This window comes from Xenopus laevis, chromosome 1L (genome assembly GCF_017654675.1).
Source record: "Xenopus laevis strain J_2021 chromosome 1L, Xenopus_laevis_v10.1, whole genome shotgun sequence".
Classification (NCBI taxonomy): Eukaryota; Metazoa; Chordata; class Amphibia; order Anura; family Pipidae; genus Xenopus; species Xenopus laevis.
Window position 1 is genome coordinate 117,846,476 of NC_054371.1, and position 253,475 is coordinate 118,099,950.

Here is a 253,475-nt window from a genome sequence, read left to right on the forward strand (position 1 = left end):
CCCCATTGTGTTGCTAGAAGATAAATCTTCTCCCAAGGTTCAGGTTTCTCCAGACTGCATCAAGTTTTGCTCCAAGATTTCCTTCCAGGGCCTGCTGCAAAGAAGCATCCCCACAGTGACATGCTGCCGCTATGCTTCATGGTAGTGATTGTGTGTTTATGATGATGTGTAGACTTTTGCTACCACTAATCACACCAACAAAAAGCACACAAAATGGCATTAACCACCGTGCTGCATTTCACATTCTAAAAGTGTATACAGGAATATAATACAAGAAATCCAAGTAGTATCCATTTTCACGTAAGACCCCAATATAAATTGGCAAGATGTGCTCATGTGAAACAACATATCACATTATGAGTGATTCAATGATAGTAGTATTCATTTTTTATTATGGTGCGCTGTCATTTTTGCCTGAAACCACACAGGGCTCATTTGTCACAACACAAACATGGGTACAATACCCTGTCACTTTCTGGCAGAATGATGGCAAGTACAGGGGACTACCTGTGTTCAAATTCAGCTGGTGATCCCATCTGTGATACCATACAATTTGTGATGGAGATATAAACACTTTCTGAAAGTTGTAAAGAGACTTCTGGCCAGGCTGCCAATGAAATAACAGATGCTTCGACAAGGCTAAACATGAAGGCTGAGCCATTAATATCTTCACAGAATCTTGAAGGGAACAAAGCAGCTGCAATAATTATATCCCTATTTCTTAATATTTCAGTCAGGTTAAACCATCAGGAAAATACTAAAAAAATATGATATACTTGCCCTTTAATTAATTAGTTCCTTTTCACAAAATAAAATAAATAAGCAAACTAGTAAATGCTTGTTAATAATAAATAAATAATGCTATAAAGAGTTGACACAAAGATCTAAAATGTGTATGGAGAAGTACCTTTTGAGGGGGGGGGGATGGAATGATAGATAAGAAAACAAGTGATCATCTTTCCTAAGTCGTTGTCCCTGGAGGCGCTAGACTGGCTTGTTTGGAATAATGAATTCCATTCTCTTCAGAGATGAGAGCTTAGAATGACACAGATGTCTCCTTACGTTCATACGATTAGAAAGGAAAGCCACATGAGAGAAGGGAAGGGGAAGAAAGAAGACATATCCATGGCACCAGAGGATCACATGCCTTCCTGGAGCTGAAGCTTTAGAGGGAATTCTTGGTCAAACTTTCACATGCAATATTTAAGGTTTTTTTTTTACTACTGGGTTAAATAAAACTGATTTTCATGGGAAAAAAAACTAAATTGGCAATTACATTTCTCATAAGGACTATACACTGATGTAAAAGTATGCTTTGAATTAAGATCTTAATCATGACGCACTAAACTCAGCACATGAAAGGCCTCGTAGCTTTATATGGTCATGAAGCTTGGTGACATATAATATTTCACATTAGGGGGTGTGCTTTTTAAGAAGAAAAAATATATATACTACATCTAGTATATATATATGTATATATGTATATGTATACATATGTATATATGTATATTTGTATAGATATAGATATATGTATAGATATAGATATAGATATATATATATATATATATATATACACATACTAGATGTAGTTAATCTATTAACCTTTTAAAATTGAAATATGCCTTGAGCCCTTGTAGTATGTAGTTCTGTCTCAATATCACCACTTTTGTGTATCCCCCATATAAATGAAATCCGCTCTTCATTTTTGGAGCCAGCTGCGCCTTCCATGTGAAAATTTAGTGGTGAAGAGAAATCAGCATTCTCACATGGTGAATAGTCACTGCACAAAAACTATATCCAATTAACATCCAGTTGTGGAGAAGCAAAGGGTGATTGTTGCACCCAGTCTCCAAATTCAGGGACTTTCTGTAATTTTCTAAATACTGCCTAGTGCTGCACAAAATTCTACACACGCAGTATGGCTTCCTTAAAACTGAGTATGAAGAATGGCTGGGACAGCAGGTGACCATTAGTTTATTACAGTTAATGTCCAACTGTGACTCTAAGGGGCAGATTTATCAAAATGTGAATTTCGATTTTATTAAAAATAAACTCACCCAATTTCTAGTCATTCCTATGGAATTTTTTGAAGCATATTTATCAAATAAATATTGCAGTGTCAATTTAAATCATGTTTGGCATGTTTGGTCTCCATCACTTCACACTCCCCTGTGGCATGTATCTAAGATGTGCATACAGTATCATTAGCAAGTGCTGAATACTAGCATATTGTATACATTTTAAACAAGATAAGAATGGCCCATTTTGCCCTTACTTTTCCTTTCTAAAAATAAAAGACCCTGGTTCATTAAAGCCACAGCTTTCTTCATGCTTGGAAGAACACTGTGATTATTCTTTGGCGTTCTCAAAGTGCTCTATAGGTCTGTGAGTGTCTCCTGATAATTGTTTTGGTATTCATTAATACCATTTATCCGGCTATGTGCACAAATTACTATGATCTCTTTTCTAATCTGGATGCAAATGAGGACAACATGTTTTATTACTTTGGAATCTCGCTATTCTGCTTGTAACAGCTAGTAATAAAAATGAATGTATTCAATAAATTTACAGAGCCGATATAAAATATTGCGGAGCAATGTAATCTCCAGGATAATCTAATAATTCTACTTAGAAAAGATACGTTTTTATTTTAAATGTTTTTTGCGCTACATTTTTTTTTAGTGGGATTTATAAAGCAGTCATTCTTTGTAAGGTGCCATGGCGGAAGTGGATTAAAGAGACACCAACCTAAAATCACAAGAACAGAAGGGATAAGCCTTGAAACATCTTGAGCTTTGTTCATTGTGCCCCCCAAATGCACCTATAAATTCAGTATCAGTTTAAATCGTATAACAATCACAATTAAATATGGAAATGTTCCAGTATTGTTAATTAGTATTTGTATGCATGTAAGGAGGCAAATGTGAGTGGTTAAGTTAATGAATAATTAGTTTGGCCACTAGGTGGCAGTGAGTCCTAGGTAAAACTGTGAAGTACAAAGTTAGTGAAAGGTGAATAAAGCAAACAGGAATAGGAAATAGGGTGGCCATTTTGGCAGTGATAGAGCGAGATCAGCAGTCTTAGTCAGGGAAAGGTGAAGAAACAGGATTGTGCTGCAACTGAGCTGTTTAAAAGAAAAATAAATCACACAATAAAGTTGGAGCTGGTTATAAGAAAGTTTTCAATACTTTGTGCTTCAGGTTACATGCAGATACCTGTTTCATTTACATCACTGCAATCTGTTGTAGTTAATCTAAACCATACTAGGTTCACCACAGGGTGCTTAGGTAGATTTCAGCTGTAGACACGTTTTTCAGACATTTGAACCTGCCAGATATTCTGCAGATAGCACTAACACATAGTTGGGATGTATACAAGGTCATAAACCAACCTTTCCCTGGGCTCATGCACAGGTGGCCAACCAAAAGTTGTTATTAAATGACCAATTATGTGACTAACTTCAGCTACAGAAAGCATAAATAATGTGCAAGTGAAATGTACAAACCTATACATACAGTAGAAAGATACTCTGTAACATTGGGCAACACAAAAAGCTGCAACCTGGTGATATAACATCCTCCTTGGATTTTGCAGCCGGTTACCTGTGGTTTTCTATAGAGTCTGCATTACCACTTCCCTATCTGAGCAGACACCTAGCCCTCAATGTGAAGAACCATCTGCACTGCTTCATATGAAAGTTCAGTTCCTCTGATCTTTTCTAAAAGATTCCCTACTATCTGTCTCTAATGTACTTGTAACGAGTAATCATGTCCCCTAGCAAGCTCTTTTTCATGACAGACTTTCCAGATTCTTTTCCTGAGCGACACTGCCTAGAGATACACAGTTTTTATCCATAAAAATTTCCAAATCCTTCTCAATTAAGTATGTCTCCAACACACTGGCACTTAGTGTACAACTATAACTTATAAATTGATAGGCTCAATTAAAGGTTGAATTTTAGTGGAATTAGAGCTTTTTTGCAAAAACGACTAAACTCTCTAAAATCACGAATGCCATAAAAGTTATTAAATGATCCTAATATAAAAACTATGAATGGAAAAATCCAACCCTTGCTTAACTTCAACTTTGTGACTGATGCTTGAACATTATCCTGAAGAATTTGTTGATATTGGGTTGAATTCATCCGGCCCTTGACTTTAACAAGGGCCCCAGTCCCTGAACTAGCCACACAGCCCCACAGTATGATGGAACTTCCACCAAATTTGACATTAAATAGCAGGTGTTTTTCTTGGAATGCAGTGTTCTTCCGCCACTTTTTGTTGTGACCAAATAACTCAATTTTTGTCTCATCAGTCCAAAGCACTTTGTTCCAAAATGACTATGTTCTTTGTGCAAATTGCGCTGAATTGTAGAACGATGTACCATCTGCAACAAGATGTTCTTGCAGGTCTTTGGAGGTAACCATTCTCACACTCCTCTGCATATGCTGCTCCTGTATTTTTCTTGGCCTGCCAGACCTGGGTTTTACAGCAACTGTGTCTGTGGCCTTCCATTTCCTGATTACATTCCTTACAGTTGAAACTGACAGTTTAAACCTCTGAGATAGCTTTTTGTAACCTTCCCCTAAACCATGATAATGAACAAGCTTTGTTTTCAGATCTTATGAGAGATGATTTGAGGATCCCATGCTGTCACTCTTCAAAAGGGGAGTCAACCAGAAGCACAACTTGTAATTGGCCACCTTAAATAGCTTTTCTCATGATTGGACACACCTGTCTATGAAGTTCAAGGCTTAACAAACTAATCCTACCAATTTGGTGTTGCCAATAATCCGTATTGAGCAGTTATATGCATTCAAATTAGCAAAATTGCAAGTGTGCCCAAATTTTTGCACAGCCAGTTTTTCACATTTGACTTAATTTCATACAACTGAATACGGCTTCACTAAAAATCTTTGTTCAGAATACACCCCAGTACTCAATGTTCCTGGGAAATGAAAGACATACCACTGATTTTTTTTGTTGAAAATTGAGTAAATTATTATGTAGGCTGAGAGAGGTTCCCAAACTTTTTCATATGCCTGTATATCTAAAACCTTTAAAAATTTGAGTTTTTTGATAATTAGTAGCAAAAAAAAATCTGAAAACCTCTAAAAAAAAGTTCAATAGGATCACTCCTATTGACTTCTATGGTACCTTGACTGCTTTGACTTGTATTAGAGTTTTTCATGATTTTTACACTTAAACAATCTGCAATTTCCAAAGTTTTAGAGATGTTTTTTGAAGACTCAATTTTTTTGGAGAAGAAATATGATTCCTGAATATTAGTAAATAGGACCCACGGTGTTGTAAAACCAGCAATTGTGTGTATCTGATAGTATAATGCGAACACCTCCCAAACCCCGTTCACGTATATGCCTCCTGGCAAATTAAATTGCAAAGCTTTAGATCTTAGTTTTTTAACATGTCACATAAAACAAACCTGTTTTATATGTCAAAATATGTTCTTTTGATGTTTTTATCACATAGTAATGTGCAGGTTGTGAGTTGTTCATGTTACTCACTCTTTCTGGGATCATAAAGTAGACCCCTCCTTTATGCTGTGGGGCCATTAATGTTTTAGTCCTTCTTTGTCTCCAGTGCTTTGTTTCCAGTGTTTTTATATTGGGAAATCTCTAGATTTACTTAGGCATGCAGCATTGATTAGATTTTAGAATTTTAGTGATGGGCGAATTTGTCCCATTTTGCCATGAAATTTGCAGATTTCCCGTGAAATTTGCAAATTTCCTGTGAAATTCGCAAATTTCCTGTGAAATTCGCAAATTTCCTGTGAAATTCGCAAATTTCCTGTGAAATTCGCAAAGTGGGTGAAAAATTTACGAAACGCAAATTAAAGTCAATGGGCATCTGTTAATCGTCGTCGGCATCTAAATTGTCGCCGGTGACGAAACGTGGAATTTGCCGCATATTTGCACCTGGCGAATAAATTTGTCCATCACTAATTAATTTAGATAATCAAATTGCAGTTTGTGCATAATGTTACAATACAGTATATCACTATAAGCAAAGTAATCCATTTGATCTGTCTGTGGTGCTGGGATATTGCAGAGGTTAAACAATGCAATGTACAGTGATGTGGTTACATGGAAATGCATGTGGTGAAACAAAAATTATGGTACAGGTTATACTGGCTTCTGCAATGATTAAGATTTAATATCTGAAGTGCATATTTCAAAGAAAACCCTTTTATCCATTCTTCTTTCTGTTCCTAACAGCATGTACAGTATTTATATGTGTGGGGTAAGTAAACATTGCAACATCATTTTAGGGCTATTTTGATCTGGAATTATTTATTCATAAAGGGACAATAATCCTAACCATAAAGCTGTCTCTAGTTCTCTACAAGGCAACTTCATTACACATTGAAAACAATTCAATAATGAGAATTCTACTGATCAAAAACTGTAATCAATAGTGAATTCTCTTTCATCTATAATTAAATCACTATGTATGGCATCTTGATATTATCTTACATGCAGAGATTATTGTGTCCTTTTGGCTTCAGTACTTTGCACTGTAACCAAACATTGAGGAAAGAATTACTTGTTCAGTGCTAGAAAACTTTAATGCTTCTAACTCCAATTTGCAGGAGCAAAAAAACATGGAACCAGAAGTATACAGATCAGGTGGGATGATTGCAGGATTATTTTGCATTTTAATGTAGTGCCCTGGAAAATGGGGGAAAGTTTTATTGAGCAATGTTGCAAGTAATATTTCTATAATGGGGCAGTATACCACTTGTTTAACACGAGTACAATGAATAAGGCTTGTGATGAACATACTTTTTGCCCATTATTTTAATCAGGAAAAATCTATGATTTTTATTAATTTTTCTAGCTATTAATGGCAAAGTAAAGCTACTCCATTTTTTGGTCCATGCAAGGTAGACAATTACATTAAAATAATTTGTTCAAAGTCCCTCAGTGTCGGACTGGGACACCAGGGGCCCACCCAAAAACCTTAGACCACCAAAAAACCTTAGACCAGGGGCCCACCATAAAACATTAGACCAGGGGCCCACTCTCAGTACTAATATTCTTCATCTCCTCAATCAACCTCTATTCTCCTAGTCTGTTTTTTTTTATACTATAATCAATTATTCCACCTATTTAGCCACTTTGTTCTCATAGAAATGGGGAATGGCCATAATATAGGCCAAAAGTTTAGCAGCAGGAGGGCCCACTGACACCTGGGCCCACCGGGAGTTTTCCTGGTATCCCGGTAGGCCAGTCTGACACTGAAGTATCTGGATAATGACATTACTGGTGCACATATCCCCCCAATAAAAGACTTCTGCCAACAAACTAGTCACAAAAAAAGGGGGAATGGAAGGGTGTATGCTGGTAATTTAATTATCTTCCAAGCAAGGACCAAACATGGAGTAGATTCAGTATTCTTGAAATGTTAGCAGGCAAAAAGTATGTTGGGCACACCCTATTCATTGTACTCATGTTGAACATGAGGTTATACTGCTCCTTTAACTGGTTACAGACGTCGTTTTTTGTGTTTCGGTGAAACCAGATAAGAAGCCTTATTTGTTAACCAATAGCAGTATCTCAATCTGATAAACAAAAAGTGATTTCATAAAATAAAAACACAGAGAGTTCAGTCGGATATACCCCCTTTGCGAGCAGCAGGAACAGATACTTGAGCTTGCTGTATATAGTAGATGAACAATTGTACAGGGCATCATTTGTTTACTTTTCAAATTAAATGTATAATTATACAGTCAGAAAGGGGAAATGTTGGGGCAAATTAACAATGACAATGCAGTTTAGACAGAAATAAGAAATAAATATAGACAAAAAAACTTCTTAAATTACATAAAACAGTCCTAAACGTAACTCTGCTACATGTCCCATTGTCAACTTAAAGCAAGCGTTATCAGTAATCAAATAGTGCAACATCATATTTGTATCATCAGTTTAGTTTGTAACAGAAAATTATTAAGATCCTCTATGGAGTGTTATTTACACATCAATGTCCATTAAGTCTTTGCTGTCCATGATCTTTGTAACCAAAACAAAGGAGACCATCACATCCTCGCAGAAGTAAGAATCACTGGTACTCTCATGATCATGAAAAAAACCATAATTGTCACCTCCAATACCATGAGGAATGCTTTTGGAACATCAACAAAGGCAGCTGTAGAAAGAAATTAGAGGAAAAAAGGTAAATATTTCCATTAATATGATGTATATAATTGTTATAATTGTATAATTATATAATATATACTTTTTGAGATTTCATGCATGAAGCATGTCTCCTCTAAAGACATCACCTAAAAACTCCAACAGAGATCGCTTCAACTATTGTACTGGTATTTATTGTTGCAATGTCCCACATCGTACATCATAATACTTACACTGCCCAGTTTGAAAATAATCCATCATGTTCAACATGTTGCTCAGAAAATTCCTACCCAAGTACTATTTGATCCAGAGGAAGGGGGAAACAACTCTATGGCATCCAACCCTATCCTAAAACTGTAACAAATTCTGATTCTTGGAGATAATTCCACAACATCACTGCTCTTACTGAAAATGTAGTTTTGCAACTTAAGATAAACAATGTTGAATCCCCTAAAGGAAGGAGAGTCTAATTATCAAAATTTTAATATGTGCAATGTTTGTGTTTTTTTCTACTTGAAATAAACAGTGTTTGCTTATTAATTAAAAAAATCCAAATATAAAAAAAAATATTAAATAAAATCATGAAAAATAACTTGAAAAACTCACTATTTATCATTTTCAATGGGTCAAAAAATTAGAAAAACACTCATTGAAAAAGCCTTAGACAGCTCCCATTGACTGTTAGATTTCCATTTTACTTTCATATGTTGTGCTTAATAAATATTGTACATTTGAGTTTGTGAAAGTATAACTGGAATTCAGGTGTTTAAAGAGAAGGAAAGCTATGGAGGCATTTTATTGCCAATAGATTAGCTGCAATAGTGCAAGCTAGAATGTTATATTTATTCTGTAGAATGTTTTACCATACCTGAGTAAAAAGCTGTACAAGCTCTCTGTTTGTTTAGGATAGAAGCTGCAGTATTAGCTTGGTGTTACATCACTTCCTGCATGAGTCTCTCCCTGCTCACTTATAGCTCTAGGCTCAGATTACAGCAGAGAAGGGGGAGAGGAGCAAACTGAGCATACTCACGCCCAGGGCAAGGAGGTTTAAGCTGAAGGCAGGAAGTCTGATACAGAAGACCATGTCCCCATGTCTGATACAGAAGCCCATGCGGACTCAGAGCAGCATTACTTGAGGGTTTACTTGTGCATTTATATAAACTTTTCTAATAAAGCTTACTTAGTTTTAACCTTTCCTTCTTGATCTATAGAGTGTAATGAAGCATGATGGCATATGTTTATGGGAAATGCAAAATGTTATTATCTGAGGCCCGTTATAAATGTCTCCCCAGTCGATTAGATAAAGATGATTTACTGTGATAACAACCCCTTTCATTCTATATTGAAGAACCAGACAGTCTTTATGTTTTACCTAATTTAAATAAATAAGGGATAATATATGTATTTATATATTTTATTTTTTATATGTATTGTGTCAATGTGGAAGTGTAATAATGTATTATCAAGTGCCTGGAAATGTCCATAAACATAGGCCATAGGCTATTCTGCTCAAGGGATTGTCACTTGTCTGCATTTTTTGTGTTTATTCATACATGCCATTTTTTGATAATGTCACCTGATCTCAAAAAGTCATCTCCTGTGGCAAAATAATCAAGATAAATGGAGGGAAATCTCCTTCCAATAATTTTTGAAGAGAGCATCTCTCAGTCCTGTCAATGCTATAGTTTTACTCAAGAAGCAAAGTCATACTATGTATGTATAGTTTTCTAACTCTAGGGGGCCAATTTACTTAAGGTCAAATATCGAGGGACTTCGAAGTCGAAGGATTTAGCGCTATTCGTTCGATCGAACGATTAAATCCTTCGAATCGAAGGATTCAAAGGATTTTAATCCATTGATCGAACGATTTTTCTTTGACCAAAAAAAGATAGCCAAGCCAATGGGAACCTTCCCCATAGGCTAACATTGACTTCGGTAGCTTTTAGGTGGTGAACTAGGGGGTGGAAGTTTTTTCTTAAAGAGACAGTACTTTGACTATCGAATGGTCGAATAGTCGAACGATTTTTAGTTCGAATTGTTCGTTTCGAAGTCGAAGGTCGAAGTAGCCCATTCGATGGTCGAAGTAGCCAAAAAAACATTCGAAATTCGAAGTATTCCTTCACTCGAGCTAAGTAAATGTGCCCCTAGATCTGCCCAGTATTAATGTCTACACATAAAGATACTTTTGTTCACTTCTAGTTAAAAGGGAAAATGTTACAAGAAGAATAATGTTACACTCCTAGTAATGAGCATTTCCTTTGAAAAATACAACTATATAAAAAAGTGTTATAAAAGGGGTTGTTTAATCAGTGTCTTTTTTTTTATCACTCTGCTGCAAGAGATTAGCTAAATACATTCTTTAAATTTCACAAGCTAACTTGTGTTCTCACTAATGCATTGTGATAAAAGACTGGGAAACAGTGACAGAGGACACAATATCGTATTGTTTGTCAGGGTGACATTTTGCAATAGTTATTACAGGTCATTATAAAATGATTGTGTTTATAATGTCAATATCCATTTTCTAGTGGCATTATTGAAGGCAATATTGATAAAGGCAGTCATGTCATGTAAATATTTTTTATATACCAGTGAGCATGTTGAACATTTTAAGTCCTACAAAAATCATAACTTTCAAATTACTGAGGCTGTGATTTGTCAGGCTCTCGCCCACTACGGCACCTGTTGTGTGTTCATGAAGATAAGCAAGCGAGCGTTCATTCTGTTTGGCATAGTCAGAAAAGAGCAAATAGTGTGATATTACACTAATGTCGACTAATGTCGATTTCTAATGCAACCACTGATAAAAAAATAACCTTGAATGCTTGACTTACCACTGTACAGAATGAATGAGAAAGTAGTAAATGGCTATACTGATGATATTTTCTGCAGATAAGTCAGAAAAAATACTCCTTGCTAAAACCTGGCTAGGATAGTATTTGTACTGGATATCTTTTAGATATAAATTCAACAAATGTAACTGTTTTATATTTTGTATTATTCACAACAGTTAATTACCATTAATCAAGGCATCTCTGTTTTCAACTTTTTAAACTCCAGGGCCTGGGACCAAAGGACTGGATAAGCCCAATCTGGTCCACCACTCATGTGGCCAACTAAGGCAAAGATATGGATATGAACCTTGTGTAAATCACCAGCTCAATCAGCCTGTGTGCCTATTTCTGTTATACATACTATTACTGGGTAATACTTACAGTTTTACAGTGTCCATATATAAATGATCCTTTTTCACCTCCTCTTACAGCACCTGGAAATAGTAATAAAATGATGTATTCATCCTGAATACATGAATGTAGGCATGCATGTGCTTGTGTGCAAATGTTTGTAACAGCATGTATGTGTATACAGTACATGTGTGCATTCAAAGGCAAGTGCAACACATATGATATAATTTTCCATACAAATAGAAATTGGGTTTATCATTCATAGATTAAATTGATTCATTGATGGGTTGCAGAAATTTGCAGTAGAACAATAGGAGGAGGAGCCCAGATTGGACAACACTGATGTGTATATATAGGCATCGTATCAGTTATCTGGAAACCCGTTTTTCAGAAAGCTCCAAGTTACGAGAAGGCCATCTCCTATAGACTCCATTTTATTGAAATAGGTCACATTTTCAAAAATAATTTTCTTTTCTCTGTAATATTAAAACAGTACATGCACCTTGTACTTAATTCCAACTAAACATAATTAATCCTATTGGGGTTATTTAATATCTAAATTATTTTTTTATTAAAAGGTTTTTATTTATGCATTTATAAACGTAAAAACAACATTAGACAATACAACATTGGTTCAACAACTTATTGCATTCTTATTTCCAATATATCTCCGATACATCTGAGTTAATTAGATATTAGCAGTCTACACCTGATGTTGTCTAGCAGTTGGATCTTGGGAAGGTGGGTTGGTTTCCCTTCTTAATCTCAGGGGAGCGGCAAGATGGTATTAGTTTATAGCTTCCACCCACGCACCCCAAACCATATCATATTTATGCGGGCACCCTCTTGCCATATAAGTAATTTGTATCAGTGGGAGATGCGCTCTGATTAGATTGAGCCAACTGATGAGTGTTGGGGAGGAGATTTAAATGATTTTTAGTAGACTTAAAGTATGGTGATTCTAATTACAGAAAGATCCCTTATCCGGAAAACCTCAGGTCCAGAGTATTCTTGATAGCAGGCCCCATACCATACAAGTATCCATACACCTAAATTGTGTTTCAACATGTGGTAGTCTGCTGGAAAAATCTTGGTTTGGCAGATGACAGAAGAACACTGCCCATCTGAATGCCAAAAGTTGATTGTGATAGTGGAGGAGGAATAAAGATCTGGGGCATAGTTTGGGCTTGGGTCCCTGGGCCCAGTGAAAGCAAACCTTAACAGTGCAATGTGCAGTGACATGCTATGTGCTTTCTGCTTTGCTGCAATAGTTTTGGGAAAACCTTTTCTTATTTCAAAACGATGTACAAACTACAAAACTCCATAAAGAATTGATTTGCTGAGATGGTGGTGGAAAAACTTGGCGGCTGGCATACACAAAGACCTCACCTAAACACTACTAAACACTTGTGGATGAACTGAAATAACTGTGGACCAGGCCTGATCACCAAAATCAGTTTGAAATCTTACGGCTAAATAGAAGCAAATTTAATCGTTAAGTTGAAATGATTCCCAGAAGATGCTAGAGCAGCAAAAGAAGGGCCAACATCATATTTATACCATGGGTTTTGCAAAGAGATGTTGGACACAACTTATATCTAAACACATATTGCAAAATGGTGTACAAAGCTGCAGGCTAAGTGAGGGTCACTTAACGCTGAGGTGCTGTAGCATAACTAACATATAGCAGAACCTGGGGTAGAGGAAGGCTTGGACAGTTGTGGATTTGCTAGATGCTTACCCCTTGCTGCTGCAAGTAAGTAAGTGAGTGAGCAAGTGTGCATGGGGGGGCTCAGACTGGGATTTTGAGATGCTCCCATTTGTAAAACCCATCTACATTACTCTACTTGTGATAATTCACTCATCCAAGAAGATAAGTAAGGGGATCTGTAGGCAAGGAGTGGGTCGTTAGTATAGTTAGTAAGTCAGCTATACCGTCTCAAAAAAGCTGTATTTTGGGGGCAAGACCAGAAAGTGTCCTGTATATATTGATAATGAGCTGGAGATGACCTCTTGTTTTGTCTGTATGAATTTTGTGGTCACAGCCTCATTGCATCCCTTCCAAATGGTTTGAAAATTCACAACTTTTCCTTTTTTGCTAAAATTAGTAATTTAACAGTAGAATTTTCAATGAATGAAATAAAAGATATTATTCAAGAGCCATATTGTAGAGTCTAGTGTCTGTGTACTCATATCTCAGGTAGGCTACTAACCAGGGGAGTAACTACAGAGAAAGCAGACCCTGCAGCTGCGGGGGGGGGGCAGGAGATTTTTTTTAAAACATTCAAATTGAGTTTTGAAATTTATCAAGTGTACACATTGTAAGGCATTGTGGGATTAAATACCTTTTTGTGGAACAGAAACCTCCCCCCCACCACTTGAACTCTTAGGGGCACATTTACTATGGGTTGAATTTCGAAGTTAAAAAACATTGAAATTCGACCATCGAATTTGATACTTCGATAGGCGAAGTATATTTTCGATCGAAAACGGGCGTTTTTGAACTAAGTAAAAATCGTTCTACTGAACGATTTAATCCTTTGAAACGTACGATTCAAAGGATCGTACAAAAAAAAAACTTTGACTTCTAAAAACTTAGCCAAAGACTCAGAAGGGTTCTAGGAGGTCCCCCATAGGCTAAACAGCAATTCGGCAGGCTTAAGGTGGCGAAGTGTCAAAGTTTTTTAAAGAGACAGTACTTTGATTTTCAAATGGTCGAATTTGTGAAGTTTTTTCAATTCCAATCGAATTTTGGCCTATTCAGTGGTCGAAAGTACCCAAAAATTACTTTGAAATTCGAAGTTTTTGAATTCGAAAATTCACTTCGACCCTTAGTAAATGGGCCCCTAAATGTGACAGTGTACAAATACAAAGACCGTTTTCATACAGAGGGTCACATTTACTAAGGGTTGAAGTGAATTCGAAGTGAATTTTCGAATTCAAAAACTTTGAATTTCAAAGTAATTTTTGGGTACTTCGACCATCGAATAGGCCAAATTCGACTTCGATTCTAAGTGAAAAGGCTTTGACTATTCAACCATTTGATAATCGAAGTACTGTCTCTTTAAAAAACTTCGACACTTCACCACCTTAAACCTGCCGAATTGCTATGTTAGCCTATGGGGACCTCCTAGAACCTATAGCCAGTATTTGTCTAAGTTTTGAGAAGTCGAAGGATTTTTTTGTAAAATCGTATGATTGTACGATTAAATCGTTTGAATTGATCGTACGATCTTAAAAATCCTTCGAATTCGACTTTGAATGTCAAACTAGCCTATTCGATGGCCGAATTTCGAGGTTTTTTTCACTTCGAAATTCGACCCTTGATAAATCTGCCCCATAATGTCCATTAAGTCCAATATTGTCCATTAATAAGTCCATCCTGATTTCAAATGTCCAATCCAAGGAGACTGCACCTTGGAAAAGAGCTTAAGGTACTGCCATAAAACGTTATCCTACCCAGGGGTGCACAGAGCATGTAGGCCAAATATAATATTTTTATAAAGCGAGCAAGTTTAACCATAACTCCTGTAACACACTATAGTAGTAAGATTAACATTATCTCACACGGCAGGAGTTTATTATTACCATGTATTTTTAGAGAGCCAACATATTGTTTTTCAAAATCTAGCTGGCTGTTAGTACCTTTTAGGTTTGCTGCAATTCTTAATAAATCAGATGACAGTGAGTGTAGGACTGGCCAGACCAGGGATAACTTTGATGTAGTTGGCCAGCTTAAATATATTGCAATATATGGACAAACAATCCCCTTTTTGTTTTTTAAAGAAGAGGGCTTTTTTTTGTATCACTGATTATAACTGATGACATTGATAAACACCATTTATATGGATATTTTAGAAGTGGTTATATTAAAAAAAGTTAACAATTGTTCTATAATTGTTTACATGAAAATGGAATTTAGCATTTCCAATATTTAAATAAAATTTAAAAAAATAAAGCAACACTCATACATGTTTATATGGATAAGAATGAACTGAGTAGAACAAAGTATAGTCAAATTCTAACATGACATTCTCAGCACCATATATAGCAAAGCATGCAGAATTGTATAGTTCTTAAAGTATTTCATGCACTGCACTGAGAATAATCATGATTAGTGAAGTGTGTACAGAGTCTTGAAAATAACTTGTTACCCTTTGCTTAGATACCTTTAGCAGTTATTTGCATTTCAGCAGTGGCCTTGCAGGCTCCAGCCAACACTTTGCTTTTCAGCTGGCTCCAGTGTGCAAAAGAAATAATTAGCTAGGATGCTGCATTTGTATATGCTACTCTGTAGATAGATTCTTTTTTTTAATTAGACCTGTCCATGATTGAAATGCAATTGCCAAGAGAATCTTTATTCTTTAAACATGAAAAATGTAAAGCAAAAGGTAAAGACTGGCACAATCAGGGTTTGTATATTATGAAAAAAAGGAGAGTTTATTCAACGTTTCGGTCTTAAACCAGGACCTTAAAGGTTTGTTTGCTATTCCTGACAAAAGGTCCTGCTTTATGACCGAAACGTCAAATAAACTCTCCTTTTTTGCATAATATACAAACCCTGAGTGTGTCAGTCTTTACCTTTTGCTTTGCATTTTTCACTTAGCACCCAGGTTGCAGACTCTGTATGTTGAGTGCACCTACAGTATACAACTGTATATATATATATATATATATATATATATATATATATATATATATATATATATATATATATATATATATATATATATATATATATATATATATATATATTGGAGGCACTGTGATGTGAAAAATAAAAACACTTTGGACATTTGAAAAAACAGTGTGCTGGTCCTTTGCAAAATGTATTTATAAATATAAATATAAGAGTCATACATCCTCCTTGCTTCCCCTCAGATATACTATGGTACAATATTATTTGGTATCGTATTTGGGAAATTCACTGTTTCATGCAAACATAGGATACTTGTGCTTTCATCCTGGGTTTTAGAAGCTCAGCAGTATATGAAGGGGTCCAAGTTTACAAACCACTATTGCTCTAGCTGGAGCTAAGTGAGGACCACATATAACTGTTTTTTTCTTTGTCTAGTGAAAAAGATTGTAATACTCAAAGGAAAGCATAGGCACAACATAGCGCAGAGTTGTGATTTAACCCCCCCCCAAAAAAAGAGATTAACTGCTAGATAAATTCATGAAAACAATCCTTACACATAGCTGTTACTGTTTAAACAGACTCTGCATGTTCACTTGGTGTTGTATTAGGATCTTGATTGTATTTTAAGGAGTTAACAGAAGTAATTAGATTTGTTCTTTAGCAAAAATGGTAAAAACCTCTCCTATGTTTGTGCTGTTATTTCCCTCTTCACAAGACAAAAGCAAGTGGGTATCATACTGGCTGAAAAGGCCAAAAGAGAAAGCTGAGTACAGCCTGGAACATTGAGGAAGCATAAAATGATAACAAGGGGAAATCTGAGCCCATGTTGGTACAAGCCCTACATACTGTATTGCCTTAAAATACTGTATATAGATGTAATATACATACCATGCTGCTGAGTAAGAAAGAAATACAATGAAACACACAAATGCAACGGATCCTGGTAAGACTATATTCATATGATTCCTTAGAGGTGTATAACCTGAAATAAAGGAGACAATTTAAAGATAAATACATACAAAAAGTGTCAAACCATTATAAAAGGCAACGCTCTGTAAAGCCGAATGATAGTCAGACCTCTAGTATGAGGGGCCTAACTGATAGCAGAGAACCACAATTGGCAGAAAGCTACTGCACAAGACTCAGATTTAGCATTTGGCACCAAATGGTTTACAAAAGATTGTTTTATGTATCTGAAGAGTCATCGGAGAATTAGATATGCTCAGCAAAATCAACAACCATTATCCACTTAATTTTACTGCAAAGACGCTGTGGGATGCAACTGTAATTGTATCTCCTCGGTCAGCATGATCACTTTATTGCCTGAATAATACATAATAGTTTGATTGAGTTTGAACCCCGCAGGCATTTCTGGCTACAACAAAGAACCATCATTGCTTGTTTATATGTTCAAATATTAACAAGCTTGGAAAGTAAGTAGAACTATGATTCCATTAAGAATCTGGGAATAAAGGAAAGGGAATATCCAGTATGAATTCTATTCACTGTTCACTACTGTGTTTACAGACTTCATATAGTCACCACCATCATCGTCCATGTTTATAGAGAATGAAAAGATCTAGTTTCTTGTTTTCCCTTAATCTTTTAAAAATGAACTAATTACCGTAATTCATTGCTACAAGTTTTGGAAGAGTTGACGTAATTGCTTCTGTATTTAGTAAATTAAAGTCTGTAATTTATTAAATACAGTCAGCACACAGTCCTCCGTTTTCGAGGTGCACGTTACAGTAGTGGCCACAATCCACTAAGTACAACAAATTCCACAATGGACAGCACCGTTTTCAAGAATAAAAAGCCTTTATTGCTTCATGGCTACGACCAAAGATGCAGTAACGTTTTGTGCCACATCCTGGATCTTTGTCAAAGAGCCAGGATGTGGCTGGAAACGTTACTGTATCTTTGGTCGTAGCCATGAAGCAATAAAGGCTTTTTATTCTTGAAAACTGTGCTGTCCATTGTGGAATTTGTTGTACTTAGTGGATTGTGGCCACTACTGCAGAGTGTACCTAGAAGCTTGAGGAGTGTGTGCTGACTCAAACATTTCCTTCTAAGTCTCTCTGTGAAATGCAGCAAACTCTTTTTTCACATGGCCCTTTTGCATACAGTAAGTTCATTTTTTTTTACTTAAAGGGATACTGTCATGGGAAAAAAAATCTTTTTCAAAATGAATCGGTTAATAGTGCTGCTCTAGCAGAATTCTGCACTGAAATCCATTTCTCAAAAGAGCAAACTGATTTTTTTATATTCCATTTTGAAATCTGACATGGGGCTAGACATTTTGTCAATTTCCCAGCTGCCCCTGGTCATGTGACTTGTGCCTGCACTTCAGGAGAGAAATGCTTTCTGGCAGGCTGCTGTTTTTCCTTCTCAATGTAACTGAATGTGTCTCAGTGGGACATGGGTTTTTACTATTAAGTGCTGTTCTTAGATCTACCAGGCAGCTGTTATCTTGTGTTAGGGAGCTGTTATCTGGTTACCTTCCCATTGTTCTGTTGTTTGGCTCCTGGGGAAGGAAAGGGAGGGGGTGATATCACTCCAACTTGCAGTACAGCAGTAAAGAGTGATTGAAGTTTATCAGAGCACAAGTTACATGACTTGGGGCAGCTGGGAAATTGACAATATGTCTAGCCCCATGTCAAATTTAAAAATTGAATATAAAAAAATCTGTTTGCTCTTTTGTGAAATGGATTTCAGTGCAGAATTCTGCTGGAGCAGCACTATTAACTGATTCATTTTGAAAAAAAATGTTTTTTCCCATGACAGTCTCCCTTTGATAGAGTTTTCACGTGATAAATTAAGAGAAACATTTTTATGTATTGAATTGCATCTCAAATTGAATTTCATCCATGAATTTTCACATGATAAACCTTTTTTCTCTGAATAAGATCTGGCCCAAAGTGAGCTAAATATAAATAACAGACAAGTGAAAACTCTAAGTCAATGGGGAAAAAACTGGAACTGAACTGATTTTTTTTTTCTCCTCATATTGAACCTTGTCCATGAGGAGATACCTTTTTCTCACTGAAATGAATGTGGCCCATTGCCTGCTCACTGGGCCTTATGGTGCTCACCTTTAATTTCTGCTACAAATATACACGCTGGTACCTGCATGTAGAAGAGAAAAGAAAGGCACATGAGTACAAGGTTTTTCACACAATAACAAGCAAAAAAAAGCTTAAATTGTCAAATTATTAACACAGAATTGTTAACAAAATGGTTGATATTTGCCTGTTTGCTTAATCCATTTATTTTCATATTAAACCCACCCAATATAATGGAATATTTTTTCTTTTTTTAATATAATGTAAACCTATTATATCTTTTTTTATATTATATACTGTAAATCTATTTTATCTTTTTTTATATAATATACTGTAAACCTATTTTATCTTTTTTTTACATAATATAATAGTAATGTATTTTTTGAGTGGTTACCTATAAAGCAGTGCTTTTTCCCATAATTCCAGAATAATCCAGGATGGTAGTAGTAGTAGTGCTAGGGTTCAACAGCATCAATAAGATCAGATTGTGCACTTTTCAGCAGAAGAGGCAGGGCAGATACAATGGTGCTTAGTGCAACTAAACAATACTGCATGAAGTGTATTTGGGAGCAAGTATAATAAGAGCAGCATTCATGTGTATTTAAGCACAGCCTCACATGTGGAGCTGCTACAGATTACAGTTCCCATAGAGGCATATTAAGACATGTCTCTAATAAAACCTGAGGTTACTTCCTATTCTTATGACACATGCAAATGATAATTGCCTAAAACCCTACCTAGGATTGTTCTCCCTCTTTGTGTTGAAACTCAAATGTACGTGCAGCCAACCACAATGAACAATTTCTAGCCCCCCTGCTTTAGTTCAGCAAATCCCAGGACATTGCTACAGAATCCTATTTTTGTCCCCATCTACCCAGCCCAAACCCACCCATTTATATACAAACACATTTTGCAACCTGCTTAGCAGGACTGTCCTGGCAAAGATTATTTTTCTCTCTTTTTTCATCTTTTTTTTCTAAAATAGGTAGGAGCTTAGCTAATGTCATACGAGTCAGTTTCTCCTGAAACTGGTTGTGACGCTTCCCATAGAAACTGCCCGACACAGAATGTACAGGCTTTTTGATCCATAAAATGCACATTAGTCAAATATAGTACATTTCTTCCACCTGTCAGGCAATTTCAGTGGGAAGCAGTACGGGCAGTTTCAGGGTTTCTCTGCTCTTGAGCCTTAAAACTTTATTCAATTTTTATTTCAAGTGCTCCACTTGTTTTAGAGTAAAAGGAGGTATTTACATTTAGTTGAAAATAGGTGAGTGTTCTGTTAGGCTAATTAACCAATAGTGTGAACCACATACAAACATTTTTTACAGGTTTATTCAGTACTTTACAAGGCATAAATACAAACCGGTGTACAGTTAATATAAATTAAACAATTAAAATAATACATTTAAATACATTTAAATATATATACAAGCACTATACATTCCAAAACACAGTGGGAAGAGGAGGAAGAGCATACAGAAACAAAAAAGGGTGGGGAAGTGCATAAGACATGGGGGTGTTGTAGCAGAGGGAAACTAATGAAAATGTTAACGTGAATACTAGTGTTAAGTGTCAGAGGGGCTCAGTTGTAAAGACTGGGAAAATTTGCATTTGGGCAGTAACCCATAGCAGCCAATCAGTTAATGGCATTTTTTTCCAACTGCTGGTCAAACAATAAAACCAAAACTTTTATTGGTTGCCATGAGTTACTGCCCAGGTGTAAATGAGCCCCAGTGTGTTATCGGCATAAATGTGGGAGGAGAAGCCAAAGGGACGTGATGAGGTCACTCGGAGACAGTAAGTAGAGCAGAGTCAGAACTAGGGGTAGGCAGAAGAGGCATGTGTCTAGGGGGCAATGGTGGTGGTGGAGTGCTGGACATTTACTTCTTCTGGTTACCTCCAACCCTTCTGTAGTTCTGAATGTAAGTGTGAGACATAAAAAAAGTACAGGTATAGGATCTGTTATCCGGACACTCGTTATCCAGATAGCTACGAATTATGGGAAGACCATCTCCTATTAATCAAATAATTAAAATTTTTAAAATATATATCCTTTCTATGTAATAATAAAATAGTACCTTGTATGTGTATATATATATATATATATATATATATATATATATATATATATATATAATCCTTTTTGGAAGCAAAGCAATCCTATTGGGTTTATACATGTTTAAATGATTTTCTAGTAGACTCAATGTATGGAGATTCACATTACAGAAAGATTCCTTATCTGGAAAACCCCAGGTCCCGAGCATTCTGAATAACAGGTCCCATACCTGTACCAGGATAAAGCAAAGCCAGATATACCAAGCATTCTGGGGCTACTATCACCTAAGCCAACTCCATGATTACAACTTTAGTGTCTATTGTGCTCTCTGCACTAAACCCACCTTTAGCCAAAAGTCCCCGCTGGCCCCCTCCCTGCCTCCCCCTGCACAGTGTTACCCCTGATTTGTGTCCCCTCTAGAAATGCTGACCTGCACATGCAGAGTGAGCGCAGCGGAGCTCACAGGCACCATCTTCAGCGATTCGGTAATCTTTCTAAAGTGAGCGATGTATTGGCGCATGTGCAGTTGGAGTAATCTTCCAGGTTCGTTACAACTGCTCATGCACCGGAAGTAATGTAAATTGCGGAAGGGAAGGATGAAGACCCTCATGGCAGCAGGAGCGACCCTGTTTGCGGATTATTGTGGGATAGGGTTCAAAAACACAAGTAACCAAACCTGCCTATTTATGCTGAGATGGAACTCAATTGGCAAGAATTACAATTAATTTTTTAGTTTCACAAGACTTTATCGGTACCTGTTTCAGTGCTGTCTCTATGTCACTCTCTACCCTATACTCATGTTGTTCCTTCCAGAGGATATTGGGGTTTACAGTCTATCTTATATGGAGAGCTGTGAAAAGTGCTCTTGATTTTAAGATACTCGTATGGTGGATCTAGAAGGACAGAAACAACATATCTAGTTCTTATATTGATTGGCAGACATTTAACTTACTTCAAAAACATCATATGGACAAGTGTGATCACTGTTACATGACCAAGCTACTGTACATTTTGGCACCAATCTCAGATGAGTTAGTATCATAAGGAAATCACATGCAAGGGACATTTTAATCAATGACATTCACTTGATCAATTCATGGGGTTACACTGTTATATATTTTGGTTAAAATACAAGGAGGAGTCTAGTTTTTTTTTACAAACATTTTCGATCTCTCCTGTTAATCTTTCAGTCTGATTTTCCAACAGACTGTTTTTAGCAAGCAGAGAGTTGCTAAAATCCCAGAGCTGTTGATCAAAAAGATAAGTAATTTAAAAAAAACCCACAGAAATGAAGACCAATTGCAAATTGTCTGGGAATATCTTTACCCCTTGCATAATATTAGCAGTTAGAAGAGAATTCCCATGTATCCATTATATGTGACCAATAAAACTGGCATTGGTTAAAAGATGATACCCCTAAAGTGTATTGATTATAAGACAAGAAGGAAACCTTCAGCAAACATCACGTCTTCTATATGCTAGTGCTAGCCTAGAAGGACTAGCTAATGAGAATCTACACCAATGAGCTTCAATTCAAGCTGCACTGTTGCACAGATACAGTACAGGGCATTTTCCATCTGTGATTCAAAGCCTTTTAGGTTTAGCACAGGATGCAACTCTTTCACTGGGATGCACATTTATCAGAATCAGATGCCAGTAAAGATAAAGTTGTTATTCAATTAATTAAAACACACTCCATTTTTCTTATATTTTTAACAAATTACACACAGCTGCAATAATTCAGAATTGTAGATGCTTGGGTTGAAGTCTAATACATGTTTATAATAAATAATAATAATAACATCCACACTTGCACGTGCAAGGGGGCTGCACCCAAATATTTACCTGCCCAGAAAAGAATCACATCTGTGCCCTTGTTTCTTCTGCAAATGTAAAAGCCACATTCCCTAGGGGACTTTGTCTCGCCACTAATCATTAATATTTAATGAGCCTAAAATGTTTACTGAAAGCAACTTTAACCATTGAGCAAGATGTGCTCAGAAGAGGCAATATTAATGATAAAACACCATTAAGTAGAAGATTAAAAAGTAAGTGATAATAACAGCTGTTTGCAAAGTATAAAGTTAGTATGTTTGCATTTTAGCATAAGAAATGCCCAGTCAATTTTAAGCAAAGAATTCTAATTTTGAAAAATGATTTATTTTTTCTCAGTAATAATAAAAAAAAATGTGTGTTGTACTGGATGGTATGCATGAATCCATACTGGTGGCAAAACAATCCTAATGGGTTAATTTCATGTTTAAATTATTTTTATTAAACCATTGTTCAGTGTAAAAATAAAAACTGGGTAAAACAGTTATGTCCCATGTGACCCCCCCTTAAAGGGTTTGTTCACCTTTGAGTTAACTCTTAGGGGCAAATTCACTAACCAGCTATATTTGCCAGTGTTGAATTCGCGCACATCGCAACACATCGCCAGGCATAAATTTGCCTGGACAACGCTAATTCACGAAGATCCGAAGTTGCGCACAGCATATGGCGTGCAGTTAAAGTACAATGGCTGTATATGCTGCAGCAAATACATTACACTACACAAGGCCAGGGAACCTTAATAAAATTATATAAAGTTGTTATAATGCCCTACACATGTGCTCACAGTATAGTTTAGGTGCCATATGTTAGCAAATGTAGGGGGGACGGAGGGTACTCCAAAAAAAAATTTACAATCTTTTTCAGTCTATCACCCTTTAAATAGTAAAAAACACCAGCGTTTTTTGAGACTTAGAAAAATTTTCAACTTTTTTTTGAGGAACTTCTATCTAGTCTATTGCACTTTGCCTGGTCTGAGGTGGTGAAGGCAAGTCTGGCAATAGAGGTAATGGTCAGTAAAATCAAAAAGTTAGTGAATTTGCGTAGTAACGCTCTTTAGCTAGACCAAAAATTCGTCTGGCGTTAGAGTGCGAAGTTGCGCCAGAGTCTATCTCCTTGGCGAAATTACGCCAGCGAATTTACGCCAGCTACCGTTAGTAAAGCGGCAAAGTGCCGAAATGACGTCACACTGGTGAATTTTCGCCAGCGTTAGCCACTTCGCCCTTTAGTAAATTTCCCCCTTAGTATGATGTAGAGAGTGATATTCTAAGACAATTTGCAATTGGTTTTCATGTTTTATTATTTGTAGTTTTTGAGTTACCGTATATACTCGAGTATAAACCGAGTTTTTCAGCATCCAAAATGTGCTGAAACGTCTACCTCGGCTTCAGCGGGCAGTAGCTGAGATAGTCACTTTTAATCATTCCTATACCAACAGTTCACTTGGGGAGAGACTGCAATATCACACAGCGCCATCTGTTGGTTATATGAAAGAATAACAGTGCGCCCTCTGTTGGTTTTATGAAAGAATAACAGTGACTGCAATATCACACAGCGCCATCTGTTGGTTATATGAAAGAATAACAGTGACTGCAATATCACACAGTGCCCTCTGTTGGTTATATGAAAGATTAACAGTGACTGCAATATTACACAGCACCCTCTGTTGGTTATATGAAAGAATAACAGTGACTGCAATATCACACAGCACCCTCTGTTGGTTATATGAAGGATTAACAGTGACTGCAATATCACACAGCGCCCTCTGTTGGTTATACGAAAGATTAACAGTGATGGCAATACCACACAGCACCCTCTGCACATGGTAGTGGGACAGTGGGACAATGCACACAGTAATCCGTTTGGCAATTCTCTGTCACCATCAACTTTGCAAAGAAGTCCGGTTGATCACTGGGGGGGTCGCTTTGGAGGAATGTGCGCTGCTGGGAGACAGGGCTGTAGTTGTGTCTAGGCTTATACCAGAGTCAATTAGTTTTCCCAGTTTTCGTAGGTAAAATTAGGTACTTCGGCTTATACTCGGGTCGGCTTATACTCGAGTATATACGGTATTTAGCTTTTTTTCTTTGTATTTATTAGGTTTTCTTTCACAGCATTTGACAGTATGTACTGTGCAGTTGTATGTTCATACAATGAATAAAGATTGCTTTACAGTACATTATCTGCTTGTTTTTCTTTGTGCTGTATTGTTTTATGAATTTAAACAACATGGTCTTTTGTAGCTCAGTGGGGGGGATGGGGGTAGGTAGGGTATTGGGGGGAGAGGGGTTTTAGTGGTTCAGCATAAATCTAGAAATGTCATTAAAGTGTTTGTAACATTCCTTCCCTAAATAACCTTATGTTCTATACTTTTTCAAATTCACAAAGTGTGTTCTTCAGTAATGCTGTAAGTGTTTATATGTCCCTCTACTATTTATCCTACACATTTTTCCTGGTTGCTAGGATAATTAAACCCTAGCAATAAAATAGGTATTACGGTAATTCCACGCCTGACAGTTGTACAACAAAAATAATTATTAATAATAAAATAAACCACCAAAAATTAAAGACCAAGTGCAAATTGTCCTAGCATACCACTATCTATATTGTACTAAATGTAGACTTCAACTTTAAAATATACCTAGCATTGAAAGATATACTTATATTTTTACATTTCTATGACCTATATTGACTATATGCAGAAATCCACCGCCACAGTTACTCTAGTCTGCCTATAGTTCAGTGAGTAGTGCTGTCAGTGAGTTCTTCTGTTTTGTCCAGCCTCTGCACTTGAAGACTAGCCATATTATGTGAACGGACAAAGCGAGTAGGAAAGTTTCAGACGTTCATCCTGCTTTCATAGCTCAGCACTAGGACCCAGATAAACAATGCTGAACTAGTCATTGAACATTTTTTGTACATTCCATTAGTAAAGAAGCTGACAAACAGGTGAAAGACAGCAAGGGTTACAAACACTGTCAGACAAGTTGCATTCCATACAAGACTGTGCAGGTTTTTATATATATATATATATATATATATATATATATATATATATATATATATATATATATATATATATATATATATATATATATATATATATATATATATATATATATATATATATATATACCTGAACTTGTTGAATAATGAGTCTTTCTCTGCCCTCCATACTGCCTACACTGTACCTTGGAATTTAATTGGTCTTACTATTTTAATTGGAATTTTGCAAATGGTAAACAAGTTGTCACGTGCCAGCAGGTCAGGACTGAGATTCAAAATAGGCCCTGTCATATGAAGTACCAGAAGCCCAAAAAAACCTATATCAAGTCCCTGTGACATGACCGTCTACCCCTCCTACACTACATGTGGTATGTGCCAGCTTGCATGATGTTTTCCTGTGCACATTCCCTCTGCTGAAGGTCTAGGGCAAGTGCACCCTGACCCACCACATTTATTGGTAAGCATTTACCTTGAAATCTCACAACATTGGTTATCTTGCCTTTGTATACTTGAGGGTCTGTGCCTAGGGAGGCAGCTTTAGGGGGCAGCCCTTGGATGCCTATATAGCAAATAAATCTTTTCTATGCCAGATACTTTCCCACTAAATCTGGGGGAAGGAGGTGTTATTTGGTGCCGAAGTTTGAGGCGCATTGCGTTGTGAAGAGATCCAGCATCTTGCAACAGCCCCTCTGGTATTCACCAGAATCTCATTGGCAGAGATCCTATGACACCTTGCAATAACAATTAAAATGTAAATTCTGCACGGTATGCATACATGAATGTTAAGAAACTGTAAGAAACTATCAACATTTAAGTTGGCCTGTTTGTCAAATGAAGGAATACACATCATTATTAAAATAAAATAAAATAACGGCAACCCCTGAAGAACATTGGTAGGAAAGACAACCTTTAAACCTTTAAAATCAATGGCGAAATATTGGAAAAAAATGTTACGATTGGTTTAAATCACATTCAACTTACCTTATTCTCCTTACTGATGATTCTCAGGATGACACAGTAGTCTTTCTCTTGCATTAAAGGGCCATTGTAGAATTCTCCATAGTACAGCCTGTCCCCTAGTGAGAACTCGAGATCCTCAGGAATATCACTTGAAGAAAACTCTGCTGTGATGTATACACGGGTCTTGGAAACATTGTGAAAGTATGTCACTGCTTCCAGAGATTCACAAGTGAAGGAACACAGGGGGTCTAAATGTTTCACAAACACCTGGTAGGAACTGGAAATAAAGAGAAACAAGCAAAAGTCAAACTGTTATTGTTTTTGAATGAACAAGCATGCTCTATATTCATCTATGTGTCAATCAAAAAGGCCAAACAATTCCTATCCTGTATATTTTATATCTACTGCAGTACATTTCTACCTATCCTGTTATTTCTCAGTACTGTAAATGACACTTACCTAAAAACAAGGTAAGGTATACAAAGTATAGGTTATGCCACTTCAAAATCTAAGTTACAGGGCTGGCACCTTCTACTCCTTACTTCCTTCTGTTAAAAGCAGAGCACCCTGCATTGTGCCAGACTGTGGGTCTAAAGTGAAGGTGCATGTGCCCATCTCTGTATTGAGGTCCGGAACTATCTGTGCCCCCAGCTTGCACATGGAGTACCTTTCTGGCACAGCCCGCCAGAAAATGAGATATTTCACCAAGGTCCCAGGACTCGCATATATGATTTCATGTCCACTCCTTGCTTTTCTACAGCAGATTTGTCCAATATGAAAATTCAATAGAGTTATAAAAGGCTCAAGAGGCAAATAAAGAAAATAAAGAAAAGAAAAAAATATCTTACCTGTAGGGTGAATGTTGATCAGCTTTCTGTATGCTAACTTTTGGCAACTGACCAATCCTTAAGACTAACTGCACATGCGGAAGTAGAGGGTCTACAAAAGAAAAAAAAAAAAGAAACAAAACAATATTTTATATTTATTTTATATAATGCCTTACTTTGAGCTGTTTGCTGTAAGAGACTCCAGTTAACAAAAAAGAAATATAAACAGGAAGTAGAAACAGAAAAAAAATCAATGTGCTTTCTACTAGTGGCCAGATATCACTGGTCTTGCAACCAGAATTTTAAACTTCATGACAGAGAGTGAAGAATAAACATTTACATCTACAAAAAAAGAGCAACTTGAACATTTCAGATCATCTCAAGGTATCATTTTCTGCATCATAGAAATAGTTAATTCTAAGATGAATCTCACATTTTTACATAAATGTGTGAAGCATTGGCGCAGTGATCATATAACTGATTGATATACAGGTATAGGATCTATTATCCTGAAAGCTTAGAACCTGAGATTTTCCAGGTGAAGGATCTTTCCATAATTTGGATCACTGTTCTTTAAGTCTGCTAATTTCATTTAAACATTAAAAAAACCAATAGGATCATTTTGCCACCAATATGGATTCATGAAGCTTAGTTGGGATCAAGTACAAGCTACTGTTTATTATTACAGAGAAAAAGGAAATCATTCTTCAAAAAAAGAATTATTTGTTTATAATAGAGACTAAGGGTGATGACTTGGAGCTTTCTGGATAACAGATCCCATATCCATAATTGTGAATGCAATGATTTACCTTCCCACCACTTCATACAGAAAAGGCTTTGCATCAAATAAGGAATCAGCTCACATGCCACAAACCTTACAAAGATCATGCTATGCCCTTACTATTGATTTTCAACAAAGTGACCTTTAAACAAGGCATTGATTTCTATTAAACTTCTGAGCAGTTTTTCTGGGTCAGATTAACATTGTAGAGGTAGATTATTCTGATAAACATTGTGTGGGAACAATAGTCCTCAATGAGAGGGATTTTCTACATGGTATCACAGTATGTTGTTCTTCCATTATCAGGATTTCAAAGTCCCAATGAAAGAACAAGGGCATTATGACATTTCAAGGTGTAGTTGTTGCAAGTAAATGGATATTAGCAATGCAGAGAAAAAAAAGTTGTCCTTATATAGAGCTACTACTCGCTGTGCAAATGGGATAAGTACCCTGCACATAAAAATTACCCAAATAACACCAAGCCACACAGAATTAGGTGGTGAGCGGCTGCAGCTTTATTTCTACAAAAGGCGGAAGCCTTTATAAACTCAGCCAGGAGCCTGCATCAATTATTTGTAATTACACTGTTTAAACAACCTGCCTCCAACTACAACAATACTTCTTTTTTTTTTACTTAAATGATGGGAAGGTGGGAGTGTCTCAAGACTAACTCAAAGTCAGCATTACCTCTTTGCTTCACTGCCTATTTATACCAAGCCACCTGACTCAAGCTGACCATTGGCCTGCTAACCTGCTCTATTAATACCACTTGGTTCCCCAGCTGTCTCCTAGCTTGTTATTAAACTCTTGATTTTACACAGCTTCCAGGGAAGAAGGGAAATCATTTGCCATTTTGGAAATAGAAAAAGGGACACAAAGATTTGGTGTGTGTTTGTGTGGCCACACCACCTAATTACCATGTTCATTTTACAAAATTTCTGAAAGTCTGAACACATTTCTGGGAGTTTTAGTGTCAGGTCATTGCAGTTTTGCTAATGAAGATGAATTGCCCTTTTAGCTGAAAGTTGCAGTTTCCCCAAGATACCTGCTTATCTTAAATTGTTTCTTTGCTTATCTTAAATGTTACAAATGTATCTAAGTACACCTGCCACGTATTCTGGGCTCCCTGCCAAAAGCCAATTAAGTTTTAGAAACTTTGTATCTTTTTCTGGCTGTTCAGGAGATACAAGAGAGAGTGTCCGGACATTTCACTAACAATCCGAGACTGTGGGTTGAGCTGTCAAAAAGAGGACAGTTAGGAGGTATGACTTACCTGACACCCCTCGCTCTGTAGTGTTTGCTGAAAGAACCTCAGGCCGGGGAGTTTTCTGCTGATAGAAGCACTGGCCCAGGAGGTTCCTCCAGTGAGCACCAAGGAGCGATCCGCTTCCTTCTTCTTCGCTCTTCAAATTTCCTGGGGCAGACATATGCACAGTAGAACAAAATAGCTGTCTTTATTGTTGAAGTTTGGTTTTTCGCTCTACTGCGCATGCACATCCACGAGCTGAAAGAGGAAGCAGAAAGAGGATCGCTCTGTGGTGCTCGCTGGCTGAACCCTGGGCCGGTGTCGTTTTCTGCTGGTAGGAGCACTGGGGTGTCAGGTAAGTAAATACAATCACTTGGGGGTGCCTAACATTTGGCACCCCCAATTGGCAAATTACTTTCCTTCTCCTTTAATGTTAGATAAAGTATTTCACTGACCTATATTTTTATATATAAGTTGACAGGACAAGGAAATGTAGGGAAACAGAGGGTTAATTCCCCTCTGTTCCTTAAAATGTGAAACCACATGTTGGGAAATCCACTGCCTGTGAGCTATAGGGTCTACCTAGAGTCATGGGAGGGGCTGGAGCTTTTGTACCAGTGCAGTATGTCTGGCAGCTACCTGAGGGTGTCACAAGGTGTTGCTGCTGCACTACCTTTGGATATATAGGAAAGCCATGTGCTCACATTGGCCATTCCTGCTTTTATTTTCACTGAGAGAGGATGGGCAGAAGCTGCTCCAAAAATGTAAGGGGAAAAAGCTGGAGGAGTCCCTGGATGGCTGGGGTGTGGCAGCCCCAGGCCTGGGAGCTAGACAGGAGGGTCTGAAGCTCCTAAACGCAAAACTGGACTATGGAGAGTGCTGGGGGCTATAGTTTAGCTGGAGGATAAAGCAAGTTGTGTGCTCAGCTAGGAAAGTCTGAAACTTCTGAGGATGTCATTGCTGTGGATGCCTGTTCCAGCTCTGTGTGAGTCTACCCATCTGTGTGAATCCCAAGGGTGAGTTGTGCCTGAGGTAGGCTATAAAAAGAGAGGATCCAGCGTGTCTCTTGTGTGTGGAGGCTATGATAGTGTGCCTGCTACTTGGGAGTAAATACCTTTGTCCAGCTGGAAAGGTATTTGGGCAGGTAGGGCTACCTGGGAAACTTAAGAGCTCTTTAGGGGAAAAGGGACTAAGACTCTTAGTCTTGGGGACTTTGCCTGGCAAGGAGGTGCCAGGATTGGACAGCATATATTCCCAGGGTAGTGGGTCATTGATATCATGCAAATGTATATTTTATTTTGCCTTTAATCATGCATTAAGTTATATTTGTTACACAGAAATTTGTTTGTTTGAATGTTTTCCTAATGGGGCCACCCACACGTGTATTCCCGGATCCCATCAGGTAGAGGCACTGCTAAGAGAGGAAATTCCCCAGTACCCTTTCACCTTGCAAAGGGGACTCAGGACCTGAAGATAGTAAGAATGTACAACCTTGGCACCAGTGGGGTCGCCAAGAGGGTGTTACAGAAATTAATTGTAAATGTTTGCTACAAGCAAAGCAAACAACTGCTGGTTGCTATAGGCAATTGCACTTGTGCACATCAGTACCTGTGTTTGCAAATCAGCCCAAGGAGGGGTATTTGTATATCAAATGCTGTTCAGATTCTGTGATTTAAAACACTGTTTACAAGCACAAAAACAAGGGCGAACTGCAATCAGAGCTGAAATGATCAAGCAGAATAGAACCCAGAGGGAGGGCAGCTGGCACAAATCTTACTCTTCTGTAATAAGGGAAGCCTGAGCAATGCTCTTTCAGGACCCTGGAACTTTCTGTCCCATTACCAGCTAGGAACCCATTCTCTTTAGACTTGGTATAAAGAAGGTATAGGCAAGGATGAGGCAGAGGTTGCAGCAATTATATTAGTTGCAGCAAGTTATAGAAGTAGAAAAACAATTGGAAAAAGAAAACAAACGACTGGCAGTGATTTCTAAAGAGGCTTTGGCAAAGAACTGATAGGCAAAATTTCCAGGTGTTGGCGTTCTCCTGCTGCTGTTTATTGCGACAAAACTTGACGAAATGCCCACTGTTGCCACAGTTAACAGTAGATCTTGGTTGCAAGACATAAAATATCATATGCATGCTGTTTCTTTGAGTCTTTAGCTAAATGTTCTAGGGTTGTCTTTAGCAGTGTAACGAATACAAGAATCAATCTTCCTGCAACCATCTATAGAATAAATGCACAGCTCCATCTAGTGGGCAGTGATGCCAACTGATTAAAAAAAAACATTCCACTACAGCATGCTAAATTGTAATCCTTCACAAGCAGAAACCTGTTTTCTACCACATTTTCTACATATTTAGAATAAATGTTAAATGTAAATATGCCATACATGTAAAGCTTCTGTATAAACTGTATTTTGTTCTTAATTCCTTATTTGAAAAGCAAAATGTAGAATAAGAGCAATGGAAGAGGATTGCAAATTATAAATCAGTTTAAAACTATATGACTTTACATTGCTCACCTGTCTCCCTGCTTCACAATTCTAATAGAACAACACCACACCTGTTCTGGCATGTTCTTATTAATTCCCCAAAACCAGAAATATAAAAAGACCTTTGGCTTGCTTATTCCAGATTAGGAGCTCCTTAAACTACTTTCACATTTTTTAATGTATTGTCTGTTATTTTTTAAGGTGATTCAAGGTGGGGTTTGAATGACACATCTCTGTAGGGCAGGGTGCAATCACAAAGGCAAGGGGTGTCTCTTCTCATAGCATCATATGTAAGAGCAAAGTTAGAGTTCACCATTTGATAAATACTCTTTTAAAAATCGAATAGAAAGTAAGTGAAGTGGTGAGCTGCAAATTTCACAAATCTGCTCAACAGTGTCTCCTGGCAATATGAACAAAAGTGTGATGTGCAATGCTCATAAATGTATGCAAAGTGCCATGTATTTTACTCTAACGCAGTGCTTTTTAACTAACATTCAAGCAAAACAGCAGGCACCTACTAAATGGAACATCCTGCAATGTACATGTTTCCAATGTGCTTATAAGCATCCGCATTCATAATTAATGTGCAAACTGTGTTTTGCTGTTGTTTTTGCCTCCTCAAGGCAAGAATTAACGCTAGGGCTCATAGTGTGTATAAACAAAGGAACCTAATTGTTATACTTCGCACTAGAACCTGAGACCAATAGTCAATTTGTCCTGCTATTTATTAGTAGTAGAGACCTAATTTTGACTGTCACTGCACTGTTAGATGCAGAAACAAAAAGAAGAGCCTATCTAGCAATCGTCTTTTATTCAGTTTGTAGGAAAACTTGTGAAACAGGATTTTGAAAGATTTCAGTTTTGAAATTGCAGGTTTTCATGATTCGTGAAGTTTATGCTGAAACACATTTTCTAAATACATGTAAAACAAGCCAAGTGAGTCTCTAGTTTAAGCAGTAGCAATTGTTGAGGAGATGGGAGGGAGCAGCGGCACGAGTATCGAGGTGGAAGAGAGAAGAGCATTGGTGAGCAGAGGCATGTAGCAGCAGTGGCAGGGAGATAGAGAAAGGAATTGCAGAGCAGAAGGCAGTATGTGGCCAGGAGTTTGCCTTGGGCATCCATTTGTGTTGTAACAAACAAGGGAATGTTGTGCTCACCACTATTTTTTAAAACCATTAGGCGGGGGTGCAATGAGGCTGTGACCACAAAATACATATAGACAATTACAAGAGTCCTCTGCACTCAACCCATTATCAATATATTTAAGACAGAGACATTTTGTGCATACTGCTACTGAAAAATGCCTTACCCTTTAAACAAAACAGGGATTGTTTGTCCATATATTGCAATATATTTAAGATGGCCAACTACATTTGCGTTGGCCATCTCTGATTCTTTGCTCTTGAGCAGACAACATTATAGGCCTAAACTTGACCAATTTCAAGTCTTGTTTAGGCCCAAAAGAATGTCTTTTTCCTTTGAACATGAGTGCAAGTACTGTGGTCTTTTTTTTCAATCCCAACCAATGCAGTATATTTATATTCCAGCCTCTCATTCAAACTATTGGACCCTAGCAACCAGACACCTGCTGAAATTTCAAACTGGAGAGCTACTGAACAAAAAGCTGGAAATCATTCAAAATCCAAAAAAGTTTCATTTTCAAAGTGCAAGGTTGATGATGGGTAAATGCCTCTGAAATCACTGTGTGATGTGTATGCATAGCATGCAACCTAGTTGCAGAAAAACCATTGCAGCCTACAGGGTTAGCAATCAATTATGTGAATACTTTATAAATTACTTCCAAAAATGCGTGTGGGGACACAGTTGCATCTATGTTTGCCTTAGGCATGCCCCAATCCTGCCTGCTTAGTCCAATAGGTGCTTTACCTGAAACACCTACTCTTAATATTTAGACTATTGAATTACCAAAATCAAAGTGCATTAAGTCTATTACGTAAACTAAATCAACAGTGAAAAAGCTGCACTTTAGACCTTAGTAATATCAGTATAGCTTTACACGTTACCTATAAGGGTTTATAAGGGCAGAGAGATACATGGAGAATGAAAAAATAAAAATAAGTTGTAATGCTGTGTGTTTAAAGTACAGTATGTACCCTTTAATCTGGCTCTTCCTGTTAATCTCAGCTATTCTCTGTGGTTGAGATGTACTGATGATAATGAATGATAATGAATGATATTAGTGTTTGGGTACAGTTCTAAGAACACAACAGGATGCTCTTCACAGATAGTGACATGAAACTTTGCTGTGTGATCAAAATCCTTCTGATACCATTTCATACCCTGGATATAAAACCTTAATGTATAAACCATTAAAGGAGAAGGAAAGGTTAACACTAAGTAAGCCTTATCAGAAAGGTCCACCTAAATATACCAGTAAACCCCCAAAGTAATGTTGCTCTGAGTCCCCTGTCAAAGGAAACAGCACATTTCTTTCCTTCTATTGTGTACTCATGGGCTTCTGTATCAGACTTCCTGCCTTCAGCTTAAACCTCATTGCCCTGGGCAAGAGCATGCTCAGTTTGCTCCTCTCCCCCCCCCTCCCGTCTCTACTGTAATCTGAGCCCAGAGCAGAGAGAGACTCAGGCAGGAAGTGATGTCACACCACATTAATACTGCAGCTCCTATCCTAAACAAACAGAGAGTTTCTAGAGCTTTTTACTCAGGTATGGTAAAACATTCTACAGAATAAATATAGCATTCTAGCTTGCACTATTGCAGCTAATCTATTGGCAATAAAATGCCTCTGTAGCTTTCCTTCTCCTTTAATATATATACATCTTTTGTGTAATGTTGCCCTCATGACACTTTTGTGTTTTAAGTGCACTTAAAAATATATATTTTTAAGATTTTATATTAGCCATATTTACACTTCTAAAATTATGAAATGTATCCTGAGCACCCATCTGCTGCTTGGCCAGGGTGATAACCAGGCAGACCAGCAAAAGCTAATTTCTGCTCAAAGGAAGTAGGGGTTATTTATTTACTAAAGATGTTGTGTGCACTTCCAGACACAATTGGCATGTTTTTATGCCTACAATGCAGCTTTTTTTCCCCAAAATTACAGCATCATTGCAGTCTCCAGAGTGAGCTGCATCTGATACAATTGCAATCAGTGCAGAAAAATTCAAGAGGTTGCGCTCCCGCTTTGATGCAGGGTTGGACTTGGTCTTGTGGGCACCTTTACCTCCACCCCAGCCCTATCTCAATAAGATAAAAATAAGTTGCGGAGGGGGGCAGGGGGGTTGCAGTTGGGATAGGGAGCGCAGAGGCGGAGGGAGGCTGCGGGTGGGGGATGGGTTGGATTTATAGTTACTTTTAGTGATGGGCGAATTTCTCCCATTTCGCTTTGGCGAAAAATTTGCGAAACGCTAATTTTGATGCCGGTGTCCAAATATTTTTGACACTGGCGACAATTCCGATGCTGGCGACAATTCTGACGCCCATTAAAGTCAATGGGTGCCTAGAATTGTCGCCGGCGTCGGAATTGTTACTAGTTACTTTTCCCTGATTTCATAGCAATTTTGCGAATTTATTCGCCAGCAGTGAAATGCGGACATTCGCTGCTAATTCGCGCCTGGCGAATAAATTCGCCCATCACTAGTTAATTTCTCAAAAGTGGAAATAGATTGTAAGCACTTCTAGGCAGGGTACTCTTTACCTTTTGTGTTGGGTATTGTCTGCTTTGTATGTAAATCTGTATGTTCAATGTATAACCCCATTTATTGTACAACTCTGTGGAATATGTTAGCACTTTATAAATACGTGCTTATAATATAGTGTATAATGTACAACCTAATGTAAAATATAAGCCACTGAGACATTCAATGACCCTATAAAAACACGATGCTGAAGGCCAAATACTTTTATACAGGTCATGGAGCTCCATGTTCCATATTTATTTTCATATGTACAAACTAGAAGGGTTATAGTTCCAGAACAGAGGACAGGTCACATATTTTGGAGAAGGGGGAGTGAAAGTAAGTCCTAAAGGGGCTGTTCACCTTTGAGCTAACTTTTAGTATGATATTGAGAGTGATATTCTGAGACAATTTACAACTGGTTTTCATATATTATTATTTGTGGTTTTTTAAATTATTAAGCATTTTATTCAGCAGCTCTCCAGATTGCTATTGCTATTTAAGCAATCTGGTTGTTAGGGTTCCAATTAACAACCATGCACTGATTTGAATAAGAGAAAATGAATAGAGGAGGACCTGAATAGAAAGATGAGTAATAAAAAGTAAAAATATCAGTACATCTGTAGTTTTACACAGCATTTGTTTTTAGATGGGGTCAGTGAGCCCTATTTGAAAGCTGGAAAGAGTCAAAAGAAAAAGCAAATAATTCAACTATAAAAAATAAATAATTCTTATTTCAGTCTCTTGTTCAAATCCATGCATGGTTACTAGGGTTATTTGGGCCCTAGCAACCAGACTGCTGAAATTGCAAATGACAGAGCAGCTGCATAAAAAGCTAAATAAGTAAAAAACCACAAATAAAAAAATTAAAACTAATTGAACATTGTCTCAGAATATCACTCTCTCCATCATAAGATTTAACTCAAAGGTGAACAACCGCTTTAATATCCCAGTCATTTTTTCCCACCCTAACAATGACTCCAAGGCTTTTTGTATTCCCATCAACTAGAACTTACCAAGCTCTTCAGTTATGTTGTATTCAGTTATATTGTATTCAGTTATGTTGTATTCAGTTATATTGTATTCAAGAGAAGATGGGGCTTCTGTCACATGTAATTGTTGTTGCTTGTCGGTTGCCGTCTTAAAGCACAGCTCAGATGTACCTTGGTCTGTACTGATGTTGAACAGCAAATGCTGGGGATTCTGATTGGGTTGGCCCTTTGCCTCTTGCATATAAATCTATTGGAAAAAGTATAAAGGAACCAAACAGAAGCCATGTTTAATTATATTAAAGCCTAGAGGTCTGTTGCACTGATATCTAAGGCTGCAAACATTATTTTAACTTGTCTTTGTCTTAATCAATATGTTTCCCTTCTTGTAAACACATTAACATCTGCAAGGGCGTATCCTAACTGTACATTACCATTGATTCATTTTCTTCGCATGAAAACATATTTACGCCTGAAAATAATGTTGGATCTTTTGCTAATTAGATTTATGTAATGTCTTAAAGAAACAGTTGCGGTAAAAAATTAAATATTGAAAGCAATTGAAAAAAGTATTTCTGATTAACAATCTGTAGACAACTGAACTGAAAAAAAGCGTTTGGAAGGTGAATAATCCCTTTAGCTTTATTTACTGCCAGTGCACGCGCAGTCACACTAAAATGGATTCACGGTTGTGTGCGTATTTATAAATTTGATGTAAAACTGTAACAACTTTTAATATGAATTTGCAAAACGGTTACATTTTAAACCGATTTTTAGAAACTTTAAAAAAAGTATGTTGTTCATTTAAATAAATGAATAAACACTACATTAAATACATACTTCTACACTATTAAAGGGGAAGCAAACTCAAAAAGCCCCTACAACCCTACCCTATATAGACCCCCTCCCTCCCCCCCAGCCTAAGTGTTACCCCAGGCAAATGCCCCTAATTCTTTACTTACCCCTCCGTGCAGATTCTGTCCAGCGAAATTCACAGCAGCCATCTTCTTCTCTTCGGTGATCTTCGGAATGAGACCGGCGGAGTGGCGCATGCGCAGTTGGAGCAATTTTCTGTTTTACAACAACTGCGCATGCGCTGCAATTCACGAAAATTGCTGAAGCCCCGGTCCCATTTAGAAGATTATTGAAGAGAAGAAGATGGCACCTGTGAACTCCGATGCCCGAATCTGCACCAAGGGGTAAGTAAAGAGTTAGGGGAATTTATTCGCTAAAATTTTTTTAGGCTAAACAGAGGTATGACTATTCTTAAAATATTGAAAAAGGATGTCCCTAGTAATGGCTAAAGCACTAAGCACGTGAGCTTTGTTTACCTAATAACAGAAATGAACAGAAATAATAATAAGAATAATAAGAAACATTTGTCAGTAATTTCTCAGACTACTGTGCGAAAGAAATATGTTTAGCAGGTCCAATACTTACTCTGTAAATCTCTTGCAACCCATTATTATCTATAATTCTCTTCCACCGCAAACAAGCTTCCCCTGAAGGTGCTTCTCCGTTGATATCTTCACTGGCTACAACAAACAAGGTTTGGCAAACATGAGCACATGTGTTTCGATTTGATTCCACATGAAATTAACTTCTTGCAACTGATAATAAGCTGTGAAAATAAAGAAGAAAGCTGCCCTCCTGTGTTTATTTTTGCATTAATAAAATCTGAAATTTTTCCAAACTAATGGGTTGTTGAAATTGCAATCTAGGCTGCAATATTCCCCTTAAATTATGGCAACATCTCTTTGGTTTAGTTTAAAGGTATCACTCCTGAAATATACTCTATATATAGTAAATATACTAAATATTTAAGCTTGATATGCCATGCAGACCCTGTTTAGACAGAGTAACACTGAATGTGAATTGGTGTGCTAAAGGTACATGTTTAGTGTAAAACACAGGGACTCTATATGGTAATTCAGCCCAAGAAGTAAGCTGCAAAATCAAGTTTAAATGTGTTATAAAATGGACACACATAGCCCCTATTCTAAAATCTTCTTTAGCAACTACAACCACGCACTCACCATGCCCTGAGGTATTAAGAGAAACAGATGAAGAGAGTCCCGTAGAGGATTCAGTAACATTAATAATATATTCTTCCTCTGATGGCAGTTTTAGACATAGCACTGGATTCCTACTGCTTGTACTGAACTTAAACATTATGTTCAGCAATATTTTGGGGGGATTCCCAACATTCCCTTTTATCAGGACCTAAAAACAGCAGACACAGTGTTAATGCTCACAAAAAAGTAATAAAAATAATAATGAAGGAATGTATGTGACTTATTCTCATAATATTATATTGATTGCTTAGGACAACATAGGGAACATTTCCAGCTTTACTATATAACCTTGACCATGCCCTTGCTCTGCCCCTACAGGTGGTATGAAAACAGGGGAAGAGGAAGCCAGGTCTTGAGAACAGTTCACAGTGTTTATTGTGTGAAAAACAAGAATGTGGCAGTGCATTATACGCTGTTAAATATAGAAGGAAAGTGCTTAAAATAGTTGAGTTTCAGGCTGATTTATTGAAAATTTCTGTAAAAATCCTACTAGCCCTGGCCATCTGCTCAACTTCCAGCTTCCTCCTTTCCCAGGCTGTGCAGGGGAGCTGGCATCACTCAAAACACTGTAGGATAGGAACCAATCAGCAGCTAGGCTGACCTGATAGGGAACTGAAGCCCGTATTTGCTTGTATGATTGCAGGGCTGTAATTAGCTATCCCCCTCCTACTGTGCTTCTGGCAGTAACAGTTAGGACACGCCCATCTGTCATTCGAAACACAGGACAGGGACAGGAACCATAGCAAATCTATTGGGAGCTCCAATAAAAGGGCCATTTTTGAAAATAATTTTCATTTTTAGCCCAAAGTAAAACCAGCACCATATATTACTCATTATTGCCTACAAGATTAGGGTTTTTTTTACTTACCCTTTATGTTTCCTTTAACCCTTTTAATCTGCTACTGCTGGTCACACACAAGCAGATAATGTTAGCCACTCTGGGCTATTTCTACCAAACATTACTGAAAGGAAGGCAAGGGGCATTCTGGCAGCAACTTCTTACCAGAGATCCTAGTGGCTGTTTTTTTCCCGTATAGAATTAATTCTACCAGATACACTATATCATGAAGGAATAATAGCACAGGCCCAGTCCTTACATTGTATTCCTCCAGATCTTCTTCAGTTTGTCTAGAACTCTTTGCCCACTGAAGACATGTTGTATTGAACAATGTAATTTTTCCAAATCTCTTCCTCACTATGGGCCATGTAAAAACATAATCAAAAACATAAATTTACCAGAATATATTTGTGTGTAATTGATTTGCAAATATCTTTATCTCTCTATGTATATACAGGTATATGTAAATAAATATATCTCAACATGATAATGTATGAAAGAGGCAAAGACGTTCTCCGCACGGCCTTCTTATCAGGAATGCTTCAAATCCTCCTTTGGGTATACAGCTATCCCAATATCAAGTAACAAATTTACAAATGAGGAGAGCACTTCTCAGTAGCAAAAAACACTGTGGTTGTGTTTATTTAGGGCTACTACACGACATGTTTCGGGTTATTACATACCCTTTCTCAGGTGTAACAAAAACAGAACAAACAAGGCTATAAAAGCCCTCCCATCAAGTGGATAATTAGCCAAAGGGGCATGCTACCAATTACATTGTTAAAATCAAACGCAAAATGATCCCTTAAAATGCATATATAAGAAAGTGTCCAGGTGTCCATATCTATCGACATAGATTGTGTTTTAAAATCTTCTACGTTCCAATCAGTGCTGTGGAATAATATATAAATACACTCTATTAAAAAGGATTAGAAACCATAAAAGGCCTTGATCATGCAGGCCTTGAATTTACATCAACATAGATGAATAAAGTGTATGGTAAGGTTTGTTTAATGCTGATATTAAGTGGTCAAATTAACAAATCAGATGTTTCTGTCCATAGCAGGTTAATCAAAGTGCGATATCAAGTTACAATTTGATCTGATACATTATGTGATTGTAATACATTGTTTCGACAGATAGGATACGAATAGTATCAGTTTTAGGATTTTATGGTTTCTAATCCTTTTTAATAGAGTGTATTTATATGTATTTATATATTATTCCACAGCACTGTTTGGAACATAGAAGATTTTAAAGCACAATCTATGTCGATAGATATGGACACCTGGACACGTTCTTATATATGCATTTTAAGGGATCATTTTAACAATGTAATTGGTAGCATGCCCCTTTGGCTAATTATCCACTTGATGGGAGGGCTTTTATAGCCTTGTTTGTTCTGTTTTTGTTACCTGAAACATGCAGGGGCCCATTTACTTAGCTCGAGTGAAGGATTAGAGGAAAAAAACTTTGAATTTCGAATGTTTTTTTTGGCTACTTCGACCATCGAATGGGCTACTTCGACCTTCAACTTCGAACTTCGAAACAAACGATTCAAACTAAAAATCGTTCGAATATTCGACCATTTGATAGTCAAAGTACTGTCTCTTTAAAAAAAACTTTGACCCCCTAGTTCGCCACCTAAAAGCTACCAAAGTCAATGGTCATATGTGCCTTTAAAAATCATTGTATGTGCTGCCATACTTCACAAGCTTATAACTAATTAGTAACATGAAAAATAATTCGCAAACTCTAATGGAACAGTGTCCCAGTGACCACATTATCATAAAAAGAACATATTTTTGCATGACTTTAATATGAAACTCAGTTGAAATTCAGTTAAACTCTGTATTATAATGTTTTATCCTGGTTGAGTTTTTTTTATTGTTACCTACTAGCTGTTTCCAACGTTATATTTATTGATATTTCCTGCATCTCCGCGAACACAGCTCTCATTATCACCATGTACTTCTTTCCAGGAAGAAGATCCAAACACCGAAAACTATTGTTTGTGATGAACTCAAATATGTTTTCCTGAACAAATCGTTTCTGGTGCCATCGTTTTCCATGAATGCTGAACTTTTAATTAATAAAAATAATAATAAGGGGGGGGAAGCATTTAATTTGTATGTGATTTATTTAAGCAAATTATAATAAATTAACGACAATGAAAACATCCTTCTTACCTTATATAAGATCTTCCAGTCTGTTATTTCAGAGCTTTTTCTCCACTTTAGACATGTTTCATTGAAAATAGTCACGTTCCCAATTATGGTTTCATTTACTGTAATGTACAGCAACATTTCTTAAATATAATTTTAGACAACTATTACAGCATTTAGTTACTTATTACAGCATTCGGTTCGATGGGGTAAAATTGTCCCCATTTTAGCCTACACATACCAAATGTGTTGCTGGAACACCATGGAAATTGGCAATGACAGAATTAAACACTACAGTGAGGGGCAGACTTATTAAGGGTCAAATAGTAAATTCGAAAAATTATGGTGTCAAAATTTTCAGGTCGGGACTATTCAATCGAATAAAAGACGTTCACATTTTCTCTTAAATAACCTCCCATTCGAGTTGTGAGTATATTCAAATTTATTAAAGTTAAAAACCTTCACATAAATTCGACCTTTGATAAATCTGCCCATTAAAGTAGTGTATAGGTTTTTGCAACAGCAAAAAAGTATATTTGTTTCTCAACTCTATATATATATATATATATATATATATATATATATATATATATATATATATATATATATATATATATATATATATATATATATATATATATGATACAGAACATGAAAGATCGCTCAAGCTCCCCACAAATATGAGTACGCGTTTCTGGATTGTCTCCCTTAATCATAGGTATATATTATCAGCAAACTGCTATAATAAAGCCTTTTCCAGAAGTGCCGTCCAACATTTCAAGTTTGTCATATCTATATATATGATAGAAGTGTCTTGTGTAATATGTACAAAGAAAATTTGACAAAATAAAAAAGGTGTGTAACTGTATCTTTCGATTGGTGCAGTTTCAAAGGAATTATCTAAATCGATCTGGTGATTCTACTTTTGTTTCCCCTGGATTTCACTTTCATTTTCTTTTTATTGCTAAAATAGTCTTTATTTTAGTATTTGAATATTGCCTTTACTGTGTTCCAAGCATCCACAGATGCTAAAAAGGAGGGGTATTAATAATGATACACAGGAACCTGCCTTTGCAAAATACTAAAGTCATAATAGACCCTGGAGGATGCTATCTGATGCTTAAAGGGACTTTAAGGGATAAACCATTGACAGTAATGAATATCTATTCCCTTAACAAACAGAATCTGAAATTTCTTTGCCCCAAACTGACCAGAGGGCCAGAACCTAATACCAAATATAATTATAGGAGGGGACTTTCATTTGGTTCTTTCAGAACCATTCATCCCAGTCCCTGAATATTCTAAAAAAATCCAAAACACAGAATGGGCTAAATCTACAGTACATATACTTAATATTTAGCATCCAGCTAGACATATGGGCAGATTTTGCAAAAATCGCAAAACATTTTTCTCTCACAAGATCCCACAAGTGAGAATTCCCAGTTCACTTGCTCGCAAATTTTATACTAGCATCTATCAGTTCTTACATCAATTTTCTCAAGAGTGAAGCGAACTTTTCACAATTTGTGCAAGGTTGCAGTAGATTTCTACAGTAACTCAACACAACAATTCTCCGGAATGTTTGATAATTCTTGTGGAGTAATAGAAAGCTTTAAATGTAAACCCTGTAAATGTACCCTCCCCCATTTTTTTAATGGATCCCATCTCCTAACTACAGCATTACTATCTACTTTTGGAGTCTTGGTTCAGGCAAATTATGCATAAATGAAACGGTAAAGACAAAATAAGAATAATAAGCACAAAATAAACACTTGCCATATATATAGCATATATAAACATTCAAATACATACCACAAGTTGCAGAAGGCTAAACGAAACAAAGGCATAGTATAGGAGTAAATAAATCTGCAGAAGTTTTTCCAGTTAAAAAATAATGCAATAATGGATAGGGTAAAACTTAAATGAATGGGCAAAATTGTTCCAAAAATGTATGGTTCCGGTCAGGTTAGAAAATGGTATAACATTTTTACAGTGAAGAATTGTTTACATATAATTTCATTTTCTTATTGGTATGTCGCCTTTTTGTAGTTTTTATTGGCCTCCATATATAAGCATGCCATTCATGGGCAAAATGATTGCAAGACTAAGTCGTAAATTAGATACTGTGACTTTCCTCATGCTGGAGAGACCACATTCTAAATTAATGCTCACTAACAAAATATAAGTCTAAGTGGGTGGAAATATTATTGTCAATAATAAATGTACCTTTACATGTGACATTTACATCTTCCCATTTTCCATTTAAAGTGCATCTTGACACACTTCTATTACTAGGGTTGTAGAAGCCTCGTAGACATTTGTATTCCACTTCACTTCCAATTTTTGTAGATCCACTCAAAATAATCTGTGCATTGGAAACGGAAGGTGGCTGGCCACAGTTTATTTCTTAAAGAAAATGACATTATATTAAGAAATGATAGGGCCAATGCAAACTGTTAATTTAAAAAAAAAAAAAAAGAAGGATTGTGTATGCAGGCAGATGTTCATGACTGGTCTCTGTCTACTGTGACTGAACTATAATAAACAATTGTATTACATGTTACTGTACTGACAATGTTTACTATGCAATGTGTAAATTTAGTTTTAAAGGAAAACTATACCCCCAAAATAAATACTTAAGCAACAGATAGTTTATATCATATTAAATGGCATATTAAAGAATCTCACCAAACTGGTATATATACTTAGGTAAATATTGTCCTTTTACATCTTTTGCCTTGAACCACCATTTCGTGATGGTCTGTGTGCTGTCTCAGTGATCACCTGACCAGAAATACTTCAACTCTAACTGTAACAGGAAGGAGTGTGGACGCAAAAGGCAGAACTCTGTCTGTTAATTGGCTCATGTGACCTAACATGTATGGTTTGTTGGTATGTCTGTGTGCACAGTGAATCGTACGATCCCAGGGGGCGACCCTTATTTTTTAAAATGCCAATTTTCTATTTATGACTACCCAATGGCACATACTACTAGAAAAGTATATTATTATGAAAATGGTTTATTTACATGAAGCAGTTTTACATATGAGCTGTTTTATGCAATATCTTTTTATAGAGACCTACATTGTTTGGGGGGTATCGTTTTCCTTTAATCCCTGTTCTCAATAAAAACCTGTCTTGAGCAAAAAAAAAAACTGTACCTTTACATATAAGGTCAGCTCCATTCCATTTTCCATTTTCATTACATACAGCAGTTCCAATACCAGTCTGCTTGACATAGCCAGACATGCACTCATATGTTACGGTGTTTCCCAAAGTAGTGTTTACTGCAAGTCTTAAGGAAGCATGCTGAATGGATGGTGGTTGGCCACAATCCACCACTATAAATGAATAAAAACAATTAGACTGAAAATGTTATGAAAGCATTTCAGCCATTAACCTCCAGAGACTGAGAAATCATTTGGTATTTCTGGTACTCCCTGTGTAAGAATACACTAAGCATTTCTAACTTTTATGATTGTTTAATTCCTGATTGTTAATTGTTCCTTTGACACTGACACAGGTTGGGATTATTAGACATAACTGAAGAGCTGGAGAAACTATATTTTGGAGCTTGGTTGCCTGAGTTTGCAAATAGATGTCTTACACAAACTTGACCCAGTAGTCAATTACAGGGCATCAGGCAAACTTTCCAAACGGTGTATTCTTTTGGAAATGTATTTAACATTATCTTTTTTAACTTTTTCTTTTTTAAGTAATTTGTTTAACCTCTAGTGATTAGGAAATATAAAAATTGGTGAGGTCAAGTTTTCCTTTAGCTGGGAGAGTAGTATGAGAGTGTGATCTACTAGCATTGATCTGGGATATACAGACCTTGGTCACGTAGTCAGCCTAATAAAATAGACTCTACGTACATTATACGAGTCTCACCTTGGCATGACAATGCAGCTGCCTCCCACCTTCCATTTTGTGTACATCTTGCAATGCCATTCCCACTGACGGGCTCATATCCTTTCATACATCTGTATGTCACATTGCTTCCAAAGGTGGTGTTGTTTGATGAGTTTACTAGCATATTGGGCATGATTGGTGGTATACCACAGTCTATAACTAGAAAGGGAATTGCATGCGTGAATCAAAAAGCATTTGTTATGTTAATTCCATGTTCTGACTGCTCCATACACAAAATGAGGCGTTTTGCACATTCATGTAATGCTACTGAGTCATGTAATATGGGCCATGGGACTATTTTTAAAAAAAAAAAAAAAAAAGAGGAAACGAATGAGGAAACAAATGCAGATGAATGAAAACAGCCACCAAGTGACAATGATGTCTCTAACAGAGGAAACAAAAATAGCTAAACTAAACACCCAGGAACATAATCCAGACAACTGGGCTTTTAAGGTCTGGCATACATTCATTTTTGAATGTATCCAACAGAAATATTAACAGGTAAATGTATAATTATTTTCCTTGCTCTGGCTTCTCTATCTTACTGAATCAGCTGCATTTTTAGTCTTGCCAATTTTTTTAGTACCCTTAATTATTGTCTTGCATAACCAAAGGTGTAGTATTATCTTCCCCTTACAATTATCCAAGGTGATGATTGACATCATTGGGGGCTTTGCCAGTACAAATGAGAACAGAAATCAAATGATTGATTCATAGAAATTAAAACGTGTTACTTTTCATGCTCTGCTGAAGACACCTACCAGTGCAAACAAGACTGGCTCCTTTCCATGTTCCATGAGAGGTGCAGATGGACATGGTGTGTCCTAAATTAGCAGTGAACCCTGTGTCACACCTGTATGTCACTTGACTTCCAAAGGTAGTATTGCCATTTAGATCCACTTGAGTATGCGGAAGACCAGGTGGTTGTCCACAATCGACAACTAAGAATAAAAGTTATATTAAAAGTCTTGGCAGAAATAGCTTGCACAAAATTATTCCCATGATGTGCAGTTACAAATATCTCTTTCCTGTTTGGATATTGGATAGAGGCTTATACCCCGTAATCTAGTGGTCTGATCACTGTGATCCACAGGAGTAGTCAAAACTGCCTTCTACCCAGCAACTGTGTCCCATTTACATGAATGGGAAACTTAACGTCTATGGAAGATACAGGCATTGTGAAAATCACTCTTGAACATGAAAGCAAGTATTTCTAAGAGTCCCCCTCTATGGCATAAGCCTTAATGGTACATTTATTTCAGAACTACAACATGAAGCACCATTTGTTCTATTATAATAATGGGTATTCCTACAACAAGTTCGACCACTCTAGATTATTGCACCATCATAAAGTAAAAGAGCTTGAACCATATTCTGTTTAAATAATATAAAACATTGAATTCTATATTTTGTCTTGTTACTAAAAAGAGTAGACTGCAGAATGTTGTTCTAGTCTGTGTCCAACCTCAGGACCCAAGTTGATGCACAACTGAAACTGCATTGCTTGTCTAAATTTGTCTTGTGTTCTACATCTGCTCTGTTCTATCCAGGAAATAAGTACCATTGGTACATAGATGGATTTTCCCAAAAATAATAATTTGTCTTTTTTTTCAAATTATAACAATTTACAAACTGTTATTTCATTTTGAGCATTTACCCACCTGAGCATAAATTCATGCGATCACTTGCTTGAAATGGTTCCGTGCCATTGTTCAGTGTATATCCCTCCATACAGTAACACTCATGGCTTCCTGGAACATTTTTACACTGTGCATTATGTCCACAAATGTCTTCTGCTTCACACTCATCAATATCTTTGCAGCGCAGATCCAGGAATGAGAAATATGAATGTTATATATGCAATAGTATATATAAAATTCTCTGTGTATTGCTAATGACAGCCATCACTACTGATCAATTTTATTGGAAACTATTTCTTTACAAGGTAGGACACCGATCTTCTTACCTACGCAAGCTTTGTCACTGTTGGCCTGGAAAGGTTCTGTTCCATTTTTCAGTTGATAACCCTCCATGCAATAACACTCGTAGCTCCCTGGGATATTTTTGCATTTTCCCTTATATCCACAAATGTTCGCTGATTGACATTCATCAATATCTGCTCATATAAAAGAATAATATGTATATAGTAGATGTATATAGTGCAACTGGAGACAGGAGAACCTAAAGCATTGCTAGATATTTTTTAATATATTATGCATCCTTTACAAAAAAAATAAAAAGAAAAGGTTTTTTTGCTACTTATGAACAGGAGATGGCAGCATATTTCAGATAACATTCATTTCTACACAACATAGCTCAAACAGGAAGATTAGACTGAATAATAACATGTAATTCTAAATTCAAATTTTAAAAATCAAACTAGCATCTTATGGAAAAAATAAATAAAAGCAAAGTCCAGAAATCAGGCAGCATATCATCTCGGATTTATTGAGATTTATTATACTGCTACTGATTTATTATGCTGCAAAAAGCCCAAATCCAAAAACCTGCCCTCTCAAACCTGTCGACTAGGTCATGTATTAGTAAATGGGAGATGTCCCTATCCCAATTTAAAGATATTGTGGTTTGCGCTGGCTTTAGCCCAATAAATCCTAAAAATTTGGGGTTTTCAGGAAAAAACTCAAAAAAAGTCGAGCCAAGTTCGTGAAAAATTGTACGATTTGGATTATTGCTCAGTTTTATCGAGTTTTTTCCCAATCCGACTAATTTGAGTTATTTTATAAATTGATAAATAAGGCAAAATCGTGCATGGGAGTTTGGTTGAGCTTTTTTTTATTTAAAATATGAGAGAAAAATCTAATTTTAGTAAATAACCTCCTTGATGAGTCACATTTTCATAAAAGTACAAGCACTTTTGACTGCTAAACTCTAGCTCTGAAATTTCCTTACCTCAGCACTTAACAATCCAAGTAAGTCACTAAAAATGCCAGGATCACCATCCTATGGCAACAGACAGCAGAGATATATGTACCCCAGCATTTCAGTCTTGCGTGTTCCAAATAAGGCACATTCTAGTGGCGTGCCACTGAATGCCGATGTGCCGGAAACACAGGCAGTGCCGCATACAGAAAGAGCCATTCTGGGAGGGCAAAGGATTGCACTTCAGAGGCTAGATGAAAATGTAATTGTTGCAAGTGGCTTTGCACTCGTTTTTGATAATTGAGACCTAATTTTTTATTTTGTATTCTATGATTAGTATGTGTCTCTGTCCGTGTGGGTACAGATTCCTATGGCCCTCAGATTCAGTTTCATGTGATGCCACATGGTTGTTCTCCAGTGCTCTCCAATCTGTATACCGGCGCTTATCCTAACAATTAATAATTAAATCATACCAATGTTAAGCCAGACCAATAGCCATACAATATCTAATAATAGAACCATCAGTCTGCTACTACAATTTTTTCTTTCAATGTACATACTGTATGTATCATTAAATATTACACTGATTCTCATGGCCCTTCCAATACCCCTTAAGGAAATCTAATTAAACAAAGATCTAATATCAATAAATGGACTTCCTCTATACAGAGTCAGAAACATCAGATTTCTTTAGTGTTCTGTATCAAAAATAGAAATATATTGAAATACATGTAAATGCGCCCATAAGTAAATTTCTAATGAGTTTCCAAGTGATCATGGAATACTCTGTGATGGATGCAATATTGCAGGAAATAAATTCAAATAGATGCTAATTTAAATGGAAATGTAAAATAAAGCCTGTGTGTATTGTGATGTAATTGCTTGGAACCTTCATTGATGATGAATTAAAGTGAAAATAACACATAATCATAGAGATAAATGCTTTCTCCTTAAGCACTCTGTCCAGGAGGCTTAAGCTTACTATGAGGAATTATATCGTAGTAATCTACTGACCGGTGCAGAAAGTACCATCATTGGGTATAAAGTGCCTGTGGTTGTTAGAAGGCCGATATCCATCCAGGCAGACGCAGAAGAAGCTTCCATGTGTATTGTGACATGCTGTGTGATTCCCACAGATCTTATAAGAGCCAATCTGGCATTCATCTTTATCTGCAAAATAAAACACAGCTATTATCATTAATTTACTGCTGTGCAATGTATTTGAATGTACCAGGCGTACAGTGCTCTTGGCAGGCAGTCTTCTTAGCTTTAATTTAAAGAACCAATATTTTAGATGTCCACATACCCTATCCTGGCTAACTCCAGCACAGATTGACATTTGTTCCTTTCCCTATGCCAGATCTGCTATTGATAATTACCTTTAGTCTTACAACTACCCACTGATTTATCATAAGGAGTCAATAAAAAAGCCCAAAATATAGCTTGATCAAAAGGCTTCTTTACAGATTAAAATGGGAACAAAGACCTCTCTACAGTGCTGTTCTATGTAATGTTTAGCAACGCATGGTTCTCAAGTATAATTTCCCTTGACAACTCGATTCATGGAATGGTATGTCGTCTTGACCCAAACCTTGCAGTGGTGGGTGCTGCTTAGCTGTCTTCCAACCCACCACCTGGTAACATCATATGCATGCCCAGACCAGTACTTAGAGATGTTCAGAGGGATATTACCACACAATCTGTTGTCTAGACCAAATAATGGGATGGGCCAGGCCATCATAATATAAAAAGCAGGAGGACAGGTTTCAGAAAGGGAACTTTTGCCTTGCACAGAGCTGCTGTACATGGTAAACAGTATCTATATTTAATGAAACACTCATAGTTAATAATTTCATTTTCCTTTAATAGAAAATGTGAAAATCTGGTTGACCAACTACTACAACACATGTAAGATGTAACAAGATAGATAATCTCTCTCTCTGTCTCTCTTTGTGTCTCTGTCTCTCTCTCTCTATACTGTGTGTGTATATATATATATATATATAATGTTCAAAGTGGACCAGCACACCAAATTTTCAATCAAAGAAAAGTTTATTCCAACATCAGGGCCTTTATTAAGGATAAAGCCTTAATGTGGGCCAAAACGTAGTGATGTTGGAATAATTTATATATATATATATATATATATATATATATATATATATATATAGATAGATAGATAGATATATAGATACCACACAATATATATATAGATAACACACAATGTCATGACCACAAAATATTCAGTCTATTTAAGGGGAAACAAATTAAAATTGGTATTTGTTGATAGACCATGATTTTGTGCTTTCATCTGCCATTTAATGCAGAATAATTAGCAATACTATTTTTCTCTTTCATTGTGCAATTCTGAAGAAAAATCCTTGTTGAATAGAAAAGTAACTAACTGTGAATTGTACTGAATGGATATTGTTCAGTTTTCTGTACAGAATTCCCGACAAACCAATTGTGTGTTAGTGGACTGAAGGCAAGGCTGCAGAAGACAGATGCTGGTTCTCCTCCATAGAAATATGATTAACTGCCAGATGAAACATTTAGCAAGTAATTTAATTATTGTCTGTTGCTGTTCCAACAACCAATTTTCAATTAATCCCTGGGGCAAATGTATCCTTTTGTGCTAAAAAACTGTTGTTTGTGGGTGCACTTCAAGGTTGTGAACACAGCACCGGCTGACCATTGCCTCTGCTGCATTGTAAAGGCAACAGATAGGCCATTATATAACATACTAAAAGAAAATTAATGCAAAAGTCATATTTTGGCAAAAATGTGGCAATAACATTTATTTTTTTTATAAATGTCTTCTCTTCTGTGGGCGAATTAAGGCTGCATATTGTTTCTAGCAGATAGTCAAACTCAAAAAGCAAGTTCAACCGAGTATGTATGTATGATCAACAACAACCTTAATGTATTAAAACCATTTGTAAAACAGACATTAAACAGTAGTATCATTCCACCTATCCTCCCAGAGCCTGGGACAGACCCTGACAGGCCCGGATTTGCGGCAAGGCCGCATAGGCCCGGGCCTAGGGCGGCAAAAAACAGGGGCGGCATGCCGCCCAGCCGCATTATGGGGACGTTCGCGTCCCCATTCAACTACACCAGCTGCGCCGGCGTTTTTTCGCCGGCGCGCTGGGAAGGCGGCGCTAGGATCGCGCGGCCGCCTGGTCGGACCGCGCGGCCTAGGGGCGGCCGGGGAAGAAATCCGGCCCTGGACCCTGAGCCTGGGCCTGAATCCTGGCTCCTTTCTCTCATCCAAGACCCTATCCTTTACCCATTACACTAAGGGGCACATTTTCTAAGAGTCGAATTTCGAAGTCGCAAAACTTCGAAATTTGACCATCGAATTGTAGAAATTCGATAGTCAAAGTTTTTTTTTTTAAAGAATTTAGCCTTTTTCGATCTAATTCAAATCTCTCGATCTAACGTAGAAATCGTTCAAATTGAACGATTCGAACGATTTAATTGAGCGATCGAACGATTTTCAAAACAAGAACTTCGACTTCTAAAACCAAATACTGGCTATAGGTTCTAGGAGGTCCCCATAGGCTAACATAGCAAATCAGCAGGTTTAAGGTGGCGAAGTCGAAGTTTTTTTAAAGAGACAGTACTTCGATTGTCGAATGGTCGAATATTCTAAGTTTTTTCAATTCGAATCGAATTTTGCCCTATTCGATGGTCGAAGTAACCAAACATTACTTCGGAATTCAACGTTTTTGAATTCGAAATTTCAATTCGAATTCACCTCGACCCTTAGTAAATGGGCCCCTATGAATCAAACCACTTGTCTTCCAAGACATAAGTCAGGGTTACATATTGCAAAAATTTATTTTCTAAATTCTCAGGCTGAGCACCTAAATGAATTTTACTTGATATGGAGGTTTTGTTACCAATAATTTGATAGGAAAGTACTGTTGAACTACAACATAATACATGGTACTGAAAGAACGAGGCCACTATATAAAAGGGTATGTGTGTGTGTGCTGCAACCATGTAGAAGACTTATAGTGGCCAGAAGTATAAATCTAAACTGCTTCCAGTTAAATTCATTGGCTGTCTGTTTATGACTCAGTAAAGAAGGTAGAGAATATGCACATCCATACATTCACTACTGTGTGCCATATGTAGCCCCGGGCACATCTAATCACACACCATGGAGTATATGCCTTGTGCTCTGATTTTGGGTGGGTAAAATGAGGGATTCTCTCCTGACAATTTTTATTCAAGATGAACTCTTTATACAGTATATAAAAAGCCCTTTAGATTTAATGTAGTGTTTATACCCCTGGCTTGTCCCAGAACCACAATGACTTCTCCATTTAAAGCATTAGGAAATGCTTAGGAAAGGATTAATTTAGCCTAAAAGGGACACTTCATCCTCTTAATCAGGTTATGTGGGTCTCGTACGCATTTTGAGTAGTACATAAACATATATTCCATGAGGGTATCTAGGACCCTGTGACCATGAAGGTTTAAAGAGCCTTAAAATCTAAGACCCACTATATCTCCGTTCCTTAATAATAACTGTGGGCAGGGGCGATCCGCCAATGAGGCGAGTTGAGGCGCTCGCCTCAGACGGCATCGCCAGCTAGGTTTCCAGGGGCGGCAAAAAGCCGCTCCTGGTGCCTTTAAGAGCCGAATTTCCGGTTTTTGAACCGGAAATTCGGCTTTACTAGGGTGAGAGAGCGCAATTGCGCTCTCTGCACTAGCGTTGCTGCCTCCCCCCGGAAATCGAATCGGGCTTGGGGGGCGGCATTACTGGAGCCGCCTCAGGCGGCAATGCATACAGAAACAGCGCTGACTGTGGGGCAAAATATAATAATTAATATTTTCATATAAAAGCTATAGATCAAATCGAACGTTTCTTTAGCAATATCTCTTTCACTCATGAGCAGTAGCAAGACAGACTATCCCTCCCTGAAGTTTAGCCAATACATGTCATGTCCCCTGAGGGGGACGGATGTTACGTGCAGCATGGAGGTGAGAGTGTGAGAGAGATGTGATGCTCCCCGTACCTGGCTCCAGTTTGAGACTATCCCTCCCTGCATTCGCTTGCTCTGCTAGCTGCTTGTTTCTACATAAAATCATACTACACATTATTTTCATTAATTATACTTTTCCAACAGTTCATTTCCTTTTTCATTTATCATCATTAAGGTATATATTAATATACAGGTAGGAGACATGTTATCCAGTTTTCCAGGGGTCTTTCTGTAACTTGGATTGCCATACCTTAAGTCTTCTTAAAAAATATTTAAAGGAAAACTATACCCCAAAAATGAATACTTAAGCAACAGATAGTTTATATCAAATTGAATGACATATTAAAGAATCTTACCAAACTGGAGTATATATTTACATAAATATTGCCCTTTTACATCTCTTGCCTTGAACCACCATTTCGTGACTCTATCTGTGCTGCCTCAGAGATCACCTGACCAGAAACACTACAACACTAACTGTAACAGGAAGAAGTGAGGAAGCAAAAGGCAGAACTCTGTCTGTTAATTGGCTCATGTGACCTTACATGTGGTTTGTATGTGTGCACAGTGAATCTTACGATCTCAGGGGGCGGCCCTTATTTTTTAAAATGGCAATTTTCTATTTATGTTTACCCAATGGCACATACTACTAAAAAAGTATATTATTATGATAATGGTTCATTTACATGAAGCAGGGTTTTACACATGAGCTGTTTTACTCAGTATCTTTTAATAGAGACCTACATTGTTTGGGGGGTATAGTTTTCCTTTAAGCAATAGTTAAACCCAATAGGATTATTTTTCTTCTGATAAGGATTAATTATATCTTAGTTGGGATGAAGTACAAGGTAATGTTTTATTATTATGTTGAAAAAGGAAATCATTTTTAAAATGTGAATTATTTGATTAAAATGAAGTCTATTGGAGTTTGTGTTCCTGTTATTTGGTAAGTAATATAATTAATATAATAAAATTGAAAACAATATTTTAAATAAATATTTTAGTGAAATAGTTAATGTGTCTCTCTTAAGGACATTTACTTACCCAAACAATGAGTCCTTCCATTTCCAATTAATCCATAGTTACAGATACAGGAAAACGTTTTGTTTTTCTCAAAGCAGGTGGCATTTGTATGGCATTTTTTACATACATATTGGGGTGACGTATCTATAGAATAGAAAAAAAAACCAAGAAAGGTCAATGTATTTCAAACCATGTTGCTGATGAGATCAACATAATGAAAATATGCTAATTTAAAGTGAAGCTAAGAAGCATTCATAAAGTCCTAAGGATTTATTTTGCCACATTATGCCCCAAAACCGCCTGTATAATCTAATAGTAAAAAATTTTGAAAAAACACAAGCTTTGCATTTACCACATTTTAGAGGATTTGCAAATTTTCAGCGAAGCGAAAAGGGTCAGATTCGCCCGTCACTATAAAGTCCCAATGGTGGTATAACGTCAAGTTTCTGAGCCCTACAGGCAAAATCAACACCAGTCCTCCTCATCGTCCAGTTATTGTAGAAGATGATACTTTTCTCACGTGTGTGCAAAAAACTATAGCAGTGATCTATACTGGGCCCTCTATAATCCTTCCTAGCAGCGTCTGGGTCTTTTGTATCTATTGTTATACTTTTGAGCGCCAACATACTCAGAAGATCTGTACAAAAGGGAATATTATATATGTAAAGATACAGATCTGAAGTGTGTACATACTAAAAAAAAGGCAGAAAGGTCTTTGTTCTAAAATACTCTTCCATTATGTCTTCCTGTACCATTGTATTCAGTCTTGAAATGGTTCTTGTCTAAGGAAGCGCTTCTGTGCTTTGAATAAATAACACCAATTAATAATGCTCTTGGTGTAAGAGACAGGGAATACATACAGGAAAAATCCAGCTATTTTCAGACATTTGCAACAATCTGTCTGCCTGCAGCCATACAGTCACATTACATTCCAACCATAAAAGGGCTTGCAACAATCAGGGTCACCGGATCATGATTATTATATAAGCTAAACCCCAGGGCAAGAGATTTTTAAAAAGAGAAAATTGGAATTGTCAACACCCCGTTTAATTGGAATTGTCAACACCCCGTTTAATGCCTTTCTCCAGCAATTCAAGGAACCGTTCTCCTTTAAAAATCTTTATAGTTTCATTGTGTAAAATAATCAAATCTGTATACATTTCAGACACTAGTAGATGTGTGTCCCCACAAGGGAAGAAAACAGCTGCTTCTATTTCAGTATTCCTTTCTTATCCAGATTTCTGCTTTAAACAACTTTGATGCAGCCGACATTGTTTTTATTAGTTGGCAGAGAAAGTGTTTTGCTTCTCACTATACCAGGGTGTAAATGGTAGCTATCAGGAATTCTGGCATTAAATAGAACCACTGAAAGTGTTTTATTGTGGCCAGAGACTAGGCCACATTTCTGGCCTTTCCTCGCCCTTTCTCAAGCTTGCTTGAGACTTGACAAAGTGTGACATAGGGCCAAAACTGTGCCTGGTCTTTGGCCACAATAAAAAAACATTTATTATATTCTGTATATAAGAACATGTGATCCATATAGTGCAATTTGTAAAGTCGAATTAGTTCTAAGTTCTTACAAAGAGCAACACGCTCACCCACATAATGCAACCACTGCAGTGACACATGGCCAGACATAATGGCTCAATATGCAAGTGTAATTTCCTTTTCAAGCTTAGACATCTGGCCAAGTAAACATGAAGCAGCTAAACATACAAGCATCATCTACCACTATGTATAAACTATTCCTTTTATGACTTTTATAGTAATAACATTGAAACAATTATCTCATCATATAGGGCATTGTTTAAAGACCCAATCATGTTTTATATTAAGAGCTCCCTTCAAGTTCCAAACACGTTTCCTTTTTAATTTTTACTTTAATGAGATTGCCAAGATACATTTCCTTTAGAAGATGAAGAAGTCAGATTGAGCCTTAGTAAATCCTTCTTAGTGGGAAAAGGAAAATAAGTTTTAAAATCTGGACTGAATAATAGTTCCGATATCTGTACTTCTATTACTCCTTCAGTCTCATTTTCTTCTTTTAAGGTCCCCTCCTTTGCATCTTCTCAAAGTTATTTACAGACCTACAGGATTAATATCGCTATTCTGCTAGCTCTCCCATTCCAAGTTCAGATTAAGGGTTCTACATTGAGCTGCAAATAAAAATGGACCTATTCAGTTGACCAAATATTAAACTCTCCCAGACAAAATTAGTATAATAAAAAAGTTTTCCTGGTTCATATTGTGAGCATTATATTTCTGCCCAGTCTACGGTTCTGAATCCTTAGCTTCCCAGTGTTCTGTGTAAGATATAGTGTAGGCCTTTTTGCAAAAAAACATAGATACCTGCCTCAATGATGAATATGGCGCCATTGTGACTGGATGACACTTTCAAGAATACTTAGAAAGTCCAATTGCTTTAGAGACATCTCCACTTGATAACTCTGTCCAAATTTACTTAACGACCCTATCTCCCTTCTACAATGGTCCATAAGAAGTTTGAATGTCCAGTTTCTGCTTTATACGCAGTGCACTTCTACCCAGTCTGTGGTTCCCAACCTTTAGTCCTATGTAAGACATGACCTTAGCCTCTTTTACATAGGGACACAGAGCTCTGTCTTCATCCAAACCACTCTAAATCATATCCAAACCACTATTATTCTGGCAAATAGAACAAAACATGCAACACCCACAAACCAAAAGTGTACAGAGTCACATTTTTGCTTCCATACCAAACGGGTGACTCCTGCAGTTTAGGGAATATTAAGGTAACAACAATTATCATACAATTTGTACCAGGTCTAGTTATATGATGTAATAACCACCATCAACCACAAGATTTTACTGATCACTTGTTTGAATGCAAGCATACAATTTGTTGCTCTGAGTTAGTAGAATTGTTACTTTAACTCTTTGGTTGAAATATTGTAAATAAGAAGAAAATAATTGTGTTTCACAATATAATACACTTCTTTAGACAGTTATTACACTGAGAATTATAACTGGTCTAGTGACTTCAAAGTCAGAAACAGAGTGCATCTTCCCGATGAAAGAAAATAGAATTTTAAGCAACTTTCCATAGTAAATTAATTTAAAAACATTTTACATTTTAAATTTTTGTATTCATGGCTACAATCCATTGCTATGTGTCTGCTTCGTAAGCTACAGCAGTGGTTTATGTAGGGAATAATGACCCCTATACTAAAATATAAGGATATTATAAGTCATTGAGGAAAGTTCCATGACCATGTAAAGACAAAAGGTCAAGGACAACAAGATGACTTTTAATATCCTCATATTTCACAACTGGGGGTGCATCTTTTTAATACTTAAATTGCAGTGAGTCATTTGACAGAAAGTACATCACTAACCACCAATTATAGCTGATGACCACTCATAACCATTTTAAGGATATTCATGTGGCTCTTGTGTACAATACAAATTATACAGTATGCCCCATACAGTAGGGACAATTTTATCTGGACTCAATTAATATTCATATATGTTTTTTGAATGCGTGGGAGACACCAGAGAAAACCCACACAAACATGGGAAGAACATAGGGAAACAGCTGGGAGATGTGTGAGTCTTGTACCAGAATGAGAAAAGGGAAATTCTTCGTTGCGTACAGTATTGTTGAAAAGGGCAGCAATGTCATCAGTGCAATCACATGCTTGAAGCGATAAGGGGAGGAAGTACAATATGGAGGAAGAAACTAACTGGGCTGTTCTAATGGCATTGTTTGCATGAACACAGTCATCAGATTAGAGTTCAAGAAACAGTGGAAAACAGAAAAAAAAGAAAAATGACTGCAGATGGCAGGTGGAGTTGCCATCACAATAACTCCTTTTACATACACATCTTTCCATTATTATTCCCTAGGGAAAAAGCAAGACAAGAAAACAGTCTTTAAAAAGAAGTCAGATCTAAGCTTGTGATTATTATTGACAATGTTCCACAGTGTTGTACAATAGAATTTTTTTTACATCAAATATACAAATTCTATACAAACACTGACCAATATAGGAGGAGGTAAAAGAGGTCCTACTCATTAGCGTTTACAATCTCAAAGGAAAAAGACTTTGAGGCACAAGGTGATTAGCCTCTTACAATATGTCATAAATGTATAAGGTTTGTGTTTCTGCATCTATTTCATTAATAACATTGTATGCTAAATGAGGACATAGTCATATGATCTTTAGGGCTGGCCCAAGACCAACACACAGAACTTTCACCTATGACTGCACTAATAACTAATAATGAGCGATCCATATGTTCCTAAATTAGCAGCACTGCTTGGCCCTCTTTTCTTATTTTCTTTTTTCTAAAATGGTACCGCCCACCCTCTAGGAATTTAAATTCCCTCACTGCTGTTTCATTCTGGGCACCTGTCCAGAGCAAAAAGGTCCCCACCAGGTGGGGGAGTGTTCATAGGTGCTGCTTAGACCCACTTAAAGCTATGGGCAAATGGGTCTGTAGGCTTGGATGCTCTCAGCCTGCATATTTTTGCAATTTAATATAAGCAGATCCCGCTCTGTGCCCGCTTTGAATTGTATCAGCCTGCATGTGCTCACACGCAGCGGAGCAGAAGGAGGTCAGCCCAAATATACAAAAGAAGGCATTTTAGGCTGACCTCCGCTCTGCTGTGTGAGTGCACACAAATGGAAAAGGCTCAGATAAATGGAGCAGGACACAGAGAGGATCTGCTTTTCTCAGTCTGCAAAAATACATAGGCTTAGAGTAGCAGAGCCTACAGCTCCATGTGCGATCACTTGTTCCGTAGTGAAGTGGTGGATTCTGGGACTTGAAGTCCCTGATTTACAGATATATAGTTTCATTTCAGGTATCTATGTACAGAAAAAAGTTCTCATAAGTGTTTATGCACTTTTTCTATATAAGCCAAATTGAATAAGCCCAATTGCTGTGTATGGACTCTGCCCCAATGCTTTCCTGACCAATATCTGAAAATCATCTACATACAGTATAAATCGGAAACCTTAGATTGTATGCTCCACTGCTGCAGAGACTGATATCACTGTTGTGCATAATAGCATTTTACATTTAATAGGTAGTTGTAATATAAATAAAACATAATAAAGCTCAATGGATTTACCCCTGTGGAATATCAGACAGTTTATAAACCCTGTGGCTGGAAGATAGAGGCTTTGTCTCAAAGACATTTATCAGTGAGGAGCAAATTGTTCTAAAGTACAGTATTGTTCTAGGAAATTTACAACACTGATTAGCTGGAGCCGGTGAACTAATGCAACCATGGCATTTTGGGTAGATTTCTCATTAACAGCTCACAATAGTAAATTCAGCAATGGACTGGAGGGGTGTGGACCACCATGGCTGCCACATCAGGGGCCTGTAACCCTCCCAAGGGGAAAGCAGGTAAGTAAGTGCAGGTCAAGCCTAGGGTAAATGGGTATAGGTTGGGTGCATGTCTGACGCCGTACATGCCTATACCAGATAACTTTGGGGCAGTGGCCTACAGGGAGATTTGTAGCCAACGATTATTTATGCACAATTGCAGGTGACAAATCTCCCAAAAATGCATCTCCATTGGAAATAACTTAAATCGCTGGTGGTAAAACCAACTTATTGCAAAGTCACCTAGATTTTCCTCCTGAGGCAACTTTGGGTGACTTTGGAAGAACAAAGTGCTGCATTGGTTTATCACCAGTGCTTTCCAATTATTTCCACTGGAGACACATTTTTGGGTATTTGTTGCCCACAGTCGTGCATAATTAATCACAGATGACAAATATCCTTATCGACCACTGCCTTTAAAGGAGAACTAAACCCCCCTATAGGCAAGTCCCCCCTGCTAAGTGTTACCCCAGAATTCTGTTCCCTGTAGGATTACTGACCGCACATGCAGAGTGAACGCAATGGAGCTCATGGGCGCCATCTTCGGCGCTTTGGTACTCTTTGTAAAGTTAGTGCCGTATTGGCGCATGCGCAGTTGGAGCAATATTCAGGATCACGACAACTACACATGCACCGGAAGTGACAGAAATTGCCGAAAGGAAGACCCGAAGATTACCGAAGCTCCAGCAGATGACGCTCGTGAGCTCCGCTGTGCTCACTCTGCTTGTGTGGTCAGTGATCCTACAGGGGACACTATTCTGGGGTAACACTTAGCAGGGGGGAGGCAGAGAGGGGGCCAGCGGAGGGGGACCAGTGGGGATTTTTGCCTAAAGGGGGTTTAGTTCTCCTTTAAAGGAGAAATCAACCTGTGGGGAAAAAAACCCTACCCCCTACCCCAGGCTAAATACCCGGGGAGATGCCCCATACTCCATACCTTCCCCTCAGGGCAGATTCTTCCAGCGAAGTCCCACATGTCCATCTTCCCGCTCCTCAGTAAGCTGACTGAGAGATCGACAATTTCCATGTAATTCCGTGCATGCGCAGTTGTCGCAAACCGGCAAACTTCTCCATCTGCACATGCGCAGAAATACCGTTCTCCCAGTCAGCTTACCGAGGAGCCAGAAGATGGATGCGTGGAACTTTGCTGGAAGAATCTGCGCCGAGGGGTAAGTATGGAGTATGGGGCATCTCCCGGGGGGGGGGGTAGTTAGCCTGGGGGGAAGAGGGAGGGAGGTCTACCTGGGGTGGGGGTATGGGGTTTTTTTTCCTCAAGGGTTGAATTCTCCCTTAAGGCTCATTCAGGGGAGATGCTCTGACGGGGCATGTTGAGAATCTCGCCTCAGCCGGCAGTGCCCACAGGTTAACCCCCGGACCCTCTCTGGCGCTGAAAAGGTGAGAACAGGGGAGAAGGGGGGAGGCAGCAGCATGAAAGCCTCCTCATCTGGCCAAGGGGTCAGGATCGCCCCTGGGTTCATTTAAAAACATAGTTGCTAAATTACAAAACTCCCTTTGCCAAAAGTAACAAATCAGCAATTCTTCAAATAAGAAAATGAAAGCAAATGTGATTGGTTGCTATAGGTAACTGCACTCGCCTGCATCTTTTTTTGTTTTAAATCACATTGTACATCACAGCCCAAGTAGATCCTCAAGAAATGGGGTGACATAAAACCATACAAAAGTTACATAGTTACATAGTTACATAGTTAAATTGGGATCCCCTAGATCCTTCTCATTTAAGGAAACTCCCAACACACTGCCATTTAGTGTATAACTTGCATTTATATTATTTTTGCCAAAGTGCATAACCTTGCATTTATCAACATTGAACCTCATTTTCCAGTTTGCTGCCCAGTTTTCCAGTTTAGACAAATCACTCTGCAAAGTGGCAGCATCCTGGCTGGAACCTATACAATTTAGTATCATCTGCAAAAATAGAAACAGTACTTTCAATGCCCACCTCCAGGTCATTAATTAACAAGTTGAAAAGCAAGGGACCTAGTACAGAGCCCTGCGGTACTCCACTAACAACACTGGTCCAATTAGAAAACATTCCATTTACCACCACTCTTTGTAGTCTATATTTTAGGAAGTTCTCTATCCAGGTACAAATACTATGTTCCAGGCCAACATTCCTTAATTTAACCAGTAACCTTTTGTGTGGCACTGTATCAAATGCTTTAGCAAAATCTAAGTAAATCACATCCACTGCCATCCCAGAATCGAGGTCTCTACTTACATTCTCATAAAAAGAAATTAAGTTAGTCTGGCAAGATCTATTACGCATAAAACCATGCTGGCACAAACTCATAGTATTATGATTTGCTATGAAGTCCAGTATCTTATCCTTTATTAATCCTTGAGTGAAACCCTTTTATTTATAGATGTACCCCTTTATAATATCTATACTGTGCTTTACCACTGTAGGATGGTAACACTTGTCATTAAGTCCATGCTCCTACAGCATTCCAGCCACATTCGTTTCGGCTCTGTTATATGAGTATCTATGTTAAAGGGTATGATGGTCATCCATACATAATAAGGTTTCACTATTGTGTGATTTTATGTTACCCTAATGCCACAAGTAGCATTTTTACATTGTGTTTTTAAAATTTCCTCAGTTGTGTGAATATACTAATGCATACACACAAGCATATTCTAGCTGATTTTGGTCAGGTGTTTTTTTTCTTCCCCAAACTCCATTGCAATCAGTAAATTATTGCTCCCATTTTGGTGCAGTTATGCCACTGAGATAATTTTTAAAAACACACAATAAAAACAATATGGCGGTTATTTATCAAAGTCCGATTTAATCTCAACATTTTCTGCTACAATCTCCGATCAAATCCGCTCGGGTTTTATTTGCTTATTTATTATTACATTTTCCCGAAAATTTGCTTTGCAGAAAAAAAAAAGGGTTCCCCTTTTTTTTGGATTTCTCACCCAAAAACTCAGATTACTTATGCTGCTTGCCAGAAAACTTCGGGATATTGCACAAAACCCAACGCACATCATAAAATAATTGTGACTGCTCCCATTGATTGTATGCAACTTCGACAAGTCTAAGATGCCGGATTTTCTGATTCAGAAAATTTGTACATTTTATACTATGTTTGGGCAAAAATGTATTCCATTAAATCCGGATTAGATAACAGGCTTTTTCACTAAACAATATTAATTTATATTTTACAGTATAACCCCATTTTACTTTTTTCAGGGGATCAGAAAAAATTTGTGTAAAATCCAGGAAAATTTAAAATTAGGAAAATGTAATCTGTATAATATAGACTTGCATAGGACCTCAAATAACACGAGGGAAAATGAAGGAGAACTTAAAGATGTGGTTCACCTTTGAGTTAACTTTTAATATGTTATATAATGTCCTATTCCTAGCAACTTTGCAATTTAGTTTTATTATTTATTTTTTTATAGTTTTCGAATTATTTGGCTTTTTCTTCTGCCTCTTTCCGAGTTTCAAATAGGGATAACTAACCCCTGGCAGCCAAAATCTATTGCTTTGTGAGGCTATAAGTCTATTGCTATTTCTGCTTTTATTACTTATGTTTATATGCAGGCTATCTACTATTTATATTCCCACCTCTTGTTCAAACCACTGCCTGGTAGTTAGGCTAAATAAGACCCTAGGAACCAGATAATGGCTAAAATACCAAATGGAGAAGTGCTGAACAAAAAGATAAATAATTGAAAAACCATGAAGAATGATGATCAATTAAATATTTTCTCAAATTATCAATGTCGGCATTTTGTTAAAAATTAATTTAAAGAAGAACCTTTTTAACATCATGGGATGTAAAATTGAGGTTTCACTGAATTTTGCCATATAACTTCACACACAATAAATTGGGTAAACTCTGTGATTGAATACAATTTGCCCACATGGTTTCTTTTTTCTTTTGTTTTTCTTAATTATTTTTTATTGCATCCTGACTTCCAAACTACTGCCTGATTGCTAAGTTAATTAAGTCTTAGCAACCACATAGTTGTTGCAAGTCTAAGCCTGAGAGGTGGAGGAAACAAAATACAATTTTTTACCACATTTAAATTTTACCAAATGATGAAACGTCAATATGTGAAAGAATACTGATGTCTACATCATATTATAAGTTCATTTCAAGTGAACCTACCTCTTTAAGCACTCTAATTCTGGTAAATAATATAATTGATGTCAATACATTATACAGTCTCTGTTATGCGTAAATATGCTCTCAGTGTGTTTATTATATACTGGATACAGTGACTGTAAACAATATCATACATAGCACACAGTGCATGCTTGTTCTTGGACATAGAACAAGTAGGGAACATAGGGATTTGGCACTACCTTACTATAATAATAAAAAAATCCCATAAAAAAAAGTATTGTGTATGAAGAAGTATAAGAACTCACCATCTTGCAGTTGGGCATGGCAGGGTAGTAGGAGCACCAAGCAGAACAGCAGCACTAGCAGAAGCACTATTCCCTCTGTCGTCATGGCACTAACTTTGCTCATTCACTGCTCTTCCCTGTCCACTTCTTAACTCCAATTCGCCTCCTTACCCTTTGCACTAGTAACATGAATCCAAAGCCAAAAGCCCTTTTTATCAGCTGCAGGATGTCGTCTTCCTGTGCCAGGTCTCACACACACAGTGCAATATAGAATTACAACTTGCTCGCAGCTGGACTGAGTCACCATTACAACACATTGGATACAGCTGCGTGCATTCCACTAGCATGTTTAGGCCAAGTGACTCTCTCCATCTGACAAGATAATTTTAGGATGGTAATGCGGCGGGAAGTTTGACTGCTGCTTGAGAATCTGGGATGTGAGATAACAATATTTGTGCCTGTTTGTGCTGAATTGACCTTCTCTCATATTGAGTGGAAAGTTTTTTTTTAGGGAATGCAGACAAAAAAAACTATTCTTATGTTAGTAGTAATGACACAAGACCTAAGCGCTTGCACTACTTGATTATGCACAATACATACAAGCATCATATTTGAGCACTCCATTCAATGGGTTGGTGAGCAACATGTTGCTCATTGGCCACTGGTTGGGGATCACTGCTGTAGCCAAACAAAAGATTAATACAAAGTCAAAATAACCTTAAATGTCCAAAATACTATTCTCTGCCTCTGAAAAAGTAGGGGGACCTCTTTGAGAGTAAAGAGGAAACTTACATTCAGAAAATGTAAGCACACCGTTCCCTAAACATTCAGTTTTTGCAGCTACGCTCATTTGTTCCAGGTTGTTACTCAGTGTAATATTCCCACAGTATCAGCTCCTCAAATAATGGGGCGATAAAAAAAAATCATACAAAAGTGAAACCATGTAATGTATTAATATAAACTTGCATACTTTATAGTATCTATACAATCCTATACCAGCACAGGTTGGGAACACTTAGTAGGTCCATGCTCCTCCAGCATTACAGACACATGTGTTTGTTTTTCATTAGTAGATGAGTAGATGATTATCCATGCATAACACGGTTTAATTATTGTGTGATTTTATGTTACCCTGGCTCTTGAGGTTTTGGTATTGTGGAAATCCTAAAAATGCAAATAATAAAAATTAAATGAAGAACTGGAACAGCAGGCTAAAATATTTATGAATTTCAGACTGTTTGGGCAAATATCTATATAATGCAAGTGGTTCCATTTAATTTCTTGCATCTGGGTGCTTCAATTTTTATCTAAATACCAACACAAGGCACCCATCGCTTTTTTTTTTTTTTTTTACATAAACATAGAAGGGTATTTCTGGCAATATAAAATTGTAAGGACCAGCATTCTAAAATGTGTATACTGTATATGACATGCTACATTAGAAAAGCTTTGCATTCGTTATTTGGCTTTATACACATATGCTCACACATTTGCATGAACATGTACATGAAGGCTAAAACCAGCTGCTTTATTTACTCTATATTGTTTGTGACATCCATGAACCCAGCAAAACATGATTTTATTTCTCACAGTTTTATTTAGTGACTTCATGTAATACTCCGTTGGATAGTTAATCTGCTGATTTCTGCCTTACTCATGCTTCCTCCTTCTTATGCAACTTGAACATTTAGTAGAACAAAAAAAAAAAATGCAACAGTCAAGCAGGTGGTAAGGTCTGATAAGGCCTGTGTTTGACACAGCCAATGAAGTAGAAGCTTTAATTTTGTCCATAGCTGCTCCTTGTAAGATAGACACAAGGTTTTATCATGCATTTATTTTAATACATTGCACAGTAGGGAAGAGTGAATGCAATCTATGTCAATACATTAATTTTAAAATATAGTATATGGTATCGCACACTCCTAGCAAACTGAACTATTTCCACACTCCAAGGATTGCAATTTTATTTTTTATATGAGGATATATCTTTAAAATTAAAAGACAAATATTTGGCAAGAAGGGATCCTATCTACTGTTAAAAGGCAGTTCTCAGCTGTACAGAAAATACCGTATTTTTATCCTGCAAAGAGCAAAGCTCTGCAGAAGTGCATACTACAATATGGCTGGGTGTTGTTTCTAGGTTTAGTTTGCTTTGATTTGGTTACTGTAGAGATTAATAAACTTTTTTGCCAGTACAGGTTTGCATCAAAATCCACAGTTACACCAATGGTGTAGAATTAAAAATGCAGATATAATTATTAGCTGTCCCTTGCCTTCCAAGAATTCAGAGCCCTTCCCAGATCTCTCCCCGGCTATATAAGTTTCTGTACGGGTGCAGGGTTGGCAACATGGAAGCATTTTTTTTCTTTTGTTTTTCAAACTTTTATTGAAAATATAAAGATACAATGTATACATATTATTTCATAAGTATTGTGTAAAATTATGATAATAAACTGTAGAATATTACAATTACTTAACTTGTAGCCCATGTCTTATCATTGGGTGGGATAAGGGAAGGGAGGGAGGGGAAGGGTATGGAGGGAGAAGAAATGGAAAATTATAGGTCAGAGCTCCTTCTTTCTTAGATACTAGACCTATGAGTTCACATAATTTCCCTCTAAAAATGTAACTAGGGTTACATAGATTGAGATCTGTAGCTTTTACTTTAAAAAAAAAGATTTTTAATAACAAAAATAACAACAGAAACAATGGCTAAAATGAAAGCAAAGCCTAAACCTAAGAATCAAAAAACTGAGAAGGTGCTTCCTTCAGCTCTTTGCCGGGTCACAGGGTTCTCTTCTGTAACCATTCTTTGAACATATATGCGGGTGAAGCATCTTGTCAATCAGGCCCATATCAATGGATGGCCTTTAAGGTTACGTACCAATTTATATTAGGGACGTATACATTTCCCTCACCTAGTTTTCCATTTTCCCCAATTGTTTGTCTATTCCTCCTTTTCCCTATCAATTAAATGAGAGCATGGCTCAGACTATAAAGTACCCATGGGTCCCATATCTTTTGGAACTGAGTTTGCTTATCATTTAAAATGATAGTTTCTCTTTAACTAGAATCCAGTTTGTTTTGTTTTTTAGTTGTTGAACAGATAAAAGTGGAGTTTTCCAAGATTCGGCAATGGTAAGTTTAGCAGCATCAAAAATTTGGGTGATAAGTTTTCTTGTATACCGATTTATATTCGGGGTCCTGATTCTGAAGATCTTGCACCTGTAATTTTCTCAGGTTTATTCCGTAACTAATAATACAATTTAGTGGACTCTAGTCCAAAATCTTTGTACTCTGGACATTGTCACCAGATATGGTAAGCCGTGCCATCATCCTCTACAGCCTCTAAAACATAGGGCATTATAGTGGTTATTTATTTTATGTAGCCTATCTGAAACTAAGTTCCACCACATCAGAACCTTATATCCTGCCTCAAGTAATGAAATGTTAATTACGCTTTGAGCAACCGAGTCCCAAAAACTGAAGCAGTCTTGCTCTTCAAGAGAGTGACCTCGGTCTCCTTCCCAGGCTTTGACATAAGGCAGAATTGGAGTGGAGTTGGCTTCCAATATTATTTGGTATAGCCTTGAAAGTATCCAGATATGAGGAAGAGGGGGTACCTGTGCATTTATACTTTTATTTTAAGAAGTGTTTTATCTGCATGCATCGAAATATTTCTCCAGGACGAGGGGAGTGAAGTTGTTGGAATCGGTCCCATTGGATTTGGAACTTAATCATAGGAGGTGGGAGTTTGATGTTTAGGGTGTATGTTTTTGCATAGGTAATCCTAAGGCCTGAAATATCTACAAAACTGTTATATAGGTGAATCAAATTTGGCAAAGTGGAAAGTGATTTAGTTATCATTAGTATGTTGTCCAAAAATAGGCAGAGTTAGATAGGAGATAGTGGGCACCCTTGTCTCTTGCCTCCTGACAGGGAAAATGGGACTGAGGAGTAGGGGGCTCACAGAGTATTTGTTTGTAGATGGGGTCAATTACCCTCCATTTGAAAGCTGAACAGAGCTAGAAAAAGGCAAATAATTCAAAAACTATAAAAAGAAAAAATGAAGGGCAACTGAAAAGTTGCTTAGAATTAGCCATTCTATAACATACTAAAAGTTAACTTAAAGGTGAACCACCCGTTTCAATGTAATGTCATTTTACCATCTCATTTACTCCAATGCATTCACATTTTACAAAAGAATGTACACAGTTTCACAAAATTGTGTCAAATTCAAAAACAAAAATGCCATTTAAGCAAACAAAATAATACTTATATTAATCTACCATATTTAACAAGCCTGGTTTATGAATTTAAATTCCTGATGGGTGATGTTTACATATATATGTTGCTTTTATTGCATTTATGAGGTGGCGATTATTGTAATTGATACTCTGGTTGGCTGCTAGGTGATGCTAACTATGTTATTATATGCATTTGCATACCTCCCAACATTTCAAAAATGGAAAGAGGAACAAAAAAATCTGCTGTGCGAAGAGTTGCAAAATATTTTTACTATGCATGGAAGGAATAAATGTCCGAGCTGATGCAGATCTAGAAGGCAGATAACATTGTTTACTAAAAGGTTAATTGAATGGGTGTTTTTAGACGATGAACTGTTTTTAGAACTTGGAATTCTCTAAACTCACAGAGAATTGTTTTTTCAAGATTTTCAGGCCAGAAAATTAGGATTTAGGTCCCATGATTCTAAAAATGATTCACTGGCTTTAATGCCTTATACTTCCATGCATTCCCTGTGCATTCAAAAGTTATGTTTTACATAACATAAATTACTTACTGTATCTCCTTTATTTACAATTCCACACAACATATTAGAATTCAATTTTCAACAATATATAAGATTTCAATACTTTTCCTAAAGCTGCATCCTTTCTTAATGAAATGTCCTGCAGTGCTCTGGTATCTGTAATATGGCTGCTGTACTGTGTAGGAGTCACTTTACAATAAAGATATACACTCAACCTACAGAACCTCCACTCTCCAATATTCGGAGTCCATTAGAGCATCTAAAGAATAAAAACAATAGTTTTGGGTAATGATGTATGTATTCTTACAATTTATCAGACCATCTAAACCCCATTCCCTTTGTTCTTATATGTTACCCCTAAATTGCATCCTTTTTTTAATTCTAAAAAGAAAAAAATAAGCTACTTTCCCACGCTAAAAGTGTCTTTGCTTCTGCTACTGTATTAGTCACTTCACAAGGGAATTGGTATCACAGAGAAAATATTTTTGCAGCGATATTCCGTCATCTTATCTATTATCAGGCAACCTTCTGCTGATACTGGTGTCACACTGGGCTTTCCAGGGCTTTCTGTAATCTTATCCTGTGTCAGGCTGTTCTCACAGTGTTTCACATTCACAGCTAGTGGATGTCATCCTGTGGTCTTGACATTTTTTTCAAATACAATAGTCAAATCTAGTCTTTAGGGATCATTTACTGTCGTAAGTCCAATTTGCAAAGCGGGAATATAGTGTTTGCATACACGCTGCCACTATTTATTTTTTAATTTTAACTTTATTTCATTTTCAATTTTACAAATAAAAATTTCTGTATTGAACACTTGTAGCAATATACGATACAAATGTCTAGATAACAAAAAAGGATACAAAGAAAAGATCAAAAAGCAGAGGCTATAAACAAAAAAGAGGGGGTTATACATAGATATAAAGGGTGTATTGATAATTCCCTGTCTAGCAGCTGACCCCTTAATGTGTCCATTGCTTTTACCCTTATAGTAATTATAGACTCATTCTCAGGAAGGGTAGGGTTTCTTCCAATTTTTGGGTAAGAGTACTCTGGCTGCAGTAAGTATGTGAGTAGGCAACATTTTGTAGTCTGTCCCTTTGATGGCTTTTGTCCTAATGCCCAGAAGTAAATGTAGGAAGCAAACTTGACTCTACAGTGTATTGGTGCTAAACATTGTATCTGTTTGCACATTGTAATTGTGTTCCCTATTTCCCTAAAATGCCTTTTTATAAATTAAGATTTTTCTTCTATACTAGAAATATACCAGGTAGTGGAATACTTGGCCTTCCATGAAGGCAGAATCCATTCTCATTTATTAAGCATTTATACTGTGTGTGATACAGTAAAATCACTATACTTTATCCTTGGATAAATACTGCAGTAGGTATGTAGCGCAGAGGGGAGTTAGGGTAGGACTACACTGGGGTTTTTGGCGCAATCCGGCGCACTGCACAAAAACACAGGCGTCAAGTTGGATGTGATGGTAATAAGGTAAGTGAATGCGTTGTTGGATGAAGTCGCATCGCTATTACTTACCTTATTACTGTCACATACGACTGGACCCCTGCGTTTTTGTGCAGCGAGTCGGATCGCGCCCAAAACGCCTGTGTAGTCCTACCCTTACCTTTACATCTGCAAATGTACTGATATGAGCACTGTCATAAATTGGAAAAAAATTGCGTTTGAGTTTCAAATGCAAACCAGCATAAAAAAACCCCCACAAATCATGAAAGTAAAAAACATCTTCAAATGGTTAAAGGCACCTCTGCCATTGACTTCTACATGACCTCAACAGGTTTTAGGTTTTTAGTATTTTTGGATTTGGGCTTTTAGCAGCTTCGTGGCATAATAAATCTAGAACAATTAGCGTTTTTTTAGTGAAACTACCCTCAAAAAACACAACTCGACCTTTAATAAATGATAATGTTTAAGCACTTAGGTACTGGAGCTCCCATGCAGCTACAACTCTTGCACTACCCAATGCTACACTCCTATTCTAAGGGCACAATATAAACATAATTAATTCAGTGCCCTACCCAAATTCTGAACAATCTGAACAATTCTGAACAAATTCTGAAATAATCCCCGGGCCAATGCCCTATAAAGAAGACCACGTCCCCAAAAAAAAGACCAAAAAGAGTTTCATTCATCTGTCAAAACTGATTTCTAAAGCTATAATTGCTAATATGCTTTTATTTTAAAATAATGTACTCACATAAAAAATTTAAAAATTTAATATATAAATATAACATAATAATATAAAATTAAAAAATATAACTTTTCACAGGAGCCAGAAAGCTTCATCCAGTGGTAACCTTTGATGAGGTAGTTGTCTATAACAAGGTACATATAAACAGGTATGTGACCTGTTATCCATTATAGATCTTTCTATAATTTGGATGTTCATACTTTAAGACAACTAGAAAATCATGTTACTATTAAATAAATTGGATACCTTGCTAAACAAGCAGCTCTTTATGCCAGCTTTAAATTTAAAGCATAAATAACCGACATAGAATCCTACTGACCTTTCTCTATGGAAATGTTTTTTTGGAGGGCAGTACCCTACTGTTTCATAAAAGTGGTGAACAAGAGTTACTTGAATTAAAGATTAAATTTAAAGATTAAAAATAACGTCATAAAGTCAAAGAAAATATAATTTATAAGATGAATTTTGAATGTCAGGGTACACATATAGGCTGCTTTCAATACCCATTACATTTAGGAAAAAAATTTGATTTTAACAAAATCGGTATATAATTAATATAGGAAATTAGCTTGAAATAAAATTTGCCTCCATGGAAAAAAATTGATATTAGGTTGTCCTCCTTTACAGGAATTTTGAGAAACCAAATGGCTAACCAAAAATAGGGGAAATGTGCATGATTGTTGTCCCCCCACTAGCTACCTGTGTGTTGTAAGCATCATTTTTCATGATTGTTTGGATTTCAGTGGTTGTGCTCTACACAGATTATATTTTGAATAAAGGAAATAGAAGGCAAACACATGCTTGCCTACTGCGGTGAGACTGTTTGCATGCTCCTTTAGCTGTCAAATGCACAAATGAAACCTATTTACCAGCAAAAGAAGCACCGACCCTGTTAAATTAATGGGCCTTTCCCACTGGGAAAACAGTTATTATTTCTGCTCTGATTCATTTACAAGCCCAATTATAATCCCCCTCTGAATGCTGTGCCCCTGTTCCACGCAAAAAAGACAATAGTGTCACAGCATGTGAAAGGTTACGGTAATTATTTCTTACTCTCCTGCTTTGATTTGAAGCTTGAGACAGAAAATTTAGAATTTGACCATCTGTGCCTGTTTATATTTGCACAGCCTGTAATGCACCATAGAAACTGTTCATTTATATAAGAACTAGGGTAATTATAGTTACCGGACAGAGGCTGCACAATGACGAAAGAAGAGTTGTTTAAATGGCAACCATTGTGCCCCAGTAATGTATTTTCTTTATTCACAGTGCTATTTCAGGCACAATTCTGACATTTTTATTGTGGCTTGTTTTTGCTTATAATGAAAGTTATTTTTATAATATACGTTCCCACACACACACACACACACAAAAAACACATGCACACTTTGGCTGTCTTTTCATGTTAAGCTGGCCACAGATGTAAAGATTTTTAAAATATCTTTCGTTATGGTTAGAACAAGATTATCTTGAAACAATCGTTTAAATGTACGATTTGTCCATCAACTAAAAAGAACATTTCAAGTGAAGCCAGGAAAACTGAGGGTAGCTGCCTGCTTGGCCCTGCAAACAATTGGACAATAGATAGATTTCACTGTGACCGATAATTTTCTGCTTGGCCCTGCAAACAATTGGACAATAGATAGATTTCACTGTGACCGATAATTTTCCTGGCCGATCAATTTTCTTTCAATTTATATTCATTAAATGCACGATCGTTCGATTTCCACTAACCTCACGATAATCTGACGGATTGGTTGGATTGCACTAAAATCAGTCCTTCAACAAATAAAGGCACAGATTAAAAAAATAAATAAAAGCACACATTACTAAATAAAGGTACACATTTACCATAACACTTTGCAGAAATGCTAATGCATTAATAGGCACCCCATTGTGCTCATTCACAAAGTACTTGCATCTGGGGTAAGGCTGTGCTCTTCATTTTGCAATGGATTAAAAAATTGGGCACAAGGTGCAGATGAGGCAGCAGCAGGCGCAACACAATTCTGCCCTTAAAGCAAACAAGAGGTAAACAGTGAAATAACTTAATTTGCTAAACTTCTTTAGCAATAATTTATAGAATAATAAATTGAATGTCTATAAAATAGAATGAAACCCTGAAAAGAGACATTAGAAGAAAGTTACAATATACAGTAGACTGCTGTGTTATCAGGCACAACTATAGAAAACAGTAGGGATGTAGCGAACGTCGGAAAAAAAGTTCGCGAACATATTCGCGAACTTGCGCAAAAATGCGAGCGGTTCGCGAACGGTTCGCGAACCCCATAGACTTCAATGGGAAGGCGAACTTTAACATCTAGAAAAGACATTTCTGGCCAGAAAAATGATTTTAAAGTTGTTTAAAGGGTGCAACGACCTGGACAGTGGCATGCCAGAGGGGGATCAAGGGCAAAAATGTATCTGAAAAATCTGCCTGTGTGTGCTTGGAAGAGATAGTGTAGGGGGAGAGCTGTTAGTGATTTCAGGGACAGATGATAGTAAGTTTGCTGGCTAGTAATCTGCTTGATACTGCTCTGTATTGGAGGGACAGAAGTCTGCAGGGATTTGAGGGACATTTTAGCTTAGGTAGCTTTGCTGGCTAGTAATCTACTGTTCTCTTTAAACAACTGCCATACGTTGACCTTGTAGGCATTGTTTGCCCAGTTTTTTGGACGCAGCCACTGAAGCACAGTTGCCAGAAAAAATATGCCATATAAATGCTGAAAATAGTCATTTTTCGCCATACGTTGACCTTGTAGACATTGTTTGCCCAGTTTTTTTGGACGCAGCCACTGAAGCACAGTTGCCAGAAAAAATATGCCATATAAATGCTGAAAATAGTAATTTTTCGCCATACGTTGACCTTGTAGACATTGTTTGCCCAGTTTTTTTGGTTGCAGCCACTGAAGCACAGTTGCCAGAAAAAATATGCCACATAAATGCTGAAAATAGTCATTTTTTGCCATATACGTTGAGTCAACGTATGGCAAAAAATGACTATTTTCAGCATTTATATGGCATATTTTTTCTGGCCTCTGTGCTTCAGTGGCTGTGGCCAAAAAAACTGGGCAAACAATGCCTACAAGGTCAACGTCGTTGACCTTGTAGGCATTGTTTGCCCAGTTTTTTAGGCCACAGCCACTGAAGCACAGAGGCCAGAAAAAATATGCCATATAAATGCTGAAAATAGTCATTTTTTTGGTCGCAGCCACTGAAGCACAGTTGCCAGAAAAATTATGCCATATAAATGCTGAAAATATAAATTTTTTTGGTTGCAGCCACTGAAGCACAGAGGCCAGAAAAATTATGCCATATAAATGCAGAAAATATGCATTTTTTTGGTCGCAGCCACTGAAGCACAGTTGACAGAAAAATTATGCCATATAAATGCTGAAAATATAAATTTTTTTGGTTGCAGCCACTGAAGCACAGAGGCCAGAAAAATTATGCCATATAAATGCAGAAAATATGCATTTTTTTGGTCGCAGCCACTGAAGCACAGTTGCCAGAAAAATTATGCCATATAAATGCTGAAAATAGTAATTTTTTTGGTTGCAGCCACTGAAGCACAGAGGCCAGAAAAATTATGCCATATAAATGCAGAAAATATGCATTTTTTTGGTCGCAGCCACTGAAGCACAGTTGACAGAAAAATTATGCCATATAAATGCTGAAAATATAAATTTTTTTGGTTGCAGCCACTGAAGCACAGAGGCCAGAAAAATTATGCCATATAAATTCAGAAAATATGCATTTTTTTGGTCGCAGCCACTGAAGCACAGTTGCCAGAAAAATTATGCCATATAAATGCTGAAAATAGTAATTTTTTTGGTTGCAGCCACTGAAGCACAGAGGCCAGAAAAATTATGCCATATAAATGCAGAAAATATGCATTTTTTTGGTCGCAGCCACTGAAGCACAGTTGACAGAAAAATTATGCCATATAAATGCTGAAAATATAAATTTTTTTGGTTGCAGCCACTGAAGCACAGAGGCCAGAAAAATTATGTCATATAAATGCAGAAAATAGGCATTTTTTTGGTCGCAGCCACTGAAGCACAGAGGCCAGAAAAAATTAAACCAGTAGGGTTTGCACCCTAGTTTGTAACGGTGGCGGAGGGAGGAGGAGGACGCTAAAGGACAGCTGTGTGTGGAGTCATGAGGCTTGAAGAGAAGGACAGCTGCATAGAAGTCAGAACAAGTCTTCCGGCGTGCAGTAACCCTCCGAGATCCACCCCTCATTCATTTTAATAAAGGTCAGGTAATCGACACTTTTGTGACCTAGGCGAGTTCTCTTCTCAGTTACAATCCCTCCTGCTGCACTGAAGGTCCTTTCTGAGAGCACACTTGAGGCTGGGCAAGACAAGAGGTTCATGGCAAATTGTGACAGCTCTGGCCACAGATCAAGCCTGCGCACCCAGTAGTCCAGGGGTTCATCGCTCCTCAGAGTGTCGATATCTGCAGTTAATGCCAGGTAGTCCGCTACCTGCCGGTCGAGGCGTTCTTTGAGGGTGGATCCAGAAGGGTTGTGGCGCTGCCTTGGACAGAAAAACATTTGCATGTCTGACGTTACAGACTGGCCAAAGGGCTTTGTCCTTGCAGGTGTGCTCGTGGCAGGATTACTGGCACCTCTGCCCCTGGAATGTTGATGAGTTCCTGAAGTGACATCACCCTTAAAAGCATTGTACAACATGTTTTGCAGGCTGGTTTGTAAATGCCGCATCTTTTCGGACTTGTGGTATGTTGGTAACATTTCTGACACTTTATGCTTGTACCGAGGGTCTAGTAGCGTTGCGACCCAGTACAGGTCCTTCTCCTTAAGCCTCTTGATACGGGGGTCCTTCAACAGGCATGACAGCATGAAAGACCCCATTCTCACAAGGTTGGATGCAGAGCTATCCATCTCCGCTTCCTCATTATCAAGGACTGCATCATCCACGGTCTCCTCCCCCCAGCCACGTACAAGACCAGGGGTCCCCAAAAGGTCACCACTAGCCCCCTGGGAAGCCTGCTCCTGTTGGTCCTCCTCCTCCTCCTCCACAAAGCCACCTTCCTCCTCTGACTCCACTTCTGGCACCTCTCCCTGCGTTGCAGCATGTGCCTGGGTTCGTTCTGGTGATTCCGACCAGAAATCGTGCGCTTCCAGCTCCTCGTCACGCTGGTCTACAGCCTCATCTGTCACTCGTCGCACGGCACGCTCCAGGAATAAAGCGAAGGGTATTAGGTCGCTGATGGTGCCTTCGGTGCGACTGACCATATTTGTCACCTCTTCAAAAGGTCGCATGAGCCTGCAGGCATCGCGCATAAGCACCCAGTAACGGGGGAAAAAAATCCCCAGCTGTGCAGATCCAGTCCTACCACCCAGTTCAAAAAGGTACTCGTTGACGGCCCTTTGTTGTTGCAGCAGACGTTCCAACATAAGGAGCGTTGAATTCCAGCGAGTCTGGCTGTCAGAAATCAAACGCCTGACTGGCATGTTGTAGCGCTGCTGAATGTCAGCAAGGCGTGCCATGGCTGTGTAGGAACGTCTGAAATGGGCCGACACCTTTCTGGACTGGGTGAGAACGTCCTGGAATCCTGGGTACTTGGAGACAAAACGTTGGACTATTAAATTTAACACATGTGCCATGCAGGGCACATGTGTTAAATTGCCTAGTCTCAACGCTGCCAACAGATTGCTTCCATTGTCACACACCACTTTTCCGATCTGCAGTTGGTGTGGGGTCAGCCACCGATCGGCCTGTGACTGCAGAGATGACAGGAGTACAGATCCGGTATGGTTTTTGCTTTCCAGGCACGTCATCCCCAAGACAGCGTGACAACGGCGTACCTGGCACGTCGAATAGCCTAGGGGGAGCTGGGGGTGCACAGGTGTGGAGGAGGAGAAGGAGGACCCAGCAGCAGAGTAAGAAGAAGAAGAAGACGAGGTAGAGAGCGATGGAGGAGTAGAGGTGGTGGCAGAACCGCGTGCAATCCGTGGCGGTGACACCAACTCCACTGTTGTTGTTGAGCTACCCATTCCCTGCTTCCCAGCCATTACCAAGTTCACCCAGTGGGCAGTGTAGGTGACATACCTGCCCTGACCATGCTTGGAGGACCATGCGTCAGTAGTCATATGGACCTTTGGCCCAACACTAAGTGACAGAGATGCGGTAACTTGGCTCTGCACATGTTGGTACAGGTGTGGTATTCCCTTTTTAGAAAAAAAATTGCGGCTGGGTACCTTCCACTGCGGTGTCCCAATTGCTACAAATTTGCGGAAGGCCTCAGAGTCCACCAGCTGGTATGGTAAAAGCTGGCGGGCTAAGAGTGCAGACAAGCCAGCTGTCAGACGCCGGGCAAGGGGGTGACAGTCAGACATTGGCTTCTTACGCTCAAACATGGCCTTCACAGAAACTTGGCTGGTGGCAGATGACTGGGAATGGGAACAGGTGGTCAAGGTGGAAGGCGGAGTGGAGGGTGGTTCAGACGGGTCAAGGAGAGCAGAGGTAGAGCAGTAAGATGCTGGACCAGAAGGAGTGTGGCTTTTAGTTTGCCTGTTGCCTTTGAGGTGTTGCTCCCAAAGTGCTTTGTGCTTGCCGCTCATGTGCCTTCGCATAGAAGTTGTACCTATGTGGCTGTTGGGCTTACCAAGGCTCAGTTTCTGACTGCACTCATTGCAAATTACAATGCTTTTGTCAGAGGCACACACATTAAAAAAATCCCACACTGCTGACTTTTTGGAAGTGTGCGATCTGGCGGTAACAGTAGAAGTTGGCGGAGTTGGCGGTATTGGCGGCAATGGCGGGTGCGTTGGCCGGCTGAACACAGGTGCCGATACATGTTGTTGCCCTACTGATCCCTGCGGGCTGTCCTCCCTGCTTCTTCTAAGTCTTATTCTCCTACTGCCTCTCTGACTCTCCGTCTCTCCATCTGAACTACCCTCCTCTTGCTCTCTTCTACTAGGCACCCACAAAACATCAATCTCCTCATCATCATTCTCCTCAGATGCATCAATTTCTTCTGACACATCACAGAAGGAAGCAGCAGCGGGGACCTCCTCCTCATCACTCATTATGTCCATCTCTATCGTGTTCTCTGCCAGAATTAAATCTGGTGTAAGGTCCTCATCTCCTTCATCTTCTTCTGGCAATAATGGTTGCGCATTACTCAGTTCAAGAAACTCATGGGAAAATAACTCCTCTGACCCCAGTGAAGAAGGGGCACCGGTGGTGGAGGAAGTGTTACGTGGGGTGGCCATAGCAGTGGAGGATGAGGAGGATGTTGTGGTAAAGTTAGAAACGGTAGAGGATGGGGTGTGCTGTGTAAGCCAGTCAACTACCTCTTCAGCATTTTGGGAGTTCAGGGTCATTGGCTTTTTAAAACTGGGCAATTTGCTAGGGCCACAGGATTGCATAGCAGCACGGCCCCTAGCACGGCCTCTGCGTGGCGGCCTGCCTTTGCCTGGCATTATTTTTAAAAAAACAACAACAACAACAAAAACTCAGTTGGTTTTTCTGGAAACGATAATACACACAGCTAGATGGCGGGTTGAAGAAAACACTGTGCAAATAATGCCTACAAAGTCAACGTATACACTACTACAGCGGTGGATACGGATTACGTAAAATATATGAATGCTGCTTGAAAAAAAGTAACTCAAGTGGTTTTTCTAGAGACGATAATATTATCAATATTTAGACAAAATGTGAACAAGGTCACACAGCTCGATGGCGGGTTGAAGAAAACAGTGTGCAAATAATGCCTACAAGGTCAACGTATACACTACTACAGCGGTGGATACGGATTACGTAAAATATATGAATGCTGCTTGAAAAAAAGTAACTCAAGTGGTTTTTCTAGAGACGATAATATTATCAATATTTAGACAAAATGTGAACAAGCTCACACAGCTCGATGGCGGGTTGAAGAAACCACTGTGCAAATAATGCCTACAAGGTCAACGTATACACTACTACAGCGGTGGATACGGATTACGTAAAATATATGAATGCTGCTTGAAAAAAAGTAACTCAAGTGGTTTTTTCTAGAGACGATAATATTATCAATATTTAGACAAAATGTGAACAAGCTCACACAGCTCGATGGCGGGTTGAAGAAAACAGTGTGCAAATAATGCCTACAAGGTCAACGTATACACTACTACAGCGGTGGATACGGATTACGTAAAATATATGAATGCTGCTTGAAAAAAAGTAACTCAAGTGGTTTTTCTAGAGACGATAATATTATCAATATTTAGACAAAATGTGAACAAGGTCACACAGCTCGATGGCGGGTTGAAGAAAACAGTGTGCAAATAATGCCTACAAGGTCAACGTATACACTACTACAGCGGTGGATACGGATTACGTAAAATATATTATGGCTGCTTGAAAAAAGTGACTCCGGTGTTTTTTCTGGAGACGGTAATATTATGGATATTTAGACAGAATGTGAACAAGGTCACACAGCTCGATGGCGGGTTGAAGAAAACAGTGTGCAAATAATGCCTACAAGGCCAACGTATACACTACTACAGCGGTGGATACGGATTACGTAAAATATATGAATGCTGCTTGAAAAAAGTGACTCCGGTGTTTTTTCTGGAGACGGTAATATTATGGATATTTAGACAGAATGTGAACAAGGTCACACAGCTCGATGGCGGGTTGAAGAAAACAGTGTGCAAATAATGCCTACAAGGCCAACGTATACACTACTACAGCGGTGGATACGGATTACGTAAAATATATGAATGCTGCTTGAAAAAAGTGACTCCGGTGTTTTTTCTGGAGACGGTAATATTATGGATATTTAGACAGAATGGGAACAAGGTCACACAGCTCGATGGCGGGTTGAAGAAAACAGTGTGCAAATAATGCCTACAAGGCCAACGTATACACTACTACAGCGGTGGATACGGATTACGTAAAATATATTATGGCTGCTTGAAAAAAGTGACTCCGGTGTTTTTTCTGGAGACGGTAATATTATGGATATTTAGACAGAATGTGAACAAGGTCACACAGCTCGATGGCGGGTTGAAGAAAACAGTGTGCAAATAATGCCTACAAGGCCAACGTATACACTACTACAGCGGTGGATACGGATTACGTAAAATATATGAATGCTGCTTGAAAAAAGTGACTCCGGTGTTTTTTCTGGAGACGGTAATATTATGGATATTTAGACAGAATGGGAACAAGGTCACACAGCTCGATGGCGGGTTGAAGAAAACAGTGTGCAAATAATGCCTACAAGGCCAACGTATACACTACTACAGCGGTGGATACGGATTACGTAAAATATATTATGGCTGCTTGAAAAAAGTGACTCCGGTGTTATTTCTGGAGACGGTAATATTATGGATATTTAGACAGAATGTGAACAAGGTCACACAGCTCGATGGCGGGTTGAAGAAAACAGTGTGCAAATAATGCCTACAAGGCCAACGTATACACTACTACAGCGGTGGATACGGATTACGTAAAATATATTATGGCTGCTTGAAAAAAGTGACTCCGGTGTTTTTTCTGGAGACGGTAATATTATGGATATTTAGACAGAATGTGAACAAGGTCACACAGCTCGATGGCGGGTTGAAGAAAACAGTGTGCAAATAATGCCTACAGGGCAAATAATGCCTAAAAGGTCAACTTATACACTACTACAGCGGTAGTAAAATAAAAAAAAGTAAAATAAAAAAAAATGAATATTAAAAAAAAAAAATTAAAGTTGGTGCTGCTGAACTACTAGGAGCAGCAGATTAGCACACCAGTCCCACTCCCCAACACTGCTAGACTAATAGCACTGGGCTCTTATAGTAGTAGTAGTAGTAGTAGTAGTAAAACAACAAAAAAATAAATAAAAGCAGTCCTTACAAGGACTACTGTTATTGCAGCAGTCAGCAGATGAGATCAGAAGCAGGACAGCTGCCCACTGCAGCTACATACAGAGCACTGCAGTAGAAGGTAGATTACTAGCCAGCAAAGCTACCTAAGCTTAAATGTCCCTCAAACCCCTGCAGACTTCTGTCCCTCCAATAACAGAGCAGTATCAAAACGATTACTAGCCAGCAAACTTTCAACTGTCCCTGAAATCACTAACAGGCAGCAGCTCTCTCCCTACACTATCTCTTCAGCACACACAGGCAGAGTGAAAAAACGCTGCAGGGCTTCGGTTTTTATAGGGAAGGGGAGTGGTCCAGGGGAGAGCTTCCTGATTGGCTGCCATGTACCTGCTGGTCTGGGGTGAGAGGGCAAAAAAAAGCGCCAACAATGGCGAACCCAAAATGGCGAACGTCGCGCGACGTTCGCGAACTTCCGGCGAGCGCGAACACCCGATGTTCGCGCGAACAAGTTCGCCGGCGAACAGTTCGCGACATCTCTAGAAAACAGTACATTTATATATTTTCTGCAATTGAAAAAGGGGCTTTTTATAAAGATTTTTAATAAAACCAAACTATACAGAATGGTGTATGTGTAGAGGACAAGTCATGATTAAACCAGTTGTTGTCCATATAAAAAGGGCATCAGTACTAATGATAAATCTTTTGAGCATTTATTTTGTATAGACTATTTCAAAAGATAGTTCTCATGGACATTAGAAAGTTACCTGGTGGTCCAGTGATCAAAATCTGGGTATATTTAAAGACTTCTTTAAGCATCTTTCATTCTGCTTTCAGGTGTAACTTGCTAGGTCTGCCTGACCAAATTTTCAAGTTGTTTGAACCAGTCGAGACATGATGATACCACACACCTCAACATAGAGAATAGAAAATTCGAAGGCGTCCAAAAAAAATGGACGCATCCATTTTTTGGACGCCGGCGAAACTTCGCTGGCGAATGTGCGCCGGCGTCCAAAAAAAGGACGCTGGCATCAAAAACAAGACGCCAGCGCTATTTCGCGAATTTTTCAGCAAAACGGCATAAATTCGCCAATCACTACTCTCGAACCTTAATAAATCCGCCCCCAAATATCTGTATGTTAAAATGTGTGTTAAGAAATTGTTGTGGGGTGTACTTTTCACAACTCTACCTGTTGGCAGCAATGTTACATGCATGAGGGAATAGAAGGAAGGGACAAAAACCAATGCATGTGTGACCACTGGGACTAGGCACCCTGACATGCACTTGTGTTGGGAATCTTTTACACACAATCTACTGTAATTTAAGGAAAATCATAGCAGAATAAAAATGTAGATGTAGAAAATAACACCTTAGTAATATCAGAAACTTTATTAAATGGAACTAACGATGAATGTTTCTAATGGTGGTAAATGAAGTACTACCATTATGGACCTAGCAAGATATGGGGGTGGTAAGGAAATTTACAGAACATAACTCCTACTCTTCTGTAACATGTTAAAATGCTTCCCCTAGATGGAGTTAAAAAACCAAAAGTGTATTTTGGGAGTAGCCCCTTGAAAAATTCCCACCTCAGGCCTGCAACTTTGCATGTGTCAAGGGTCACCTGCAGGCCCCCTACGCTTCCTCTGTAGTTATGCCACTGTACACTGTAGACCGTGCATCATCTTCAGATAGATAATACCGTTTTGTTGATGATCCTTTCACTTTGAAAAATTTACTTAACATTACAGTGAAACTAAACCGCCAAAATTTCAGGTCTCTGTAAAAATGTATCACATGAAATATGTAAAATATTGCTTTATATACCGTATATACTCGAGTATAAACCGAGTTTTTCTGCCCCCAAAATATGCTGAAAAACTCTACCTCGGCTTAAACTCGGTTCAAGCGCAAAAACGGTCGCCGGCGTCTACGAATAGTCGCCGGCTTCCAAGAATAGTCGCCGGCGTCCAAGAATAGTCTCCAAGAATATTCGCCGGCATCCAAGAATGGTCGCCGGCATCCAAAAACGAGACGCCGGCACCTCCAATGGGAGCAGAAACCCTCAATTTTTTGATTGAAACTTACCAGAAGCTGCTGCATTTCTCACCCTAGGCTTATACTCGAGTCAATAAGCTTTCCCAGTTTTTGGAGGTAAAATTAGGTACCTTGGCTTATACTCGGGACGGCTTATACTTATTGACTCAAGTATAAGCCTAGACACAACTACAGCCCTGTCTCCCAGCAGCGCACATTCTGCCAAAGCGACCCCCCAGCGATCAACCGGACTTCTTTGCAAAGTTGATGGTAACAGAGAATTGCCAAACGGATTACTGTGTGCATTGTCCCACTGTCCCACTACCATGTGCAGAGGGTGCTGTTTGATATTGCCATCACTATTAATCTTTCGTATAACCAACAGAGGGCGCTGTGTGATATTGCAGTCACTGTTATTCTTTCATATAACCAACAGAGGGCGCTGTGTGATATTGCAGTCACTGTTAATCTTTCATATAACCAACAGAGGGCGCTGTGATATTGCAGTCACTGTTATTCTTTCATACAACCAACAGATGGCACTGTGTGATATTGCAGTCACTGTTATTCTTTCATACAACCAACAGATGGTGCTGTGTGATATTGCAGTCACTGTTAATCTTTCATATAACCTACAGAGGGCGGTGTGATATTGCAGTCACTGTTATTCTTTCATACAACCAACAGATGGCGCTGTGTGATATTGCAGTCACTGTTATTCTTTCATACAACCAACAGATGGCGCTGTGTGATATTGCAGTCACTGTTATTCTTTCATATAACCAACAGAGGGTGCTGTGTGATATTGCAGTCACTGTTATTCTTTCATACAACCAACAGATGGCGCTGTGTGATATTGCAGTCACTGTTATTCTTTCATACAACCAACAGATGGCGCTGTGTGATATTGCAGTCACTGTTATTCTTTCATATAACCAACAGAGGGTGCACTGTTATTCTTTCATATAACCAACAGAGGGCATTGTGGGATATTGCAGTCTCTCCCCAAGTGTACTGTTGGTATAGGAATGATTAAAAGTGACTGCAATCTCAGCTACTCGGGTCAGGTACCGTTGACCAGAGTATAAGCACATTTTGGATGCTGAAAAACTCGGCGGGTATATACGGTATATCATAGTTTGGATCAACTACAATGTACTGTTTTATTATTACAGAGTAATAAAAATTTGGATTATTTGTATAAAATGTTGACTATTGGAGACAATAGTTGAATGAGCACACACTCCTGTGACACACCAAGTTAAATAAAATGTCGTTCTTTACTCCATAGGTTAAAAAAAAAAAATGTCCGAACGCGTTTTGTATCTAGAGATATGTAATCATAGTCAATTTCTATGCCGGGTGAGCTTCGGTCTTTTATTAGAAATCTGGAGTATTTACCTTTCGGATAGAGCCGCGGGTTTCTTTCTGTCTTTATTGGAGACAGCCCTTCCATAATTTGGAGCTTTCTGGGTTAACAGGTTTCTGGATAACGGATCCCATACCTCTACTAGGTTATGCCAACCAACAAATGGAGAGAGGCTTGTCCCCCCATACTTGTTACAGTTAGAGCTGAAATATTTCCTGCCAGGTGATCAGTGAGTGACACGCAGAACATCACAAAAAGGCGTAGATGAGTAATATTTAGATATGTATATGCCAATTTGGTAAAACTCATTAACAGATCACTTATGATATAAATCCAGTTTGTTTTTATTTATTCTGAAGGTGTAGTTTTCCTTTAAGTTTGACACTGAAATGAGAGATGAAACAGTATAGTAAGCAGTGGTTTCCATTTCCAGTAGGTGAAATGAAATGGTCAATTGGTTACAAGGGAAAGAAAACGGGGAAAAAAAATATAGAGTATATAAAATATGGAAAGACATCAGTAATTTTACAATTAAAGACAAAGGTAAACCCAAAGTAGAAGACAAGAACGCAGGAAGATTTAAGAGAGTATAGATGTAATGATATTTATTAGAAGGCATGCTACAAACAACGAGAGTTGTTAGGAAAAGAGTAAGTATAGGTACTCAGGTAGTATTCAGTAAATACACAAAAAAATGGCATAGAGTATACATAAGTCTGAATCAACCATGCACTACGCAGTTAGAAAATATGTTTTTAATATTTGTCTTTGCTTTTCATTTTATAACACAAGTCATTGTAACATACATGGAATCTTTTTACCCGCCCACCCATTCCATTGTCACAAACAAAAGCTGGTACGGTTGCTTATCAAAATATACAAGACATGTGATTATTCTTATAAAAGCACTTTTACTTTAAATTGTTCCCAAAACCATCTTTTTTTCTGCCAGTTTTATTTTTAAAAAAAAGTTACAAATATTTACAGCATTTTCTTTGAAAGTCAGATGAACATTCTTGGTAATGAAACCTCAAACAACGAGAATGCTAAGTAAGCCAGCCATATCTGGAAGTACAGTACTGAAAGACTGCCCATCAATCTGTCTGCTCTTATATGAGAAACGTTTTTGTTCACAATTAAATTGGATTTTTACATGGTCAGGTGAAGTAGGAAAAGAACAGAAAAGCGGTAAAGGCCACTTTGAATTCAGTTTTTTTCATGAAGGATACATTTGTTTTAACCAGCACAAAAGAAAAACTATTATCCATGTCTTCATAATAACAGGACAGACATCTTTGGTCAGAGCAATGAGGTGACATTCTAGAGATACATTTCGAGAATGCACTTGGTCATAACTTTGTGCTACCTTGGGCTCAAGAACAAAACATACATAACGGAAACTGGAAGAAAAGAAAAAACAGTAAAAAAATAAAATGAAATCAGATATCAACACAGATGTTCTGCCTTGAAGAATATGGGTGGGCCATTCTTTAGTGATACCAACACCTATAGATTATATGTGTATTATATGTATTTGATTAGCCCACCACAGTCCTGACACTTTTTGGACCAAATATCTGTGGTTCAGCCTGCTGGAGGTCTTTACTTTATTTAGATAGGAACATTCCTGTGAGTCAGGGCTGAGCACCCAGTGACAAGCAGTACACTAGAGGAAGCCTTGCTGCAAGCAAAGTGTCAGGTCTGTAGTGAGGTAGACCTTTGCACAAAACCAAGAGAAATAGTATCCAATGCTACTGTTGCTTATAAGGAGACCATATTTCTTTTAAAACTGGAGAGTGTTTCATTGTGTTTCACAGCTTTAGACATGGCTCAAACCAGTGGGCCTAGGGTACAACTTGCACTGTGAGATCAGTTTTGTTTCATTAGTCAAAGGAAAGTGTTGTAGGCCTCAAGATCATATAAAAGCAGCCCAACAGTGTTTATTTCCAGTAAAATCAGTATACCACCCATTCAATAAAAAACACTCAAAATAAATCTATTTCACAAAATATCTGTAAAATTGAAGGCACATAAAAGTTGGTCCTCATTCCACCCTGCTTCTATTAATAAAGCCCTGAAAAAAAACAAGCCTGTTACAATATGTGAGCAGGATTTTGTTCTCTCATACAAAAGGCTGACAGCAAGGCATGGCCAGAAATGACAATCATTACACACATCGCAAGAATGATCTGCAATATTGGTTTTCTTGAAGGTAAGGCTGGATTCTGTATAGTCAACAATGGAAACAGCAGCATCCATAATCCCCTAAGGTTGATGTTGATTTGTCATCTATGAATCAAGGTTATATCTGCAAAGAAAACTAAGAAGATACTGCTCACAAATATACAGTTATTGGGGTGTGTACACAAGAAGGCTAATGGCACACCAGATGTGTTCTACACTATTAGAAAAATGACTGTCGCTGCCAGTGCTGTGACATTTACTTGAATGTCAACCACCTATCACTGTGAGCACAAATGGACTTTAAGCTGCAATCTACCTGCACACACAAGTGGTTGCCATTCAAGGCAATGGCAGGGACAGTTGCTACTCTACAGGTAGTGATAAAAAACATCTGGTGCACCATTAGCCTAAGGTATTCTTCCTACTTTACTCTCTTAATAAATTAACACTGGAGAGATAAATGCTATTCATAAACAGGATACTGTATGTACTTCCAACATACAGCTGAGGTAAAAGTCACTACAGACAACTGAACCCTTACTTTATTCTTCATGCCCAGGCCCATGGGAGACTAACTATGCCCGGCTGAGTTCTTCAGTTCATTGTTTAACAATAAACCCTTTATATGCATAGGGACAAAAAGAAAACCATAACTAAATTCCGCCTCACTTCTGCTTTCTAGTACTTCTTACTTTTTTGCTAGAAGCTAAAATTATACTGCAGTTCCTCTATAACTGACGTTCACAGACACATTTTGCCAAGAGACTAATGACCCAAAAAAAAATATCTTAATATAATCTGTTTCTTCAAACAAAAGGCACCGGCCATCTGTTTTATGATTTTAAGTAAATTATGGACAGTTGGATATCCCATCATAAAACAGCAAAACAGGTCTGCTTAAAGGGAAAGAATAAAAAGGGTTTACTTGTGCCTGAAAATAATAGGTGATTTAGTTTTAAAGGGAGTTTAATTCATTGTTGGAAATATACGGACACTTTATGCTTACAGTGGAGTCCATTCATATTAATAATGTGACTAATTTATATCCTTTATATCAAAGTCATGTGTTGCTTTATAGATAGAAATTGTAGATGTACACTGAAGTTTAGAGACTATTTTCAATAAAACAAACCAAAATCAATTAACCTTCACCATAGTGGCTTAGATGAGGAAAAGTACGCAAAAGCCCTAAACCTAATATTATATAAACAGGACCTCTTGAATGATAACGTGAGAAGTAACTATAGGATGATAGGATCACTTAGTTGGGGAACCAGAGATTTCTCATTTCCTCACTCGTATGTGTACACAGAAGCATATATTCCTTTCAACTTATAAGTCATTCAATTTCCAACCCAAAAATTGATCAAATACATATTGGGCCATTTAGAAAATAGCATTGGAATTACTGTATATGTCCTTTACAGGCCAACAGTATAATCCATTAGAGGGTGAATTACCAAACTGGGCAAAGGTCTACTTGTTTGATGACCTTGCCAAACAGGCAGAAGGGCCCATGTTTATACCCAGTTTTACAACCTATATAAGATGTAATTCAGTACAATAAGGCGTGAAATATGGAACACAGTTTTTTGTTAAAATCTGTATAGATCTTTTGGAGCAGTTTCTACAAACACTAGCACCTTTTTCTCAAGGACCTGATATTTTCCTTGTACAGGCATGCACAATTCCATCCCATACTAATCTTCGCCACACTGGAAATATAGTTGTTGCACATGGCACAATTGCTGTAAATAGGAACGGAAGTCCAGGTATTCTACAGATAAAAATGTAAATGCTAATGGAACACCAATCTGTTTCCCTGTTTCTTTAGAAATACAGGAAGAAAAAAACCAATGCCGATACCTGCAGTAAATGTGCTGACAATCAGTATTGGCCGGTGTGCACACTAAGCAGATTTTGCACATTTTTTTGTGCTCCTGCACTGAAATACACTTCATGTGCACACAGGCCAACACCATGCTGTCAGTGCACTTACAGCAAAAAGGGATGTGAGCAGATCAGCTTGCTTTGCTTTTTTCTTCCCGTATTTCTACATAAAAACAGCCTGGTACTCCATAGGCCTAAAGGAAAAGTATGATTCCCATTGGTTGACAAGAATAATTTTAGTTAAAGTGTACTTGTGTCCCTTCAAAGAATAAAAAAATAAACAAGATTTTCTGCTAGCACTACTAGACCATATTTATATATTCTAAAATGCTTTTTCAGCAAACAAAAATAGGGTATTACTTTGATTTGGGTTGTCTTATTCATACCATTCCAATCTCTTAATGATCCCTCTAATTCTTGAGTCCATTTAATGTAAATAGAAAGCCTACTGTCTAGAAACAATATAATTGCGATTTTTAATTATAATTACAGGAAACTACAGGGGATCACAGTTTACAACATATAGTCTTTACAAAAAAAGCACAACACAAATGATGGATATACTATTCAATAGTGATGCTTTGAAACTTTAGGCTAAAGAGCACTTTTAGGCAAGTTCTTATTACAGTTTATTGGAGGCATCAAAAGCTGTTTGGGGCATTCTGAGCTAGCTGTAAATATGTTAGGAAAGACAATGCCCCATATGCCCAGGTGTGAGGCCATGTCGGGCGAGGCAGCTCTACCCTCAGGGGAGAAAACAGAGATCCGGATCCTTCTGCCCCAGCATCACTGTACACTGCATAGCATTGGCTTGTTAGTGCAAAGACAGAGCACTTTTCAGTGCAAAAATGCATACTTTTGAGATTCTGAGCCAAAATATGGCCTGTCTGTGCACTAACAGACTGATGCCATGCCTATCACTGTACTATGATGCTGGGACAGAAGGAAGCGTTGGTTGATTCAGTGCTGTATTTACAAATTATAACCTTTTTTACACAATACTGCATGCTGCATTTATTGTGAAAACAATGTAATACTTCATTGATCATAAACTGGGCAGACTGCATTATCTAAAAAGATGACACTATTATTTTGAAACATGTAAATGGACAAAATTAGGGAAGTGTCACCTGTGAATATTCCAATGCCCCACTGAAACAATTAGAGACAATGGTAGACTGGACAGACCAGAATCAGAACGGATCCCCACACACTCAGGTATGTACAGATATGGCAATGGTAAAGCAAAAAAAATTAAAATCAGCCAAACTACCCAATCATATCTCCTCCCATATAGCCACTTTAATATGCATGCAGAGGAAGCAAAAAGAGACCCTAGGCAGAAAAAGGGCTGATTTTATTAAACGTTAAGAAAAACATAAGATTATCTAGAAAAAACAATCTATTACTTCACTTAAGTGTTCTTGAGAATACCTGGGTTCCATTTCTTTTAAAGTTTATGGTAACCTTGTACAATGTGAGAAACATTTTTCTGGGCGTTTTCACACACAAGAAAGTTCATTATAAATATCCATAAAAAAAACGAGAAATATTTTACTATTTCTATCAATTTGGAGATGCATTTTGGAATCTTAACAAATCTGACTTTTAGAGATGGAATCAGGATTGTGCATACTGCTATCCTGCAAAAATTACTTGTTATAGCAAATATTGTCCTTCTAAAACTAACAAATGCAAATTATGGTCTAGTCAGAACAGAGAAAGAAATGGCTATTTCTATTAGGAAAACAGAGAAAGAAAAGAACTGTCCTGGCTATCTCTATTAAGAAAATACAATCATATTGAAAATTAAACATAAAAAATAAACACAAATTGCTTAAAACAAAACAGCACAGCAATTCTCTAGTCATGAATAACAATACATATGCCAATCAGAAGCAACAGATAAATCACTATCTCTTTTAATGAAGATTATAACTAACTCGGCACTACAAAAAACACCAAATAAACATACATATTTAAATACACCTTAAATAAGACTTAATTTAAAGAGAACTGGTTGAGAAGTCATACATTTTGCCTCTCAAGTCATATCTAGAACATCTGGCCTTAACATTGATAATATATAATTTGTTATAGGACCAGACAAGGTTTGCCTTTGTATTTGGACAGAAATTGTAGTTTTCTACTGGTCATGCCATGCATAGTGTGGGTTGCCATGCCATGCTGCTTCTGGGTTGAGTAGTGGAGAGTTTACAGAAAAAAACACTCAAAATCCCAGGTACCTTAGCAAAGTGCACTTTAATCACTCACGTTAACTTGATAAAATGTCTTAATACCTTAGAGGACATAAAGGCCATCAGCTGCACCAAAATGTACATTTTGTTTGCGGTGTCTTAAATGCAGTGATTTGTAAGTATACAGAAAGAAGCAATGAAGAAGCAAAATAGGCTTCTGATGCCTTCTGATACAGTAAGAAAAGAGCATTAGGGTTGGAATAAACAAACATAACTCACTTACTGTTGGAGAAAACTCATTATAAACGTCAATGAAAAAAAAACGTAGTTATGTTCTCGTGACAGTACCATCTAGCAACACATCATACAGTAAATTAATGCTGATTATCTTTTCCCCACAGACAGCTTATAGTTTGTATGAACAACTGTTGGACTCTGTTATAAGGAAGACTTAAGCATTTAGTAGAAAGCCCTACAATACAATATATTCTGGAAACCAATCAGCATCAATCAACTCTCCTGGTTTAAATGATAATCAAAGAAATTCTTAAACTCAATAGTCTACACAACAATCCAATAAGGAAGTACAGTTTGTTCTTTCAAATACAGAGGGCAGAATAAAAAAAAAATACAATCAGGGAAGATATATGAAAATCATGTCATACAAAGAAGTCTGAAAAAGGAGGCTCCTGACTGCTGACTCAGGAAGATACTGCGTGCTGCAATTGATTTTGCAATCAACCAGCAAAACAGGACAATTGCACATGAATGGAAAATATACATCTTCCAGCACCTCTCTATCTTATTGCAAATATATATCAAGCAAATGGTAAAAACAATTCCAGTGGCAATAAAACCAGTTTAGAATAGAAATAAAAAGTGAATAGTCTTACATCAGTTAGCTTTCCCATAATGAACAAGGACATGTAGAAATACAGGGGTGGAATTGATCAAGTTTCCCCCATGTCTAATTATAATTGGTCACATAAAAAGAACCAGCTACAAAATTAAAATTACACTATATACATTGCAGGGGGTGCTTTCAGATGCGGCGGAAAACCTTTTCAGCATTTCTGTACTGTTACCTGAGTTCAAAATAATATTAACATACAACACTATACAAAGTAAAGTTTTATTACAGGGTCAGATAAAATTCACATGGTGCTATAATTATCCCACCCACTTTTATTGTATAACACTTTCCCAATAATGCTTATGTATCAGTCATCCCTTAACATGAAACGTTTTGGTTTTTGTTCCCATAGAAATTTAGCTTGCTCAATTTTCTTAAAGTTAAGTAAAACTCTCATAATTGGTCCATAAATAAGAAAAAAAATACTTAAGAACTTAAGGCTTGTGAACTTTTTGCCGTCGGCAACAATTTGGAGTGAAAAGTTAAACACTGTTTATTTGACAAACCATATTCAGTGCAGTGAAAAAAGTCCTTAAATTGGGAACTTGATTAATTCCACCATTTGTACTTAGACCAGCTAAGAACTAACTCATAACCTTATTAAACACCTGTACATATTCTTGCAAACAGCAGATGTTGATACTCAGTGCTGATTTACAGACATTCATGAAGATATGGTTTGTAATTTTGCATTTTGTACTGTTTAAGTAAAGAAGGAGAAAGCATATTCAAGGTATTCTGAGATATTCTAATAGAGCCATAAATGTTTAGGTAACTGTTGGGGTCCTCCTAGCCTATATGTTTTATTTATATCAGATTGCGTTTGACACTACAACAAAATGGTGTAATGTGTGCCATTTGTATAAAGCTGGTATGCACATATATAGATCAGCCTCAAACAACAAAAATCACAAATGCATGGGGTTCTATCATACAGTAGAAAATGTTGTCAGTGAAATTCCTTTAATGTCTTGCGGCATGTGCAGGAAAATTCTGTAACATTAATTTAAAGCCTACTCAAGATTCTGTTTTCACACAGTTTTAGTTTTTCACTTGGTGGTTATTAAATTGGACCTGGAAAAAACAAAAAAACAGCAGACTATGTGCAGGGTTATTGTCCATTTGCAGGCACATGTCATCTGTTAGTAGAGCAAATAAGCATTTCAGACTTTAGACAAGAAAAAAACTGAACACACAACATTTAGTACGAGAAAATAAAGAATAGAAATAATCTCTCTCACCAAGCCCACAATACAATTTTTAGAGATACTTAAGAAAATAAACTAACCTATTCATTATAAGCACATTATAAGGCACATAAGTAAATTAAGTACACTGTAAATATTATTTAAAGTATTTAGTTACTATAGTGGTACAAAAAACCTTGAGGTTTAAGTATTTTTTTTTTTTTAACGTTACCAAAAATAATTTTTAAAAATCCATCAAATCAAATGATAGACCTGAATAGTTTCCTCAAGACTGTAAACTTCTTTTTAAAAAAACTGAAAAGAAAAATCCAGATTTTCTTCACAAAGTGGCCTATTCATTTTGTTCCAAAACCAGTGTTACACAACACAATATCATCGTTTGTACTGCATTCAAATTATACATGCAGACAACACTGCCTTTATATTTCAGATTCATCAGTTTACTTAGTTTCAACATAATAAAGTATCCTTAGACAAAGATGTGCTAATGATATGAGAGCAATCTTAAAATAAAAAATAGAACTGTGGACCTACACAGAAAAAAAATATATGCCAAAACAAGCATACAAAATACAACTAGAAAAAAAATATGTTTTTATATAATTGTATTTCTGCAAGCACCATTTCATTTAAAGATTGGTTCACAGACCAATATTTAAAAAAAAAAAAAAAAGGTTTAAATAAATTTTTGCTATACTACATTCTGTAGTGTAGTGAGAATTATGAAAAGGCAATATATTTGATAAAATCTGATTAAATATAATTATTTAATTATTGCTCCTCATTGGGAAAGATTTGGTAGAAACACCATTATATCATTTTATAAGGGTGAAGTCCAGAGAGATCTGCAAATAATTTAAACAGAAGATGATAAAAGAAGGCTGTGAATCTCACTGCCATCCAAAAATCAGAATTTAACATCTGGGTGATTGTCATAAAGATGTTGCATAAAGCTATATTGGAACAAAAAATGAACAGGTCATTTAAAGAGTAAGCAAATAAAAAAAAATGTTTTGGAAATTTTCCACAAAATGTAGAATTTACACCTTTCACTGGTAGCAAGTAGATTATTTCATGTCTTGAGGTTTCTGCATTGTGTAGTCAGTGTTTACATGTGTACTGTTTTCTCCTTGTTACAGAAGTTCAGTAATAAGAGGCAGCATTGGCCTAGCATCTTTAGCCTTTGTCTTAGGGCTTTTGCTGAAACAGTGTTCCAGTCTAAAAAGGTGAGTGTAAATGTAGGGTCAGAGTTGACAAAATGGAATTCAGATCATCGATTTGGAGAAAGAGACACGTAGGTGGTGGTTCTCTCCCAGGTCATGGTTGTGCAGTTCTATTAGAGCCAAGATGGCTTCTTCCACAGATCCAAGCTGAATGAGAGCCATCTTTCTATCTTTCCTTCAAGAGAAGAAAATGTTACATAAATGTTAACTACATGTTACATGCAGGTATTATTTTTAGAAAAAAAAACATACAACTTGAATTAAAAAAACGTCCCTTTCACTCAACTGCACATGCATCGATCCCAAGACAACAAAGAAGTGAAAAAAGAATACGATAGCAAAATACAATACAATGCAAAGAAAGTGAGTGAAAACAAATGAAAATAGAAAGAAAAGCAAAAAGCATGGAACAACAAATAAGAGTATGGTGTTGTGTACATTATTTACAACCCTCCTTTTTTAGCACCTGTAGTTAAAGCTAAAGGGCTGCTGCTCAGGTATCTCTACTGATCACTAAGGGTTTATCTAGAAAATGGAGAGTGGTCTATTGGGGCAAGATAAGAAGTAAGATAGAAATTTGCGCTTAGATATGATACAGTCTCTTCAAGCTATGTATTTTAACTACAAAGTTAGTAAAATAAAATATGATTTAAAAGAAGATACATGAAGAAAATGTACTTACTGGAAAAATTTAAAACCCTTCACTGAGCATCCAGTACTTGCAAATAGTCTTTTAAGGTCTTCATCTGTGACTAAAGGCCTTTAGGGAATAAAACATTTATATATGAAACATATTGGTACTAGGAAATGGCTATTATTTTGCTTCTCTAAAGTTTGTTAAATATACCCTACACTCAAATAAAAGGTGTTAACTTTATTTTTATTGGTCTTCAAAACGTAGGAAAATGGCACACAGGGTTTTTTTTTCAGTTGCTTGATTGCAGTATTTGCGACAGCATAACTGGCCACATGTATATTTAAACATTATATTTAAAGGTATCACCCATGATTCTTGATTGAGTTAAAAACTCTCATTTTAGCTTGGACTCTGAATCTTTAGGATGTATTTGTACTAGTAAATCAGGTTGGGAAGGCATGGTTTGCCACAGTAACAAAGGAGTTATTTTCCTGTCTCCACCTATGATTTCTTGAGTGAGAGTTAAAGGGGATCTCTACCAGGCCCACTCGATACCAGGAAAAATCCCTGTGGGTCCAGGTGTCAATGGGCCCTTCTGCTCACTCAGCCATTCTACTTATATAAACCTATGCCATGGCCTTTTCCCATTTCTGTATAATAACAAAGAGGAGAAAACAAGGAGGAGAAGTATTAAAATTAGTGAAGGCAGAAGTAATTTGAGAGTGGGCCTGTAGCCCATGCTTTCCAGGGAAGGGCCTGGCACCCCAGTCCAACAAAAAGAGTTTTTTTTGTGTAATGGAAGAAAATTAGTTATAAGCAACTTACAATGTTCAATGGTTTTACTGTTATTTGCATTTTACCAGTATTTGTGTATCCCTTTCTTTAAAACAATTTAACAGGAATCAGATCTCCCCCAATTAGCTGGCTGGCAGGATTGCTTTGTGAGTAAGAAAATAGCAATTTCATGTACATACAACTTTAAAACCACAGAAAATGATTAATTAATGTGTATTGGAAAGGTGCTTAAAGGTGTATTTGCTTTCACTATGAAAAATACAGTTCTTGGATGGAGGTCCCCCTTTAAAACCTCTAATTTCTGTATTTTAAAAGGGAATACTATGAGTTTAGCATGAAGCATGCCAATACCTTCCATTACAATGCAGTTTTTGCTGAATTTCTGCACAGTGGAAGGGCTTTTTAGCTCTTATAAGCCCTCCTCACCCTAAGCTCTCTTGTTCTTCAGTTGGGCACAACTAAAAAATTTGGAGCTCAAAAAATTGCAGTCTGTGCCACTGTCCTTATTCTGGTTGCTAATTGCAGAATAATCTTTTAGACATTTTAAAATGATAAACAGAGGTTTGCCTAAAGGGCCCACAGAAGCATGTAGTATAGTATAAGATGATATGTAACTGTTGGGAGAAGATCTAAAACGTATTGTCTGTGCAAAATAAAAAATGATTCTAATATTGTTAGCCAAAAATGTAATGTATAAAGGCTGGAGTGAGCGGATGTCTAGCACTACCGAAGAGAACACAACTTCCTGCTATTAAGCTCTCTAACTCTGAGTTTGCTTTTGATCCTTAGCATGCAGGTCACATTCAAAAGCAACAGTCATACCCCATGTGCCGCCCCACCCCCCTTCCAGAGAGCTGCAAAGCAGGAAGTAGTGTTTTGGCTATTATGTTTGACATTCAGTCCCTCCTGTCTTTATACATTACATTTTTGGTTAGCTAACTACCATAATGAAAAAAATTCTATCTTGCACAGCCTATCTATTTATTTTTTATACTGAACAATTCCTTTAAAGGTATGATAGTAATTTGATTTTAAACAATAGTCTAAGAAGAGTTGACATATAAGCAATGTGGTCTAGCAAGGAAATCTCTTAAAAAATGCTTTACTTACACAAATTGTATTTTAGCTATACTTTCTATAATGTATTTAAAAAAGAAGGTGCACTTATAGTACACCAACTAAATAAAATAGAGAGGAATGAGTTTGCTGGAAACATACGGAATGTTGGATAGATGCAGTGTGGCAGAGGGAGGAAAGATATTTTGGAAGTTCTTTGAGCCTGGCTTCTTAAAACGGTGCAGTGGACTGTTTGTGTAGTCCTTAGTTAGACCTTGGTCCTCATGTCCCTCCCGAGGAAGCTGAACAGCCTGGTGCTTTGAGAGGGTAATGCGAAGAACTCTTCCATGAAGTCTTTGTCCGTTTAGATGACTCATAGCTAAAAAAGACACAAAAAAGGGGTTGCCATTCAGATAAAAGATATACAAAGATTAAAAGCATATATAAAGATGTTTCCTTTTCACATGATTAAAGGGCATCTATCATATGAAAATTGTTTTCCTTACCAGGGAAGCAGGCCAATAGAGCAGGTGGGGGAAAAAATACTATTTTCACCAAAAATGTTCATAGCAGATGCCCATGTTTGGTCACTTAGCTCATCATTATGTGCACGCATGTGATATGGGAGTGGTCGGCATCCGACAATAACTCGTATATCATAATACATTATCTATAAAAGATTCTTACCAAACTGCCACATATCTGTAAATATTGCCCTTTTATGATACCACCATTTTGTGATGGTTTGTTTGCTCCCACAGAGATCACTTGACCAGAAATAATGCAGTTCAAACTGTAACAGGAAGAAATTTGGTAAAAAAGACACAACTCTGTCCATTCATTGGCTGTAAGTAACAAAGCATACATGTGTGCCCTTGGTTTGTGTGTGAACACAGTGAATTGTATTAACTGGGGGTAACCCATAGTATTTAAAATGGCAATTTTATTTTTAGGATTATCTATTGGCAGATACTAATAAAAAATATTTTTATGAAAATGGTTTATTTAGATAAAGCGGTGTCTTGCATTTGGGCTGTTTTACGAGTTTATATATAGTATTTTTCTAGAGACCTGGGGTATAGCTTCCCTTTAACACAACAGAGAATTTAATCTTTGCAAAAATGAGCAAGAAACAATCCCCCGCATTTAACTAAAAGGCACTAAGTTTGCCCAGGAGCCGTAACCTATGGCAACCAATAAAATGTTTGCTTTTAAACAGGCGACTAGTAAATGCTACTGGGATTAGTTTAACCTACAATGTACAACAAACCATAAGGATGCTGCACTTGAAAAATATTTGAACATTTGAAATGCAGAAGCGATGATTTCCTTAAGTGCGTTTGATTCATGTTTTCATGCATCATTGAAAACTTTTAACTACCTTAATTTAAAATACTATTGTACAATGTTGAATTAGTGTGTGTGTGTGTGTGTGTGTGTGTGTATAGAGCACTTGCAAAGGGGTGTTTGGTCCATAAGTAATTGGTTTACAAGTGATCTAGAGAAGTTTCACAACGTAAGAGAGCCTCTACAGTGAACAAATACCTACCAAGTTGTGCTTGGGTTGCATCTGCCATCTGCACCAATGCATTTTCTTTTTTGTTGAATAATATCTTGACACGCTGAACATCTCCATAGACCCCTTTATACACAATCAGGAATTTTAATACACTTTTATTTATACAGTGTGTACAACACAATTTTCTTAATATAAAAACAAATACTGCAAAGATGTCAAAATTGAAATCCGTAGTTCAATGAAGAACAGATTTAAAGAACTTACCAAACAAAATAAACAGCCCGTGAGGGAAGATAACCTGTGAAATTAATAAATAGTTATAAGCAAGAGGGATTTTTATTTGATGCAATTTTATTTTATTTGAGGCAAAATCATCAAAAGACATACAGCACTGTTCCATAAAATGAGCACACAAAAACTCCTTTTTTAAAAATGCCACCTGGCCCCTGCCTGCCTGGGGCCGCAGGTCTAGTCCTAGATGATTGGCACATACACAAAGACTTTCCAGCACATTCACTGAACATGTAGGGAAAGGTGTAGATGAGGGTCTGTGTCAGATTCAGAAGGGTACATGTAAGTGCAAGGTAGTAGATATATTATTATATCTGACATTATATCATACAGCACCAACATACATGCATGTTAACCCTTTATAAATATTTGTTTATAGTAATAATAAGACAAGCCCTTAGGAATTAATACTGACAACAGAATACCTGAAGGGGCTTACAACCAATTAGTTCTTTGCACCATCATACAATAATGTATTATGCATACCATTGCTTTGATTTTATAATCACTATGGGATGTTTTAATTAAAATATGATAAAATGTTCGATGAAACTATGGCTCCCTCTAGTGGCCATATCAGAGACTCCAGCATGGAGTATGGAGAACCCTATCTTGTGGCCATAAATATTAAGTTATCTTAGAAGATACATAATGCACTAAATGCAGTAATGCAACAGAGGTGATTGATTACAAAGGAGCACCAAAAAACATAACCTTAAACTAAAAAAAATGAATTCGTATTTATCTAGAGGAATAAGATTGTATCTAGACAGAGCCTCAGAAGGCCCCTTCATGAATGTTACTATAAATTCTATTGACTACTTTATAATATATTCAATACTGACAATAATTTGGTGTGATAATCCTGTAACTAATCTCGGTACAGAATGTTTGCTCAGCAAAAAAGCAGCAGTGAACTGTAAAGAAACAGTGATGATACATAGCATATCATTGATATGGTGGCACTTTACAGCTCTTTAAATTAAGTTCTTGCTGTATATTTCTACATGCTATAAAATGGGACTTACATCAGGGTTTAGGTTGCTAACCAACAACACAGAATGACCTGGAATTGCAGTCATTCCAGGGATGGCCATTCGCCCAGTGATGGCAGAAGTGGTAAGAGCAAGAGGTCCAAGTCCTGGTAAACCTGGAACTGAAAGTCCTGTGGAGAAAACTTTATTCTTAAGTTTAAAAATGATCTTTTAATAACAAACATACATTTATTATAATATAAAATTCTGCAAACGTTTTAGGATACATTGGTTTTAACTTTAGATAATTAATTCAGTGAGAAATCCAGCATTTCAATTCTAAAAGTGTGTAACTTATAAGCATGTTGAAGTGTCAAGGTGGGCATACACAAAGACCTGCTTGTCTGGTGACATTACCCAACATGTGGACTACCCACAGGGTGAGCCAAAGCTATAGATAGATTGTTTGGAACACAGACCAATACACACACCTGCTGGAAGAGAAAGGGACATCAATTTGCCAAAGGATTTTCTAACCTGCTCAATAGATAGATATCTGGCCATTATTCAGCTACATATCAGATAGTCAGGTCTCCTACATGGGCCAATAAACTGCAGATTTGATCAGGAGAGGCTCAATCAGTGATATTTATCAGTCCATGTATGTTTACCTCAAGCCAACCAACACACTTTTGAAATGAAAAATAGCAAGTATCTAGCTTGAATACGCTGAAAACTTGCTACGACTATCATTATAGTTAAGAGAATAAATGGTCTATCTATGCATCATGTTATTGATCTGTCAAACAGAAATTGGTCAACAGTGACTCAACCACCACAGCAGAAATTGAAGCGTTTCACTGTACTTGGAGCAGATGAAAGCAAAGGTAAGGGAAATAGACCAAAAAGAAAATTCCCAAGATTCTCAGGGAGGTACTGTTAATGTACAGCTGCAACTACAGCTACCTGAGGACAGCAATGCTCAAATGGGAATCAAAAGAGCTGATCTGGGAGTAAAAATAAAAATATTTTGCACTTTCACATCAACAGTAGCAAGAGCCTGCTGTAGGTCCCGTGATGACATCTTAGGGCTTTTGGAGACTTCTTTTAGCATCTTGTGGTCTACTCTCGGGTTGAACTTGCTTGGACGCCCAGACCTGGGCATGTTGGAAGTTGTTTTCAAAGTCTTCCACTTGTAGACTATTTTCTGGACAGTGGAATGGCTTGAAATTATTTTGAAATCTTTTTAAATCCCATACAGATATTATATATATATATATATATATATATATATATATATATATATATATATATATATATATATATATATATATGTGTGTATGATGTACCGAATCCAGGATGCGGCCTTTTTCAGCAGGATTCGGATTCAGTTGAATCCTTCTTCCTCGCCGAACCAACTCCTAATTTGCATATACAAATTAGGGGCGGGGAGGGAAATCGGGTGTCACAAAACTAGGAAGTAAAAGATGTTTTCCCCTTCCCACCCCTAATTTGCATATGAAAATTAGGCTTTGGATCGGTATTGGGCCGAATCATTTGTGAAGCATGTGGGGGTTCGGCCCAATCCAAAATAGTGGATTCAGTGCATCCCTAATTTTTATATATATATATATATATATATATATATATATATATATATATATATATATATATATATATACACAAATGTATACAGATCAGCAAATTCCCTATTGTGCCAGACTGTAATTTATCTAAAAGATACAGCAGTTGTTACTGCTGCACTCTCGCTAAAACTTCTCCTCTAGCCTGTCCACCTTGCATATGACTTCAGCCACTTTCTTACTTCAAATGGTGCACACACTCACTCCTCCTTCACTCTTGCTGTCTTTCCTTCCCTCTCAGTTCCCATTCTTGCACCCTCTGCCAATGCACCCTCAGAGTCTCTATTCCTCTTCCACTCCCCCTGAGTCTCTCTCTCTCTTCCGCTCCTCCTCCATCTCTGGTCACACTAACTCAAGAGTCTCTCTCCCTCCTCTGTCTCCGGTCAAGCTCCCTCTGTCCCTCCCTCCCACCCTCCATCGCTCTCTGGTTTTGTTCCGCCTGCCACAACCAACCTCCATCTATCAATCTCCAATCACTTACAATGTGTCTTGCTTACTCTGTCCCACTGGCCCAGGTCCCTCTCCAATCTTCTGCCCTCTGCCTCTCCTACTGGCACATCCACCATCCTCCTGTATGTATTGCTCACTTTGCTGCTTTAACCTTCTGTTCTTCTCCCCCTTCTACTCTCTGTTAATCACTGGTGTTGTTCCCCCATGCACTTTCCAACCTTTGTGTTTCCTTTCCCATTCCACCACTGCAACAACCTGCAGCAATATAGCATATATGGCCAGGATGCCACAAAAGTCAATTATATCAAAAGAGGACAAAAATGCAGCTACAACACAGGTACAGAGGGACTACAGGCAGACACAAGAATAATAATGAAAAGCATAGGTGAATAAAAGGGGTATAATCTGAAGTGTGGCATTGTGCATATTACAATAGAACAGAGGCAGAAAGCTACTTGAGGACACAGCACATAGAAACAGTGTAGATTATAATTTAAAAAATATATATAATATATAGAATGTTTTAAGAATAGTTAGTCAAAAAATTTAATCTTATGCCAGACAGTGGCATAACTAGAGTGCACCCTGCCCCCCTGCAAAAAAATCTTCAGTGGGGCCTGGCGCACTCCGATTGCTATCCTCCCACCCACTTCCCATCCCGCCCACCACCCCACCCTGACTCTGCCCACTCAGTGCTGACTTGAGTCCCCTTGCCGCAGGTAAGGGCAGAAATTTTTCTTATTGGGTATAGAGGAAGCACACCCTGCAGTCCAGGCCCCCTGTTCTCCGGGACCCCCTGCGACTGCGGGGTCTGCTTCCTCTATAGTTATGTCACTGTGACCAGATGTCTTAACATTATTGCCAGAACACTTCTTCCTGCTTTAGAGCTCTCTTGGTTTCCACTGATTGGTTACCAGTCAGTAACTAATCAATGGCTTTGGGGGGGGGCATATGGTTCATAACTATCAAGTCATATTTATTGTCATCTCTTCTACATACAAGAAAAAAATGCATACATAATGAGATGAAATTATTATGTTCCTTTCCTGCCCAAGACCATATAATATATATATTATACACTCACAAAACAAGCATATACTGTGTTAAAGAACAAAACATACATCAATATACACTTAAAGCTAAGAATATATAAATTAAATACAAAGAAGAAAACCCATTTTCCAACTTCCACTCCTTTATTTTGACACAAGGCTATGTCTTTTTTTATACCATTTATTTGTGCAATCACAACCTTATCTAAAAACTGTACAACCACAATTCACATTATTTATTGTTATCATCCATGTATTGTGCAATAAAGTGCACATCTATTACCTTTTTCTCACAACCAATCAATAAAGTGCATAACCCATAATATGTGCAATATAAACAAACCCCTCCATCCATGAATCTGACCTGCATGCTAAGGATCAGTTGCAAACTCACTGAACAGTTACGTCCCATGTGGCCCCTCTTAAAGTTGCTGACTAGAGTTAGAGAGCTGCAAAGCAGGAAGTAGTGTTCTGGTTATTATGTTAGACATTCAGTCACTCCAACTTATATAGATTACATTTTTGGCTAACTAACTATACTATTAGAAACATTTTTTGTTTTGCACAGCCTATTCATTTATTCAGTTTTTATTTAAATACTGAACAGTTCATTTTAGGGGGAGTTCTAGAAGCCATTGCTGCTGCTTACAGTTGCCCTTACAGCAGATTCAGAAAAGCTAAAGAAAGGAAAAAAATATTTTGGATAAAGAGAAGAATAAAAAAAATATCCTTCAAGACTAGGGTTCAGCAAACTGCCAGTTCCTAGAAATCCAACCTCGATCAAACATTTGATCATTTTCTTCTGTATGAGATTTACATTTTGCATGGGTGGGGGAGTGCAGGCATTTCTATTTTTAAATACTGTAATTAATTCAATTTGTGCTTACTTGTGTCAAACCCCATATGCACTCCAACTCCATACCATATGTTGGCAATTTAAACTAGCTTTAAAGTCACTGAAATATCAAAGCCCAAACAAGTTATCTGAATTCAGATACAGTATCACTGACTGATCTGGATGGTACCAGATATTTGAGGTTCAAAAAAGATGGAGTAATTTTGTTGCACAAAGAGTGTGATATTTTTAAGGCTATTTTCTCATTCAGGATAAGGTCAACAACTATCTTTTCTTTTTTTACTCAAGACTTTGGCCCCTACCCACAATGGGCACCAATTCTCTTTGACCAATCATATTTCAGCATTTCACATGGTATGACCAAAAGTAACAAAACAAATGCCAAGGGGTTTTCAAATGTACACACTTGCCATCTGACCAACTGGGATTTAATAAATATAAAATGTAATTTTTAATTGTCATCTTTAAAAATCGGCCGATTTTTAAAGATGACAATTAAAAATTAAATTTTATATTTATTAAATCCCAGTGTGCACCTACTTCTTGGATGAATGAATAATACGGCAGTGTATTGGTAGCACCTGGGTAATTGCAACGTAATGGTGTGCGGAGGATCTATGGACCGTGTGTGTGTGTGTGTGTGTGTGTGTGTATATATATATATATATATGTGTGTATATATGTGTATATCAGTTTGTTTGTCAGTTATTAGGTACCCATGTGTGCAGTAATGAGGAATATTTTGTTGCTTTATTGAATACTAAGAATGGGATGAACTGGATAGCAGGAGCATGACAATTGCTAAGCTCAAGTTAAAAAACAAACCAGTGGTGCAATTTTTCTTACTAGAATTTGAAAACTGACTCGACCGTGCCACTGTCCAGTTTCACTGTATGTCTTGATAACACTTACCTGCCTGAGGAAAGCCAATAGCTGGTGCAAACCCTGCAGCCCCTGCATATGGGGAGGATATAATCCCTGGAGCACCTTAAGAAAAAAATTAAGAAATAGATGCAATAATACATTTATGTGGAATGAATACAATACAAACAGTTTCCAAACAGATACTTTTCTTATATAAAAGGGAATCTGTAATCTGCAAGATAGCAAGCTAATTATATGGTGAGAAGAATGCATAAAATGTCAGTGTGGTTGCTTGTATGGTTTTTGTAACAATCTTGTTGACTGGGTCATTCTGATATTTTAAGTGTTTTTTTTTTTGTCGTATCAATTGACACTTGGCTTGTAATATTTCCACTATGCAAACAAAGAAAAAAAAATGACAAAAAATGGTTGTAAAGGTTTTACATTTAGTCACAGTTCAATCTGATAATTAGCCGTACAATATCTGTGCAACATGTCACTTCAGAGAATGGAGTGGGGGAAAAAATGCTGTCTTTCCCGACAAAGTAGCTACAACTGGATTTATTCTCTCACCTAAAGATTAGTAATCTGCCTGTACAAATGAGGAGAATGCCGATATAGTATGTTGTCCAAAATTATTCAATAAGTATACTGAGTAATATCGCATTGTTTCCATTTTCTCAGGGGACTTCATCTAACTGCGGTTTGCAGTGCTTACGCTTACCAGAATGAACTTGTTGCTTAGCAACAAAGCATGGTGCATTTTATGTATAAAGTGGATCTTAATGCTGCATAAATATAATTCAGAATCATTCCATTAAGAAGGTGTTATGTCATAAATACAGATCTGCTCATTCAGTACATAGTCTCTTTCTCCCAAAGACAAGTTAAGTTTTTTTTTTGTATAATGAAGAAATAAGATTCATGTGGGTAAATCTGTAACGTGTAATGGATTCTTTAAATAATTGGATCTTTCCTATAGAGTTCCCTAAAAAGAGATCTGAAGAAACTGTCATACACCCCCTATGACGCTTCTTACAGTACATAAAATATGTACCAGCCAGGGGTACTTATTTGTAGACTGCTACATCTCTCACAATTATGCATATGTATCAAAAAAGCAACTCATAAGTAACGCATAAGTAAACTACATATTTAAATTGTGGAGTGAAGTTGAGCACTTAAAATAAATGCAGAACAGTAAACCATATTGCGTACAATTAACTGAGCCACTTATTCCCCCTGGAGAAGAGCATTTTTGTTAAAGTGAAAAACAGATGAATGGTATTTGCTGTCAAAAACACCCTCAGAAAATACACAGAACATGTTTCAATATCAGTTTTAGGCCTTACCAAAAGCTGCAGCCATTGTGGTATCGAGAGAAGGTTGTCCATCTCCAGTAGGTAGATCAAGGCGTGTGAAGTCTCTGCTCTTGTCATTGTTGTATTTGACATTAAGGCTAGTCAGCTTGGAAAATTCAATGCGCAGAGTGCAGCATGCATTATATATATTCTGTCCATCTAGAGCCTGCAGAAAAAAAGTGAGCATTATATTTATAAGAAGTTAAGATGAGAAAAATTGTTGTTAATAAACAAAGTTGTAAAAATAAAGTATGTGTATGTATCTGCATGTAGAGGGCGAGATTGTTCAGAGGGGAGAGAAAAAATAGAGTAAACATGATTATTTCCAAAATAGTACAGAATTTAATTGAAAATAGAAAGTGGAATTTGAGCCATACATTTGGGCCAGTGTACGATAAACTCGAAAATCTAATTCCAATTTTTTAAAAAACTTCAATCGAATTTTAACAATTCCCTAGTCGAATTCCCATAATAAAACTGGAAAATTTGAATTTTCACTTCAACCCTTAATAAATCTGTCCCTATGTGTACTGTATATTTAGAGTGGGTCCTTAAGCACAGATCTTCCCTGCTAAAGGGCTGTGTTTGCCTTGGGCTGGTACGGAAGACCAAGACATAATGTACAACATTTCTAGCCTACAAATTTAGTTAAGCTTTAGTTAACCTTTAAAGGTTAAAAAAAAATTGGTTGTGTGTACTGTATTTAAAGTGATACCGACGCTAATAAACTACGTTTTAAAATATGAATGTACATTAAACGTTACCTATAGGCCATGTTTATTTTTGCAGAGAGGTCTGTTTTTGTAAATAATCTGTTTTGCCAACCTCATTGTCCCAACTCAGCCTGTCAGTTAAAGTTTCTAATGCTAACAGACTTATGCTGCACAAATATGGCAGCCCCCCATAGACCAGCACGAGGAGTCAGATGGGTAATGTAAAAGCGTTGAGCAAATACCTATACTTTATGGCTACTTAAAAAAGTAGTGTAGCGCTATAGTAAATTGAGTGCACCTTACTCTACTATAAGCTTCACTCCCCAAACATATGCTCCGGATGAGACCTTAAAACCTTAGGGGGTGAGCCTTCGCATCAAGGTGGAAGCAGGGTGTAGTGCAACTATAACTAATCAGGGTGCAAAGAATTGGGCACCAGTGGTTCTTATAACTTAACCAAATAACAGATTTATTAAGCACAGTATACAATCCTCAGTGGAGTGTACATAGATCAGAACATTGCAGGATCATACAGTACATTGAATAGGCAGTACTCACAACACCTTTGGTCAGTATGATTCTCCTCAGAGATAGGAACAATACATGCAGCTTTGAGGAGGTACACCCAGCTTTCAGCCTTTTCCCTAAGTGGAACCTGAGGGGAATCTATCTACCCTAGGTCTGTACACTTAGTCCCTACTTCTGGGCAATGAGTACCCTGGGATCTTAATCCCACTACAATCCTCGTAGGAGCCTCAAGCTGCTCAGTTAAATAATCTGTCACTCCTAGCGTGATCTATAAGGGTGAGTAGCCTATTCTTACTAGACCTGACCTGTCTAGGTTCCACTCGAGCTCTGCCTCCTGCACAGGCTAGAGCCAGCACAAAATGGACCCTGAAAGTATGGCTCCAGAGCCTTTTATACTCTAACACAGTGCCATCTGCTGGTCACTGTGAGAAATAGCAAGAGTCAACAGTACCCCTCCCAACTCTATTTTAGGACCCAATTAGGTGTCCATAACATGGAGGGACTGCCTGCACAAAATACTAGGGGTGGATATTTTACACATCCCTACAGTAGCAAACAAAGCCAATATTATGATAGATGTAAAAATGGTTACATTTCTGGTGTCAGTATCTCTTTAATGTATATTCGTGCATGCTGGTACCTGTAACTAAAGTAGGCCCACAATTGTGGCCACAGATGCGTTGCCACATACTTGGCACATTAATTGCCAAAGTTCTTCATAAACATTTAACTATGTTTTAAAGTATATTTTTTTTAATTACAGTGAATGATTTATTTTGACATTTTAAATTACACTGAACCCTTTCATCAAAAAGATATTTATATAGGTGCCAATTACTCTGTCATAAATTCAAGCTTTAAACAGCAAAATCATAAAATGTGCTGGCTAAGCAAAAAACTCATATGAGTGTAACACTAACACTTTATCTGTATGGTTAAGCTTTGGGGAAAGTTAGATATCTATAGATATATATATTTGCTATACTTTTTGTAACGGACTCCCAAAGTGGTCTGACAAAAAAGCATGTTTATTATCCGTGTTAAATAATGTCTTAAAAGTTTAACAGTTTGGTAAAATCCATGAAATTAGGCAGCAGCAACTAATAAAAAAATATATCAAACAGTAAGCTTGACAACTTTACAAATATAGGTGTTTCTCGTACTCATGGCTACTATTGAGCAAAAGAGCTTGAATTAAACAAAGTTAGCACAAGAAACCTTCTATGCAGAGTTAAACTGGCCAAAGTAACAGATATTCTCCAAGTGATGGACCATTCCCACCTGCTCTTAGTACAATAATTGCAGCTAGCTTGTTAATTGACACAGCAGTTTGTTTGTAATAATACATTCAGGTGTAGTAGGCTTTATCAGACTGTTATAGTATATATGTGGCACTTAAAGGAATTGTTCAGTATAAAAATAAAAACTGGGTAAATAGATAGGCTTTGCTAAATAAAAATGGTTCTAATATAGTCAGGCAAAATGTAATGTATAAAGGCTGGAGTGACTAGATGTCTCACATAATAGCCAGAACACTACTTCCTGCTGTGCAACTCTCTTGGTTTCCACTGATTGGTTACCAGGCAGTAACAAATCAGTGACTTGAGGGGGGGCACATAGGACATAACGGTTTGCTTTTGAATCTGAGCTGTATGCGGAGGATCAATTGCAAACTCACTGAACAGTTATGTCCCATATGACCCCCCCCCTTCAAGTAGCTGACTAACTCAGAGTTAGAGAGCTGAAAAGCAGGAAGTAGTGTTCTGTTCTGTTAGACATCCAGTCACTCCAGCCTTTATTTTTGCCTAACTAACTATATCAGAAACATTTTTTATTTTGCACAGCCTATTTATCCAGTTTTTATTTTTACACTGACCTGTTCCTTTAAGGCACAATTCATTTTAGTGGGAAAATTGTTGTTGTCCTGTAAAAACAGTGAATCTGTACCTTTGAACAGGTGCATAGTGAAAAAAATAAAAACTCTGAAATGATACACAACTGGTCTAATATTACCTGAGACGCATTTCAGGCTGATTCTGCACATGATACATATAACAGGTTTGAATGGTTGAATACAAAAATGAATTTGGGTTTTGTGTTTAATTTGCAAAGGACTTTCATTATACATCTTTTTATGTGTTTGTGACAGGTCCACTTTAAAAGTGGTATCTATTGAGCTGTTTACATCTTTTTCATTCCTGGCTTTGACCCCTGAAACAATGTTGTAAACCAGCAGATTAACAGACCTGGGTTTGAATTTACTCCTTACAATTGCAAATACATTTACAAACAACTTTGACATAATTTAACTTGTTTAATGAACATATTATAGAAATTTGCTTGGAAATCAATTTTCTTTCATTATGCAATTTGAGGAAATATCACAAGTTTGCCAAATAATTATCTCTTCCTACCATCTATTATAAAGTCTGCATTGAGACACAATCATAAGCAAATTGGAATTTTTTTTACGTTCCAGTGTCAACTGACAATAAAATAATGGAGGTGGTGCAAATCATCTTATTTTTGAGTAACAAATACAAAATAAATCCCTAGAGTCTACTCTTGTCTTCACCACAGATTTGATTAATAGTTTCCTTTGTTTTATTACCTTATGGGTGCAAAACTACAAAAAAAAAAAAAAAAAACACCACCACAACTTTATGGGATGCATTCATTACATTTTTACAGTGTAACTAAATTGTAAGATTCATTATTGGAAAAAACTCCATTTAACATTTAGTAAAAATGACAGCTGAACACCAAAGATGCCTATTATTAAAGACTGCAAGGCAACTAGCATTAGATATTTTCATTTACTACTCTGTAATAAACCTGAAGGAAACATTAAATCATGTTACTATGTTGCCTAAGCAGACCACCCCTTTCAGCTAATTAAAATGGAGGTCTGGAGTTGATCAAGGTTTTTTGCCATTATTCTTTTCGAGTGGCATTAATTTTGAGTCTCTGTCTTCTACTTTCGATATTTTTTTGCTAAACCAGACATCATGTTTGTTTTAACACTTTAATGGTGTGTGGCAGCACAAATGGATGCAGCTTTTAAAGATTTAAATTTGGACAAGTCTTAAGTTTTGTTTTCTGTTTTCAAGCAAAGTTTCTGTTCCTCCACAATAAGTGATTACATCCAGCTTGATTTAAAACAGAAAGGAGAAAAAGAGCAGGGGCCACAAAGTCTTCTAGGCAGTTTCCTCAGTTATTTATGGCTGTCAGGATTTAAACACTTATATAAAGGAGGAGGTGATGTTAGAAAATGAAGGACGGAGTTCTTCACCAATTGTAAAGAGTCCAGCTAATTTATTGTACAGTATCTAGATAGAGTGTGAAAATCCAAACTTGATGACCATTCTCCAATTGAGATTTTTATCTTCTATACCCTTTATTAGCGAAGTTACTCTTCTGCACTAGATATTTTAAATGGGGCCTTGTCAGTGCTCCTGAATATACAATTATTTAAATACTCTTTAAATACCTTCCTGTTGTGGACTTGCATTGCTTACTATAGTTAAGCTTATTGTCCACAAGTACTAATTTGTACTTAGTTTCATTAAGGTTTTAAATGGCATGCATATTTCTAAATCCCAAGTGCATAACCTTACATTTATCAACACTGAATCTCATCTGCCACTTAACTTCTCATATTGCCAGTTTATCCAGATACCCCTGTAAGGATGAAACATCCTGCATGGAATTAACTGGCCTGCATAATTTTTTGTTATCAGTCAACAAAGGTACATTGCTTGAAATGTCCCCCCAAGCCATTAATAACCATTAAAAACTGAAAAGAACCGTGATGTAAAACCCTACTCCACAGTGGCATAACTATAAAGGAAGCAGACCCCGCAGTCACAAAGGGGCCCAGGGAAAAGGGTCTGCTTCCTCTATAGCAGCTATCTTGCCTGGAACTAACAGGTGCCTGCAGCGAGTAGAGTAGATGTGTGTCCACATCAGCACACTTGCATCAACTTGTCCTCACCAACGTGTCCATGTGCATTTATACATCACTTATATAAATGAGAAATAATAATTCTGCCTGATTACATGACTAAGCAATGGGCACAGTGGAAAGACTTGTGTTTTACCCAGGTTTACATAACATGGTTTGCAGTCACAGTTATTCCACGACAACCGTCACGACTACAAATGCCTTGCCAACATGTAAGAGTTTTTGCTTGAGCTTTCATTGCCCACAAATACATTTTTTTGTACTTCAGCTAGATGTGCCAAGTGATACAGCAGCTCTAAAGCGGAACAACAATTCTTTACCAATTGCTCACCTCCCAACCTGTGCATCAGCATACCTTCAATCAAAGCTTTCATGGCTTTCTACAATATATGACTAACATTAATTTACATTTAATGGCCTATATAATTGCTGAAACTTTTCACAGACACTAGTTAAGTATAAAAGATGCAGATGTATTTTACAGTGTTTGCACAGTCATTGTGACTTATCTCAATGTTGCAAATAGGTCAGCAATTGTACAGCAGGATCCCAATGCCCTTCAGACACATTCATTACTGAGAACCATTGTTTACTAGGCACATCATTACACAAAGCTGCTTTGTGCCTCTGATAATGCAGAACATATGGCTGCCAAAACTCAGGGATAACAGCAAAACATGCAAATTAAACCCAAAGACTTATAATACAACAATGTCATGCTCTTACCACTTTGGCATGATGTGCATTCATTGGATCAGCATACTGAAGCAAAGCTTGGAACTGGTTATTCTTGGTAAATGTGATGATCTTGAGAACAGTTCCAAACTTTGAAAAGATCTGCAGTGTTGAATCAAAACATTTAAAAATCTGTCAAGAACAAATCTTTTCAACACATCTCATTAGCTTAAAGAATCTAGAGAGTTAAAGCTTAATCATAACATATTATGGACTCAAAAAGGCTAGACCACAAGGTAAAAAAAAGGCTAGAACCTGCTTATGAATGTCATTACCTGCTGGTATGTTCCCACCAATACAATGTGGTACAGTTAATCTTTGGACAGAGACAACTTTTTTCTAATTTTGGTTCTGTACATTACCACAATGTATTTTAAATGAAACAACTCAGATGCAGTTGAACTGCAGACATTCAGATTTAATTCAGTGGGCTGAGCAAAAAAATTGCATAAAAATGTGAGGAACTAAAGCCTTTTTTTAACACAATCACTTCATGCATTTAAAATTCATTGTGGTAATGTACAGAACCAAAATTTAAAAAAGTTGTCTCTGTCCAAAGATTTATGGGCCTAACTGTATGTAGCCTTGCATTCTAAATCAATGCTACCCTCACTAGGTAGGTAGGTAGGCTACAGGTTTTGCAATTTATTTAGAACGGCAATGAAAAAACAAAAACATACCCTAATTAGACAATAAGTAATAAATAAGTGCTAATAAGTACTATACCTGATGCAGGACTTCCAATGTGACAGGATAAAAGAGATTTTCCACAATTATTCTGAGGACTGGACTATGTCCTGGAATGACCAAACCTTCACTTCCAGGCACAGTTGTGAGTGTCAGACCACCGGAGTGGACAGCATTCACAGCTTGCAATGCAGCTTGTGCTCTCTGCAATAAACAAAATCAATTTGAACACACAGGTTTGAAGTTTCTGTTTTTATACACAAAATGCTTTCTATGGCATATATGGTTCAACCAAGAATTATCTAATCTACTTGATTATTTATTTCTGCAGTAAGTAGATATGTTTATGTAATGATTAATGGGTTTATCCACTCCTCCCCAGTGAAGGCCACTATTTAATGCCTCTAAATAATTTTATTTCAAATTGGCTTCATAAAAAATTGATCAACATAAAAGCAGGGCAAAATAAAAAGTGCATATCCACTCCATTCTTAAAGGGGAACTATTGCGAAAATGAAAATGTAATATTAGCTTCAGCATACTGAAATAATAAACTTTCTTAATACAAACAATTAAAAATTCTGTACTGTTTCTGAAATAATCAAGATTTTCTTCACTATTCCTCTCTCAGCATCTTTTTCTCTTCATTCTGTCTTCATTCAGGAGTTGGGTGTCAGATGAATGATTCAGTATATCTTATAGAGGGCTCCTTTTGCCTAGAAGATAATGTCATCTCGCAATGGCGCAAAATTCAAATGTATTTAAAGTGGACCCGTCACCCAGACACCAAAATCTGTATAATTAAAGTCCTTTTCAAATTAAACATGAAATCCAATTTCTATTTTTTATTATCATTCATTATCATTCGTAGCTGTTGTAAGCTCATTTAAAAATCTCAGCTGTCAATCAAATATTGTCTGCCACTCCTCTATGCCCTGGGCATAGAGGCGGGGCAGACAATTACTTTCACTTTCCATTCAGCACTTCCTAGATGTCACTGCTCTCCACATATTCCACCGTTCTCTTAGCATTTAATTGTGTAGCCAGGACATGGGGATGGACATCGGGTCCCCCATTCTGGTGCACAAACAATATTCTGAGATGATGCAAGGCTTTCCTTAATAACAGTGTCCACAAAATGGCAGCTGCCTGCTTGCTATAATTTTGAAATCCCAGACTGAAGGACGCAAGATTCAAATAATTTATACAGTATAATTAAAGTTAATTTTGTTTGACTAATGTGATAAAATAGGATTCTGAATGATTTTTTTGGGCGACGGGTCCTCTTTAAAGGGGCTTTTGAATGAAACTCGTTGCCCGTTGTTAGGTCTAACTTGTTTAGTTCCTGGGTGCTTATTCCTTGTGAATCCTGCTTGTTTGTACTGGTATTGACCATTGCCTGCCTGACTATTCCAAACTCTTCAATCCTGAGCCTAGCCTGTCTGACCTTGCTTGAACTCTGCCTATACCGACCCGGCCTGTCTGACCTTGCTTGAACTCTGCCTGTACTGACCCGGCCTGTCTGACCACGCTATTCTATTTGGTTCCTACTGAATCCTTGGTAAACAATCATGCCCCTTTGCTAGTCCAGAACTCTTGCTAGGCTCCTCTCTTAGTAAGACCTGGTGGCATCCGATTACTGGAGGGCTCCTTCCGAAGTGAAATGTGCCTGCTACAGGCGGAAGCGGAGCCAAGACCAGGGAGCCTAGCACTTGTTCTGGATTTAGGGTGCCGATCGTGACAGATTATTTCAGAAACAATGCAGAATTTTTAATTGGTTGTATTTAGAAAGTTTCTTACTTTAGTATGAGGAAGCTAATGTTAAATTTTTGTGATAGTTCCCCTTTAATGACCCCATAACTATTCAGTGACCCCTTCAGCGTCTGTTTATTGATGAAATATTTGACATTGTTTATGGAATGAAAGAAGTATATAGTGTGAAATTTAACATCCTAAGAACTAAAGGTCATCAAAATGGTAAACTGAAGGTGCAAGGCCATAGGGTTATCCTTCAAAATATAAGTTAAGCATAGAAAAGGGTATAATTTTTCTACTTTGTAGAACAAAAAATGGCAAAGTTCTGAAATTTGTCTAATCATCTGAAGAGAAAAGAAATTGCCAGAGGAGAGCTCTGTGATCATATATCTTCCCACCACAGATTTGGAAAACAATGTGTAATCATTGTATGAATGCACTCTTTTGGCAGAATATGGGAGATTTGCTATGTTCATGTATTCTAGAGTATTGCAACATCCACTCTAATACAGCAAATAACACTGATTCAATGGCATACAATTGATCTTTTCTGTAACTTACTATTTTGACAAAATTAAATCAGAGAACCATTGCGAGTAGTGATGTTTTTTAGTAAACAAACAGTACTTTTTGTCTATAAAAAGAAGGCTCACAGGAAGTACTGAATATGTTTATATTTTTAAGTAGATAATAAGAAATAATACTAGGAAGAGCATGACACAAGAGCTCTGGTGGATATAAAACATTGCAAAGAAGTGTTAAAATGACCAATACATATCATGTTTTGCTTCTGATTCCCACAAAAAAAATGCTGGAAGAAGGCAGTACCCAATAATGTATTATTGATGTATCATTATTAAATGTTGAGCCTCCATTATTTATACCCCTTTATTTAAAAGTTATATATAAAATACAATACTGTTTTACAGATATTTATTGTGAAATTCATATTTTGTCATTTGTGGAAACAGGAGAATAAATACTGAAGAATACTGAAGCATATAGACTGGTGCCTTGCCAAAGCTCCTAAATCATGCTTTGATTTCCACTAAGCCAAATGGGGAGCCTAAATACCTGAAATTGTGCTGCACAGCTGCCAATGGTGAGGAAATGCAGCTCTAGCAAATTTCATGCAATTATTGCCTGAAATCATTCAGAAGTATTGTCTGGAGCCACAAAAGATCACAGGGTGAGAAAAGCTACAGTCAATAGGCATGTCAATTTATTAAAGAGATCCTGTCATCCGAAAACGTGTTTTTTTCAAAACGCATCAGTTAATAGTGCTACTCCAGTAGAATTCTGTACTGAAATCCATTTCTCAAAAGAGCAAACAGATTTTTTTATATTCAATTTTGAAATCTGACATGGGGCTACACATTTTGTCAACTTTCCAGCTGCCCCTTGTCATGTTATTTGTGCCAGCACTTTAGGAGAGAAATGCTTTCTGGCAGGCTGCTGTTTTTCTTTCTCAATGTAACTGAAGGAATCTCAGTGAGACATGGGTTTTTACTATTGAGTGCTGTTCTTAGATCTACCAAGCAGCTGTTATCTTGTGTTAGGGAGCTGTTATCTGGTTACCTTCCCATTGTTCTTTTGTTTGGCTGCTGGGGGGGGGTGTTATCACTCTAACTTGCAGTACAGCAGTAAAGAATGATTGAAGTTTATCAGAGCACAAGTCACATGACTTGGGGCAGCTGGGAAATTGACAATATGTCTAGCCCCATGTCAGATTTCAAAACTGAATATAAAAAAATATGTTTGCTATTTTGAGAAATGGATTTCAGTGTAGAATTCTGCTGGAGCAGCACTATTAACAGATTCCTTTTGAATTATTTTTTTTTCCCATGACAGTATCCTTTTAAGCATGCCTCAAATACTTTGATTGCATATTGATAGCCCAGGTTGAGGCTCTAATTCTTAATAAATCATACCACCCCAAGGTATGTTTCCATAGGGCAGATGGATGCCATCTCTTCTTTCCACATAAACTTTGTCCCAGGAATGGCTGGGCACAAGCACAGTCACAAACTTTTAAAGTAGAACTAAACTGTCCACAAACATAAGCCCCAATTCACTGCCCTCCATCAACCTCCTCCCTGAAGAGTATATTACAAGGAAAAAATGTCCCTGTTTGTAAAGCAGATATTCTTCAGATCAGCTCATCAACATGGAGCTTGCTGGCACTTGAAGATAATCTGGGGTTAGCTTCAACTACACATTCTCCAGCAAGCTCTGAGCTGGTGAACCTATCAAAAGAAAACCCAAAGGTACTAAAGATGGGGTTAGTGAACTGTGCTACTCTGCAACTATAGATTAGGTTTACAAACAGGGACACATTTCCTTGTAATAGACTGAGAGGGGGCAGTGGATGGGGTTTTTTTGTGTGTGGTGGTTTAGTTTTCCCTTAAGAGAAAAGTCACTGGAGGGTGCCCGACAAATCAGCACCCTGTGATTTTCCCTGCACTACAAGCAACCAGCAGGTTTTTTTTAGAAAATCACTGTAAATGGCAGCAGGGCACTCTCGTGCCATTTCTATTCTGTATTCTTGTTAGATATTGTAAGACTCAGTTTGTTAAAAATCTAAAAGCGTTGTGTAACTTGCTGGTGCTATATAAATAAATGAGGATGATGCTGAAATGTATCAGAATCAAGTTAGAAGCATTAGTGACAATTGTCAGTTTGCTTTTAAGCACTGCTATCTTATAAGACATTCAGCTTGTGAGGCCACAACAGGGAAGGCAGATGTGTAGTAGACTGCCAGAAAGTGACTTGTCTAACAGGGACACTGTTTGAGGTGCCAGGTACAATTAGTGTCAGCTTGCAAAGTTTCTGCAGTAATTTAACTAGTGTGAAAAAACTGCTGTGTTACACAGGCCATATACATTTTTAAATGTCTTAGGACAGTGATCAAATTTTAAATAGGTAAAGCACTGTGAAGCACAAAATTCTAAAATCCTGTAATATGATGCTTACACAGTAGCCTTTCGGGAAGAAAAGTGGTTATGAAATACCAAGACAGAAGGTACATTAGCCTCTTTTTCCCTAAAGCATATCTAGCAGTTAGCTCATAGTTTCTAAACCACTTTGTTACTGCATTTGTTTTATGTAGGAGAAATGTTGCTATTATCATTATTCTTTTTTTTATATAGCACTGACACAATAAGCTTTCTTTACAGAGATTATACATCATTCACCTCATCCCCAACCTGGTGGAATTACCACTAGCAACAACCTCATGTTGGAAAGTTTACACATTATAAGCAAATCAAATTGGCTGCACCAAAAACAGCATATTTTTCATAACAAAAAGATCAGAAACACGTTTTATTATGTGCTAAAATATGACTTGGAAAGCCCCATGTGTCCCAAGCATACCAGATACAGAAAAATATAGTTTTATGGAGACTTGCAAAAAACCCACAGCAGTATAATACGGATTTTCATTTTTAAAGCAATGTGCCAGAAAGTAGCATGCTTTAGACTACATACTGGAAATTGCCACTAAAATTATATTTACACAGAAAACCATAGAATAGATATACTGATTCAAATGGGCAAATATGTATTTCTACTTCAAACTACCAAACTGCAAAACTATGCTAAATTTAGCAGCTGTTATAATATTTCTGAAATCTTCTCAAAACTTTCATTTTGATACATCTCATCTCCCACATTTCCTTAACTGTCCAGTTTGCAGCATTACATATGTAAAATGCCGTTAAGCTTTTGGATACTGTAGCCTAAATAAATTTGGTATTGTGCTCAGTCCATATGTATTTATTGAATTGTGGATTTGGACATTACAATAATTCTTGGAGATATTTTTGTAAAATATAGAAATAAACATCTGTGCATGATTAATAATATTTTTCACTTCATGTTACTTACAGCTTGATTAGGGAGGTTGTCTGTTTTCAGTTCTCTGTGATTTGAATACTGAATATACACAGGCTGACTGCGGACATGAGGGGGAACAGGGGTGTAGTAATTCACCATACTGACTGCTGCTTCTTCAGATGCCATCTCTAAAAAGGCCTGAAAAAAATTGAATCAGTTATAAAAACAACAGCAAGAATGTAAAGTGCAATGATTTAAGGCTACCAAGACATTACAGTTATTATTGACATCTACATGCATTAATGCTTCTGTAGCTTAGGTAATATGAAAAGCACGTTATAATATACAAGACTAAAACAGATTACATAAAAAAAAAATTTTGTTTAGATAATTGTTCCCTATACAGCTCAAATTCATATTAAACCTATCCTTTTGTTTCCACCAATACACTTAAGGATATCCACATTTCACCCTTGCTGCCCCTGCATCCAGTGCTTCAGCTTAAATAATAATTCAAAACAACAAACAATAAAAAATTAAAACAATTGCAAATAGTTGCTTTTATAAATTCAGGCTGCATTCACATTTGTGTTACCGCAACTGCAGTTGCGGAAATATGGAATTCTTTACCATAAAAGGTTTAAATAGTGGAATACCAAATTAATGTTTTTGTATATGGTTTTCATTGATTTTCTCAAAAACCACATTTCACAGTGATATGAAACTGAACTCTTAAAGGAGAACTAAAGCCTAACTAAAGAAGTAGTCTAGAAATGTTGTACATTACATTTGATTATATATTTGCAGTTATGATAATGTGCCTCCAAAGTGACTCCAGTAGCTCCCCATCATCTTTTCTGCTAAATCACTGTACATGGTCTGTGCTACTGTGAGCTACATAAGCTTAGGGGCAACTCACAATACACTATGTATACAGAATAGAAATGTTACAATATAAGGATGAATAGTAAGTAATTCATACAGATAATTAATACATGGCATCACAGAAACCAATGCAGTTAGAATCAGAATTTAATAATCAGCCTTGTAGTAGCATCTTATATTTCAGACAAACCTCATATTCTGCTTGATAATTTGTGACGGCCCCTTAGCTAAGCTTCTCATCAGTTGCTCAGAGCCCACTGAGCATGTGAGTGTCGCAGACACTTTCCAAGATGGTGACCCCCTGTGAAAAGTTTTAAGTCCTGGATCATTGCTGCTATTGAGAAGCTGAATCTTTGGTGCAATAAGTTTAGTATATCAAATATGGCATTTTTAACCATATTCATTTTTAGGGTTTAGTTCTCGTTTAAAAGGTCACTATACCTACAGGAATATGCAATCTGGGACCATGCATTGTCACTGGATTAAAAAGAACCTAGAAAACATGGTCTCTCTAATTTTCCTGCCAATGATGTAGACTCATTTCATTAGCAGGGAGAGGGTTAAAAAGTATTACTGTTTAAGCCTTGTCTAAGTAGCCATTCACTCACTGGCACCTTTGTCACATGCTGCTTATTGAACAGGGTCATAAATGTTATTTTCCATAGTACTCAAATGCCTTCATCCATAACCTATTATAAAAGCTACCATAAATATGTGCTAGCTTAGGTATTTTCCTGTAGTAAGCACATTATACCATTTTCCAGCACAGGCCATCCTCATGAAATCCAGACCACGTAGAAGACCTTGGAATTCAACTTAATCCTGGACCTGCTACATTACCAAAATATTTAGATACTCTATATATAGGTCTTTAGATGCTCTGTTTCTTAAAGGAGAAGGAAAGCTACGGAGGAATTTTATTGCCAATAGATTAGCTGCAATAGTGCAAGCTAGAATGCTATATTTATTCTGTAGAATGTTTTACCATACCTGAGTAAAAAGCTCTAGAAACTCTCTGTTTGTTTAGAATAGGAGCTGCAGTATTAACATGGTGTGACATCACTTCCTGCCTGAGTCTCTCCCTGCTCTGGGCTCAGATTACAGTAGAGAAGGGAGGGGGAGGGGGAAGAGGAGCAAACTGAGCATGCTCTTGCCCAGGGCAATGAGGTTTAAGCTGAAGGCAGGAAGTCTGATACAGAAGCCCATGTGTACACAATAGAAGGAAAGAAATGCTGTATTTCTTTTGACAGGGGACTCAGAGCAGCACCACTTTGGGGGTTTACTGGTATATTTAGATGGACCTTTCTGATAAGGCTTACTTAGTTTTAACCTTTCCTTCTCCTTTAAAAATCATCATAAAGGTCAAAAAGCAGCAAAGCCTGTATTGTATATATGGATATATTTGCTATATATTGCACTGTCCCATGGACAAAATCTACAGTTTGGTACATCCTGAAAAAGACAGAAAGCACTGGTGAACTCAGCAATGCAAAAAGACCTGGACATCCACAGAAGACAACAGTGGTGGATTTCCACTTTTACACATTTCTCGGCAGCAGGAGGTTCAATGTCCCTACTGAACATACACCCAAACACAGAGCAACAATTATAATTCGCTATATTAACTTTGGGGCATCTCTTTGATGTTGCTGAGAAATGCATCAATAAATGCATTACATTTCTAACAGCCTGGAAATTCAGTAACCATGTTTATAGAGCGGAATGTAAACAGGCAACACTACAGTAGGGAAAATGAAACATTTTATGCTGAAGGGCAAATTTTAGGATTCAAAAAAAAAATAAAAAAACAAGTCATGAAGTAAAGCTGCCATATACATGTTATAGCCCAACAACACAACTATATATCAATTTAAACTTTATTATAAAAGTTGCTTGTACTTAGAAATTAAATGATTATTGCTAAAATGATTTAAAATAAGATTTATTTATATGAAATATATTACTGCCATGCAAAAAAATCCAAATTTTTTTTTAAATGATTTAAGAATTAACATACCTGGCTTTTTCCTTTCAACATTAAAAGATTGGTAACTTTGCCAAAAGGTAGACCTAAAGAGATGATCTCAGACTCTGTGACATCATTTGGAATTTTTCTGATGTGAAGGACTCTTGATGGAGAACAGGGGGAACGGTCTCCTTTAAACTTTTTGTTGTCGTTCCCATTAGCTAGAAAGTGAAAGAAACACTGTGTTTAATAGAAAATACTGACTAATTTGTACTGATAATCTATTTTTAATGGTACCAGTGGTGGATGGTCAGCTACAAAATTCACTGTTTCTAGAATTCCTTTTCAAAGCTGCATATTATGGCATTAACACAATAACAGTTATGCCTGCGTGACTAACAAAGAATAGGATAAAGCTAGAGCCACAGTAACAACCAGTGGCATTACTAGAGTGTGCCCGGTCCACCTGCCAATAAAATCTTCAGAAGGCGTTACTCCAATGCCAATACTCCCTCCCACTTCCCGCCCCACCTCTGCCCACTCCCTGCCCCAAGTTGTGCCCCCCCTTCCCCGCCACAGGTAAGAGAGTGGCGGGGAGAGAGGAATTTTTCATGTTAGCTATAGAGGAAGCAGACGCCGCAGTCCTGCCCCCCCCCCGTTTCCCTGCGACTGTGGGGTCTGCTTCCTCTATAGTTATGCCACTGGTAACAATGCACATGCTTCTACACAGGAGGTCTGTTCTCATCTGTGGTGCCCTTACTGTAATTGGTTGCTCACTACGACTTGGGTGTTATGGACAAGTGTTGGTATCCATTATCATCTGCAGTAGTGAGGGAGCATAATAGCCAATAAATGTTAGAAAACAGGAAGGCAATGAGATGAGATGAGATGCCAGACAGTAATGTGCAGTGGAAATAATGGAAGGCATCTTTATTATTTTACACAAATAAAGGTGAGGTGTATTTTTACAAAGAGTATCACATGTGATATCTGCACCACTGCTTTGTCTTACAAGCAAAGGTCACATTTTGGCCAACTTTTTGCCATGAAATGCTCATACAATGTAATGGCCTCAGTCTGCAATTGTACCAAGGCTGGACAAATAAGCAGCACTGTAAGGGGCACATTTACTAAGGGTCGAATTTCAAAGTGCAAAAAACGTCGAAATTCAACCATCGAATAGGGTAGTTCGACATTCAAATTCGAAGGGTTTTTAAAATCGTACCATCATACGATGAAATCCTTCGAATCGAACAAGTCGGACGATTAATTGTACATTCGTAAGATTTTACCAAAAATCCTTCGATTTCTCAAAACTTGCCCAAACACTCAAGATAGGTTATAGGAGGTCCCCCATAGGCTAAACAGCAATTCGTCAGGTTTAAGATGGCGAACTTTTTTTTAAAGAGACAGTACTTCGATTCGAAGTGAAAAACGTTGACTTCGAAAATCAAAATCGAATTTGGCCTATTCGATGGTCGAAGTATCCAAAAATTACTTCGAAATTTAAAGTTTTTGAAATTCGAAAATTCACTTCGACCCTTAGTAAATGTGCCCCTAAATGTGTAAATATCTAAATATGCTCCATTCCAAAGCAAAGCACAACTCAAGTTGAGAAATAACCATGAAATATAGCTGTTATTAAAACATGGCTGTAACTTATTGAAAAACAATAACTCCTGATAGCTGCAACATTTCCAGCTATGAGGCGGGAACGCAATGTCCATATCTGGTTGTCTACATACCGTATCTGTAAAATGAATCACATTAAGATATCAAGGACATAAAAAAGGGCATTAACTCAAGAGATGAAAACATAATTTTGTCTCTTTATAGGTCCCTGGTGAGGCCTTATCTTGAGGATGCAGTGCAGTTTTGGGCTCTAGTACCTAAAGGGCACCTGTTACCTTAAATAGTCTCCCCACCAAAGGTGCGGGCTAATTTCTATTAATGCCAGTGGATTCGATTATTTCTTGAACAAGCATAATAGCCAAGGATATAGTGATCTTAAAGTGATACTGACCCTAAAAATGTTCTTTTCAAAATATTAATCTACATCAAAAGTTACCTATAGGTCATGTTGAAGTTCACTTGAAGTTCCTAAACCTGACTGTCCCTTCTTAACCCATCAGATATTCTAACGTACTACTGCTGCACAAATATGGCAACCCTCTCATAGAGGAACAGGGTAGTAAGAAAGTAATGTAAAAGCATCAGGCAAATACTTTCATGGCAAAATATAAATCACATTCAAGGACGATATTATGATAAATAATAAAAAAGCTTATTTTGTGATGTCAGTATCTCTTTAGGATCTACAGCGAGATTCGGTTCAGCCAGACATTTGGATTCAGCTGAATCCTAATCTTGCTGAAAAAAAGATGAATTCCAAACCTAACCTCTGCTTTGGTGCATCCCTAGTGAAAGGGCTAGGTTTTTTTGTTTATCTTTTGTTAGTTTGGCATTTCACCCTAAGAAGCAGGAAAAGGATGGCTCTGTGGTGCTCATGGAGAAGAACCTTGGGCCAGTGCAGTTTTCTGTGCTGATAGGAGTACCGTCCTGGGGTATCTGGTAGGTGAAAACTATCACTGGAAGGGTACCTAACTTTTTACTTCTTCTTTAATATTCAAAAGACCTTTCTCTGCACAACTGTAAAAATGTGTGTAAGAAAAAATATCACAAAGAAACAAACTGCTAACATGATCATCCTGTAAACTGTTACCGTTTTTGGATGTGACCACCCCCTTCATCATTGCGTTTCCTACTATCTATATACGGTTAACAGAAATATGTCTTAAAATCGGATGTTATCATTTTGACACAAGAAATTACATTATAAGGCATCTCTAAAAGTCACATCTTTAGGAAATCTAAAACACACATGCACATCATAAGCCAACAGATGTTGATTATAAGGTTCCTGCGATACTGTACTTATCTCACATTATCTAACAGTTACTATCTTTGTGCAATACTAAAATACACATACTACTCCTGGTAACTTTGAAAGTCAAAATTCTAGTTATTAAACCTAATGCAGGCAGAAACAATTGCACTATCTGTACTAGTGATGCAGACACCCCCCACGCTGATTTTCTGAAAGAGATGTGGTGAGGGGGGACGTCCTGGGACCCAAAAACGCAGTACCTGTTTAAACCAGTGTAATTAGCAGGATTGTAAAATCAGCCCTGAAAAATGAACTTGTATGACAGATCAGTTTGATTTTCTGATTGATGATTATGGACAACCTCTAAGATTAGCTTCTAAACAGCTGCTCAGAGCACACTAATGGGCCTATTTATTATGCTGTGTAAAATGAAATTTTGTGAAAAAATGGTGTTAAAAGCTGTGAAAAAAAGGACAATTTACCAAGGTGTGTTTTATTTTACACTGTGCGAATGCCAGATTTGAAGCCATTATTCTACACCACTTCAGACCTTTGTAAGTAAGTTCCAGCAGTAATCACTCTACAAAAAAACATAAAAAAAGTATGCTGGTTTTTTATGCGGTGACGTATATCAATCTGTGGAGAATTGGGTAGTTTTTTTACACTACATATTAAATCTGCCCCTGAGCATGTGCGTGTCACTGAAACTTCTGAAGGCCTGGATCATTGCTGCTATAGAATTGTTGAACCATTAGGTTGATGCATTCAGCTCAGTATATCAAATATGTCATTTCTATCAATATTAGCTATTCAGGTTTAGTTCTCTTTTAGAACCCCGTGTTAGACATAAAACAGAAGTGTGGCCATTTTATATTGTAGTCACCTTTCAATGAAGCATCTTAAACCAATTGTATTTAGCTACAACATCTAAGGACTGTGGAAAAATTTAATTTCTTGGCTAGTAACCAATTCTTAATACATAGAGCCATTGCCAATGATTATACAGGGTTCCCATAAATGTGAAACACTTAAGGAATAGCGATGTGTAGGTCGGGTAAAAACCTAACCCGCACCCGACCCTAACCTGCCCTCCCTCCACCGGTGCCCGCCAAAGCCCGTTTTCCATTTATAGACCCACGCTGAGTCGTCCATGATGTCACAAAAGGGACGGGGTGATCAGGCACGTGTCTATAAAAAAGAAAGCTGTTAGTCAGAAGCTGACTGTGCAAAAAGGGGGTGCAAGGTCGGGCTGAACCCGCCTGACCTGTGGGTCTGGCGGGTATCGGGCCAGCCCGCACATCACTATTAAGGAAGTCATAGCATAACAATGCCTAAAACAGAGGTTCTTATACCAGGCATACCTTTACAACAGAAAATGTCAAATAAACTAGAGCAAGAGAGAGAAAACACACAAAACAGAAAGAAATTGAAAACATTGTCAGTACACTGAATCTGGAGAGTTTCTATGCCCGTAATGAAATTGTATGGAAATTGTGTAGTAAGCTAGAGACCAGCAAAGCATAGCATGCTGACTCAGAGACTGTCTCACTGTACCTGTAGCTGGAGTGGAATGGCTCATGGTAAAAGGCCCGTTAGCGATACCAGAAGAAAGAAGCTCGTCAGATCCCCGCTAAAAAAATAAAACAATTAAGATCAGTATATTGAATATGAAAGAAAAATTTAATTAAAAAACATTTAGACCAAACCATAATGGATTTGGCAAGCCAAACTAATCAGTGTAAAATGCAATGCATACCAGGGAAGGCTGGCGATTGTTTGACTATTAATATATTAATTATTTAGAAAAAAAAATGACACCACTTCTATTGAGCATGTCTATTACATGAACTCTCAAAACTACTCTTTTTGGAAGTATCAGTTATTTTAATGCACTCTACATTAGTTTATCCCTGGAACAAAAAAATTCATTTTTAAGCCCACATTACATGCATACCAAGTACTTGGCTACTGTGGAATCTCCGCCCATCTGGTTAGCTAATTCTTATGGTGCACTGGGGCAGTTTTACCATGAGTCATAATTCTACCTTGCCTCATAAAGTGGGGGCTGTGATATTGCTGCCAGGTATTTAAACAAACTACTAAAATGCCACAGGGAAAATGGACTTTTAAACTGACAGGTGACTCATCAAAAAAAAAGAAAAAACATTTAGATGTGCATGAAACCTACAGTATGACAATATCCTTAGACAAAACGTTTAATAAAGAATGTTTTTCAACAAGCCTTCAGTGATAGGGTGTGTGCGTCTTTTGTTTTAATTAATCTATATTTTTATCTCTTCAGCATTTTAAGGCAATGACACATGGTGCTATTCTAGTAATGAGCTATATTTTTTTAGCAATTACACAATTTCAGTAAGCAACAATTTTCTGTATTGTCTATAGCAGGGTATAGGAGGGTGTTTTGCAGCTACAGCAGAATGTGGGTGACAAAACGCACCGTGTGTTATTGCCCTAAAACGTCTGGGTTCTTGATAGTTATTCAGATTACCACTGCACAGATAAAGCCCCTGCATAATGGACATCTGCTTATCTGTAAGTCAAAACAGTTTTAATCAAGTTTTACCGGGTTTACAGTTTTTACTGCAGAACTACTGGTGTCAGATAATTTACCAGAAATAAAGACTTTTTCCAATTACTTTCTATTTTCCATGAGTGACTGTTTTTCTAATATTGAAGTGTAAAGTGTCATTTTTCACCTTCTAAAGCAGCTCTGGGAGGGGGGTTCGCCGACCCTGTAAACCAGGGGACCCAACCTTTTTTACCTGTGAGCCACATTCAAATGTAAAAAGAGTTGGGGAGCAACACAAGCATGAAAAAGTCCCGAGTGCCAAATAAGGGCTGTGGTTGCCTATTTGGTAGCCCCTATGTGGACTGGCAGCCTACAAGAGGCTCTACTTAGCACTATACTTAGTTTTTATGCAATTAAAACTTGCTTTCAAGCTTGAAATTCAAAAATAAACATCTGCTTTGCGGAGCAACATCAAAGGGGTTGGATAGCAACATGTTGCTCACGAGCTACTGGTTGGGGATCACTGCTGTAAACTGTTCTAAATTGATACATTTAGTTGATACATTTCTTATCTTTGTCCCTCCTGAGCAGAATCCCTGGGTTTCATTAAAGGCAGCCGTTAGAATTGATACAACAGTTGCTAATACTCCAGAGATGCTTCAGAGAAATGTATTAACTAAATGTTGCAAAAATTGTAACAGTTCAGAATCTGCACCTGAATTACTGACCTGCCAGACTCAAACACCAGAGACAGGAACATTAAACTTTATACTTAGATTCTGAAAAAACGGTAAAAAATAAAACATGGAAAGTAACCGAAAAAAGTATTTTTTTCTGGTAAACAATCTGAAAACAACTGAACTGAAAAAGTGTATGGAAGGTGAACTACCCCTTTAAGGTCCTCATAATCGAAGCGATAAGGATAGGTCCGAAAGAAAAAGGAGCTTCAAGTTAAACAAGGAAGTAGCTAGAAGAGCTACTTGTAATTTAGAAGCCAAATAAGACCCAATGCAGGGATACATTTATGTTATTCTAGGGGAAGTTTAGAGTAATCTTAGGGGGATTTTACAAAAAAGGCTTACTTACCATATAAAAAGGTAAAACTTTAACTTAAAGGGGTTGTTCACCTTTAAATTAACTTTTAGTATGACTTAGAGCAGGGGTCCCCAACCTTTTTTTACCCGTGAGCCACATTCAAATGTAAAAAGAGATGGAGAGCAACACAAGCATAAAATAGTCCCATGGGGTGCCAAATAAGGGCTGTGATTGGCTATTTGGTAGCCCCTATGTGGACTGGAAGCCTACAAGAGGCTCTACTTGGTACTATGCTTAGTTTTTATGCAATTAAAACTTGCTTCCAAGCCTGGAATTCAAAAATAAGCATCTGCTCTGAGGACACAGAGAGCAACATTCAAGGGGTTGGAGAGCAACATGTTGCTCGCGAGCTACTGGTTGGGGATCACTGACTTAGAGAGATATTCTGAGCCAATTTGCAATTGGTTTTGATTTTTCATTATTGGTTGTTTTGAGTTATTTAGCGCTTTTTTCAGCAGCTCTCAAGTTTTCAGTTTCAGCAATCTGGTTGCTAGGGTCAAAATTACCATAGCAACCATGCATTAATATGAGTAAGAGACTGGAATATGAATAAGAGAGGCCCTGAATAGAAAGATGAGTAATCAAAAGTAGCAAGAGTCAGTGGCGTAACTACCAGGGGAGCAGGGGGTGCGATTGGGCCAGGGCCCACACCCCCTCAGGGCCCCCGGCAGCTTGCGTGCCACTGACTCCGGCGGCAGGAAATGACGTATGGAGGGGGCGGGGGCCCGGCTGCACGTCCCGCGCCAGGGCCCGTCTCCCTCTAGTTACGTTACTGGCAAGAGCTATAAATATGTAGCCTTACAGAGCATTTGTTTTCAGATTGGGTCAGTGACCCCGATTTTGGAAACTGGAAAGCGACAGAAGAAAAAGTCAAATACAAAATGAAAAAACAAAAAAATGAAAGCCAGTTGAAAAGTTGCTTAGAATTAGCCATTCTATAACATACTAAAAGTTAAGTTAAAGGTGAATCATCCCTTTAAAACCTTCATAGAAAAATGGTCACAAATAGAAAGTAACTGAAAAAAAGTCCTTATTTCTGGTGAACTATTTGAAAACAACTGAGCTAAACAAAAGTCTTGTAAGGAGATCAACCCCTTTAAATGCATAGTGGCCCCTTAGCAAGGACTCCTAATGCTATTACAAAATCTGAACACTAATGTTCTCCTCATCTAGCATTGCATGGAAGTTACAGTTTCCTAGCCTTTACTTATTTCCTTTATCACATTTACTTAATTATTACATGTCCTGTTGGGACAATATTAGTGAAGTCCTCTACTGCTGACCTGATTTCAAGAAATTGAAGTCATGTCTACCAACATTATTTTGTCCACTCCACTGAATCGAATGGCTAGACATATATACCTCACTATATGATCTCTCATAACAATGGCTAAATCTTTACAATAGGAGGATGCCGAAAGCAGTTATGACAGAAGAGTCCTGCTGCCTGCTTGCCCTTCATTTTCTTCCTGCAAGACTATTGCTGCCTATAATATCCTAAACCTTAAATTGCCAAGAGTGAATGAGATCACCCACGACCTTCTAGGGTTAATATACATTTTGAAAAACAAACATTCTGTTGGTCCTTTAATGAATATTTTACTGTATATGCATTTTACTGTATACTTTATAGTATAACATATTTTGGTAAGCTCAATGATTTGAGGCTTGCATATATCAATGTAGATAATGGCACATGGGCCAATTCTAGGTGTTTTGTCACCTTTTTCCCCAGCTTGGTGGGTAGTTAATTTTTGTGGAAATTGAGATTCTTTTAGGCTGAAAACTGCTCTGTGTGCCATGCCTGTTACTGCTTAGTAAATATGCTTTATCTCCATATGGGGAAATAATTCCTATATACTATCCAATTCCAAGTTTCAGGGGAAAAGTACAAGGACAATTTAAATTTTTTATAAAGGGATTTAAAAGGAAACATTTAGCATCTATTTTTTAGAAATTAATATCCTTTTTTGTCCATCAGATCAAGTACAAACTAAGCTGTAGTGATCGACTATATGGATGATAATTTATTGAAGCATTTCTTTTAACAACGTTAAGAAAGCTAAATAGAAACACACTTATTAATGTGATAACTAGCAGTAATGGTTTGCGCCTAGTTATGCAATTTTTAAACACAGAGCATGAAACCATGGATTCAACGCTAGACTTTTGCCACATTCAAAATAAAACAAAAAACCTTGGGATAAAATTTAAGAAAAAAAAATTATAGTTTGGTCTTGAAACCAAAAAAGAAATAAAGAATGAAACAAAACCACACGCAGCAATGCAGCCTTTGCTTACTTATTGTGGACCCAGTAATGGCTTCTATATTGTCAAATGACAGGTGTTTTCCCTAACATAAGCATGACTAAGCTCTGAGTTTAAAATCTAATCAGTTTGATAAGACAAGTATTTGCATAAGAAACAGATGAAATGCAGAGTGGATATACCTAAATTCAGCAGCATAAAATATACATTGGTATTTGTAAGATATGACTTTACAAAAGGTTAAAAAATAAAAGCCGAATAATAAAGCATGTGTTGCTGAATACCATGCATTTCTGCCTGGTTCTATCAATATTAGATTGTGAGTTTCCTGCTCTGTAGTTCATATACAGCATTTGTACTGTAACAGCTTTTTTCTATTTGTAGCAGAGTAGTTTCACAAAAGCTGTAAAACAAGGAGTGTATCAGAAATGTAGCACCAGTTTAGAGACATTTATACTGCATCTGTAAATTCTAACATTGCCCAATTAGTTTTACAACATTGATCTGCATTGTTCAATGTGCTGTTAAACAGGCTCTTTTAACTTTAAATTCAATTCTACAAGTTATACGTAAAGTGTAGTTTGTAGGCTCAACTAAAAGGGACTTAAAATACATTTTTAGCATGAAGACTTGAGACAATTAATAAGATTTGAGACAATTTGTGGGTAGTGGTAACAGGTTAGTCCTTTATCCATAGGCTTCAATAAGCTTACCATCCGCAATGTGCACAATTTAAATAGGTAGGTATAGAAAACCAATGTTAAACTGCAACTTTCTTTTACTGGTGCATCTCACATGTTTTGGGAGCAATTACCTAAAAGTGATAAAAGAGATTGCTTGAAAAAGGGAACTGTTCCACGCACTAATTGCAGGTCAACTGTGTGGATGTCCGTTTGGTTTCTATATTGATGCTTATAGCATACCCTACATAGACCCCCCCCCCCCTCCACCCCCAGCCTAAGTGTTACCCCGGCCAAATACCCCTAAATCTTTACTTACAACTCTGTGCAGATTCTGTCCAGTGGAATTCACGGGCGCCATTTTCGGCCACTTCGGTAATTTTCGTGAGTTTCGGCGCATGCACAGTTGTCGCGAACCAGAAAATTGCTCCAACTGCGCATGCGCAGATACAGCACTTACTTCCCGAAGTGAAGAAGATAGCGCCTGTGAACTCTGCTGGACAGAATCTGCACAGAGGGGTAAGTAAAGACTTAGGGGCATTTGCCTGGGGTAACACTTAGGCTGGGGGAGGAGGGGTCTATGAAGGAATCTTCTCTACTGCGGGCAACTGATCTCCCCAAATGCATTCCCTCCGGCAAGAATATGAATCGCTGGTGGGATCGCATACGAATCGCTTTGGATTTCCGAAGTAGCCCAAAGTCGCCTCACGAGAAAACTTAAGGCGACTTTGGAAATCCAAATCGATACGTATGCCACCCCGCTCGCAAGAATATAAATAGCCGGCAGGATGGCATATGTATCGCTTCGGATTTCCGCATCAGGCATTTCGGGGAGAATAGTCACCGGCAGTAGAGAAGATTTGTTGCTGGGTGACTAATTTACCGTCTGCCACCCCCCTAATAGTTCAAAACCCAACAAAAAATTAAAACCAAGAGTAAATTGCCTCAGAATACCAGTCTACCTCACACTTATTTTGAAACTGAACTGCCCCTTTACAGTACAAATTAAACCAGTAAATACATTTAGGAAGAGTTTTCTTATGTGTGTCACCCATGTTGTAGAAATCACAAAATGACATGAAATCAACATTTAATTAATGTGTGTACATTAAAGGGGCTATAAGATTGTAATACACTATATCTTAAAATTCTAGTGACTTCTAGTTTGTAAAGCACATTAGTAGTTGGCTGTATATTTAAATTGTACTGTTTACACTGCAAATATTTCACTCTACAATATAAACCTTCCTTCCTGAACCAGCAAGTGTATTTTTTTAGCTGTAATATGTGTAGGCAGCCATCTCAGGTCATTTTGCCTACTCAATGTAACTGAATGTGTTGCAATGGGACCTGGATTTTTCTATTGAGTGCTGTTCTTAGATCAACCAGGCAGCTGTTATCTTGTTATCTGTTATCTCCTATTGTTATTATGTTAGGCTGTTGGGGGGGGGGAAGGGAGGGGTGATATCACTCCAACTTGCAGTACAGAAGTAAAGAGTGACAAGTATATCAGAGCACAAGTCACATGACTGGAGGCAGCTGGAAAACTGACAATATGTCAAGCCCCATGTCAGATTCCAAAATTAAATATAAAAAAATCTGTTTGCTCTTTTGAGAAACGTATTTCGGTGCAGAATTCTGCTGCAACTATTAACTGATTCATTTTGAAGAAAACATTTTTTCCCATGACAGTATACCTTTAATCTTTATCATCATTAAGCATTTTGGGCTGAGCCATCTGCATCAATGCTTATATGTATAACTGGGTGCTGCTATCCAGTTACTGTCATTTAAAGGACCAGTTAAGCTAGGAAATGGTAATTCCCTTAATACAGTTGCAGATAATAATTCATTTACTCTGCATAATTGCATTATAAGGTGCAATGGGCCTGAGTTAATATTCATGGACTGAGCGCAAAAGCCCTACGAAGAAAACCGATGTGTATTTTTTTTTTTTTTTTTTAAACAAGTATGAAATTTAGCAAATTTTCATTATTGCAAGCCAAAAGGACAGATTTACAAAAATCTGGGAAAATAACTTCTTTTCAACTTTCATTTGCACTAGTGTGCAAAACTGTTGTCAACTTATGTAGGATTGAAATATTTTCCATCAGACTCATTTTTTTAGCTTTAAATTGAACATTTATAATCCATTTTAGGCAAGATCATTTTTATCAACGTAGGTGTTAAAATAAACTATTTATAGGAATGGTTTACTTTATTCACTTTTATCTCTCAATGATATTCCCAAAGGCCCCAACATTTTACACGTTTCTGTATGAGTGCAAGCTACCATACTCTTCCTCAACAGAGCTACCAGTTGTACCTCATTTGCATACTCCATTGGGAACAGTAGCATATTTAACAAAATGCAATTAACTCTCAGAAACAATGGTAACAGGTTTAATCAACAATATTACATACAGTATACAAGCATGATCATTTTTGTGTGCATGAGTTTGTGTGAGTCTGTGTGAGAGTCATTTTGTGTAAGAGAATAGATGTATAGGGTAAACATTTGTCTGCCCCAGAATATATATAATACATTTTTCAATCTGAAAGTGCTGGTAAAGCAACAAACTCAAGTCCAGTATAAAAGTATAATCTAAAACATCTTCCTATATTAAAAAAATTCTATTTTGTAGCAACCATTTTTAGCTGTTTTAGTTCTTTAATATGTAAAATGTTTTAGAGTATAAATACAATTTTTGATAGAACTATAAAGGCATTTATGTCACTTTTAATTTGCCCTAGCATTTTAAAAATAGGCAGAACAAGGTACAATAAAAAAGAAAGAAATCTTAAGTAAATTCAAATAATTAGACAAAAGTAAGCCTCTCAAAGGACAAAATTCTTAAGTTGCTAATGCATAAAAAAGTAATAAAAGCAAAAGTCTAGTCAAAAGCTGTATATTTTGCTTGCAGGCAAACAGAGGGGTCTCTGGACTAAAGAAGTCAGACAGGAAAAATAAGCAAAAGCAATTAAACACAGTTCTGCTTTAAACAACCCCCATCACTGGTGGGCAGAAGACTAAATTTAGGACAAGACATACCCAAAGGGCATCCTTTATCTCAGAAGGACACTATGCAACTGATGACATAAGTACAAGTCTAAAGAAATCACCTAATGCAATCAACATTGAAAATATTTACAAAGAGCTCCTAGGCTATAAGCCAGGTTCCTTGTAACTCACTGTTAAATATTTTGAGGCTTGACCTATCATTTAACAGTGATAGAGAGCAGCCTGTGAATGTACAGAATCTTTGCACTTCCAAAATGCGTTGGGGGGGGGGGAGGAAACACCATTTTAAGAGAGCTTCCTTTCCATACATCTTTCCTTGGCCATTTATATTCTATGAACTCCGGGCTCTGACTCCTGAAACAATATAGCAGAAGCCAGCTGATTAAAAGGGCTAGAGAAGAACTGATTTCTACCACATTTTTTCAAGTCAGACCTAGAGAAAAAAAAGGGGAAACCAAAGTACTGTTTACAATTGCAACTACATTTACAAATAACTTGTTATTTTATGCAAAAGGTTTTTAGATGGCGGGCTCATCCTGTCCAATAACAAAGTATGTGAAAGTCATAACCAATTAACTTGCAAGGTTACAAGAACATCCTTACAACCATGGACCACGTCCATGTCCCAATGCAGGGATTTGTTACTTTTTCTGCATTGCACAAACAATATCTTACAGGTGCCAAATCCCATATCAGTCAGAAAGGGCACCACATTAGGCCCATACAATTGCAAATTGCATGCCAGCTTAGTTAGTAGTGATCAGTTATCAGATGTCTGGTGTTGTAGGAGTCAACACTAGACATCATGCCTTTGACTTATGTTTAAAGATTTTGAATGCTTAACAATGAAAGTAAATCAGCTTATCAGAAGATGCAAGCCTAGTAATGTTATTTAAAACCTATTCATAAAAAAAATCTTTAAAATTACTTTAGCGTATTGGAAAGATATTAAAGGAACAGTTCTGTGTGAAAATAAAAACTGTGTAAATAGATAGGCTGTGCAAAATAATATAGAGTTAGTTAGCCAAAAATGTAATGTATAAAGGCTGGAGTGACTGGGTGTGTAACATAACAGCCAGAACACAACTTCCTGCTTTTCAGCTCTATAACTCTGAGCTAGTCAGCGACTTGAAGGGGGGGCCACATTGGGCATATCTGTTCAGTGAGTTTGCAATTGATCCTCAGCATTCAGCTCAGATTCAAAAGCAACAGATATGACCCATGTGGCCCCCTCAAGTCTCTGATTGGTCACTGCCTGGTAACCAGTCAGTGTAAACCAAGAGAGCTGAAAAGCAGGAAGTAGTGTTCTGGCTATTATGTTAGACATCCAGGCACTCCAGCCTTTTTACATTACATTTTTGGATAACTAACTATATTAGAAATATTTTTTGTTTTGCACAGTCTATCTATTTACCCAGTTTTTATTTTACACTGAACAATTCCTTTAAGCAAGCTAAATAAGAAATCTTAGATGTGAATGCTGCACATACTGTAACTGCGTTAAGCAATTGCAAAGTTGACATATCCTTTAATACAGGTATGGGATCGGTTATCCGGAAACCCAATATCCAGAAAGCTCTGAATTACAGAAAGGCCATCTCCCATATACTCCATTACAATCCAATTTTTTTTAAATAATTTCCTTTTTCTCTGTAATAATAAAAATACATTTTACTTGATCCAAACTAAGAAATAATGAATCCTTATTGGAAGCAGAACCAGCCTATTGGGTTTATTTAATGTTTACATGATTTTCTAGTAGACTTAAGGTATGAAGATCCAAATTACAGAAAGATCTGTTACCCGGGAAATGCCAGGTCCAAGAATTCTGGATAACAGGTCCCATACCTATACTACTACTTTGGCAAACCTTTTATTATAGCTGATTTGCAAGACAGACACAACTTTTGCCAGCAACAAGAATTGCTGGTAAATCAAATAAAACAAGTCAACTACTACTGTTATGCTTAGGCCAGCTGCCAGAGAGAAGCTGATGTGCTCCACTAAGTCAGTCTATGCACGGTGTCAGCAATAAGTGCAATAGCACCATAAAACACCGCATACCAGTCAAGAGATGCAGCTGCCCCATGACAACTGAATATCTGTGGCTCCAAAATTGCCCCTTATCGCTCCTTTTAACTCTGGCGTTGTTTTACATTCTTCCTGCTATGAACACAGGGCATATGCTCAGTGAAGACACAGATGCTTACTGGACATACTTTAGTGCTGATCATTACTTTTTATGCATGCCTAATTATACCACCACCAGAGGGGTTGACAAAAGGAGTTATGTGATAACACAGGCAACATCTGCCCTAACCGTGTAACTAATAGCAACCACTAAAAATTGATTATCCTAACAGCAAGGCCAGTAAATATTAGTGGTCAGTGGTATGGCAGAGATTCCTATTTTGAATGTTTGCGTTTCTCCTCCTACTGTGGGCTAAGGGCTACCTGGGGCATCTGTTGGCAAGTTCTAATTTGGCTTTTTGATTTGAAATTAAATGCAAGCAATTGCATTGTACATGCTTGGAGCTTGAGCACCCAGATCACTGGTTCTTTTTTATGTGTATACAAAGATTTTTTTAAATGACTTTAACTATTTAAAGTCAATGTCTTATGCAGTGTCAAACTGGGCTGGGACACCAGTAAAAAACCCAGTGGGCTTTGCCAACCCAGGACCACTTCCTGCTTTGGGTGATCCATCCCTCACCCCCAAACATGGCTGGAAGGGTCAAAAGGTACAGCACACATGAGGGGTGTAGGTTGGAGGCTGGCAGCAGGTTTTGAAAAGTGGAGGGAATCGTTTGAGAATGGGATGGAAAGCCCTGAGGTGGCAGCACCAGTGAGCCCTGGACATCTCAGTCCAACACTGGTCTTGTGATGTATTAATAATTAATGAAAATTCTGATTCACTGATGTGGGTTACTGGACTGAACAAATTTTGTACCATGCAACTTCACAACACCCATATAATATATAAGCATTTGAAGCATTAAAGGACTGGATACCTGGATCTGGTCACACAATGCATTTTCTCCTCCAGCAGAGAAAATGCTGAAGCTGGCTGTTGTATGTAGCAATACATTTACTGGTCAAAATCTAGCCTGTCTGCCTGCCCAGTGACATGGGAATTTAATCCATGGCCATTAATACAAACACACAGTGTGCCATATAACTACTAATTTAAATAATGCATTGTGTAGGTCAAGTTTGAGCTTTTAACTTAAGAATAAAAATATACATATTCAACAGCTTTGTTTTATATTATTTTATCTCTACAAATTGAATAGGACACCTATTAATAAAAGAAAGGTGTGTTTAGAATCCATTTGGGTAGATTTGGCATGGAAATCACATGGGTTGTTAATAAATTAAGACAACTGCAAATAAATATACAAATAAATGAAACAAGGGAAAAGTATGACAATCAAAGTTTGCTTTCAGTAAGTTTTGTCATATCGCTTCACCAGCTTCCAGTCTGCAGTAAGTACACGGTATTTAAACAGGTGTAAACAATAAGTTTAGTGCTGTGCTTTGCATTATTTATCTGAAAATAGAAAGAGATAAAATGCATAACATGCACTGCAAACATCCCTACAGAACTAAACATTTCCTTCAAAATATCTGCAATCTTCGTATAAATGTCTTTTCCTTGAAATGTAACAAATCATTTATGTAGCGGAATATGTATGCAGGAAACAAGTTTTTTTTTTTTTTTTCTTACTTTGCCACGTACAAAAAGTTATTGAGGCTAAGTTATTATGACAGAAGCTTAGGTCTTTTACAGACAGAAAATTCTATACATGCAAGACTTTGATGGGCACAGTTTTAAACATGACTAATTCCTCCCACTAGCCTATGACGAACAGGGTCATTTCAACAGGGGTGTTATTTTTTCTTAACATATGCAATTCACATGCAGCAAAAACTCCTTAAAAATCCCCAAATGTTTTGGTTCTTTGCAGGCAATGTGAAGACTAAATAACTTGCATTAACACTTTACAAATACCTCAGCTACTCCAGGTTAATACCTGCTCAGACCTGACTGTGTCTAGCCAGCACACTGAAGGCGGAAGAGAAGATGAATAAGAAAAAAAACAGAACTTGTGGCATGTCATGGACATACATGCATTCATGCTCCACCCTTAACTTTGCCTGCTTTATGAAACTAAGGCCTTATCAGCCTTAAGCACAACCAAATCAAAGAACACTTCCTTGTTCTGCACATTTGCCTTTGTGATTTGCAAGACTTTCTTTAGGATTTGCATCACACACTGAAAATACATTTGTTTTGGTTGACATTTTGTAGCATTCATACTACATATCAATTATATATCAATTCTAGCAACCAATACCAAATTCTGTATTACAGCTATGGAGCATGAGAAGGCAGGCATGTGAAACAAAGTGTGATGGGTGTGTTTGTCAGCAAGTTTTACGGAGCTGTTAAAAAGCAGAACTTAAATTACTGTCACCCATTTCTATCTTGCAATCATGTTGTTAAAAGCTTGGGTGAATTTTAATTCAGTATCACAATCTGCAGTACAACCACATTTTTAGCTCAAAAAAAAATTGCTTGCTCATATAGAAAAATAATCCTACCTATAAGTACACAAATTCTAAATGCAGCGGCATTGTATGGGAAGTTGTAACACACATATTATATATCAAAACAGCAAACAGTCCGCACTCATAGGTCTTGGTGAAAAAATGGGTGTACTTTATTCCATTTTTTCACCAAGACCGATGAGTGCGGACTGTTTGCTGTTTTGATATTATGATGTAATGCTCCAGCACCTAGGCACCCATTTTGTGCTCTGTGTGCACCATCTAAGCGGTATATATATATATATATATATATATATAGTCCAACGTATTGTGATGCACCAATCTCCAAGTGACAAAAAATGATTGTTAGGGTGCAAACCCAAAGCGGTGGTGAGTTAGTCCGCCCAAATGCATATAGAAATCCAACAGCGTTGCACACCTTCAGAAAATAAGCTTCAATTTTAAAACATAGCCTTTATTCGCTCCTTAAAAGAGTATGAAAAAACACCGCACAGTTCACTGAATAAGCAACTTATCTGTATGAGTCCATATCATAAACCAGCATTGTGGCACTCACGCGACGTTTCGGGAATACTCCTTTCCCTTTCTCAAGCGTATATATATACACACACATATACACACACACACACACATTTATAACCTACTGGTTGTGGGAGATCTGTTCTGGTTTGTATAAGTATTTTTCATCTTATGATTGTGTAGAGAACCATGTAATGACATCTCACGTCTCTTTAGAACATATCATTATTACACAATTGCATTCTAAGCGACTTAGATATTTTCTATGAAATGTGAACCCTGGAGGGTGCATGGCAACATCCAAAGCAAGAAGAGAGAGCAACCGAATATGTGACAGAGCTTCTGCCAGTGTAGATGTGGGGAATATACTAAAGTGAATTAAAGCCAAAATAAAAGGAACAGTAAGTAGCAGCGTCTAGTCGTGCCATTATAAGTGCTCCTTTTCTTTCAGGGGGCAAATAAGCATTGTAATGTTTAAATAAGATCATATCGTTTATTATTATTATTTCCACATAGTTTTGGCACAAATATTGGCCCTTTAGTTCTCATTCATTTCCCCAGTAAGGCTATTTATTTATTTTAAAAACATGATTTTACAGGAGAGAGTTAGTTACTGTTAGACTGTGTAACTAAGAAATGTATATACACAAACACATAAGCACTAATGTACATGAGAGGCTGCTGGTAAACACCCCATAAAAAAAGGTCTACCTAAAAGGTAATAGCTTCAATTGAGTAAAAATACAAGGTATATATATATATATATAGATAGAGAGAGAGAGTTTTGTGTGCTGGCAAATTTAGAACTCCAAAGTAAAAAACACCTTTTGAAGGCATTGAGAGTGTTGTAGTTAAGCAACACATGTTTCAGGCAACATAACAATCTTGCAGGTATGCAACTTATTTATACACCCTTTTAAATCCACTCTATAGAACCCCTGAGAATATGTGTGCATGTGTATACAAGTACAAATCCAGTGGAACTTGAAAAACCAGAGCAATGGGTTTTTTTTTCTCCTGAAAATATAATGTAGATTGAATCATGGAGGCTTCCTCATGACTAGAAAGTGCATCCTGAGAAAGAGTAAGTGAAAGAGAAGGGAGTCCTGTGAGAGGGGTGGAGAGCTTGGTGGTTAAACTCCCCCAAAAGTAGTAAGTCTGGCACCCCTTGCCTGCCCCATCCCCACCCCCAAGATGCTCTGCTAGGGCTACTACCTTTCACAAGCTGGACACTCCTTCAGACGAGAGGCTGCTGAAGACTAGGGCAGAAAGGCAGCGGCGGCAGCAAGAGGAGCCGCGGTCCAGCAGGGTGCTGAGTGAGGCAGGCGGTAGGGTCAATGCAAACTGCCATGTATAGGCCTCTAGCATGAGAAGCAGATTTCAGAGAGAGAGAAGGAGAGGCAGACAGGACCGGAGGGAAGCAGTAGAGAAAGGAGGAAGCAGTGGGAGCTGCACGCAGTAGATAAACAAATTACCCTGACACAAAAGAGGGCTGTCATTTGAAGCACACAGCGCAGATGAATGGGAAGCTTTGCGAGCGCAGGCGAGAGAGGGGAGGGACGGGAAGCGCACTCACTCACACACACACTTCTCAACAGGTTGGTCTCCTATAGAAACACGCCCTGCTGTGTGTGCTTCGCTCAAATGGCTTGCCGATGCCTGGGCCTGCCAGTCTCCCTCCTTCCTAGGCCGGCCCCGCAAATCAATTATTGAAGGGAACCTCATCAGCTTGTAATCAGATCTGTGACGCACTGGCAAAAGGCAGCGCCACTTCGATCGTCACTGGCTCGGACTGCAACAGCTTCGTGCTCTCCTGAGGAGCGCTGCAACTGCGGCCCTGTACTTTCTACCACTCACCCTCTATATAGCATCTGCTTATTATACATTCAGCCACAAAAACTTTGCTCTGCAGCATTACAAATAAATGATCTACTTCTACGTTCAATTGTCACATTGGGGGAGCTAAAGTGCTCGTCTAACCACACACACACAAGCAAAACATGGCTGCTGACTCAGCACTAGCCCTACGTTAATCAGGGTCGCCAGGTCTAATTTTCAAAACCAGCCAAATTCAGCAAGAAAAACAGGCCAAAACGAGCCAAGAGGCACTTCAAAAGTAGCCCGAAAATAGCACAATATTTGCCGTGAGAAAAAGTAAAAAAATAAATAAATGAATGTGGAAATACGCCTTTTTTAAATTTTCAGTTTTGCTAATTTTTCCATGAAGCAAAATGGGATAGATTTGTCCCTTCACCAGTGTTGTAACTACAAAGGGAGCCCCAGCACTGGATTTTATGGTGGGCGACCCTACCAGCGCACATGTGTGCATGAACTGGAGCGCTCGTGAGCTGCGCTCTTAATTGCCTCACATACCGCCCCTTTTTTTTTTGCCGCCCTAGGCCCGGTACTATGTGGCCTCGCCACAAATCCGGGTTTGGGGAGCCCAGGAGGTAGAGGGACCCCATAAGGCCCTAATACATATAAAATTTCAATAAATATTGGTAAAACAGGTCAATCTCTAGACATTTTGGTGGCCAGCAGATTTTAACCCAAAAATTGTCTGAAACTGAGGAAAGCACCAGAAAATGTGTGAATACTTAAGAGTGACTGGAGACTGGGGTACAGAGGCCAAAATCTGGTAACTCCTGACTTCCACACAAGCCAGTCCCGTTGCATGCTGGGTATTCTAGTCTTACATTAAATTTGGCAAATTGTTAAACAAAAACTACATTACCCAACATGCACTGGGAGATGCAGGCTTGCCACATTAGAGCAAGAAAAAACTTTGGCTGGTTTTCAAAGTACAAACTAGCCAACGGCCCAAAAAGTAGCCCAAATCCATACCTTGGCTAATTTTTACTTTCAAAACCCGCCTGGGATTTAAATTAGTAGCCCAATTTGGCCCCAAGACATGTTTGTACATCATGTGTTACTTAGTAAGCTGCACTAAAGTACAGATACAGTATCCCAGGGTGTCTGGACAAAAATCAATTGTCAGTGTTCAGTGTCAGCAACTTCATTTGAAATATAAACACCAGGTAAATTGTGCTTAGTACAGAGGAACATCTGTCGTGGCATGTATTTATTGTATCTGTCCGGGATACATGGATAATTTTTGAAGTTGGACATAAACGTTTCTAGCTTCTTATGTTGGAAATGTTCCATGGTGTGATATGATTGCCAGTACTTGTAGGAAGCACTTCCATAGTTATCAGTAGGAAGTACTAAGCCATCACAACACCCTATGAGGGGTGATATAAACAGTTGCGGCCTGAGATAATGTTATCTTCATAGAAATGTGCGGGTCAGGGAGCAAAAGGAACATAATCTTATAATAGCATCATAATATTTCCATTTAATAAACAATATGGAAACAAAAACAAATGAAGGACTTTTAAGCGGCGAATCTCTTAATAATAATTTAGTTGTAACAGCTTCTGTTTACATAAGAAACAACAGCATCACTTATGTCAACTGTCCTGATTAATACTGGCAGTGAATGTGGTTACTTAGTTACCGGGGACCTATGGTGGTTCAAAGGAGCCAATACACCACTGATGTATTTCACAGCAAGAAATGCAAGTAAAATCATCAGTGCTCATTTTAAGTGATCCCATGTTTGTGGCAACAGCAGCAGCAGCTTGACCACTAAAAACTGCAAGAGATGGTGCAAGATATGAAATTAGTGGTAAATAGATAGTGTCAACACAAACGACAATCCCAGATGGCAGATAAGATATTTTCTCATTGACCACTGACCTTTACTCTGGACCTGTTGCAGACTCAATATTTAAGATATCACTCCTAGGCATCTGCTGACAGGATTTGGATATCTTAGATATTGGACCATTAATGCCTCTTACATACCTTTCATTTTTAAAGGGGGCGTTCACCTTCCAACACTTCTCAGTTCAGTTGGTTTCAGATTGTTCACCAGAACTAGAGACATTTTCCAATTACTTTCTATTTTCTATATGTGACCATTTTTCTAATATTGAAGTGTAAAGTCTAATTTTTCACCTTCTAAAGCAGCTCTTGGAGTGGGGTCGCTGACTCTCTAAACCAGGGGTCAGCAACCTTTATTATCAAAAGAGCCATTTTCCCCATCTTCCACTAAAGAAAAACAGTCTGGAGCTGCAAAACACAACACAGCTTCTAAACTTTTAAAAGTTTTTAAAAAAAATACGCAATATGTTGGCGCTATATAAATACATGTTAATAATAATAAATAAAAAAATTAATTTTAACTGTTACAACAACAGAATACAACAAACAAAAGTGCAGTGTTTATGTGTAGGCCTACTTTGAAATGAATTAAACCCTGAATAGCCCTATTAAATGCAAGTGTTCTCATCTGTTTAAAGGCGAGGGCTATCAACGTCATTAACATACGCGGCACATCCATGTCTATAGCCCTCGCACCTGCTGCAGCTGGACTCTAGAGGCTTCTCTCCGTCTTGTCTGTCACTCCTGGGACGTATATATAGCCCTCGCACCTGCTGGCGGTTTCCTGAGTGTGCGACCGTGGAAAGCTAACAGTTAGCACACTCAAGAAGCCGCCAACAGGTGTGAGGGCTGTATATACAACGTAACAGGCAAAGCCACAAGACTGAGCAGGATGAAGAGCCGCATGAGGCTCCGGAGCCGCGGGTTGCCTACCCCTGCTCTAAACAGTTCTAAATTGATACATTTAGTTGATACATTTCTTATCTCTATTCCTGTTGAGCAGAATCCCTGAGTTTCATTAAATGCAGCTGTTAAAATTGATACAATAGTTGCTAATACTCCAGAGAAGCTCTTGAGAAATGTATCAACTAAATGTTGCAAAATTGTAACAGTTCAGAGTCTGCACCTGAATTACTGAGCTGCCAGACTGAAACACCAGAGACAGGAACATTAAAATTTAAACTTAGATTTTGGAAAACAGTAAAAAATAGAAAGCAATTGTTCTGGGGAACAATCTGAAAACAACTGAACTGAAAAAGTGTTTGGAAGGTGAACAACCCCTTTAAGGCTTTAAGGGTTGCTTTAATAAGTCTAGGCTCCTACTCATTTTGGAAAATCATGCTGTGATTTGGCATTAGCTGCACCAGTCATACTCTTAGGGCTCTTACACATGGGCGGTTTTACCTGTTGTTCCCTGCGTTGCACTTTCTTCCGTTCAGCCGCAGGGGAGAGCAGGAGTAGACGCATTCAATTATTGTAAAGGGGGCTGTACTCACACAGACGCATGTATGCGCCAAACGCAGGCGAGCCCGAACCTGCGTTTGGTACCTAACATGCGTCTGTGTTATTACTGAAGTCTGACAAACATGTTAGAAGGGTAAAACATTTATTTATATGTATATAATACACAAAAGCCATGAATATCTTGTAAATTATATCCTTATAAACAGTGAGTTCTGATGTCATTTCTGTCACATGACTAACTGAAACTTGTGTATTATAATAAATGAACTACCCCCTGTTGCAAAATATGAGGATATTATAAGTTACCTAGGAGTTCCATGACCTTCGGCCTTCGGCATCGTGTTTTTATATGGTCATGAAACTCCTCGGTAACTTATGATATCCTTATAATTTACTAGAGGGGGTACTTTATTCACTATATAATAAAATTTGCATCAACACACCACTGCCCTGTTAAACTAAACTGCCTAAAGTTGGGTAGTAGTTGGGACCAAAAAGGATATTACACATTGGAAAACCACTGTGACACTAGCATTGTTGCCTGGCCAATAATTTTATTTTTAACAGTGTCACAGAAGGTTTCCATATAAGTCTCATTTGACTAATGAAAGCTGTAGCAATATGTCTAGCAAGTAAACCATACTATGATAAAAAGGAAGAGTGAAAGAATGAAAAGAAAACAAAGACAGAAAAAAAATCTCTTAATCATAACAACAAATGTTTACCTGCATTGCAGCATAATCATATGTAATAAATATTTTGTGGTACTCAGCAATGAGTCATCTTGCTTGATGCCATTGATATTAATAGGGAAAACAAGAAAATATAGAAAGGCCAATATTTTTTTCTTCCAGAAAAGGTAGCAATAGTTTGAATTATTGTCTAGGTGGCACCATACGTGAGCGGCAGGTATTTTATAGGAAGATCCTACACATTATTGTAAATAGATATGAGGCTTCAACTTTGAATATGTTTCCATTAGGGCACTCTGTGCTTGTGCACTTTAGAAGCATCGGAATGGAGTGTCTGAGGCCCACTGGGGCTTCCACCACAGGGGCCAATACGCCCCAGCTGCAACCCTCCTCTGGGCCCCTCGCTCCAGCCGCACCCCTCCCCCTCACATGACTGTTCTTTAGTTGAGTCTGCAAATGGAGCAGGGGAGGAGATCAGGGGTCAGCTTGGGGTCTCAGAAGGGTATGGGTCTGGGTCAATAGGGCCCACCGGGTTTAGTCCGACCCTGCACTTTACCATCATCAATCGTCAGAATATTCATGGAATGTGTGCATTCAATGACTTGGTTGCCGAAGCCTCAGGGGTGCGACAATGAACAGTGTGCCCCCATACTAAATATGCCTTTATCGGACTAGGATTCTAGGTCAAAGTTCTCTTTCACGACCAGTATCAATCTAATTCAAGTCAGACTGACAATATTAAAATTCAAATAAGACTTAAAATCAGTAAGCTCTCGTATTGAAATTTCTTGAAAGGTCAATGCATTATTTGATGTGATCCAGCTTACTCTGCTGATATCAAGAGCAAATTTGAAATACCAGAGTCCTGCTGTTCCAAGTCTAGCATTGGGGGTTGGCACCAATCAGTAATAAGAACCAATCAGTAATAAGACCTTAAAGGAGACGGAAAGTCATATCCCACTTGGGGGTGCCAAATGTTAGGCACCCCCAATTGAGTGTGTTAACTTACCTGAAACCCTGGGCCTGTGCTCCTATCAGCAGAAAACTGCACCGGCCCAGGGTTATCCCAGCAATCACCACGGAGCAATCCTCTTCTGGCTTTCTTCTCGAGGCTGTGCATGCTCATTAGAGCAAATAGCAGAACTTTAACAAAAAAGTTGGCTTTTTCCTTCTACTGTGCATGCGTCTGCCCTGGGAAATTTGAAGAAAGATGATAGGAGCATTGGCCCGGGCTTTCAGTTAAGTAAATTAATTCACTAGGGTTTGCCTAACATTTGGTTCCCCCAAGTGGGATCCGCCTTTCCTTCTCCTTAATGTGCCTGAGGCACCAGAAGTTTTCAGAGCCAAACAAGTTTTTGCCCTTCCAGGTACAATTCTAAGTGTAATTATCATCATTATGCACAGTAGATAAGATGTCTTCTGCTTATTTTAAAATGTTCATGTTTTGCAGACACAACGTTTGCGCAAGTTTAAGAACCCATAGCAAACAATCTCATGTTTGCTTTTAAACAGGTGATCAGTAAATTATACCTCCTAATTGCTTGCTACTTACTACACCAGTGGCAAACTCTGCAACTTTTATGACATTACATGGATACTCCAATCATGTACAGTCTTGCAGCAGGCTGGGTATCCAATGGATACTGACAAACAAGTTTCTTGTAGTGGACAATGTATTGGGATGACTGGGGATTTGGCAGCTGTGCTCTCGATCTCAGTCGGGCACCCCCGCTCCAGGTGTAGGAAATGAACCAATTAGTTAGAGAACTGAGAGAAAGCAAATGAAGATGCAGAACTTGCTGCTAGGTGCTCTTTATTGCAGCAAGTTCTGCCTCTTCATTTGCTTTCTCTCAGTTCTCTAACTAATAAGTTTCTTGTAGTCCTTTTCACACACCACTTTCACATAATGTCATCTCAGTTTATGATTATGTCACATTCAGTCTACCATGACAACGTCTGATTGTATGGTGCGAATAGGTTGGGTTGAGGATAAAGCATTTAGGATCACAGCAGGTAGTAGGTTCAAGCAGGTAAAATAAAGGTTTGCAGGTTTAGGTCATGGGTCTGTGGGCCTTAATGAGTAGACCAATGCAGAGTTTTACCATTTAGTTTTATACATTCTACTAGTGTAAAACGTATAAAACTACATGGTAAGGTTCTGCATGGGTCTACTGTATTAGAATGCATGACAATATGAGGATATTAGTAGTCAACATGTTCCATGGCCTGTATAAAAGCACTGGGGCTGTGGTTTTGTGCTTAATAATATCCTAATGTTTATATTAGGTGGTACATTATTTCCTAAATATCACTCAATATGTGTACAGAATTTAACCTTTCTTGTTACTGCAAGCAAGCACTTCCAATGGTGGCTTATCATGCTGAAATACCATCTTAGATCTCTGCTCCCGATTGCTGTGCACTTTATCCCCTCCTTGTTTGATGCCTGTCCTGTAGGCAATGTCCATTTGATATGCATCCAATTCTAATGACCTCCATGACTCATGGGTAGATAAATGGATTGGGATAAGAAACTGGTTATAACTGGGGATATAAGTGGTTGAGGCAACAGGGAAGGGAGAACAAGACCCACATTGTTTTTTTTAAACAGGGCTCTTGAGCCTCTATTTATAGTACATAATAAAACTCCTTGAAACCCATTTCTTGAACCTTCCATATCAATGGTCACGGCAAAAACTAAATTGCACAGTGTCAAAAGTAGTGGTCACAAGTAGTGTGCTTTGCAGTTGTTGTGTTTGAGGTTTAACTATGTCAAGACTAGCATTATAGCAATTCATATTAATTTGTTTATTTGGGAAAATACAAGTCAATTAAAAGAATCTCCTTTTCAAACAACAGTCGTTTTTTTCATATATGAGTCTGAAAATATATAAAGCAAAAATATATTAAAAAATATATAAAAATCATGCTTAGTGTGTATTGTGTTTATATGTATTTGTACCAGAAAGAAAGGAACTGCAAAGAAGAGCTAACAAGGTACAAATTCATGTTAATTTTTAAGAGCTGTCGGCACGTCTAAGATTAAAGGACTTCTAAAAAGTGGTGATGGGTGGTTAGAAGGTGCGGGGAAACCAAGAAACCCAATTTGTGTTTATATGTGTTTTTTTTAAAGGATGTTTTTGCAAGTTCCAAATGCAACCCTCTTTTCGATTGTCTTGTAAAGATAAAAAAATGAAAATGCAACATGTTGAATTTAAACAAAACTTAATGAAACTTGACTGCAATAAAACACAGTTCAAAATATAATGGAATCAATTAATCAGTTGTTAACATACCCACGTGGCAGAGCCCTAAATGGAGTTTTTTCTTTTTGGCATGCATGTAAGGGACATTCCCTGAACAAACCACAGCAAAACAAACAAAAAAACGTTGCTTAATATTTTAGGTAACATTGTTTCATACAGCTTTTATTTTTTCTTACATAGAATAAGTGCAAATACCCCTATAGCAGCTGAATCAGTACTCACATTCTGCCATGTTCCTTTTACAGGTACGCCGACGCTTTTTAAAACATCTGTATGAAATTTCCAGAACAAGATTTTCTAGAAGTAACACTTTTTTTCAAATTGTAAAGCTACCCAAAGTTATAGGCCTAACCCTCTAGAGCAGTGCTGTCCAACTTCTGTGGTACCGACGGACGGGTTTTTAATGGCCTACATAGTGGAGGGCTTGTAATAAAAGCCTGTGTTAGCCACTCCCTGTTTTAAACCAAACCCACTTTAAACCACACCCATGTTGCCATAAGCTCATATCCACATTAATGGTGGTAGCACACCAAAAAACAAATGGTTGGTGCTCACTGAGTATGGCACACACAGGGATCATAGGGCAGTCAGTGTATGGCAGACACAGGGAGCATAGAGCAGGCAGAGCATGGCACACACAGGAAGCATAGTGCAGGCAGAGTACGGCACACACAGGGAGCATAGGGAAGGCAAGAGTATGGAACACACAGGGAACATAGGGAAGGCAGAGTATGGCACAGGGAGACAAGGAAACCCACCAGGACCACTCTAAGATGTACTACATACAGTGACACAGTGCTGGTGCCCCATCAGCATCTTGTATGATTTGTGAACAGGTGAACAATGTGGGCAATTTCAGTCTGGGTCTCAGGTGTGAACAGTACAGGGTTTTAGGGTGTGAACAATAGAAGTGGCACAGGTGTGAACAATGCAGGGGGATTATGTGTGACCAATTTAGGATTCTATAGTGTGAATTTGAGGTGTAAACAATGCAGGAACCCGTTAATTTCTGTAGTGATACCTTTTGAAGTTTACACATGGTAAGCAGACAAGGGGGGGGGGGGGTGGGTTGCCAGTTGGACAGCACTGCTCTAAAGTATACTGGAAGGGAAAATATACCCCTCTTTGTGTCATTAGTTCATTATGTAAAAAAGGTACATAAACACCTCTGAACTTCTAGAAATAAGTAAATGTATTTTTGTGAAACAGGCTTACCTGATTCCATAGTCACTATTATTGAAGACATGATAAGCTGTCTGTACTTCAGTTGGTTATATGGTTTTCCCTGAGTGAATTATGGTGAATAAAGACTTCTGGCACCACAGACCTTACTATTTTCTAGCTCTTTCAAGGAGAAGGAAAGGTTAGAATGAACAACCTTAGGCAGGTTGGCCATTACATATATCTGTTATGCGCAGCACATTAATTCTACCAGTAGACAGTCATCAGTTCACTTCCATTTTTTGGTTCAACTTCCCTGTCTGACATACATGAGTCCATGTGTATTTCACTTAGGGATGCACCGAATCCAGGATTCGGTTTGGGATTCGGCCTTTTTCAGCAGCATTCAGCCGAATCTTTCTCAACGGCCAAATCGAATCCTAATTTGCATATTCAAATTAGGGGCAGGGAGGGAAATCACCAGAGTTTTTGTCACAAAACAAGGAAGTAAAAAATGTTTTCCCCTTCCCACCGCTAATTTGCATATGCAAATTAGGATTCAGATTCGGTATTCAGTATTCAGGGAGTCTTTTGCGAAGGATTCAGGGGTTCGGCCAAATACAATATAATGGATTCGGTGCATCCCTAATTTCACTTTTACAAAAAGCAATGATATGCAGGCCACATGACGTTGGATGGAAGAAAGATGGAGACCTAAAAGTTGAAACAGACAGACAGAGTATTTCTCTACTAAAATGTAACAATATATTTATTATAATTCAACCGAGCAGTTAGTTTGACCACAAATGGGTAAAGATATAGGCAGCATTTTATGAACATACCTTTCCTTTTCCTAGATTTAACTCCAGAAATTCACACATCTAAAGAACCTTTAAAACTATTAGTAACTAATCCACTTAAAACGCTTGTAGTTGGAATGCAATGTTTACCACATTCCTCAATTTCAAGTCACTTTTGCACTGGGAAATAAAGAATTTATTTTGGTACATAAAAGATCACATTCTGACAAGGAGATTCTCCACAACTGCTCTCTGGGTTTTAAGGACTTGGTATGCAGCTGAATCCAAAAATAAGGGAGTCAGTGTACCTCAAATTTCTGTTAGCCAAGATTTTTTTTTTTAGCTACACCCATTTGGGATAACACAGAATGCATAATTTGCTGTAGATCAGGAATTAGCACAATTTCCAGATTATCACAAATCATTCTAAAAATCTAAAACTACATTTTAATAAAAATAATAATACCTACACCAAGAGGCAATGATAATGTACCCTTGGTAGTTTAATGGCAAGCTACCTCCCAAGTCTTCTGCCTGGATTCCAGTCTTGGAGAACACACAAAGTGGACTAGACACTGATACTAGAATGAGATTTCAGTATTCCCATATACCTCCCATCTGTCCCTACTTTGGCAGGATAGTCATAATTCATCAAACTGAAAAATGGCACTGCTACTGCTACAGTGTGTAAGGTTTAAAGTAGATCACGTGCATTTCTGGTTGTAACTGTTTGTTGAAAGTGTAGAGTGTAAGCCTAAAAACAACTTAATTTGGTCATGTAATATGTATAGGGCTGTATTGTGTTTGTACTTGTGGTATAATTAGGGGCTCAATTTACTACTGTTAAACGTTATCCAGGTTCTCCTCCTTATAACCTCTGGACAACCATGACAATATTTAACCTCAATGTTATATTCTATACCTTGCTCTCCAACCGTATACCTCAGCTCCTGCATGTGAATTTTTTTCTGCTGACTAGTAAACACAAACATATAGAAACAACTTTAAAATTCAGTTGCCCATGATCACACAGCTTGGTAATACCTTTATATTTCTTCACTTATATTTCATCACTCCTAAATAGAAATATTGTTGCACCAATCACCTTTCCTTGCTGGAGTGACTTTGGTTTACCACGTTATGCAATGCTTTCAACCCAACCGTTTTGTTTCTAACTGAATGGATAAAGCACTCCATATATGATTGACTCAGTGTTCTCATTCATCTTGAAACCAAGCAGATGGTTTCTGCTTATTTAGAAAGACAGGTGCAAGACTGTTCAAAAGGAAAGGCATAATCTTGCAGAGACAATGTTTCATCTAACCCTGTTAATTGTATCTTTTGAAAAGAGAAAAATTCATGTAAACTCAACACCACTTTCTGTCTTTTGCAGGGGACAAGTGGTCTGATCAAACACTTGCAGACAGAGGACAACTTAGGGCATGTTCATATTAGCACTACATTATCTGTATTATCACGCCATAAATACATTGTCTTACTACAATTCTAGGCTGTACAACTGGAGGCCTAAGGGATACAGGTATAGGATCTGTTATTCAGTAACCCATTATCCAAAAAGTTCCAAATTACAGAATCTCCCATAGACTCCATTTTAACAAATAATTACAAAATGTTTTCCTTATTCTATGTAATAAAACAGTACATTGTACATGATCCAAACCAATATAAAATTAATCCTTATTGTAGAAAAAATCCTATTGTGTATAAAGCCTATTGTGTTTAATGTAACTTTGGGTATGGAGATGGAACTATGGAAAGACCCATTACCTGGAAGTCCCCAGGATAACAGGTTCCATACCTGTATATGCAAAAAGTGGCCTAACCACAACACCATGAAGCTCCAGTGACAATTTGGATCTTGCCTCCTTCACAGTCACTCTGCAGCACCCATGCAGTCAGATAACACCAGTTTCAGAACTCCATCCCTTTATCTATTAATGTGCCTTAACCACTTAAAGTAGAACCACAGGTTGATCCATTAAGATTCTTTTCCCCATAGTGTGAGAATATTGAGTCAGTCAAGCCACTGAAATTTACCCACCAGAGTAAGTAGGAGACTTAAAGGTTTTGCTGAGAAGCAAGGTCAAGGTATAACTAAATGCAATAAAACTTTAATCCAAGGGATCCTGTCATCGGAAAACATGTTTTTTTCAAAAGAGCAAACTGATTTTTTTATATTCAATTTTGAAATCTGACATGGGGCTAGACATTTTGTCAATTTCCCAGCTGCCCCTGGTCATGTGACTTGTGCCTGCACTTTAGGAGAGAAATGCTTTCTGGCAGGCTGCTGTTTTTCCTTCTCAATGTAACTGAATGTGTCTCAGTGAGACATGGGTTTTTACTATTGAGTGCTGTTCTTAGATCTACCAGGCAGCTGTTATCTTGTGTTAGGGAGCTGCTATCTGGTTACCTTCCCATTGTTCTTTTGTTTGGCTGCTGGGGGGGAAAAGGGAGGGGGGTGATATCACTCCAACGTGCAGTACAGCAGTAAAGAGTGATTGAAGTTTATCAGAGCACAAGTCACATGACTTGGGGCAGCTGGAAAATTGACAATATATCTAGCCCCATGTCAGATTTCAAAATTGAAAATAAAAAAATCTGTTTGCTTTTTTGAGAAATGGATTTCAGTGCAGAATTCTTCTGGAGCAGCACTATTAACTGATTCATTTTGAATTTTTTTTTTCCCATGACAGTATCCCTTTAAGGAAAAAAAAAACATGGGGCATGTCCCAGGGACCCCATTTCATTTTGTTGCATTTCCACATGAAATGCAGAAGCCACCCTCTCATTAGGGAGGACAACAACTACTTTTTGTTCACAAAAATCCCACCCACAACAGCACTCCATTCTCTCTGACCAGCCAGATTTCGGTCAGAACATAGGTTTGGAAAGCTACACAGAAGCACATTGATGCAAACAACAAAACATTCAACAAGGGGGCTTTCAAAGTTGCTGAGCTTCAATCCACCATCTATGTAACTTAAAATCATATACTTGTTCATCTCATCAGTAATATTGCAGCATTCCATAGTACTGAAAGACTGCCCAATGGCGCATTGTTGTAAAGGAGAAAATGGAGCCTGGCTATGCAATCTAGTTGCCTCCAATGCTGGATACAGGCCAGCCAACTAGTATTTAATTAACTATCAGACTGCCTATAGCTCTGCTTTTTTCCAGAACCCTGCTTAGCAGTCTAAACCTGATAATATTGCTAAAACAGTTTCCAAAAGGGAAATCCTACCCCATAAAATACTTTTTTTTTTTAAAGAGTTGTTCCCATGGATCAAGATTTTTTTGTGATTAATGACTTCAGTGGCATTTCCGTCAGTGTTTTCTCACCTACACATGTTGTGAGCTTAAAATACTTCCAGGCACATCATCATTTATTTGATAAAATATTAAAATCAAGGGAGTAAAAAAAAATGTAAGCAATTGTACTTGTGATTTCTTGAGACTAAAGGTGGCCATACACGGGCCGATAAAAGCTGCCGACAGACCGTGTCGGCAGCTTATTGGCCCGTGTATGGGGGCCCCCGACGGGCTTCCCCGATCGAGATCTGGCCGAAAGTCGGCCAGATCTCGATCGGATGGGATTAAAAATCCCGTCGGATCGCGGCCGCATCTGTTCGTTGATGCGGTCCCGCGATCCGACCGCCCGTTTGGCGAACACTAGGATCCGATCGTTGGGCCCTAGGGCCCACGATCGGATCAGCCCGATATTGCCCACCTCAAGGTGGGCATATCGGAGGGAGATCCGCTCGTTTGGCGACATCGCCAAACGAGCGGATCTATCCGTGTATGGCCACCTTAAGAAAGGAAAAAGTAGGTTTCTTTTTGGTAAGTGAGAGCAAACCCTAACTAGCATTTATATGTTGCACACACCCTTGTACACATTAGCATTTGCTGATACCAAATGCAAATCACCCTCAGCAAGTGATAGGCTATGAACAATCACACTGCCTGTAGCACTGTAGTTTTTACAGGTCTATCCTAGGCTGTTTAACCTGTTGCTAAAAGTACACAATTCTAGAAGGGGGTGTGACTCAGGGCACACAGCCAGTTAGCCTGCAGACCAAGCAATGAAATAGACATTCTGCTGCTAAACAAAAAAAATCTCTCATTCTTTTAACTAACTGGCGAGAACAGCAGATGGGTGCTGTAACACCTCAGTGAAATAAATGGCAGGAAGAGTGTGCTATGTTAACCAAATATCAAAAGAAAACCTGCTTCTCTTACTGTATATTTGCCTAAAGCCTTCCTGTTAGTTGCAGATATGTGTAATACTATTCACCCACTATTACAACAGGATTTTCCATGCAAAAGAATGGGAGGCTACATAGGGCAATATCAGACATTTTTCAGCCAGTGTTTCATATGCCATCTGCCTAAAGTAAGATCTAATAGTTTGTGCCCACTCCAATTGAACAAACAGGCTTGCAGGGAGGGCTGAGGAAAGCCTATCTTAGTGGGTGGGGGCTGCCCATACAAGTTAAAGTATTTACATATATCAAACAGAACTGGTATCAGGCTGATTTAAAACTAGAGAGTCTGCTTTTCAACTTAGAAGGCTGGAGAACAGAATAGAAGCGACACATGCTTTCTTATAGTTATTTATGCTTCTATTTACTCTCTGCAACATAAATAGATTTATATGTTTAAAGACAGCACTAAGCCAAATGCACTCTTGAAAGGCATGTTCACCTTTTTGAAATGTCCTACCAAAGTGGCTTTTGCCACTGGGCAAGGGGGCTGACAACCCCCTCCTCCACCATGTAAATGCAAATCGCAGTGGGTAACTAATCCTCAGGAAGGTTGCCACGTATATAGTGATATTGAGCATGCCCAGACCCTATGTCCCCTGCCCAGGAGCCAGTAAAATTAATGCAGTACAAGTGAATGAGTGTGGTCTGGGTATGCAAAGTAGCGCAAAATGCTGCGCTGTCCTAAGATTAATATCTGCTGCCAATCTCTGCACCTGTAATTCATATCAGCTCTGACTAAGTATTAATAACATTAAAAGGATTGATATCTGCAACATAAAATTATTTGCTACTTCTGCAAAGTGAACACCACCCTTAAAATCTGCCCTCTTTGTTAGCATTAAGAAGTTGAGAATAATATCAAAGTTTGAAGAAAATGTAGAAAATGATACACTCCAGCATGTCCCACCACACTGAGCCACAATGCATCTTAAAAGTCAGTCGTATCTGTACGTTTGAACCCCTTCTTCACACATGTATTGTAGAGTATAAACATGTGTAGCTTCTGGCAGAAGTTGGCCCAAAGCATTATCACTTACAGAAAAAAATTATGTAAGAAACAGACCTAAAAAATATTCCTTGTGTTTGCAATTTCCAAACAATACTTTTTCAAATAAAGAGCAAAATGAACTAACCCTGAGACCTTTTGTTTCCTGTGGCTTTCCATCAATACAGTATAAAGACTCCTGCACCCACATACAGAAGAGAAGAGCTTGTATCTAACACACCGACAGGAACGGACTGAGAATTAAAATGGGCCCTGGCATTTCAGGTACACAGAGGCCCGCTCAGCCCACACAGAGGCCCAAACAGCCCCCACCAGCCCACTAAATACTGACTTTCTAAGGGACCTTATAGCAGCCCCTCTGGCATTTGCCAGAACCCACAGATTGCCAGTCTGGGCCTGCACACAGAAACTGTCTCAAAGATCCAAGGCTGGCTTTTTTGAAAAACAAAAACCATCCATCAATACAGAGGAACACAACTTCTTAAGTGCTTTGAGGTCAGGGCATTCATTTTGAGAAAGTACAAGAGAGGATGTATAGTTTATTAACACTTCTGATCTTGTCTTACCTATATCTTTATATGTAGATATTTAAAAATGTAATGTTGTTACACACTGCTGTCAATGTAGCACTATGCTACAGTCAAAGGTGACATAAAGGGTCAATAACAAACTGCTTAAAAGCATTTTCCATATCATAAAATAGAATTAAACTGTTGCCTTTATGTATTCTGCATTTTTTTACTGTCTGCTTTCTAAAAGAGAAACCTAGCAATTCTTGCAATATTGAAAATAAAACATGCAGTCAATCTTAACCTTGTAGAATTACAGGAACAACAAGGTTATCACAACTTTTTTGGGGCATTCTTTAGTCATGAATTCTTTGTCAAGTCTGTGCAGGAAAAGTCTGATTGCCAGAGGGGGCAGTTAAAGGGGAAATGCCAGTCGTCCGGTAAAATTACATACATTGATAAAGTCTTATTTTGTAGGATCATCTACTGCGCTTAATTTTATAGTACACTTTATATGACCTTGGAATGCTAAATAGTAATTACCAGGGTCCTTTATGTGGAAAAAAAGCAGATTACAAAATGTTTTTCTGGTTAACATACTTTTGCAGAAGAATACAGGTATGGGACCTGTTATCCAGAATGCTCAGGACCTGGGGTTTTCCAGATAACATATCTTTCCATAATTTGGGTCTTCATGCCTTAAGTCTACTAGAAATTCATTTAAACATTAAATAAACCCAATAGGCCTCCAATAAGGATTAATTATATCTTAGTTGGGATCAAGTACAAGTTACTGTTTTATTATTGCAGAGAAAAAGGAAATCATTTTTAAAAATTTGGATTGTTTGGATAAAATGGAGTCTATGGGAGACAGTAATTCGGAGCTTTCTGGATATCAGGTTTCCGGATAAGGGATCCTATACCTGTACTAATAAATTTGAGCGTTGTTTTAGAAAGACACCCCAAATGTAAGAGCAATAAGGCCCGGGAAAATGGCTTTAGATGGCAGAAAGTGTTGAACAAATGTATAAGTTCCAGACTTTGTATTTCATAACCCATACCACTTTTAAAGAGCTATATTTAAACTATATCTATACTGTACTGATAAAAAGGCAGCAACTAATGCTACAGGGTGAGGTAAGTGCACACTGAGAAATACTTTAAGACAAAAGTCTGTTTTCCAAAGACCATTACCAGAACAATATCTCTATTATGTGTATTTGGTTATGATATGTACTGTGCTAAGAACAAATCGCTGCAACCTTTTAATTTGTCAGAGTACTTATATGAGGGTGGGCATGCAAATGAATCCTGTATTATTAAAATTGAAACATTCTTGTGTGTGTATGCTTTTGTAATTTTATTTCAGAAATAAATACAGCCCAAATAAATGCACCAGTTATCCAGCTCTTTAATATTTACAAGTGAGAATCAAACCAAAACTACTACTTTTAGGGGCACATTTACTTAGCTCGAGTGAAGGATTAGATTAAAAAATACTTCGAATTTCGAAGTATTTTTTTTGGCTACTTCGAACATCGAATTGACTACTTCGACCTTTGACTACGACTTCGAATTGAACGATTCAAACTAAAAATCGTTCGACTATTCGACCATTCTATAGTCAAAGTACTGTCTCTTTAAAAAAAACTTCGACCACTTACTTTGCCACCTAAAACCTACCGAGCATCAATGCTAGCCTATGGGGAAGGTCCCCATAGGCTTTCTAAGTATTTTTTCATCGAAGGAAAATCGTTCGATTCGAAGGATTTAATCGCTCGATCGAACGATTTTTCCTACAATTGTTTGAACGAACGAATTGCGGTAAATCATTCTTGATTTTGACTGCTCAACATGCAGTCCCGGATAGTTACTGAAATGTCCTTACTTTCTCTTTGATATCCTGCACTGAACAGCCAGAAAAAGATACAAAGTTTCTAAAGCCTAATTGACTTTTGGCAGAGAGCCTAGAATATGTGGCAGGTGCACTTAGATACTTTTGTAACAATTTAAGATAGGAAAAAACTAGTGTAACAATTAAAGATAAGCAGGTCTCTTGGGGAAACTGTGACTTGCAGCTTAAAGGGCAATTCAACTTCATTGGCAAAACTGAAATAACACATAAGAACCACAGAAATGTGTTCAAACCTTCATAACCTGACACATTTTGTAAAATGAACATGGTAATTAGGGGGTGTGGTCACAAAAAAATGGCATGGTAAAAAAATGTTTGCCGCGGCAAATCTTTTTATCTTTTTTAAAAAAAAACATCTTCAGTGAGCAACTATTTTAACATTTTATGGATTTCTAGGTATGCTCTTTAAATAACATTAGAATTTGAATTAAAGACTAAAAGAATTAACTCCAAATTGTGAACCTATGACACACAGGGTAATTCTTGAAAATTAAAATCACCCTGGCCTTCCACAGGGCCATGTGTAGCCACCAGCTCTGGCACTTAATATTTTCGTAAAGAATATTTCCACTTTCCAGGCATCAATCGTCGTGCTTTGATTTTGCCTATTATCACAAACTATTTTTTCAGCAAAGACCCAGTTGGTTAAACATGCAAGAATAACCCTGTGTTCCATAGGCCTAAAAGATTAATAAAATAAATCTCTTTTGCTGAAATACTGTTTCCTGCTTCCTGCCCAGGAATATAATATCTCAATCTCTCAAGATCTCGCAAGGCCCTGGAAGTGTTGACTGGACCCCTTGTAGGTTACTGGAGGCTGAGGGTGAGAGTGGGAAAGCTAGGAACAAAGCAGGATCCCGCACACCCAACAGGTAACAACAATATGCCTGGTGCTCACTGGCAGAGGTTCGGCAAGCCCCACAACAGAGTACAGCAAAGGAATTCCAACAGCACACAGGACTATGAGAAATCTTCAAAAATTTATTTTAATGCGGAACGCACTCAGCATTAAAATACATTTTTGAAGATTTCTCATAGTCCTGTGTGCCGTTGGAATTCCTTTGCTGTACTCTGAGAGTGGGAAAGGACACTGGAGGAACCGGGATGTGTACTTAAGATGTGCCTGTGTGTATCCCACCTGACAGTGTGCAATTATCCTGAATGCTCTGTAATGTGAATTTGTGTCCTGTGGGAATGCTCCTGTCTGTGATCAAAATTAGTTAACACGTTTATGGTTTTATTGAGAATCCCAGCATCATGTGTTTTAATGTAAGCAATTTCCCAGAAGTACTTTTTACAAACTGAATGAATTTGAGGGGGATATACATTGCCTTTAAAGGGGCTGTTCACCTTTGTGCTTTTAGTATTATTTGTGGTTTATTCAGTGGCTCTCCAGTTTGCAATTTCAACAATCTGGTTGCTAGTGTCCAACTTACCCTATTAATCATGCACTGATTTGAATAAGAGACTGGAATATGAATAGGAGAGGTCCTGAATGGAAAGACGAGTAATAAAGAGTACCAATAACAATACATTTGTAGCCTTACAGAGCATTTGATTTTTAGATGGTGTAGTTTTCAAAATTAACTATCCTTTTTAGTCCATACTCCATACAGTGTTTTACGTTCAAAAGCACTATGGGGCAAATTCACTAAAGGACGAAGCGCCTAATGCTAGCGTTAATTCGCTAGGGTAGCGCATTTTTTCGTTAATTCGCTGATTCACTAACAGACGCTGGCGTAAATTTGCTAGTGTTACTTCGCACCCTTATGCCTGGCGAATTTGTGCAACGGACGTAACTACGCAAATTCACTGACGTGCAAATTTTTCTGAACGCTACCTTTTACGCCAGACTTCCTTCACCACCTCAGACCAGGCGAAGTGCAACAGAGTAGATAGGGATTGCTTCAAAAAAAGTTGCTGGTGTTTTTTCTTTTTTTATGGGTGATAGGCTGAAAAAGATCGAACATTTGTTTGGGGCTCCCCTCCTTCCCCCCTACATTTCCTAACTCATGGCACCTTAACTATACAGTGGGCACATGTGTAGGGCAAAATAAAAATTTTATTTGCTGTTTTGAAGGTTTCCCAGGCTTGTGTAGTGATGCTACATATACCTCCATTGTAACTTCAATTTGGCGCCGTATGCAAATTAAGCATCGCTAGCGTAACTTCGCTTTGCTTGGCAAATTAACGCTAGCGCAACTTCGCAACCTTACTCTTCCCCTGAGCGCAACTTCGGATTTTAGTGAATTTGCGTAGCGCTGGCGAAAATATGCCTGGTGAAGTGCGGCAAAGCGGATGCTGGCGCAACTACGAATCTTAGTGAATTTGCCCCTATATGTCTCTGTGTAAGGTGTAGTACACATTTTTCGTGAGCTCAATAAATAGCCCTTGGCTGAACTTACTTTTTGCCTATTCTATCAAATGTAAATACCTATGGTTTTATTATTTCTTGTACCAAAAAGGACAACTTCCTGGTTCTTCCATGAGAAGCTAGTGAAACCAAATTACTAGCCCACAAATAAAACCTCTATATATTGAGCTGCTCCTAATCTCAAAGTCAAACACAGCATATATGGGTTATTTATACTGAGAGCATAATAGCCCTTTAAATAAATTAGCCTGTTTATACATGTTCATAATAATATCCCTTTAAAAAACTTACCCTGTTTATACGTGATCAACATGAGTGCAATAAAATAGGCCTTGTGTCTATTGAGTATGTGTTGTAGAACTCGTATTGAACAAAGGGGTATACTCCTTTAAATGATTTATGGAAAGTACAAAGTAAGCATCTCTAATGGCTACATGAGGGTCAAGAAGTAATTAACCACTTGTAAAAAATCTTTCAAAGTGCAAACAAGGAGCCGCTTCATTCCTGCTTATGCCATACAATTGAAACGTGAGACTCTGAATGAGTAGAACTCTGTCACTCTACACCACTACTCGGCCTTTTGTATTAGAATGACAGATGCAAGGTCGCCACTGTGAAGGTAAAACTATCCAGTATAGGGCATGAAATATGGATGGCAGGTGCAAATGTCAAAATGTGCAAAGTGGTTCATTTACGAACTTTTCCATTTTGGAGTATGAATTTGATACCCCATCTCTAATAGATTGAAAAGTATAGCAAAATTCTCAATGGTCTCAGGATTGAGGTCCACGCGACATTCCTAACTCCCATCACCCTTTATTTTTACTCCAGTACTGCAACCCTTTAGCAGTCAATCATCAGTTAGATCTTATTGGTAATGCTAAAGAAAATTCCTATAGGTTGCTAAGTGTTACTACTCTGGTTTCATTTTATACATGATTTGTTAATTCCCCACATCAACAATGTTCAGACACTGACCCTGCCTCTGTGGCCATCTCCAGGAGAATTTTTTTAAATAGCTGCTAACATATCAAAACGCCTTTTATACTTCTGACATGGATATCCAGTGCAAAACAATAGATGCCTAAATAACATATATGTGTATTCAGTTTTTCTTATTTATTTATAGCAGAAAATAAATAAATACTTTTAATATCAGACAATATTAGCTGCTTCAGGCACCAGCAGAATATTAGCTGCAGACTATTATAAAACAGCGGAAGTCTGAAGGGCTGTAAATACAGTAATGAGAGTGATTATAGCATCTGGCATTGCTGCAGCATATCGGGTACAATGGCTTTGTGCAGAAACAAACCATAAAGGGATGGTTATGTAACAACTTTTATTCTGCCCTTCAATGCCTTTTTGTGGTCCTTCTTTATGTTTGGTTAGTACTATATTAAGAAAAAACAATTTGGCATTATTCATCTACTATTAAGCAGCATGCCTTTGCTTTTTTTGTAGCTTATTTTATAGAGCCAAAAAATAATTTGAGTACTGAAATTAATCTTTTACTCAAAAGGTTACGTTTCCAAAATCTGAGCCATATTCCTATTTGGAAATCAAACTTTAACTGCAATTTACTTATGACTAGCTAAAACCAGAATAAAAAAAAAATAAAACCACAGGCAGAAACAGAAACAAGGTGGAAAAGTTAACAAATGATGTGAAAAATCGGAGACACTTCCAGAAAATCCACACTGACTTAATTTAATATAGATTCAATCCAGCAGTATTCTACAAGTATCCGTGATTTTTTCAAACGATCTGGTAACTATAGGAAAAGGGGAACAAGCACGTGTGGTGGCAGAATGCAGTCCTACCTTTGCACCGACTGATATAAGATCTGTGACAACACTGCACAGCGACAGAAAGCAAAAATAAAAAGAAATGGAAAACAAAGTTAGAAAGCAACTCAGTAAAGCAGAGAGAGAGATAAAGAGATGGTGCACGTCATTTTAGGACTAGTTATCATTGTACTCATATATTCCAATATAAAAACATCTGTATTTATCTTTTAGATTATAAACTGTTCTGGGCAGGTCCCATGTACACCCATTTATTGCAAAGCGCTTCAGAATATGCTGGTCCTTTATAAATACGCGTTAATAATAATAGGTTCCACAGTTTCACATAAGAGAAAAGATTTTTCAAATGAATTTATCACATGAAAACAGTCTTTAAGCTTTTTATCTGTTTGGAAATGTTAAATTCCTTTTATTTAATTTGTGCATATATTTGGACCCAGCGAGAAAGCTACTTATTAGACTTTGACGCAATGAAACGCTTTGCAATGTCCGATTCTATATGTATTTAAGTTTTTGCCTTTTTTTATTCTAACTTCATTTCTTACCTGAAAGTTAAAATGCTATATTAGTTGCCAGGGCCAGTGAGACCTAGCAAAAAGATGGAACATTCTTATAAGTATTTTTACTATTTCAGGCCCTCTCCTTTTTTATCCAGTCTATCATTGAAACCATACCTGATTGCTGAGAACAGTGGGACACAAGCAACTAGACAGCAGTTTAGAAATGAACAAAATGTGAAAAAGTTCTACAAAAAGTTTAAAACAAAAGAGATGGGCATTTATATTTAAAGGACTGTTTCTCATTTCTATACTAGTGTTTGGCAGTTTTTCTAGGCTCCTGTACATGTAACCATAATAAAAGAATTGTGCTACATATCAGCAATAGCAAATTCAAGTATTTAAAAATATAATGCACTATAACTGCAAGAAAATCAGCTAATACCACCTCCCCTGTCACATCTCCCATTCACACTCTAAAAGGGGGTTATTCACCACACAAAACATATTCACTGTCAAAGCAAAACTATGGTAACGGGGAGCTACAATAAATGCAATGCTTCAAATCATGGGATGGAGGTTTATGCAGCAAGCTGTAATAAAAAATGTTTGAATCCAGACCAAAATATAAATATAGATGGGGTAATAGCAGGCTTTCTTTTCTTTTGTTGTTAGATGTTTACACCCCATATCATGGTTAAGACCAAATGCACCCCTTGATCCAGGTAAAGTTCTAATATGCAATAGAACTGCCTATTCATAGCAACTTTACAGTTGGATTTTATTTATTTAAATTGCTTCTGAATTATTGCTTTTTGCTGCTACTTTCTTTTTATTGCTAATCTTTTTAGTCTTCAGTCACCTGCTATTTAAGTTTCAGTCTCTCATTCAAGTCTGGTTGCTAGAGTAAATAGGAACCTAAAGTGGATCACCGTACCAGAGGCCCCCCCTTTAGACTAGAAGAAAAGAACTTTCATTTGAAGCAACGTAGGGGGTTCTTCACAGTCAGGACAGTGAGGTTGTGGAATGCATTGCCGGTGATGTTGTGATGGCTGATTCTATTAATGCCTTTAAGAGTGACTTGGATGATTTTTTGGACAGACATAATATCAAAGGCTATTGTGATACTAAATTCTATAGTTAGTATAGGTATGGGTATATATAATGTATGCGAGGGTATGAAGGGGTGTGTGTATGGATGCTGGGTTTTCATTTGGAGGGGTTGAACTTGATGGACTTTGTCTTAATTCAACCCAATTTAACTATGAAACTATGTAATCATGAGTTAAAGGGGAAGCATTATAAGATGTTTAAACCATACAGGCAGGGTTGCACTGGAGCACGGGGTTCCACAATTCCGGGGCCCCCCATGTATGCACGTCGGCATGCACAGTGCATGTCCGAATCCCGGTGCGCGTATGCAAACACCGGTATGCATGTTCGAACACCGGCACAAGCGTGTACCGCACCATACACTTTTTGTTTAGGCATCACCAGATTAGGGGAGATGGCCTGGGCCAGAACTCTTCAGCCAGCTTACTTAGGGACTGATTTACTAAATCTCCAATTTATCAATTTTTTTTTATGAAAACAAAGTTGACCTAACACCCTTCCGCGAATTGAAATCAATCAATTATGTTTTTGGAAAAAAATCGTAACAACAAAATGTAGCAACAGAATCGATCGTCAATTCGTACCATACAACGGACACACGAAAACTTGATTTTATCGAATTTTCTCTGCGAAAATTCGACTTTTTCAGATTATCGGATAAAAACCCAAACTTTTTCTGAGCAAGAAGGACATCTGCCACTGATTTTTACATTACCTTGACAGGTTTGAGATGGAGTTTTTTCGGATTTGTAGTTTTAGCAGCTTTGGGGTATGATAAATCTCTAAAAATTCAAGTTTTTTTTCCATGAAAAATCTTAGTTTTCCCCCTAAAAGCCTCGACCAGAAAAAAAATTGAGGTTTAATAAATGGGCCCCTTAGTGTACTAGGTTTGTGCAGAATAATGCAGATACTGGAGGCACATGAACTTATAAAAACCAATTAGTAAGCAGGCCGAATAATCAGATATTTGTTCAGTTTAGCCACAGTTGTGTATGATCAAACAACCGGGATTAAAGCCAAATTGTTGCATTAGACTGTTGACACATATTTGCAGCTCAACCAATCAACCCATATATGCAGTGAATAAGATTTTTCTGTGAATTGAACAAAGTTAGTTCTGTTGCATCAGAATTTGATTTGCAGCACATCTTTAATGGAGCCAACACAAGCAAAAATAATATAGTTTGGTTTGTACTTGTAAGTTGGTTATTTGTTGCCATCATATAAAACCTGTGAAGTTAGCACTGCTGTATTGTTTAGATACTTTCTGAATGAAGTATATTCAATTGTAGCCTCATACAGGAATTGGGCTCCACTCTCATCATTAAAAGATCTTATCATAAAATGTTATAAAGTACATTTTCCATATACAAACAGAATAAGTGCATTCTTTGCAGCTCATTTGCTCCCTGTAATTATATCCTTCATTTACAAAAATAGACAAGTATGATAAATCTATTGTTTTTGTTATTTCTTGCACTGAACCTGAAAAGTAAGCGACTTTCAGAGTGACAAGTTGCAGAAGAGAAACTGATAAAACAATTGACCAGTTCACAGATAATTCAACTGATTTATTACAAGTCTGCAGTTTAGGAAATTGTGGGGTTTGTTGATACAGAGCTCATTGTTTCTTTTTGAATACATTACCCTTCTTAGAAATACATTCAGAAATTAATTTTGAATATGTGCTCTATAATAGCAAAAAAAAAAGTATTGTTCTCATACTAACCCTTTCATGCTGTAACACTTTCAGTGCAACAGAATTTATAATCTACTGTGCCTGCATAAAATGACTATACTGTCACAGATTCTACAGTTCTGGTTGGCTCTCTTATCTGTGTTGTTCTTTTGTTTACATAACAACGCATGGGTGACATGCCAAAGTCTGACTGCCATCATGGAAAGGGTTACACATGAGAAATCATAGAAATGTACTTGTTTTTATATTATATTATTTGTGAATCAAAGTAATCTTTCCTGGAATTTAAATACCATTTCCCACAGGATACAAGGTACACTTTTTTTGTTGTCTGTGGCCCAAGTGCAAAAATACTATCTGAAAATATTTTTTTTATTTTTTCACAGACATACCTTATTCCAGAGAAAGAAAACTGTCAATTTCTAAGTATTCTCAGGCTCACAATGTAATGAAACCACTCCCTCATCCTGTTCCACTGTGAAGTGATGGATTCTGGGGTAGTGCTCAGATTCTTTAAAAACCAGAGGGACTTAAACAGAATCCATCACTTCACATCAAACGGTGTAGGAGTGGGTTGGACAACATCAAGAGCCTGGGGGGATGCCTGGATTTCAGGTGTGACTGTTTCTTTTTTCATTTGTTTTGCTTTTGTAATAGTTTGTAACAATAATAAGTTGGAAATGTGATTATGCTGCATTCCTGTTTAAATTGTCATCTTAAACAAACAATTTGGTTTACAGAACTTAAAATACCACATTAAAGTACACAACTAAACTTGAGGAATAACACAACCCAAAAGCCAATCTTGGCTTAAATTACTTTTGACAAACTGAGCAGCCTAGCAAAAGGACTATTATTTTAAATTATATATTCAAGATACGTAACAGGGACTCCCTTTCAAGCATCTGGTGATCATACATAGACTGCACTGGCTAATTTAGGATGCTTTTGCTGAAATAAGCAATATTATAGCTCTTATTGTTTAGTGTACACACTGAATTAATTTAAGTAACAAAATGGCTTACTTCTCCTACAGACCACTCAAAAGTGCAAAAAACCTGAATAAGTTCAGTATTTTATAAACTACTTGACTGGTATGATTTGATTCTGGGCACCCCAGCAAAGTCTTTGTAGAGCCCTGATCCCAAAACCTGGAAAAGAAGCTGTTTGTCACCACTTGACTTAAAATTAGAGATGGGCAAATTTGGGGCTTTTCGATTTGCCGAATTTCGAGTTTCGAGAATTTATTCGCCGGCGAATCGTGGGAATTCGCCACTAATTCGCGACTGACGAATAAATTCGCCCATCACTACTTACAATGGTACAGCATAGAGGCTTCCAGCAGGTTGGGTAAAGCAAAAATGCTATTGTGCAGATTTTGGGATGGGCTTTTTTTTCACCATCCTCTACTCTTGGATGATGGTAATTCCAGCTTTACAATGACATTACTTGTGTTTTTTTGGCATATAACCAGACTATAGATTTCACCATAACATTCTCAATACTAGATTTTCAGGATTGTCTTTTATATAGCACTTTACAAAGACTATACATTATTTTCATCAGTCCCTCTGGTACTTACAATCTATGCTTCTCATCACATTAACACAAATTATGGTCAATTTTAACTTACTACTACTACTACTACTACTACTTTTACTACTACTACTACTACTACTACTACTACTACTACTACTACTACTACTACTACTACTATGTTTTTGGAAGGTGTGGGAAAACCCAGAGTACCTGGAAAAAAACCCAAAACAGATAGAGAACACACAGTGGTCCCTGACCAGAATCAAAACTAGAACCCAAGGCTATCCACTGCACCACCTTTAGGTGTGTTTTGCTGTAGACAAATCATCTATTCAGATCACTGAATACAAAGGGCATATTAAAATATCTATTTTACTCAAAGGGACATATTTATTAATAATCGAGTTTAAAAAACCATGCAGAAGCCTGATAAATGTAATCACTACTTTTCCTTACAACCACTTCTTAGGTGGGGGTGGTAGGAAAGTTATAAACCTTGTTTGCCCATACATTATCATGTTTAGAAATTACTTTATTGTGGATAGTGGACATATAGTGCATTCTCCAGACTTCCTCCACTTTATTGTATAACTTTGCCCATTGCAGGTACTACCATTTTCTTGACTTATTAGCCTCCAGGCCACTGTTCATATATGATTATATCTTACTACAAGTCCCCACTGAACCAAGATACTGTCCATTTTGTTCAAATACTTAACATTTTTAAAGGGCATTTAGAAAAACAATGAACCGTTTTCAGTATTCCATATAACTATTTTAGAGACAAACTCAAAAAATTCTCATTGGTGAAATAGCAAACTACAACATCAAAAGTATCTCCATGCAAATTTTAGAATTTTATTCTAGTGAATTCATAAATATATGTGGTATGCAGTATGATATTGCTCGACTGTTTGTGTATGTGTGTGCATATGTAGTGCTCGTATGCAGTAAAAGCAATTGACTTTACGATGAACCTTTAAATCATCAGCAAAACTGCATTTTCATGTAGGAGGGGGGGTTGGCAGAGGATAAGAACATAAAAGGTTCATTGAAAACCATTTTTTGTTCTACAATCTAATTGCCCTTTCTGTGATCTTTAGACTGCAAGACCAACAACATGTTCATTTTAAGGCATGCTATAGTAGCCTGTGCATTGGTTTATAGAAACAAATTTAGTAATGACAACCACTATAAATTTTTGTAAAGCATTGCTTCAAATCCACCAAAAATTCCCCATCTAGCACTAATACTACAAAACCTGCAATCAGAGATGGGAATAAGGAGGAAAGTCCAAAGGCAAATCTGGTTTGACCAAGTAAAAGACTCTGGCAGGTATCGTCTCTGGAAGGTGTTATAGATGCAAGGCATGTGGCTGATGCTTTCTCAGTGGATAGGTCTAAATCACCCCAATAATTTATCCTGGAAGACTTGATCCATACTCCAGGATGGAGACTGAATTCAAGTATGTAGGGAACCTCGTTAGCGAGGACATGAAGAATTAGGGTTATCTGAATGTTGAGAAACTGGGTCAGAAGAGCAGTGAAGTAACATGATATAGATGATGTTTGGGTTGTGCACTCAACAACCTTTAAATCATGCAGTAAATTGGAACCATTGAAATGAACATTATGGCACAACTTAAAGTGACCACATTATAAACAGGGAACAGAGATGACCCGTACCCAACCCAAATTCATGTTCTGTGAACTCGAATATGACCCAGCCTGTTGTTCTTTATATTTCCATACCCAACCCAGCCCTTCTCTAACATCATCGGGGGGGGCATGCGTCCTGCCTCTGAGGACAATTGGTAGGCCCAAACCTGACTCTAAGTTCCTGGGCCAACTTCACTAGAACATAAATAAAGACTACTTAATGTCTATGATCACAGCTCCCTTTAATGAAAGTGCAAGTCCCTCATCAGTCAACAAATTCTTCATTTTCCGTAATCAATAATCTATTTCACCCAGAGAGCAGACAAAGAAGATTATGTCTTCACTTATTGCAGAAATTCAAGCACTACATTTTTTGCCCCAAAAACAAATGTAACCTGAAGGCTAGTTTGGCCAAAATATGTAGTGCTTGAAGTTCTGCAATAAAACACTATAGTGAAGTCATTAGTTACTTCATGTGCTCTGCTTGTGAAATGGATTATACATCTAAGACCTATCTCACACATTTCAGCAATTTAAGCTGAAAATGGACAGTACTGGCATGGTCAGGCATTCCTTATTCAAGTGACTAGATGGTTACAGGTTTTTATGTTATAATATATTGTGTACCACAAGTTATAGTCACAGGACTACAGGGGTCAAGGGTTATTCTTATTTCTCACTTTAAAAACAAATTAAAAATATTAGTTCATTTTTCGTTTTTTAGTTCAACTTTTATTACGTTAAAAAATGTACTATTCTTAGCATGTTTCCGTTGGACTTTTTTTTTTTATAGTTTTTAAATTATTTGCTTTCTTGTATCTCTTTCCAGTTTTTAAATGGGGGTTGCAGACCCTGGAAGGCATTTATGCTCTGTGAGGCTACAATTGTAGTCTTACATTTATTACTAATCTTTATAGTCAGGTCCTCTCCTGTTCATCGTCTAGCTTTTTATTCTAAACACTGTCTGGTTGCTAAGGTAACTGGTACCTAGCAACCAGATAGCTGATATAATTCCAAACTGGAGAGCTGCTGGACAAAAAGCTATATAACAGCAAAAATAAAATAAAAATGAATACCAATTGCAAATTGTCTTATAATATCACAGTCTGGAGCATTCTAAATTTGGTAAAAGTGAACTACTCCATTAAAGCATCTTATCTGACCAAGGTAGGTATATGGCATGCACAGGGGGCATTCTTGCTTGGGTTTCCATAGAGAACATTTTACTGAAATCCCTGCATATAAACACATCACGCTAGCGGGGTCCTCCTGCCTCAGGAAAGAAGTAATTTGATTTCATTCAATAAATGGTAAGTGGTAACAAATACTTCCTTCTTGTCCATCTCTTAAATAACAAAGAAAAGGTATCAAACACCAACCATGGCATAATCCAATATACACTGTTCTGTACGGACAGAACAGTTGTCTGATACCCTAATAATAGCTTAAAAATGTACTTCTGAATATATGTTATTTGAATATCTCATTCCATCAAGATGCCATTTTTAGTGTACAGCTTGCCTTACTAAAAATTGAAAGTGATAATGTTATGCTACACACAACGTCGCTTGCTCACGCCTGCTATGAAAGAAGACACCTCACACAGATAACAGTTATTGCTGTTTTAACCCATTTCTGTAATACAGAGACAAAGTTATTCCAATAGCACACCTTTACATATTAGGGTAAACAAAAGCCAAGCAACTGAAATGGATTAAAGCTCATTTGTTTTAGAGAGGGAAAAGAATGAGAGTGAATTTGGATCCAATTTGTTTTTGTGTGTACCACAAATGCTACAGAATAATTACAATTATTATTGCTTTTCTCATCACCCCCAAATCCTGCTATCTCCCTGCATGAGAGTTGACGGAACAGGGGGGTCCAGTTTGGCATCTCTGAAACTCTGAAAATGTGTACTTTCTGAAGATATACTGTATATATTTTGTACTCATAGGGGCACATTTACTATGGGTAAAATATCGAGGGTCAATTAAATCTTTCGACTTCGAATATCGATGTAGAAGGATTTACCGCATTTCCTTCGATCGAACGATCGAAGGAAAAAACGATTCGAAGAATTTTAATCCATCGATCAAACGAAATTCCTTCGATCAAAAAAACCTTGGAAAGCCTATGGGGACCTTCCCCATAGGCTAACATTGATGCACAGTAGGTTTTAGGTGGCGAAGTAGGGGGTCGAAGCCAATTTGATGGTCGAAGTAGCCCAAAAAAACTTCGAAATTCAAAGTTTTTTTTATTCTAATCCTTCACTCGAACTTAGTAAATGTGCCCCTTACTGTTAGGGGCACATTTACTATGGGTCGAACATCGAGGGTTAATTAACCCTCGATATTCGACCGTCGAAGTAAAATCCTTCGGATATCGAAGTCAAAGGAATTACCACATTTCCTTCGATCAAACGATTTGAAGAATTTTAATCCATCGATGGAACGAAATTCCTTCGATCGATGAGGACCTTTCCCATAGGCTAACATTGCTGCTCGGTAGGTTTTAGTTGGCGAAGTAGGGGGTCGAAGTTTTTTTTAAAGAGACATTACTTTGACTATCGAATGGTCGAATAGTCGAACGATTTTTAGTTCGAATCGTTCGATTTGAAGTCGAAGTCGTAGTCGAAGGTAGAAGTAGCCAATTCGATGGTCGAAGTTATTCCAATTCTTCACTCGAACTTAGTAAATGTGCCCCTTAGTGTCAGTTTTTACAATTAGACATATGTAATACTACTCATGTAAGTCGTGCTACAATGTCGTTTTTGTTTATTCAGAGAAATACCAACAATTATTTTATAAATGGGGTCCGACACAGAATATATTCTTTTACTTATTTTATTGATATAGATATAACATTCGAGTCAAGACAAAAATAACATAAGTAATAATCAAATAGGTAATCATAATGATGGAAATAGAAATGAGAAAAAGATCTATTGTCATAATAGAGGATATGGTATAACAATACAATGCATGAGATTACTCACCACCCAGTCTGTCTATAAGCGCTTGTTCTTAAACCAGCGGATCAGCTTCTGGCAGAAGCTTTTCCTGTTGGCTTAAATACTGTCTATTCTTTGTTTTGTCATCGTGTAGCTAGTTTAGACTTACATTTTTACGTTTGTACTGAGATACCTTACACTTTGATGTAGAGCATATTTGGTTATACATGATTCAAATAATATACATATGACTAATGTGGTTTTATGCCTTGCGGTTTCTGTGTATTATGTAGCCAAGCCTTACAACTTTATTTTAATGTGATGAATATTAGATATAGATTTCTGTCATTAGAAGGCTTTTTCTATACATAAATCTCAGGCAGTGTGTTGGTTGCAGCATCTGAAATATCAGCCTTAAAAATATGTGTGTACAAGATGAATTGTGAGTCTCTACATGTAATCCTATGTACAGTCATATGAAAAAAGTTTGGGAACCCCTCTCAGTCTGCATAATAATTTACTCCACTTTCAACAAAAAAGATAACAGTGGTATGTCTTTCATTTCCCAGGAACATCGGAGTACTGGGGTGTTTTTTGAACAATGATTTTTAGTGAAGCAGTGTTCAGTTGTGTGAAACTAAATAAAAAAACTGTGAAAAACTGGCTGTACAAAAATTTGGGTACTCTTGTAATTTTGCTAATTTGAATGCATGTAACTGCTCAATACTGATTACTGGCAACACCAAATTGGTTGTATTAGCTCGCTTAACCTTGAACTTCATAGGCAGGTGTGCCCAATCATGAGAAAAGGTATTTAAGGTGGCCAATTGCAAGTTGTGCTTCTGCTTGACTCTCCTCTGAAGAGTGACAGCATGGGATCCTCAAAGCAACTCTTAAAAGATCTGAAAACAAAGATTGCTCAGTATTGTGGTTTAGGGGAAGGCTACATAAAGCTATCTCAGAGGTTTAAACTGTCAGTTTCTACTGTAAGGAATGTAATCAGGAAAAGGAAGGCCACAGGCACAGCAGGCCAAGAAAAATACAGGAGCGGCATATGCGGAGGATTGTCAGAATGGTTACAGACAACCCAAAGATCGCCTCCAAAGACCTGCATGAACATCTTGCTGCAGATGGTGTTTCTCTACATCGTTCTACAATTCAGCTCAATTTGCACAAAGAACATCTGTATGGCAGGGTGATGAGAAAGAAGCCCTTTCTGCACTAACGCCACAAACAGAGTCTCTTGTTGTATGCAAAAGCTCATTTAGACAAGCCACAGTCATTTTGGAACAAAGTGCTTTGGATTAATGAGACAAAAACGTAATTATTTGGTCATAACAAAAAGCGATTTGCATGGTTGAAGAAGAACACCGCATTCCAGGTAAAACACCTGCTATTTAATGTCAATTTTGGTGGAGGTTCCATCATGCTGTGGGGCTGTGTGGCTAGTTCAGGGACTGGGTCCTTGTTAAATGTAACACTAGCTGTTACATTTGCAAAAGGAGGTTCAACTAAGTATTGATGTAATATCTCTGTTGGGGTGTCCAAATGTATACACCTGTCTAATTTTGTTATGATGCATATTGCATATTTTATATTAATCCAATAAACTTTATGTCACTGCTGAAATACTACTGTTTCCATAAGGCATGTTATATATTAAAAGGAAGTTGCTACTTTGAAAGCTCAGCCAATGATAAACAAACCGCCAAGGAATTAAGAGGGATTACCAAACTTTTTCATATACAGTAACTCTGTGTAGTGTAACCTAGAAGATTCCTGCCATTCATATTTATGATGTTTTCACTTGTGTACCTACATGTGAAAGATAAGAAAGCTTTGTAACAACTTTCAAAAAAGTCATATAAACCTTTGGTATTGTACTGCTGTGGGTTTTTCTGTCTGTACAAGTAAAAATTCTCTATAAACCTATTTATATTTGGTATTGGTGTGTTCTCTAATTATGCAAAATATAAATATTGGCTGGGGAACATATCTTGTAGCTGAAGTTACACAAACATTTGGGAAGATTTATAAAGGTTATCTGGAAATAGCTGCAAAGTAAAAGAACACAAAAAAGTCTAACAATTGCCTGGCTTTTAATGCAAAGAAGTGTAAAAATTGGCAAGAGCTAACAGGGGTTAATTAGCATAATTCCTTCCACAGTGACTCTACACACAATCTATAGCAATATGGTACAAAGAGTGTTGAACGCTGGAACATATTTTGCTTTTAAGAGGGCAGCATGTCACTCACCATTTATCAACAGTAGCTCAACGAATATGGCTTGAACTGAATATACTTTGTCTATTGTTTTAATTAAGAAATATTTATAGTTTTTATATTTTCTTGCATTAATTATGAAACTGCAACTAAAGTCACATACTACTTCTGATTCTTAAAAGTACAGCAACTTTAAGGGGGCCACATGTGACATATCTGTTCAGTTACTGTGCAATTGATCTTCAGCAATCAACTCAGTCAAAAGCAAACAATAATGACCCACTCCTCAAGTCACTGATTGGTTATTGCCTGGTTACCAATCAGTGGAACCAAGAGAGCTGCAAATCAGGAAGTAGTGTTCTGGCTATTATGTTAGACATCCAGTCACTCCAGCCTTTATACATTACATTTTTGGCTAACTAACTATATAAGAAACAATTTTTTATTTTGCATAGCCTATCTATCATAGCCTATCTATTTTATCCAGTCACTCCAGCCTTTATATATAAATTTTTGGCTAACTAACTATATAAGAAACAATTTTTTATTTTGCACAGCCTATCTATTTAGCAGGGGCGTAACTACCGGGGGAGCAGGGGGTGCAACTGGGCCAGGCCTGCACCCCCGCAGGGCCCCCCCGGCAGATCACGCGCGCTGCAGCCGGCTGGAGTCGGCTGCAGCCACAGAAAAAAATCACCCGGCTGCACGGCCCGCACCAGGGCCCGCCCTCACCTAGTTCCGTTACTGCTATTTAGCCAGTTTTTATTTTTATACTGAACAATTCCTTTAAAATGAACTTCATGGAGATGGGTTACCCAATGATAACGTCTGCGTAAGGGCCTAAAAACTATATATACAAGTTTATTTTAGGGGAAAAAACATGCTAGTATTTGCCCCTCTAGGGCTAATGTATTTACTAAATAGTTTGAGAAGTCTGAAAAGTTAGTACGCCAGTCTGTCAGTGCCTACAGCACAGTCCTATACAGACACAAATTTGGTAGAGAGAGACAGGTGTATGATACAAAGTGATATACAATGGATACTACATTACAGCTTCAGTACAACTCTGGAACTCATTTTTGAAAACCATGTATTAGAGATGAAGGTGTGATTATAGCTTTAAAACCAAAACTGCACCACCATCTGGACAAAATACATAAACAAAAGAAATAATGAAGACAAATTGTTCATATTTATTAATATGTATATACAAATATTATTTCATTACAATAGTCATAATTTAATGTAAACAAGATAAAACAACTTGACTGATGGTGAACTTCACATTTAAAACAAGTCACGGCCATACCAATTACTAGATCAGAACCCAGCTGATCAAAGTTACTTGAGTAGCACCTGAGACAGCCATGCCATCAACAAAACCAATACCACAGTTTTGTTACAACTTTCCAACAGAAAACCATTCCACTATAAATTTCAAGTGTGATCATTTTTTATTTTTTTTAAATTTAACTAACTTGACAGGCCTGTTTTCCACCCCACAGGATTATTTGTGTAGAATTAGGCACTATTATAATTGGATAGCTAAGGCATAACAGTACTTGGAAGTTCCTTTGGAAGATACTTGATTACTAACTTTGTCATTAAAGATGTACCAACATCATAATTTCTGGTATGGGCCAAATCCCCAGTTTTCAAGAAAAGGTTTTTGCAGAATACGGAATACAAGCCCTAATTTGCATATTACATTTTGAGATTTGCATAATCTGTGAACAAAGCTTTGTGCTACTGACTACTCAGTTCTCAGTTCAATGCATAAAAGTTTACAAAAACATAAACCTCACCCTAAATAACTATCCATATCTAATTCCTGCAAAAGTGCTGGGATTAAACAAAATCTAGAACCAAACCTGGATTCCCTGCATTCCTATTCATTCCAAATACTACTCCATTATTATGATAATTTTATATAACCTGAAACTATGGTTTCCTGGAAAAATGGTTTAATTGAGGTCGGACACAGGTAAACATCATTCTTTCCTTTCCAGATATTACGTTTTCCTGGATTTAATGCGGATTTTATTTGTGCTCCCTGGAAACTGGAAAAGTGGGATTCCATTGTAATACTGTTGGTAATGTTTGTTTTACTTTGTACTGTGCAGGTTATTGTATCTATAAAACCATTATCCAGAAAGGGTAAAAAAAAAATGGTAAAGACATCTCCCACAATACCCCATTTAAACAAAGTTCTCAAGTTCCCCTATGCAAGCCCTGGTCTCTCAAAGAGACATATTGTGTGGGGCGTGGCCTAGAGCTGAATGTTAGCGCCAAGAAGAGCTCCTCTACCCGGTCTGCAAAATGCTGATAATTACCTGCAACATCCATCTAAACACAGGGCCATTGGACCCAAACTGGGAGCCACTACAACAGAGAGGCCCAAAGCACCCAAAATGGTGCCACTGCTCCCGCACCAGGCCCAACTGAAAGTAGCCACCACTGTCACCTAACTCTACTCCAGAGTCAACGCTGGCTGACTTAAGCTGGCCATAGATGCAAAGATCCGATTGTACTAATCATCGTACGATCGGACTTTCCCATCTCCCGACCCGCCACTAACCATTCAGATCAAAGTCTTACCAGTCAGATTAGTTAAAGAACAGATCAGCAATGTTCTGCCCCTGACAGCAATCGTACGATATCTATGTCCAACCAAAGCTAGTGACAGTCTCCCACTGAAAATCGTACGATCGGCAATACACGCAGAGATATTATCGGCAGCCGACAGAAATTTTCTAACCTGTCAGATCGACCAAACGACCGATCTCCGCCGGACGATAAATGACGGGACTCTCCACACACGGTTCGAAATCGTACGAATCCTGGATTCGTATGATCAGATCTTTGCGTCTATGGCCAGCTTTACTGGTAGAGATCAGCTCATCTAAAGAATCTTGTTCCAGCCTCATCTGCTCCAAGACAGAGGAAATAAAGATCAACCTCTCATTCCTAAAACAGAACGGCTGCTCTGGTAAGCTCAGCAGAATATATATGCAACCCAATACCCGACCGGGTCCACCACCTCAACCAGACCATTGCTGCATTCTCCTCCAAATTGAATGACCTGGAGAACAGTCTCCAGCACAATAACCTAAGGTTTATCGGCTTCCCGGAGAGGTCAGAGAGGGGCACACCGGAGGCATTTATTGAATCCTGACTTATAGAGCAGTTTGCTCAGTTGGCCTTTTTCTCAGCCTTTGCAGTCGAACGTGCAAACAGAATACCAACAAAGTCACCCATATCAGGAGCACCCCCTCTGCTGATAGCACCAGAACCATCTCTGTGACCACGGTCTACAGTATGCCATGCTCTACCTGTCCAGGCTTAGTTGTCGCTGACCGCCAGTCCTGGTTTTTCACCTATGTGCAGGAACTAAGCAACCCGGTAAGCTTTAACATCCCAGCAGGTTACATGCACCCCACTATCTTTGGTAACTCCCCTTAATACTCTGGTAAAGCTGCTGTGTTGACTTTGGACACTCAGCCTGAATAGGCAACTGTGCAGGCTATGTGCTGCAATCCCACAGCTCATTCATTGCTCAGGGACAACTGGAAGGCCCCTTACTGTTATTCAAGTCCCCATGCCTGCAGATACTAACTGGGGCACTCACTCAGACTGGGAGTCAGTCGCTCCATCTACAATTGGATTAGTATACCTACCATCTAGTTTACGGCCATACACGCCTAGTGCTAGTAAGCGATTCCACATATGTTATGCTGTTTAAAGGAGAACTAAACTCCAGGGCCGCTCCTACCATGAGGCCAGGTGAGAACTTTACCTCAAGTGGCATGGAGTGACCAGTTACCAGGAGCGGCAAAAAGCCTGTTTCATTTCGACGAAAATTCAAAAAACGTCAAAAATTCGCCTTAATGCATTGAAGTCTATGGGTAACAGAATTTTTCTTTGACACACAACAATTTTTTTTTTAAGTGCGTCAGTGTTTTTAACCCATTGGAGTCTATGGGCATAATTTTTGTGGCAAAACTGCTAAAAATTTCCCTCATAATTACTGAGGAGGCTACAGGTAGGGGGAAGTTTAGCGCTCCCTGATTTTTATGTTTTATACCTGGCTCTGCAAATTTTGCAGGCAGGGCCGGATTTACGTAGTGGGTGCCCCTAGGCCCACTGCCATTCGTCGCTCCTGTCCCCTCCCCTTTATTTGTGCAAATTTTCATCATCTGGACCGGAGCAATGGGGATTTGCGCATGGGAATTTAAAAAATTATTGTATCTCCATCACATCCTCAGTGTTTTTGAACCAATGTGGGTGTGGTTGGGCAGCATGCCGCCCCCCTAAAATCCTGCTGCCCTAGGCCCGGGCCTAGGTGTCCTTTCCACAAATCCGGGCCTGTTTGCAGGTGGTACAATTGGTGAGCGGTCAACCATGCATGGCACTCTAGAATTCCTGGGCAACCCTGCTGCCTCAAGGCCAAACTGCACTACAAGCTATGCTGACCACTTTGCCCAAAAGAGTTACACGTTACTTCAACCCAATTGTGGACTCAGCCAAAGTTGTCTTCCACAAAGCATCTTCGATGATGCACATTAACGCACTAGACCCCCTAATTCCCCTGTGGAAAAACCGGGTGCTGGGAAGGGCAGCGGACCTGGAGCCACATAGAATGTGGGTGCAGGCATAGAGCCTCTCCATTCCAAATCGTTGAGCACCCGCTGGCGGCTCTAATCAGACCTGATCCACCCAAATGTAAAATTTCTACCCTGTACAAAGCGATATGTGAACACTTAAATAAGCATGTACCAATTAAATCCAGACCGGCATGGAAAAAAGATGTTGGTATGTTCACTGAGGCTCAATGGACATATATCCTCAAGTTTCCCAACAAAGTGTCTATTAATCCCAGACATAAATCCTTCAGCTCTACGTGATCCATTGGGCATATTACACTTGGGCTAGGCTGCACAGAATGAATCCAGAGCTCTCCTCAACTTTTTTCCAGTAAAGGTACACTGTTGCATACTTTATGGTCCTGCTCAGAGCTTCAACCGTACTGGCTTTCCATACAAGCTACACTTTCTGAGGTGTTGGGGGGGTTGAACTAACGTCGGACCCCATGTCCATGGCAATGTGTTTACTGAATGAAAAAATTATTTTATTTGCTTGACGCAAAACCAGCATCCAGTGTCACCTCATTAGCTTGGCACTTTGAGGAATAAAAATGTATGATCTATTACTTCTTGTTAGAAAGGGTCTGGAAGTCATACCACATTCCATTTGCTCTTTCACTGGGCAAACATGCTGAATCCCGATATCTTCTCCCCTGAAGCACATTTGTGTGCAGAAAACAAAGAACAATTTACCTTTCCTTTCATGATTTTGTTGTTGCATGTGAGCAGCTGCAACCCTTTAACTTTTATAAGCAAAGTCGGTAAAAAACGCAAATGTGGGGTTGCCAAGAAGAGATCAATTAACCATGTTTACTCTCTGACTTCTCCGTAATTATTAAAGACACACAGCACAAAGATCACCACCTGTAGTGCACACATTTACCAGCGCTGAACAAAATAGCAGAGAACATAAACAACATCTTATTTATAAAGATATATATAATTTCTGGTCATAGACATTCAGGGTCGGACTAGGGGAGGTCAGGGCCCCGCACCCCCAAGGGCCCCCCTCCCCATTCGCAAACCCCCCTCCACAGTTGCAACCCCCCCTATCCCTCTCCTGCCCCTGGCACGTACCAACTCATCTTGATGTGATCGGGCAGAGGGGGGGGAGGTCAGGCACTGTCGAGCGGGTCTGGGCCCACTGGGTTTTTTTCTGGCATCAGTGCAGGAGATCCAAGAGAAACTCGGGAAATTTCAATAACAATACGGGACTGTGTCCTGAGCTGTCAAAAACAGGACCGTCCAGCAAAAACGAGACAGTTGGGAGGTATGCTACCTACATGTTGAGGGGTTGCAAAACCAGCGATCCAAGCAACCAAAAAGCAAATTGATTTATTGCTAATATAAAGATGCTTATATATAGCAAATCTATAGGCTTGTGAGACTGGATGCAATAAAAGCCTAGTTGCTACTTACAACTTTCCCATGTCATCCAAATTGCTAATATGAGGACTGCTACAAAGGGATCAGTCCTATCTGGATACTGTCTGGTTTCTAAGGTCACTGACAACAGCCACCATATACTGTAATACCTAAACTAGCACACTGGAAAGCTACAGAAAAAAACAACATTTTAATTTATAGCCCCCCTTTAAAAGCTGTGACTTTTTGTTTGTGTCTTATATAAAGAATAGTTTTATGTTATTCCTCAAGAACAGTGGTGGTACAGACTCAGCAGGAAGTGCTTGAAGAAGAGGGATTCTGGGCAATTTTATCTGTCCTCCATCTAGATATCTTGGTTGGGTACATTTCTTTAAAAGAGAACAAAATGTATTTATGTAAGTCAGTTCCCCTGGAGAGGCCTCCTTGCACCTTTCTGAATCAAACCACTGTCCCCCTCAATACTGCCCCATTTGTCTTACCTGCTTTAAAACAGGTACTGGAACGCTTTAAAATAAAAATAATAAGAAATCATTCAGTGCCACTGTATTGGCCCATCAGCCTTACTGTGTTACATTGGGCCAGTTTTGGAGTGGTGTGCTGTGAAGCAAGTTCAAGAAGGAGGCCTCTCCAAGATTATTAACTTATATAAATGACTGTTGTTCTCCTTTAAAGTTTTTAGGACCATCTCCCCATGCACCACCTGTGGGCCTGTCCAAACTGCATTTGAGTGCACTGTTTTATCATCTTATAAACAGATCAGTGAAAGAGGAAAGTGTACAAAATGTGTAGGGCAACATACAGTATATATATTTCAACATAGTTTTGCTCAACTAATTGCTTTTAAAGGGGAATGTTTGTATGAATGGCTATCCCTCTAATGTTATATTTTTAATATAAGGATGTATTATGTTGGGAATATAATCTTGGCAAAAAAAAGTGCAAAACATTTGCAGACGGGTTTTTTTTTAAAGGATTTCAATCCCCAAAAAAATGTTTTTGGCTAATAAAAGAAAACACAATTCTAAGCAACTTTTCCCTATGCATTCATTACAAAAAGGGATGCACTGAATCCAATATTCGGTTCGGGATTCGGCCTTTTTCAGCAGGATTTGGATTTCGGCAAAATCCTTCTGCCCAGCTAAACCGAATCCTAATTTTCAAATGCTAATTAGGGGTGGGGAGGGAAATCGTGTGACTTTTTGTAACAAAACAAGGAAGTAAAAAATGTTTTCGCCTTCCCACCCCTAATTTCATATGCAAATTAGGATTTGGAGTCAGTTTGTTTTTCGGGCCGAATCTTTCGCAAAGGATTCGTGGGTTCCGAATCCAAAATAGTGGATTCTGTGCATCCCTAATTACACATTTTCAATTTTTTTTAAGTTATTTGTATATGTATTGCTATTAAAAGCAGTGTTTGTCTGTCACTGCCTATTCCCTGTCCTGGTGGCTCTGACTGTTGATACAATGTTGCAGCAGTCAGTGTTCCCCAGCAAAGACAGCTCTGTTAGTCAGCTGTTTGTCTTACACTGTATCAACAGTCAGAGCCACCAGACAAAATTGGTCTTTTTTTCTGCCAATGGAACAAAATGCACAGTGTGCAACAAATGTAACTTTAGTTTTTAATAAGATTTCACAACTAATATTTCAAATCTGAAAGAACTGTCACAGAGGAACTTCTGGTTTGCAACCACAAGATGCAACTACTGTAAAAATGTAAACTCATTTTCACAGAACTGGATCTCTAATACTAGTATATCATGTAAGCCTTTTTTTTTACAGAAAAATCTGTACTGTGTGTGTCCTGACAGACAGATACCGTGCCTGTTCATCTGTAAAAACTAGATGGAAGACATTGAATTTTACTTTCTCTGCCAGTTGGAAAAAGAAGCATGTGACACTATCTCTAATATCACCAATAACAAACTCAGAGTGCAACTTGCCCTATTTACCAATGGTGTGCTAGGTCACACGTAATTTTTTAGAGAGACAAAAAATAGGAACAAAATCCCAGGAATTTCCTAAAATCACTTTTATTTATAGGGACAGGTATGAGATTTGTTATCCAAAAAGCTCCAAATAACAGAAAGGACATCTTCCATAGACTCTATTTTAATCAAGTAATTATTGAAATAATGATTTCCTTTTTTCCTGTAATAATAAAAGGAATAAAATAATAAAAATAAATTAGAGGCAACACAATCCTATTGGATTTAATAAAAAAACATTTAAATGATTTTTAGTAGACATACGGTATGGATATCCAAATTACGGAAAGGCCCCTTATTGGGAAAGCCCCAGGTCCTGAGCATTCTGGATAACAGATCCCATACCTGTGCTATAAAAATCGTATATGGCAGCAACTATGCAGAGCAGCATGTTTTGGGGAGATAGCTCATGTATAATTAACTTAACAGTTTATACTTACTAAAAGAAGTCTTACCATGTTCTGTCCATAAGAAACAAACGGACACAACGTGCAACTAATTGCAACAAAGAAATTCACTGTTCAATGCTCCCCACAAATTTATGTAGTGACCCAAGGAAATGCATTAAATCAATCAATTTGGTCATACATGTCTTTGTTCATATTGTGCCAACGTCTACCTATGGGTCAACTAATCAGATATCTGGCACTTCAATCCTTATGTTGCTATTACTAGTATACTTCCAAATGGAGCATTGAGATGTATAGAAAATTCAAGTGTATTAATATGTTGCAGGTCAGCCCATATTGTCATAATAAATACTTTAACTTTGGGGAATCACCAATCATCTAGTAAGATCTAAACTGGACCCTTCTAGTTAGGACAATTGCACTTTTATTGAAATACAAGTGTACATGTAATGCAACCGATTTGTCTTTCTGTGCAAAAGGGAATTAGAGTGTACGCTCCAATAAATCAGAGATTGGTATAAATAAACTTCTCTGTAAAGAGCTGTAAAATCTGTCACAAGAAAAAGTTAATAGTAATAATAGCACTTGTGTTAACGCGTGGATGTGCATTGGCGTAAGTAAAAGGCTGATGTATTAGATGTAGAATGCAAATAGGAACAGGGCAGTTGCAATTACAAAATCGATTCAACAGATTCATCCATGTCTCCATTCTCTCTGAGGCATTCAGATGCAAATATACACCATGAGTAATTTGCTTTGTTTATCTGCTTCTAAGCAGAAAGGATTACTGTTAGAGAGAAAAATTAATTTATCAATGACATTTGAGACATAGCCAAAAAGAAAACCAGAAAATGGCCCCAGCGATGTATATTCTGCAACCAAAAAGTTTCTCATCTCATTTTCAAATCAGTTTTGATGTTCCAGATCCATTCAGTTCACAATCATCTACATTTTGTACTACATGTTTTTCATTTCCTCTGAATTTGATACATCTTTGGAAAGGGACCTGTTGTCCAGGATACTCCAGCACCTAGGGTTTTCAGGATGAGGAATCATTCCATAATTTCGATCTCTATACATTAATGTCTACCAAAAAAATTATTTAAACATCAAAAAACCCAATACGGTTGTCTTGCCTCTGATTATTAGATTAATTATATCTTAGTAAGAATCAAATACTGCTTCATTATATTGAGAAATATTGGTTTTTTTAACATTTGGAGTTCATGGAAGATAGCCTTCCTGGAATTCAGAGCTTTCTTGGATAACAGGTTTCCAGATAAAGGACTGTATAACTGTATTGCAATTGTGTCTATTTGCATGGCAGTACACAGTCTAGGCAACGTTTTACAAGCAGGAAATCATCAAGCGACATATATATAAAAAAAAAAAAAGGAACAAAGCCTCGTGACCATGTGATTCTGTGTCTTTATCAGCAAAGGAAGAGTGATAGGCATAAGGAAATTGACCTGATATCCAGCCTTTAACACTAAGATCTTGTTGAGCTACATTTCTCACATTTACGCTCCCTGACATTTTTAGAGACAATGTTATCAGATGATACACATTATCTTTTTTTCTTAGTGGATATATTTCAGTATACCTTATATCTCTATAGCAGTGATCCCCAACCAGTAGCTGTTGCCAACATGTTGCTCATCAACCCCTTGGATGTTGATCCGAGTGGCCTCAAAGCAGGGGTTTATTTTTCAATTCCAGGCTTGGAGGCAAGTTTGGTTGTATAAAAACTAGCTGTACTGCCAAACAGAGCCTCAATGTAGATTGACAATGCACATAGGGGCTGCCAAATGGCCAATCACACCAAGAACATTTTTCATGCTAGTGTTGCTCCCCAACTCCTTTTACATCTCAATGTTGCTCATAGGTTCAAAGGGTTGGGGATCTCTGCCCTATAGCAACTTGCAGTAGTCAGTATGTGACCAGGCCTTTGGGTGGTGAAGCTTTACAGGTGTGTTTGGATACCAGGGATGGGCTGGGCTGAGGCTTCTTCCCCTCCTCTCTCACTGAATAATCAAAACCAACAAGAGCCTCACAAAATGACAGACTCAGCTCTAGGAGGGAAGGGCAGGAGAAATACTACAATATGTCTGTGATAATGCCTGTGCAGGACTGCTAAGATTTCCAGCTGTCACCATTAATACAACTGAGAAGTTTTAAACTACGAACTGTCTGGACACAAAGTTGTACGTTGAGAGGAATGGAAGACACATCTACACGCCACATTACCGACCCCTTCTTTATGCCTATCACAATATACATGCAGAGATATACAAGTACATATAGGCTGTACAGTTAGTTGGTAGAAACTGTGCCCTGCGAGCAGCCACCCACCCCTAATGGGATGTTTAATGGACTATTCTGCTGGGGGGAGAGGGAAGCGTCCATCTCTGGCTATAAACATGACACATGAGTGCTCTAGCTTTGGCAGCCCTAATGAAATACAACAGAGAATGTTTCCAGTAACTTACCCATCCATGGCCCAGAGGAAGAGGGAGAAATCAGGAAGAAAGGGAGACAGAGCCGGGGAGAGAGCCAGTACAGAGTAGAGAGCAGAGGCGAGGAAGAAGGAAGATGAGAGGAGGAGGAGGAGGAGGAGGAGGAGGGAAAGGCAGGCACTGAGGTGCAACCGGAGCCTGGAGGAGAGGAGGTGGGGAAGTAGCGCTTTAACAGCTTCACTGCTGGGGACTCCAACAAAGCAGCAACTAGAGGAGCTATTACTGACTGACAGCAGAAGTGTCACCAGTACAACATTAAAGGGGTTGTTCACATTTGAGTTAACTTTTACTATGATGTAGATTGTGGTATTCTGAGGCCATTTGCAATTGGTTTTCATGTTTTATCATTTGTGGTTGTTGAGTTATTTATCCTTTAAAGCAACAGCTCTCCAGATTGCTATTGAAGCAATCTGGTTGCTAGGGTCCAAATTTCCCTAGCAACTGTGCATTGATTTGAATTAGAGACTGGAATATGAATAGGGGAGGACCTAAATAGAAAGAAGAGTAACAAAAAAAGAGCAATAATAGAACATTTGTAGCTTTACAGAGCATTTGTTTTTAGATGGGGTCAGTGACCCCCATTTGAAAACTGGAAAGAATCAGAAGAAAACAGCAAATAATTAAAAAAAAAACATGAAACAATAATAAAGAAATAATAATAGAAATTACCATTCTATAACATACTAAAAGGTAACTGAAAGGTAGGGATGTAGCGAACGTCGGAAAAAAAGTTCGCGAACATATTCGCGAACTTGCGCAAAAATGCGAGCGGTTCGCGAACGGTTCGCGAACCCCATAGACTTCAATGGGAAGGCGAACTTTAACATCTAGAAAAGACATTTCTGGCCAGAAAAATGATTTTAAAGTTGTTTAAAGGGTGCAACGACCTGGACAGTGGCATGCCAGAGGGGGATCAAGGGCAAAAATGTATCTGAAAAATCTGCCTGTGTGTGCTTGGAAGAGATAGTGTAGGGGGAGAGCTGTTAGTGATTTCAGGGACAGATGATAGTAAGCTTGCTGGCTAGTAATCTGCTTGATACTGCTCTGTATTGGAGGGACAGAAGTCTGCAGGGATTTGAGGGACATTTTAGCTTAGGTAGCTTTGCTGGCTAGTAATCTACTGTTCTCTTTAAACAACTGCCATACGTTGACCTTGTAGGCATTGTTTGGTGTTTTTTCTGGAGACGGTAATATTATGGATATTTAGACAGAATGGGAACAAGGTCACACAGCTCGATGGCGGGTTGAAGAAAACAGTGTGCAAATAATGCCTACAAGGCCAACGTATACACTACTACAGCGGTGGATACGGATTACGTAAAATATATGAATGCTGCTTGAAAAAAGTGACTCCGGTGTTTTTTCTGGAGACGGTAATATTATGGATATTTAGACAGAATGTGAACAAGGTCACACAGCTCGATGGCGGGTTGAAGAAAACAGTGTGCAAATAATGCCTACAGGGCAAATAATGCCTAAAAGGTCAACTTATACACTACTACAGCGGTAGTAAAATAAAAAAAGTAAAATAAAAAAAAAATGAATATTAAAAAAAAAAATTAAAGTTGGTGCTGCTGAACTACTAGGAGCAGCAGATTAGCACACCAGTCCCACTCCCCAACACTGCTAGACTAATAGCACTGGGCTCTTATAGTAGTAGTAGTAGTAGTAGTAGTAAAACAACAAAAAAATAAATAAAAGCAGTCCTTACAAGGACTACTGTTATTGCAGCAGTCAGCAGATGAGATCAGAAGCAGGACAGCTGCCCACTGCAGCTACATACAGAGCACTGCAGTAGAAGGTAGATTACTAGCCAGCAAAGCTACCTAAGCTTAAATGTCCCTCAAACCCCTGCAGACTTCTGTCCCTCCAATAACAGAGCAGTATCAAAACGATTACTAGCCAGCAAACTTTCAACTGTCCCTGAAATCACTAACAGGCAGCAGCTCTCTCCCTACACTATCTCTTCAGCACACACAGGCAGAGTGAAAAAACGCTGCAGGGCTTCGGTTTTTATAGGGAAGGGGAGTGGTCCAGGGGAGAGCTTCCTGATTGGCTGCCATGTACCTGCTGGTCTGGGGTGAGAGGGCAAAAAAAAGCGCCAACAATGGCGAACCCAAAATGGCGAACGTCGCGCGACGTTCGCGAACTTCCGGCGAGCGCGAACACCCGATGTTCGCGCGAACAAGTTCGCCGGCGAACAGTTCGCGACATCTCTACTGAAAGGCAAGCTTTGTTTCTCTGGGATGAATGTTACCAAACGCTTAGTAATCTCAGGCTAGTACTAGAGGAAGCCGAGGCAGAACTTTACTAAAGGTGCCAAAGATTCTGAGTGAAAAATGTTAAAAGGGTTTGTTCACCTTTGAATTAACCTTAATGATGTAGGGAATGATATTCTGATACAATTTTCATTTGGTTTTCATGTTCTATTATTTTTGTTTTTTTTAGCTTTTTATTCAGCAGCTCTACATTTTGCAGTTGCAGCAATCTGGTTGCTCTGGTCCAAATTACTCTAGCAACCAGGCATTGATTTGACTAAAAGACTGGAATATGAACAGGAGAAGGTCTGAATAGAAGAAGGAGACAAATAAAATTGCTGCCCAACCCATGTCCCATTGGACTCAGGAGCAGCTAGAGAAACACATAGGGGCACATTTACCTAGGGTCGAATATCGAGGGTTAATTAACCCTCGATATTCGACCGTCGAAGTAAAATCCTTTGACTTTGAATATCGAAGTCGAAGGATTTTGCGCTATTCCTACGATCGAACGATCGAATCATTCGATTCGAAGGTCGTAGTCGAAGGTCGAAGTAGCCCATTCGATGGTCGAAGTAGCCATATTCGACCATTCGAAATTCAAAGTTTTTTTCCTCTATACCTTCACTCGTACTAAGTAAATTTAGAATGGTTTTTTTGGCTACTTCGACCATCGAATGGGCTACTTCGACCTTGGACTTCGAATCAAACGATTCGAACTAAAAATCGTTCGACTATTCGACCATTCGATAGTCGAAGTACTGTCTCTTTAAAAAATTCTTCGACCCCCTAGTTCGCCACCTAAAACCTACCGAGGCCAATGTTAGCCTATGGGGAAGGTCCCCATAGGCTTCCTAACAATTTCCTGATCGAAGGATAATCCTTTGATCGATGGATTAAAATCCTTCAAATCGTTCGATTCGAAGGATTTAATCGTTCCATTGAACGATTATTCCTTCGATGGTTCGATCGTAGGAATAGCGCTAAATCGGTATTCGAAGTCGAAGGATTTACATTCGGCAGTCGAATATCGAGGGTTAATTAACCCTCGATATTCGACCATATGTAAATCTGCCCTGTACTGTGCATAGAAGGCCCATTCTCACTAATTTAATATTATGGCAAATATGGGGCTTTAGTTATACCCTATAAAGGGCTACTGTAATAACACAACTACAGGAAACTGTTCAATAATAAGTATGAGAGAGATGGGAAATAATACAAATAAACATCAGCAAGGGATGCTTATAAAAAATATCCAGTTACATAGTAATGCAGACAGATAACTGCTATTTTCTAATTTAGTCATCTGTGTTGCAATTTCTATAACCTCATATATTTTAACATTATTAGAATAGGTGTACTTATGAAATACATAGATTGTAAAGCTGTTCCTATGTAAGTATAGTTATGTTCTTTATATTACCTTTTATTCTTTTCCGTTTAGATGGAAATGTTGGAGGGTAAGCCACTGAAGCATAATCTCATGGCGCTGTGGTAACCACTGTGGATCAGACTAGGCCTGTAAGTAGTAAAGGTGGACTCAGTAAAGGAAAGCATTGCTCTCAAGAGCTAATGTATTTATCTGTGTATGGAATATTGTAGTAGGTATAGTATGTCAAGGCTGGACATACTATCCCAAGAGACATGCCCTATAAAAAATCTTTTGCGGATCCTACAGTTTGAATGAACTGTGTATGTATGTATATATATATATATATATATATATATATATATATATAAAATAAGAAGGATCAGCACTCACTATATTGATGTGAAGAAAAATATTCGCTTTTTATTATTTACATCATAATCTGACGTTTCGGTCCCACCTGGGGACCTTTTTCAAGGATGTATATATAAATATATATATAATATAATATATATATATATATTATATATAATATATATATATATATAATATATATATATATATATATATATATATATATATATATATATATATATATATATATATATATATATATATATATATATATATATAAAAGCAGGTGTGTAAGAGGGACAACAGCCACTCTTGTCTCACCTCTCTGACTACTCCTGTAGGAGTTAAGTGCAGGCTAACGCTATCATTTGTTTAGCTAGAGATCTTTTCATGACGATCATCAGATTTGCTATAGAATTTCAAGCCTGCAAAGCTGTCTGTAGTACATCAAGATAATGGCTTAACTTAATCATCTACTGTATATTGATTTAAATGTACTCACTATGTAGAGAGATGCAAATAATAAAGTGACTCTTGAAAGCTGGAAATATACAAAAAAAAGGGGAGCATCTTAACACGATACATGGAGAAAAAATAGCTGTCAAGTTATGCCGGAAAATCAAGAACCAGGTATCACAAAAAGGAACTGTATCATTTTTAAGTAAAGGGTGAGACATAATCTAATGAAAATTGAAGGGCAGCTAAAGCCCTGAAAAAAACTGAGATGGTGAGACTGTGCAATGCCACAAAGTGCTTGCTTGTAAACGACTTCTCTGATGGGCAAGCATGGAAGTAGCCAAGAATTAAGATGGAAACAGATTAGGAGGACTTAAAGCTTGTGTTTTTCTTTATTAAACAATGTTGTGGTCTATACATTTAGAGTTTTACTTGTACAGTGATTCAAATCTGCTGCTTGTGCAGAGGTTTGTGCTGCTGCCTTGCAGTGCTAGGGTCCTATGTCCTGTTTCAACAGGGCACCACCTGCAAGCAGGGTCAGACTGAGCCGGTGGGTCACCAGGAAAAAAACCCGGTGGACCCCCGGCGTTAGTGGGCCCCGCCAGCCCAGATACGCACCCTGGTTTTCTTCCTGCCGCGACCAGTCAGCAGTGCGTGCAATGACGCACATGCGCACACTCACTGAAGCAGCAGCCCCCAGGGTCCGGAGGGGGGTTCCTGAGGCAGAAGCCCCGGTGGGCCCCTGGCCCCCCAGTCCAACCCTGCCTGCGAGGAGTTTGTATGTTTTCCATTTGCTTGTGTGTGTGTGTGTGTGGGGGGGGTTATTTATTAAAGGGGTTGTTCACCTTAAAATGATGCAGAGAGTGATATTCTGAGACAGTTTGCAATTGGTTTTCATTTTTTACTAATTGTGGTTTTTGAGTTATTTAGCTTTTTATTCAGCAGCTCTCCAGTTTGCAGTTTTATCAATCCAGTTGCTAGGGTCTAAATTACCCTAGCAACCACACATTGATTTGAATAAGATACTGGAATATGAAAAGGAGAAGGTCTGAATAGAGGGATGAGTAATAAAAAGTAGCAATAACAATGCATTTGTAGCCTTACAGAGCATTTGTTTTTAGATGACCAGCATTTGAAAGCTGGAAAGTGTCAGAAGAAAGGCAAATAATTAAATAACTATAAAAAAGAAAAAACGAAAGCCAATTGATAAGTTGCTTAGAATTAGCCATTGTATAACATTCGAAAATTAGCTTAAAGGTGAATCACCCCTTTAATGGGCATTCCTTTAAGGCTTTGTCACTAGGTAGTTCTAGGTCTTGACATTGGGTTATGAATTCCAATCCAAGGTGCTGTATAGCTCATGAAAAAAAGCTACAAAGAAAGTTAGGCGGAATGATCTAAGAAGAAATTTGCTGCTGCTAAATGTATGGCAGAAAAACAATTAGCAGTGTTGTTCGACTAGTGGGCAGATATGTTTTAGAGGGTCCTAGTGTAATACCAACATTTTCACTAAATTTATCCTTTACAGTTTTGGATGTTCTTGTTTTTTTCCTGCCAGGAGAATGCAGTCAGCCACTGAGAAGTACTTTGCTTTCATGTTTTTATTCTTGGATCAAATTATGCATGTAATTTCCTGTATTCTTCTGTAAGATGTTGCGCTGCCTATTAAAGAGCTGTGAACACAGAACATGCATAATTTGATCGTGTCTATTCACAAAGACCATCTATTCAGACTTGCTATGAAATTGTCTTTGGATATGTCTCTTTTTTTCTTTTACTACTTTTTATTTTACTACGGTTGTAGAAATCGGTTTCATTATTGTTCAGTATCAGGAGTGAAGTAAATTCTATTCAACAATGGTCTAATCTGAATATTCAGGACATCCCTATCTTACACTTTCCATCTACTCTCTCTTTACACAGTTTACACAGTCCATATAAATGTGCAGTTCAAAGAGATAATGCCAACTCAATTCACTAATGTGGGAGACAAACAGATGCGACTATAAATATTAATAATCCAAATATTTTATGGACTAACTCACTACACATATTAATACTGTAGTTAAATCATTATTCAGATTCAGAGTTGCAGCATATAGATTATATTTAAGGGTTGTTCACCTTTAAATTAAATATTAGTAGGATGTAGAGAATAATATTCTAAGACAGGGATCCCCAACCTTGTTCACCCTTGAGCAACAGATGTAAAAAGAGTCTGGGAGCAACACAAGCATGAAAAATGTTTCTGGATGGAGCCAAATAAGGGTTGTGATTGGCTATTGGTAGTCCCTATATAGACTGGCAGCCTACAGGAGGTTCTGTTTAGTAGTACATCTGTTTTTTATGCAATCAAAACTTGCCTCCAAGCCAGGAATTAAAAAATAAGCACCTACCTTGAGGCCACTGAGAGCAACATCCAAGGGTTTGGGGAGCAACATGTTGCCCGCGAACTACTGGTTGGGAATCACTGTTCTAAGACAATTTGCACTTGTCTTTTGTTTGTTTTTTAAAAAAATATATATTATTTGTGGTTTTTGACTTATCTAGCTTTTTTTATGAATATGGAAGGGCCTGATTAGAAAGATGATTAATAAAAAAATAGCAATAATAATAAATGTGTTGCCTTACAGAGTATTTGTTTTTTAGGTGGGGTCAGTTACCCACATTTGAAAGGTGGAAAGAGTCAGAAGAAAACCAAAAAGAAAAAAAGAAGTCCAATTGAAAAGTTGCTTGGAATTGGCCATTCTATAGCATACTAAAGGTTAACTTAAAGGTGAACGATGCCTTTAAAGATTTTAGAAAAGATAGAGAGCAAGTCTGTATGTGTGTATGTATGTATGTATTCACTCACAGTTCATGGAGTCAATACTTTCCTATGCATGGCAACATTTAGAGGGCTGCAAAATTTTTACTCTGATTTAACTATTCAACAGGTTATGGACAGTAGTATAAATGAGTGCACTACACTTGTTGTGTGTGTGTGTGAGACTCTCCAGTGAATAACATGCTTGAGTGATTGTGTGGATGAGTTTGTGGATGATTACATTATTCACTGACATGGTGTCAGGGCCCGAAGGTTCTACTAGGATTTGCGGACCAAGGAGGAAGCAGCAAGTCCAACACAGTTTGCGGTATTAAAAGGGTTCCAGAAGAAGAGTAATCAAAGTCCAGGCAAAAGGGTCAAAACAGGCAGCAAGGCTCTTAGTCGATATAACAGGCCGAAGTCAGTAACAGGAATCAAGATCAATAACAGAAGTCACACCCAGGAACACAATAAGTTGAACCTATAATTGGGCAAGGTCTGCAAGGCTCTGGCGTCTTTTATAGGCAGATTTTCACGCCAAAAGAGCGTGATGACGTCATGCCTCACATGCTGACATTGCATGTTGGCGCTGTGTGATTTAATGTGCCAGTGTCATGACGCTGTGCCCGTTTGACTGGTGTCGTGACGTTGTGCACATTTTGATGCATTGGTGTCTTTAAAGGTGGAGGACCTGGGCGCCACCATCTTGTCCATGGCTTTGGAGCAGGCTGGAATGCCGGTCAGTATTCCTTACACATGGTAATAAATAGTCAATCAGCTGAAAAGTGAGAATGAAATGTTTTTCATTTATCATTTATCAAAGGTTTTTCATTTATCATTTATCAAAGGTTGAGTTTTAGAGGTTTCTTAATACCTTACATGAACTCGCAGCTTGAATGGTTTCTAATTTAAGAAAAAACTTGAATCAGTGTAATTGGGGTGAAAAACGCAAATACTCGAATTGATTGAGTTTTCGTTGAAAATAACTGAAATCAATCTAATTCGATGAGTTTTCAGGGGAAAAGCTCTCGAAAATTTTTTCGAAAATTATGAACGCCATTAACACCTTCGAATGATTCAAGGGACCTCTGCCATTGACTTCTACATGATCTCGACAGGATTTAGATGGTGTATTTTCTGATTTGAGCTATTTCCAGCTTCGGGGTATAATACATTTAGAAAAATTCAAGTTGTTTTTTTTTTTAACCTGAAAAATCGATTTTTAATTAAAAAATACCCTCGAAAACTCAAATCTTTCATGAAAAACACAACTAAATCTTTAATAAATAACCTCCTAAATGGAGCATTTATCAATCATTTTGTTATATGGTACAGTACTGTTTTAATCTGGAAGATATTAGTCATTTCAGTAACAATGGCTGACACATTTGCACTGGTGGTTCAATTTGTACAGAGATTTCTTTCAAAAGAACATTGATAATCATAATTGTAGTTTGAGGACCAGAAAATCAGGCTGTATAGTACCATCTGTGGACACTGTACTGGGGAAAATAAAAAGTATTCTTAGTATAAAACAGCAAGCTATTGCAATAATCAGAATTTTTATTGATTAAACTATAGACAAAAGTATTTTCAGCAAAAGACCTATTCATTGAACTGAACAAGTTGGTACACTGTTTCTGGGTTACTGCACTGGAGCAAATCTATACAGTAAATGAACCTCAGTGCTGTCCAATCTTTCCTTCATATTGGCCAAAATACACAGTATTCTAAATTAGTGTGAGTTAAATTACATTAAAATGATGGTTAGTAGAACTGGGGCCAAGAAATAATAAAATAATAATCTTCTGATAATCTGATAGGAGTCTGATAATGGGATTTCACCCACATTTTACTACTTTGATGGCATTTCCATTACCACTACATAGCCTGTTTATATTCAGTGAACACATCCATGTTCCCTTTTACAATCTGTGATGTTTTTTAATGCCAATTTCAAAATGATATTTTTTAAATGAGCTATTTTAAAACTTAGTTTTGTTGTTTTTTATGACTAAACATCATGCTGTATTTGCATGCATGCAGTATGTACAAATATAAAATTGCAAACTCTACAGGACGGGGTCCTCCTTTCAGCTGCAACTCTAGTTTGACACCTCCTGTGTTATAGAATGTACACCTTTAATAAAAAAACAATGTTTCTTTATTTACTTACTTACTGAATCCCCTTTGATATATGAAAGATACTGGGAATTTCACTGATGCAATGCCTCCACCTAGTGGGATCCGGGGATGCACCTATGGATAGCCCCACTAGGAAACAGTAATTAAATACACAATAACCAATATAACTTTATATACATAAAAGTAGAATAAAATTACGATAATCAATGATACCCATGCCCTGGGGATTCCGTGTGGTAAGTCCCAATCAGTCTCAGTCTTTACCAGGCACAGTCCCACACTTCACTCCGGGTGTATAAAGACAGTCACCAGTCTCTTTCCCCCAAGAACTCGCGCAGGCACTATGAGCTAGGACCCAGCATTAGTGGTGCAAAAGCCAAAAATCTGGGCCTTTGTGTACCCCAAGCCCTCCAAGGGCCTCACCATTCTTCTGGCCTTTATATCTAAGTCCATGCACTTCCGACTGGAGTGAAAATGGAAAGAGACTGACCACATGGCTGCTCAACTGTTTAAAGAAATTACGCAACAGTGACACCTTCTGGGCAAATCTGAAATCTGCCAGGGCACACTGCACTAAGGAAAAGGACTCACTCCCCCTCCCATACACCAGGGGATTTCCAACCATGTGGGATTTTCACACCATAGGGGAATTTAACCCTATGGATCCCTATATATAATTTGTGGCACTGGTTATAAAAGGAACAGTTCATTGATTCCATTATATTGTGCCTGGTTGTACTCATGAGCATTCTGATTTGTGTTTTACTTCATTTGCATTTTATTGCGTTTTTTTAGATGCATTTTCTTGCGCTTGACGTGTATTCAGCTATCAATGGAACAAAGGGTTGTGCTCCCTGGGAGCTCCTGGCCATGTTCTGCAGAAAGCATGTGCATAATGAGCTTCTGATGTCACGTACATGCACATAATGAGCAAGTTGTGGCATTCATTCATTATGTGCATGCGTGTGCCCCAACATGGCTGCTCAAAACTAGAGCTCCCTCCTGGTGCTGGTGTCCTAGCTCTGTGGGGGGGGGCAATTTAAAAAAAAAAACCTGCTACTAGCCTGCACCTTTGGTTGGGGAAAATATTTTCTCCCAACAGGTGCCCTTTAATTAAGAGCTAACCTCCAAATCCTAGACTATTTGACCATCATACTTTTTGCACAAAACTCCACACCTGTTCTCATATGCACGGCACCACCATCCTTATCACAGTTTCAAGTGTGCTGCAGTATCTCCAGCAGGCCCCGTGGAAGAATGGACCCTGGTGCCAGGGACATAACTACAGAGGAAGCAGACTGCAGGGGGCCCAGGAGGTATATTTCTATATACAATTTCAATAAACATTGGTAAAACAGGTGAACCGCTAGTCATTTTCGGAGCCTGAAAATACATCTCTTTATGATAACAATTATTTTATTATTCTCAAAAGCCTGTAAATTATATACTTATAAATGGTGCTTAGTGATGTCATCAGTTATAATTGGTGCTTAGTAATGTAATTTCAGTCACACAACTCATTGAAATTGCTGAATTATTATAAATAAAATACCCCCTGTTGAAAAATATTAGGATATTAGGCATCACCTCGGAGTTCCATGACCTGTGTACAAGCACAACTTCATGGTGACTTATAATATCCTTATATTTTGCAATACTCACTGTAAAATCTTGCCTACAAAACATTTGGTCATCAGGTGTATAAATTAGGATATCGGTGTAATAGGTGTTAAGGATATTGTTTGATAATTTTAATATTATTTTTGTTATGCTTTACGCCTTCTCTTTCCTTGGCGTTGGCTACCATCTGCAAAATGACAGTGTAGTCCCTGCAAGTCTGTACAACGCAAGCCACACATCTGGAATGAGTACAGAACACCAGCAGAAACAGATAATCAGGAATGCTATCAAGTCAGGCAGAGCAACTACAGACTGTGTCAGAATGATCAGCAAACCAGTTCAGTTGATAATTAGGCCAAGGTCTAGATAGGCAACAAATAAGCAGAGTCATTAGTCAGGCTAATGGCAAGAACAGAAACATCACTAGGAGTATAACTGCATGGCCCCTGACTACCCCATCATTAAAGAAATGTTGTGCCTCTGCTTGTCCCTTGCGCTCTGGAGGGCAACATACAGCCCCTCCAGCATATATTGACACCCAATTTTATAATCCACTTTGTCCTTCAATTCTGCTGCCCTGATAACTATGCCACTGAGAGTCAGCATATAGTAACTAGAGTAAAAGACTCATGAATTCCTGTTTCCCAGGGACAGGCCCCATTTTAAGATCATGGTCCCCTGGGGACCCCCTGGGAATAGTCCCCCCATAATATCTTTGTTATAAAAAGTCCCAATGTAATGTGTTTTGAAAGAAAGTAGAAATGTACCATCTCTGAATTAGATATATTTTCAAAATGTTTTGCTGCTCCAAAAACAAAGCTCAGATTACTGCAGCTAGTTACACAATACCCCATGCAGTGGGCAAAGTACAAAAAATCATCCATGGCAGCCTTTTTTAATTTTGCACACTGCATGGAAATTAAGAAAATTCACCCTCTCTGGAAAAATATGCACAAAGCAAATTTAATTTTAAGATAAGAGGAAAAGATATACAACTATGGCCTTGATTCGTTGTGGTTTAAATAGGGAGCAGTGAAAAGCGGCCAATACATGTTTTTCTTTTTTGTGCAGCATGCTCCTTGCTACTACAGTTACTGTATTACATTAAAATTCTGGAAAACTTTGAGTAGTTTACATCCTTTACAAGGATTGTAAAGAAAAGACCAGCCCAATCTTAGAAGCACTCAGAGTCCTAGATACACAGTGCAGTATATCTCCTCAATGGGAGCATAGTTGGGGTGAAATATTAGACACACAGTACATATTGTACATGTACAAATGTATTAATGCTTTATTACATAAATAGTAATATCATATGTAAAAAATATATATATTGTTGGAGCAAATGTACAAGTATGTCTTGGCTTTTCTCTGTTTACCACTCTATTAAGAGATTGTGAGCCTTCAACCACAGTATTCCCAAAAGGCTTGAAATAGACAGACAACCAATTGCAAATTGTCTCAGAATATCACTCTCTATATCATACTAAAAGTTTATCCAAAGGTGAACAACCCCTTTAAGGGGTCAGAGGAGAGAAACATAATTTGACCTGAATAGGAAACACTTTTTCGATAGAAGCATATAATGATACTGAGCAAAATAAATGTCCAAAATGCAGCCACTTGCCCCAGAGTTAACAAAGACTTTTTGCCTCCCACTGTAAGGAGAGGTGGAGAATATGACAAGAAGATGAAGCACACACTGAACAGATGGGACACTAAATTGCAGTTATTAAGTTCACTGTTATAAAAGCAAAGTCTTTTGATTTTTTAAGATGTTCTTCAGGAGACAAGGCCCAAAGGTAGTTGTTTCTTAATCTTCATATTTCCGTCAAATGCTGTCAATTTGAATAACCAGTTGAATTGGTTCTTCCAAATAACCAGGAACTGCCACTCTGGTTAACACACATATAGGACTTCAGGATCCAAAGTGAAAGATGATCCCAATTCCTTTGCAGTATATAGTTGTTTCCTCCTCCCCATTCACTTTACCTCATATCCGTTTTCTTATGCAGACCCTCCTAAGCCTCATGGAAGACAGATGTGCTAATAAAACAGTTTTAAATTGCAGCTCCTGAATGGGTTTATACATTCCTTAGAAAGTGCCATGTTTTCTTTGTCTCAATTTCTAGCTACCACCCCCCATCTCACTGCCATGTGGTCAATCTGCTGCTGACCATACCTTTATATTAACTATTCATGTATCAACCAGATACATGGCAATAAACAGGTCTACATCGAATTAACATAACTGAGAGAAATTGCATTCAGTTTGATGAATCAGGCAGAATATTTCTGGATCAAACTCCTCGCTTGGCCACAATTGCACTGAAATTCTGGGAATGTTCAAGCAATACTATGTATCAGTGAAGCATTGGTTGACAAAAAGTAAAGAAAGCCAATAATAAAGAAAAAGTTGGAAAGCAAGTAAGACTTAGGGCTCTTACAGACGTGCATTTTAAGATGCCCTCCCCTGCGTTCCGGTTCCATGCGTTCAGCCGCAGGGGAGTAGATGCACTGAATTCTTTTCAATGGGGCTGTAATCACACAGATGCATGTAAGCGTCGAACACAGGAAAAATGCGACATGCTGCGTCCCAACCTGTGTTCTGCGCTTACATGCGTCTATGTGAGTTCAGCCCCATTAAAAGGATTCAGTGCGTCTACTCCTGCGCTTATAAAATATGACATTTCATGGATAGAGAGGGTTCACGTGGTTCACATGATTCTCTTCCCTATATTATTTTAGAACTTTACCAATTAATGTTCCTAAGATAGATTTGGCACCCTCTAACAGAATAATAAAGGCCTTTAAGAGTATCTAAACTCACCATAAAAGCTGCTGGATGTAGAGGTGACCCTGAAGTTTCTGAGCTAGAAATACTACCAAGCAGCACAGTTATCACAGATTTCTGTCTTACTTGCAAACCCTTGTCCACTTTGAGGGGAAAAAAGGCCTCCATAAAGTGAGGCGGTGTTGGACCAGGGTAACTGATTTATTAGCAGGGCCGGAACTAGGGGTAGGCAGAGTAGGCACGTGCCCAGGGCGCAAAGCTGAGGGGGCGCCAGGCATGTACCTGCTCTTAGCCTTCCCCATGTCCGGTCCTGTGGCTCCCTGGCTGCCAGTGGTAATTTGCGTTAAAAGCGCTCTCCCACATGCGCGTACTTTCGCGCATGAGCGCTGGCGCGTACTTTCGCGCATGCACACTGGTGCTTACTTTCGTGCATGCGCAATTCAGCACACACTAAGCCGGTGCTGTGGCCGGCCAGGCTGCCTAGGGCGCCTGGCCGGGTTGGCCCGGCTCTGTTTATTAGTAGCTAACAACTTAAGGAAAAAGCCAAAAGAACAACCAAATAAGCGTACTAACACACAAGCAAATTTGAAAAAATATGGGGACACTGGTAAGCCGACCCGTCTGGTATGATATGTGCCCATTAGAAAACCATAAAAACCAAGTTAATTGCCACCTTGTCATTAAGGAAGGGGTCATGGCTCCTGGCTCTTAGATATAGTTAGGTTCTTTCATGCTAATTTACTTTAACGAGCCAGTCTTAGACTTTAGACCTGAGAATCAATACTACAGAACAAAATCAAGAGAGAGCTGAGCAAGGACAATGTTGTAGATGATACAATTTTTATTGTCTTTGTTAAATTATTGAAAACAGTCAATATACAGCATGCAGAGTAACTCACTTCAAACATTTATTAGTGCAAATCATCACAGCTGAGCAAACAGCATCAAAGCATAAAAGTTAACATTATAAAGACACTGCATCAAATCATAATACCAATGACCTCCCTCTGTCTGCATACCTCATGTCAACCAATCAGTCCTAATGTGTTTCCTGTCATTGGGCTCTCTATCAGAGGAGGTGTGGCTATTTTAGGTGACCTCCCTTAGATACCTGCACACGTATCACAATACATATTCCAGGGGATGTGACAGAGACATAAATGCATAAAGGACAAATTTATTTTTTATAACACCAAATATACTTAGTGAAGCTCAAAATGATAATTTTGAAAAACACAAAAGCTCACTTTTCCCATCTTTCAAAGCAGGAGCGATTCTTTATAAGAACGTTACTGCTTATTATTTTCATTTTTATACTTGCTTTTGAAAAAAGTGCTAAATTACAGTTACCCATAGCAACAGATCATTGTAGTAGCCTGTTCAAAGCTAATTGATGATTGGTTGCTATGGGCAACTGCACTTGTTCAATATAGAACCTATGGTAGCAAATGAGTCAATCTACCACAGCTGCAGCATTCTCATTGATAAACTGGAGAAAATGTTATCAAGCAATATTGCCTTAAGGAGGACTAAAGCTCAACTCTAGGGGGCATATTTATCAAGGGTCAAATTTCGAATTGAAAAAACTTTTGAAATTCAATTCCAAAAAGACCAACCGAATTTAAGTTGAAGTTTTTTTTTTTGGTCCAATAGGTCAGTTTTCGATCGAATAGGTCCATATTTGGCCAAATTCGAATCATACGAATCTAAGGAATAGCGCATTCCATGGAATTAGATTTCCCAAAAAAAACTTTGATTTTTCAAAGTCCACCAATTGACTCCATAAAGGGTTCTAGGAGGTCCCCCATAGGCTAAAACAGCAAATCGACAGGTTTTAGACGGCGAATGGTCGAAGTCCAATTTTCAAAGAGACAGTACATGATAACTTTCGATATTCGAATTCTAATAGAATTTGGACTATTCCCTAGTCGAAGTACACCAAAAATAGCTTGAAATTCAGAATTTTTTTCATTCGAAAATTCACCTCAAACTTTGATAAATCCGCCCCTAAATGTAAGCTAGAAATGTTGAACATTATGTTTTGGGCTTCTGTAACAGCCCAAGGCAATTAAGTACAAGTTACTGTTTTATTACTACAGAGAAAAAGGAAATCTTTTTTATTTTTTTAATTATTTGCTTAAAATGGAGTCTATGGGAGATAGCCTTCCCGTAATTCGGAGCATTCTGGATACCGGGTTTCCGGATAACAGATTATTTACCTGTGCAAAAAGTGCAACACGACCAGCCATGCCGCGCACCGCACCCCTCGCTCATACTTGCACAAACGAGGATGCATGTGTGGGGGCATGCACAAATAAGCGCAGGCAGGCTTGTGTCAGCATGCTTTGACGTCAGAGAGTGGCACCCGCTTAACCTTTTCCAGTGGCGGACTAGGAATAGGCTGCCCTCACCAATCTTTCATGTCATGATTTTTATGGTGTAGTTTTTATTTGTAAAATACACTGTTTAAACTGCAAATAATTCACTCTACCATATAAAATCTCATTCCTGAACCAATAATTTTTTTAGTTAAATGAATAGTAAAATTGGTGTGTGCTTTCAGAAAGAGCCAGCACTTTAGGATGGAACTGCTTTCTGACAGGCTGTTGTTTCTCTTACTCATTGTAACCGAAGGTGTCGCAGTGGGACCTGGATTTTACTATTGAGTGCTATTCTTAGATCTACCAGGGAGCGTTATCTTGTGTTAGGGAGCTGCTATCTAGTTACCTTCCCATTGTTCTATTGTTAGGCTGTTGGGGGGAAAGGGAGGGGGTGATATCACTCCAACTTGCAGAACAGCAGTAAAAAGTGACTAAAGTTTATCAGAGCACAAGTCACATGACTGGGGGCTCCTGGGAAATGGCCAAAATGCCTAGCCCCATGTCAGATTTCAAAATTAAACATTAAAAAATCAGTTTGCTCTTTTCAAAAATGGATTTCGGTGCAGTCTGCTGGAGCAGCACTTTTAACTGATACATTTTGAAAAAAAACACGTTTTCCCATGACAGTATCCCTTTAACAAAGAAGTAGGCTAGAAATGCTGCACATTATGTTTCAGGGTTCTGTACCAGTCCAAGGCATCACAGTCCCTTAGCAGTGAAAATTTGTGCCTCCGATTATACCCCAATTAGCTACCCATCTTCTTTTCTTCTGATTCATAGCACATGCTCTGTGCTGCTATAAGTCACTTGAGTTTATAGACCAAATAAAATATATATATAGTATATACTGTATACAATATAAAAGTCTTTATACAAGAAAAGTGCAATTTGCATTAGAATTAGGGATGCACCAAATCCACTATTTTGGGATTTGACCAAACCCCCGAATCTTTGTGAAAGATTCAGGTGATTCCTAATTTGCATATGCAAATCAGGGTTGAGAATGGAAAAAGAGAACCGCGATCTGTGTGCACGGCTTAATATTTTTTTACCTCCTTGTTTTGTGCAATAAATTCATGTGATTTTAAGGATTCATATTAGGTTTGTCCATGCACAAGGATTTAGCCTAATCTGAATCCTGCTGAAAAAGGATGAATTTTGGCCGAATACTGAACCGAATCCTGGATTCGATGCATCCCTAATTAGAATGTGAAAATAGCCTTGTATCGTCAGCTTTTATGACATGTGAACCTCAGTTGAACCTCTAAACTTAGTTTCACAACACCTGGCCAGAACACTTTGATCATGTGCAGTGTGACGGACACTCTTAATACAGTTAAAGATGGTGAGTAAATATTTTGCTGTGTTTCACCTCTAAAAAAAACCATTGACTTCAATGTGTTTGGCGACTTTTTTGCAGTTTCAGGAATTTTCAACGAGGCAAAAAAAAAATCAGATTCACCCTTCACTAATGGTGAGCTCTTATGCACAACTTTGGAGTTAAAGAGATTCTGAATTATTAGGCTGCTGCAGTAAATTTAGTATATAAAATACAACAGTTTAGCCATTTCTGTTTATACTGTTTAGTTCTCCTTTAAAGGACAAGGAAAGTCTTCCACTACATTTCACACTGTATCATGGACCGTCCTTGCCTCTATCTGATTGCTGACTTTGCCTCTATCTGATCGCTGACTTTATTTGTACCAGTTTACCTCCTGGCTCCCTCAGTCCGTGTTCAAACTTAGCGCCATTCCTCCTCTGTCACAGCCGGCATTTTCCTAAAGGGACTTGTAAAGCATACATTTTCCTACCATGTGTAAAAGGTGGGCACATATCCCCCACCAAAATGGCATTATTTGTTTACATGTCCTTTAAGCCTACGTTATACACATGGCGCTGTGATACCAAAAGCGCATGCGCCAATCGTTCCTGCTCGAAATAGCTAAAGCACAAGAGGGTTTTTCTGAGCATATGCCTGCTACGAATCCCCTTCATGCATGTGGTCTTGGACACAGAATGTTGCATTAGGGGTATTTTTTTTCCCAGAGGTTTTCTGGAAAGCAAAGATTTACATCTACTAAATGGCTTCAGAGCTGAGCAAATTAGGAGGACTATGAGTGAGGATTGAGGTATGTCTTTTCATGGACACAGTATTGTGTTTAGGCTTTCCTTGTCCTTTAACACCTAATGATGTGATAAATGTGCTAGGATTTATAGTCCAGCAACAACTGATTAAAGTGTGGATACTGTGAAGTAGGATACTATATTTCAACAATATTTGATGATGGTTGTAGGTTGTCCGACAGTATAACTCCTGCTTCATTTTTTATATCATATATAAATAAATCAGTAGAATAAAACATCTGCACATGCCTAGACACAGTACAGGATTATAACATTCTAGTCAGCTTGGATCATGTGTTTCCAGGGGTAAGAGTAACTGTGCTTGCGACAGCAATCATTTGAAGGCACAAAAGAATTAGATACTGTAAGGAAATATGTTAGAAACGGTAAACATTTTGGTGCATTTCTATCTGTAGTCAATGCAGTAAACTACATCTGTTTTGAGTCTTTTACAGCTTCTTCATTATCAATCTGAAAGAACTGAAAGATTTTGTAGAATAATGCTTAGCTTCATTGAACTGTGGGTGATGTCTGTCTCAAATACAGATGTGGCAATACTTGGAAAGCATCAGATGTTTGGCACGCCCCAGAGCATCCCAAAGGAAATAAAGAGGCACATTTCTCACAATCAAGTCTATATTTATAGTCTCTGCACGGATTTTCTAGTAATGGATGTTCTAATTCATAGAATATTCAATTAAAATTGATTTTTTTCCTGTGTGTGTGTGCTGTACTGGCTGATGGAGGTTTGAAATGAGCAGATTTGTCAATTTGGCTGTTAAAGTAATCACTATCAGATCTGCAAGTTACAATGATTTTGTAGTAATTCTCTGGTGAATTCATATCTAAAGTGTTTAAAACCAGAAAGGTCAGTGCGTGCACTCACTACCCCCAGATTAGCTTTACAGGGGAAAAACAAGCCATTTCTTTTAATTTAAACACATTTTGTCTGCATAATTTGATGTATTTGACATTTTAAAGTGTTACCCTTCTTTCTATTGTAAATAGAGTCAATAACATTTGCTGCTCAACTTTCTTTATTATAAATACATTCATAAAGTTAATGTAGCTGCCAGTGCACTTCTTTCAAGGGCAAAAATTCACAATACTCACTGTAAAAAAAAATCTTTTTCTTTTTCTTTAAAGATAAAACATTCTTTCCTCGAGTCTCAATGGATGCCCTTGCATCTGCTGGAAGGACCTAGTTATAAATAAAACATCAGAGTTTATTGTGTGGCCCCTACTTATACAACGGGTAATTCTTTGGAAACAGTGATGAATTAGGACAGCATTGGGTACATTGTACCTCATTAGTTTTTTTACTGTGTTTTCAGAAGCAGGTCATACCATAATGGAACAATAGGAACAGGAAACTCCTTTGTGGACACCTGTCCTACCTGCTCCATCATAGTTATACAGTATAATGCTTTTAGTATAAATGAATCGATGCAGCAATTTTCAAAATTCAAAAATTGCATTCCGAGAAGTTTTTGAAATGTTTTGGGAAAATATATTTAAAACATGTTTCTTAAAGAAGTTTTCTGAAGAAGTGCCGAAGTGTTCTTTATTACTGAATTCCTGGTTTTCGACTTTTTGCCTGACTCTTGACTTCATTACCTGCCTCCAGCCTTGAACCTTTGCCTGACTTCGACTTCGTCTTCCCCCCCATCCTTGCCGGTACCTAGCTCACGATTATTGCTCCACACTTCCTTGTTGGATTCTGCAGCAGAAAGCCTTGGGCCCCAAAAGGGCGTCGGTAAACACCGGAACCCACAGGATATTCCTGTGCATCCACAAGGTACAATCACCAACCAAGGTTCCAGACAACGTGGTTGTTACACAAACCAAGGCCTCCAGTTCTGTAATGCAACAAAGCTAACCACTGCCTTGGGGGGGGTTGTAGCTCCTGATGTGGTAGCCCCGGTAGGTCAATCTCTGATAATAGATTCTGCATAAGCTCCACCTTTGAACATTTTGCTGCCCAAGGCAACAGAGCCATGTCACCATCTTTGTGTTACCAGATCTGGGCAAGGGAAATAATTTACTAGTGTAGAGCATGTTACTGTGCTCTCTTCGTATACATAGGACAGAAGGAGTTAATGATTAAACTACATATTTACATTTCAAATAGTGTTGTTCTTAGGTTTGGAAATTTGTCTGCTGACAACCTAATTCTTGGGTAACCTGTTGGTCTTCCCTTTTGCTTGTGTTCTTTACTAAGCCTTTTGTCTTACCTGCTGTCATTTTAAGCAAAGCTTTTGTTTAACAGAAAGTACATTGTTCATTGTGCATCTTCCTTTTTTTTCTTTTGATGGCACCTTTTGGTGTTTGAAGCTATAAAGAGCTGTTAACTATAATTGCTCAGTCACATAAAGCATTTCCCTTATGTTTTTAAAGGGCATGTAAAGGCAAAAAAATAAAATCCCATTTTTACTTTCTTTAATAAAAAAAAGAAACCTATCTCCAATATACTACAATACTGTCTACCATTTTTATAATAAACCTGACTGTATGCAGTGCATTTCCTGCTTCATTTACTGCTGTATATTGGAATTGTCAGACGGTCCCTAACTGCTGTTCAGGGAAACAATCAAACTTATGAACAGCAGGGGGAGCCCCCGCCTTACTTCCCAGCCATGCAGAACTCAAGCAGATTTGTTTGTTTCCCTGTAGAGCAGTCGGCAACTGTGCAGAGATTTGTATTGGATTTTATTTTTGCCTTTGCACCCCCTTTACTATTTCCAACTGCAGGGACAAAGATCATGGAGCCAGATTTAACAGATAAACTGGGATTCTATTTGGAGGATTATTTTGCAATGGCCTCTGGTTCTGCAGAGTTGGAGAAAGTTTGTATTAAACAATACAAAAACTAGAAAATCCACATTAGATTACATGAAAACACAGGACCCAGTGCAGTCTGCATATTCTGATTATTAATCAGTCTTGCTGTATCGCCTTCTAGCAGATATTATATGACTTGTGCTGTTTTGATAATTTATGATCCCTAAGCAGCCCAGTCCACACTGAGCATGTGCACAGTCTTGGTCTTGCAAAGATGTTTAACAAAGCTACAAGATGGTGACCCCCCTGTGGCTAACTTTGAAAGCATAAATCATTTGTTTTATTAGGCTTCTGGTGCAGTAAGTTTGTTTAGTATACAAAATACAGCATTTCAAGCCTTATTCTATTTTAGACTTTACTTCCCATTTAAAGCTACTTTGTTTTATGATATTGTAAGGTATATATTTTTAGAATGTTAGATTTTAACCAGTTGCCTAATCATCACAGTTTCAGCATTGTCCAAACATTCTGATTATCATTCAGAAAAACTGTATCCTTCACACACCATGTTGTTTCTTTCTGCCACTGGAGTCATTCACCTTACTACACTAACCAATATCAACACATCACATGATCACTATTGTACCTGCTATGAATTTCTTCACCAATGCAAATTTGCCCAAGCAGTGCTGCATATACAAAGGTTCTACAAACGTTTCTTAGGCCACAGTGAGTTCTTTCCTTGTCTCACAAAACTTGGGATCCCAGACTTCAATGCAGTTGCTTAGGTGTGTTTTGGAAAGTCCAAATGTAGACAAGATGTTAAGTTAAATGGATGTCAGTTAAATGGATGGGCATGACAAGCACCCAATCACAGAGTAGGTAGGTTTCTAATCAGGACAATCAGGTGGACCTCCCTTGTTTACAACTAACTTTCCTTTTTATTAAAGGTCAACGAAGGTCCAAAAACGTGGTTATTGGCATGCAGGAAAGCCCTAGATCTCCCTGCTCATGGGGTTCCCCCCAACCCAATGTGATGAGCCTGTTTTTTTTTACACTGACAAGAATCCTGGCTGACAAACACTGAGCAGTTGAGTGCTTTTCACACAGAGAGGTGACAGGTAAAAAGGTCCTTGAGTGATGCTGTATCCTGGAGGGAACACCCCATGTGTCCCATTACCTTAAACATGTGTAGGGTGATTACAGTTTTGCCAAAAATGTTTGTGTGTTTAGAATGAAAAGGGTTAGTATAATACAGACTTGGTTTCTTTTGGATCAACTAGTACTTTAAAGTAGCCCTGGGTGCAGTTATCCTAACGTCACAATAATTCATGAAAGTGTTGAATGGAAATAACTGTAATAGCTTCTCAGCTCTGCAATAAGAATACTAACCAAAAACAGAACTGACATATTATTTCAATTATTTACTTCACACTTTTTCTCCTGAGCAGAAGGAGGTAGAGGGAAACAGTCCTAAATTTTCCTTGACCAATAGCAACAAACCTAGGATTAAAAAGAATCTGAAACCCAATTCTTGTGGCAAATAATGAAAGGTCACTTTAATCATTTACAGCATTTAACCCCCCAAGTCCCAAACCACCACATATAGCCCTCCCCCTGGAGGGATACAGCCAGACAGGGTACGTTTGGTGGACATGGCAGCTACTCAAACCAGCCTGCCCAGGTGTGGTGGGGAATTCAAACATTAATGGACTTTAAACTGCAGGCCCGCACATTCACTGCTGCCTGCATCACTTCTTGATGAGCTCCAATGACACTGCACAACGTCAGATTCATCATGTCTGTCATGGATGTGAAAAGGACTCTTAACAGAATGACCCCCCCCCCCCCCGCAAAGCTGCTGTTCAAGATGGAATCTCAGGTCATGTTTTAAAAACATGTTGTGAACAATTGTCTGCTGTCTTCACTGGCATATTTGAATATATCAGCAGACACATTGATGTCACTTTTGGCACCAAAATTTAAAATAAAAAGGTGCTTTCTATTGTTTTCATTGACTACTGAATTTTGCCGCCTGCCCAATACCTTTTGCCTGTTTGACTATGCTTTTGCCTGACCCCTTTTCTGTACCGTGTTTCGGGATAAGTGCTCTGCGGTGTCAGGTTCTCTCTGTCTGATCTGCAGCAGAAAGTTCAGGGGCCCCAAAAGGGAGTCAGTGAAAACCGGTCCTGGCACCAGATTACTAACCCTCTTGCAGTCTCGAGTGTTTCTATCCTACAGATCCTACCTGCACCGCCTTAAACTTTAGCCAACCTGGGACCTGCGCAAACCTCGGAAGGCGGATGAACCAGGTTGGGGGGGAAGTTAGTTATAACTCAGGGAGGTGAGGGGAATGGGAGTCTGCAACTTTCCCTGGAACCCAGGCAGGGTACCCAAGGACTGCACACATGGTCATAATAGGCAGAGAGTGGGTTTTTTTGTTTGGCAAGGCTATAAGTTGGGGAAGATACGGTGCTGCAGAATAAATTGTAAATGACTCACCGAGTAGAGAATGTGGTCCGGGTCCACCAGCCCCAGACCCCCAGCTTTAGGGAGCGGTACAGCAAGGAATGTGAAGAAGAAGCAGGGCCAACCGGCACTCAGACAGATCCACAGGACCAGAGAGAATAAGTTAAAAAAATGTTTTTATTTATACAAAGTTAAAAAATGTACATCTGCATCTCCATCCGTCCAACTTTTTTTTTCACTGGTGGTCTTTTGGGTAGGCCCTAGAGCAAGAACAATTAGATTGGGTGGGTGACCCACTGCTCACTCACTAGTTAAGGAGTAGGGAGAGGGAACTGCATAATAAAAGCTGATGAGGAAACAGAAGTGTCATTCCTAAGGGTCTTTGTCACCTTATGCAACTAGTGCCTGCTTTTTTGTTTTAGCTGTTGGTTTCCATTGTGTCTTTGATTCAAGCTTCTTTGCCTTTAAAGGAATTGTTTAGTGTAAAAATAAAAACTGGGTAAATAGAAAGTCTGTGCAAAATAAAAACAATTTCTAATATAGTTAGTTAGCCAAAAATGTAATGTATAAAGGCTGGAAGGATTTGATGTATAACATGTCAGTCAGAACACTACTTCAGCTCTCTTGGTTTACACTGACTGGTTACCCTGGCTACCAGGCAGGAACCAATCATAGACTTGAGGGGAGGCCACATGGGTCATATCTGTTGCTTTTGAATCTGAGCTGAATGCTGAGGATCAATTACAAACTCACTGAACAGATATGTACCATGTGGCCCCCCTTCAAGTCACTGACTAACTCAGAGTTATAGAGCTGAAAAGCAGGAAGTTGGATTCTGCCTGTTTTAATAGACATCTGTTCACTCCAGCCTTTATATATTACATTTTTGCCTAACTAAGTATATTAGAAACATTTTTTATTTTGCACAGCCTATCTATTTACACAGTTTTTATTTTCACACTGAACTGTTCCTTTAACTACATGCACTGCTAATTGCATTTGCTACATAGTTTCCTGTGTTCCAAGCCTCAGTCTTAAGGTGGCCATAGATGTACAGATAATATCGTACGAAACGGATTTTCGTACAATATTTAGTGCGTGAATGGTAGAAAAAGAGCTGATCGATATTGGCAGAAGACTTGGATATCGGTCAGCTCACTAGACCACCAGGGTAAGTCCTGACACCTAATCAAGCAAATGATTTATGTTTTCAAAGTTGGCCACAGGGGGCTGTCATCTTGTAACTTTGTTAAACATCTTTGCAAGACCAAGACCATGCACATGCTCAGTGTGGTCTGGGCTTCTGTTGGGAGGTTAAGCTTAGGGATCATCATAAATTTTCACAGCACAAGTCAAATAATATCTGCCATAGAAGCCGATAGAGCAAGACTGATTAATAATCAGAATATACAGACTGCACTGGGTCTGTAGATACAAATCTCTACACAGCTGCCAGCCGCTTTATAGGGAAACAAACAAAGCTGCTCGAGGTCAGGGAAGTAAGGTGGAAGGCCTCTCCCTGCTTTTAGGGACATTTTTTAATTAAAGTATATTGGAGATAGGTTTCTTTTTCATTACAGAAAGTAAAAATGGGATTTTATTTTTTTTGCCTTTACATCCACTTTAAGGAGTTTTGTGGTTGCTTTTGGCAATGAGAATATAAGTGTGTAAAGGAATGCATGCTAGCTTCATTATATCAGGAAAATGCGGCATGTCCCAATTGCCATTATTAATTAAGATATAAATATGCTGGTTGTTATGACCTGTGTAACAATGACTTGCATTTGACCTTTAATCCACTGAATTGCTCGGACGAACTTAGTAAAGTAGAGCAATGGTTGTCTATGTACGCTACACATACAAATATCTGTCTCATTTCACCTGCTTTAACTTACAGAACAGAAACAGTGCTGCTGCCAGTTTGCAAGTATAGCAAAAATCTGGTCTGGAATCGAGTGTGTCTTATCTAGTCCTTCACTATGCTGCCAAATTCAGGGTAAGCATTTTGTCACTGTAGTGTGTGGGCTGGCATTCTGTCTAATGTAAAAAGCTGCTATGGTATAAGAGTTTACTTTGTATGCTAATTGCATTCATATTATTCCCTCCATCCTATTTAACCCATTGCCTTTTGTGTCTCAGTACACTCATTGTTTTTCAGGACAACCTGAGCTTTCTAAATCTGTATAGTTCAACTCTGGTAACATTTTTTGCATGAAAATACAGTTGATTTGGAATGCCCCTTGTATCCAGAATTTTCAAATTCCAAATATGTATATTTTTATGGAGATTTAGAGGTTGGGAACTCCCAGCAGTACACTGCCTAATTTTCCAAGCTGCATTAGAAAACATACTAAATTTCAAGGTTAAAATTTCATCTAAAAACAGGTGTATGCTGCATGGGTGTCTGCAGAAGGGACACCCTGACTTCTTCAGCTAGTTCCAAAAAAATGTTTGTAAATTTGGTTCCCAACAACACAAAACGTTTTTTATACTTCCCACCCCAAGGCAAGCCTTAATCACCTTTACTACAATGATATCAGAAGGGACTAATGGCATAGACATGCTGCAATTTGGGGAGATTAGTCGCCCGGTGACAAATTTCCTCTTCTTTGGGGCAACTAATCTCCCCCCGAACTGCCTCCCCTGCCTTCCCACCGGTTAGAATGAAAATCGTCGCCGGGATGGCACTCTGAACGATTAGTTTTCGGAAGTTAGCAACTTCAGACTTATTTCCCCGAATTTCAGTATGTGTCTCTGCCCTAAGGAGAAATTGAAAGGAAGCCTGCAATACCAGTAATACAGTTTATTGGTAGGCAGCAGCTTACCTGTAACATTTGCAAGGGATTGGCTTAGCCAAACACATGCAGGCAGTAGGGAGTGTTCATTGGCAGATTTTAATTAAAACTGAGTCTGCCACCTATGCTGATTAGAGCAGAGCAGCATTAAATAACAATAATAGTTGTACATTATTTTTTAAATGGAAATGAATTTAGCTAGGTGTGTATTAATTTATTACCATATTATACATAATTAGGTTATCTACTGCATATCATGACTATATCAATCTTTAGTGGCATGCTACCCTATTTTATATTAGCTTACTTGCCCCTCCATGAAAAAAATTTTGCAGATGCCCATGGGTATATGCATGTATAACTTTATTTGTACACAAGAAAATGGCTAAACTGCAAAGAGTTTCTAATTTTTATAAATATTTCTGAGAAATCACTTCAAAGCGTGTTGTTTGCAGCATCTAATCTCTCATATATCATTAAGAAATGAGATTAAACATCATAATATGAATGCCAGGGGACTCCTGAATAGTTTGATGCCCTGTAAACATACATTTTTAAGACTGACACTTTGTTACTGTAAAATAAGCACTCTTCAGGCCACTGACATAAAATGAGATTAGTCGTTGCTCCATGATTAATCTCCTCTAGCACAGGTAACTAATCTCCTCTGAATGCTTTCCCAGTGAAGTTTCATCGCGAGGCAACTTCGGGTGATTTCAGAAAGCCGAAGCAACTTGTATGTTTTTTACCAGCGATTTACATTATTGCTGGTGGGAAAGCATTCAGTAGGAGTTTAGTCGTCCATGCCCTTATATGCGTGTCCTAAGGAGCCCCCAAAAGCTTGTTGTCAAGGGGTGGGGGTACATGGGAACTGTGGCACTTAAAGGAAATTGAAAAAAGACTATGGGGCATGTTTACTAACATTGGAGATAAATATCTGGAGAGATTTCTGGAGATATTGCCCATGGCAACCAATCAGCAATTAGATTTAAACAGCCACAGCCATGTTAGAAAACAAAAGCAAAGATCTGATTGGTTGCTATGGGCAACATCTCCAGAAATCTCTCCAGATATTTATCTCCAATGTTAGTAAACATGCCCCTCAATGTCAAAGGATAAATAGTGGATAACAGATAACACCATTATATTCTACCGAGCTTATCTGCTATCTGCTGTGTAACCTGAGCCTTTTCTCCTTTGACTAGCTGCCCCCATTGTGACACAGCAGCTTATTTACATAAACAATAGTAATGTTTCTGAAGCAAACACATCAGTTTTACCTGTACAGGGCAACACTGCATTCTATTTTTATTACTTTAAAACACTTTTATTTTTTGATGTTACTGTTTCTTTAATACTACTGCCCAATCACACCAGTTCTCTTCTGACGCAAGCTTTTGTATAGCGCCAATAAGCAGCAGTGACTTGCTTTGGTGTTATTAGAGATCAGTTCTTGGCTTTTTGATGGTTTGGGTAATACCAAGCACAGTGGTATAACTAGATTACATAGTTCATTTATGTGAAGGATGAAAAGTAGTCCTTCAAGTTCAACCCCTCAAAATCATCCTCCACACACAAATTAACAATGAGTGGATTGACGTAAAACCTGCGGTTTGTACCAAAAACGTGCAGGCGTAGGTTTGGTTGGATGGCAGTCAAACCAAGCAGGACCCCTCCCTTTTTTGGTGATGTTACAGATCTGACACCTCTCATATAGTGTCTGATGGTACCCATATATAAGCCATCAGAGAGGCTAGTGCTTCTACTTAGGAAGTGCAGAATGGAAAGTGAAAGTAATTGCCCCCAAAATGAATACTTGAGCAATGGATAGTTTATACCAAATCAAGTGGCATATTAAAGAATCTTATCAAACTAGAATATATATTTAAGTAAATATTGCCCTTTTACATCTCTTGCCTTGAACCACCATTTCATGATGGTCTGTGTGCTGCCTCAGAGATCACCTGACCAGAAATACTGCAGCTCTAACTGTAACAGGAAGAAGTGTGGAAGCAAAAGACAGAACTCTGTCTGTTAATTGGCTCATGTGACCTAACAAGTATAGTTTGTTTGGTATGTTTGTGTGCACCGTGAATCATACAATCCCAGGGGGCGGTACTTATGTATTAAAATGGCAATTTTCTATTTATGATTACCCAATGGCACATACTACTAAAAAAGTATATTATTATGAAAATGGTTTATATACATGAAGTAGGGTTTTACACATGAGCTGTTTCATGCAATATGTTTTTATAGAGACCTACATTGTTTGAGGGGTATAGTTTTCCTTTAAGGTATAGAGGAGGGGCAAGCAGTATATGATTTACAGATGAGACTTTTAAATGAGTCTATAATAGGTATGGATGTTTAAATTGAAAAAATAACATTTGGTTTTCATGTTTAATTTACCAAGGCCTTTTATTGTACAGTTTTTTATGTCAAGGTGACAGGTCCGCTTTAATGTTTAAATATTTTTAGTAGACTTATGGTATGGTGATCCAAATTACATGGAAGAAAAAGCTTTATGCAGAAAACCCCAGGTCCCAAGCATTCCAAACAATAAATCCCATACCTGTGTCAGTCAAGCACAACATTTACTGACTTTTATATCCCAAATGGCTTGCATAAATAATGATACTATTTAGATTGAATTACTGAATGCCTCATTTAGCTGATATGAATGAAGCAGATAAAGGCTTTCCAACTTGCTGAGCAGTGGCTCTTATTACATCTACTGAAATCCACATGCTGCTGGCTTGGCCTTTTCATATTAGCCTGCTTTTTTCTTCTTAACCTATTTTTATTAATTTTTTCGGAACAATGCATTTTTCGTTTATCAATGGAAATGTAGAGCAAAGAGGAAGGAGGTCCGTAAAATTACTATCCAATGGGTGGGTGGGTAACTTGCAGACACAAATAGTGGGACATTAAAAGAAAAGGAAAGTATTCTTGCTCTTGGGGTTGCCAAATGTTAGGCACCCCCTAGTGATTGTATTGACTTACCTGAAACCCCGAGCTGGTGCTCCTATCAGCAGAAAACTGCACCGATCCGGGGGTTTTCCAGCGAGTACCATGGAGTGATCCTCTTCAGTTTTCCTCTTTCTTCTCGCAGCTGCACATGCGCAGTAGAGCGAACAGAAGAACTTTCGCTAAAAAGTCGGCTTTTTCGTTCAACTGTGCATTCGTCTGCCCCAGGAAATTTGAAGACAGAAGAAGCCAGAAGAGGATCACTGGGTGGTGATTGCTGGAAGAACCCTGGGCCGGTGCAGTTTTCTGCTGATAGGAGCACCAGCTCGGGGTTTCAGGTAAGTCAATACAATCAATAGGGGGTGACTAACATTTGGCACCCCAAGTGCAAAAAGACTTTACTTCTCCTTTAAGTGCTGCAGTCCACAGTGGATCTGTTAACAACTGTTTTTGTTTTTGCAGAAACTTAGCTGGTTGCACTCTGTTTATAACTGGAGCAAGTTGTGGTATTGGCAAAGGCATTAAAGGCTGGCAGGGATGGAACAAACTTTGTTATAGCAGCCAAGACAGCAGAAGCTCACCCCAAGCTTCCAGGTAAATTTTATACTGCAGCAAGTGAAAGTAACTTTTGCTGTTGTTTGTTTGATTTTTAATTGTATATTTTTTTCAAAATGTTGAAAATGTTGCATTTCACCTGCGTTCTGTGTGAGTACAGCCCCCTTCAAAATAATTGACTTGCCTCTACTCCTGCGCTCCCCTGTGGCTGAACGGAAGAAAGCGCAACGTAGGGGTGCAGGCATTAGTGGACCAATGGAGAGTGGACCAAGAGAGTTTGTTTATACTTTGCTGTTCTTTATATTGTTGCACTTTCTGATTCACTGATTCACTTTGCTTGCATTAGTTGAAGCAGCTGGAGGAAAGGCTTTACCTTGCATTGTGGATGTTAGAGATGAGAACCAAATCAGTGCAGCAGTGGAGACAGCTGTGAATACATATGGAGGTATGGTATAATTTTAGAAATTCGGTTCAGATAGAAGCAAGCGCTTGCTTGCATGATCATTGCTGTCCTAGAGAAACTTTGTACTCTGTATACCGATCCAGTTCCTGTTTGTGTCTGCCATATATGATTGTATGGTATTAGTTTATTCCCATTTAGTAAACACTGTAATGCTAACTTACATTGAAGTTTTAAGAAGAAACATTTTGAAACAATTATATGCAATCATGTCCTTACTGTAATGCAAAGGTTACCTTTTAACAGGTTCATATCACCTTCAACACACAACATTTTCTTCATGTTCTATATTGTTCTATATTGTTCCACATTGTTATAAAGTTAGATCTGCATTTTGGAACTGTGCATTATTTAAATTCATCAAGTTAGATCAATACGGTGAAATATATACTGGTATGGCATCCATTTGAAACAGTTCTTTTAAAAATGATTCAATTTCTCTCTGTATTAATAAAACAGTACCTTGTACTTGCTCCCAGCTAAGATATGAATGAATCCTTATTGAAGGCAAAACAATCCTATCAAGTTTTTCTAACGTTTAAATGTTATTTTATTAAACATAAGGTATTGGATTATGGAAAACCCCAGGTACAGACCATTTTGGGTCTAATACCTGTAACAAGGAACAGGAGCAATGTTGGTATAGCCTTCTAATCATCATTCAAATAAATTCACTTGCCAAAGATCAGGCAGCCAAGTTCACCACCATCTGTTGTAAATAGGGACAGTTGTAGGGCAGTGTTAAGAGGGCATTTGAAAAGAACACTCTCGTCATGGAAATTTTAAAAAGTTTGCAAATTGTTGCAAAATTATATTGGAATACAAATCTTAGAAACAACCAATTGGCAAATGTAAGGGGATACATTCTAGCTTCATGGAATGCAGGGTTTACCAACATTGGATTACTGTTTTCCATATTTATATACAGGGGGAAAAGTAGTTTTTTTTTATTTTTCTCTTTCTTGCAACTGTAACATTCTTTTTTGGTTTTTTTTTGTAAATATGAATAGACATCTTGGTGAACAATGCTAGTGCTATCAGTCTGACCAACACCTTGGAAATGCAGTGGATCTTATGATGGGGATCAACACCAGAGGCACATATCTTGCGTATGTATTGGAAGACCAATTTTGTGAGCATTTGCACTGGATGTAGGTACCTTTTTTTGGACCTCTACAGACTTGAGATTGTCATAGGCAGCAGAGTTTAACCTAGAGTTAAAAATAAAGCATGGAAGACTAGGAAGAGGTCAACTATTTAGATAGCTAACATACATAATAACATGTTAAGTGAGGTTATCATCAAGTTTTATCTTTTCCACACCGGAAAGAAGGGGGTGTTTGCTACGGGAATATAGAGAGTTCTCTTTTGCAGGAAGCTTGGAGGTCTTCACATGAGGAAGGATAAGTTAGATCTGGAATATGTAGTGCTATGTACTTTTGATACACCTTATCACATTGAAAAGGCTCTCCGACTTACTGTTGTGATATGGGTCCAACCAAGTCACCTTACACTACTGCTGAGTGCTGCAGTGAAGAGGACCAGACAACATAAAAGCATACAAATGTAATATGATGCAGAATTGCATATTGGGTTTGTACATCCTTCAGCAAATGTTTGCCTTTTAGGCATTCTACAGTACATGTTTTACTGTTTACATGTTTTACTGTTTACTTTGACCAATGATTTAAATAAAATAGTTGGATTTTGTTTCGTTTACTTTCTATTGACATACTGTATACAAGTATGGGATCCATTATCCAGAAAGCTCCAAATTATGGAAAGGCTGTCTCCCATAGACTCCATTTATCAGAATAATCAAAATTTTAAAAATGGTTTCCTTTTTCTCTTTAACCCTTTGCCTGCCAAGCACGTACACCGTACGTTCTGGCAGGCAAGGGCTTTAACTGCCAAGCACGTACATTGTACGTGCTTGCAGTTTTACATGCTGTACTCTGCATCAGCGGCTTTAGCCGCCTCTGCAGAGGTTTAGCAGCATTGACAGCCCCCTGGGCAACGAGGCTGGGGGGCTGTCATGTCGGTCCTGCGACTGGATTGTCGCAGGGCCGACCTAAAAGAGGCAGACACAGCAAATCGCGTGTCTGCCTTGCTGCTCTGCTTCCTCCTGCTCACCTCGTGTTCCAGCGACGCCCACACACTTCCTGCTTGCTGTAACTCTGCAGATCTCTCTTCTCCAGCTCTTAGATCAGCCAAAAACGGTAAGTGCCCTTTATTTTACACACTTGCATACACCTACCTACCTTATACACACATACACACATATTTTAGTAGTAAAAAAAAAACAAAAAAAAAACGTTTTTTTTAATTTTTCATTTTCCACTTATATGCACTTATATGCATTTATATACACTTATATGGACTTATATACACACTTATACACACTTATACACTGTCACACAATTCTTGGAAGTGTACACACATGTATACACATTTTATTTTTTTTACTTTTTCATTTCACCAATTTGTGTTTTTTTTACCCATAAAAACTGTTTATTTCAGCAGCGTGACTATTGGATAATCGATTTCGGCCACTAATTATGCTGTCGGTGCAGTTATTTTGTTATTTCATTGATTTGCACAATTTTTGTGGTTTTATTGCAATTTTATCCCTGGATTATTGTTCCTTATGTATCTTTAGTATAGTTTTGCTGTTTGGTGCTTTGGTATATTATTTTACTTAGATTGATCCGTCAGAATATATGCTTTCCAAAAATATATGGTTTTCTGGGGTCTTTTTACAGTTTGGGGGTCTTACGGCACATAACGCACAGTTGGGGTTCTCTTTTCAGCAGCTTAGTTGGCCAGTGTGAAAATTCATATGCACATTTTTCATTTGCGGCCGTACACACCATATACTTTGGTAAATCTATACATATTGGGCATCAAACTATTCAGTAGACCTCTGATGTCCATATTTGGGGTGATTTTTCTTTGTACGTAAAACATTGTGTGAGATAAATGTGGCATACTTCAACATTTTTAGGCGATTTTCAGAAATGTAAAAATCTCTATGTTTATAAAAGTTTTGCAGTTTGGTACTTTGCTGTAGAAAGATGTCTTTATCTTGGTTGTTTTCGTCAGAATGTGTACTTTCCAAAAACATATGGTTTTGGGGGGTCTTTGCTGTTAGGAGGGTCTTGAGGCACATAATATGAAGTCAATGGTCTATGTTTACAGAAGGCGAATCGGCAGCAGAGAAAACTCATATTCACTATTTACATTTGGGGTCCGCACATGCCAGCTGCCTTGGTATATCAATGCATATTGGGCATAAAACTGTTCAGTAGACCCTTGGCATCAGTATTTATGGTGTTTTACAATTGTATGTAAGAAGTTGGGTGAGATAAATGCGGCCAATTGCAATATTTTTAGGCGATTTTCAGAAATGTAAAAACCGTTGCTTTTATCGCCAAATTTAGGAAAGGCTTGCGACTTGGTACTTTGGAGTACAAAGACATGCATACCCAATTTGGATTCGCGGGAATGTGTAATTTCCAAAAATATATGGTTTTCTGGGGCGAACATACTTTTTTCTACCTTTGCCCCCCCCCAAAACTATGTAAATGTGTTGATTTTGCAGTACCTGAAATGACAGACCATATGGGGGTCTTCCTTTTGGGGCCCTATATGCCACGTGCTTGGGTACACCTATACATATTGGGCATCAAACTGTTCAGAGGACCCTAGGCTTTCATATTTGGGGTGATATCTCTTGATACCTAAAAGTATGTGGCTTATACGATGCTGCAGGGTAGAAATTTTGAGGTGATTTTTGGAAATGTCGCCAAAATCATCAAATTTAGGAATGGTTTGCGGCTTGGTACTTTGGAGTACAAAGACATCCATACCCAATTTAGATTCGTCGGAATGTGTACTTTCCGAAAATATATGGTTTTCTGGGTTGAAATTACTTTTTTCTGCCTTTGCCCCCCCCAAAACGATGTAAATGTGTTGATTTTGCAGTATCTGAATTGACAGACCATATGGGGGTCTTCCTTTTGGGGCCCCTATATGCCACGTGCTTGGGTACACCTATACATATTGGGCATCAAACTGTTCAGAGGACCCTAGGCTTTCATATTTGGGGTGATTTATCTTGATACCTAAAAGTATGTGGGAAATATGATGCTGCAGGTTGGAAATTTTGAGGTGATTTTTGGAAATGTCACCAAAATCCCCAAATTTAGGAATGATTTGCGGCATTGTACTTTGGAGTACAAAGACATGCATACCCAATTTAGATTCGTGGGAATGTGTACTTTCCGAAAATATATGGTTTTCTTGGGTGAACTTACTTTTTTCTACTTTTGCCCCCCCCCAAAACAAGGTAAATGTGTTGATTTTGCAGTACCTGAAATGACAGACCATATGGGGGGGGGTCTTCATTTTAGGGCCCCTATATGTCACGTGTTTGGGTACACCTATACATGTTTGGCATAAAACTGTTCAGAGGACCCTAGGCTTTCATATTTGGGGTGATTTGTCTTGATACCTAAAAGTATGTGGGTAATACGATGCTGCAGGGTGGAAATTTTGAGGTGATTTTTGAAATGTCACCAAAATCACCACATTTAGGAATGGTTTGTGGCTTGGTACTTTGGAGTAGAAAGACATGCATACCCAAATTGGATTCAGGGGAATGTGTACTTTACGAAAATATATGGTTTTCTGGGGTGAACTTACTTTTTTCTACCTTTGTCCCCCCCCCCAAACAATGTAAATGTGTTGATTTTGCAGTATCTGAAATGACAGACCAAATGGGGGTCTTCCTTTTGGGGCCCCTGTCTGCCACGTGCTTGGGTACACCTATACATATTGGGCATCAAACTGTTCAGAGGACCCTAGGCTTTCATATTTGGGGTGATATCTCTTGATACCTAAAAGTATGTGGGTAATACGATGCTGCAGGGTAGAAATTTTGAGGTGATTTTTGGAAGTATCACCAAAATCTCCAAATTTAGGAATGATTTGTGGCTTGGTACTTTGGAGTACAAACACATGCATACCCAATTTAGATTCATGGGAATGTGTACTTTCCGAAAATATATGGTTATCTGGGGTGAACCCACTTTTTCCTACTTTTGACCCCCCCAAAACGATGTAAATGTGTTGATTTTGCAGTACCTGAAATGACAGACCATATGGGGGCCTTCCTTTTGGGGCCCCTGTATGCCACGTGCTTGGGTACACCTATACATATTGGGCATCAAACTGTTCAGAGGACCCTAGGCTTTCATATTTGGGGTGATATCTCTTGATACCTAAAAGTATGTGGGTAATACGATGCTGCAGGGTAGAAATTTTGAGGTGATTTTTGGAAATATCACCAAAATCACCAAATTTAGGAATGGTTTGCAGCTTTGTACTTTGGCGTAGAAAGACATGCATACCCAATTTAGATTCGTGGGAATGTGTACTTTCCAAAAATATATGGTTTTCTGGGGTGAACTTGCTTTTTTCTACTTTTGACCCCCCCAAAACGATGTAAATGTGTTGATTTTGCAGTACCTGAAATGACAGACCATATGGGGGCCTTCCTTTTGGGGCCCCTGTATGCCACGTGCTTGGGTACACCTATACATATTGGGCATCAAACTGTTCAGAGGACCCTAGGCTTTCATATTTGGGGTGATATCTCTTGATACCTAAAAGTATGTGGGTAATACGATGCTGCAGGGTAGAAATTTTGAGGTGATTTTTGGAAGTATCACCAAAATCACCAAATTTAGGAATGATTTGTGGCTTGGTACTTTGGAGTACAAACACATGCATACCCAATTTAGATTCATGGGAATGTGTACTTTCCGAAAATATATGGTTATCTGGGGTGAACCCACTTTTTCCTACTTTTGACCCCCCCAAAACGATGTAAATGTGTTGATTTTGCAGTACCTGAAATGACAGACCATATGGGGGCCTTCCTTTTGGGGCCCCTGTATGCCACGTGCTTGGGTACACCTATACATATTGGGCATCAAACTGTTCAGAGGACCCTAGGCTTTCATATTTGGGGTGATATCTCTTGATACCTAAAAGTATGTGGGTAATACGATGCTGCAGGGTAGAAATTTTGAGGTGATTTTTGGAAATATCACCAAAATCACCAAATTTAGGAATGGTTTGCAGCTTTGTACTTTGGCGTAAAAAGACATGCATACCCAATTTAGATTCGTGGGAATGTGTACTTTCCAAAAATATATGGTTTGCTGGGGTGAACTTGCTTTTTTCTACTTTTGACCCACCCAAAACGATGTAAATGTGTTGCTTTTGCTGTACCTGAAATGACAGACCATATGGGGGTCTTCCTTTTGGGGCCCCTGTATGCCACATGCTTGGGTACACCTATACATATTGGGCATCAAACTGTTCAGAGGACCCTAGGCTTTCATATTTGGGGTGATTTTGCTTGATACCTAAAAGTATGTGGGTAATACGATGCTGCAGGGTAGAAATTTTGAGGTGATTTTTGGAAGTATCACCAAAATCACCAAATTTAGGAATGATTTGCGGCTTGGTACTTTGGAGTACAAACACATGCATACCCAATTTAGATTCATGGGAATGTGTACTTTCCGAAAATATATGGTTTTCTGGGGTGAACCCACTTTTTTCTACTTTTGACCCCCCCAAAACGATGTAAATGTGTTGATTTTGCAGTACCTGAAATGACAGACCATATGGGGGTCTTCCTTTTGGGGCCCCTGTCTGCCACGTGCTTGGGTACACCTATACATATTGGGCATCAAACTGTTCAGAGGACCCTAGGCTTTCATATTTGGGGTGATTTCTCTTGATACCTAAAAGTATGTGGGTAATACGATGCTGCAGGGTAGAAATTTTGAGGTGATTTTTGGAAATGTCGCCAAAATCACCAAATTTAGGAATCGTTTGCGGCTTGGTACTTTGTAGTACAAAGACATGCATACCCAATTTAGATTCGTGGGAATGTGTACTTTCCGAAAATATATGGTTTTCTGGGATGAACTTATTTTTTTTACTTTTACCCCACCCCAAAACGATGCAAATGTGCTGATTTTGCAGTATCTGGAATTACAGAACTGATAGCTCAAATGAGGTGTCTACAGTTTAGGGCCCCTATATGTCACGTGCTTGGGTACACCTATACATATTGGGCATCAAACTGTTCAGTGGATCCCAGGCTTTCATATTTGGGGTGTTTTACGTTGATACCTAATGATGTGTGGGAGATACGATTCTGTAGATTGGAAGCTTTGAGGTCATTTTTCAAAAAATTCACCAATTTCTATAAAACATTATAACTTTAGGAAACAATTGCAACTTGGGAGTTTGGAGTACAACGATATGTTTACCCATTTTTGATTCACCAGAATCTGTTCTTTCTAATAATGGGTAGTTTTCTAGGGTAAACCTACTGTTAGTGGAATGTTTGGCCTTGAAATCAGAAGTATGCCGTTTGGGGAGCGGTGCTTTGGACATTTGCTAGTGTACTGCTTTTAGATTTTGATCTATACAAGTGAGAAATCTCCATAAAACTATATATATTTGGTATTGCCGCGTTCAGGAGACACAGACCTTTCCAAATCAGCTGTTTTCTCATACATAAAGTAAATAATGTTTCTGATATATGTGATTGTTCTTTGTGAAACATGATTTTTTTCATTTTATTGGACACTTAGAAGCCTATATTTTTTTACAGAAGTAGAATTACACCAAAATTCTTGCATATTTTGAAAGTTCAGGTTGTCCTGAAAAAAACAATATATTGTTTTCCTGGGTAAACTAAAAGACCGCCCCAGGAAGGGGCCTAAAAGTGAAAGAGTGCAAAATATCTAAAAACTGCTTGGCAGTAGATGTTCGCATCTAGGACAAAACGGCTGGCAGGGAAAGGGTTAATAATAAAACAGTAGCTTGTACTTGATCCCAACTAACATATAATTAATCCTTATTAGGGCAAAACCAGCCTATTGGGTTTATTCAATATTTACATGATTTTCTAGTAGACTTAAGGTACAAAGATCCAAATTACAGAAATATCCATTATCCGGTAACCCCCCAGGTCCTGAGCATTCTGGATAACAGGTTCCATACTTGTACTTTCAAATGTCAATAGAGCATCTTGCCACATCTACCATTACACTTGTTTTAACTGAATCTTGGCTTATGATAGGAAAGAGCTATTGAGGTCAATATCATCATAACACAATATTTCAGCAGTCACTAAGGGGCCGATTCACTAAGGGTCGAATTTCGAAGTTAAAAATACTTCGAAATTCGACCCTCGGATTGAAATCCTTCGACTTCGAATATCGAAGTCGAAGGATTTAGCGCTAATCCTGCGATCGATCGATCGAAGGATTTTCCGTTCGATCGAACGATTAAATCCTTCGAATCGAACGATTCGAAGGATTTTAATCCAACGATCGAAGGAAAATCCTTCGATCAAAAAATCACAGGCAAGCCTATGGGGACCTTCCCCATAGGCTAACATTGACTTCGGTAGCTTTTAGCTGCCGAAGTAGGGGGTCGAAGTTTTTTTTAAAGGGGAAGTACTTCGACTATCGAATGGTCGAATAGTCGAACGATTTTTCGTTCGATTCGTTCGATTTCGTTCGAATTCGAACGAATTTAACCAATTCGATGGTCGAAGTACCCAAAAAATACTTCGAAATTCGAAGTATTTTTCATTCGAATCCTTCACTCGAGCTTAGTGAATCAGCCCCTAAGTATCCACAGCTGCTAAATTCCAGTTTTCACATCTCCTTCAATAAGAAAATGTAATGCTCTCAGAAAAAATATATGAGAAATTAGATGGCGTGTTCTGATATAGTTACAGTATATAATTAGCCTGCAACTGAAGAAAATGCAATAGTTAGTAATATAATAACCATCAGCTGAAAAGGAAAATATGTCTACTGTAATTGTGTTTTGTCCAATTAATGCAACATGTAATATTATTAGGCTATTAACATGTTAGTCATACTTATTAATCTATATTTAATTGCCTTTGTAATGGGCAGGATTTCCTAGTAGTGCTGACGAGTAAACCATAGTGGGGGAACAAGTTTGGCAAACTGTGTACCTCCCACTTTTTCTGCTGAATCTGCTGATTGGCAAACAGTGTTGCTTCACTGGAAAGTGAGTGGTTTTTGGGTAGATCAACTGGAGTAATGACGTGGTTTAGTAATAATGTGAGTATTGTGCTGACATATTTCAGAACATATCTTTATCCAAGTGCTTGGCATTTACGATGATGATTTTTAGCCAACTCTTAATGCTGTGGTGCTGCAGGAATGATTTTCAGGTTCTTCAGCGGATTAAACCATTAGTACTAGCAAATAGTTTGCTATATGTACATATATGTATAGAGTTACTTTTTATGCACCTTATAAATACATTGCATGATATGTTTGATTAAAACACAATGAAAAAGCCTTTGTCTTGTCAGCCAGTTACTATCTGCCAGCCGAAAGCAACCATTGAAAGCTTTTTATTATCTAACTTGTAGTAGACTGACATAATCTATTCTACGAGTTCTTGAACATTTTATTTCTGCCTAAGCTTAAAGACACAAAAATACAACATTGATACTATAATAATTTAATTTGCCCAAAATTACACCTTGTGAATTATAATGGATAATATTTTTCCATATATAACATACAAGAGTCTTAGGGTGGCAATACATAAGGTCTGGGGATCTTTCCCCCTATATGCCCACCAAAGATGGTTGATATCAGGCTAATCTAATTGTTAGGCCCTAGGGCCAAACAATTTAATTATATTGATCGGAATAGGGGCTGTCTTCGATCCAACATAGAAATCAAATCTGCCCCATCAACTTCTGCCAAATTTTGTCCAGATATCGGTTGGGTGGCCCCATATAAACTGCTGACACTTTGCCTACAAGTCTCGAATGAGCAGTTTAAGTCTGCCCATGTATGGCCATCTTTAGGCGTCTCTGGACCTGTACAACAGCACTTGGCCATGGCACCCTGTACATTTATATGTAACAACATCTAAAATCTTATACATTTTAATGGGGATTATATATTATCCACCACTACATATATTTTTTTAGCTATTTCTGTGGTCGTGTTTTTTTTCTCTCTTTTGTATAATCAATATGTTTTTTTTAGCTAGCACAAAATCCTAGCCTAGAGCAGCTAAGCTTCTAATTATTATCTACACTTGAATATTTTATTGAACTTGGCATAATAGAATGCACTTCCGTATCTTGTCTGTATATAAATGATTGAGTCTGTGCTACAATATCCTGATTAAATTCTGCCTTTGCATGTATACAGCTGAGTTTCAAGTGCTGCTTGAAGTTGTCAGGGAGCACTTTGATTCTAATAACCACGATCACGGAATGATAGCTGTGCTGCAGATAGGGACAAAGAGACAGGTTTTACATTCACATGTGTAATTGTAGAAGGAGACAATAGATAAAAAGGAGGCATCTAATTAATTTTGCATTTAAACTTTACAAAATGGCTTCAATTAAAATTTTAATTGGCATGATTATACCCGTCTGCTGTGCCTGTGACGTTCAGTTTTGGCTGTGGGCGCTATGCATGTTTACTGGGGGCTCTATTAACTTGCACCAGACTTGAGCGTATGAGCTCTTGATATAAGCAGTTACTGCCAGCAATACAAAATTAGGAATTGTAAGGTTTGTAATTTATGTTACTGAACACATGGCTTGGTAGGGTGGACAGTGACATTTAGACGCACATTTATCAAAGGTTGAATTTTGAATTTTTGTAAAAACTCCCCTAAGCTCCCATAACTTTGAAATTCGGCCAATCAAAATGTATTAAAATCTAACTCGGATGAATTAGATCAACCAGAAAACTCAAAATGAATTTAAAAAACTTGATTCACGCTTTTTTTCTCTGAAATAAACTCAAATGACAGGAAGGTTGCAAACAATTCTAAATTGATCCCTGGACCTCTCCCATTGACATTGAACAGCAATTCAGCAGGTTTTAGGGGGCGAATAGTCTAATTTGAGTTCTCAAAGGGCTAGAGTATGATAATCTCAAAAATCGAATTACATTTTTTTTAAAAACTCGAATCGAATTTGAATAACTCCCTAGTCAAATTTTGACAGTTTTGACCATAAAAAAACTTTGAGAATTCGAATTTTCAATTCGACCATTAATAAATATGCCCCTTAATAAAAAATACATTTAGGGGCAGATTTATCAAGGGTCGAATTTTGAAGTACAAAAAACTTCGAAATTCGACCATCAAATTAAAAAACTTCGAATTCAAATATCGAATTCAAAGTATTTTCAGAAAATTTGGCAATCCTGCGATCGAATAAAAATCAAATGATTCGAATGATTTTAGCGTACGATCGAAGGATTTTTATTTGACCAAAAAAAACTTAGAAAAGTACTCTGGAAGGTCCCCATAGGCTAACATTGCACTTCAGTAGCTTTAATTTGGCGAAGTATGAAGTCGAAGTCTTTTTTAAAGAGACAGTACTTTGATTATCGAATGGTCGAATATTAGAACGATTTTTACTTCGAATCGAAGTCAAAGTAAATTCAAAGTCGTAGTATCCTATTCGATGCTCGAAGTATCCAAAAAATTACTTCGAAATTCAAACTTTTTGGACTTCGAAAATTCACTTGAGCTTAGTAAATCTGCCCCTTACATATAGAAAATACAAGTTGTAAAAACCTCTTTTAATGTGATAGGTGGATCCCATAATTATCCGCTTTTCAATGATAATTTTCAGCTCCGCCTTAAATCGCATTGTGTTATTAGCTGTAAGCAGAGACATAGTACCACACTTATTGGTAATACTTGTGAAAAAATCAAGATTTTTTGAAAAAAATCCGACGTTTCGAACACTAGGGGGCACATTTACTTAGCTCAAGTGAAGGATTAGAAGGAAAAATACTTCGGATTTCTAAGTATTTTTTTGGCTACTTCGACCATCGAATTGGCTACTTCGAACCTTCGGAAAAAAATCGTTAGACTATTCGACCATTCTACAGTCGAAGTACTGTCTCTTTAGAAAAAACTTTGACCACCTTCTTTGCCACCTAAATCTTACCGAGCACCAATGTTAGCCTATGGGGAAGGTCCTCATAGGCTTTCCTAGCAAATTGTGATCCAAGGAAAATCGTTCGATCGATGGATTAAAATCCTTCGAACCCCTCGATTCGAAGGATTTAATCGTTTGATCTCACAATTTTTCCTTCGATCGAACGAATTGCGGTAAATACTTGGAATTCGATGGTCGAATATCGAGGGTTAATTACCTTCCCCATAGGCTAACATTGGTGCTCGGTAGGTTTTAGGTGGCGAGGTAGGGGGGTCGAAGTTTTTTTAAAGAGACAGTACTTCGACTATTGAATGGTCGAATATTCGAACGATCTTTAGTTCGAATCGTTCGATTCAAAGTCGTAGTCGATGGTCGAAGTAGCCAAAAAAAGCTTTCGAAATTTTTTTTTATTCTATTCCTTCACTTGAGCAAAGTAAATGTGCCCCTTGGTGTTCTAAACGTCAGATTTTATTCAATAAATCTTGATTTATTTCACAAGTATTCCCGTTGAGTGCGGTACTATGTTACTTTATTTACCAGCAACTGGGCAAGTTGCTAAACAAGTGTGCTCCTCCATGTTAAAGGTCTTAAGTGGAGACCGAAACGTTTTTTTTGCTATACTTTTTCTCACCAGGGACCTTTATCAATATACAAAATACTAATGAAAATGCTTTATAGACTCACCTGCCACTGAACCATCACCAAAACAGGCCCATGTCTCAATTAAGCGTATTAACCCACGTTTGACCACAAATTTAGTAGCCATGAAACAATTATTTGCAAAAATAACCTGCAAAGTAAAGTACATAATATTGTAATTAGAATATTGTAATTATATTTATTATATTTATTGTAGAAAATTGTGTAAAAAATAGGAGATTAATATAAAATATGCAAAATGTAACCAGTATAACCATAGAAATACCTAAAACTTTCAAACAATGAAAAAATAACACATATTCTTTTTTTCTATTTAAGAAAAGGCACATACACAGATTGAATTTAATCCAAGCGTCATATTTTATCTAAAAATGAGGTAAATGGACACTATTCCTTAAATCCTCTAGGGGCCACAGTGTCTTAAGTTTTAATCCAATAAACCTCCTTTCATAGAAGGATTCAATCTCAATCATCTCCCCTGTTGGTTTCTGTGTTTTTTTATGCCCTAGTATTACCTATATAGATTTGTGAATTTGGTTATTCAAATATATATATTACACCCTTGCATCTTAATTTTGTAGAAATGTAATTTTTAATTCATCCATGGCCCTGAATGCTTTTTAACTTGTGTAATTCAGTTTACACCATTGCAAAATATGGGATGTCTGTGTGTGCACTGGGAATGTCTGAGGAATATAAAGGAGAAATCACTGTCAATGCTTTGTGGCAAAAACAGGTGATAATTCTTACACATATGGCTTTTAGGCTTTTGTTATATATATATTTTATAATGATCTGCCTTTTTTGTTGCTTGCATACATGCAGTGCCAGTCCAGCTGCTGCTGCCTGAAGCAACATTCCAGGATGAGAATCTTGCTTCAGACAGCAGTGAGTGGCCAGTTACTAGGGATGGCAAAAAGCTGCCTCTTGTAACTTGAAGAGCCAAATTCTGTTTCTTAAAGTGAAAATTTGGCTCTGTTAGTACAGACAGCACTACAGTGCTCATTGTACTAGCGATGTGGCCACTCTTTCACCTGCTCTGACTCTGAAATTTTAAATGCAAAGCAGGAGAACTGGGCAGAAGCAGTAGCCAAGGATTGCCCCTGCATACATTTGTGCAATGGCGTAACTATAGAGGAAGCAGACCCACTGTACTATTCTAAACAGTTTTCTATAGGGGGGCCCATCGCTCTGTATTTACACCCCTGCGTGTGTGTGTATGCAGGGTCAGAACTAGGAGTATGCAGAAGAGTCACGTTCCTAGGGTGCGCTAGGCACATTCCTATTCTGCCCAAATACCCTTAGGTCTGGCTTTTATCAAGCTTTTATCTAATATAGGGGTCCGTTTACTAAAGTGCGTTAAAAATATTCGCACAATATATAGACAGAATTTTCGCCAAATATGTTATCGCCAGTTTACTAACCTGCGGTAAATATAAATTTGCGAATTTTCTTGCGCAAGAATAATTGTTCGCCAGTTATCGCATTCGCTGAAAATAACGCTACGTACACATTAACGCATGGTTAACTAAACATCGAAATGTGCTAAAGACAAAATTAACACCAGAATATTCGCAAACTTTTACCGCCACCTATGTAGTGGCGTAAAAGTATTTTTTTCGCCAGAAAATTCTCAAGGGGCAGGAAATATCCCATAATACTGTTTTTTTTTACCCATCATTCTTTGCTGACAGGAGAGAGAGATCTGTAGCTATTGGTGACCGGATGTTTTGGCTTCTGCTTCTATCTGGTGCAACAGCAGCAGTTTCAGCTCAGAGGTGTATTATTGGCAGCGGCATCACAGTCCAAGGATTCGTCAGCCTCTACACTTTTTTGGTTTCATTGTGATTGGCTACATTAAACTGTGCATTTCTATGAAGCAAAGAGATTGACTGGTATCATTTCTTGTTCCTATGATTCTATTGGCAGAAGGGTTTATATGATGCAGACATGTTTGATTGGTGTTACTCTGGTGATGTTATTGGATGGTATAATCATCAGTCAATAAAGTTTATGAGTTTTGAAGATGCATTTCTGGCCATAAATGTCACAGTAAAAATTGCCATAATAACCGCCATAAAACAAGACTATTTTATAACATAAATATTCGCAAAAACTTAATTTTTCACCAGAAAATTCGCAACTCGCTATAATTACCGCTAACGTAAGCTGGTTCCTTAACGTAGTTACCGCAAGTGATCGCAATGACTTCTGAGCGCATCGCTGTTTAGTAAACTTAGTCGCTGCGAATATTCTGGGTAAAAATATTCTCAGCGATAACATGTGGAAACTTAAAGTCAGATTTACCGCACTTTAGTAAACGGACCCCCTAGTTAGTTAGCCAAAAATGTAATGTATAAAGACTGGAGTGACTGGATAGCTAACATAACAGAACGCTACTTCCTGCTTTTCAGCTCTCTTGGTTTCCACTGGTTATGTCCTATGTGGCCCCCCTTAAAGTCTCTGACTAACTCAGAGTTAGAGAGCTGAAAAGCAGGAAGTTGTATTCTGTTCTATTTAAGGAAGCAGTATTGTCTAACCTGTAAGCCTATGATTAAGGGATTCCTTTCCGAAACACGTCAGGCAAAGTGAATCCTCTGCATGTTACGATAAACATACTCTTATTCTATCCAGAGTGCTGCCTGAATCTACATTTTATTGCTGTATTCTGTTCTGTTCTGTTAGACATCTACTCACTCCAGAATTTATAGATTACATTTTTTGCTGACTAACTATATTAGAAACATTTTTTATGTTGCACATCCCCTTTACCAAGTTTTTATTTTTACACTGAACTGTTCTTTTAACCTTCCCCATACCATTTTTGCACTCTGACACGGATGAGGAGAGGCTGCCTTGCTAGTGCAGAGAGTACAATGTAAGACAGCGTGAAACAACATGTAACTAGTTCGTAGCATATATTTTATGCTGAGTAGTATGCATAGGAAATGGGTAATAGAAGTATAGGTAGTAACCCAAAAACTGAACAACAACTGAACAGTTGCCCAGTGTCTATATAAATACAAAGTGTAAAAGGTATCAGAGAAAACAGCCATGGCTGTGCACACCTTTACATGTGATATACATATTATGGAAGCCTTTGTTTTCCACACATTAAGAACCCAGAATCCTTGCCATTCCCCATAAGTGGCCAAAAAGTTTTTGGGGAAGACCTAAGAAAGAGTACAGTTATGTTCATATCTATTAAAGTATTAATGTACTGGTACCTAAACATTTAATTGCATGGATGGAGTTCACACACTGGATTATGTTTATTTAATGAAAATAAAGTTTAATGGCATAGAAATCTGATTATTATTATTTATGTTCAGACAATTACAAATTATTTAAGTTGAAAAAAAAAAAAATCCAATGCCTCACGTGCTGCTTGATAGTTAAAGGCGATTGAAAGGCATTTTATAAAATGTAATTTTCCAATTGCCATATTCAATTTTATGCAGTAATGTATAATGTATACTTACCACTATATTAGAAATCCATCAGGAGTAAGACAAAAAGAACATTCCTCTCAGTTTAATGAACTTGATTTCAACTGTCTTTAGAATGATGATGGTATTTGTAATTACTATTCTGGGACTGCATTGCACTTAAATTATGTCCTTTAAAATCATTTATAGAAATTAATACTAGTGATGGGAGAATTTGTCTTGTTTCACTTTGCTGAAAAATTCGCCCGCGTCAATTGTCATGCGCTTTTGGCCAAATGCATTAAAGGTGATGGGAGTCTGAATAATTTTGACGAGCGACAATGTTTATGCGCGAGACTTCTGGCATGTGGCCAAATTTTTCCGACGCGGCAGATTTTTCACCGACAAATTTTCACCGGTGGTGAAATGTAGAAATTTGACAGAAATTCACTCCTGGCGAATTTATTCGCCCATCTCAAATTAATACTTGTAAGCTACAGTATACACATTATATTTATTCTGCCTAGAGCGGCTTGTGAATATAGATGTGCAAATAAAGTGGATTTGTGAATCGATAATGCATTCATAGAAAGCATGCATGCTCTTTCCATAAATATATATTGTATATATCTATATCTTTCAGTATATGGAAATGAATGATGAAACATGTACAAAACAGATTCTATTGTGTCATTGTTATAGAAGCCTGTTAGTTCTGTACAAAGAACAATGAAGTATCACAGACAGCAGTGAATTCCTGCTATTGAAATGGCAGACCATCAAAGGCAGCTATTAATATATACAGCTGTCACTTCTTATTCCTGATTATTTATTTATCTGTTGCAAAGGGCAAGTTGTTCAAGCGAGAGGCTTGGTTTAAAATTAAAAAATAGCACAATAGCAGATCGGCTCCCACACTGTATTATTTATGGTAACCTTTTCTTAGCAATGAAACTGTAAGGCCATTTACAACTTATTCATTAAATTTATGAGCAGCTTGGCTTTATTGTGTACCTTGTATAAAATAGTAGAAGCCTCTGTACATAGTCTGGTTTGAAAAACAATGTCTGGCTGATAAAGTCTAGGAAAATCATACTCATATAAAGTATAGTATATGTAAGTATTGGTAGTATTGACTTTGGTTTTGTTCAGTTCAATGTATGTCTGGTCCTTTTTTGTTGCCCCTAACCTTCTAGTTCCCTACACTATTACAATTTGTTGGTGCCATGGCAGTGTTGTTTATGTAGTCATTTAGGTAGAGTTCAAGAATGTCATGGGACCATATGGGTTTTTTAAAGACACTTTTCATACATTGTGGAGTGCAGTGGGTATTCTAGTCATGCTGAACTTTGTTCATGTACTGTATGCATACAAATAAATTGATCGATTTATGTATGGAACTTTCAGGATTCAGAATATAGGATTATATTTGATAATCATATAATACGATTCTCCAAGGGAATGAGCAGGATGGCTTTGCAGTGCAATGCAAACGTTACCATGCATGCGAGTTATTTTCTGTAGGTTTAAATGAACTTTATGAGAGTATAAATGAAAGAAAAAAAACCTACATTCAAAATATGATTTGTATGCCCTTTTAAAGCATTCCACTCTTGGTCCTATCAACTCTGTTATACTAACCATATCATCATATCCTAAGTATGGAATATGTTTCATACTCTAAATGGTTACAGGGAGTTTAACGTGCATTGTATCAGTCATTTGGGCATTGTTTGAGCCTTTTTATGAACCTTTATTTTTTTAAACTTCTCCAAAGTGACAATGAAGTACCAAAGTATTTTGTTTTTAGGAAATGGCAGGGCTGCCATTAGAAATCATGGAGCCCCATGCTACTTAATTTGCAGGCTTTCCCTTCAGGGTCCTGAGTTATTAGACATAGCAAAGAGATCTTCTACACACCCATTATCTCCATATAGGAGATTGATATTTTGTGTACTAAGCTACTAACAATGTCCTCCCCTTTAAAAAACAAACAGTCATTGTTTGTCCATATATTGCAATATATTTAAGATGGCCAACTACGTCAAAGTCATGGCCACTCCTACACTCACTTTCATCTGATTGAAGATTCATTAATAATGGCTCATGAGTGAGTGCAAAGGAACTCTTGTCTTTGTCTGAATTTTGTGATCATAGCCTAATTGCACCCCTGCCTAAAATTTTGTGGTAAGCACAACTTTCCCTTTCCTGGGATATTGGCGTACTGACGCCAATACCAGTGTGCCAGATTGCCATCTATATTGCTCTGTGAACATGACTCTAATTAGCATCAGTCACACTCCACTAAATCCAAGACTTGTCCAAACCACCAGTTAGTTTTCTTGTCTACACTGGTGTTTACTAAACACAAAACGCATCAGTTAATAGCGCAGCTCCAGCAGAATTCTGCACTGAAATCCATTTTTCAAAAGAGCAAACAGATTTTTTTATATTCAGTTTTGAAATCCGACATGGGGCTAGACATATTGTCAGTTTCCCAGCTGCCCCCAGTCATGTGACTTGCTCTGATAAACTTCAGTCACTCTTGACTGCTGTACTCCAAGTTGGAGTGATATCACCCTCTCCCCCCCCCAGCAGCCTAAAAACAGAACAATGGGAAGGTAACTAGATAGCAGCTTCCTAACACAAGAAAACAGCTCCCTGGTAGATCTAAAAACAACACTCAATAGTAAAAGCCAAGTACCACTGAGACTGATTCAGTTACATTAAGAAGGAGAAATAACAGCCTGCCAGAAAGTAGTTCCATCCTAAAGTGCAGGCACAAGTCACATGACTGGGGCAGCTTGGAAACTGACAATATGTCTAGCCCCATGTCAGATTTCAAAACTGAATATAAAAAAATCTGTTTGCTCTTTTTAGAAATGGATTTCAGTGCAGAAGTCTGCACTAACTGTCAGTGCAGAAGTCTGCACTGACAGTTAGTGCCAGTGACTGCACTGTCTGTGCAGTTTCTAGGGACTTCCTGTATGATCGGTTAACCCTAGGGGCGCTGACTCTCAGAGAGAGAGCGAGAGAGAGATGTTGAAACAAAAGTCATCAGCAGCATAAAACTGATAATATCTATGCTAATATAATTAAAAAAAATAAATGTTAACTCCCAAACTGCTCAGAGAAGAACTGAGTAAGTTTACATTAAATACATTTTAGGATTTAGATCCCCTTTAAATGTATCTGGAATAAGCATAGTCAGAAGTTCAAACAGAAGGACAGGGCAGGTGTCAATCGACATAGATCAAATGTCAGGTGATGGGTTCATACCATAGGCTAAACATAAAAGGCCTTATTGTATTAATTGATCCCAGCTGGGGCATAAGTGTGAAAAAGTCACATCATTTTAAAGGTGCCTTGTCTCCAATAGGGCAGTGGTGCTCACCAGAGCTTTATAATATGGAGACACCTAGGAATGATGGGTGCTGGTGTAGGTAATGGTGTTGACAGAATCATGCTGATGCACATGGAAGCTTAATAACTGGTTACAAATGGTCCCACTATATAGTACGCTTGGCTAGGCCATGCAAATTTAATCAAATTAAAAATGGAGCAGTCAGACTGTGGTTGAAAAAAAGACAGTATGTGCCATGCAAAGTGCACCACTCAAGTTTGCAACAAACTTGTATTGTTCAGACTAATTTTTTTAAAGCATCAACACATTAACAGAATAACAAATTGCACACAAATTTAAGCAAATTAAAAATGGAGCATTTGGACAGTAGGTGAAAAAAATATGTGCCATGCAAAGTGCATCACTCAAATTTGCAAAAAGCTAAACCCACTTGTAAGGCTCAGACACATTTTTTCAGAATAACAAACGAACTTGTAATTTTAAAATTTTACATGTTATTCAAGTAGTCTGATAAAGGAATGTGTCCCCGAAATCTACCATAGAGAGACCCTGGTGTGCTGAGGATTTATATCATATTTACATATATATTATATGTTTTTTAGGATTTTGACATGTTCCTAAAGTAAACCCCACATACTGGAAGCAAAATCATGACAAACAGCATCTCAACAGGAAAATGTTGGGACACCAGGATGTAGTCTCAAAAACAGGGGATGATGGGCGAAATACAGGACGGAGGCAGAGTAGGCACTAGCCTAGGGCACAATCATGGGGGGATTATTTTTCCTTTCATTTTTTAAAACCTGGTTTGCTTGGCTTTTAATAGTTTTAAATTGTATAAAATGCTTGCTTCAACCCCCTTTTGCACTCCCCACCTCCCTCTTGGCAGCTGCTAGCACAGATGATTAGGGGCAATATGATTGATTTTTTGGCTGCTGCTGGCACAGGTACATATTTGATGGATTTTTTGCTCCTGCTGGCATAAGTACATATTTGGAGGCAATATTATGGATTTTTTGGCTGTTGCTGGCACACGTACAGATTGAGGGCAATATGAGGAATTGGCTGCTGCTGGCTCAGGTACTTTGGGCAATATGGTGGCTGCTGGCACAAGTACACAGAAGATTAGGGGCAATATGATTGGTTTTTTGACTGCTGCTGGCACAGGTACATAATTGGTAGATTCTTGGCTCCTGCTGGCATAGTCGCAGATTGAGGGTAGCAATATGATGGATGTTTTGGCTTATGCTGGCACAGGTACAAATGTGGGCAATATGATAGGTGCTGGCACAGGTACATGGGGCAACATGATGGCTGCTGGCACAGGTATAGGGGACAATATGAATGATAAGTTGGGTAATGGTAATGCAGGACCGGGTTGGGGGGGCACTGCTTGAAGCCATTGCCTAGGGTGCCAAAATACCTTGGCCCGGCCCTGGATGGATGAGAGCAATAACATGATCTGAACATGCCCTAGTGATTGACTAAATCAGAGTATCTAATGTTCACTTTTAGTATTCAGTTGCCCACTGTATACTTATATGCATTGCTCATATACCTAAACTGACAGGATTCCTAATGTACAGTATGTATCAGTATTACTGGTTATAAAGTCTTTTGATATTACATAAAATTACCTTTTACAGATGGGTGTCAGGCATCCTGCTTACCCGCTCGGATCTCCATGGCTCTGCCTATGACGCGGCACAACGGCGCAGGCATCCTAATGATTTGACGTTGCAGGCGTCATGATGCAGCGTACGTTCGGACACAGAGGGAGCTATTTCTGGCGTCTTTCAACGGTAGATCCTTGCTCAGACATTGTCTTGGCTCTGTTACTGTGTCTTTATTGAACTATATCTCTCTGTGCTCTTTGACCCCGGAATTTGTCTTTGACGCTTTTAGATTTGGTTGATACGCCTGAATTCCCTGTCTTACTAGTTTGACCTTGCTCGTCCCCGACTATGCTGTATTGACACCTGTCCTGACCTTTGCCTGCCTGACTATTCTTACTCTTCGCTGTGGTGAGTCGTGGTACTACAGCTGTTACCAACTTGATTCTACAGCTGCTATCAACTGTTACTTGGCTCTCATACCTTCTCCTACAAGTCACTCCTCTGTTCAGTTTGAGGACATACTGTGTGGGGTACTGTAAGAGTGGTCTATCTTCAGCTAACTGGTTCCAGATACTGGTAAGCCTTATAGGTAGAATGAGATATAAATAAATTGGTACTATTTCAGTGATCACGTGGAAGACAATAAATACATGTAAAGATTTCTGAATATGTCACTATCAATTTTGTGAAAAAATTGCTGTTTATAAAGCAATTAATCAGTAGCTCAAACTCATAACAGGAATAAAGAAGACAGTTTCATCATTTACCTAAATCAACTGTATTATTATTCAACTTTTGACTGACAGTATGAAATCTTACATCACTTAATATGCTTCTTGATGGACATTTGGGAACATGAGTTTGATGCGATGTTATTCAAGGAGACTCTAAATAAGGAATCACAATTTAAAGTGGCACCCATAACAAGAGACTAAAAAGCATTATTCGCATGAATTTCTGCAATCTTCCAGGGAGACTATATCATTAACAAAAAAGCTTAAAACAGGATCATTTTCCAACTGTTCAGCAAGGAAACCACTGTTTATCCATTTACCACAAGGCAATAAACGTGTTAGGCATAGATAAAAGAAAAGCTCATAGATCAAATAGATAATAAAAGTAGAGTAGAAATGGTACATATTGTGTGTCTGTTTGATAAACTTGAAGAAGGTACACCCAAACCAAAAAAAAAAAAAATGGCAGTGATGTGTTTTCGCTTGGTAAGCAGAATCAGCTCCTAATTTATTATGCCAGAAGGACCTGATGCAGGTACCCTGAATGGCCACTGTCTACACCTTTTACGTTGATTTTTTTAAGAACAGCACCTCAAATCTTGAATAAAAATGCCTTTATTTGGAACACTTGGCAGGACCTGGATAAGCGACATTTCAGGCTACAAAAAGCCTTTTAACAATCTTACCAAAACCAAATACTAGACAATCAAATCTTTAATAGAGAAACATATTGCGCCATCTACTGGTATTACCGTTACAAATGTTACAATTTTTTTTTTTACAATTTTTAAGAAGCACTCTGGTCCGGTCACCACCATGTCACATTTTTGGTACATTATCCATTAGCAAGCAGGTGCTTCCCACTGTGGAAAAGTGCCATGGGCTACAGCAGCTAAAATATCATGTTGTGGATAATGTACCAAAAATGTGATGTGGTAGACCAGAGTGCTCCTAAAAAAGTAAAATATGTGGATTAGGAAATTAGAAACCCTCACTCCCCATGGATTAAACAGGGGATACGATTTACAAGATATTTTCCAGGTTTAATTGTTTTTAAATTTTGTGTCTTACAGATATTTAAGGACTATGGCTAACATTTGATTGTTCAACCATTTAAGAGATTTAAGTGTAACAAACCTGGTGAAAATTGTAACAAATTTGCAATGATAATGCCAGTAGATGGCACAATATGTTTGTCTAGTGTTTGGTAAGCCAATGTTTGATAAGCTTGATAAAAGATTTATGTTAATGTTTGTAGCCTGAAACCTCGCTTATTCAGGCCTTGCCAAGTGTTCCAAATAAAGGCGTTTTTATTCAACAAGATTTGTGGTGCTGTACTTAATTGCGCTCTCTGCACTAGCGACGTGGACCCCCCCAACCCCCCTCCGGCACTGAAGTTGAGCGCTGTGGGGGAGGCGAGGGGCGGCAAAAACAAAGGCCGTCTCGGGCGGCAAATTGGGTAGGTATGGCTCTGCCCTTATTTCTTTCCTCATTTTTATATCCTCATTTCTTACAACTTTCATAATTTTCTCTTTATAATAGTAGCCCACAATTGTGCCCATTAAAGGTAGTTTCAGAAACTCTTCTGTTTGTTTGTAGAATAAAAGTCAGACCACAGACAAGCTTACAATTTCTCCAGAACAAGATTTATTATGGTCAGTTTTTTCCTAAAGACATCAATAGAGTTTTGATGTGATAAACTAAATTGAATTGCATCTCAAATGTAATCCTGTCCATGAGTTTTCATGTGATAAACCTTTTTCTCACTGAATTGAATCTAGTCCATTATCTCTACATTTACTGTAACCATTAGTTCAGCTAGTACATTGTTCAGATATTCTACTACACATGATAATTTCAACCATTAGGATGCAGTCTTTCTCCATGAAACAGCTAACTTCTTGCCTCCAAAAAACTAGCAAAAAGACACAAGTTTTAAATAGCAGTTAAATGAGTCAAAAGTATTCATACATAAGCAATACATAACTGATACACATACTACTGAGAACCCTGGGAACCCTTTTTAATATAACTGTGTCTTTGCTTACATCAGAATAGTAATCAATAAGAAAAATGGTAATATCAGAATAGTAATGACTATATTAACTCTCCAAGGGTTTCCAAAGAATATCCAAATCAGTTTTTACTATTTTATTACTTGTTTAAACATATTATTGAACACAGACCATGTGCATTGCAAGGCAAGAGGAGCCCACATGTATTGCTCTATGGAAAATACAGCAAATGATAACATGCCTTGGCATTATAAATTCTACAAAACCTAGATATTGCCTTTTATAAATCTACAGTCATGTCCAGTTTGTGATTTTATTTTGGTCATTACCAGATAAAGTTAAAGAGAGTGATGCAAAAACAACCTTCAATGAATATATTAATATTTTCAATTACCTTCATCGCTTGGGTTCATTGTGGCAGGTTCCATGAAATCATCTGCCCATAATTCTATAAAAAATAGATAATATATTTTCAATCTCTTTAAATATTACAGGACAACCCAACATTTAAAAAGATAGATAGATATATATACTAATACATTACATGTAATGTATGAAATAATCTATTTTCCCAAACATTTACATAATTTAAGTCACTGTAGCCTATTTTTGGAACATCTCCTCTAACAATAATATACATACTGGGATACATTTATATGTGATAATTCATTACCTTCACCAGTATCCACCACCTCTACATTCCCCCCATTTTCTGCCTCTAGGTGCAGTCTGATTCTCTTTCACTAGCTCCTGCTCTGTTAGGTCTTCCTTATGGGGAAATTTTTTTTTTTACTACATTATTTACATTAAAGCACAAACATTTTTGGTATACCATTTAACAACTTACCTTCTAGATCCCAGCACACCTGCATCATATAATCTGGGTCCCTTCTCTTCATATCATTTCACATCCTTTGAATGATGCAGAGTTCAATGCTGCACCCAAACCTTTTCCTAAGTCTTCTTTGCAGCCTCTGCATTATTTGTTTTTTTTGTGTCTCTGCTTATGCTGGACTCATAATCAAAAAGCTGAATACTTTATAAGCAGATTGGTCAGTGAGTGACCCAAGTCATTCTTTACTGCTGTACTGCAAGTTGGAGTAATATCATCCCCCTCCCTATCCCCCCTCCCCCCAGCAGCCTAACAACAGAACAGGGAAGGTAACGAGATAGCAGCTCCCTAATACAAGATAACAGCTCCCTGGTAGATCTAAGAACAGCGCTCAATAGAAAAAGCCAGGTCCCACTGCGTCACATTCAGTTACATTGAGTAGGAGAAACAACAGCCTGACAGAAAGCAGTTCCATCCTAAAGTGCTGGCTCTTTCTGAAAGCACATGACCAGGCAAAATGACCTGAGATGGCTGCCTACACACCAATTTTACAACTTAAAATAAATACATTTGTTTTGTTCTGAATTACATTTTATATTGTAGAGTGAATTATTTGCAATGTAAACAGTGTAATATATAAATAAAAAAATACATCATAAAAATCATGACTGAATCCCTTTAATGTAATGTAATGAATTGGCTACTTCCACCAAGTTCAGCAACATCACTAATAAATACATACATATTACTTTATATACCCACTGAATTTTAATTTACGCTAGCTAGTGCCTCAAAGTGTCCACCTATTATAGCCTTTGTTAGGGTTCTGCATTAGGGTGGGTACCTGGAGAATTACCCCCGAAGTGGTTAGGTTTCGGTGGAAACTTTCTGATTCCCTAACCAAGTGGGTGGTCTGCAGTTACCCTGCATGGGTAAGGGGGTAGAATGTAAGCTTTAATACTCCCACTTGGAATTTTTTGTTTTACATGCTTGATCAACATCCAATATGAATCCACGTCTGGTCCACAGTGATGTCACTTCCTGTTTTACAGAACCTGGGTCAGCCTTGCAGGCGAGTCTGGTCGATGGCGATGTCGCTTTGGAAAAGAAGTTTACCACTTACAGGTGAGTCGGGTAGAGGATCTGGGAAAGCATAGAAGGTCTAACAGTATATGAAGAGTCCTGCATATAGTCATGCTTCTGCGGGGGCTAGAGTCCTGCATGTGTCTGATGAGGCAGACCCATGCAAGATTATAAGCCTCTTGTTTTGTTCTGCTGCATGGGACTGATAGCTGCATGGTCAATTAAGCATACTGTTAGAAAAGAGAAATACATTCTGTGTTTACTAATGATAAGCTGCTCCTAAGGCCTGGGAGAATGCTTTTAATAAGAAGGGACTCAAGAGTTAGCTTCATAGAGGAAAAATTGCAAATGGTGTGCCAATTCTAGAAACATATAGCCATTCACATATTTGCTTTCAAATACCCCTTTTGCCTCCTAACAATCTATAAAATGGTGGTCCTATAAGAAGCAGTGTTCTAATAACTGCTTTTAAAGGGTTTGTTCACCTCTGAGTTAACTTTTGTATGATGTAGTGAGTTATATTCTGAGACAATTTGCAAATGGTTTTAATATTTGTGGTTTTTGAGTTATTTGGCTTTTTATTCAGCAGCTCTCCAGTTTGCCATTTCAGCAATTAGGTTGCTGGGGTCCAAATTACCCTTGCATGCATTAATTTGAATAAGAGATTGGAATATGAATAGGAGAGGACCAGATTAGAAAGATGCACAATAAAAAGTAGTAATAAAAATACATTTGTAGCCTTACAGAGCATTTGTTTTTAGATGGGGAGGTCAATGACCCCCATTCTGAAAGCTGGAAAGAGTCCAAGACAGTAAATAATTAAACACCTATAAAATATAAACAAAGACCATTTGCAAAATTGCTAAGAATTGGTCATTCTATAACATACTAAAAGTTAACTTAATAAATTGTAAATTTTAAGGGGATCACACCGGAATTTGCACCATAAATGCAGGCCACTCCAGAGTGAAGGAAAAACAATCATTTATTTTTCAACTCAAATGAGGTTTTCCAGCAGCAGAAAACTGGCAACAGATTATAGCTTGCATTCAGCAACAAAAAAGTCCAAAGCTTACATTTGATTACTTTAGCAGTTCTAGCATCCAGTACACACAGGAGACTGCGCAGGCTGATTTCTTAGGGAATCCCACAGGTGAAATCACGAAGCAGAAATGTCCCCAACTTTCTCTCAGAACCAAACACTCTGGTCTCAGTAAATTCAGCAGGTGAAATGTACAGCAGCTCCCACTCTCACCTGCTGCTCACCTTCTTAGGGGTCTTACACACGGCCGTTTTTACCTGTGCTCCCCTGCGTTGCGATTTCTTCCGTTCAGCCGCATGGGAGCGCATTTGAAGGGGGGTGTACTCCCACAGATGCATGTAAGCGCCAAGCGCAGGCTGGGACTCAGTATGTTGCATTTCACCTGCATTTGGCGCTTACATGCATCTGTGTGAGTACAGCCCCCTTCAAAATAATTGACTGCGTCTACTCCTGCGCTCCCATGCGGCTGAACGAAAGAAATCACACCCTTAAACACCCTATACATGCCCATCCCACACCTCTGACTCGTTAAATATTTTTTATTTAACATTTTTTGCAAGAGTAGTCTAATGACAGAAATATAAATAGATAAAATGATAAAAAGTAGATGAGAATATAGCAAAGTAGATTAAGAATATATAAGACAAGTGCTACCTCGTACCAGTACACTTCCATTGTTCACATACTTAACCCGCGAACCATCTCTTTAAAATTCAAAACAGTTACAGTTTTATTATTCCGGCTCATTCACTTGCCAGACCCCCAGATATATCGTGTTTATACACAGAAAGATCCTCCATTTGATCCTCTCTCGGCCTATCCTCCCATTTATACCTATTTGTTTAGAAACCTAACCCAAAGGAGTGACTCTTAATGGGATGGATCAAAACTTAAAGAATGAGGATATATACCTGCTATCCAGGATATAGCCCAATCCAACTAGTACAATATACATAAATGTATATGCTAGTACATACTAGTAGTGCCTCTCATATGGACAATTAATATACTGAAACTGTTAATGCTTGTTGATTGTTCATTTTAGAGAGTGTGACATACATAAAGCCAGAATCAAATTATTCCACAATTATCGAAATTTTTTATGCTTTGAAGGAATATGCAGCAGAAGTACAAATACAGAGAATTATCATTTTAGCCTGCGTAGTAATTGTTTTGCAGGAACAACTGGATTTGATGATTATTCATTAGTAAAAAAGGTTTTTTTCTCCCCCTGTGGGGAATTTCTACTTAATGTAACAAAAATATTAATAAAGGATAAGCCAAAAAACCTATTAACCTTCATGTAATTCCATGCTTTCATTTGTTCCCAGCAAAGCACAGCAAACTCAAAGCAAAACACCAACAGAATAACTGTGCATCCTACCGTCACTGGCAGAGTAATGTTTTATTTGGAACTAGACATTAAGCCCGTTAAATTAACGGGCGCTAGAACATATGTAGTCAAACATTTATAAAAACAGAATTTTTCTAGTCTAAAAAAAATTCGCCAGAGACGGTCCGTGGGGCACATGCGTCCAGGGACTGGACGCAGAGACACTTCAACTTTATTATATAGGATGTGAAAACTGGATGAACGCTCTAACATGAAATTTGTCACTTGTGAACTGAAGTAAGAAACATCACAATAAGGCACAGGGATCAAGCAGTGTTGTTAAAATGTCACTCACAGCTTCACTTAAAGGAGAAGTAAAGCTCCAAGGCAGATTATTGCCAATAAATTAGCCACAATAGTGCAATCTAGAACACTATATTTAATCTGCAGAATGCTTTAACATACCTGAGTAAACAGCTCTAGAAGCTCTCTGTTTAGGATAGCAGCTGCCATCTTAGCTTGGTGTGACATCACTTCCTACCTGAGTCTCTTCCTGCTCTTTTATAGCTCTGGGCTCAGATTACAGCAGTGCAGGGAGGGGGAAAAAGAGGGGGAGAGGAACAATTTGAAAGAAATGCTGTGTTTCTTTTGAGAGAGGACTCAGAGCAGCATTATTTTGAGGGTTTAATGGTGTATTTATATAGACCTTTTTTATAAAGCTTACTTACTTTTAAACTTTCCTTCTCCTTTAATAATGCATGCTAGGGCTCCATGTACTTCACAGCTGCTGAAAACTGTGGGTGGGACTTTCATATTCTAATCAGATTTTTGGCCAAATTCAAGTTGATGAGTAAAACATATCTTCCTGTTTTCTGAATAGACTTCACTGACGGTTTCATAATAGAGGCCATGAGATAAGATTTTCACATTGAACAGATATGGCTAAAATGGCATACAGCACAATCTTGAATGTTTTTAGTCCTAAAGCAATTAATAGCTCTAAGGGGGTATAAAATCCGATTTTTTTTTTGTGAAAAAAAACACGATTTTTTCAGGATTTATTATAACCTGAGGAGAGAAAAGTCGACATCTCAGACCTGCCGAAGTTGCATATATAGTAAATCAATGGGAGAAGTCCCAAAGATATATTGATTTACGCTGAGTTTCTTGCAATAATACGAAAATGTTGTGGTTTTCTGGCAAAAATCTAAAAAAATTTAGTTATCTGGTGGAAAATCAAAAAAATTCGTATGATTGGGGGTTTTTTTCACAATTTTTTCGGGTTTTTCCCACAAACAAAATTTTCAGAAAAGTTTAATAAATAATTAATAATAATAAATTAATAAATAAGGTGAAAAAACCTGTGGGGATTTGGTCTGAGTTTTTTTCAGAAAATATTCATATGAATTCGGAAAAATATCCCCTAAAACTAAACCCTTGAAATTGCCCCTGTTGAAATATTAACTGCCAGACAACAAAATACTCAGAACTGCTTGGTTCTGTCCAGGAGACAACACAAGCATAAAGCAAGTTTTAAGATTAAAAAGATCTGAAAATAATTTTGAATTTGCTGTAAATTGTGACTTTTTTTCCTTGCATTTGCAACTGTGTTACCAATCACATAAACAAAAATATTGGCAGTGATGTTTTTATTTTTAATTTAAAAAAATGTTGCTATCACCAGTAGAGGCCCAGCATATGGACCAATGAGGATTTAGGAAACAATGACTTGTTAGGCTTTCCCAATAATTAACATAAGTGAACTGATAATTATATACTGTACATTGGAAAGTTGCTTGGAATTACACTGTCTTTCATTAATCAAACACATTTGTCTAAAGAAATAATGCCTATTCAGAGTCACAGAGGAGTTGCATGACCACATAAAGGCACAAGTCTGGAGTCTTGCATTTAAAGGAATAACGTCTCCCTACTGTAAATTATGGAACATTCGAATGCTCTATTTTAAATTTAGGGCCCCTACAGACCAGGTAAATCTATACATATGGTGCATTAAACTGTTCAGAAGTCTCCTACTGTTCATATTTATTGTGGTATCTTTGTATGGAATTAATTGTGGGATGAAAGATGCAATCCATTGCAATGGAAGGCCAATTGAAAAGAATTAGCTATCCTTTAACATACTGACCCACATACCAGGTAAAAATATTTTTACCAGTTATTTGTGGCAAAAAGTCAAATGACTTACAGTACAGTAGCGTGACTAGATGTTACTGGTCAAACAGAGCAAACCTCTGGAATCTTCATCTGATCACCAATAATTTTTTTTATACAATCATCAGTAGCTTTGTGACATTGGCCCAGATCCAATTCAGTAAACAAACCCCTAATTCAGTTCCAGGTTTTCCTTATAGACAGTTAAAATTTCAGGTGATGACATTTCCTCAAATAGAATCTCGCCCATTATTGTTGTCATGAGATGCATGTTTAAAGAACAATTGTACAGTATGATAATTGCAGGACTTAAGGGGTTGAATATGCAAAACTAAATATTTGCCTAATGAAATCAAATATACTGTAATTCTAATAACATTTCCAATGTAACTCTTATTGAAAGCTATTGAAACAATAGAAATATCTGTATATTTTTTTTTATATATACACACGTTTACACAGGGCTATGCATTTTGACAGTATAGGAATCGTCATCATTCTTGCCATGAGGCAAAGCAAAAATCTTCCGCCAAAAGGTTTTTCACCAGGGTCAGCCCTGTCAATTTTAAAGGCTGAAATTTAGCACTTTTAGTTCAGAAAACACAATCACATCTGTAGATATGAGCAAAAACTTTTGTCCAGGAGGACATCGAAGTCATTAGGTACCAAACATTGTAATTATAAATGGCGCTGGTCTTTTGAATAGTTTGATACCTAGGGGCAGATTTATCAAGGGTCGAATTTCGAAGTAGAAAAAGCTTCGAAATTCGACCATCGAATTGGAATACTTCGATTTCGAATATCGAAGTCGAAGTTTTTTTACATCGAATTTGGCTATTTTCGGATGAAGTAAAATAGTTTGATCGAACAATGAAATCCTTCCAATCGAACGATAGGAAGGATTTCATCGATCGATCGAACGATTTTTCTTTGACTTCAAAAAACTTGAAGAAAAATGCTCTAGAAGGTCCCCATAGGCTAATATAGCACTTCGGCAGGTTTAATTTGGCAAAGTATTGAAGTCAAATGTTTAGGAAAAGGACAAGGTGCTCCAAAATTAGATATATAGTCACTCACCAAAAGGTAAAAGTGGTCTGGGTGCCTGGGAGCTGACCGGCACTCAAACGGATCCACAGGACCAGAGATGTTCAGTTAAAAAATTATTTTATTGATAGAAAAGTTAAAAATATAGCTGTATCTCCATCCACCCTACGCGTTTCACACCCCTCAGGGTGCTTAGTCATGGGCCCCATGACTAATCACCCTGAGGGGTGTGAAAAAAAGTAAAAACCTTTATTAGTATCGACGTTTCGACCCTCTATGGGGTCTTTATCATATATATATATATATATATATATATATATATATATATATATATATATATATATATATATATATATATATATATATATATATATCTCTGTATAATGAAAACAAAATCTGACAGTGTAATTAGTGGCCAAAATAGATAATCCAATAGTCACACTGCCATAATAAACTATTTTTAGGGGTAAAATAAAACACAATATGTTAAAATGAAATTTTTGTGTATACATGTGTACACACTTCTAAAAGTTGTTTGACAGTGTGTATATAAATGTGCAAAATAAAAAAGAATTTACCTAAAATATGTGTGTAAGAGTGTATAAATGTGTATAAGTGTGTGTAAGTGTATAAATAAAGGTCACTTACCACTCCTGGAGCAGGAGGGACAATCTTGTTGCTGTAGGGGTACTGGAGGTTGGTGCCTGCAGAGTTTTGTACAGCAGGAAGTGCATGGGTGGCGAAGGGGGAAAAAGGAAGTTGGCAGCGCACAATCTTTTTGTGTATGCTGTCTGTAGGTCGGCCCTGCAACAATAAGGTCGTTGGACAAACATGACAGCCCCCCAGCCTCGTAGCCTAGGTGGCTGTCTGTGCTGCCCACTCTCTGTGGAGGCGGCTGAAGCTGCCAAACACTCATCTGCGCTAGAATGTACATAGCACTGCGATGTGAATGGTACTGCTTCATTCTGTTTGTTACACTGGTTTTAATGCAAGCATTCACATGGACTGACAAACCTATGCTGGGTGAATGGTATTATTACTTTTTGTTACTTTTCCTTTTCTCCATTAGGATGGCCACCTAATGCACTTTTCTTTCTTTACTCTGAATGTGTCAGCACCTGTGAACCATGCATGTGATTAGTTAGTTTGTGTTACAAATCTTACTTATATTTTATGTTACATTTAAAATGTTTACGGTAAATGCTACAGTGTGCATTTATGTATACGAAATGTGATGCATTTGTGATAGCGATATTGTTGTGAAGGATTTTAAAATACAGCTTAATTGTAAGTGCAGCTTTAAAGTTAAAAGTTTTAGGGCAGAACTCCACAGGGCATTGATGTCCAGTTTGTCCCAAGGCGATGACACGCATGCAACGTGTCGATTGTGCAGAAGATAATAGAACTGAATATGAAATTGCAGGTACAAACTACATGTATCTGATTGTCGGATGTAAACGCTGCATCTTCATCCGACAGTCGAATACATGTAGGTAAGCAGCACTTATAGGGAATGATGCAGTGCATGGTGGGAGTTCTGACTCCTATAAAAGGCTGAAGTGATGTGCAAGCATTTTTAAAGCACGGCAAATCTTCAGGCGCATTTTCACGAGACACCGCAGCCGTTTTGCAAATTATTTGCTGTTTCGCAAATTTTGCTGAAAATTCGCAAATTTTTCGGCAAAACCCAGGCCAACAGCGCTTCCTGGCGGGGGGCCTTCGGCACCACCTGTCTGCTACATACAATGCTGTTCTAACATCTGTACCCCCGCGGTTTCAGAACACTTCACACATCCATTCATGCAACTCTCACAAGTAACACCTGTTTCTAGGAGTTGCATGACACATTGGATAATCCTATCACAGTAATAAACACCTTTGTGAATTTCTTCAGATGTCACCTCTTTGAAGAGTTACAATGTGCAATTGTGATTGGATTAGTTGAAAAGTTTATATGCCGAGAATTTCCCACACCAGTCAGTTGAACTGAAGAAGCTGCCCGGATGAGTAGTGAAACATCTTCATTGATTATTCAGCAAGTCCAGTTATTCCTGGAATTTAAAGGGAATGCTGCAGTGCATGGTGGGAGTTCTAACTCCTATAAAAGGCTGGAGTGGTGTGCAAGCTGAGGGAGTCATTTGTAAAGTACAATTGGAAGTGCTGGTTCTAAGAAAAGTTGCTGTATGATGTAAATATCTGTTTTTTTTTGTAACAAAGGTTGATTTGCAACTCCCTTGAATTGTGTTAAATAAGAATCTTGCTTATTGTTTTTTTTACGGAGGTCTGCAAAATAAACCTCTGATTTTTTTTTCCCATTAAGACCAGAGTACTTTTTGAGAAAATTTTCCCTTGCCTCATAAATACGTTCTTGGTAGATAGAGCCCCTGCCTGCCAGCACGTATGCCATAATCATCCTTCCAACTGTTGGATCAGTTTACACAAATATATTATCAGGCAGCACCATTTTGTTTAAAAAGTTTTTATTTTACATCAAAATCAACTTTTCTGTCTGTCTGGGCTCTTAATGAAGCTCTAAAGGAGAAGGAAAGGTTAAAACTAAGTATAAACCAAATTTGGTTACTGTCTCTTTAAATAGCAACTTTCCCTTGGCAATCCAGTGGCCCTGAGTTCCTTTTGCATATGAAAAGTACCGGGAACTGGGAATTACAGCGCAGTGCCTCCACCTAGTGAACACTGAGGAACACACCTCAGGGACTTTTACTATTAAAGGAAACCTGTCACCTAGATATAAAATCCCAAAAGACCCAAAACCCAAATTCAGAGGCAATTTGTACAATGGTACAGAGGCAATTCAATGCATAAATACCCCAAGAACTCATAGCAGGATGGTACAGTGGCAATTCCATGTACAAATACCCCAGAATAGCAGGATGACACCGTGGCAATTACATGTATAAATACCCCAGAACTCATACAAGGATGGCACCCAGGCTATTTACTGCATAATACCCCCAGAATTTATAGCAGGATGGCACAGAGACATTTCATGTATACATACCCCAGAGCTTATAGCAGGATGCACACATGCAATTTCATGCATAAATACCCCACAACACATAGCAGGATTGCACAGTGGCAATTTCATGTATAAATACTCCAGAACTCATAGCAGGATGGCACAGTGGAAATTTCATATATAAATATCCCAGAATAGCTGGATAACACCATGGCAATTATATGCATAAATACTCAGAGAACTCATAGCAGGATGGTACAGTGGCAATTCCATGTACAAATACCCCAGAATAGCAGGATGACACTGTGGCAATTACATGTATACATACCCCAGAACTCATACAAGGATGGCACACAGACTATTTAATGCATAATACCCCCAAAACTTATAGCAGGATGGCACAGAGACCATTCCATATATAAATACCCCAGAACTCATAGCAGGATGCACACATACAATTTCATGCATAAATACCCCACAACACATAGCAGGATTGCACAGTGGCAATTTCAAGTATAAATACTCCAGAACTCATAGCAAGACGGCACAAGGGCAGTTACATAAATATATATATACATATAACAAACAAGGGAAAGTTGTGCTCACCACTAATTTTTAAAACCATTAGGCAGGGGTGCAATGAGGGTGTGACCAAAAAATACATATAGACAAATACAAGATTCCTCTGCACTCAATGTATCAATATATTTAAGACAGAGACATTTTGTGCATACTGCTACTGAAAAATGACTTACCCTTTAAACAAAACAGGGATTGTTTGTCCATATATTGCAATATATTTAAGCTGGCCAACTACATCAAAGTCATCCCATATCTGGCCAGTCCTACGCTTAATTTTCATCTGATTCATTAAGAATTCTATTGCTTCATTATACATTTTACAAAGGGATTAAGTTTTACCTGCAACTTACTTGCTGCTTTCAAAGTAAAACTCGCAAACTTGGCTGCCCTTTTATCAGACACTAGTGATGGGCGAAGTTGCGCCGTTTTGCTTCGCCAGAAAATTTGCGAATTTCGCGCGAAATTTGCAAAACGGCAAAAAATTCGCGAAACAGCGCCGGCGTCTCGTTTTTGACGCCGGCGGCCGTTTTTTGACGTCGGCATCTGTTTTTTTCGACGCCGGCGAAAAATTTTTTTGATGCCGGTGAATTTTTTCGGGCGAATTTTTGCGGGCGTTTTGCGAATTTATTAGTTGGCGCAAACAGCACAAATTCGCCGCGAATTCGAGCCTGGCAAATAAATTCGCCCATCACTATTAGACACCAGTGGGATCACCTGACTATAGCTGGGAAGGGTGGGAGCCAGCTCCATGCTGTAGCTCCCAAATGTCTCTGTCTTAAATATATTGATAATGGGTTGAGTGCAGAGGAATCTTGTATTTGTCTATGTATATATATATATATATATTTATATGAGCAGCACTGTTGCTCTAACTATAAGCTTTATCCTAGTCCACTCAGCTCAGCTAAATCGCCATAACTATCTTATCACTCCTAGCGTGCTCTATTAAAGTGAGTAGCCTAGCACTTACTAGACTTGACCTGTCTTGGTTTCGCTGCACCCTTCCTGCCTGCTCAGGTAAGGCGATTGTGCTCAACTTATATATTATAACACTGTGCCATCTAGTGGCTAAACTGGGGAAAACTAGAGGTCATTATAAATGGATCAGTCCCCTACATATAAATACCCCCAGAACTCACAGCAGGATAGCACAGTAGCAATTACATGTATAAAAAACCCCTCCCCTAGAACTCATAGTAGGATGGCACAGTGGCAATTTTTGCTAAGTCAAGGAAGGGATTAATGGTGTCTCAGTAGGAGAAAGGTAGAAGAACCAAAGAAATCCCTGTAAGATTTGTGTGATAAGGGAACAGTGGGTAAAGTGAACAAACTGATAAGCAATGTTGGGACCCATAGGGTTAATAAGCACCTATGGCTTTAAATCTCTACACTTCCTTATTTCCCTAGTTGCTGGGCAGATGCCCATGTATACTGTATGTTGTTAATTTACATATTTCAGGTATTGGCCAAGAAGCCTTATGGCCATTGCCTGCCATATTTTAACATAGTACCTGGTAAGGGGTGGATTTTCTTCTTTGGCTTCTGCTTGCTGACCCATCTGGATGTTCCCACTGAGCCTGGGTACACCAAAGCCCAGTAAAGTCACTAGAGGGACCAGTACTTCTAGCGAATAAGTCAGGGAGCAGGGAACAGGGAACAAAGTGAATGAGGCCAGCTACCTTTCATAGTACTCTAGTGGAGTAAAATGGTGAGGGTAAATAACAATAGCAGCTTTGTGCTCCATCAAGGATTATACCAGGGAGTAGCTTCCCTGGGCTATAAGATTGCCTACAGTTAAGGGACCGCAGTTGAATAGAGGGTGTCAGGTTTAGATTCTTCTCCCTGATTTCTCCACTATATGGGATACGGACCACTTTTGAGCTATTTCTGCCTAGAGGTATGCTGTACTACATTGACTCTGAATACTTCTGAATACCTATTCTGCATATGCCTCTTTGGACTGTAAGTAACCCTGTGTCTCTGACAAATAAACTATTCCTGTTGTTTCACAGCAAGAACCTACTGGTGTCCTTTCTTTTACATTTTATGCACAGTAGCCTGTGGGAGTTGTAGTTGCACTACACCACATTTTCATTTCTTCCACTAAGGGAAGACTCTGCCTTAAAGGAGAAACAAACCCTTAATAAAAAAAACCCTACCCCCTACCCTACATAGACCACCCTCCCTCCAGCCTAGCTGCCCCCCCCTGGGCAAATGCCCCTTACTCTTTACTTACCTCTCCATGCAGATTCTGTCCACGGGCAGAGAATCGGAGAAGCGGTTCATTCATAGTTGGAGCAATTTTCAGTTCCCCGACAACTGCGAATGCGCCGAAACCCATGAAAATTGCTTAAGCGTCTGTCTCATTTCTAAGATTACTGAAGTGGCTGAAGATGCCACCTGTGAACTCTGCTGAACAGAATCTGCAAGGAGGGGTAATTGAAGAGTTAGGGGCATTTGCCCAGGGGCAGCTAGGCTGGGGGGGATGGAGGAGGGTCTATGTAGGGTAGGGGGTAGTGATGCGCGGGCCGACCCGATACCTGTGGGTAGGGTGGGTTCGGGCCGACTCTGCACGCTTCTTCGCGGGTGGCAAGCAGGTGCGGGTTGAACTCTTCTCCTGCTCTCCTCGCCCGCCACCGTCAAATGCCGGCTTCGGACTTCTGGGTTCGTCTTTTATAGACGCTGCGCCTGCTTGCCTGGCCCCTTTTATGACGTCATTGGTGGGGCGGGTCTATAAAAGCAACCCGGAAGGGATGATGCAGGCTGGCGTGGGTCAAGGGAGGGCGGGTTAGGGTCGGGAAAATCCCGACCCGCACATCACAGTAGGGGGTGGGGTTTTTTTAAATTTTTTTATTAAGGGTTTTTTGTTTCACCTTTAAGTGTTAGAGTCAAATGTAACCTATGCTCTAATGCACTAGCTGGACATTAACTCATTTGTACTTAAAGGAGAGATCAACCTGTGGGGAAAAAACCCTGTACCCTACACCCCAGGTAGATCTCTCTCCCTCCTCCCCCCAGGGAAATACCCCATACTCCATTCTTCCAGCGAAGTTCCACATGTCCATCTTCCGCATCCTCTGTAAGATGACTGGGAGATCGGCAATTTCCGTGTAATTCCGCGCATGCACAGTTGTCGCAAACCGGCAAACTGCTCCAACTGTGCATGCACAGAAATACCGATCTCCGTTCAGCTTACACAGGACGTGTAGTTAGCCTGGGGGGAGGGAGGTCTACCTGGGGTGGGGGGTACGGGTTTTTTTCCCATCAGGTTAATTTCTCCTTTAAACATACCTCCCAACAGGCCCGGACTGGCAATCTGTGGGTTCTGGCAAATGCCAGAGGGGCTGCTGTATGTTTCAATAGAAAGGTACCATATAGTGGGCTGGTAGGGGGATGCTTGGGCTGGTAAATGGGTTGTTTGGGCCTCTGTACTTGGAATGGCAGGGCCTGTTTTGACTCCCAGTCCAGGCCTGCCTCCCAACATTTTGGAAATAAAAAGAGGAACAAAACAGTTGCCGCGCGTAGTGTGGCGATTTTTTTTTGACCACGCCATTTTTGTGGTCATACCCCCTAATTACCATGTTCATTTTACAAAATTTGGCAGGTTATAAAAGCTTGAACATATTTCTGTTTTCTTTTGTTATTACACTTTTGCTAATGAAGGTGAATTGCCCTTTAAGCTGTGAGTCTAACTTTTCCCAAGGGACCTGTTACCTAATATTATTACAATTACTTATTTGCTTATCTAGATTGCTTATCTAGATACATTTGAATTGTTACAAATGTATCTTATCTTCTGTTGTGGCTGTTCTTGGTTTTGTTCTGGGCTCTGCCAAAAGCTAATTATGTTAGAAACTTTGTTTATTTTTCTGGCTGTTCAGTGCAGAGAAAAACGGGACTTCCCAGTACAAATGAGAGACTGCAGGTGGAGCTGTCAAAATTGGGACTGTCCCTCTAAAAATGGACAGTTGGGAATTATGCAATAGCCCAAAATAGTGTTACAGTAACAAAGGAGATTCTTATATTTACAGGCTGACTGGCATTCTGTC

General features: G+C 38.1%; 2 protein-coding genes across 8 annotated transcripts; both read right to left on the bottom strand.

The window, feature by feature from the left end:
- Nucleotides 1-7,162: 7,162 nt before the first annotated feature.
- susd1.L (sushi domain containing 1 L homeolog) lies at nucleotides 7,163-64,938 on the bottom strand. Of its 3 annotated transcripts, XM_018256374.2 has the most exons (21): nucleotides 64,557-64,928; nucleotides 54,797-54,919; nucleotides 49,770-49,925; nucleotides 47,842-47,991; nucleotides 47,537-47,689; nucleotides 46,637-46,816; nucleotides 45,855-46,034; nucleotides 45,125-45,304; nucleotides 44,190-44,369; nucleotides 41,988-42,085; nucleotides 41,697-41,880; nucleotides 40,058-40,155; nucleotides 38,922-39,108; nucleotides 38,326-38,420; nucleotides 36,913-37,135; nucleotides 27,739-27,829; nucleotides 26,912-27,167; nucleotides 19,069-19,102; nucleotides 16,865-16,958; nucleotides 11,368-11,420; nucleotides 7,163-8,165 (listed from the first exon to the last, which is right to left on the bottom strand). In XM_018256374.2, exons 1-20 carry the CDS (start codon nucleotides 64,657-64,659, stop codon nucleotides 11,402-11,404), a joined length of 2,784 nt encoding a protein of 927 aa, XP_018111863.1. In that variant the 5' UTR covers nucleotides 64,660-64,928; the 3' UTR covers nucleotides 7,163-8,165; nucleotides 11,368-11,401. The 3 variants fall into 3 exon arrangements, 2 of the variants coding, with proteins under 2 accessions (XP_018111863.1, XP_041418510.1); XR_005961185.1 differs by lacking the exons at nucleotides 7,163-8,165; nucleotides 11,368-11,420 and adding an exon at nucleotides 21,853-21,990 and having other exon boundaries at nucleotides 16,902-16,958; nucleotides 64,557-64,929; XM_041562576.1 differs by lacking the exons at nucleotides 7,163-8,165; nucleotides 11,368-11,420; nucleotides 16,865-16,958; ... (1 more) ...; nucleotides 26,912-27,167; nucleotides 27,739-27,829 and adding an exon at nucleotides 29,861-30,002 and having other exon boundaries at nucleotides 64,557-64,938.
- A 20,559-nt stretch (nucleotides 64,939-85,497) lies between these two features.
- Nucleotides 85,498-184,207, bottom strand: ptbp3.L (polypyrimidine tract binding protein 3 L homeolog). 5 transcript variants are annotated; one of them, XM_018256397.2, is made up of 14 exons: nucleotides 184,111-184,207; nucleotides 125,383-125,458; nucleotides 120,993-121,162; nucleotides 118,142-118,288; nucleotides 112,538-112,702; nucleotides 111,803-111,913; nucleotides 105,863-106,037; nucleotides 104,559-104,633; nucleotides 99,700-99,848; nucleotides 98,645-98,678; nucleotides 98,411-98,503; nucleotides 97,024-97,240; nucleotides 95,056-95,133; nucleotides 85,498-94,548 (listed from the first exon to the last, which is right to left on the bottom strand). In XM_018256397.2, exons 2-14 carry the CDS (start codon nucleotides 125,405-125,407, stop codon nucleotides 94,416-94,418), a joined length of 1,572 nt encoding a protein of 523 aa, XP_018111886.1. In that variant the 5' UTR covers nucleotides 125,408-125,458; nucleotides 184,111-184,207; the 3' UTR covers nucleotides 85,498-94,415. The 5 variants fall into 5 exon arrangements, with proteins under 5 accessions (XP_018111886.1, XP_018111880.1, XP_018111891.1 ...); XM_018256391.2 differs by lacking the exon at nucleotides 184,111-184,207 and adding an exon at nucleotides 139,730-140,581; XM_018256402.2 differs by lacking the exon at nucleotides 184,111-184,207 and adding an exon at nucleotides 139,730-140,579 and having other exon boundaries at nucleotides 99,700-99,836.
- Nucleotides 184,208-253,475: the final 69,268 nt, after the last annotated feature.

Excerpts from the sequence above, each read along its gene's own strand:
- ptbp3.L (XM_018256397.2), bottom strand. The coding sequence starts at position 125,407 with ATGAGCCATTCCACTCCAGCTACAG. Across the intron at positions 118,289-120,992 it reads TGTTGAAAGGAAAAAGCCAG|GCCTTTTTAGAGATGGCATC; the intron begins GTATGTTAATTC and ends AATTTTTTTCAG. Across the intron at positions 98,504-98,644 it reads CGGGCTGTTTATTTTGTTTG|GGGTCTATGGAGATGTTCAG; the intron begins GTAAGTTCTTTA and ends TTGTGTATAAAG.
- susd1.L (XM_018256374.2), bottom strand. The coding sequence starts at position 64,659 with ATGAGCAAAGTTAGTGCCATGACGACAGAGGGAATAGTGCTTCTGCTA. Across the intron at positions 47,690-47,841 it reads CAGTGACAAAGCTTGCGTAG|ATATTGATGAGTGTGAAGCA; the intron begins GTAAGAAGATCG and ends TGCGCTGCAAAG. Across the intron at positions 37,136-38,325 it reads GGTTGCAAGAGATTTACAGA|ATTTATATGCAAGAGGCAAA; the intron begins GTAAGTATTGGA and ends TTTTTCCAATAG.